Source organism: Salmo salar, chromosome ssa17 (genome assembly GCF_905237065.1).
Source record: "Salmo salar chromosome ssa17, Ssal_v3.1, whole genome shotgun sequence".
Classification (NCBI taxonomy): domain Eukaryota; kingdom Metazoa; phylum Chordata; class Actinopteri; order Salmoniformes; family Salmonidae; genus Salmo; species Salmo salar.
In genome coordinates, this window is record NC_059458.1 from 15,306,822 (window position 1) to 15,595,179 (window position 288,358).

General features: G+C 42.7%; 5 protein-coding genes across 13 annotated transcripts; 2 read left to right on the forward strand and 3 right to left on the reverse strand.

Annotated features, from left to right (window-relative positions):
• Positions 1–29,760: 29,760 nt before the first annotated feature.
• Positions 29,761–77,621, reverse strand: LOC106575271 (gamma-aminobutyric acid receptor subunit gamma-3). Of its 2 annotated transcripts, none has more exons than XM_014151690.2 (9): positions 76,844–77,621; positions 76,098–76,249; positions 62,045–62,112; positions 56,395–56,615; positions 52,786–52,868; positions 40,066–40,203; positions 37,729–37,881; positions 34,009–34,217; positions 29,761–31,540 (listed from the first exon to the last, which is right to left on the reverse strand). In XM_014151690.2, the coding sequence occupies exons 1-9, from the start codon at positions 76,894–76,896 to the stop codon at positions 31,229–31,231; spliced, it is 1,389 nt and encodes a 462-aa protein (XP_014007165.1). In that variant the 5' UTR covers positions 76,897–77,621; the 3' UTR covers positions 29,761–31,228. The 2 variants fall into 2 exon arrangements, with proteins under 2 accessions (XP_014007165.1, XP_014007166.1); XM_014151691.2 differs by having other exon boundaries at positions 29,761–31,510; positions 76,844–77,612.
• A 3,324-nt stretch (positions 77,622–80,945) lies between these two features.
• LOC106575273 (gamma-aminobutyric acid receptor subunit alpha-5) lies at positions 80,946–116,456 on the reverse strand. Of its 2 annotated transcripts, XM_014151698.2 has the most exons (10): positions 115,633–116,456; positions 114,906–114,990; positions 114,597–114,721; positions 113,002–113,069; positions 106,819–107,039; positions 103,715–103,797; positions 88,971–89,114; positions 84,373–84,525; positions 82,116–82,327; positions 80,946–81,854 (listed from the first exon to the last, which is right to left on the reverse strand). In XM_014151698.2, the coding sequence occupies exons 1-10, from the start codon at positions 115,649–115,651 to the stop codon at positions 81,549–81,551; spliced, it is 1,416 nt and encodes a 471-aa protein (XP_014007173.2). In that variant the 5' UTR covers positions 115,652–116,456; the 3' UTR covers positions 80,946–81,548. The 2 variants fall into 2 exon arrangements, with proteins under 2 accessions (XP_014007173.2, XP_045554847.1); XM_045698891.1 differs by lacking the exon at positions 113,002–113,069.
• LOC106575272 (gamma-aminobutyric acid receptor subunit beta-3) lies at positions 85,023–149,791 on the forward strand. 4 transcript variants are annotated; one of them, XM_014151693.2, is made up of 11 exons: positions 85,025–85,583; positions 117,340–117,387; positions 118,053–118,144; positions 118,283–118,350; positions 135,185–135,405; positions 137,518–137,600; positions 139,245–139,382; positions 141,962–142,114; positions 145,603–145,850; positions 146,021–146,104; positions 146,496–149,791. In XM_014151693.2, the coding sequence occupies exons 1-11, from the start codon at positions 85,456–85,458 to the stop codon at positions 146,850–146,852; spliced, it is 1,620 nt and encodes a 539-aa protein (XP_014007168.1). In that variant the 5' UTR covers positions 85,025–85,455; the 3' UTR covers positions 146,853–149,791. The 4 variants fall into 4 exon arrangements, with proteins under 4 accessions (XP_014007169.1, XP_014007168.1, XP_014007171.1 ...); XM_014151694.2 differs by lacking the exon at positions 146,021–146,104 and having other exon boundaries at positions 85,023–85,583; XM_014151695.2 differs by lacking the exons at positions 85,025–85,583; positions 117,340–117,387 and adding an exon at positions 117,440–117,967.
• A 19,216-nt stretch (positions 149,792–169,007) lies between these two features.
• Positions 169,008–177,639, forward strand: nfip2 (NEDD4 family-interacting protein 2). Of its 3 annotated transcripts, none has more exons than XM_014151630.2 (8): positions 169,008–169,303; positions 172,871–173,051; positions 173,408–173,544; positions 173,923–174,010; positions 174,459–174,583; positions 175,612–175,678; positions 175,894–175,998; positions 176,462–177,639. In XM_014151630.2, exons 1-7 carry the CDS (start codon positions 169,274–169,276, stop codon positions 175,995–175,997), a joined length of 732 nt encoding a protein of 243 aa, XP_014007105.1. In that variant the 5' UTR covers positions 169,008–169,273; the 3' UTR covers position 175,998; positions 176,462–177,639.
• A 31,253-nt stretch (positions 177,640–208,892) lies between these two features.
• LOC106575275 (protein sprouty homolog 2) lies at positions 208,893–213,882 on the reverse strand. 2 transcript variants are annotated; one of them, XM_014151701.2, is made up of 2 exons: positions 213,630–213,882; positions 208,893–212,033 (listed from the first exon to the last, which is right to left on the reverse strand). In XM_014151701.2, exon 2 carries the CDS (start codon positions 211,980–211,982, stop codon positions 210,921–210,923), a length of 1,062 nt encoding a protein of 353 aa, XP_014007176.1. In that variant the 5' UTR covers positions 211,983–212,033; positions 213,630–213,882; the 3' UTR covers positions 208,893–210,920. The 2 variants fall into 2 exon arrangements, with proteins under 2 accessions (XP_014007176.1, XP_014007175.1); XM_014151700.2 differs by having other exon boundaries at positions 213,359–213,877.
• Positions 213,883–288,358: the final 74,476 nt, after the last annotated feature.

Genomic DNA, 288,358 nt, shown 5'->3' on the forward strand with positions numbered 1-288,358 from the left:
GCAAAAGCCATGCTCTACTAACTGAGCCAAACAGGAGCACCGTGATGAAGATCAGGATGATAATGATGATGATTATGAGGATAATGATGATGCTCCACTCACTTACATCACAATCTCTTTGTCCATTACAGCATTTACATGTCAACATGTCAATTGTGTACCTTACTGCATTGGAGAGGATTAATTTACCATTACCTTAATCTCAATCTAATCCATTTTCTGTGTGAAAAGTGATTTAATTCCAGGAATGGACACAATTAAGACATTTTATTTCCCGTGAATCTCATAATTCTTTCTCACGCTTTTTATCTCAGTTGGAGAGGCGAATAACTCTAATTTCTCTGTTACTTGTGCCAGAAAATAATTACAGACAGTCTCTACAGTCAGTTTCTACAGTGCCTTCGGAAAGTATTAAGACCTTTTTGACTTTTTACACATTTTGTTATGTTACAGCCTTATTCTAAAATGGATTAAAAAAAAAAATCCTCAGAAATCAACACACAATACCCCATAATGACAAAGCAAAAACGTAGATATTTTTTCAAATGTATTAAAAATAAAAACCGGATTTTATTTACATAAGTATTCAGACCCTTTGCTATGAGACTTGAAGTTGAGCTCAGGTGCATCCTGTTTCCATTGATCATTCTTGAGATGTTTCTACAACTTGAATGGAGTCCACCTGTGGTAAATTCAATTGATTGGACATTATTCGGAAAGGCACACACCTGTCTATATAAGGTCCCACAGGATTGTGTCGAGGCACAGATCTGGGGAAAGGTAACTTATTGCTGCAGCATTGAAGGTCCCCAAGAAGACAGTGGCCTCCATCATTCTTAAATGGAAGAAGTTGGAACCACCAAGACTCTTCCTAGAGCTGGCCACCCGGCGAAACTGAGCAATCGAGGGAGAAGGGCCTTGGTCAGGGAGGTGACCAAGAAACCAATGGTCACTCTGACAGAGCTCTAGAGTTGCTCTGTGGAGATGGGAGAACCTTCCAGAAGGACAACCATCTCTGCAGCATTCCACCAATCAGGCATTTATGGTAGAGTGGCCAGACGGAAGCCACTCATCAGTAAAAGGCACATGACAACCCACTTGGAGTTTGCCAAAAGGCACCTACTGTAAAGACTCAGACCATGAGAAACAAGATTCTCTGGTCTGATGAAACTAATGTTGAACTCTTTGGCCTGAATGCCAAGAGTCACGTCTGTGGTAAACCTGGCACCATCCCTACAGTGAAGCATGGTGGTGGCAGCATCATGCTTTGGAGATGTTTTTCAGCTTCAGGGACTGGGAGACTAGTCAGGATCGAGGCAAAGATTAATGGAGCAAAGTACAGAGAGATCCTTGATGAAAACCTGCTCTAGAGCGCTCAGGACCTCAGACTGGGGTGAAGGTTCACCTTTCCAACAGGACAATGACCCTAAGCATACAGACAAAACAACGCAGGAGTGGCTTCGGAACAAGTCTCTGAATGTCCTTGAGTGTCCCAGCCAGAGCCCAGACTTGAACCCGATCAAACATCTCTGGAGAGACCTGAAAATAGTTGTGCAGCAATGCTCCCCATCCAACCTGACAGAGCTTGAGAGGATCTGCAGAGAAGAATGGGAGAAACTCCCCAAATACAGGTGTGCCAAGCTTGTAGCGTCATACCCAAGAAGATTCAATGCTGTAATCGCTGCCAAAGGTGCTTCAACAAAGCACTGAGTAAAGGGTCTGAATACTTATGTAAATGTTATATATTTTTTATAAATGAGAAAATATAAAATAAAATGTTTTTGCTTTGTCATTATGGGGTATTGTGTGTAGATTGATAAGGGTGAAAAAACAATTGAATCAATTTTAGAATAAGGCTGTAATGTAACAAAATGTGGAAAAGGGGAAGGGGTCTGAATACTTTCCGAAGGCACTGTAAATGTCTCAATGTTATGGTTGTTCTAAATTATTCCCCTTTGTCTTTTATACAATAGACCAGATGTGCAACATGATTAACTCTCTTAAATAAAAAAAATAAATACAAGTATAATATAAAATGTACTAAATTTAATTGACGTCAGTTGGCTATTTGAACTATTCAGGATATTCACTCCCCCCCCAAAATGTCAGGAGATTAGTTTGATTTAATCCCTCAACTTCATATTTTAAACCCTTTATCATTTGATATCTCATTTTGTAGTGACAGCGTATTTGGACCTGTGCCTAAAAGCATTAACAATACAATACAACAATCCTTCACTCTCCTGTAGGCTGCTGTTGTCTATGATCTCTAAACCAACATATTCTACACAGCTCATACTCTTATGCATCACAGATCATGATATCAATGAGTTGTACTTTTCCTTTTGAGTACCTCCGTTTTAAAGAGGAGTAGTGGGTACATCAACACAATTGTGTTTTCTGTTAAATCCTTCAATCGTTTGACTGTACTACGTAAGTATGATGTGACTCTATTTAAAATGCACTGGCTATAAGAGTGGAAGAGTGGTGATGAAATATAATTCATTAATCTGGCAGTCACACAGGTTTTGTGTAGATTTTGTACTGATGGTTTTTGTGTTGACAGCCTCTAACTAGTGCCACTACTATCCTTAGAAGAAGTACACAAAAATAGCCCTTTATTTTAGGACTTTGTTTACACAGATTTGAAAGGCTTGGGAGGCATGGGGGCCTGGCTGGGGTTGAGGTCATTTCCGATCTTTCTTTTTAATCACGTCAAATGAGAACAGAGAACAGATGATTCCACTGGCGGTGTGGCACAGAGTGACCCAAGCCAGACGGTGAACTTGGGTTGGCAGATGGGGGCACTGCATGCTTCTGTCTCGCTCAAATCACTCCATCCATCTGCACAGGCAGAATATATCTGATTTTAAAAGGGGAACCCACGTTCACAGCTGTGGCGTGTTCAGTGGGGAGCTACTAGCTGAACACCATTTTTTTGGTTCAGTTGCAAAATGTTTAATTATTGTGTGCCCAATTGAACACAACCCTGACATGCAACTTCAGAGATGTACAAGGACTACAGTATCTGTCCACCTTGTGGCGCCAAAGCCCTCAATTGAGAATCACCTCCTAAACTGATGGTGCCTTGTATGAGACAGCCAGGCCTCGTACCTCACACAGGGCACAGTGGTCAGGTGCTTTGTCTGCTAGCTGGCAGAACACTTCGTTACTTTGGAGAAAGATCAGAATAGGACAGCTGTTGGTGTATTAGTTGGATGACACTTTCATTCATTAGGGTTAAATTGAAACAATAAGAATCACAGATGTGCCCAATCATTGCTTTTCACAAGGGAACTGAAGACAGAACATTCTGTAATAAAAACAACCCAAAGGTATGCCTATCCTGATGATAGTTGGGATTAAATATAATTTTCCCTTTCTTAGATTACGCCGTTCTTAAAGCTGTAGCATTTATATTATTGCTGTTTCCAGTTGTTGCATTGCAGCACCAAACTAATGATTTTAAAGCGTTTGTTCATAGAGTCCTACAGTGGAGGTGTCATAATACCCATAAACCTTGCGGTCAAACAGGGAAATGTTTCCAATCGTTTTTCCACCATTCATTTTTCACATAGGGGGTTTAAGAAACACTTAAAATAAGGGCTGTGTTTTGTGTAGGCTTACTCTCGCGTGACATTTTGAAAACCATGTAAATCTCTCTCGGACAAGGTGACGTTTATCAATATATCTGGCTCTATTTACTCTCAGATTCAAAAAATGCTAATTAGCATCAAAGTAGACATCATGCAAGACTATGAATCCCTGCAACTCCTTCATGCCATCTCTATCTGATACCTTTGCTAACAGGTATTGTGTCAATTTAAAACTTGCACAAGACAGTTCATAGAATTCTCTATTTAAAAAAAATGTAGCCTATTTATTCATTACTACATTTAGCTAACATTAGATAGTTAATCTAGAGATTCTTACTTTAGTATTGATTGGGCAGTCTCATCCAGATCATCATGGGATTTGTAGTTCTTTATGATAGCCACGCAGCTAATTAGCATTTTTTTGAGGGGGGGGTAAATACTGTCGACTATATTGATAAAAGTCACCTTGTCCTAGAGAGATTTACACGGTTATAAAAACGTCAAGCCTGGGTAAGCCTACACGAAACACAGCCCTTATTTTAAGTGTTTCTAAAATCCCCAATGGGAAAAATGAATGGTGTAAAAATGATTGGAACCATTTCCCTGTTTGACCTCTAGGTTATATGGGTATTATGACTCATACTGTGGTACTCTATAGCCTTTTCTAATGTTATGATCATATTCTCCCTATATCTATCAGCCTCAAGCCGCTGATACTGTAGTTTAGTAGTAGCAGGAGCTAAAGAATCCTTTCAATTAAAACATGCATTCATTGGGATGTGGGATTATTTGGCCCTGATTTAGCCTGCTTGGGTTTCATCAGAGTGTGCTCTGCTCAGGGATTAAGCACATAGGACCTGCTTAATCTTGGCCACAGATTACAGTGTTCTCCTATGGCCTGCCCTGTTTGCCGAGGCTACCCACAAACCCACCCACATGGAAGACAGACAGATGATAATGCTCCAGTGGGACATTTGTGCATAGTGTTACATATCATTTACCTCACTTCAGACATGTCCATTCGCCTCATACCTTGACTGGAATGTACTTACATATATGCATATGGCGAAGTATGGATGGATGGATGGATGTTCATAAGATTTAAATCAGGAAATTATTCTGTGTTAGTAATACTGTGTACTGTACGTAGCCTGCTTTCCATTAACTCACTACTTAGAGATTTGATGGGTTGAGGGGATTGGTTTAAACGGTGACCTACTAGTTCCATTGCATGAAGCTACTGCTTATCTAGCAATGTTTGGCTACCACGCGGTTCACGTGTGGCGTGTACTGATTTCTGATTTCCTACCTCAACAAGTCCTTACCCTGTGCACCTCGTGCCAGCCCTGTGTTGCACCGCTCGAGTGCCGTGGACAACATGAATCGAGTCACGTTTTTCCCAAACAATCTTATCAAGCCCATCCTGGTCGGTTATTAATCAGGAGTGCTGTGCAGACGTGCACTCCCACAGTGCACACTAGTGTGTATACACGCCCCCTGGACATAATCTGCCCAAATATCAGTGACAACAGCACAGCTGGAGAATTCTCTCAGGATCATCGTCGGACTGGAGCGATAGAGCAGAACCGCCCGGGATTAGGAAGAGAGTATCACCCGTAGCATTTTGCGCACAGTAAATAAGTGTGTGCGTGCGTGCGTACGTGCGTGTGTGCAGAGCCATATATAGACTAAATATATGGCCCTGGGTGTGTAGCTATGCATGTGTTTGTGCTTATGTGGGTGTGTCCAGAAGGGATTCCCTCAACCCATCCCCACTTGGTTGACCATACATACATTGTGGACACAGCCACTGCTGCCACATGCAATAAACAGACAATTACCTGCTACAGCAGATATTACATTTGATATATTCCTCATAGTATTGATACATGTCTTGCTAATAAGGTAAAGACAGTACAGTATGATGCCGTATGTAAGTGCTTAGAGTAACATTGTTCCATAATGCACACACCGATCTTCATATCATTTGATAGATGGTATGACTGACGGGACTTCAATAGCGATGTGTTCTATAAATCCTTGCCACTGTAAGATTGGCCAACAAACCTTGACCTGTAGACCTGCAGGTAGCCCTTACTGATTTAAACCAGGCCTCTGCCTCGATACGTTTTTTTTTAAACTGCTCACATCATAGAGATGGATAGATGGTGCTTCTACATCTGCATTGCTTTCCGTTTGGGGTTTTAGGCTAGGTTTTTGTTTAGCACTTTGTGACATCTGCTGATGTAAAAAGGGCTTTATAAATACATTTGATTGATTGATGGTACCCCTCCTATCTTTGCCATTGATCGCTCTGGGACAGCATGGGCAACACCATGGATGGCTATCTCCATATTAAAGTAGTCAATTGTCTTATTTTGTGTTTCAAACAAGCTTAAAGCCATCGTTGGCAATATACTGACATCATGTCATGCTGGAATGTTTTAACAGGAGAATACTTCATTGGCTGATCCCTCCTACTGACCTGGATTAAATTCTTACAAAGTACAGACAAACTCGTTTGAGGAAGACTAATATGCGTTGATCATTGGCCGATCACTCAGAAACCCTAGCAAATCCCACCAAGTTAACTCTTTGAAAATGCTGAAAGCCCTCCATGGTGTTGCCTGTGCTATCACACCATCACAGTATTTTGTGGCAAGTGGGCTCTCTATCCATCTCTATGGCTCACTTCTACTACAGTTGAGTGGACTAAATTAAGATAAACTACCGATCAGATGAATTATAGATTTTTCCGACGCATCTCTGTGACCTGACCTGAAAAAAACTAAACACTAATGGTTCCTGTCATTTCCTTTATGCACTATGTGGTAAACTGTGAATTATCCTCATGTTGACAGGAGGACATAGCCAGGTTATATTGATATTTGCTCAGGGTTAGCTGTCGGGTAGGTGGGGAGGGAGTGTTGTTTGTTGGGGTGGTGGAGGGGAAGCCATTGTGGTGGTCTGACAACCTGGATCCCCCCTCAGACGTTAGCCAGGCAAACCTTTCCAAATAAAAGCCCTATATTTAGGGAATTGAGGTAGAGGTAACATATTCTCTTAAGTTTATTGCTCATTTCTATTCCTCCTTTTTGATAGAGACAGACATTCGTTATTTGTTCAGTTGTTTGTGCTAAGCTAGGTTGTCAGAGGAGCAATGTGTTGCCTCAGTTTTAGGACGGGTGTGGTGAAGGTACAGTGGATGGGGGTGGTGGTTAGCCGTCACAGAGGCATGGAGATTCTGGCGGATGGATCAAACGCAAGCCTGTGTGGTTGTGATGCAATCACAGCCAAAACTGAGCAACCGTGACAACATTCGACATTGTGACTTGTATTTAGCCTACTCCAACAACATACAGTACATGCACACTCATTGGGTATTTATGTTACTGAACAACTAGCTATATGCAGCACGGGATGAACCTTCCGCACAATTACAACAAACACTCAGTCATTGAGAATACATTATCTTTTACAATAACGACCTGACCAAGATGGAGGAATAAACTGTGCAGCAAGCAGACAAGTGACCACGTTACAGACAAAGCAGACAATAAAAAAATATATATAAATCAACTCATAAACGGAAAAAGAAAAATGCATATTTACAACACATCGGTGGGGTGCAACAAATATCATTAAAAACATAAAGGACACAGCTACAGTTAAGGCAGTGTTTCCCAAACTCGATCCTGGGGACACCAAAGGGTACACACTTAGGTTTTTCCCTAGCACTACACAGCTGATTCAAATAATCAAAACTTGATGATGAGTTCATTATTTAAATCAGCTGTGAAGCGCTAGGGCTAAAATCAAAACGTGCACCCAGGGGGGCCCCCCAGGGTTGAGGGCTAAAAGCAGTCACGGGATGGATAACCAGGTTGTTTGGACTGTTGACGAAACTGGAGAGATGAAGGGATCATTAAGTGATCATTGATTATGTATATATCTGGGTGGTTGAAACTCTGAATGCTGATTGGCTGACAGCCGTAGTATATCAGACCGCATACCACGGGTATGACAAAACATTTATTTTTACTGCTCTAATTACGTTAGTAACCAGTTTATAATAGCAATACGGCACCACGGGGGGGGTTGTGGTATATGGCCAATATACCACGGCTAAGGGCTGTATCCAGGCACTTCGCATTGCGTCACGCTTAAGAACAGCCCTTAGTATGTTGACCATTTACCACACCCCCTCGGGCCTTATTGGTTAAATATAAACCATGCGTGAGAAGAAACACCCTATAATGAGCCTTGTGTTAAGCTCCTCTCTCTCACTTAACCCTTAGCATCAAATGGATCATTAGTGAGTGAAAAGCCCATATACATCCTAGTTGCAGGGATAATAGCAGTAATGTATTCACTCAATAACTTCAACCCCTCTCCAACCCCTGGTTGTGCAGGTTTTTGCCCCATCTTTCCTATAATACACCTGATTCAGCTAATCAATGTGCTGAGGATCAGCCGATCAGTAGAATCAGGTGTGTTATAGTCGGGGTTGAACTAGCTCCAACAGGAGTGTACTGCTCCCTAGAAGAAAGATCAGCCACCCATGCCCTTTAATACGTTTCCACACCCGCATACTGGCCTCTTTTCACTCTTCACCTACGTCTGTGTATTACTTATGCACATTTTAACAGCACTGTGGTGACAAAGCCTGCAATTCTCACCGGGCGGGTTCCTTCACAACAGAAGAATTGAAATGCCTCCATTATACCGAACCGTGTGTATATCCCGGTGTCCTTGTGACAGTGAAAGAGGATTTGCTCATTTATCTGCCATACAGGAACGAGCGATAAGGTTTCCTGGAGACGGACAAACCAGGGTCGTATTCATAAGGCACCAAACGAGAAGAAGGAAAATAAAAGAAACAGGGAAGGACTATCTGAACTCGTCCAATAAGAAACACTTATTTTTGTTGTCCATTGCAAAACGTTTTGCTACGGTGTGCACTAATGAACACGACACAGATCTGGTTGGCTGCCAAACACACCAAGCTTTTCGGCAACACAGCAGTGTCACCCACAAAGCAGGCAATTAACACGAGCTTCTCACCCCTTAATTATTTCTAAGCTTTCTTCCATTTCCCAAAGATAGAAATGTAGAGTTGTGCACCACACACCCACTTGTTATCACAATGGCAAATTTCCAGCCTCTACTTTGAGATATTTAGCTGTAAAGAGTCATCATTAGGATAATAGCGGGTATAGTAAATATGATCCGTTTGCATCGGTGTCTCTACTTTTTTGTATGTATTTTGTGTAACTCATGAAACCATTTTCCACTTACCCCAACTACCAGGATACGTATGTGGCCCAAGGTGATTTTGTTATGGGATTTCAAACCTTTGTGACTGATTGGTGACTGCATATCAACCATCCAATCAAAGGAGAAGGGAAAGTGGTGATTTCTGATTAGAGTTCACACTTAACTGTATTTGTTCTACTGCTCCTGATAGCGGAAGTAGTGAACATTTCCTACTAGAAATGTATGCATAAAATGTGTTGAAAATCAATTTATTGTGGCACAGCGGTCTAAGGCACTGCATGTCAGTGCAAGAGGCGTCATTACAGTCCCTGGTTCATTTTCAGGCTGTATCACATCCGGCCGTGTTTGGGAGTCCCATAGGGCGGTGCACAATTGGCCCAGCGTCGGCCGGGGTAGGCCGTCATTGTAAATAAGAATTTGGTCTTAACTGACTTGACAAGTTAAATTTAAAAAATGTAATATAGATTTTTTTACCCCACTAGAGTCTCTTGGCGCACCCTTGCGTCAATCGAAGTAACATAATCAAAAAAATCCCTTTTCAAAATCTGTCAATTTAAACTAGAGATATCTGTGTAGATATAGGACATACACTTCAAAACCTTATTTCTTATTATTTATTTTTCACCATTTATTAATTCAGTATTTTCTCTTTGTTTTATATATATCTAATGGAACATATGAACCCTAATGGAACATATTAACCTTGTGTGAAATGTTAGTAGGAAAACATAGGAAGCCCTCTCAGCTATTCCTGCCTCCCATTAAAGCTCAGCACAATGCATTTCCACGCACGCACGCACGCACGCACGCACGCACGCACACACACACACACACACACACACAAAGACACAAAGACACACAAAGACACACACAGACGGACCTTAGGAACTGGTTTAGTGTGTGTTAACTACAACAGTAGTAATCTGATACAATTCTGCAGTCTGCACACACACAGACAGACAGTCTCATGCACTGTATACAGAGATAGCTCCGTGGATTAGAGTGGGGGAAAAGGAGGTTACAGTAACAGGCTTGTATGCGTGTGTCTTTACGGGAGATTTCCCTGCATGTGCCTCCAGTGGAAAAGAACTATGGGATCTTGGAGTGAGAGTCCTGCACATGAAGTTTCCTTGTTGGGACAGAACTGCAGGAATGTTACTACTAAGGCAGAAGGAACAGCCCGCCCTTGGAGCACCAAACCTTTCAAAAGGCTCATCACTTATTTAGACCGCTGAGCATGTAGTTCACGAGGGACTACTGTCAAGTTTGGCATGGTGAATCATTTGTTCTTGCCGTGTCGTGTATGCAATACAGTAATACCTCACCCGAAATGTCTCTTTCTCTACACTGCCGTTTTAACCTTCAATTTTGCTTCAAATCTTAATAGTGAACTCCCTGATGACGGTCATTTGGCGTTGAGGTCAGGGATGGGGGTCAATTCTTTATAAACAAGGAAGTGATTTTCAATTAGGAACGTTAACATTTTTGGGATTGTAATTTCAGTTTACTTCCTGAATTTACCAAACTGAAATGGAATTGGCCCCAACCCTGAATAGGGTGGTCTGTGTGTTCTACACTGAGTATACAAAACATTAAGAACACCTGCTCTTTCCATGGCATAGACTGACCAGGTGAATCCAACTAAAAGCTATGATCCCTTATTGATGTCGCTTGTGAAATCCACTTCAATCAGTGTAAATCAAACGAAAATGTATTGGTCACATACACATATTTAGCAGACGTTATTATGGGTGTAGCAAAATGCGTGTGTAGATGAAGGGGTTGGAGACAGGTTAAATGATTTTCAAGTCTTGAGGCAATTGGATGACATGTCTCAAAAGACAAAAGATTGAATTGCCTTTGAATGGGGTTTGTAGGAGGTGCCAAGCTCACCGGTTTGAGTGTGTCAAGAACTGCAACGCTGCTGAGTTTTTCACTCTCAACAGTTTCCCGAGTGTTTCAAGAATGGTCCATCACGCAAAGGACATCCAGACAACTTGGCACAACTGTGGGAAGCATTGGAGTCAACAGGGGCCAGCATCCCTGTGGAACGCTTTCAACACCTTGTATGATGAATTGAGGCTGTTCTAAAGGCAAAGGTGGGTGCAACTCAATATTAGGAAGGTGTTGCTAATGTTTTGTACACAGTGTATATCTGACAATAGAAACTCTTCAGGTAGCCTACAGTACCTGTGGCAAACCACTCTGAATGCTAATCCAGAAACATACAGTACCCAACTGAGAGTTGAATTTGATTCAATCAGTTTGGATTCAATTTTCCCACATCAAGTGTGATGCACATATTCAAACCAATTATAAACTAAGGAGGGAGTATTTTCGTCCTTGATTTGGTATTCGTGAAAAATAACACACCCAGTTCTCAATCAAACACTTCACTGTAGTGGCTCAGTCTATCATACGAGTTAATTCAAAGTAAATTGAGTTTAGTGGGCTTTATTTTCCCTGTTTGTTTCTAAGCGGAGTTCTACCAGTCCCACTGTAGCTCAGTTGGTAGAGCATGGCGCTTGCAACGCTAGGGTTGTGGGTTCGATTCCCACGGGGGACCAGTACTTAAAATGTAATAAAATGTATGCGCTCTGGATAAGAGCGTCTGCTAAATGACTAAAATGTAAAAATGTACCAATCTCTATAGCCTTCTGTTCTCCGTGCTGACCCCCCATCTCTCCAAATCCACTGGTGGTGTCTGTAATTGTCAGTGCCGCTTGGCGATTGGCTAGTCTTCGCTCCACTCGCCAAGGGTGTTGGATGATTCAATCTTCACCTTCCGAAGCATAGCTGGTGGCATTTTAGACCAAACACTTGGTTTGAAGAAAGTACATTGCATTGATTTGGTTGTGGCTTTGTTTTTATGATAAATAAGTCAGTTTCAAAATCTGATTCCGCTAATTAGCATTTTTAAGTCCCTAAGTTTTTCAGTTTTCAAAGACCACTAATGATCTATGCTCTCTGCTAAATAATCACTTCACACAAGCATGCATGAATTACTACTATAGGTAAACAATACCTCTATGTAAGCTATGTAGAAGTTTTTACTGGAGTTTCAAATCTGCAGCACCACACTACTGATTGTTTCAAAGCAGTTTAGTCTCAAACATGCACTTTTTGTCCTTAAAATAAATACCCCTTTTTTTATCTCAGTGGGACAAACTGGTAAAATTATAAAGGGGAAAAAAAAGAATAATCCTGAAATATTCTGATAGTGTTGTGTTAGATAATAATGTAGAAACAGTCACAATGACCTAAATCCTTGTCCTGCTAGCAGACTAGCCACACAGCGGTGGAGACAAGACACCCCTTGGTTTATGTTCTATTCTCTGCCCCACCACCACAGGGCATCTTTGGCTCCTCTCAGCTCCCATGGAAAAACATAACATAGCAGACCCAACATCTCCCAGACTAATGCATTTTTCATTTGCCATTAATATTCATTATTGTCAGCCGTACAGGAACAGGAAGCTCATCATATATCCTTCCCCTTTAATGCCCGGAGCCTGCTACCAACTGGTGTCATAGGTTATAACTGGATGTCTCAGTGTTCCAAATGAAATCTATCAAGGTTTTGGGGATATGTCAGGGATTGTTTTCCTTATGCATTATTCATGTCATAAAAACAGTTTTAAGGAGTTGGAGATTAACAGAAATAAAGGAAAATTCATATTATAGACTTTGCAAATTACAAAAATCTGGTATCTCTCCACTAAGCAAGCTTTACCATCTATTGTTCCTATCTTCCCATCTTCCTATGTGCCCACTTCGATTCTTTACCTTATGGACTCATACTGTAAATAGGCCGTTGGTGAGAAAAACTCGTCTTTTTGAGTGTCTTTTGGTCAATGTTGATTGAATGCTGTATACATTTACAGGGAGAGTGTAAACATTTGGAGCAATTTCCTCCCGTGTCATCCTTTCATTTCAATGTCATTTCCCATCGGCTGATTTATGCTGTTTGTCTGTAACTGAAACCGTCCCAGAGTCTCTGCTTTACGACTTTCTCACCGCTGCCTCCACCACCCTGCCTTGAATTATTATGGAATTTATGAACAGGAGGTTATATTTTCATTCCAGATATCACTCGGCAATATAATTTGAGAGTTTTATCTGTAGGAGTGAAGTAGAGTGTATTGTACTGTATATATCAATGATGTCACTCTTGCTGCTGGTGATTCTCTGATCCACCTCTACGCAGACGACACCATTCTGTATACTTCTGGCCCTTCTTTGGACACTGTGTTAACTAACCTCCAGACAAGCTTCAATGCCATACAACACTCCTTCTGTAGCCTCCAACTGCTCTTAAATACAAGTAAAACTAAATGCATGCTCTTCAACCGATCGCTGCCCGCACCTGCCCGCCCGTCCAGCATCACTACTCTGGACGGTTCTGACTTAGAATATGTGGACAACTACAAATACCTGGGTGACTGGTTAGACTGTAAACTCTTCTTCCAGACTCATATTAAGCATCTCCAATCCAAAATTAAATCTAGAATCGGCTTCCTATTTCCCAACAAAGCATCCTTCACTCATGCTGCCAAACATACCCTCGTAAAACTGACTATTCTACTGATCCTTGACTTCGGCGATGTCATTTACAAAATAGCCCCCAACACTTTACTCAGCAAATTGGATGCAGTCTATCACAGTACCATCGGTTTTGTCACCAAAGCCCCATATACTACCCACCACTGCGACCTGTATGCTCTCGTTGGCTGGCCCTCGATTCATATTTGTCGCCAAACCCACTGGCTCCAGGTCATCTATAAGTCTTTGCTAGGTAAAGCCCCACCTTATCTCAGCTCACTGGTCACCATAGCAGCACCCTCCCATAGCACGCACTCCAGCAGGTATATTTCACTGGTCACCCCCAAAGCCAATTCCTCCTTTGGCTGCCTTTTTCTTCCAGTTCTCTGCTGCCAATGACTAGAATAAATTGCAAAAATCACTGAGGCTGGAGACTCATATCTCCCTCACTAACTTTAAGCATCAGCTGTCAGACCAGCTCACAGATCATTGCACCTGTACATAGCCCATCTGTAAATAGCCCATCCAACTACCTCATCCCCATATTGTTATTTATTGTTTTGCTCCTTTGCACCCCAGTATCTCTCCTTGCACATTCATCTTCTGCACATCTATCACTCCAGTGTTTAATTGCTAAATTGTAATTACTTCGCCACTACGGCCTATTTATTGCCTTATCTCCCTAATCTTACCCCATTTGCACACACTGTACTGTATATAGATTTTTTTCTATTGTGTTATTGACTGTACGTTTGTTTATTCCATGTGTAACTCTGTGTTGATGTTTGTGTCGCACTGCTTTGCTTTATCTTGCCAGGTCACAGTTGTAAATGAGAACTTGTTCTCAACTGGCCTACCTGGTTAAATAAAGGTGAAATAAAATATTGGGATGTCTGAGAATTGAGGGTATCGAAAGTATAGGGACCATAAGAGCATTCTGTGACTTTTCTTTATAATCAATCCATCACTCATAGTTCTGATCTCCCAAGACAACCCTCCAAAGCTGGACGTTCCGATGGTACTTCAAGCTACAATACAAAACACTTTCTAGGAACTACTCTCATATCCAATCTACCAAGTTAATTCCATACATATTTTCGTAACTGCCAATTCAGTTACTGTTTTTCTCGTAATCTCTTGATTAACTCGTCCCAATCCCAGATGAAGATGCAGCCGTCAGTCAGTGCATAAATTATAATCACCATCAGTAATATAGAGCATCGCTCAGTAAAATGCAATGAATTGCAATTTTGCTGTCGCTTTTCCACGTGTAATTCTTTTCCTGAGATATTTAGTACAGTGTCCATTTTAGGACACCCTCAGCCTCAAGCCGAGTGAGGCAGAGGGTGTCCTAAAGTGGACACCATAAAGGAGCTCTACTGAGAAGAGAAGCAGGGCTATATGCATTTATCTTCTCTCAAACCAATCAATATGCCACTGTAACCCAAGGCCATGCTATCGGAAAATTGCCACTGCAGATCACAATACCAGGCAGCAGGAAACTCAACAGAAACTCACTTTATCATATAGGCGGCAAAACAACAAATGACTTCTGTCTGTGCATGGTTTGGTCAACATGCCATCAATACCCTCGGGCTACAGACTGAGGTTTGAGGTATCTGAAATCCATCCCACTTTAGGCCTGGAATCCATAGCAATCGACCCTTTGTGTGACCGCACCATCTTGCCTTGCTCTCGGCGACTGGTACAGGTTCCCATCGTATTTTAGTCTTATTATAGTGTCACTCTGGAATCTCACCAACTGAACGTTTGCCCAGGTATATCTAAAGGGCATGTCACATTTCTACACTGGAGGGGTATTGCGGAACGTGCAAAGTCAGTATTTGTACCATAAATTGGGGAACAAATAGCCTGGTCCCAGATTAGTTTGTATTCTACTCTTATAACAATTGCTTAACAAATGTTTGGCATGACAATGACCAGGAGTTGGCAATACAGCACACACAGATCTGGAACCAGGCTAGGTAACAGATATGTAGTTATAAGGGCTCAGGGTCACACCCAGATGCAGACACGGGAAGCAGATAGTTTGAGTGTTTGATATTTATTAGTTCCAAAAGGGGTAGGCAAGAGAATAGTTGTGGACAGGCAAAAGATCAAACCCAGATCAGACTCCAGAAGGTACAGAGTGGCAGGCAGGCTCGAGGTCAGGGCAGGCAGACTGGTCAGGCAGGTGGGTTCAGAGTCCAGCAAAAGCACGGGAAAAACACGCTGGTTGACTTGAAACAGACAAGATGAACTGGCACAGAGAGACAGGAAACACAGGGATAAATACAATGGGGAAAATAAGCGACACCTGGAGGGGGTGGAGACAATCACAAGGACAGGTGAAACAGATCAGGGCATGACAGTAGTAAAATAACTGCACTATTAATTATGCAGTGAAAACCTCCTGTGTATCTCTTTTTACATAGTCTTGGCACTGTAAACTACAGTATAAATCAGCGTTGTAGTGACTCAGACTCAAGTTAGGATTTTCATGACTCGACTCGGACTCAACCAGGGGTGACTCGGACTTGACCAGTTATCACTTTGTAGTCAGAAAATCTCTCTTTTTTTGCATAACTCAACATACTAGTTACGTTACAGCAGCAAATGTTGGATAGCTGTATTATCTGTTTAGCCTTACAAATGTGCCACACTGTAATGAAATATAGCAACAACAAAAAATGGTTGGACAACAACTTTCAGCGCTACCAAGGGAGTTGTGACTCGAGTATAAAGGACAGGGGCTTGGACTCTAACACTGGGGACTTGTGACTCGGTACTCGACTCGGACTCGAGGGTTAGTGACTTTACTACATCACTGATATAAATTGCAGCTGAAAATCAATCCAGTCCATTCATCATACTGTAGAACCAGCCAAGCTTGTCTTTTGATATGTGTCGAATGAGATTTTATACAGGTGACACTCAAGGCAGCTTGATTTGAAAAACGTTGATGATTGTCACGAGACAACGAATTTTACAGGGCAGTGACAAGCAGAAAAGTCGGTCCTTTATGTGTATAGCTAAATATCTATTTTCGCTGCTGATTCTCCTTTGAGCCCCGCCACCTGCAGCTGTTGTTTTCACGCAGGCGTCAGAGGCAGATCTCTTGTGGTTTCACAGCTTTGGTAGCATCAGCAGTGCCACTAGAAGAAGGGGAAAAGGAACGAATACATGGCTGATTGGGTTATAAATAGTCTTGACGGGGGTCTCTGCCTCGTAATGGGCCTTTGAAGCACAGAGAAAAGCAGAGTAAAAGCAGCATGCATTCAAAGTCACACAGAAATGTTTTATTCTACCTACCAAATATGCTGTAACATTCTTTTGAGTAAGAATACAGTAGACTATTTTGCGATCTTGTCTCATCTCTACGACTCCCCAACGGGCTCGGGAGGCGAAGGTCGAGTCATGCATCCTCTAAAACATGACCCGCCTAACCGCGCTTCTTAACACCTGCCCGCTTAACCCGGAAGCCAGCCACACAGACCCGGGATCAAACCCGTGTCTGTAGTGACGCCTCTAGCAATGCAATGCAGTGCCATAGACCTCTGTGCCACTCGGGAGGCCCGAAGTGATCTCACTTCTAAGTGAGATCAAGCATGTGAAGCAACATTCCATGAATGCATTCATTTTATTTTGAGTATGACTGTGTTCTGGGGAAAGGCTAGCACAGTGTATCTATTGACTTACCCATTTTAGATATCTAATTTGCAAACTGAGAGACGTGACCATATTACAAACCTGTGGTTCAAAGACACGTGATATGTGTGTGTTTAGCTATTATACATAAGCCGTGTGTGTGTTTAGCTATGATACATAAGCTGTGTGTGTTTAGCTATGATACATAAGCTGTGTGTGTGTTTAGCTATGATACATAAGCTGTGTGTGTGTTTAGCTATGATACATAAGCTGTGTGTGTGTTTAGCTATGATACATAAGCTGTGTGTGTGTTTAGCTATGATACATAAGCTGTGTGTGTTTAGCTATGATATATAAGCTGTGTGTGTGTTTAGCTATGATACATAAGCTGTGTGTGTGTTTAGCTATGATACATAAGCTGTGTGTGTGTTTAGCTATGATACATAAGCTGTGTGTTTGTTTAGCTATGATACATAAGCTGTGTGTGTGTTTAGCTATGATACCTAAGCTGTGTGTGTGTTTAGCTATGATACATAAGCTGTGTGTGTGTTTAGCTATGTTACATAAGCTGTGTGTGTGTTTAGCTATGATATATATAAGCTGTGTGTGTGTTTAGCTATGATACATAAGCTGTCTGTGTGTTTAGCTATGTTACATAAGTTGTATGTGTGTTTAGCTATGATATATAAGCTGTGTGTGTTTACAGGGATGCAAACTAGTCATCTTTTGGCGAAATTTGCAGTTTTGAATCCAAAATAGGCGACCTACGTGATTTGTGTAGATCTGATGAGAAATGTTTGGGAGGGAGGGCTTTGGATCACTACTGGCTGTAAGCGAACAAGTGATGCGCGTTTGGAACAATACTGGCTGTATCCAAAGCTCAGCCAGTTGTTCACATAACAACATAATGCAGCACACGACTGAAGAGAGAAGAGACAACCAATTTGCTAGTTACAGCATCAGCGCGCGCTCTGGAAAGACAGCAGAGAGTGGAAAGACAGTTTGCCATTTACAGCAGCGCGTCCCCTGAATGATAACAAAGAGGTAGGTGAAAAGCTTGACCACGAAGACGGGGGGTGAGAAGGTGATGAAGCGTACTTCATGAGCTGTAACCGAAAAACAACTGGCATTTGGAAAGGTTAAGGTGAGGTAGAAAGTGTGGTGGCATTGTTAAGTACAGTATCTTGCTAGCTGGATCGACTTCTCTGTTAGCTAGCTAATGTTGAGCAACATTAGCCAACTTAACTGATCAACTAATGGAGTTTATGGTGTAAAAATTAGCTGGCTAACACAGTCAGACAGCTAGCGTTATCTAGCTAACGTTACATCAGATGAGCTGGGCCCGGCTTAAGCTGGATGCCATTATAAAGGTGAAAGGAACACCACACACTTTCCCTCTTTCTCACCTTTTCAATACAGTGGATAAAAGGGGTATGCCAGGTGTACTCTGCCTGAAAGAGATCAATTATGTCAACAAAGGGTATCATGCTCTGCTGGCACATTGTAGAACATACTTCCACAGGCAGAAGGTGTACAATGTAATAATGTGCAGTGTAGCCCAAAGATATTGCTTTTGTTGTGTTGAACTTGACAGTAACACTTGTGTGAGTGAGGTGGGGATTATTACATTTTATACTCAGTGAACGTTATTTTGCACACGTAGCCTTGTGCACTTGATCGATGTCTACTATGTGGCCACTAAGTGCAATATTTAGATGTGTGTGGTCACTAGTGTTCTATTATAAAGGCTAACTGCAAAATTAGTGTATTGTTTTTTCTCAAGACTTGAGTGTCATTTTCAGTTAAGTCTAGGCAACAAATTACATTGGATTGCTTTCTTTACATTTTTTAGCTGTGAGTTAGGTTCACATGAACCACTTTTTATTTTACACACAGACTGATCATGTAGATCATATGTTTTGTTGTTTATTTAGTTAAAACCTACATTTCCCCCTAGCAGGGATTTATTGCATGTTTCAGTGCCAAAAAAAAGTGTTACCCTTTTGGGCCCTCACCAGTTTGCATCCCTGATTGAGCTATTTTGTCTGGTTTTATAGGTATCGCCTGTTCTTCTAACCCCTGTCCTCTCTAGGAACCAGTATGCACACAACACACACATTTGTTTGACTATCAAACAATTGATTCCCATTCCAATTATTTTTTTCCCCTAGTCCTAACCCTAACCTTAACCCCTAACCCTAAATCCTACACCTAACCCCTAAGCATAATATCGCCTTTTTCCTTGTCGGAACTGGCAAAATGTTCCTACTTGTTTTACTCCTTCCTTGTTTTACTATTCTTGTGAAGACTTCGTGCCCCCACAAGGATAGTAAAACCAAACACACACACTTGGAATGCCCAATTCCAGGAAAGGCCTTTGAGGAAACAGCTGGTCCATGCGATGATATAGCCTCGGGTCTCATAACAGATTCCTGAAAATGAACAGTGTGATAACAGATGCAGGGCTAATGGTTCATTCTTCATCAACACTTTCCCCATTATTGGCATATACAATTTAGAGATGATAATCATTATGGGCAGCTAATGTCTTTGGAGATATCAACATACTCCATTTGGCGAGGTTCTCACTAGTTAGGTGTTGGGAGAGGGACATCTGAATGTTTGCACTGATGCATAGTTTATGTATATGGACAGACTGTGGGGTGATGTGGGCATTGATACCACACAATTTTGTATTAGTACTGTAAATTGAAGTGCTACCCACTTTATTGCCTTTATTGTCAGATCCTCACATTGGAGCAAGTTTAATTTTTTTGTCACGTCCTTTGCACATTTTTCAGATTTATTTTCATCTAACCTTAGTGTCGACAGTTCAGTATCTTCGGTCGGTGAATGTCAATGAATGTAGGTAAGCCCAAGGTCAAGATTTGATATGCATTCGGTAACTAGTTGACCCACATTGGATATTGGGGAAATAAACAATGGAGTCTTCCCATTGGAGCATCAACAATGAATACTTTTTCCATGCGTGCAGCTCAGTATTATGCCTGGGTCAGCTTTGGTCATACATTTTAGACCTGTTGGTGAATTTCAGTGAATGGAGGCCCCACTGTAGATCAAGAACTTGACCTTAAGTCGCATGTGTCAAGAAACAATTGGTCACAATGTTCATCAAGAAGACACATTTTAGAGACGCCAGAAGGGCCAATGAGAGCCTGTGGAAAGGTTGACCCACACACCAAAGTCAATGACACTTTGACAAATGATGAGCCTCAGCCTGCACGTTTTTGTGACATATAGACATTAAAGGTGGCCAAACAGGAGAGCAATTTGCGAAAGGCAGCAACTCCGACAAGTGAGGAGGAAATATTGATAGGAGGTGAGAACCGTATGGTGCCACATTTGCACGTGTGTCTCTTGAGAGGATAAAGGAGAGAGGCTTCCAAGTGTGGGTTTGTTTCAGCTTGTTGTTCTCACTGTGCTTCTACTCAACCTCTGCTTGTGTACACAATTTACAAAACGGCCTGACTGGTATGGCATTATTATAGATATGCCTTTGCTAACGAAGAGCGTGGACTGACAGGTGTGTAGCGTCTACCTTCTGCAGCTTAAGGTTTTTGTAGACAGCCTTGTTGCTTGAATTTACGTTTTTTTAGAGCTGCAAGACCTCACATTTGTATTTTTATTTATTTATTTATTTCCCTTTTCTCCCCAATTTCGTGGTATCCAATTGGTAGTCACTGTCTTGTCTCATCGCTGCAACTCCCGTACGGACTCGGGAGAGGCGAAGGTCGAGAGCCATGCGTCCTCCGAAACATGACTCTAACCAAGCCGCACTGCTTGACACAATGCCCGCGTAACCTGGAAGCCAGCCACACCAATGTGTCGGAGGAAACACCGTACACCGGCAACCGTGTCAGCGTGCATGCGCCTGGCCCGCCACAGGAGTCGCTAGAGTGCGATGGGACAAGGACATCCCTGCCGGCCAAACCCTCCCCTAACCCAGACGACGGTGATCCAATTGTACGCCGCCCCATGGGTCTCCCGGTCGCAGCCGGCTGCGACAGAGCTTGGACTCGAACCAGGATCTCTAGTGGCACAGCTAGCACTGCGATGTAGTGCCTTAGATCACTGCACCACTCAGGAGGCCCAAGACATCTAATTTAAGTGTGGAATTGGTACAGTGTGTGACATCGGGAAGTACAGCCATTCTCTCAGTTTATTTCTGTTTTGGGGCAGTTATGCGTTAAACCTTTATGCTTTCCTTATGCCATGTCAAAGTTGGAGTATACCCAGCCTCTTTTTTTCCGACAGGCAAAGTGCCACTCAAACCTACAGCTACAGTGACCGTTTGGGTATCCAGGTGCCCACAGGAAACAGAAGGTTATAAAGAGGAACGTATCTATACAACCTTGCTACTCGACTGCTTCTGAATGGGGGCGGCGTGTGGGGTCGGCGGGGGGGGTGAAATTCCGAAATCGGGAAGTGCATCAACAGTTTCTCTTGTCATGTTAGTCATTGCATACCTTAGAGAGCTATTTCTAACTTGTCAGAAATGTCCAGATCAACTAGCCCATGTCAGCTAATGTTTTTTTTAGTCTTTTTTATTATCCCATATATATTGTTGTAATTTTTTGTCACTCAAATATCACATGAATACACATTAGACATGGCAAAATGTATAGAATTGCAAGAAAATGTGCATTAAAAGTGTAAAATGTTCTTTGCACACCATGACAAAATGTGTAGTATTGCAGGAAATAAGCATTAAACCTGCAAAATTCTCTCCACTAACAAGAGGTGTGTGAACAGTATGTATCATGAACAGTGCATGTGGCCATAGAAATAGAGGTGGCGCGTGCACATGTGCGCAGGGGGTGGGCTCGGGATGTTCTCCAATGCTGGAAGGGGGCCCCCAAGTGAAAAAGTTTGGGATCCCTGCTGTAGTCGACACAGTACAGGTGGGATTGGCTCTATACTACAGCATTTTGGATTTGAGCTCAAATGTTTCATATGAGGCAACAGTACAGAATGTCACCTTTTATTTTCATATATATCTGTTGAATGAAAAGCACTTAATGCAGGGGTAGGCATTCCTGGATACTGGAGTGTCGCAGGCACTTCATGTTTTTGACTTAACTGACCTGGAAGACCAGGTGTGTTGAATTTAGGCAGTCATTGAACTGATCAATTAGCTCAGTTGATCAGGTGTGGTGCCTATTTGGAACGATACTCCAGGAAAACCTGGTTGGCTACCACTCACTTAATATATCTAGTCGCCCCCATGTGAAGAAGTCATAGGTATTTGGACAAATATACTGATGGTATAATTAAGTATGACTCAGGGCCACTTTTTCCCATCTAACATGGTCATGGATTCTCGTAATCCTTTTGGGAGACCAGTCAGGCATATGCAGTCTTTTGTGTGCCCTTAATTTACTGCTAATTGTAATTACAAATCAGTTATATGAGCAAAACACGATAGACCAGAGTATTCTTTTTTTTATTGAGTGTGCCTTCAGCCCTGTTTCTGGTTTTCTAGGATGTAAATTATTTTTAGTAATTAGTTTTTCTTGCTTTCCATGGGTTATGATTCATTACTTGGGAACTATACATGTTTGTGATTCATATAGGTTGTTTCTACTGAATATATTAAAGTCACAATGGACTGGACCAAAATTTGTATGCAATGACGTATAAACAATGATTCATATGTACAGTGCATTCGGAAGGTATTCAGACCCCTTGACTTTTCCCACATTTTGTTACGTTACAGTCTTTCTATACTCTATACTCTCAAGCTCTGTCAGGTTGGATGGGGAACGTCGCTGCACAGCTATTATCATGTCTCTCCAGAGAAGTTTGATCGGGTTCAAGTCTGGGCTCTGGCTGGGCCACTCAAGGACGTTCAGAGACTTGTCCCGAAGCCACTCCTGCATTGTCTTGACTGTGTGCTTAGGGTCGTTGTCCTGTTGGAAGGTGGACATTTGCCCCAGTCTGAGGTCCTGAGCACTCTGGAGCAGGTTTTCATCATAGATCTCTCTGTACTTTGCTCCGTTCATCTTTCCCTCGATCCTGACTAGTGTCCCAGTCCCTGCCGCTGAAAAAACATCCCCACAGCATGATCCTGGCACCACCATGCTTCACCGTAGGGATGGTGCCAGGTTTCCTCCAGACGTGACTCTTGGCATTCAGGACAAAGAGTTCAATCTTCTTCAAATTTCATCAGACCAGAGAATCATGTTTCTCATGGTCTGAGTCTTTAGGTGCCAAACTCTAAAAGGGCTGTCATGTGCCTTTTACTGAGCAGTGGCTTCCGTCTGGACACTCTACCATAAAGGCCTGATTGGTGGAGTGCTGCAGAGATGGTTGTCCTTCTGGAAGGTTCTCCCATCTCCACAGAGGAACACTAGAGCTCTGTCAGAGTGACCATCGGGTTCTTGTTCACCTCCCTGACCAAGGCACTTCTCCCCCGATTGCTCAGTTTGGGCAGGCGGCCAGCTCTAGGAAGAGTCTTGGTGGTTCCAAACTTCTTCCATTTAAGAATGATGGAGGCCACTGTGTTCTTGGGGACCTTCAATGCTGCAGACATTTTTTGGTACCCTTCCCCAGATCTGTGCTTCAACACAATCCTGTCTTGGATCTCTACGGACAATTCCTTCAACCTCATGGCTTGGTTTTTGCTCTGACATGCACTGTCAATTTTGGGACCTTATACAGGTGTGTGCCTTTCCAAATCATGTCCAATCGAAATTACCACAGGTGGACTCCAGGATGCATCTGAGCTCAATTTCGAGTCTCATAGCAAAGGGTCTGAATACTTATGTAAATAAGGTATTTCTGTTTTTCATTTTTAACGCATTTGTAAAAATGTCTAAAAACCTGTTTTCGCTTTGTCATGGGATATTGTGTGTAGATTGCTGAGTATTTTTTTAAATCAATTTTAGAATAAGGCTGTAACGTAATAAAATGTGGCACTGTATGTGTACAGTTGAAGTCGGAAGTTTACATACACTTAGGTTGGAATCATTAAAACTTGTTTTTAAACCACACCACAAATTTCTTGATAACAAACTATAGTTTTGGCAAGTTGGTTAGGACATGTACTTTGTGCGTGACACCAGTAATGTTTCCAAAAAATGTTTACAGACAGTTTATTTCATTTATAACTCACTTTATCACAATTCCTGTGGGTCAGAAGTTTACATACACTAAGTTGACTGTCCCTTTAAACAGCTTGGAAAATTCCAGTAAATGATCATGCCTTTAGAGGCTTCTGATAGGATTATTGACATCATTTGAGTCAATTGGAGGTGTACCTGTGGATGTATTTCAAGGCCTACCTTCAAACTCAGTGCCTCTTTGCTTGACATCATAGGAAAATCAAAAGAAATCAGCCAAGACCTCAGAAAAACAATTGTAGACCTCCACAAGTATGGTTCATCCTTGGGAACAATTTCCAAACGCATGAAGGTACCACGTTCATCTGTACAAATGATAGTACGCAAGTATAAACACAATGGGACCACACAGCCGTCATACCGCTCAGGAAGGAGACGCGTTCTGTCTCCTAGAGATGAATGTACTTTGGTGCGAAAAGTGCAAATCAATCCCAGAACAACAGCAAAGGACCTTGTGAAGATGCTGGAGGAAACAGGTACAAAAGTATCTATATCCACAGTAAAACAAGTCCTATATCGACATAACCTTAAAGATCACTCAGCAAGGAAGAAGCCACTGCTCCAAAACTGCCATAAAAAAGCCAGACTACAGTTTGCAACTGCACCTGGGGACAAAGATCGTACTTTTTGGAGAAATGTCCTCTGGTCTGATGAAACAAAAATAGAACTGTTTGGCCATAATGACCATCATTATGTTTGGAGGAAAAAGGGGGAGGCTTGCAAGCTGAAGAACACCATCCCAACCGGGAAGCACGGAGGTGACAGCATCATGTTGTGGGGGTGCTTTGCTGCAGGAGGGACTGGTGCACTTCACAAAATAGATGGCATCATGAGGCAGAAAATGATTTGGATATATTGAAGCAACATAGGAAGTTAAAGCTTGGTTGCAAATGGGTCTTCCAAATGGACAATGACCCCAAGCATACTTCCAAAGTTGTGACAAAATAGCTGAAGGACAACAAAGTCAAGGTATTGGAGTGGCCATCACAAAGCCCTGACCTCAATCCTATAGAAACTTTGTGGGCAGAACTGAAAAAGCGTGTGCGAGCAAGGAGGCCTACAAACCTGACTCAGTTATACCAGCTCTGTCAGGAGTAATGGGCCAAAATTCACCCAACTTATTGTGGGAAGCTTGTGGAAGGCTACCCGAAACATTTGACCCAAGTTAAACAATTTAAAGGCAGTGCTACCAAACACTAATTGAGTGTATGCAAACTTCTGACCCACTGGGAATATAATGAAAGAAATAAAAGCTGAAATAAATAATTCTCTCAACTATTATTCTGACATTTCACATTCTTAAAATATAGTGGTGATCCTAACTGACCTAAAACAGGGAATTTTTACTAGGATTAAATGTCAGGAATTGTGAAAAACGGAGTTTAAATGTATTTGGCTAAGGTGTATGTAAACTTCCGAATTCAACTGTATGTCATAAAGTAGGTCAGCAGTAGCATCTGTGAGAGCCTGCTGTTCCAGGAGAATCTCCCTATGTGGATGAGGAAGTCCCCAGTTAGTCTCCAGATCCAGCTTTAAACGTCTAACGCAGGCATTTTTATCTTAATATCAAATCATTTCTGTGTGACAATTAAGTACCTTACCGTGATTCTTTTAAATTAAAATGCTCAAAAAGAAAGAAAAATATCTTATCAAAGGGACTGTCTGAGTGGGGAGGGGAAAACTGATATTAGCTGTTGGCAAAGAGGTTTCAAACTCTTTTTCTTATTGGTCTAATTTACCGCATAGTGATGTCACTATTGAAGGCCAAAACTCCATCCCACTAAAACAGGCAGAAATTTCAGGCAGTCTTTTCATACAGCATTAACACTAAAAGGGAATTATCATAATTTTCACAATTTCCCAGTATTATTCCAATCTCATAGTGTGGAAATATATACTGCTCAAAAAATAAAGGGAACACTTAAACAACACATCCTAGATCTAAATGAAAGAAATAATCTTATTAAATACTTTTTTCTTTACATAGTTGAATGTGCTGACAACAAAATCACACAAAAATAATCAATGGAAATCCAATTTATCAACCCATGGAGGTCTGGATTTGGAGTCACACTCAAAATTAAAGTGGAAAACCACACTACAGGCTGATCCAACTTTGATGAAATGTCCTTAAAACAAGTCAAAATGAGGCTCAGTAGTGTGTGTGGCCTCCACGTGCCTGTATGACCTCCCTACAACGCCTGGGCATGCTCCTGATGAGGTGGCGGATGGTCTCCTGAGGGATCTCCTCCCAGACCTGGACTAAAGCATCCGCCAACTCCTGGACAGTCTGTGGTGCAACGTGGCGTTGGTGGATGGAGCGAGACATGATGTCCCAGATGTGCTCAGTTGGATTCAGGTCTGGGGAACGGGCGGGCCAGTCCATAGCATCAATGCCTTCCTCTTGCAGGAACTGCTGACAACTCCAGCCACATGAGGTCTAGCATTGTCTTGCATTAGGAGGAACCCAGGGCTAACCGCACCAGCATATGGTCTCACAAGGGGTCTGAGGATCTCATCTCGGTACCTAATGGCAGTCAGGCAACCTCTGGCGAGCACATGGAGGGCTGTGCGGCCCCCCCAAAGAAATGCCACCCCACACCATGACTGACCCACCACCAAACCGGTCATGTTGGAGGATGTTGCAGGCAGCAGAACGTACTCCACGGCGTCTCCAGACTCTGTCACGTCTGTCACGTGCTCATTGTGAACCTGCTTTCATCTGTGAAGAGCACAGGGCGCCAGTGGCGAATTTGCCAATCTTGGTGTTCTCTGGCAAATGCCAAACGTCCTGCACGGTGTTGGGCTGTAAGCACAACCCCCACCTGTGGACGTCGGCCCTCATGCCACCCTCATGGAGTCTGTTTCTGACCGTTTGAGCAGACACATGCACATTTGTGGCCTGCTGGAGGTCATTTTGCAGGGCTCTGGCAGTGCTTCTCCTACTCCTCCTTGCACAAAGGCGGAGGTAGCGGTCCTGCTGCTGGGTTGTTGCCCTCCCATGGCCTCCTCCACGTCTCCTGATGTACTGGCCTGTCTCCTGGTAGCGCCTCCATGCTCTGGACACTACGCTGACAGACACAGCAAACCTTCTTGCCACAGCTCGCATTGATGTGCCATCCTGGATGAGCTGCACTACCTGAGCCACTTGTGTGGGTTGTAGACTCCGTCTCATGCTACCACTAGAGTGAAAGCACCGCCAGCATTCAAAAGTGACCAAAACATCAGCCAGGAAGCATAGGAACTGAGAAGTGGTCTGTGGTCCCCACCTGCAGAACCACTCCTTTATTGGGGGTGTCTTGCTAATTGCCTATAATTTCCACCTGTTGTCTATTCCATTTGCACAACAGCATGTGACATTTATTGTCAATCAGTGTTGCTTCCTAAGTGGACAGTTTGATTTCACAGAAGTGTGATTGACTTGGAGTTACATTGTGTTGTTTAAGTGTTCCCTTTATTTTTTTGAGCAGTGTATATAGACACAGGAAAATAACATTTTTGACTGCACTGGACCTTAAACACCCCCACAACCCTCATCATCTCATACCTTTACTTACACACACACCCCTGGGATTTCCTGTCCAGGTGTCCTATCTCTCAGAAAATTGTATGCATGACTAAGTTAATTTGTTAAGTACTGTACAGTGGAATACGAAAGTGTTCACCCCCTTGGCATTTTTCCAATTTTGTTGCCTTACAATCTGGAATTAAAATAGATTTTGGGGGGGTTTATATCATTTGATACACAACATGCCTAGCACTTTGAAGATGCAACATATTTTTTATTATGAAACAAACAAGAAATAAGACAAATAAACAGAAAACTTGAGAGTGCATAACTATTCACCCCCCCCAAGTCAATAAGTTGTAGAGCAACTTTTGCAGCAATTATAGTGCCTTACAAAAGTATTCATCCCCCTTGGCATTTTTCCTATTTTGTTGCATTAAAACCTGTAATTTAAATAGATTTTTATTTGGATTTCATGTAATGGACATGCACAAAATAGTCCAAATTGGTGAAGTGAAATGAAAAAAAGTAACTTGTTTCAAAAAAATTCAAAACAATTCTAAATGGAAAAGTGGTGCATGCATATGTATTCACCCCCTTCGCTATAAAGCCCCTAAATAAGATCTGGTGCAACCAATTACCTTCAGAAGTCACATAATTAGTTAAATAAAGTCCACCTGTGTGCAATCTAAGTGTCACATGATCTGTCACATGATCTCAGTATATCTACACCTGTTCTGAAAGGCCCCAGAGTCTGCAACATCACTAAGCAAGCGGCACCACCAAGCAAGAAGACCAAGGAGCTCTCCAAACAGGTCAGGGACAAAGTTGTGGAGAATTACAGATCAGGGTTGGGTTATAAAAAAATATCTGAAATTTTGAACATCCCACGGAGCACCATTACATTCATTATTAAATTCATGGCACGCTGATGATGCTGGTGGCCATCACTTGAACGACTGTATCTTTGTCAAATAAGCACCAATCGTGTTCAAACAAAGCTAGCTAGATAGGCTTTATGGGAGTATCCGGAAACCATGTAAAATGTAGCTACTAACCTTGTACGACAGCATGCCTTTTCATTTTGGTCAAAAATTATAAGGATATTCAGAGTTATTAAGTTATGAAAACTGGTTGTTTTGTAAATGTTGAACTTATAATATGGCTACTAATACTTGGAAATCTAAATCAAAGTCCAAGTAAACAGATTTGACGATATTCTTGCAGATAGATGTAATATGAACGTGAATTTCTCCTTCACGATTTGCCCAAATGTACCTGGGGACTTCACACTAAAAGTCTTGTAGTTCACTCATACTTCAAGTTATCCATCTGAAACTTGCACATACAATTCCATCTTGTGGACACTATCGGAATTACAACCAGAGTGATGGCTAGAACTATGACCTTTCACTTGCATTTCAAAGATGGTGATAGAAAAAAAAACATTAGTTTTTTATTTGTATTTTCTTCTACCAGATCTATTGTGTTATATTGTCTTACATTCAATTCACATTTCCACAAACTTCAAAGTGTTTCCTTTCAAATGGTACCAAGAATATGCATATTCTTGCTTCAGTGAGCTCCGGGATCGTATTCAAAAAGTATCTCAAAGTAGATGCTGATCTAGGATCAGGTGTCCCCTGTGTATATGATCTCATATGATCTACACTGCTGCTCTGAAATTTTGTGAATACAGGCCCTGAACAATAACATCTGGTTATTTCTATATGGGGACACTAATTGTATAACGTTCTACTCTGCAATAGACATGAATCGTGTGTAGAGTTAATTTCCTTCTGTGGGAATTAAAGGGTCTGTTTTAGATTTCCTTGGCCTATTTCCTAATAGGTGTGATTATTATGCATAATGACTTTTCATTGACTTGCCTCCATAATTTGAAACAACAGGATGCACAGTGTGAGGTTTAAAGTGGGCTATCGCAACCACGTCAGAGACAAAACCATTCCTACAAAACCAGACCTACATGTGAATGCAAGCACCTACACACACGCACCTACCCACACACGTGCACACACACACTCCAGACCGTGAGCAAAGATAATTTTATTAATTTAAGCAATACCACAGACTGGATTCTCTAAAAAGCATAGCTGTACCTAGACAGTGGTTCTCTCAGATCTGCTGTAACAAAAGGGTGTGTTCCATCAGACTTAGAAAATAGTGTTTGATTTATTGTAAATGCATTATATCAAACTAAGACACTTATGAAGTGCAATATTTGTGTTCTTATACAGAGTTGAAAACAACTATTTGTTGTTGGTCTAAAGTATGATCTACATTCAACTATGAAAATAGCATGAAAACATCTCTCACATACAAGTTCTCTTAAAACATAGAATACAGGATACTACCATACTTCTAAGTCAAACCACTGCAGAAACAACAGTGAATAAACAGTGAATACAGTAAATAAAACGATTTTTAACTCCAAAAACACCTTTCACAATTCTTTGTGATGTTATTGTCTGTTTTTGTACAACAGCTACTGTATGATATAACATGAACTATACATGTTCTTACTCAAGAAAATAGCAATAGTGTTGCTGGAGAGAAACCATAAAAAAATGTATTACTACTGTACTGAATACTAGCACAATATATACAGTACTGTATTGACCCAAATGCTACCCTGGCCCTCAGCCTATGATGTATTGTAGGCCTGCTATATGGAGATAAATGTATGTCCTCATTCTGTAAATTAATTAAACAACATCTCCATATTACTTTAGTTTGAAACCTTACCATTCCTTGTCCTCAGACAATTTATTTATTTATCAAATAGTCTGTTAATACTTTCTGGAAAACTCTATATGTTACAAAAGAAAACTTTATTAGATACATTATTTTACAAAAGTAGTCTTTTCATCTTTAAATTATGTTATGGTGTGTTGTAAGGTATACTATGCATGTTCTTGTTGTATATCACCCTTGGCAGGAAACATAATTCAAATGTTTATGATATAAATGTATATTAATCTAAACCAAATCAATGTTATCAATGACCTAATATTTAAGATCCTGTTGATGCCTAAAATTAATAATATTGAGGTTCTATATATTTCAAATGGCTTGCAATGACTATGCAACTAAGAAATACAAAGCAACAATAGGATAATTTCATAGTGCAGTCCACACTAACTATTCATTGCTTTTAATGAACAGTATAGCATGCGTTGAAACGGCGTATGTGGGATAACCTATGTAGGAAAAACTCCAAAGCTTCTAGTCCTCTTATTGCACCTCTGTATAGGTGATGGCCCCTTCCTGAAGAAGGCACTGTGGATGCTTCATTACCTCTTATCTGGCTAGCATCCTGGTGTTAGGGTCTCACAGCTGTCTATTGGTTGGCTACACTAACCCACCAACCAATCAAGTGTCAACGTGCACAAAGCTACCACTGAGTGACATCTTATGTCTTGTGACATCTCCTCTTCCCATTTGAGTCTTTCCACACTTGTCCAAACGAATTCTATCAAATCCAACTGAAACTGCTAAAGGTAGAGATAAGAGACCCAGTAGACAATGTTGAACAGGAGGAACGACGTAGGGAAGAAGACTCTCGAGTAAGCGTCCAGCTCCCTAATGTCGACATGGATGCGTCCTTTCCTCCACCCTCCCCCCTTACACTCCTCGTAACAGCAGAAGAAGCTCTGGCAGTCCTTCCCGTCCAGACACTCGTACACGTCCTCATAGTCCTGCCAGTATGAGTAGTTGTTGTTCAACGGAACCACGGTCGTGGGGGACCTGAGCCCCATGTCTAGCATCGAGTAGGTCTGTGGGAGGGGACAGAGGAAGGCCATCTCCTTAGATGTGTAAGCGATAAAGGGAGAGAAAGAGAGGGAGTGTGAGAGAGGGTGAGAGAGCAGGTAGGGCAAGAAATGTGGGGAGGGGGCAGAGGAAGGAAGGCCTCATACAGGGATGCAGCTTAAGCCCCACCCTCTTCAACATATATATCAACGAATTGGCGAGGACACTAGAACAGTCTGCAGCACCCGGCCTCACCCTACTAGAATCTGAAGTCAAATGTCTACTGTTTGCTGATGATCTGGTGCTTCTGTCACCAACCAAGTAGGGCTTACAGCAGCACCTAGATCCTCTGCAGATTCTGCCAGACCTGGGCCCTGACAGTAAATCTCAGTAAGACCAAAATAATCGTGTTCCAAAAAAGGTCCAGTCGCCAGGACCACATTTACAAATTCCATCTAGACATCGCTGCCCCAGAGCACACAAAAAACTATACATACCTCGACCTAAACATCAGGTAACTTCCACAAAGCTGTGAACGATCTGAGAGACAAGGCAAGAAGGGCATTCTATGCCATCAAAGGGAACATAAAATTCGACATACCAATTAGGATCTGGCAAAAAATACTTGAATCAGTTATAGAACCCATTGCCCTTCATGGTTGTGAACCAAGAATTCACAAAATGGGACAAACACCAAGTTGAGACTCTGCATGCAGAATTCTGCAAAAAATATCCTAGTAAAACACCAAATAATGCATGCAGAGCAGAATTAGGCTGATACCCGCTAATTATCAAAATCCAGAAAAGAGCCGTTAAATTCTACAACCACCTAAAAGGAAGCGATTCCCAAACCTTCCATAACAAAGCCATCACCTACAGAGAGATGAACCTGGAGAAGAGTCCCCTAAGCAAGCTGGTACTGGGGCTCTGTTCACAAACACAAACAGACCCCACAGAGCCCCAGGACAGCAACACAAACAGACCCCACAGAGCCCCAGGAGAGCAACACAATTAGACCCAACCAAATCATGAGAAAACAAAAAGATAATTACACATTGGAAAGAATTAACAAAAATACAGAGCAAACTAGAACGCTATTTAGCCCTAAACAGAGAGTACACAGTGGCAGAATACCTGTCCACTGTGACTGACCCAAATTTAAGGAAAGTTTTGACTATGTACAGACTCAGTGAGCATAGCCTTACTATTGAGAAAGGCCGCCATAGGCAGACCTGGCTCTCAAGAGAAGACAGGCTATGTGCACACTGCCCACAAAATGAGGTGGAAACTGAGCAGCACTTCCTAACCTCCTGCCAAATGTATGACCGACCATATTAGAGACACATATTTCCCTCAGATTACACAGATCCACAACGAATTCGAAAAACAAACCCAATTTTGATAAACTCCCATATCTACTGGGTGAAATACCACAGTGTGCCATCACAGCAGCAAGATTTGTGAACTGTTGCCACAAGAAAAGGGCAACCAGTGAATAACAAACACCATTGTAAATACAACCCATATTTATGTTTATTTATTTTCCCTTTTGTACCTCGTTACAACACTGTATATATACATATATGACAATAAAAATTTCTTTATTCTTTTGGAACTTCTGTGAGTGTAACGTTTACTGTTAATTTCTTATTGTTTATTTCACTTTTGTATATTATCTACTTCACTTGCTTTGGCAATGTTAACATATGTTTCCCATGCCAATAAAGCCCCTTGAATTGAATTGAATATTGAGAGAGGCAACAGGGAGGGGGCGGGGGGACAACAAAAGCCAGACAGGAGACAATAAATACACGTGGGCAAACAAGGGAGAAAGACAGATGGAAAGATGAAAAGAGACAGAGAGAGAGATGAAGAGAGAAAGAGAGCTGATGCGTTGTGAGTGGAGCTGTGCTGTCATGCATTTAAGCTCCGCAGCGGGCCGTGTCCTCCCACACCCAGCAGGACGCTGTCATAGCCCAGGCAGGCAATGAGATAGAACCCCTCGGCTTAGTGCTCTCCCTGAGCTGGGACTCACTCACTGGCTCGACAGCACTACACGACATGACATGATGACATGACACGGCATTTACCAAGTACACTGTGTGACCGGTCGGCAGTGCAAGAGGATGGATATATGAAGGATGGGGGGATAGACCAGACCTCAACCCTCACCGGGGGGCAACCTCCCAATTTGCTACCATGCAGGCCAGAGACACTGACTGTAATACTATCCCAGCCCATGCACAGTGTGACTGATGCAAGAGGATGGAGATATGAAGGATGGACTAGACCTCCACCCACTGAGACCATAATCGCTACCATGGCTAGTGCTATTGACTGTGACAACACAAACAACTTCGGTCCATGTCTATAACAGCATTACACTGCGTCGAGAAAAGTTACACCATTTCGTCATATGGAGGAAAGGTACACCATTACATGGTACGGAGGAAAAGTACACCAGTACATCGTATGGAGGAAGGGTACACCATTACATTATTACATGGTACGGAGGAAAGCTCACCAGTCTCTGTGTCTTGTTTGTCTTGTTGTAGCGGGGCTTCTGTGCCCTGTAGGCGTAGTAGTTTTGGATGGCGTACTCCATCATGGCCGCAAAAACGAACAAGAAGCACACAGTGACGAAGAGATCCATGGCCGTCACATAGGAGACTCTGGGTAGGGAGGTCCTGGCCACTGTACTAAGGGTGGTCATTGTCAACACAGTGGTGATACCTGAAAGGACAAAGTCAGCGTCATAACACAGATTTTTCACCTACTCAGCTTGGGGATTCGAACCAGCGACCTTTCGGTTACTGGCCCAACACTCTTAACTGCTAGGCTACCTGCCACCCTGTACTAACTGTTTGATATCTCTCTTGGCAAAACGGCGCCAATATTTTTCTCTGGCAATAGTCTGAATATATTTTGCAAATATGTTTTTAAGATATTTTATCAATTACCGAGGGTAGTTTGTGTCTCTATGTAATTTTAACTTTAGAAATAAATGGACGCTTACATCAATACATTGTCAGTGCTTAAATATGCTGAACAAAAATATGAAGGCAACATGCAACAAGTTCAAAGATTTTACTGAGTTACAGTTCATATGAGGAAGTCAGTCAATTGAAATAAATTCATTTGGCCCTAATCTATGGATTTCACATGACTCGGCAGGGGTGCAGCCATAGGTGGGCCTGGGAAAGCATAGGCCCACCCACTGGGGAGCCAAACCCACCCACTGAGGAGCCAGGCCCAGCCAATCAGAATGAGCTTTTCCCCACAAAAGGGCTTTATTACAGACAGAAATATTCCTCAGCACCACCGCTCAGAGGATCCCGTATGTGAAGAAGTCGGACGTGGAGGTCCAAGACTGGCGTGGGTACACATGGTCTGCGGTTGTGAGGCCTGTTGGACGTACTGCCAAATTCTCTAAAACAACGTTGGAGGCAGATTATGGTAGAGAAATTAACATAAAATGATCTGGCAACAGCTCTGCATCAGTGCTAGCTGTGCCACCAGAGATTCTGGGTTCAAGCCCAGACTCTGTCGCAGCCGGCCGCGACCGGTAGGCCCATGGGGCGGCGCACAATTGGCCCAGCGTCGTCCGGGTTAGGGAGGGTTTGGCCAGCAGGGATATCCTTGTCTCATCGCGCACTAGCGACTCCTGTGGCGGGCCGGGCACAGTGCACGCTGACCAGGTCGCCAGGTGTACGGTGTTTCCTCCGACACATTGGTGCGGCTGGCTTCCGGGTTGGATGTGCATTGTGTCAAGAAGCAGTGCTGCTTGGTTGGGTTGTGTTTCGGAGGATGCATGGCTCTCAACCTTCACCTCTCCCGAGTCCGTATGGGAGTTGCAGCGATGAGACAAGACTGTAACTACTACCAATTGGATGCCATGGAATTGGGGAGAAAAAGGGGGTAATTTTTTTTAATAATTGGCCTTTTGTTCTCTCCAGCACAATGTGCACCTGTGTAATGATCATGCTGTTTAATCAACTTCTTGATATGCCACACTTGTCAAGTGGATGGAATATCTTGGTAAAGGAGAAATGCGCACTAACCCATTTGTGCACAACATTTGAGAGAAATAAGATTTTTGTGCTTGTACAACATTTCTGGGATCTTTTATTTCAGCTCATGAAACATGGGACCAACCTTTTACATGTTGCATTTATATTTTTGTTGAGTATATATAGTGAAAAGTGAGCTAAATGTACCGGCTGAGATTTTGCATGTTTAGAGCCTTTGATATAAAGTGATGGGTGTGACACGCACACACACTCATATGCACACACACCCTATATACAGTACACACACGCACACTCACACACACTCACACACACACACACACACACACACACTCTCTCTCTCTCTCTCGCTCTTTTATGCACAACACCAGGAACCTCTCATTTGATGACTGAATGTGGTGCTGTTTCCTAGCAGTTACCATGGAGACAAGAAGGCCCATCTATTTTGAGCTGATATTTCATACTCAATCCCCCCTTCCTTCCTTCAGACTCTGCTGGCCACGATGATTACCTTCACCTATTTCCCTTACCTTCTATACATACTTTGGCACTTAGTCAGCAGAGTTCCTTCATAACTTTCAAACAGGCAAGGTGTAAGAGCAACTTTAACTGGTTCCTCCAAATAAAATGGCAAAAATGTAATAAATGACAAAAGGGTATCGTAAAAAATACAAAATAGAACAGAAAATAATATAGATACAAAGAATGCATGTGGAAAGATGTCAGTACACCTTCACTAAATTAGGGACACAAAGACCCATAGATGTCATATGAACAGATACAGCACATGGAAAATAATACAGATAGAAAGAACATCGTACAAAGATATCAGTCTACAGTGCTGTCGTGACACAGAGAGAGAAAGAAAGAAAGAAAGAAAGAAAGAAAGAGAGAGAGAGAGAGAGAGAGAGAGAGAGAGAGAGAGAGAGAGAGAGAGAGAGAGAAAAAAGAAAGACAAAGAAAGTGACAAAAAACAGGGAGGGGTCACACTGTATGTGTCACTGAACTGAGCATCCCCATCCCTTCCTGTCCCTTACTCCCTGTCAGGTATAGCCTGATAGTCATTACCATCTGTGGTGGCCCTTGAGAACCTGACTCTTTGGGAATGTCACCCAGTACACCCTGTCACTGCCCCCCAACCACACTACACCCTCAGGGGGCACCCGCATGTCAGCACCTGCCTCCTCCTTAGCCCCCTTACCACCCCCACCAGCCACTCTGACATATCTCCTGCTCTTTGCAGTCAAAGCCCATTTTCCTTATCACTCCTCTTTCTTTTCAACCGCTATCAATCAGCGGGGAGGCCCGGAAAATCAACGCTGCGCTTTTGTGCCCCAGAATAGACACTAAATGACTTCTTTTGTCAAGGAGAATGGGATATTTATCTTTGCTCCTACAGTCAGCATCCTTACCTGTTAGCTAGGGGAAAGACAAACATGTTTCCGGGCTTATCTTTGTACTGTGTCGTAACAGGTGTCAAGACTGTCGAGGGAGACTATTCGATGTGATTGTGGTGGTTCAAGGATGGTTCGGTGATGAAACGGACTCGTTAATACACTTTAAGCTTTGACTTGTTTAACCACCATTGCAAATGTGGTTGTGTTGTCACTTAATTAAAGGCCATGTATAATGCTAATACTGTAATTTGGACTAAATGTGATATATTTGATCTTGAAGACAAAAAATGACCTGGTCAAGGTCACCTACAAGAGCTGCCTGGAGGAATTGAATCGTACTTACCGCAAAGTTCAACTCAAACTCCAAATCACCTTCAACAACATAATCCAGACGAATGTACATGCACTAATGGAAAGCATCGGGGGGAAAAAAATCATGAATGAATTACAAGTGTAAACAAAAAGGTGATTGTTAAGCCTTGATGAATTACAAGCACATCGCATAAACAAAATAAAACGGTACAAGAATCTGAAAAGCAGAACATAACATTGCATAATTGGACTCTAGTCTAAACAATAAAATATCAATTTTTCATGCAATCTTCCATTGTGGTACGCATCTTTTCAACCAACCAGCTAGACTCAGATGTATTTGTTTTCCTTTCAGAATAACACATGCAGAGGTAGTCATTTCTGAACACATACAGTGCACTACATAAACACTGGTGGAACACGTTTGATTGAAACCTTGGGGTTCTTCATCTACTTATTATCACATCAGTGTGTATCCTGTCAAATGGTATTCTTCAGATCAGGTACCTAGCGCTGTTCTGGCGGGGGCGGCATCGCTATTGATCCAGAAGGAGACCCAGGAGAGCACCACGGTGAGGATACAGGGAATGTAGGTCTGGATGGTGAAATAACCCATTCTCCTGCTCAGGTCAAAGTACACTGTCATGACCACATAATCACCTGGGAGGGGGGGGGGGGATTTATATGGAGTGAGGGGCGAGGAGGAGGGAGCAAGTTAAGGAGGAAGAGAGTGAGGGAGGGGGAGAGTGAGGGGGAGTGAGGGAGAAAGAGAGCGATTGAGGGAGAATCAGAGCGTCAGGTGGAACAAGAACGAGCCAACATGGGGAGGGAGAGAGGGATGGAGGGAGGGAAAGAGAGAGATTGAGGGAGAATCAGAGCGTCAGGTGGAACAAGAACGAGCCAGCATGGGGAGGGAGAGAGGGATGGAGGGAGGGAAAGAGAGAGAGAGAGAGAATCATGAGAGATAGCATCAGGGGGAACCACAGAAGAAGGCACCATACACAATGCTTCAGGGAGTCTACTTTGGTGGGTTTTGAAGACGGATGCTGTAACAATAGAAAAAAAGGAGGCAGATATTACAGCGGTAGAACCAGAAGTCCCTGATGGCAAGGTGGCATGGGAACTGTCCACTCGCCACTGTCCTCATTACCACAATACCTATTCATTTCATGCGGGATGAAAAACAACAAGAAGAAATTTAACGCTTTGTTTTCCGAGTTTGTTGAGATGTAAATTAATGATATGCTATTTTTAGCTGCAGGAGCAAGCTAGCTAATCATCATGCAGCATGATGCAAGCTGGGAGTCAAGAGAAAGTGAAAACAAGATGAGAAACGTCTAATTTCCTTCAACAGAACTGAAGGAAGATCTGTGGAAGAACTCTGGCTTTCATGAGTTCTCCACTCAGAACTTGGACTTGTATCACAGTGCACCATACGTAGAATACATCATTTATTGGATCACCTGAGTTTTCAAGACAAGACTTCAAGACTTTCTTTTCAAAATGGAGATGAAATCATCGTTCTCCAAAAGGAATAAAGTACAGCAAGAACAATGTCACCTATGAAATTTGAGAATGGGTCAATATGGGTTAATTACAGCTTGAGGATTCATACATAAAATCAATTTATCAGCCCCTTAAAACGCTGCTACATTAATCTTCAATGCTGTCACGAATGCATTAAAAATGTATTGCAAAGTCATTCCAGCAAGCACCACTCATGAGTATAATTAGATACCTGTTTGTAAAACACGACCTTAGTCGCAAGGAATGATTGTTGGAAATAAATAGATGTAGAATTCAGTATTAAAACCAAACCACATCCTAGGCCTCTGAAAATCATTTAAGTGAATAATTAAATATTTTGAATCTTTAATCCAGATGGTTTGTATAAAGATATGTTTGCCTTTATACTGGAGGGGACTACTGATGAGCTTCAAGCAGCCTACAGAGAAACAATATGTTAAATGTCACATTGACTTATGAAAACAGGTAAATGCACTTTCATTGGGCACTATTTTATTGCACAGTGAATGATAAAGACAACGTCTACTCCCTGAGCACTACTCTTAAGTTCACTACCAAAGTACTACTCCTAAGTCTACCACCACAGTACTACTCCTAAGTCTACTACCTCACGTACTACTCCTATGTCTACTATCAAAGTACTACTCCTAAATCTACTACCAAATTACTACTCCTAAGTCTACTAAGTCTATTACCACAGTACTACTCCTAAGTCTACTATCAGAGTACAACTCCTAAATCTACTACCAAATTACTACTCCTAAGTCTACTACCACAGAACTACTTCTAAGTCTACTACCAGAGTACTACTTCTAAGTGCAATTTCAACCTGTTTTCTGCCCTGCCAAATGCTGTCTTTGTCATTTCCATGGCACAATAATACTACATATCTTGACTATCTTCCAAGAAAAGGTATTGTCTTTGCTCTCTGGCAATATCTTGCAAAGCTGGCAAAGCAATTGTCTTTGCAATGCGATAGCTAACAAAGACTGGAAATGCAATTGACTTAAGCCAGAGTGGTGGCACCAGACCTCAAGACACCAGCTGGTAATGCCTGCTGTCCCCCGCTGCTAACAGACAGGAAAATATGACAGATCATTTACAGTAAATGTAGACCATTTGATTAAAAAACAGCTAAAAATAGCACTTTGTCCTTTTTCCTTTGAATTTTTATCAGTCAGTATCTAATAATTCAGAGAGAAATTGGATGGAGAACACAGGAGCCAGCGAAGGGCTGTGATGAGGATTTATTTTATTGCTTGTGAAAAACAGGTCAGCTGTTTGGGTATTAAATGTACGATAACTAATTTACTGTACCTGCTGTTGTTTTTAGGACGTCTGTGGTATTCCGCAGGCCCATGAAGTCAAACTGGTAGAGGCGCCAGTACTTCTGGTCTGAGGTTTCGATGGAGTTCCTTTTCCATCTGTAAATCATTTCATCCTTGGGGTAACCATCTGTAAGTCAAGTAAATACACAGTGACCCTGTGACCCTATGGTAGCATTTCATTCTAATAAAATACGATTTATGCTTCAATCTGACCCATACATGTTTCATTGTTTGATGGGTCTTACTGGACATATTCCTATGTATGTATTATATAACCTACTAATTGCATACTGCTAAATACACTTAAATCCGGGAACAGCACACGCACACGCCGGCACACAAACACACGCACAGTATAGCACCACTAGACTTTTAAAAAGTAAAAAACAGGGCCATAGTAAAGTTCTGTAAGAGCAGATGAAAAGGGACAGAACAGAGTGTAATAGGATACTTTGAGTTACTGTGAGAGAGCATTGTGTTGATGCTAGAGTTGACCTTCGCTTTTCGCAGAAGTGTGTGTGTGCCTCTGAAATCTAATTTGAAAGCCATGCAATGGAAATGAATCACTTCATTGTGCTCTGATGATTTCAAGCAGGTGAACTGTATCCCATTGACATGTTATTATGAGGTGTGTATCTCACACACACGCACACAAAGCGACAATGTTATTCACATTAGCGAAAGCTACAACAAAGGGAAGCTGGTGAGAGGATGTGGAATGTGCTGAGTATGTCCATATCTTAGAAACTATTATGCCGTGAAAGTACAATACAATAACGAGGAGGCAGAAAGCTAAGTTTAGGCTAGTGCTCAGCTGAAAGTTGGGTATCAGGGTTTGGCTCTGCAGTTGGCACTGCCTTCTAAAGGCGTGGTGTCCAGGGCATCCAGATCAATGAGAGAGGGGGCTGCAGCTTCGTGGCCCTGCAGCTGATCCACATGGAGGCGGTGCACTTTACCGACAGGCGTCCGAGTCCTGTAAGAGGCTGGTCCAGTTGCTTCTTCCACAACTGCAAGGACCTACATAGGGCCTCGAGAGTAGTTCCTCATGTGCACAGACTCGTCAGGTAGAAAACACCTTAAATGATCATGGCCCCTGTCTGCATCACCCTCCTGCCATGTCCGGGTGCAGCCAATCTAAAGCAGTTGTCAATTGCCTGTTCATTAACAGCTCGGCTGGACTCTTCCCAGTAGACGCCGTCGTAATATGTTAGTACAGCAGGAACCTAGACAGTCAGGCCTGCCAGTCACCCACCGAGATCATAGATAGATCCTCTTTGGTTGTCTGAACCATGTGTTCAGCTTGGCCATTGGAGGACGGATGATATGGGGCTGTGGTGACATGCCTGATTCAGTTCCACACAGCGAACTCCTTAAACTCAGCAGAAGTGAAGGCAGCTCCATTATCTGACACCAGGACGTCACACAACCCATGAATGGCAAACAGCAAATGGAGTGTGCTTATTACAGCACCACAGGGCATCAAGATAACCATGGCTACTTCCATGCACTTTGAATGGGAATCTACTATAATGAGAAAAGTATTTCCTTTGAATAGCCCAGAAAAGTCCATATGAAGACAAGCATTTCTTTGTGGTCCACTCCCATGGGTGCAAGGCAGCCTTGGGTGAGCAGGGTGTGACTCCTGACAGGGAACACAGCGGCGCACCACAGCCTAAATTTCCATGTGCATCCTGGGCCACCACACATAGCTCCGTGCCAGTGCCTTCATCCTCACTATTCCAGGATGCATATCATGCATCATGGAAAAGACCCCCTCGCTCGCCAGGCCAGGTACCCACAACCCGACTGGCCCACAACACACAGTTCTTGTGAACCGACAGCTCGTTCCGACGATACCATTGAAGCCCAAACTGTCTGCCAGGAACCTCAGAGGCCCATCCATGCAGCACCCAGCGAAGCACTCGGGATAGGACAGGATCCTTGAAGGTCAGTGCGGCTATCCTAGAAGCATGGAGAAGGGCATCAGGCACCATCTTCTACAGCATCCCTTCCCAGGGAGATGGTGGCTCAGACAAAGGGATAGTGAGTGACAGGCAACTCAGGGCATCTGCATTAGCCAACGGCTTCCTTGGATGATAGCAGAGCTCATAACTATGTCCCAGTATCAGACTCCATCTGACCATGCAAGTGAAAATATTTTTGGGCATAGGCTTCATATGATGAAGCACACCTAGCAAGGGCTTGTGGTTGGTGTAGACCACAAAATGGCAACCTGACAAATACTGATGTAACTTCTTGACAGCAAAAAATGTTCGCCAGGGCCTATTTATCCGGCTGTGCATAGTACTGTTCAGCGATAGTTAGGGTCCTAGATGCGTAGCACACAGGTGCTTCCCGACCATCAGATTCCACATGACTAAACAAAGCCCATATGGAGATGCATCACAGATCAGTAACAGGGGTCTTCTACCATCATAGTGGGCTAGCAGACCATCTGCTTGCAGCAGCTGCTTAGCCTCTTCATAGACTTCTTCATGAGCGGCAGGGTCCAGTAGGCAATGCCAGGGCTGTAGCTTTATCAAGCAGGAAGCAGTTGTAAAAATGGAGATGCCTCAGAAATGACTGAAGCTCAGACTTGTTCTGGGAAGAAGGTGCCTCCTTAATGTCCTTTACCTTATCCTGGGTTGGTCGCATGCCATCCTTGTCAACGTGGAACCTCAGGAACTCAACACTGGGTGCAGCAAAAATAGACTTCTCCCTCTCAGGCTGTGGCCCCCCATGGGTACTAAAGACAACATACTTCTCAGGGTCTGGGTGACAGTTTACCAAGTGTGTCTGTTGTGTGGTCCTAGTGGGCATGAATGAACTGCCTGAGGCCTGGGACTGGGACTGGGACCTTTGTCAAACAAAGTCGAGCTATATGTCCCCTCCGTTTACAGTAGTGACAGGTTGCAACCCTAAACTTACAGCTGTTGGAATTATGGGCACCTCCACATCTGAAACAAGCTTTGAAGTCCTCTCTGGACTCTGACTCCGCCCCCTCCGTGAGCACCGGCCTACTACGTTCAGTGAGATGAATGTCAGGCACAGTCGGAGGACCTGGTCTTTCAGGGTGAAGCAGGCAGGCATTATTTGCAGCAGTCTCAGCTGCCAAGGCTTTTACCTCAGCCACTCTAAATATCTGATTGGGCTCAGCCAATAGACTCATCTAACAATTCTGTCAAGCAGCATTGGCTCCAGCTGATCTCCAAAATGATGGTGCACCGAAAGACTGCGCAGACCAGCAATGAAACTGGAGATATTCTGATTTGCCTTTTGTTTACAATTATGAAAATAAAATCTCTGCACAATTTCTGACGGATCTGGGCTGAAAGGCCGCTTCAAACATGCCACTATGTGATCATAACTCTTTGCAGTGGGCAGGGCCGGAGCGAATAGAGAACCTAATGTACACTGAACAAAAATATAAACGCAACATGCAACAATTTCAAAGATTTTACTGAGTTACAGTTCATATAAGGAAATTAGTCAACTGAAATAAATTAATTAGGCCCTAATCAATGGATTTTACATGACTGGGAATATTGATACAGATACTTTTTTAAAAAGGTAGGGGCGTGGGTCAGAAAACCAGTCAGTATCTGGTGTGACCACCACTTGCCTCATACAGCGCAACACATCTCCTTTGCATAGAGCTGATCAGGCTGTTGATTGTGGCTTGTGGAATGGTGTCCCACACCTCTTGAATGGCGTTCCACACCTCTTCAGTGGCTTTGTGAAGTTGCTGGATATTGGCAGGAAATGGAACACGCTGTCGTACAGGTCAATCCAGAGCATCCCAAACATGCTCAATGAGTGAAATGTCTGGAGAGTATGCTGTCCATGGAAGAACTGGGACATTTTCAGCTTCCAGGAATTGTGTACATATCATTGCAACATGGGACCATGCATTATCATGCTGAAACATGAGGTGATGGCACGGATGAATGGCATGACAATGGGCCTCAGGATCTCATCACAGTACCTCTGTGCGTTCAAATTGCCACCAATAAAATACAATTGTGTTTGTTGTCCGTAACTTATGCCTGCCCATATTATAACCCCACTGCCACCATGGGGCGCTCTGTTCACAATGTTGACGTCAACAAACAGCTCGCCCACACGACGGCATTGTTACACGTGGTCTGCATTTGCGAGGCCGGTAGGACGTACTGCCAAAACGACGTTGGAGGCTGCTTATGGTAGAAAAATTAACATTAAATTATCTGGCAACAGCCCTAGAGGACATTCCTGCAGTCATAGCATGCCAATTGCACACTCCCTCAAAACTTGAGACATCTGTGGCATTGTGTTGTGTGACAAAACTGCACATTTTAGAGTGGCCTTTTATTGTCCCCAGTACAAGGTGCACCTTTGTAATGATCATTCTGTTTAATCAGCTTCTTGATATGCCACACCTGTCAGGTGAATGGATTAGCTTGGCAAAGGGGAAATTCTCACTAACAGTAATATAAAGAAATGTGTGCACATTACTTTTGAGATATAAGGTTTTTGTGCATATGGAATATTTCTGCGATCTTTTATTTCAGCTCATGAAACATAAAACCAACACTTTACACGCTGTGTTTATACATTACATGACCAAAAGTATGTGGATACCTGCTCGTCAAACCTCTCATTCCAAAAATCATGAGCATTAATATAGAGTTGGTCCCCCCTTTGCTGCTATAACAGCCTCCACTCCTCAGGGAAGGCTTTCCACTAGATGTTGGAACATTGCTGTGGGGACTTGCTTCAATTCAGCCACAAGAGCATTAGTGAGGTGAAACACTGATGTTGGGTGATTCGTCCCAAAGGTATTCGATGGGGTTGTGGTCAGGGCTCTGTGGAGGCCAGTCAAGTTCTTCCACAATTATTTCAACAAACCCTGCCTGAATGGACCTCACTTTGTGCATGGGGGCATTGTCATGCTGAAACAGGAAAGGGCCTTCCCCAAACTTGTCACGACTTCCGCCGAAGTTGGTCCCTCTCCTTGTTCGGGCGGCGTTTGGCGCTCGACGTCACCGGTTTTCTAGTCACCACCGATCCATGTTTCATTTTCGATTTGTTTTGTCTTCATTATACACACCTGGTTTCCATTCCATAATCATTGTTCCCTATTTAACCCTCTGGTTTCCCCCTTGATCTTGTGCGTGATTGTTATTGTCAAGTTGTCTCGTTTTGTGACCTGATTATTTGTCTCCTTTATGGAATATTGTTTTTGAGTAAAGTTACGGTTATTACTCATCTCTGTGTCCTGAGCCTAACTCCGCCTTACCCGCATCACCTAGACCTTTGACAGAAACACGCACCCGAACCAATGGAGTCAGCACACAGCCCGTCCCCTACCTGTGGAGCAGCGCGTCCAGCAGCACGCGACTATGTTGCAAAGTCTCGGCACAGCCATGGATCGCGTGCTGCAAACCATGGAGCGATGGGAGAGAGGGGGTTTTCCAGCAACCCCATCATCATCACCCCAGCTCCCACAATAACCCACACCGCTGTCCACCCACTCCTTCACCTGGACCCAGTGGGATTCGGCTCGCACTCCCGAGGGAATATGATGGGACGGGTGCCAGGGGTTCCTACTCCAGCTGGAGCTCTACCTGGCGACCGTCCACCCGGCTCCTTCGGGACGCGAGAGTGTGAACGCCCTCATCTCGTGTCTATCTGGGAAAGCACTTGAATGGGCCAACGCCGTCTGGGGAAGGGAAGGAGCGACGTTGGATAACTATGAGGATTTCACCCGCTGCTTCCAGGTGGTTTTCAATCATCCACCTGAAGGGAGAGCGGCGGGGGAACGCTTGTTTCATCTCAGACAGGGGATGAGGAGCGCACAATACTTTGGAATGGATTGAGCGGGCCCTGATCGACCACTACAGGTGTAGTCTACGCGAGGACGTTCGTCGGGAGCTAGCCTGCAGGGACACCACCCTTACATTTGACCAGCTGGTGGACCTATCCATCCGGCTGGATAACCTGTTGGCCTCCCGCGGGCATCCGGATCGGGGTCTGTCAGTTCCATCCCCCAGCACCTCCGATCTGACACCTATGGAGCTAGGAGGTGCTGCTCTGAGGGGGACCGGAGGGGGGGGCATTCCCTGTACCACCTGTGGCCGCAGAGGGCACACTGCTGGTCGGTGCTGGGGAGGTTCCCCAGGGAGTCGATGTAGCAGGCAGGGCACTGTTGGATCATCCCAGGTGAGTAGGCACCTGACTCACCCAGAGCTCCCTGTTGCTCACATGTTTGTGTTCATAGAATTTCCTGAGTTTTCCCCACATTCCCAGCATAAAGCGCTAGTAGATTCAGGCGCAGCTGGGAACTTTATTGATAGTTCATTTGCACATAGCTTAGGGATCCCGATTGTTCCTGTTGATGTGCCCTTCCCTGTGCACGCCTTAGATAGTCGACCATTAGGGTCAGGGCTGATTAGGGAGGTCACCGCTCCCCTATGCATGATAACGCAGGAGGGTCATGAGGAGAGAATTCAACTCTTTGTTATTGATTCTCCTGTGTTTCCCGTGGTGCTGGGCCTACCCTGGCTGGTCTATCATGACCCCACTATTTTGTGGCAACAGAGGGCTCTCAAGGGATGGTCACGTAAGTGCTCGGGGAGGTGTGTAGGTGTTTCCATAGGTGCAACTACGGTGGAAGGTCCAAACCAGGTCTCCACCGTGCACATCCCCTCTGAATATGCCGACATGGCCCACCGCAATCTGTAGTACATCCGGGCGGCGAGGAGAATGAACCCACGCCAGGCCAGGTGGGCCATGTTTTTCACCCGTTTTGTTTTCACCCTATCTTACAGACCAGTTTCCCAGAACGCTAAGGCAGACGCACTTTCGCGGATGTATGACACAGAGGAGCGGTCCACAGATCCCACTCCCATACTTCCAGCTTCTTGCCTGGTGGCACCGGTGGAGTGGGAGGTGGACGCGGACATCGAGCGGGTGTTACGCACAGAGCCCACTCCCCCCCAGTGTCCAGTTGGGCGCCTGTACGTTCCGTCTGCTGTCCGTGACCGTTTGATCTGTTGGGCCCACACGTCACACTCCTCTGGTCATCCTGGCATCGGTCGGACAGTGCACTGTCTTATTGGGAAGTACTGGTGGTCTACCCTGGCAAAGGACGTGAGGGTTTATGTTTCCTCCTGCTCGGTGTGCACCCAGTGCAAGGCACCTAGACACCTGCCCCGAGGGAAATTACAACCCCTACCCGTTCCACAACGGCCGTGGTCACACCTATCGGTGGATTTCTTGACGGATCTTCCTCCGTCACAAGGAAACACCACGATCCTGGTCGTCCTGCCGTCTCCTTCCTTTGCCCGGTCTCCCTATGGCCCTATCTCCCTATGACTACTTTAAAATGGTGGAAGCCCTCAATGTCCAGGTTATATGTAAGAGGAGTCCACTGATTCGCTTTATCTTGGCCAGGTCGCAGTTGTAAATGAGAACTTGTTCTCAACTGGCCTACCTGGTTAAATAAAGGTGAAAAAAAATACATTTAAAAAACAGCACTTACAGTTGACCGGGGCAGTTCTAGCAGGGGAGAAATTTGACGAACTGACTTGTTGAAAAGGTGGCATCCTATGATGTTGCCATGTTGAAAGTCACTGAGCTCTTCAGTACGGGCCATTCTACTGCCAATGTTTGTCTATGGAGAATGCATGGCTGTGAGCTCGATTTTATACACCTGTCAGCAACGGGTGTGCCTGAAAAATATACTTTTGTACATAAAGTTGAAGTCAGAAGTTTGCATACACCTTAGCCAAATACATTTAACTCAGTTTTTCACAATTCCTGACATTTAATCCCAGTAAAAATTCCCTGTTTTAGGTCAGTTAAGATCACCACTTTATTTTAAGAGTGTGAAATGTCTAGTGGAGAGTAACAATAGTGGAGAGAATGATTTATTTCAGCTGTTATTTGTTTCATCACATTCCCAGTGGGTCAGAAATGTATATACACTCAATTAGTATTTGGTAGCATTGCCTTTAAATTGTTAACTTGAGTCAAACGTTTCAGGTAGCCTTCCACAAACTTCCCACAATAAATTGGGTTAATTTTGGCCCATTCCTCCTGACAGAGCTGGCGGTTTTGGAGCAGTGGCTTCTTCCTTGCTGAGAGGCCTTTCAGGTTAAGTCGATATAGGTCTTGTTTTACTGTGGATATAGATACTTTTGTACCCGTTTCCTCCAGCATCTTCACAAGGTCCTTTGCTGTTGTTCTGGGATTGATTTGCACTTTTCGCACCAAAGTGCATTCATCTCTAGGAGACAGAACGCGTCGCCTTCCTGAGCGGTATGACGGCTGCGTGGTCCTATGGTGTTTATACTTGCGTACTATTGTTTGTACAGATGAACGTGGTACCTTCAGGCGTTTGGAAATTGCTCCCAAGGATAAACCAGACTTGTGGAGGTCTACAATTGTTTTTCTGAGGTCTTAGCTGATTTCTTTTGATTTTCCCATGATGTCAAGCAAAAAGGTGCAGAAGGTAGGCCTTCAAATACATTGTAACGGCTGTCTGGAAGAGGGAACCAAGGTGCAGCAGAGGATGTGTTCATCATTAGAATTTTAATTCAAAAAACAAGAGAACACTACAAAATGAACAAAAACGACAGCAAACAGTCCTGTTAGGAAAATACTCAAAAACAGAAACAATTACCCACAAAACCCAAAGGAAAAACATGCTCCTTATGTGTGACTCCCAATCAGCAGCAACGAGCTTCAGCTGTGCCTGATTGGGAGCCACACACACGGCCCAAAACAAAGAAATACCAAAACATAGAAAAAGGAACATAGAACGCCCACCCAATGTAACACCCTGGCCTAACCAAAATAAAGAACAAAAAACCCCTCTCTATGGCCAGGGCGTTACATACATCCACAGGTACACCTCCAATTGACTCAAATGATGTCAATTAGCCTATCAGAAGTTTCTAAAGCCATGGCATAATTTTATGGAATTTTCCAAGCTGTTTAAAGGCACAGTCAACTTAGTGTATGTAAACTTCTGACTCACTGGAATTGTGATACAGTGAATTATAAGTAAAATAATCTGTCTGTAAACAATTGTTGGAAAAATTCCTTGTGTCGTGCACAAAGTAGATGTCCTAACCGACTTGCCAAAACTATAGTTTGTTAACTATAGTTTGTTAGAAATTTGTGGAGTGGTTGAAAAAGGAGTTTTAATGACTCCAACCTAAGTGTCTGTAAACTTCCGACTTCAACTGTATGAGGTATTTTTGTTCAGTGTAGAATAAGTCACCGCCCCGCACACACAAAGCAGCACAGTGCAATTATTTTAGTTATTTTCAATGTCATTAGCCACAAAAAAAACATTCCAGCTTTTCAACATACTTCTCCCAAGACCTATGCTTTTCATCAACAAACTCCTTAATCTTCCAATAAAAAGCCATGATCACATCAGAAAAGGAAAATCCACTTTTATTTATTGAACCTTTATTTAACTAGGCAAGTCAGTTAAGAACAAATTATTTTTTACAATGACGGCCTACCTCGGCCAAACTCTAACCCAGATGATGCTGGGCCAATTGTGCACCAACCTATGGGACTCCCAATCACGGCCGGTTGCGATACAGCCTCGAATCAAACCAGGGTCTGTAGTGACACCTCTAGCACTGACATGAAGTGTCTTAGACCGCTGCGCCACTCAGGAGCCCATTTTATGTTTACTCACAAATCCTCTTCAAACATTCCAGTCCAGATCCGCCTCGTGTTCAGTACTATGTCCGTGACATAGTGAAAGTACAATCCAATAACGAGGAGGCAGAAAGGCAAGTTTAGGCTATTTACTCCATGGTGCAGGCAATAAACATGAATGCCATGTCGGCAGGTGACTGAACTTTTACACCCACTGTATGGGGCGGGCACACTATATATGGGAGTGTCTGTGCGCGCTCCTTAACGTGCCCACAACAACATTACCCAATACACAACAGAAACCACATACTCTCCCGTCTCCATTAAGATGGTAGGAGTACACTGTAGGATTGACTCTTCACTGGTAAATGTCAGTTATTGACATATCCCACTCTGTACTGTAGGTTACACAGAAAGGAGCCATGGTAGACAGCCCAGCCAACCTCCTCTCTCCTCTGCACAGATAATAGCTTGGGTCAAAGCAAAGAGAATGTATAAGGGACAGATGTCTATTAATCCTTGTATAGCAGCCTATATGCACTGTGCTCTAGGTTTGGTCGTATATAAACTCTTCAATGGACAGAAATGACTAATCTCTTACCTGGGATTCTTTTTTTCTCATTAGATTGACTCACGATGCGCTTCCTGCTTAAAGGGATAGTTCACCCAAATTACAAAATGACATTGGTTTCCTTACCCTGTAAGCAGTATGTGGACAAGGTATGACATCAATCCATGCTTTGGTCTAGTTTCCCTGGCACTGTTTCCAAATGCTAACGTTTTAGCATTTGTGGCACAAAGCCCATTCAAGTCGTGGGCCCGATTTTAGAATTTTTCGCTAATAAGTGACTTTGTTGAGCTTCACAACACATTTGAGATACTTTGGGGATGATTTGGACGATGTGCGAACATTTGTAATATCGGTCCCATGACACAAATGCTATGAGAATTTGAATCAGTGCCAGGAAAGGTAAACCAAAGCACGGATTTGCTGTCATATCTAGGCTGCTTACAGGGTAAGGAAACCAATTATGTCATTTTGTAGTTTGGGTGAACTATCCCTTTAAAGATCTGAAAGATGAGAAAGTCCACATTGATTTAATAACCAAATAAAATGTTTTAGAGAAATCAGTGGAGGCTGCTGAGGGGAGGACTGCTCATAATAATGGCTGGAATGGAGCGAATGCAATGGCATCAAACACGTAGAGACCATGGGTTTGATGCCCTTCCATTTTTTACACTCCAGCCATTACCACGAGCCTGTACTCCCCAATTAAGATGCCACCAAACTCCTGTGAGTGAAATGTGTTATTTTACAGGGTCAGCCATAGCAGTACGGTGCCCTTGGAGCAAATGATGTGCCTCAAGGACACATTGGCAGATCGTTCACTTTGTCGGATCGGGTATTCAAACCAGCCACTTTCGATTGCTGGCCCAACGCTCTAACCGCCAGGCTACCTGCCGCCATTGTCGCCATGGGAGCACAACACGCCACATGTCCAATGTTCTTTTCCCTGGGGTAAGTGAAAATATCAAACAGCAAGGATGTGTCTGCCGGCTCTGCCACGCCAGTGGGTGGGTGGTGTGGAGGAATGGATAGAGTTTTCCCCTGTTTCCAAGTCAGAGATTAAGCCTATTCTCTATTGAGCATGCTTTTTAAACCAGGACTATGCTCAATCTGCGTCTGGGCAATCAGACCAAGATGTTGACTTACAACAACAACAAAAACATTCAAATCCATAATAATATGATAGGACTATTTTCTGAAGGTGACATTTTGAGGATGACTTACTGTATGGATGTACATAGAGTATATAGGCTGTGGATGGTGAAGCAATGGTGAAGCAATTGGAAGGGTGGGGAAATGGAGGAGGCATACGTACACTGGTGGGGGGTGATTTATTGTAGACTGAATAGAAGTAAGATCAAGGTCTTTATCTGGGAAACAGCTGGAAATCCATTAGCTTCAGTGTGCATGGCCTTCACATCCTGTTCCCACCAATCCTTTAATAAGGGTAGAAATTCAATGTTCTACTTCACTTAATAATAACGCTCTATGTTCACTTCCCATTCTGCCTGAGCTGAATTTTGTCCCATTTTATTGCAGGTGACGTGCTGTTGATGTGTTGTTAATGGACTGCCCAGAAAGCCTGGTCCTTTTCCATGTGGCTTTAAAGAATGGAAAAGAGGTACAGAGTAGCTTTGCGTCAAGCTTTCACATTGGTGACTCATACATTCTCATGAAAAGCTGCAGTCAATCTTTCAGGCTACAAACCTATATACCTTTAAGAGAATCTGCCCAACAAGCCTCCTACTCAAAACAGTTGTATGTGCATCGACCTCATACTGTGACAGAATGCAAACGGTATCATTTGGATCTAGTACATTGGACCTGTAGTGACCAATGGCGTTCATTGCAGGTACATCCGTCGTTTATATAAAAGCGAGTTGTAAGACTACAGTACGTGGGTGAGAAGAAAATGCCCGGGATAGTATGGTCTGGCTTTTGGTGTCTATTGTGTATCATACTGTGACTGTCTTGTGCGTATATAAGACGTTGATTGTTGTACAGTATATATTAGAGGTATGTGTGACAAGGGAGATGCACCTGTCCAGAGTTGATTATTAGGAAATGGAACTGTACTAATTTGCTCAATTTATGAAACAAACAACAATTTTGTCTGTCATTGTTTGTTGCCAATACCATTGCTGCCTAACCTTGCTGCACCCCCCCCCCCCCTTCCCTCTTCAAAAGGATCAGAATGGAACTAAGCTTTCAAGCTTTGTGTTACCCTAGATGATTTTCTTAAATTGTCTGTGGAGGCGTCAATTAATCAATCTATATGAAATACATTTCTTCTTCTCATGTATTTTTCATATATCTATATGAAATATGATGTTTTCCGATGTATTGTTCATATATTAAATATGTTACTTTCCCCCATACATTGTTCATAAATGCATATGATTTCTCCATATATTTCTTATGTTTATACAAAATATGACATGAATGGGTGACATTATTGCCTGGCCGTACAATACTCACAGCTAGAGAAGACCAGGGGACAGGAGTGCTCATCCATAGGGAAGTTGTGAAGCTGCAGCTGGCACTCTGCATTGATGGTCAACCTACAGCACGAGTCAGAGAAAGGCCGTGAGTGAGCATTGCCGTCGTTTCTCACATGCAGTTCACCTCTGCTCTGAGAGGGCAGTGCTACAACAACCACCACTGCGCTAAACACATACACCACTGGTGATGTGAACGTGTAATTTATTGATGAAGACAGCATAGGGTGTGAAATAAGGGAAGGCTGACTCTTGATGTTGTTCTTACATGCTGCACATGCTGAGAAAGAGACAGATAGCCATAATGCTGATTTTCGGCGGCTATGCTGTTTCCATTTTTTTTGTTAGTGTGAAAAGAATGAGCGATTGCGGGGATAACAAACTGGCACCTTGTTGCATGCCTGTGAGAGACCTAATGGGCCACCTATTATCCTGACATGACTGCCAGTGCCAAGGGGCTGTAGATTGCTGGTTGGCTGGCCGGCCGGTCGCCTCCGAGTGTGGTGAGCCTTTCAAATTGGTATTTTCCTTGAGTAACAAACTCCGACAGACTAGTTAAGAAAAATGAATGGATGAAGAAATGCTCTCGTCCCGGAGTTATGTAGGTCATCAGACCGAATTTCACCCTATTCGTCTTCTCTTTTTTTTCTCTCCTTCTCCTCTTCCTCTGTCTCCCTGATAAAATGCCACTCTTGTTTACGTTGGCTTGACTGAAGTTCACAGTGAAGAGGAATTAATGGGAGCTTAGATGGGAGCTTGATTCACTCCATTGTTTTAATCAGACCAGGATGCCACTCAAGAAGATTTATAGATCTGCTCAATGATAATGCTGATGAATAACGCTAACTGAATGCTTACTGAAAATGCTCATTAATAATGCAAACTAATATTGCTCACTGACAACGCTCAATTATAATGCTCAACAATAATCATCACCAGTAAATCAAATCACATTTTATTGGTCACGTACACATATTTGGCAGATGTTGTTGGGGGTGTAGGAACATAAGCATTTCGCTAACTCCAAAAGTGCAGTAATACCTAATAATTCACACAAATCAAAAAAATCGAAAGAAAGGAATTAAGAAATATAGAAATATTACAACGAGCAATGTCAGTGTCCGGAATATAAATATCTATGTATATGATGGTGTGTATAGACATTATGGGGATTATATGATGCTAACTAACAAATCTCAGTGATAATGTGCAATAATAATGCTCAGTGATAATGCGCAATAATAATGCTCAGTGATAATGCTCATACACTGTATAATGCTAAAAGACAATGCTCAAAGATAATACTAACCGATACAGCTTACTGAGAATGGCTGATAATGGCAGATCTTGTATGATTCCGCCATGTGGAGCCAGCCAGGTCAGTGCTGACAATAATTAACCTGCCCACACATTCTTTTCCTTTGTCCTGTGCTTTGCCTGTTGCCAAGGGAATGCCTTAGTCAGTGACGCAAACAGCAGGGTGATGTCTCTTTTCTCAGTGGAGGTGAGTCCACGGTTGAAAACGTTGCAAAAAAGGACTGAAAGGATGACATTTACGCCCTAAAACGCATGACCTCCCTGAGACAGTGTACTTCAGTGTGTAAAGTGAGTGTACCAAGTACAGTGAGGGAAAAAAGTATTTGATCCCCTGTTGATTTTGTACGTTTGCCCACTGACAAAGAAATGATCCTCCTATAATTTTAATGGTAGGTTTATTTGAACAGTGAGAGACAGAATAACAACAGAAAAATCCAGAAAAACGCATGTCAAAAATGTTATATTGATTTGCATTTTAATGAGGGAAATAAGTATTTGACCCCTCTGCAAAACATGACTTAGTAATTGGTGGCAAAACCCTTGTTGGCAATCACAGAGGTCAGACGTTTCTTGTAGTTGGCCACCAGGTTTGCACACATCTCAGGAGGGATTTTTTCCCACTCCTCTTTGCAGATCTTCTCCAAGTCATTAAGGTTTTGAGGCTGACGTTTGGCAACTCGAACCTTCAGCTCCCTCCACAGATTTTCTATGGGATTAAGGTCTGGAGACTGGCTAGGCCACTCCAGGACCTTAATGTGCTTCTTCTTGAGCCACTCCTTTGTTGCCTTGGCCGTGTGTTTTGGGTCATTGTCATCCACGACCCATTTTCAATGCCCTGGCTGAGGGAAGGAGGTTCTCACCCAAGATTTGACGGTACACGGCCCCATCCATCGTCCCTTTGATGCGGTGAAGTTGTCCTGTCCACTTAGCACAAAAACACCCCCAAAGCATAATGTTTCCACCTCCATGTTTGACAGTGGAGATGGTGTTCTTGGGGTCATAGGCAGCATTCCTCCTCCTCCAAACACAGCGCGTTGAATTAATGCCAAAGAGCTCCATTTTGGTCTCATCTGACCACAACACTTTCACCCAGTTGTCCTCTGAATCATTCAGATGTTCATTGGCAAACTTCAGACAGGCATGTATATGTGCTTTCTTGAGCAGTGGGACCTTGTGGGCGCTGCAGGATTTCAGTCCTTCACGGCGTCGTGTGTTACCAACTGTTTTCTTCGTGACTATGGTCCCAGCTGCCTTGAGATCATTGACAAGATCCTCCCGTGTAGTTCTGGGCTGATTCCTCACCGTTCTCATGATCATTGCAACTCCATGAGGTGAGATCTTGCATGGAGCCCCAGGCCGAGGGAGATTGACAGTTCTTTTGTGTTTCTTTCACTTGCAAATAATTGCACCAACTGTTGTCACCTTCTCACCAAGCTGCTTGGCGATGGTCTTGTAGCCCATTCCAGCCTTGTGTAGGTCTACAATCTTGTCCCTGACATACTTGGAGAGCTCTTTGGTCTTGGCCATGGTGGAGAGTTTGGAATCTGATTGATTGATTGCTTCTGTGGAGAGGTGTCTTTTATACAGGTAACAAACTGAGATTAGGAGCACTCCCTTTAAGAGTGTGCTCCTAATCTCAGCTCGTTACCTGTATATAAGACACCTGGGAGCCGAAATTTTTCTGATTGAGAGGGGGTCAAATACTTATTTCCCTCATTAAAATGCAAATCAATTTATAACATTTTTGACATGCGTTTTTTTCTGGATTTTTTTGTTGTTATTTTGTCTCTCACTGTTCAAATAAACCTACCATTAAAATTATAGACTGATCATTTCTTTGTCAGTGGGCAAACGTACAAAATCAGCAGGGTATCAAATACTTTTTTCCCTCACTGTATGCTAACCCACATAGTGGAGTAATGATGAAAGAGAAAAAACAATGTTTGTCTTATCGTGGAGTAGACAGATGTTTATTTTTGTGTATTGTTGTAGCAACAGTATGTGGCACAGACGTCAGTGTGTTTGTGGCACCTTCTTATACTGTGTTGAACTCTACCTGAGTTCTGAAGAAGTTAGAACATTCTAGATGTAATCTTCAGTACAAAGACAGGTAGTAATGACACTATTTTAATTTATATTGTCTTTTTCTTTCCTTTCAAGGGAAAACCCAATGTTTCCTACACTGTAAATTCTGAACTCAGATGGAACGATAGTTGGCTGTTCAAAACAACAATGTCTGTGATATCTGATAAAGAAAATCCACTTATTTTACCTCAGCGTGTATAATATCTTCCCATCGTTCCAGATACGCAGAAGCTGATTGGGCATCGTAATCCAATGAGAGTCTGCGTTCTTGGAGTTTCTGAAGATGGTGTCAGGGACCCAGATCATTCCCACCATGTTGCTGTTTAGAGTCAGGATCTTCATAGAGCTGTTGTATTGCAGACGGCTGTCGATCCACGTCTGTGCAAAAATGATGTCAATTTCGTATTCCTGTAACAAAACAGAAAAAAATGACCTTTAACCTACATATATTATTACATATTTTATAATACATTTTGGTCCCAACTCTGGAGAATAATTTTTTGTTTTGCAATCCACAGTCATGCAACATATTTTTTTTCATTGAGAGAAGCTGCACGTCGCTGTGTTGATGGTCTACCCGAACATAGAGACAGGACGAGACAAGACCTTTATTCTCTTAGACAAAACATACCATAAATGATTCTATGATAAGACAAGTATAAATTGCCTTAACATTTAAAAGTGCTAAAAAATAGAAGTATTTCTCTTTTCCTAATCCCTTATGTTGACGTCCCCCAGAAACCACATCTTGATTCTGACGGGTGACCTTTTGGAAACTTTTACAGGCACATGGGAGCTGACTTTAATACAGCACTAATTAGAGTGTGATGGGTGCAGCATGACTGTAGCTGTTACCATGACCTTAAGGAGTAAAAGGACAGTTGATCACACAATACGTCAGTCTAAAGAGTATATTACTCAAGCCTCCCAGACAATAGCCACTGTAATTTATAAGATCTGGTTTGGCTCAGTTGGTAGAGCGTAGCGCATAGCACAGGTTTAATGGGTTTGATTCCCGCTGGGGCAACCCTAAGAAAAATGTATGCATGCATGACTGCAAGTTGCTTTGGATAACAGCATCTGCTAAATGGCATACATTAATGTATGAGAAATAAAGTGAAATGGGTTTGATCAGATAAACTAGTATCACAGATAAGATACATCATTTACCTACTGATGGCTACATTTTGAATTAATAATGCTGATCTAACATTTTACAATGTTATTTCACCCATGAGTTTCTCACTAGCTAAGTTACGAAGATAAATGCGATATGAAATCAGTGATTAATCGCTAAGGAAATCTAAAAACCCAAAATACCAAGTATGCATTTATTCCGCTCTCTCCCCCTCTAACAGCTTTTGTGTAGTCCTGTAATACCCTTTAAATGTAAGATGAAGGTCAATAAACTTTGTATAAATATGAATAGATATTTTCCTCAGAGGCATCACAATTAGTTTCACTTCAGTAAATTAATTACAACCTTAAGACTGCAATGACATTTCATAGTCTTGAAAGAATTGTTAAAACAAGAAGATTACTTGATTCCTAAACCATTGTTAGACCTGGCTTCCTTACATCATAAGGGTGTGTACAGTACACTACTATGTCATCCGACAGTAATTCAGGGTATCTTTTATATGTTTTATTTATTTAACCTTTATGTTCACAGCGAAGTCGCACTGAGATGCAGGTCTCTTTTACAAGGGTTAGTGCTATCCGGAATCCTTGGGACGTCCCTGCCCTAAACCCTAACCTTAACCCCTAGCATTACCCTAACCCTTACCTTAACCATTTTACATTTCAACTTGAAAGTGGTGATGTCAGAGTTGGACGTCCCAAGGATCCCAGTACAAAACGCACACATTAGGGAAGAGCTAATCAATCCAGGCATGTGCACTCATCACTCAACGTGAGTAGCCTAGGTCTCTAATTAAGGTCTTAACATGCCTGTAGGGGACTACATTTTCCAAATTCAGTCTACCCTGGAGTCTATTCCATCTCTACACTAAATGTAAGGAATTTAGAAAAAGCCTTGTTATCTACCTCAGATGAGGGCCATAAGCAGCTGGATATGAATGGGAGATGATTGCTACTGTTAAAATCATCACGCTGGCGATAATATTTGGTTCTAAAATACACGCTGTGCTCAAACAGCTTATCAATGTAGGGATGGAAAAAACCACATCCTCTTTACTCGTTCTGTGTCATTAACTATTATGGAAATCATTACGAAAGCTCACACCCACGCTTTTAATGACTGACGCTACAGGACGAGAAAAAGGCAAAGCAACAGTCTTACCGCCGTGAACGTGAGTTCAAATTAAACACGTAAAAAAATAGGTAACTTATGTATGTACCTTGGCCTCTGTCGGTCATTACAAGGCTAAGAATTACTCCCGGAGCGCAACGTCCAGGCAAACACTAAGCACCCCTCATGAATTTAAAGTCCAACGGCAGGCACTAAAATGAGCACGTCAAATGCGACATTATGAAAGGTCAAGTGAGGAAAAAAAAGATGCTCGGAGGAATTACAGCATTACAGTACAATGCTACGACCTGGAAACCACAATATCAACCCGTTAGAAGTACTCACAGTCTTGTGTATGATTCATTACACTGGCTTCCACACACATTTCTTTTCCACATTGTTTATTTAGCCTGGTCCCAGATCTGTTTGTGATCTTGCCATCTCCATTGCTGTCATTGTCAAGCCAAACTTTTTTTTGTTGCAAATGTATTCTTTTATTTTTTTAGAAAGGCTCACAGTGAGGGACCAAAAGGTCAGTCTTGTGTAAAAGGTTGGCCAACAATGGGCAGCTTGCTTGTAGAGAGCTTTGAAATGTTTGCATGTTGTGTATGGCTGGCTGTGGCTTCTGTTACGGGTAGCCCCGTTGCCTTGGACACAGAGTGAGCCTCCCAGATATAGCCTAAAAATAGCAATTCCTTTCACAGAAAATTGTGAAGATGTCCCTTCAAACAAAATGTGTCAATAATTCAGTGAGTACATCAAGTAACCAGTGTCATTAAACGAGGGTAATTGTGGTTGAAATCTACAATCCAGAAACTCAATGTGTGGATACTTGGAGATTCTGTGAAAACAATTGTTGAAAACAAGACAATGAAAACATTTTGAAATGTCTCACATTTTTCTTTTCTGATATATACTGTACTATAGTAATGGTATTGGGTTAGTCCAAGGGAGTCACTGCATTCCTGTGTTGGCTAACAACAACAAAATTATTGTATATTTTTTTACTCTAATTGTAACTGTAAATCCTAGCTGACTGCTGTCAAACTGTATGAGTATGGATATTGGATAGCAAAGCTAATGGAATCCAACACACAAAATATTTCCTATGCTTATTGCTCTATGACGACAGAAGTATGATGACACCAATTATTAGAAAGGAGAGATACGATCTGGGCCTGTAGCCTTCATATAGTCCCATATAATCCTATAGCGATCTATTGGAATCTGGAGGAGGGTAGACAAAGTCTAAAGTTCATACTAGCACACCGCATAGAATGCACACCAAATTATGAATATTAGCTGTTAAAAGCATTGGACCAGAAACTGAAAGGTTGCTGGTTCGAATCCTGAAGCCGACTAGGTGAAAAATCTGTCGATGTGCCCGTGAGCAAGGCACCTAACCCTTATGCTACTGCAAATCCCTCTGGATTAGAGCGTCTGCTAAATGACTAAAATGTACATGTAAGTGGTATAGTATGGATATTGAGACAGATGTCATGATGCAATCCCTTAGAGATCTATCAGAAACTGAAGGTTAGACAGACTGCTCAATAGGATGAGTTCTCTGTTGGTCGAGTAAACACTACCCACTGATCTACTGTTGTTCCCCTGAGACCTGGTGTCACATCTTAGATGCACTCCATTTTAAACATGGTGTCGTCAAACATCTCTCTTCCTCTCTGTGGGGTGGCTCCTCACCAGTTAACATTATGTAACCCGTTGTTATCTAGGTTAGACGTTTTGGCAGACTCTTATCAGTCTATTTTCATTCTGAGGAGAGCAAACAATCAGACAGGTTCTGAAGAACTTATTTTTGTCTTTATTGGCGCTAATCCTGTGGAACATAAAAATAACCATGCCCTGTAGAAGAATATTGATTCCTCATATTAACACAATCTGTTTTCACTCAGCAAAAATGCACCAAAATAACATCATAGATCCATCATTTTTCAATGGCACCACATGAAGCACTGTAGCGTTGTGAGATCTCATGGAGAGAGAGTCATTATCTTTAACTGATGGACTGTAGGCCGAGATTACTGTGGCATAGTGTCCTCTTTTGGTCGGTTAATTCGACGTGCTATCTTTCCCGAATAGCACCAGCAACTATGACCACTGCGCTCTGAGTTAATGGTACTTAATCAGACATGCTCCCATCACACTCTGTCCTAGATTAATATCTGCTTCAGTGACGTTGACTCATCCGAGCACTCAGTCCCGTCGGTGTAAATAAACCCTAACCACTCCCCGATGGCAAAGAATACTCTCCTTCTCTTTGGATTGCTAACAATGCCGATGGAACATCAGGTCTGCGTGACTACATACTAGGCTTATACTGTAGATATGGCTTAAACAGAAACAATTATAGTAGAGTACATACCATGAACATAGAAAATCATGTCTGAGTGAGTAGCCTTCATTGACAATTTAAACCCAATATATATTATTGTACATTATCAATATGGACAGTTCCAAATTATATCAAATACTATGTCCATAGAACATCATGCCTGGGTAAGTCCATTGACTGCTAACCCTACTGTATATGAAGATGTAACAATTAGGGTAGATGATCAATATGGACGCCCTGTTCCATACAACCCATCGACTTGACCTGCTGATTCGTCTTCCAGAAACAGAGTTCTGATGATCTAAATACGTTAAATGGACATTCAAGGCATCGGAGATCAGTTCACAGGGTGATGCTCTGGGTGCACTGAAGTGTGACGGGGATTCGCAGCTAAACCGAGCTGAAGAAATCGGTTGTTTTTCTTTTCTTCCTGCCTTTGTAATGTTGCCAGGACAAACAGTTACAGGGGCGAGGCTAAGGGAGGGTGTCGGATGCTCCTATAGGCTATCGTAGTCTAGCCAAAGTCACATCGTGGTGGAGATCTGTGTGACTCACTAATCACTGTGTATCTGAAATAATTAGGTAAAAATCCAAGGTGGGGTGAACATCAGTAGCTGTTGATTCTAAACAAAAATGGCCGTATGCCCTGAATGAACTTCACAACAATAGAAAATAACAGCACACTACACTACCCAAGACCAGCTTAAAGTTGATTACAAAACATAGGGACATTACATATAGGATCGATTTAAGTAAATAAGCAACGAGGCTTAAGCACCCTGATGTATATCATGAATAACACACTAAGGGTTGTTCTTACTACAATGGGAGCTAGAGTTGTATTACATCATCATACAGTATGCATTCAATATTCGTTACGCTATCACTACTAAGCATTTGAGCCATGTACATTTGAGTCATTTTACATGTGAGTCATTTACATACAGAGCATACCGATACAGTTACTACGGTATAACAGTTGTCTGAGCACTGTGACCACAGGCTCTATTTCTCATTCCTTCACCCACACATCCCACTTCACCACCAGATACAACTGCTTTCCTCTGCAGCCCAGCTCACAGGGGATATGAAGGATGATGGAAAGTGCATCTTGCCTTTACTCTCTTGGCCCACTGTTGGCCTTTTTTTCAAGCGGCACAGAAAAACTAAGTAATCAAATTATGTTCATGATAAGCAGGAGAGACAGAGAGAGAGAGAGAAATATTCACTTACCATGTCTATTGATGATACAGGTCCGATGCTATTGACGTATATGTCGACGTCGATAAGCGTTGGTTTAACTGTAAAAGACAGAAGGAGAAATCACTGTAAAAGCACATTTTAACACTAAGCAAGTGCAGTAGCACTGCCAAGCCTAGGGTGCCATGTCGAGAGTGTTTGAAAGGACATGCCTACATATCTGTCGTTTGACTCTGGTCGTCTTTCAACCACGTCTGAGGGAGGAAAACACCTGAGTCATATTGATTTTGGGGGTGAACTATCACTTATCGTAAGTGATGCTTATACGAGAAGTGGTTCACCAGTTTCATTCCAGGCAGTCACCTTTCACTTGAGACGTAGGGAACTGTTTTCCACACGGCTCAAATCTGTTGAATAACATGCCATACACGAATCCAACCCTACATTTCACAATTCAATTTAAAGCCTGTTCTCTATACCTAATCTTACAAGGCGTCGCTGTAATGAGCAGTTCACGCTTATGTGGCTAAGTGCACCTCTGTCATTGCACATTAGCCTCTTTCATAGGCTTTGGCAACTGCGGCAATTAACTGTTGAGGTGGTGCAGTACACTCACATCAGACTATGACAGAAAGATACGCACAAATACCTATTTTAATTGCGACAGGGTGTAATGGAGGAATAGATATATGAGAGTTTTGCAGAATTCAGACGCAAGAAAATAGCAGAGTACATCTTGTCTTTTTTTTAAATGTGTCTTTTTATGTATTTATTGTTTACTTCAGTTTATTTAGCAAATACTTTTAAAAACATTTCACTCTAAGGTTGTATTCACCTGTTGTATTCGGCGCATGTGACGAATACAATTTGATTTGACAAGACATTATTAAGTTCCACTTTAGCCACTATCATCAAATAACAATGTACATGTATGGCAGCAACTTTTTTTGAAGTCACTGGTAAAGTACTTTCCTGGGGTTCCTGGGCACCCCTGGGTGCACGTTTAGTTTTTTTGCCCTAGCACTATACAGCTGATTCAAATAACCAACTCATCATCATGCTTTGAATCAATTGTGCAGTGCTAGAGCAAAAACCAAAACATGCACCCAGGAGGGACCCCAGGACCGAGTTAGGGAACCCCTGCTTTAAATGAAGTATAATGGCGCTATTGGAGTATTATTCAAAGTAGTAGTACAGTAGTTTTACTGTCAAATTCAATATAATCATGACATTTGGGAAGGTGAATGCACTGCCCATACAAATCCTCTGTTGAGTTTCCCCATATGTTTAATCTGCGCTGCTTTGACTTGAGTTTGTTCACTTACTGTTATCTGTGATTGATTTATTCGCGCCAAGGCCGGCCCTCCCTCCCTCCCCTTCCTGATCAAGCAAGCATGATTACAACTCCCCATCTGCAGAGTAAAATGCCCCCATGAGGGTTTTAATGGAGGAGCAGCTTTTACACCCAGTTAGCCTGTCAATGTGATGAGAAATCCATTTGCCCTAGTCAGCCCCGCCGGTCTCATTCACCATGACCGCTCAATTCTCCTAGTTTAATTCCCCATACATTGTATTAAAATGTTTTCTGTTGCCTTTGCATTGCTGTTGTCTGGTCTGATCTTTTCTGAGCTGGTGTCATATGTATCAAGTGTCTCGGGTAGGAGTTCTGATTTAGGATCAGTTTTGACTGTTAGATTACATTGAATATGATTCCATGGACAGTGGGATCCTGATCCTAGATCAGCACCCTTATTTTGAGATGGTAATAAGCTATATGACAGGCTCTCCAGTGTCTTTGTAGCACATGGGGATGTGTGAAACATACTACTCAGTCTGAAGCGTCACCACTTGCGCTGCTGAATCATTAACTGTTCGGTGCCGCCATTTGGTAAGACAATTCGGGAGGGTGGTCACGTGTGCTAACAAAGCAGATGTCCTGGGTTCGAGCCTTGGTGAGCCGCGTGACAGACGTTATACCTTGTCCAAGGTCTGCGTCTCTAGCCCAGTAAATGAGCACAATACCCCCAGTAAAGCCACTCTCGTCAGCCTCCAGTTGCTTTCTTCCCCTCTATCTCCTGTCAGCCAGAATTGTGACAAGCTAATTTCATCTTTCACAACAACAATCCAAACACAAACATCTTCAGATGAGATCAATGGGCGCCGGGTGATATCTGTCATCTGTCTTAGGAGTCGTGTTAAGTGTCTGTATCCCAAATGGCACCCTATTTCCCATATTGGGCTCTGGTTAACAGTAGTGCACTATAAAGGGAACAGGGTGCCATATGGGATGCAGTGAGGGTTAGATCGAGCCTTGCTGCACTCTGTCTTCTACTTCACTCTGCCAGACAGACAGAGGTCATTAAAAGCGAGGTGGTAGACAGAAATGACCTAGTGTGTTCTGGGAGTTTGGGGACAGAGTATATTAAAACAGGAAGTGAGACATCTCAGGTGGCTGTGTCCCTGGTCTCAGCTGCATCCTGAAACTAATATCCTCTACTTGTCCTTATCAAAAGAGAGACTAGGGGGGAAAGCCAGAGAGAGCTGTAGTTAATAACTACAAAGCATTTATTGGTGACAGTATTGCTGTACAATTAAAGTACATTTGAAAATGTTAATGAGACCCAATTCAATCAATCACACATAGTGGAAAATAAATTCTATGGGTATAAACATAACTACAGAAGGACAGGTGTAGTTTTTGTGTTAATTTGTGTTAATTTGCTGAGAAATACATATAGAATCCATACAGGATCTCTGAGACCTGATTTGTGGTGTGTTGGTTTTGTCACAATTAACACTGGCTGCATTTACACAGGCAGACCAATTCTTGTTGTTTTTCCACTAATTGGTCTTTTGGCCAATCATATCAGATCTTTTTCAGAGCTGATTTGATTGGTCTGTTTGGGCTGCCTGTCAAAACGCAGCCTCTGACTAACATTTTGAGTGAACCTGCAATGTGTTTTCTCCTGTATCTGCAATTGATTGAATTAGGGACCCAAGTCCACATCATCTCAACATAATTTCATGTTGCCTCTAACCATTGAATTGATTTTCATCTGCTCCCCATGTCTTGTTAGGGTCCCTAACAAGACTTATTAGGCAATTTTCTTGAAAAGTAGACATAGACTGGGGACACCATGTTTTGGGACATGCATTTCGATCTAATCTCACCAATTACGCACCAAATAGCATGAGTATATGGGGCTGCTTTGGGAGGAGAAAACAACAGCAAATTAATCTGTTGCTGGGTTCCAATGTTTGTGAATGCCCCGGCAAAATTGCTGAGCGTCCCTTTAACGATAGCACAGGGAATGGGTTAATAGCTTATTAATCCACCAGGCCCTGCTTTACTGGCGCTGAGACCTGAGACCCACACTAACAGTATTAAGTTCAGCAGAATGGGAGGGGGCATATGGCTATAGTTCATTATATGAGAGAGACTTTGAACATGTATTGTGCACCTCTGGCGATCCTATCTTCATTAGGATGTGTGGTTCTGTTTCAGGTCCTGCCATTGTGGCTCCTGCTAACCTGATCACTGTAGAGCCGGAGGAGATGGCTGAACTTTATCTGATGGGAAACAGGTGACATTAGGTTGAGTGATCGCTGTTATTTTCTGATGGAGGGGAATCCAAGATGGAGGCTCAGTTGCTTGATATGACCAGTGAGGTTGTTTCCTCGATGTGTCTGTGGGTAATTTATAGCATCAATCTTGTACGGCCCAGAAGTGGGACAAGTTGGTTGATATACAGTACCAGTCAAAAGTTTGGACACAGCTACTCTTTCAAGGGTTTTTCTACATTGTAGAATAATAGTGAAAACATCAGAACTATGAAATAACACATGGAATAATCATGTAACCAAAAATCGAAATATATTTTATATTCTTCAAAGTAGCCACCCTTTGCCTTGATGACAGTTTTGCACACTCTTGGAACTTTCTTAACCAGCTTCATGAGGTAGTTACCTGGAATGCATTTCAATTAACAGGTGAGTCTTGTAAAAATGTATTTGTGGAATTTCTTTCCTTCTTAATGCGTTTGAGCCAATCAGTTGTGTTGTGACATGGTAGGGTTGGTATACAGAAGATAGCCCTATTTGGTTTACTGACTAAGTCCATATTATGGCAAGAATAGCTCAAATAAGCTAAGAGAAATGACAGCCCATCATTACTTTAAGACATGATGGTCAGTCAATCCGGAAAATGCCAAGAACTTTGAAAGCACTGTATTAAAGATGTTTCGTCTTACACATTCTAAAAGGGCAGATGGGGAATATAAAGAGTAAGCAAACAGACAGACAGACAGACAGACAGACAGACAGACAGACAGACAGACAGACAGACAGACAGACAGACAGACAGACAGACAGACAGACAGACAGACAGACAGACAGACAGACAGACAGACAGAGAGAGAGGCCCCCTACGCACCCCACCACCCACCCTGAAGCATATTCAGTTCCATATTACATCCCCTCTTTCACAAAAAAAAACAGAATAAAGATTAGTTGTGCATTAAAATCGTCAGAAACTGTTGCTTCCATTAGTATTATACTGTATATTTCACAGTAGATTCTGACAAAGTCTGGGGATTACACTGAGCTGGTTCCAAAGCCCTTTGCATTTCAACTGTGGAAATAATCATTTGTATTCCCCCCTTAAACACCCTAGTAATCCCTAACAATGGGAGGGTGGAAGACACTTAAGAAGTTGAACATCCATAAGGATAACCTCCATTTACACCCTTGCACCTCAGCAGTGCCCGTATCAAACCAATCAAAGTATTGCATGATTCTCTGGGCACCTGCTAGATTCAGGAAGTGGGGATGGCCATGGTGGAACTAAATGAGGAGTCAGAGATGAGTGCTCCCCTGATCAGATGTGGGTTCCATTTAATTGAGTGTCTGTCTGTCTGGGAATCTCGGCTCTCCTCTCCGGTGGGTGATCTAATCTAATTAAATTTCAGGGGGCTTAAAATAGAGAAAGGGGTATCAGGCATTCCCTGTCTGCTGGAAGGTTGCGTCAATGTGTCACTGTGGAGAAGCTTGAGAGGACTGAGTTTTCCCAGATTAGCCAAGCTAAGCCTATAGTATTCTAAAAGTCTACTAATCTACGGCCATTATCCATCTACTACACCTAAAGCAGATACAATGACAAGACCAATTTTGTGGGCCCCTGTTCTGAAATCAATTTAAATAGCGAACTGGATTTTGCGAGAGGACTGAGACTATCCAGTGCAGTCAAGCTAAGCCTTTAAGATTCTACAAGTTTACTACTCTCTGACCGTTGTCCATCTACTAAACCTGAGTAGATGAAATGTCCAGACCAATTTTGTGGCCCTCTGTTCAAAAAACTTTTTTGATCGAAAACTGGGTTCTGTGTCTCTGATGACATCAATCAAAACCAGGGATAACGGCTCTGGAAGAATGCATAGCTATCATCAAGGATATGAATGCCTGATAGCCCTGCAAACAGCACAAGAAAATCAATGGCAATACCGTCCAATAGCATACAGTCAATAACAGTCTACACAATCCAGGTAAAGTTGCACCACTTCTGCAGCCAACCTTGCCGAAATATCTAAAACAGATTCCATCTGATTGTGATCCAGCCAATGCAGCTTTAGCGCTGGAATCTCCATTCTGAAGAGATTGTCTAAAGACATTTGCTGAAGGCAAATGTGGAGGCTGTGCAGTCACATCTGACCCAGTGGAAATGGGTCAGTGGAAATGGGTAGTGGGTGTGCTGTTCTGTGCTGTACAGCCAGTCGAGCATTGCGTCTGGGTGAGCAAGGTTCATCTCCCTGAATAAGTGCCATCCAAAGTCAGAAAGAAAAATTAGTGTTGGCCTTGGATTGCCTTCATTGTGAATCTGGATGGTGTGATTTTGAAAATGGTTCAAACTCAACGTGGGGCCAAACTTTGCATTGTGCTAAACTACAGTAGCGCTACCCCCTCCAGAGTTATTGTCAAAGGTGAAAATGTATAACTAATGTTTTAAAATGCATCTTTGGGAGGGGATAAGCATTTCCGTTGAACAAATCGGCCACCATGAACAGGGATGTTCAGAGAAGAGCTGCCGCATTCATTCTAAATCCATTCGTGTCTGAGGGCAATTTACATTTAACAGTGATGCACCTGCGTTTTGTCAGAAATCAAAGTCCCTCTTCAATCATTTCCAACAGCAGCTTGACTAATGCCGGGGTTGTTAATTCACACTTCAAAAAGATAGACTGGAGTGAGGATCTCCTCTTACCCACCCACACACTCTATGCAAACACACTCACACACCTTCACATGCCATGCTCAAACACACACAGGCAAGCAAGCTCTCTCTATCTCTCTCTCTCACACACACTAAAACACACACACTATATATATATATATATAAGCCATGTTTTCGTTACTTGTCAGAACTTTTTGGGAAGTAAATATGTATTCCCATTAGAAATCCTAACCCTAACTCTAAACCTAACCCTAACCTTAACCCCAAACCCTAAACCTACCCCTTAAACCTAGAATAGCATTAGAACTTTTCAGGACACGCAAAATGTCCTGACTTTTCAGAATTGTTCTTGTCTTCCTGTCTTGTCAGGACATTCTGGTCCAGACAAATAGGAAAACAAGTCCACACACACACAAACACACACACACACACACACACACACACACACACACACACACACACACACACACACACACACACACACACACACACACACACACACACACACACACACACACACACACACACACACACACACAAACAGACTGATGTAGGTACGCGTGTGACGAACGTGACACTTTCCCATGTGCTACAACAGCTGGCAGTGGGTGGCCATGCCACTCAGACAATTAGCAACATCAAGTGTTACTCACACTCTCACACCCTTCAACATGGAAATAAACCCGTGACTTACATCTTTCAAGCGGACATGCCCTGTCAGTCATCAAACATAGCCCAACACATCCAGCCTAGCCCCATGGAGATCTAGAGGAGCAGCCAAGCTAGAGAAGCAGCCAAGGTTCAACTCTGTTCTCTGTGAATGAATCCCTCTGAACCCTCCACTGTGCCCGTGCCTGCACTGGAGGAGTGCCATGTGAGGAATGCTACTTCCTGAGTTTGATGCTGATGTACCGTGGTGTGATTCCCAAACTGGGTGGTGCATCATCTTGGCATGCTGAGGAATAATATTCTGACCCACTTTGTCTAGGATCCCCTGACAACCCAAAAGGAAGCTGACATAATAAGGACACAAAAGCAGCCACTTCCCTCATGTGAGCTGAACCGGGAGATGCATCAATATCCATAATCTGTGAGGTGATGTTGGAGCTCTGAACTCAGGGATTACAATGTTCCAAGGTGCAACGCATTGTAGTATACGGCTTGTATAACAGGCATGTAATATATTCATACATGTTTATGAATATACAATGCATATTATGGCATTGTACAGCATTCAAAAAGAGCAAATGTCTAGAGTAAATATGTGGTTTACATGGCCACATGAATAAGAGACAATAATACATAATACAACTAGAATAAAGAGTATATTTGGCCCTATTTGTAATACATTATATCTGACCTTCAGACATTACTGTAAAACCCCTACATGCAAAAGGAGCGGACTGGGACAAAAATTTGGTCCTGGTATTTTATCCATACCAGCCACATCACTGCACAGTGCACTACCAACTCAAAGCAAACTGTCACTTGCCACATCATCATGATGATGGTGGCAAATTACGATTTGCTTTTTGAAAGTTCTATATCTTGAAAACATGATTGCTGACATGCAAAACATTATGGGACTGTATCAACAGTGAACTAATAAAAATTAAATATAAATATACAGTGGGGGAAAAAAGTATTTGATCCCCTGCTGATTTTGTACATTTGCCCACTTACAAAGAAATTATCAGTCTATAATTTTAATAGTAGGTTTATTTGAACAGCGAGAGACAGAATAACAACAGAAAAATCCAGAAAAACGCATGTCAAAAATGTTATAAAATGATTTGCATTTTAATGAGGGAAATAAGTATTTGACCCCTCTGCAAAACATGACTTAGTACTTGGTGGCAAAACCCTTGTTGGCAATCACAGAGGTCAAACGTTTCTTGTAGTTGGCCAACAGGTTTGTACACATCTCAGGAGGGATTTTGTCCCACTCCTCTTTGCAGATCTTCTCCAAGTCATTAAGGTTTTGAGGCTGATGTTTGGCAACTCGAACCTTCAGCTCCCTCGACAGATTTTCTATGGGATTAAGGTCTGGAGATTGGCTAGGCCACTCCAGGACCTTAATGTGCTTCTTCTTGAGCCACTCCTTTGTTGCCTTGGCCATGTGTTTTGGGTCTTTGTCATGCTGGAATACCTATCCACGACCCATTTTCAATGCCCTGGCTGAGGGAAGGAGGTTCTCACCCAAGATTTGACGGTACATGGCCCCGTCCATCGTCCCTTTGATGCGATGAAGTTGTCCTGTCCCCTTAGCAGAAAAACACTCCCAAAGCATAATGTTTCCACCTCCATGTTTGACGGTGGAGATGGTGTTCTTGGGGTCATAGGCAGCATTACTCCTCCTCCAAACACGGCGAGTTGAGTTGATGTCGAAGAGCTCCATTTTGGTCTCATCTGACCACTACACTTTCACCAGTTGTCCTCTGTGTCATTCAGATGTTCATTGGCAAACTTCAGACGGGCATGTATATGTATTCTTGAGCAGGGGGACCTTGCGGGCGCTGCAGGATTTCAGTCCTTCACGGCATAGTGTGTTACCAATTGTTTTCTTCGTGACTATGGTCCCAGCTGCCTTGAGATCATTGACAAGATCCTCCAGTGTAGTTCTGGGCTGATTCCTCACCGTTCTCATGATCATTGCAACTCCACGAGGTGAGATCTTGCATGGAGCCCCAGGCCGAGGGATATTGACAGTTCTTTTGTCTTTCTTCCATTTGCGAATAATCGCACCAAATGTTGTCACCTTCTCACCAAGCTGCTTGGCGATGGTCTTGTAGACCATTCCAGCCTTGTGTAGGTCTACAATCTTGTCCCTGACATCCTTGGAGAGCTCTTTGGTCTTGGCCATGGTGGAGAGTTTGGAATCTGATTGATTGATTGCTTCTGTGAACAGGTGTCTTTTTTACAGGTAACAAGCTGCGGTTAGGAGCACTCCCTTTAAGAGTGTGCTCTTAATCTCAGCTCGTTACCTGTATAAAAGACACCTGGGAGACAGAAATCTTTCTGATTGAGAGGGGGTCAAATACTTATTTCCCTCATTAAAATGCAAATCAATTTATAACATTTCTGACATGCGTTTTTCTGGATATTTTTGTTGTTATTCTGTCTCTCACTGTTCAAATAAACCTACCATTAAAATTATAGACTGATGCTTTCTTTGTCAGTGGGCAAACGTACAAAATCAGCAGGGGATCAAATACTTTTTTCCCCCACTGTATATATATATAATTTTAAGGTGATTATTCCTTTAAGCTTTATACGTTATAAAAGCCAAGCTAATGACTTAGGATATATTGCAAATTAGAGCCTGTCATGTGTGTTCCCCTGAATCAACACATACCCTAAGTATCAGTTACTAATTACTAACATTATCCCATGGTGTAACTGGTGCCACTACCTTTTACAGTTGGTGGCACCAGCCCCTGATTTGGTCGGACCCAAATCATGGGCCTACAACTGCAACGTTTTTTGTTGTTGTGCCATTCAATGTACTGTTGGATGAATACATGGCTAGTAGCAGTCGGCATTACATTTAGAGTTAGCTATCTAGTTAATAAGCTTTGAGTTTCTACTTCCTCAGGTGAAGTCATTCATAGTGATTTATTAAGAAGTGTTATAAATAGACTACTGAGGTAATCAAGTAATATGTGGTTTCATCCAACACATCATCTAATACATCCAATCAGGTATGATTCAATATATTTTGATGTGCAACCTGATACAGTGATTGTCATGCATTTTGGTATGACAATTAGACTATAGTTTCTATATTCTACTGTCAAAATAGGACTCCAGAATTTCTCCATTTTTATGTGCACCAATACCATAGGCTAATTACTTTGGGGTTCAACACCTGAGGAAGTAGAAACTCAAAGCTTATTAACTAGATAGCTAACTCTAAATGTAATGCCCACTGCTACTTGCCATGTATTCATCCAACAGTACATTGAATGTCACAAAAAAAAACATTGCAGTTGTAGGCCCTCACAATGGCCGTTGTGCATTTCGCACACGCCGCTCCATATGTCAAAGCCATATCAAATACCTTGGTTGTAGAATAGTTGCTATTGAGGTGAATATTGAGAGTTGAGAAATAACAATTACACCTACAGAAAGCTGCGGCTCTCCTCGACAGGGACAATGGGCGTGAAGCTTCCAAAGCAGTGTTTTTCCCGCAATTGCATTTTGAAATGTTATACAATCAGAACATATTCTTCTCTCGAGCGCATGGTGGGAGAGGAGAGTGGCTTGGTCATCACAGCAGCAGGCCCCAGTGAAACATGGGCAGGGCAGACACTTTCATTACAGGAATCATGAGGATGATGCGCTTTACTGTTTGACCATATCATGGTTTTAGTTGCCCCCCCAAAAATTATGTTTTGAATGAGGTGACAATGTAGAATGTGCTCTTTCTGTTTTTTTACGATCCATAATATTGGCTGTCTAACTGATGACAGAGTAGGAGCAGGTATCTTCGGTTATGCTGCATTTGACTTTGAATGTGTTTGCATGGCCTCAGCTCAGCCTATCAGAAAACCAGGCCGGACAATCTTGGTAGGGGGGTCGGCTGTTGCCCACTGATCAGCCAAAGGCTCATTACAAATTAGTGTAACAGAGAAATTAAAAAGTGTTAACAGGCCCATGGGCCGCCGGCCATGTCACTTTTTTTTCAATATATATATATATATATATATATATATATATATCCATCACACCCATCTACAAAATGGTCCAGCCCATCTGGCATCTGCTAGAATTGCCAGATGACCAATCTGCCCCTGACATCATCATGCATTGTATATTAGTCTCTCATGGACAGCGCAAGATTTGGTTCTTAGTTGCCACGATTATATGTACACCTACTACATGTGAAACTTTTAGAATAGTGAATACAAATGAAACAGCGGTGTCTGTGGTATCATATTCATCAAATTATTGTATTGAATTATGCTCCTGCTGTATGTACGCTGAACAAAATTATTAGCACAGCATGTAAAGTGTTGGTCCTATGTTTTATGAGCTGGAATAAAAGACCCAATACATTTACCATACGCCCAAAAAGCTTATTTCTCAAAAATGTTGTACACAAAATTGGTTACATTCCTGTTAGTGAGCATTTCTCCTTTGCCAAGATAATCCATCCACCTGACAGGTGTGGCATATCAAGAAGCTGATTAAACAGCATGATCATTACACAGGTGCACCTTGTGCTGGTGACATTAAAAGGCCACTCTAAAATGTGCATTTGAGGTAGCATGCAATTGGCATGCTGACTGCAGGAATGTCCACCCGAGCTGTTGCTAGAGAATTGAATGTTCATTTCTCTACCATAAGCGGTCTCCTACGTCATTTAAGAGAATTTGATAGTACATCCAACCAGGCTCACAACCGCAGACCATGTGCAGGGGCGGAAATCCCAGGGGGGACGGGGGGGACACGACCCCTCCATCCTGGGAAAAATATGATTTGTCCCCCCCAATATATCACTGAAACATAACTATGTAATTAAAATAATATTAATAATACGCAATGAAAGCAATTGTGCTGATTATAGACACTTAATAGCGCGTTTTTAAGTTTCAAAAGATTGCAACCCCCCCACCCTTTGCCTCACAATGGTTTGATCCACTGCCAGTTCCTTAGCTTGCTCGGTAACAGAGAGGTCGTATCTTCTGTCTGAAAGGCACTCAATGCACGTAACTGACGTGAGGTTAATCCAGTCAATCGCGCACACACACTAGCTGAATATGCAGAGCTAGCGCGCAAATATTAACTATTAAGCTAGCTAGTACCTATTCCATTTATGTGGCGTCGTCAAAGATGGAATCAGCATGCAGATGATGTAAGTTAGTGCTTCAAAGTCCCTGTGATAAGGTTAGCGATAAACTGAAATCCAAACTGAACAGAACTACACTCTCTTCTACCATTGTCTTAAATATATTTAATGGTATCGTTGCAAAAGCTAAATTGTCGCAGTGAACTTTTATTTATTTATTTTATTTCACCTTTATTTAACCTGGGTAGCAAAGATTATAGCAAACACCACTGAAACTGAATTGGTGCTCGCTAGCTTTGCAAATTCAGCTATTGTTGGAAGCCAGCCAATATGAAACAAACTACTAAAATTACAGAAGGTTGCAGCATATGTTGTGTAAATGGTGAACTCATACAGCTGTCAACTCTTGTAATTTTAATCCGTTTCACATTTGCTAGCTACCTTTTAGATCGAAGCCCAAATAGAATGATTGAAGATGATAGAAGCCCATCTCCTACTGTAAATAACCTACACACTGTGTGCGTGTGTAGCCAGCCAGCCAGGTAGAAAAATGGCAGAAAAATAAAAGACGGACATCAGAGTATTTTTCAATACACCAAAACGCATAATAAGAACCCTAGTAGCCTAATATCTCAAAGACTAGTTGATAAAATGTTCATAAGAAAGAAATGAAATTCTAATGGAAATGTTTCACAATGATGTCATTAGGCAGAGCAGGCAACAGATGGCACACAGACAGCAGAGTTGGGGACAGATATGCAGGGACAGACTGGCAGAGACAGGGAGTCTCAGGTAAGTTTGTTGAGTCTTTGTTTGGCAACATTATGAAAGGTTCTAAATTTTTTTGACTTGTAAAGTAGGAACATAATTGGAAAATGCCATGGATACCCCCACTCTCAACTTAAACTGGTGACTGAACTAAGATTTGTTAAAGGCAATGGTATTGCTGTTGTGATTAGTTGTGTAGTTTTGGGTACCGGTAGTTAGGATTACGGCAAACACCTTATTTCTTTGGTTCCTCAATATACATTTACCATATTACAATGTAGGCTATGTGTTACAGCACTACTTTTGGTGTCCCCCCCAGGAATTGCTCTTGAGAAAATTTCATGTAATTGTCCCCTCCAAAGTTGATATCAGATTTTCGCCCCTGACCATGTGTATGGCATGTGGGTGAGCAGTTTTCTGATGTCAACGTTGTGAACAGAGGGCCCCATGGTGGCGGTGGGGTTGTGGTATGGGCAGGCATAAGGGAACACAATTGCATTTACGAGATCCTGAGGCCCATTTTGTGACCAACAGATGCATATCTGTCTGCCCAGTCATGTGATATCCATAGATTAGGGCCTAATTAATTTAATGAATTCACTGATTTCCTCATATGAACTGTAACTCAGTAAAATCAATAAATTGTTGTGTTTATATTTTTGTTCAGTATAGTTCTATCATTTAGTTGTCAAGACTCAGGAAGCTAAGAGAAACAGTATGTGTCTACTGTATGAAGACAGCCTTGTGGGAATAACTCAGTTTTCTACCGAGATAATTAACATAAATATAATGAATCTGTCTTTGGCTGCATGTTATCCTCAAGTGCAAATGTTAATATTTTATGACCAGCATTCAGTTTCTGACAACTGCCTTTCATCTAAATTCCATTTGTAATCAACAAGGGACAGATGCGGAGGGTTGTGTCACGGAAACTAACCTAGGCCTACTGTACAGTACAGTGCCCCACTCATCGTTAATGGGCTACTATTATTCCTGTAATCTGGGTTGGCCATGTACCGGTAAACAAATAGGCTGCCAAAATGTGTATCTGTTTATCTGGAATGATTTCCTCCTCCTGCTTGATTGATTAGGTTGTCAGGTGAAGCTCTGAGCGTGTTGGTGGAAAAAACACGCACAAAACCACCAGTGAGAGAGCACCGCGCCGGAGGAGGCCCTTTCAACACCATGGACAGCTCGCTTCGCCATAGCCATTGAAGGTGCGCGTATCACCAAAGCAATTTAGACACTCCATTGAAAGTTTTTATAATATCCGCAGTAAAAAATACAGAAATGTAACTCACCTCCAATATCAGGGCGTAGTGTCTTGTCGTAGTCCTTAAGTAAGTGATTTAATATGCGCGTGGCCTCGGCCTGGTGGTTTTTAGGAGCCAGCATCTGATTGACAGTAGTGTCCTCATAGTCCCCATCGTAGTCCCTTGGGTCTGGGTCGGAACTAAACATCATAGAGAAAACAAGTTCGTTTTATTAATAAAAACAAAATCCTCAATATCATAGACCTTAGATTAGAATTCAGGCATTAAACATCGATCAGTCTTAATAGTCTTACAGGCCTAGGTTTTTGAATTCAGTGCATAACAAGTGCAGATGAAACCAAACTTTAAACTGAAATCGTACAATAAGTAATTTATTGAACAGAAAAAAATATAATCCAAAATCAAACACATCTCAACACGAAACCATTTACTACGGACGTTCCCGGTCTTACATACAGTAAATAAACGAGGCTACCTACAGAATCCAACTACTTAGGCTACCTATTTATTATGTGATAGAATATACTATTAATATGAAAACACGTTCGACAATGAATAATGCAAATGGTAAGTATAAATAGCTATTTGGCCAAACAATGACTCTGAACTTCAATTAATTCTCTACAAGCACGTCCGTGTTGTTGCGTATCAAAGACGCGCGCGACATACACAGCACATAATAGGCTCTAATTGATTTAATTCATTTTTACCACAATTCACATTTCGACTATGTAAAAACAACACCTATTATCATAACAGTCCAAGAGACTTACCGCACCCGTTGGACTGACAGAAGTAAGAAAGACACCAGCAACTTGGTTGTCATTGTTCATGAAAATGACTTATGATGAAGACGGTGGAGACTTCTGCGTTGTTAGAGCGGTGAGTAGAGGGAGCCAGGGAGGAGAAGGAGAGGTATATATAAACTGGAACTATGCACCCTGAGTATAGTTTCTTATAGGAAATCCATCAAATCTCCTGATAGTCGACCATGGATTAGGTTGAATTCATCCGCGTTCGGGAAATCGCAGAGATTGTTTGAACCACTCCGGTCCTTCTTTGCAACGTCAATGATCAATGTCTTAAACAGCAGCACCCCACCTCCTTCCGTTCCATTCAATTACAGTAACCAGTTTATGCACCGACATGATGACGTTATCGTTCACAAGGTACAGTAGGGCGTCTACCTACAGAACGAGACTCGTAAAGAGCCTTAAACATTAAAGTATGCAAGCAACATCTTAACTTTGACTAGCCTATTCACTTTCACACGTTTTTCATTGCAAATTGTAGCTCCTTGGATCACATATCCAACCATTATCAATATTGCTATAAAACGCTTTTACTTTAAGATAAATTATCACTTGATACATTTCAAGCAGAAAGCCATGGAAAATGGCACCATATCCTCTGAAAGTTACTCCCTTTCTGAGAAAAGGCTGGTTGCCTACAATGCTTTCCCAACCAAAGTCGTGCTCTCCCTGTTTTTAGGATTCATGAAAATGTACAGTAAACTATCGCAGGCTAAACCCTGACACATAATGCTATTGGCCACCTTCGTGTTGGTAGCATTCGTTTTAGTATCATTTACTTTCGATTAAACCTATAAAAGAATCAACAAAACGTGAGGAAGTTTGCACTGACAAGCCAGACCACTTCCATTCGGCTGGCGGCAGTACTGCAATTTAGGGCTACTATATCTGTATGTCCAACCTAGTCTCAGAGCATTTCACATTATTCTGTACGGAAATCTGAAATACTGTTTTTAGTATGATATGTTCGTTTCATATGGTATGTATTAATTAGTGAATGTCCACCATCCATTTCGTATGATATCCTACAAATTACAATTCTTATTATATGTTACGAATTTACAAAACATACAAAATGTTACAATTTTTCAAATGTACAACATGTTACGGTTTTGTAAAATGTTCGATATGTTACGAATTCTTGCTAAGTAGCTAGGCGGCTAACGTTAGCTAGCTGGCTAATGTTAGCTAGGCTAGCGGTTAGGGCTAGGATTAGCTAAAAGGGTTAGGGTTAGCTAAAATGCTAAGTAGCTGCTAAGTAGATGAAAAGTAGTAAGTAGTTGAAAAATAGTCCGTGATGAGATTCAAACTCACAACCTTTAGGTTGCTAGACATTCTCGTTATACACCTACTCATCCCCCCCGACCAACCACCTTACTTTTGGTTTTGCTTTAAGTAACCATCTGTCTTATACTAAACGCAACATATCATGCTAATTTGAGTGTCCCCGGTTTTCATTTACTATGTTACGTCTAGTCTATGAGACCAGGCTGGTCTGTATGCCAGTGGAATAATACTGTACAGCGGATTTACCTTTTGATGTCTCAGACCCAAGATATAATCTGCCCTAGTAGGAAATAGCAGCTTGCCATGTGTGGAGCAGGAAAGCAGCCACAGGAGAGGGAGAGAGAGGCTTATTTTTCCCTGGATGCATATTATAATCCCACACCAATTAGAAAGCAAGCACCCATCTCTCCCATTTTGTCAAGCTAATGCATTTTGAAAGATGTTCATGACATATAAATACATCTGAATAAGGAAGTATTCATCCAAATTCTCCAACCAGTAGACCAGTACCCCTGCTTCCTCACAGGTTTGATTCAAATAGATGGATTATGTGGCTTTACTGTGCAATACAAGTTGCCTGATATAGGCTACTGTATAGCCTATCGACCTGCAACATGCATACACAGAGGATATAGTCTACTGTGACTGAAAACCATCCATTTTATTTGATCATTTCTCCCCCCTGAAAACAGAATAGAATAATATGGTAAAAAGCTATTTCAGTGTACTAATTTAATCAAATAATGTACATACATTTATTGACAATTTTTAGTCACATAATCCATTGATGCATCAGACACACACACAGGTGGTAGTGTATGCACTACGCTAAGCTACATCCTCATATCGATGAGCTATCATGTGTCTTTTTCTCAGCGTAGCATTGCAATTCTACATTTCTCCCTGCCTGCTAACACGAACCGCAGCTGTCCACTGCATAGGAGCACCACCATTTGTCATCAGTTAGGGCTTAAATTGGAGGGAAGAACACAGGGCTCCTGAATGGAAAAGCAACTTAAGCGGAACTAAATCCTTGACAAACAGATGTATGGCAGATGTGGCTGCCACAGTGACTGATGGGATGGAATCAGTCCTCTCTCTCCCTACACAACAGGACCTCATGGGCCAGTATTTCTGTAATCCATCGAGTCATCAGTGCAGTCCCCTCCTCTCCCATCATTTGCTAGTTGCTATTAGTGACAAGGGATAGCTCATACATGACACCTCCATGGGGTCATGTTCCATTTGTCCCCTTTAAGATGTACTTTAAGTCTGATTGGTGGATTTCTTTTCAGAGGGATGCTTCATTGTCAAGTGCTTAAAAAAATATAAACATTTGACTGCAACCTCAAATTATGTACACATTTACACCAGTACAAGGAGAATGGTACACATAACTAATTAATATACTGTATCTGAAATTACTTTAAATAGGTTTGATTTGTATTGTAATGACAGCATTTAGTGGTGTGGCAAGTGATTGCTGACATGCAAAACAATTTTGGGACTGTATCAATCGTGGACTAATGAAAAAAATACATACAAGTTTTTTTTGTGGATTATTCCTTTAACACAAGATGACACATAGAGACATACAAATAAATAAGTATTTTAGTCACTGTCTCTATTTACATGAAGAATGTCTTTGTTGCCTAGGAGATTTGAATATAAAATAATAATAATAATACATGTAGTTATTGCATTATCTACAACATGATACTTTAATGAGAACTGTAAAGTCAGTGACATTTAAAGTATCCATCTGTCACCAACATCATATCCATAATTATCCATATATTCTCTCTCTGTACATGCTGTGTCAACGGGTTTATATGATTCTCAGGAACAGCCTGTTACATATAGGCTGTATCTCCATCTTTTACTGAAGTTGGGATTATTATTTCTTCCCAGTACGGTGACCTTGAAGCACAAACTTATTCTTTCTTGTTTCATCCATTATTCTTCTTTCTCTCTTTTAAAAAAAGATACCGTCTCTCGGTCTCTTGAGTCTGTAACAAGAAAGTAGGTGTTACCACAGAGGCACCATGCCCCAGAGCCATACCCACATGCTCTCCTTCCCGTACCCCGAACAAAGCGCTCTGGGCCTGGGGTGAGGGTGGGTGGTCGGTCCCATGTGGTTGGTTCTCTCTCCAGGGGCCATATCAGATAGTGTTTAACAGGTACAAGCTCATTATCCCAGGCTAATTAGATCCTAGCGGACTTCAGGGACTGGGGCCAATCTGGTCATGACACAATGAGGATAGGACAGCATTGTAGGAGGGCTGTGTTCAGTAGGGCAAACTGTAGCAAAACGTTTTGAAACGGTAAATGAAAATAAGTGTTTCTTACTGGACAAATCCAGGAAGTCCCTCCCTGTTTCTGTCCGTTTCCCCCCCATTTGATGCCTAAGCAACACGACCCTGAAAACGTATCCTGTTACAGTACATGAGTTCAACCTTTCACACCAAAGGGCAGCTCAATACTTCAAAGTAGGCATCCACTCCCTCTAGCTTAGGGAAAACACTTTCATTGCAATTGAAAAAGTCAGACCTAATCAACCAACCATTTTATAACTTGGTAATGATTAGAATGTTCCGACTGTGCACTTTCACCTAGGTTGATTAGACTGTATCATCAATTACATCACAGCATTGTATCTTGCTAGCTTATTTGGCCTCTGTCTCCACAGTTAGACCCACGTTTGTCAAAAATTATTAATCTGTACATATATATATATATATATATATATATATATATATATATATATATGTAAGAAATAGTAACATTTTAAATTGTACAAACAGTACATGTGAGATGGGCAAAAATGACAAAAGTATAACAACGTATGTATCCAATAGAGATAAGAGAGATTTGTCCGCAGTATTATACAAACTTTACAAATTGACTCGAAATGACACTGAAAATCATTATTTTCGCCACTTTCCGTAACATCCTAGCTTACGCTATCTTACTTCATACTACTAACACAGCATGTGTTTCTCAGTCTCCAATTCTTCAAGATGACAGGGTTATAAACAACAACATAAATGCCATGACCGTTTTCAATTCATGTGAGGCCAGGACAAATGTCCACACCGCAGCAATTCAAAAGGTCCTTGTCGAGTTTCACTTTCAAAAATGCCATTGATTTTCACTTTCAAAATGTCATTGTTCAATTAAAGCAATGTACAGTAGGTATAAAGAGGGCATATCAAGGCAAACATGGTTAGAGTATCTCTCTAAAAAGCTTCATGCAAATGACAGTATGAGAAAGACAGAACCCATGACATCTCCCATCCTTTGTGATACAGTAGCATTTTTTTTTAGCAGTTTGTAGGCCAACATGGTTGAAGGTAGGGTCGTGTGTTTGACAAAGACACTATGTTGGAGCCAATATGTTGACTCCTTTGATGACCGGTTCTCTGTTGAGGTAAGTAGCCCAGTACACTAGGTTAAAGGTTCCAAATAGGACAGGGAAAACAATCCGGGACATTTTGTCGATTTTGCTCACGCTGTTGTAGGTTTTCTTGGGGTCCAGGACTTCTGTTTCAGACGATCTTAGTTGTATGGAGGTGCTGTTGGAGATGGTGGAGATAGAGATATCCTTAGTGATGTTGGGGGTGAAGTTCACTCCTGCTGTACAGACGTTGTTGGGCTTCTTAGAAAGCACCATAGGGTCCCTTTTCTGTTGAGATAAAACATTTAAAATGTATCGTTTAATATTTAATACGGTACTTTTTGTGTTGGATGGATACAAATAGTCTGTGTTACATGTAGACCCACACAAACCGGGTCTAAACGGTTTTTATTTTAACTTAACGATTTCTGTCAGTAATTATTATGCATGAACAGCATCAACGTTTCCATCACGTCATCCCAAAAACACGACCATAGCTCTATCACTTTTCAATAGTGGGATACATGCTGGGACCCTCCATGGACTCACCTTTGGGTGCTGAGCCTCCATGGCCTTCTTGCCATCCCACGCCCAGCTCCTCTTGGTGAAATAGTTGACGGTGGCAAACTCGATAAGCGCGGAGAAGACGAACGCATAGCACACAGCGATGAACCAATCCATGGCTGTGGCGTAGGCCACCTTAGGCAGCGAGTTGCGAGCGCTGATACTGAGAGTAGTCATAGTCAGCACTGTAGTGACACCTGGTAGAAAAACAGAGACGTCATGTTCATTAGGGCACACAGTGGAAAAGGTTTTCAAACATTTTGCAACGGAAAAAATTGAATAAGAGTTACTAATTGTACAAGGCCATGTAGTCCCTCCCTGTTTCAGTCCATTTTCTTCCATTCTCTGCCTAATGCACCCTACCCATGTATGATGAGTGAGCAACAGGTTGTAATATATTATTTAGTGTTTGGGAATCGATTGGTTGACATAATCTGTAGTGACGTGTGGAAGCTGTAGACATTTTGGATCATCAACTAGATTCAGCCGCGGGGACATTTGTTCTTGAGCGGATGGTCAGGGGGCTGGAACATAATTACAAATCATTTGTAGACTGCAGATTGACCGCAAGAAGACCAAACAAGTATAATATTTCACAAAAACATAATCATTTCAAACATTTCTACATTTGTATTCAATAACATACAGTATACAGTATATACAACAGTACGTGGACACCCCTTCAAATTAGTGGATTCTGCTATTTCAGCCAAACCCATTGCTGACAGGAGTATAAAATTGAGCACACAGCCATGCAATCTCCATAGACAAACATCGGCAATAGAATGGCCTTACTGAAAAGCTCAGTGACTTTCAATGTGGAACCGTCGTACAACAGCTCAGCTGCGAAGTGGTAGGCCGCACAAGCTCACAGAACAGGACCGCTGAGTGCCGAAGCGCGTAGCGTGTAAAAATCCTAGGTTGCAACACTCACTACCGAGTTCCAAATTGCCTCTGGAAACAACGTCAGCAGAACAACTGTTCATTGGGAGCTTCATGAAATGGGTTTCCATGGCCGAGCACACAAGCCCCAGATCACCATGCGCAATGCCAAGCGTCAGCTGGAGTGGTGTAAAGCTTGCCGCCATTGGACTGGAAACGCGTTCTCTGGAGTGATGAATCGCCCTTCACCATCTGGCAGTCCGATGGACTAATCTGGGTTTGATGGATGCCAGGAGAACGCTACCTGCCTGAATGCATAGTGCCAACTGTAAAGTTTGGTGGAGGAGGAATAATAGTCTGGGGTTGTTTTTCATAGTTCGGGCTAGGCCCCTTAGTTCCAGTGAAGGGAAATCTTAAAGCAACGGCATACAATTACATTCTAGACGATTCTGTGCTTCCAACTTTGTGGCAACAGTCCTGTTTCAGTCCCGTTCCAGCATGACAATGCCCCCGTGCACAAAGAGAGGTCCATACAGAAATGGTTTGTCGAACTTGGTGTGGAAGAACTTGAGTGGCCTACACAATGCCCTGACCTCATCCCCACTGAACACCTTTGGGATGAATTGGAACGCCGACTGTGAGCCAGGCCTAATCACCCAACATCAGTGCCCGACCTCTCTAATGCTCTTGTGGCTGAATGGAAGCAATGTTCCCAGAAGAGTGGAGGCTGTTATAGCAGCATAGGAGGGACCAACTCCATATTAACACCCATGATTTTGGAATGAGATAATCGATGAGCGGGTGTCCACATACTTTTTTTTTTTTTAGCTCATGTAGTGTATCTCTCTATTATGCGTGGGAATACTTTGCAGTAGATTTTCAAAATTAAAATCACTTAGAGCTGATTTGCTGGTGTTTTTACAGTCTTATTTCCAACAATAAATAAATAAAAGTAGAAAAAAAACAATGCATTTATTTTTGCTCAGAAAACTTGGGGGGCCAAATAAAATCACCTGCCAGTGGGGAACCCTGCTGTAGACATTCAGGGGTTTTCTAGGGACAAGAGAAAGGTGGTCATCACCTGTGATGTCTATAATTGCCTGAAAATCTATTTCAAATTGGCGTCATCATGGATGATACAGATAATTGTAGTTTAACCAGGTCATTATTGTGAAAGATAATGTGTTCTCAATGACTTACCGGGCTAACTAAAGGTTTAAATAAAAAATCGAACAGGATTCGTGAAAATTGTGATGAGTGTATGTGTTGGGTGACGGGGAAACACATAGTGTCCATTTTGAGTTGAAAGTACACTTTTAGCTAGAGTTGATCCAAGTGGTTGTGGTGAGGTCATACTAACCAAAGACGGTCCTGGCTGGTACAGATTCACGGTTGAGCCAGAAGGACACCTGGGACAGGATCACGGTCATGAAGCAGGGCATGTAGGTCTGAATGACAAAGTAACCAATCTTCCTCTTCAGGTAGAAGTGACACATCATGACTGTGTACTGTCCTGTTGGTTTAGAGGACGGTGGGACAAAGAAATGAATTATTGCGGTGGTAACAATGATGGATATACAGTAGAAGGAGATAGTGAATCGCTAAGTCATCCTGCATTTTTATATAAATGTATTATATATTTGATAATTTTATCGAACTTTATAATATGCATTTTTGTAAAAAAAATAAAAATAAAAACACATGACAAGGATGCAACAATCGGCAACAAATATAATTATCTAAGAAAATAACTATGCAGATGAATAAAATATGATAGAAAAATATGTATGTTTCACACTCAATAATGTGACAGTTGCTGTGTGAGGTAAATGTTTAGTGGTAAAAAAGCGGAGAGGAAAAAAAACATATCCTGTTAACCAACTGAAGATTGCATTTGAAGCTTTTAAAAAATCCTTTCCAGCTTCCCACAGCCGGCGTCTGATAAACTATAGAAAATCCACTGATGACTGCTGCTTTCTCCAGGCAAAATCCGATTTTTGTATCTCACTAATCCCCTGTCACAATCTGCATCCTACCATCAGGGAAAACGCTAGCTCAGTCCTGCCCACTCACTCGGCTCGGCTCTGCTCTGCTGTGCTGTGCTCTGGCCTCGCGCAGTCGACAAGGACGCGACGCTACCAAATCTCCAGCGACTGACGGACAGATATCTGCACACCTTAGCTCCTAGTTAATCACAATTCTCCCAGGGGTGTGATGGAGGGGGGCTGACCTGGTGCTCCATGGGAAGTTTGTGTTTCTGTGAGCCAAAAGGACGCAGGGCCAACGCAGGCACCATCATGTCTCCAGCCCCAGAAGCCCCAGCTAGCCGCCGTCTTCTCGGCCCACCGGGGAGACACCCATGACTCCCAGCCTCTCTCCGCCCCGAGCGAGCGAGCGACCGACCGGGGACCGATCCTCTATCCGGACTGTTTGCTATTGATGCATGGAGCCCGATGAGACTCATAGAGGAATGAACATGTACCTTTGGTGGATTTTACTGCAAGGATTTTGGAGCGTTTATGGGGAACTTCCATTCATTGCAGACAATAACGCAGCCATGTTGGTCAACTGGTGAGTACTAAGGCAACGGTGGTCCCAGAATGTTCTTGAAATACTTAAGAAAATGTTACTTACATGTAAATATGCAAATATAAAAAAGAAAACAACTGGAATAGGCTGGGTTTTGGGATTATGTCCAAAGGAGACATTGCATAAAGGCACACTGTTCTAAACCCGACTAAGGGACTCCATTTTGCAGGATAAACTATATTTCCCTCTTTTACCAAACAGTGTACTATATAATTTTAGGGGAGTACGGTATTTATTTTGTAAATGTACTGTGAGGGGGTATAGGATGTCATTTCCCGTAAACCGAGCCATTTGATAATCTCGTCTTGATTTAGCCATAGAGGGATTGTACCTAAGATTAGGCACATGCTAATTCAAGAACCACCACAGAACTGACCCACTGGATTCCCATCGGGGACAGTGAACTCTACAGACTTGGCCCTGGGCCAGACAGACAGCCTACAGCCACCGCCTGACCTCTGCAGCTCCCATTTGTCACTGCTGGCAAGCAGAGAGGAGCAGGTGGAGGTACGGAGATCCACAGAAACACACTTTTAGCTCGCGGGCCTACTGAAGTTTGGGGTCAGTCCACAAATGGACTATAGTTTACACTTTACAGTGGCCCCGCAGGGAAGCTTATAGGATCCCGCTGCCTACTTAACAGGCAGGGAGGGTTTTAGTTCTTATCCATGATCAAGGGAGATTGCCATGGAGGGACTGTCCTGCCTCTCCTCGTCTTTCATGGCCAAAGAGTTAAAAGGCTATGATCATAACTCTGACTTGGCTGGATGGTTTCTGCCATTCTAGACACAATACTAGGGAAATCCACACTTTTAATAGCCATTCTGCAGACAGCAGCTGATGTGTATTACAGTTCCACTTTACATAAGGGAATTAAGCCTTTCAGTCCCACGTGTTCCTGCCCGGGAGCCTGGGATGTCCAATCCCTTGGGGGTCTGTGATGTCGTCCTGTTATGCAAAAGCCTGATGGGACAGTCAACGTGGGATTAACCCTTGACTCAGGACAGGAATAAGTGAGTCCATGTGTAGCCTAAGTGACATCTGGCTACTTCCCTTCCTGCTCTTGCTCCTTCTCCAAACTATTTCCTTTCCCCCCTCTAGCCTACAGTGAAGTACAGTGGAGTTTGGAGAAGTCAAACAAAAAATGACATTGAAAGGAATAGGATACTTTCCTCAAAATATGAATTCCCTAACTTAATCGTCAAGAGTCTACTGACGCGCCCGTGCGTCAATCTAAGTAACATAATAACAAAATCCCCATGAAAATCGGTCAGTTTAAGATGGAGATATTTGCATGGGCTATGCCTTAATCCACCTCATCCGCCTATGTCAGCCTTCCGCACCTGCAGTGGCCGAGCTGCATCGGTGTTTGTCAGACCATGAGACATCCAGGGCTTCGGTCTTCTCACGAGAACGTCTGTAGCGTCCGAACGGTTTGGCCTACCAACTAAGATGACCACTCTATGGAAAGACGACACTTTCTGTTTTGCTCTACAACCCCCACAAGTGTCACAGGACTCGTCTGAAGGTAACCCATACAAATGAACGGAAGAATGGAGGTAGTTTTGTGGCAACAAAAATAATGGGTTAAATGTGTCCAAAAAAACACATATTTCCTGAGCTTTCTTATGTCTCCTAGATATAGGACAGACATTTCAAAACCTTATTTTTAATCAATTTTGAATGTGTTACTCAATGCGTTTCTATGGGCTATAGTAGTAAAGGCCAAAATACAATATCTGATCCAACTTTTTTTGATATATTCTTTATTCTTATACCTATATTCTTATACCTAAAAAGGTCCTACAAATCTAAATCAAAATATCTGTCTACATTTCATTCCAACATCCATATGTGCATAGCAATTAGAATGCATGCCGTAATACATTTTTTAATTCTAGGGTATGCTAGTGTGGAAATTGGAAGAGACCTGGGACAGGTTGAGTATATACAGTTGAAGTCGGAAGTTTACATCCACTTAGCCAAACACATTTAAACTCAGTTTTTCACAATTCCTGACATTTAATCCTAGTAACAATTCCCTGTCTTAAGTTAGTTAGGGTAACCACTTTATTTTAAGAATGTGAAATGTCAGAATAATAGTAGAAAGTGATTTATTTCAGCTTTTATTTCTTTCATCACATTCCCAGTGGGTCAGAAGTTTACATACACTCAATTAGTATTTGGTAGCATTGCCTTTAAATTGCTTAAAAGCTTCCCACAGTAAATTGGGTAAATTAAGGCCCATTCCTCCTGACAGAACTGGTGTAACTGAGTCAGGTTTGTAGGCCTCCTTGCTTGCACACGCTTTTGCCGTTCTGCCCACAAATGTCCTATAGGATTGAGGTCAGGGCTTTGTGATGGCCACTCCAATACCTTGACTTTGTTGTCCTTAAGCCATTTTGCCACAATGTTGCAGTATGCTAGGGGTCATTGTCAATTTGGAATACCCATTTGTGACCAAGCTTTAACTTCCTGACTGATGTCTTGAGATGTTGCTTCAATATATCCACATCATTTTCCTTCCTCATGATAGAATCTATTTTGTGAAGTGCACCAGTCCCTCCTGCAGCAAAGCAGCCCCACAACATGATGCTGCCACCCCCGTGCTTCACGGTCGGGATGGTGTTCTTCGGCTTGCAAGCCTCCCCCTTTTTCCTCCAAACATAACGATGGTCATTATGACCAAACAGTTCTATTTTTGGTTCATCAGACCAGAGGACATTTCTCCAAAAAGTATTATCTTTGTCCCCATGTGCAGTTGCAAACCGTATTCTGGCTTTTTTTATGGCGGTTTTGGAGCAGTGGCTTCTTCCTTGCTGAGCGGCCTTTCAGGTTATGTCGATATAGGACTCGTTTTACTGTGGATATAGATACCTTTGTACTTGTTTCCTCCAGCATCTTCACAAGGTTGATTTGCACTTTTCGCTTGTGGAGGTCTACAATTTTTTGGCTGATTTCTTTTGATTTTCCCATGATGTCAAGCAAAGAGGCACTGAGTTTGAAGGTAGGCCTTGAAATACATCCACCTGTACACCGCCAATTGACTCAAATTATGTCAATAGCCTATCAGAAGCTTCTAAAGCCATGATCATTTTCTGGAATTTTCCAAGCTGTTTAAAGGCACAGTCAACTTAGTGTATGTAAACTTCTGACCCACTGGAATTGTGATACAGTGAATTATAACGGAAATAATCTGTCTGTAAACAATTGTTGGAAAAATGACTTGTGTCGTGCACAAAGTAGATGTCCTAACTGACTTGCCAAAACTATAGTTTGTCAACAAGAAATTTGTGGAGTGGTTGAAAAACGAGTTTTAATGACTCCAACCTAAGTGTATGTAAACTTCCGACTTTAACTGTACCTCACCTCGACTGGTGTAGATGTCCTCAGAGCCTGCGGTCTGGCCAATCAGGTGGTACTGGTTGAGACGGGATCCGTCTTCTGCCACCACTACAGAGTGGGCAGCACCAGTTTGCCAGAGGTACACCACCTCAGAGACTGGATAGGCATCTGAAAGAGAGAAACAGGACACTGTGAGGATGCTAATGAGATATTATACAGGCCAGGGCACATATCTGGAACTTGCATGTCTCAGATTGAAATCATTGTTGAAACTCAGATGTTGAGTCAAGCGACACTAGGATGAAGCTATTTCTAGGACTAAACGCTCTTTGGGCAACACAATTGGAGGCCTATATGGTGTAAGCATGAAATGCATGCTGGGAAAGGAACCTAACAGTGTGTTACTTATGTCCGGTACACAAGGTTCCTCATACTACGTAATGGTTTGGTGTTCAAGTTGATTTATTTAGCAAATGCAAAGTCCCAGTGCCAAAAGTTGCTTCTGATCCTACTGTGTTGAGTACAGCTAGGCACCCATTGTGTTTGTGGATTTCTCAGTTATGTGGTGAATGGTTCTCTCTCTAAGAACATATCTTAAGAGACAACACAGCTATACCCAATCTCTTTTCCTTTACCATATTAGGGAAATCCACCGGGAAGCTGTACAGTATAGACTAGAATAAGGGGCTCTGCCAACTTTGCGCCTCTGGGGGCTTCAGGCTTGGATTGAACTGTGGTTGAGCACATGTTTGCAACGCAACACAGCTTGTTAATCACATTGCCACAGTGGCTGATTGGAGCTGACAGTGTCGGCTAACGCTGACCCCCAAGGTCTGGTCCAAATTACACCTCTGCCACAGCAGAGAGGGTCATCAGGCATCGTGACATACAGAAAGACACAGATGCATATGTAGACAGACAGACAAATGGGCAGACGGACAAGTAGACAGACAGGCAGGCAGGCAGACACACACAAACCCACCAACTTCAGATTGTAGCCTACTAGTTTTTCGCTCAAGTCAGTGATCTGTAATCAAATTATTTCCCAATTAATCTAAAAGGGAAATGATTTCTCTTGTCAGCTCTCTGTGTCGATTTTCCACCCTTAGGACCTCATCCCTCTTACCTAGAGGATTATAGGAGGGTCCAGTGTGGAGCTCACTCTAAAGCTGGGGCAAAGCCCTAAAGACTCATGACATCCACAAGGAGTTGCATTGGCTCCTCTCCTGAAACACTGATCCAAGATAGAACACAAAGGCCTGCCAACCATTAGGATCACTTAATAGGCTGTATCAATAGAACAGTCTGGATCGATCAGTAATACAAAGTTCAGGACAGGTCAGCTATAGTTTACAGTAGCCAGGTAGGGCATGTCAAATATGAAGATTTTGGAGATCTGTTACAACAAGAAACACACTTTTTACACTACTCATGACAGACAGTTATCATTTGAAGTACAAATGTATCTATTTTTCCTTTTTTAAATTAATTAACGAAAGTATTGTTACTCTCAAATTTCCAATCAGATATATACTATGTACATTCTACACTGAACAAAAATATAAATGCAACATGTAAAGTGTAGGTCCCATGTTTCATGTGCTGAAATGAAAGATCCCAGAATTTTTCTAAACACATAAAAAGCACAATTTTTTTTCTCACAAATTTGTTTACATCCCTGTTAGTGAGCATTTCTTCTTTGCCAAGATAATCCATCCACCTGATAGGTGTGGCATTTCAAGAAGCTGATTAAACAGCATGGTCATTACACAGGTGCACCTTGCGCTGGGGAAAATAAAAGGGCACTCTAAAATTTGCCGTTTTGTCGCACAACACAATGCCACTTTAACGACACAGGATGAGACCCAAATGCAGACACAGGAGGCAGATGGTTCGAGTCGCTGATATTTATTAATAGACAAGGGGCAGGCAAGAGGCAGGTCGAGGACAGGGTCAGAGTCAGATGGGTACAGGACGGCAGGCAGGCTCGAGGTCAGGGCAGGCAGAATGGTATGGCAGACAGGGTCAGGGCAAGCAGAAAAGGTTGGAACCGGGAGGACTAGATAAACAACAGGAGTACGGAAAAATACGCTGGTATGCTTGACGAGACAAGACGAACTGGCAACAGACAAACAGAAACCACTGGTATAAATACACAGGGGATAATGGGAACAAATTGGAGACACCTGGTGGGGGGTGGAGACAAACACCAGACAAGTGAAACAGATCAGGGTGTGACAGTACCCCCCCTCTAGGGGCGCCACCTGGCGTCCTACCCGGGCGCATACCTGGTTGACCGGGATGCCGGCGGTGAAAGTCAGCGATGAGGGCCGGGTCCAGGATGTCCTTAGCGGGGACCCGGCACCTCTCCTCCAGGCCATAACCCTCCCAGTCAACCAGGTACTGGAAACCCCTGCCCTGAGGTTGAACACTCACGAGGCGTCTCACCGTGTATGCCGGATGGCCATCGATGAGACGGGGAGGGGGGTGGGCCTGAAAACAGGAGACAAAGGGCTGTGAGACAAAGGTTTAATCTTAGACACATGAACCATGAGATGTATACGGAGGGAAGCAACAGAAGATGAACAGCAGTGGGACTAAGGATTTTAGAGATGGGAAACGGGCCGATAAAGTGGGGGGAAAGTTAACGGGATTCCACCCGGTCGGGCAGATCCCGAGTGGAGAGCCATACCCTCTGCCCGAGACGATAACGGGAGGAGTTCTTAAGAAGAGCGGAACGGGATCTCTTCCAGGTACACCGACAGCGACGGACTAACATCTGGGCTGAGGGTATGCTGACCTCTTCCTCTTGGAAGAGTGGAGGCTGGTAACCCAGGGAACACTCGCAAGGTGAGAGCCCAGTGGCCGAGTAGGGAAGGGTGTTCCGGGCGTACTCCACCCACACGAGTTGCTGGCTCCAGGCGGTGGGATTGTCCGAGACGAGGCACAGAGAGTCGTCTCTGGGTCCTGATTGGCACGCTCCAAATGGCCGTTGGACTGAGAATGAAACCCGGAGGACAGGCTAGCCGACGACCCAATGAGGGTGCAGGTAACTTGAAGGTAACTTTGGGAGGGGAAAGAAATGGGCGGCTTTAGAAAACCTATCCACCACTGTAAGGATGGTGGTGTTGCTATCAGACAGAGGACCAGTGACCGGGATATATGGGACCTGGGGCGATGAGGCACAGGGAGTGGTTGAAAGAGGCCAGCCGGAGCATGCCGCTGAGTCTTGTTCTGAGCGCACACAGTGTGGAGACGTCAGAAACCATAGTGGGCCACCAAAAACTTGGTCGGATGAAGGCCAGGGTCCGGCGGGAGCCGGGATGATAGGTAAGCGTTGAGGAATGTTCCCATTCCAGGACTTGGGGAGCGGGTCCGAATCTGGGCCGCCTGGGGTACGGCTGGGAATGCTGCACCTTGTGGACCAGGCTCTTGATTCCCCAGACAAGTGTAGTAGCGAGACAGGAGGTAGGGGAGGATGGTCTCTGGGTCTGATGGTGTAGCCGCAGAACTATACAGGCGAGAGAGCGCATCAGGCTTAACATTATTGGACCAGGGCGGTAGGTGATGGTAAAGTTAAACCGAGTGAATAACAGAGCCCAACGAGCTTGTTTAGAGTTGAGGAGTTCGGCGGTGCGAAGATATTCAAGTTTCTTAAGGTCGGTCCAAACTAAGAATGGGTGTTCTGCCCCTTCAAGCCAGTGCCTCCACTCCTCCAGCGCCAACTTGACCGCAAGAAGCTCTCGATTACCAACGTCATAGTTCCTCTCAGCAGAATTCAGGCGATGAGAAAGGAAAGTGCAGGGGTACAACTTTTGGTCCTGGGCCGAACATTTGGACAAAACGGCCCCCACTCCAATGTCCGAGGAGTAAACCTCCACCACGAACTGACAGGATGCCCTGTCGGCAGCTTGGGACCATGGTAACCTTAGGAGAAGTGAGTGCAGAGAGGGAAGAAGCCAGGGTGCTGTGGCTCCGAATGAAGCAGCAGTAAAAAACATTGCAGCTGCACTCTAGAGGTGGGTTGGGGCCAATCCACCACCACTCTCACCTTGTCAGGATCCATTTGAACGTTCTCTTCAGTGATGACGTATCCCAGAAAAGAGATAGTGGAGCGATGGAATTCACACTTCTCAGCTTTCACAAACAACTGGTTCTCCAGGAGGCGCTGGAGGACTTGTCGGACATGCTCTTGAGCAGAACAGGAGCAAACAAGGATGTTGAAAGCGTTCTTCCACTCGTCTCCCAGCAGCCAGAGAGGGAATATAGCCGCCCATGAGGCAGTGTGGTGGAGGAAGTCATTGGCGCAATCATGGGGCGATGTGGAGGAAGTGAGGTGGCGCAAGCCTTGCTGAAAACCTCCAGGAGGTCCTGGTCCTCCGCGGGAACGCCGGAGAAATCCAAGGCTTTTCCAGAGCCTGCAGGAGGACATCCCGGGGCAGACTGCGCCGCTTTAAGGCAATGTGAGTGGCAGAACGGACTCCAACCCAGGATAGAACCAGTGGTCCAGTCAATCAGGGGGTTGTGCCTCTGGAGCCATGAAAATCCCAAAACAACAGGGACATGGGGAGATTCAATATGTAGAAGCTGTATGGACTCAATGTGATTGCCCGACACTCACAGGTTAATGGAAACCGTACTGTGAGTGACCCTGCCAATGGAGCGTCCGTCCAGTGCTCTGGCGTCCATGGGAATGGAGAGGAGTTGTGTGGAGATACACAGCTCAGATACTAGAGTAGCGTTCACGAAACTCTCGTCAGCCCCAGAGTCAATGATCACCCGGAGAGATTTACACCGATCACCCCACAGCAGGATAACATGGAAAGGGGTATGAGTAATAGGAGTTAGAAGACTCCCAGTATGGCCCACCAGTGTACTTGTATCTACTGATGAGCCTGGTCTTTTACTGGACAGGTGAATATGTAATGCCCTGTAGCACCACAATACAGGCAACTGTTGGAGCTCAGCCTGCGTAATTGTTCCTTAGGCGACAATTTAGCCCTGCCCGGTTGCATAGGCTCTGGAGTAAACGAGTCGCCCGTCCCTGATGATTCCCAAGGGGGCTCGGGAGACTCGGATCCTCAAGAATGCAGGCGTCGGGGAATTCCTGGGTTCTTCATAGGCGAGAAAGCAGTCATGGACGAGTGTGGCCGAGAACAGATCTCTCCCTCCTGCGTTCCCGTAGGCGCCCATCGATCCTTATGGTTAAGGCTATGATGGAGTTATGTCTAAGGGTAACTCCCAAGCTGCGAGTTCGTCTTTAATCTCCGCCAATAATCCATGAAGGAAGATGTCGAACAGGGATTCCAGGTTCCCGGCACTCTAGTCTGCCACACTACGGGAGTCTTGACGTAGTAGAAGTAGCTTTCGGGCCGCCTCTCTCCCAGACACCGGAGAATCGAACACCTTCCTCACCTCCGCCACGAAATCCTCCAGATGAAGGCAAATGGCAGATTGTTGCTCCCAAACCCCCATAGCCCAGGTGAAAGCCCTTACAGACATCAGCGTTATGAGATACGCTATCTTCGAACGATCCGAAGGAAACGAAGAGGGTTGCAGGTGAAAAGATGAGGGAGCACTGGGAAAGAAACGCCCGGCAGGTTCCAGGATCCCCAGCATAGCGCTCCAGAGGAGGTACAGTGCCTTGCGAAAGTATTCGGCCCCCTTGAACTTTTCGACCTTTTGCCACATTTCAGGCTTCAAACATAAAGATATAAAACTGTAATTTTTTTTGAAGAATCAACAACAAGTGGGACACAATCATGAAGTGGAACGAAATGTATTGGATATTTCAAACTTTTTTAACAAATAAAAAACGGAAAAATTGGGCGTGCAAAATTATTCAGCCCCTTTACTTTCAGTGCAGCAAACTATCTCCAGTAGTTCAGTGAGGATCTCTGAATGATCCAATGTTGACCTAAATGACTAATGATGATAAATAGAATCCACCTGTGTGTAATCAAGTCTCCGTATAAATGCACCTGCTCTGTGATAGTCTCAGAGGTCCGTTTAAAGCGCAGAGAGCATCATGAAAAACAAGGAACACACCAGGCAGGTCCGAGATACTGTTGTGGAGAAGTTTAAAGCCGGATTTGGATACAAAAAGATTTCCCAAGCTTTAAACATCCCAAGGAGCACTGTGCAAGCGATAATATTGAAATGGAAGGAGTATCAGACCACTGCAAATCTACGAAGACCCGGCCGTCCCTCTAAACTTTCAGCTCATACAAGGAGAAGACTGATCAGAGATGCAGCCAAGAGGCCCATGATCACTCTGGATGAACTGCAGAGATCTACAGCTGAGGTGGGAGACTCTGTCCATAGGACAACAATCAGTCGTATGCTGCACAAATCTGGCCTTTATGGAAGAGTGGCAAGAAGAAAGCCATTTCTTAAAGATATTCATAAAAAGTGTCATTTAAAGTTTGCCACTAGCCACCTGGGAGACACACCAAACATGTGGAAGAAGGTGCTCTGGTCAGATGAAACCAAAATCGAACTTTTTGGCAACATTGCAAACCATTATGTTTGGCGTAAAAGCAACACAGCTCATCACCCCGAACACACCATCCCCACTGTCAAACATGGTGGTGGCAGCATCATGGTTTGGGCCTGCTTTTCTTCAGCAGGGGCAGGGAATATGGTTAAAATTGACGGGAAGATGGATGGAGCCAAATACAGGACCATTCTGGAAGAAAACCTGATGGAGTCTGCAAAAGACCTGAGACTGGGACAGAGATTTGTCTTCCAACAAGACAATGATCCAAAAAATAAAGCAAAATCTACAATGGAATGGTTCACAAATAAACATATCCAGGTGTTAGAATGGCCAAGTCAAAGTCCAGACCTGAATCCAATCGAGAATCTGTGGAAAGAACTGAAAACTGCTGTTCACAAACGCTCTCCATCCAACCTCACTGAGCTCGAGCTGTTTTGCAAGGAGGAATGGGCAAAAATTTCAGTCTCTCGATGTGCAAAACTGATAGAGACATACCCCAAGCGACTTACAGCTGTAATCGCAGCAAAAGGTGGCGCTACAAAGTATTAACTTAAGGGGGCTGAATAATTTTGCACGGCCAATTTTTCCGTTTTTTATTTGTTAAAAAAGTTTGAAATATCCAATAAATTTCGTTCCACTTCATAATTGTGTCCCACTTGTTGTTGATTCTTCACAAAAAAATACAGTTTTTTATCTTTATGTTTGAAGCCTGAAATGTGGCAAAAGGTCGAAAAGTTCAAGGGGGCCGAATACTTTCGCAAGGCACTGTAAGTGGGGTTTTCGGGAAGCCGGGGTAGGCTGGACAAAATCACCACTGGTAGCGCGATTACTGAGCATCTGGGAGGTCTCCGTTGTGGCATGCTGCCTGATCGATAGTCCACGGAATTTCTCCAGTAATGATTTGAAACACTGGCCATGGCGTTCCGCCAAAGTATGTCCTTCCATAAGGTTCTGGAGTAGCTCCTTATTCTTCCAATGGTGGCTCCATGCAGGGAGAGTCTGCTGGGTCAGTCATGCTCCATGCAGGGAGAGTCTGCTGGGTCAGTCATAACGACACAGGACAAGACCCAAATGCAGATACAGGAGGCAGATGGTTTGAGTCTCTGATATTTATTAATAGACAAGAGGCAGGTCGAGGACAGGCAGAAGTTCGTAAACCAGGTCAGAGTCAGATGGGTACAGGACGGCAGGCAGGCTCGAGGTCAGGGCAGGCAGAATGGTATGGCAGGCGGGCTCAGGGTCAGGGCAGGCAGAAAAGGTCAGTACCAGGAGGACTAGAAAAACAGGAGTACGGAAAAACGCAGACGACGAACTGGCAACAGAAAGACAAACTGGCAAAAGAAAAATGGAACCACCGGTATAAATACACAGGGGATAATGGGAACAAATGGGAGACACCTGGTGGGGGGGTGGAGACAAGCACAAGACAGGTGAAACAGATCAGGGTGTGACAGCCACAGATGTCTCGAGTTTTGAGGGAGCGTGCAATTGGCATGCTGACTGCAGGAATGTCCACCTGAGCTGTTGCCAGATAATTTAATGTTAATTTCTCTACCATATGCCGCCTCCAACATCGTTTTAGAGAATTTGGCAGTATGTCCACTCGGTCTCACAACTGCAGACCCTGGGTATGGCGTCATGTGAGTGAGCGATTTGCTGATGTCAATGTTGTGGTATGTGTGGTTGTGGTTATGGTATGGGCAGGCATAAGCTAAGGACAATGAACACAATTGCATTATATCCATGGCAATCTGAATGCAGAGATACCGTGAAGAGATCCTGAGGATATTTGTCATGCCATTTATCCGCTGCCATCAGCTCATGTTTCAGCATGGTAATGCACAGATTAGGGCCTAATGAATTTATTGCAATTGACTGATTTCATGATATGAACTGTAACTAAGTAAAATCTTTGAAATTGTTGCATGTTGCGTTTTATATTGTATGTAAAGTATAAGGGTGCAACCTTTAGGGTAGTCAGTAACTTAGCCTTGGGATTCGGGAAAGCACTGACTAGGACATTACCTGCAGTCCAACAAAGAGAATTCAATCAAGTGCAGATGAAGGATTTACACTTTATCAGAGGTGTTAACCTCATTTAAACTGAAACAACTAGCAAGCTGTTCCTCTCTTGAACACTGTCACTGTTGAAACAGTGTTGGATATTGACGTGAAACCACACCTGTCCTAAAAATACAGCGCCAACATTCTGAGAGAAACGAAACGGCACCTTTCCTATCTGCTATCAATTTGAGGCCTAGGTCTCTTTAAGCATGCAGGGAGATGCAGAGGAAAGTGGATAGTGAGGAATAATGGGCCAGTAAGAACCATGGGAAATGAGTGGAGGTACAAATATAGGATCTTAATTTGAGACAGTTTGCTATAGCAGAAAAAAATCCTACAGCAACAGGAAATTTGAATTGTTATTTCGATTGTAATTGACGGACATTTTTCGTAAGTTAAAATCCAGTCTGAAATGAATTTCAAGGTGGAAATTACAAACTTCAGAAGCCTTTTAAATCCTCAAATACACTACATGTACATGTTCTGCATTGCAGAAAAGTTCTCCTGCAACAGGTTGATCAAATTAATATCCTGCATCTGTATAGATTCCTCAGCTTTTGTAGATGGTTTGTATATAAATTTGAAAAACACAAAGGCCTAGAGAACTAGGTTAAGAAAGGGATGAACCACAGGAACCTGGAAGAAAGTAAATGAGACAGAGAGAGAGGAAACACTGAGAGAGAGAAAGAAAATGTGAGGGTGAGTCATGTTCTTCAAGGCTATACACTGTACCAGTCTACTTCCTTTCAACTTCATTTCCATGTTCCATGTAATTTTTTTAAATATCTTTTATTTTTTTTCTAATTAAGGATGAAAAGAATGACTGTAGTTTAATCCCCTGATGACAAAGTGTCTTTCTGGATTAAAGAAAATAATCAAAATGAGGTACATTGTGAATGTTCCTAGGGACTAAACAAGCATTTCTCCCTAGTTGTAGGAGGAAAATGCATGTGTGTGCGTGTGTGTGTGTGTGTGCGCGTGTGCATGTGTGTTGGGTGGGAAGAACAAAGAAAAAGAAAGTGATGGATCAATGTAAAGTGCAGTAACTAAGCAACCAAGCTCAATAGCATGTCATAGCACTTTGCTGTAGAACTGGTACTACTGGCCATGCCTAGTGGATTGCTATTTACAGTCAGACTTCTTGGATGGCTTAAGCTGAAAGCCAGGGCCAAAATGTAAAGTTGGGTGGGTTTAGAAGCATTAAGGATAATGACGCGGGAGACACCACGATTTAGTAGTAGAGCTAAAGGATTTGGCAGGCGGTGCCTGTCACCTATGCCAACTTAACGGCAACCTCTTCCTGACTGAGATTGCACGGTACAAACCCATCTATTATATAACATGAACATTAGGAGTTGTGATAGGTGAATGAATGGATGAATGAATAAACGAATGAACAAATCAATGAACAAATGAACAAATGAAATGATGGATAGATTTGATATGTTTGTTTATATACTGTCCACGCACCCATATATCCTAATCCTCTACTGTACCTGTGAGGAGACTGTGCTAGTACCTAATAGTAATAGGATGGTTTTACAGCGCCTAAAACCCTCCTGTGATTTTAATTGACCATGGGAATAGAAAAGAGCTACACCGTGTATACAGCAATGCACTGAATGAGCCTTGCCTGTAATATGCAACCCATTTAAATCAGCCTCGTATATCAAAAGAGGCTGTGCCTAGGTCCCAAATGGCACCCTATTCCCTATATAGTGCACTACTTTTGACCTGGGTCAAAAGTATTGCACAAAATAGGGAATAGGGTGCCATTTGGGGCGCATGCGGTCCTCTGTACTCTCCATACAGATAACCTTGTGTTAGTAATGCATGGATGACAATAGAGAACCCAGCTCCTAAAAGCACTTCAGTTCACCACAGCTCTGATTGGTTGAAGACTGAGAGAGACTTGAGTGTCATCATTCCACAGACTTCAATGACTGTTTATTACAGCACTATTGTAGATTATTTCTGTATCATGATATAGTTTTTTACATCAATTTAACCATTTTATGAATTTAGATGTGGAATAGTGTCAAAAGGGCCCATTTTTGACCTGTGATGTATTTTTGCTGGTAATTTCAATATTTTACTGTTCCTTGTAGAGCAGTGCACTAATTATGAGTTAATCTTAAAAAGAGTGTCTGCTAAAAATACAATATACAATAGTGTGTCAAAAAAGCATAAGGAGATCCCACGTCTCAAATATGACGTTGCATTGACCCCCGAATGACTTCTTAGCAACAGTAGCATGGTCAGGTCTGTCACGTCCTGACCATAGAAAGCTCTTATTTTCTATGATAGAGTAGGTCAGGGCGTGACTGGGGGTGTTAGTCTAGTTTATTATTTCTATGTGGGGTTCTAGGTTTGTTTTTCTATGTTGGTGATTGGGTATGATTCCCAATTAGAGGAAGCTGGTATTCGTTGTCTCTAATTGGGGATCATACTTAAGTAGCTTGTTTTTCACTTGGGGGTTATGGGATATTGTTTATGTGTAGTTTCATTGTAGTCACGGTTCGTTTATTCTTTATTTGTTTTGTATTTTTCTAAAGTTTCACTTTCTAATACATTATGTGGAACGCTACTCACGCTGCGCCTTGTTCCGATCATTATTATGACGAACGTGACAGAATATCCCATCATACCAAGATCAAGCAACGTGACCAGGTGAAGGAGTTAGGAGGAAAGCCAGGAGTGGAGGACATCCTGGACGTGGGACGAAATCATGGCAGGAGATAGAAGCTTGCCATGGAAGCAGGTGGAGGCAGCGAGGGAACATCAACGACGACTCCGGGGTTCGCAACCACGACGGAAGCCCGAGAGTCAGCCCCAAAAGGTTTTTTTGGGGGGGCACACGGGGTGGTTGGCGGAGCCAGGTTTCAGACCAGAGCCAACTCCCCGCACTCGCTTTAAGGAGCGTGTGACCGTTCAGGCATCATGTTATGCGGTGATATGCACTGTGTCTCCAGTGCGCATTCACAGCCCGGTCCGCTCGGTGCCAGCTCCTCGCACTTGCCGTGCGAAAGTGAGCATCCAGCCAGGACGGGTTGTGCCGGCTCAGCGTTCCTGGTCTCCAGTACGTCTCCTCGGTCCAGGATACCCTGCCCAAGCTCTACCCACTGTGTCGCCAGTGCGGCTTCACAGCCAAGTGCGTCCTGTGCCAGCGCCCCGCACTTGCCAGGCTAAAGTGAGCATCCAGCCAGGAAGGGTTGTGCCAGCTCTATGCTCCAGACCTCCAGTGCGCCTCCACGGTCCAGTATATCCTGCACCGGTTTTACGCACCAGGTCTCCAGTGCAGCTCCACAGCCCAGTGCGCCCTGTGCCTGCTCCCCGCACTCGCACTGAGGTGCGTGTCACCAGTCTGGGGCCACCTGTCCCGGCTCCACGCACCAGGCCTCCAGTGCACCTTCACAGTCCAGAGCTTCCGGCGACGGTTCCCGGTCCGGAGCTTCCGGCGACGGTTCCCGGTCCGGCGCTTCTGGCGACGTTCCCCGGTCTGGAGCCTCCTGAGACTAAATTTGACTTAAGTAGCTTGTTTTTCACTTAGGGGTTATGGGATATTGTTTATGTGTAGCTTCATTGTAGTCACGGTTTGTTTATTCTTTATTTGTTTTGTATTTTTCTGAAGTTTCACTTTCTAATAAATTATGTGGAACACTACTCACGCTGCGCCTTGTTCCGATCATTATTATGACGAACGTGACAAGGTCAGACATTTTCCATGCTACACCACAGACCTATACAAATGTAGGCTCTTAATTTGTTCCAGTTTGTTATAGCAGGAAAATAATCAGGAAGCAGGAAATAATTAATGGACATTTTTGTAAAGGTTGATCCATTTTTCGTTAGGGCAAATCAAGTCTAAAATTTCAAAGTGGAAATGACAAACTTCAGAAGCATTTTTAGCTCTCAAATAGACTACAAATTTTAAATGTCCTGCAACAGTTCTCCTGCAACAGGGTGATCAAATTACAATCCCACATCTGTACAAACATACACACACTCCCTCCTCCCCACACACTAGCACATCCATTGTACTTATCATGAACATTATTTGATAAGACTTAATTTTTCTGTGCCGCTTGACAAAAGGTCAACTGTGGGCCAAGAGAGTAAAGGCAAGATGCACTTTCCATCATCCTTCATATCCCCTGTGAGCTGGGCTGCAGAGGAAAGCAGTTGTATCTGGTGGTGAAGTGGGATGTGTGGGTGAAGGAATGAGAAATAGAGCCTGTGGTCACAGTGCTCAGACAACTGTTATACCGTAGTAACTGTATCGGTATGCTCTGTATGTAAATGACTCAAATGCAAATGTTTTCTGAGTGTCTGGCCTTTTTTGTTATTGCAAATCTAGTCTGACATTTCAAAGTGGAAATTCTAAACTTTAGAAGCCTTTTTAAAACTCAAATACACTACAAATTTGCATTTCCTGCTTAGCAGAAAAATTCTCAGAAAAAAAAACTGTGATCAAATTAAGATCCTACATCTGTAGGGGCAGTCCAATCAGCTAGGTAATCTGGCTATATACGTCCTATGGTGTGACAAAGCCCAGGCTTTACTATAGTGTGACATGCTCAGGGTATTCCTATTAGCTTCCCTGGGACTATCCATCTGTGGTGTCCCCGTCTAAAAGGTCAAGGTACGGCTGAGCTATTTCAGGCCAGCACTTAAACCAGGCAGGCAACACCCATACCAACCCCCCCTTGCCCCAACACTTCAGGAGAATGTTAACATAACAGGATGAGATGCTTAGCCGCAGATGCTGGTGTGACTGCTGGATACCACAGTACAAGCGGTTTCCAGTTCTGGAAGTCCTCTGGGTTTAGGAACTCATGGTTTTCAACTTGAGATGGGGTTGAAGGGTTTCACCTAACTGTTGAGCATTCAAATAGTAGAATACACCGGGTGCAATTTCGAAACTCGGTTGTGCATAAGCAGTTTTTTTCTTGTTATGTCAGTCACTGCCAGTCACTCAATTAGCCCATGTCAGCACAAAAAAAAGGTAAATAGGTCTAGCCAGCTATTTAAACTTGTAGTAGTGGTGGCAGGTAGCCTGGAGGTTAAGAGTGTTGAGCCAGTAACCGGACGGTTGCTGTTTGAATCCCTGAGCCGACTCGGAGAAAAATCTCTCTGTGCCCTTGAGCGAGGCACTTAACCATAATTGCTGCTAAAAGTCACTCTGGATAAGAGCGTCTGCTAAATGACTAAAATGTAAATGTAGTAATCATGGGTGAATTACCGACCAGGCACGAAGGGCCATTGATTTTGTTAGTCACTCTCACTCAAATATTATATTAACATGGCATGGCATAAGTCATTGCAAAATGTGTCAAATTTCTGGAAACTAGCTTTAAAACTGCAAATAATTTGCTCCACCCCAATAGCAAAATGTGTACAATTACAGGAAATTAGCTGTAAAAATGCAACTTTTTTTCTCTGCTCCATGGCAAAATGAGTAGAATTGCATAGAACGAGTTCTAAAATTGCTAAATGTTCTCTTCACCCCATGGCAAAACTTGTAGAATTGCAGAAAACATGCTTTAAAATTGCTGCATTTTTTTCCTATGCCCATGGCAAAATGTGTGGAATTGCAGGAAATGTACTTTAACTTTTTCTCTCCGCCCTCAAGAGGGGGGGCTACTAAAATGTTTTGCCAGCGAGGTGTGGGGTCCCCCAACCAAATCTCGCTGAGGGTGCACAAAAAGGCTAGGGCCAGCCCTGCCTGACCATAATCTGCTTTTAGGTCTAATTGGTAAATGGTAATACAACCCTGGGATCCCTGGTGAGGTGGTACAGTAGGATAGCCCAGGTGCTGAGGCCACAGGCCATGTGCCAGGTTACCAAAGGTAATTAAGGGCCTGGTTACCTGAGGTAATTAAGGACAAGCAATTTGATTAAAGGATAGATAGACCTTTTGGCCCTCCACCTAGTTTAACTGAACCAGGTTTAGCTCCTCCGGTTTCAGGATTCAGGTCATTCCTTATTGCAGCGCCGTCGTTGTGGCTAGATTCTGTGCTCTTTCCTCATTCCATATGTACCATCCTATACTGTGCAAGCTCAATTGTCTCTTTAGAGGAATTGATTTGGTAGTTTACTGCGTTGGAGGTTTACCGAGGTATAAATAGTGCTGTCATTGACTCGTTGTATAATTAGTGTGGCAAAGTGTAATACACTAAATATCAACAGATGGAATTTTACTCACAGCTTCCAAACTTCAAAGGGCATGCATGAGCATCCATTGGGAAGTCCTCCAACTGCATGGGACACTCTGCCGATATGGTTAACCTAGAGAAAGACCCAAAAGATCAAGACAAAAATCCCAAATCTCCTACAGATATACTATAATAATCCTGTTTATTTCAAATCCAGTGCCGCTGTCATCCTCGTCATCTTCATCTCCAGTGCTAATGTTAGTTGCATAGATAGCACAATGCCTGTACGATTACATCACAGGCCGAAATGTGTTATTTTATTTGTTATTTTTATCCCTTGTAGGCCTCATCATTTCTAGACAGAAACACCAAGAATTCACCCTGATCCAAGCACATGGCATTGCGTAGATTATACTGCCATCTTGTGGTGGTTGTATTATTTGTGAATTCCCAGCTGCGGTTCACGTCAAATCCCCCCATGTGCTGTATGTCAAGAGCGTATTCACCACAAAGTAACCACATATACTGACACATGTAAACACATTGATATAACAATGAAATTAAGCCACCTCTAGTCCTTGAGGACCATACAGACTCAGGTTGTGTTCACTTCACTGCATCCTTATTCAACGTTATTACTTTGCTTATATTGTGTCAAAAACAGCTGACATGTTTCAAGATCTTATTGGATCATACGAAGCCCAACTCTAATTCTCATTGGTCTGTATTATGAACACGGAAGGCTGCCATCATGTGGTTACAAGAGAAACTGCAGGACTGGAAATTGAACAACCTGATTTTTCTGTCTCACAAGGAAAGTATATTGGCATACAGGTAGGATTAGCTATATCCTAATGTAGGTCCATGCATAGAGAGCTGCCTTTTTCCCTTACAAAATTAGGGCTACAAATTCCCCCTCAAATGACATGTAACAGGTGTCATCTATTCTAAAACATCCCATTTAATCCATTTTTTTTGCATTCACAATAATGAACCTGTATTTGTTGTGTGATTAACATTATAACATTTACGTGTCATGTGTTGATGTCACCAGTGCACCTCAAAGTAATGAACATGGCAAAAAGACTGCACTAGGTTCTCAATATGCATATTTCCTGCATCAGAGGTACAGTTTGCTCTGGAAATAAGAATTCTACATGATGTTCACTTGCTTCGACCTTTTCTGCATCATAATATAATGGGGTGCAGCCTGTTCTTGTTAAGCACATACATTATGATGGAAATGGATTAGAACAATGTAGGACTTATTTGTGGCGACAAATGTATGACTTGCTCTGAAAACTCTGTTGCTCTCGGGCTAATGTTTCGGGAATCGGCGGTTGAGAATGCAATCACATTTAGTCATTATCTCCACTGGAGAGAAGGAGCTTTCCCCTGATGTCGGTGGATTCTAAAAGGCTGGGCCATGCAATAAATCTAGGTAGCGCGCTAATCTCTTTCCTGGTAATGGAAATACATTAGGAGACAGGAGTAAAACCGGACCGATTAAAAGCAGAAACGTCCTGATGTTTCATTTCCTGAGTCGTTGGGAAATCTTTTATCTTTTTAAATTATGGGCCTGATATCCGCTTCTTCTTCTTCTTTCACTCATCAGACGTTGATTCCAGTGACGGCGATGCCTGATCGTGCTTAATAGTGCCAGGTCACATGGCTATAAGGGGTTAAAATGGTTCATCTATTTCTCTTGCATCTATTTATCTGGCATTAAGATGATCTTAGTGGGTGGTATTGATCTGGAATAAATTATACCTCCTAAAATGATACCAGGAAGTCCTGATCTATTCGTATGATTGCTATTGGTTGTCATCACTTCCTGTTCCTGTCTATCATGAATTCAAGGGTGACTATTTAATCTAATCTGCCACATATTGTTCCATAACATACATAATACAGCATCACAAAGAACAAAATAACCGAAAATTGTATGAGCCTATGTTACCAAGAGCTGGACTGAGTAGTATAGCTGTGCAGAGGCTTTTGTTACCTCCTACACACACAACAACAATAACCAAACCAGTTCAGGGCCATATGTGAATCGTGGCCGGCTGTATTTCAGTGAGCATAACGTTTGTTTTTCAGACACAAAGCTCAGATATTATTCTCTATAAGTCTAAGCCTTTGGGTGGGGTAGGGGAGGTTCAGCTAACTTATGGAATTGTTTTAAGATGGTCATACCATGGATCATTTAGCTATTTGATTTGGAATTTTAGGGCCCCTGTAGGTATTCCACCAAAATATTTCATTTGGGCTTTACTACTATAGCCCATAGAAACGCATTGAATAACAGATTCATAAATGGCCAAACAGACACTCCAAATATAAAAGGGGAATACGATTTATAAGTGTCTTTCCTATATTTAAGCGATATAAGAAAGCTAAGGAAATATTTTAATTTTTTGGATACATATTTAACCCCCTGTTTTTTCTTGGCACAAAACTACCTCCATACTTCCATTGATTTATTTTTTACCAGTTACCTTCAGACGAGTGACACTTGTGGAGATCGTAAATCAAAAACAGAGAACACCATCGTATTTGTGAGAATCTCTCCTTTCCATAGTAGGGTCCTATTAGTTTGTAGCCCATAACGGTTCAGATGCTACAGAGGATTTCGTGAGAAGACCGGTTTTCGGGATGTCTCATGGTCTGACAAACACTGCTGTAGCTCAGCCACCTTCCACCGTAGATGCGGAATTCTGACATAGGCAGATGCGCTAGATTGAGACGCAGCCCAATCCAAAAAACGGATATCTCTAGCTTAAACTGACAGATTTTGATGGAGATATTTTTACTATGTTACTTAGTTTGACGCACGGGTGCGTCAATAGATTCTTAAGGATTATGGTTCAGGGTCAGAGTTTCTCCTGGTTAGTCCACATGGTCAGAGCCCAAATTCAAGGATGTATTCAGTGAGGTGAAACATTTAGAACGTTGCAAATAGAAATGTGATGAATGATTACTGATTTAGAATGACAGACAATCCTATCTCTGTTCTACACCATAATTTTCTATCAGATAGAAATGTGATGAATAGACCTGACACGATTCCCCATACTACATTACCGGTACTCCTATCTGTCCTATGTGATACATTTCTATCTGAAATAGTACCGAACGGGCTCGTGGTTGGTACCTCATAGTGTAGAGCAGCGTCCCGTCATCCTTCAGTCTCAGTAGCTTGTTGGGTGTGGTCATGTTGTGGGCGATAGACTTTTTCCCGTTGAGGAAGAATGTGTCTGGGGTCCAGATGTTACTGGCCAGGAGGTTGTTCAGAGGCAGCATCTCCATGGGTCCTTTGAAACACAGGCGCTCATCTTTCCAGCTTTGTCGGAAAAAAACATCAATGGTGTATTCCTAAGGTGGAGAGAAACATGGTGTTGATACGTGGTGATAACACTCAGAGTCAAAGCCCATGGGGCCAATTACATGGACACATACAGATCTGCAATTTTAATTTGATCACTCTGACTCAGATGATGTTCCTGTGCAGGAGGAAATGCAACGTGTGGTGTACCTGAGGTTTAAAAAGGTTTGAAAGTATTTTCTTTTGGATTATTTTCTTTTATTAGATGTATTATTTTCGACTAACCTTACAACCCCTCTCTCCTAATTGGAGTAAACTAACGAAAAACAACACTTAAGCTTCTACTTCCAGCTTATACATGTTATCTTCGGGAAAGTACTGACTTTTTCAACATTTTGTTACGTTACAGCAGTTTTCTAAAATAGATTGAAAAAAGAATAATCCTTCGCAATCTACACACAACACCCCATAATGACAAAGCAAAAACAGGTTGACATTTTTGCTAAAAAAAATATAATTAAAAAAATGTATTTACATAAGTATTCAGACCATTTGCTATGAAACTCAAAATTGAGCTCAGGTGCATCCTGTTTCCATTGATCATCCTTGATGTTTCTACAACTTGATTGGAGTCCACCTGTGGTAAATTCAATTGATTGGACATGATTTGGAAAGGCACACAACTGTCTATATAAAGTCCCACAGTTGACAGTGCATGTCAGAACAAAAACCAAGCCCTGAGGTTGAAGGAATTGTCCGTAGAGCTCCGAGACAGGATTGTGTCGAGGAAGGGTTCCAAAACATTTCTGCAGCATTGAAGGTCCCCAAGAACACAGTGGTCACCATCATTCTTAAATGGAAGAAGGTTGGAACCACCAAGACTCTTCCTAGAGCTGGCCGCCCCCGGTCAAACTAAGCAATCGGTCAAGAAGAGTCTTGGTCAGAGAGGTGACCAAGAACACAATGGTCACTCTGACAGAGCTCTAGAGTTCCTCTGTGGAGATGGGAGAACCTTCCAGAAGGACAACCATCTCTGCAGCACTCCACCAATCAGGCCTTTATGGTAGAGTGGCTAGACGGAAGCTACTCCTCAGTAAAAGGCACATGACAGCCCACTTGGGAGTTTGCCAAAAGGCACCTAAAGACTCTCAGACCATGAGAAACAAGATTATCTGGTCTGATGAAACCAAGATTGAACCCTTTGACCTGAATGCCAAGCATCATGTCTGGAGGAAACCTGGCACCATCCCTACAGTGAAGCATGGTGGTGGCAGCATCGTGCTGTGGGGATGTTTTTCAGCGGCAGGGACTGGGAGACTAGTCAGGATCGAGGCAAAGATGAACGGAGCAAAGTACGGAGAGATCCTTGATGAAAATCTGCTCCAGAGCGCTCAGGACCTCAAACTGGGGCGAAGGTTCACCTTCCAACAGGTGAACGACCCTAAGCACACAGTCAAGACAACGCAGGAGTGGCTTCGGGACAAGTCTCTGAATGTCCTTGAGTGGCCCAAGCCAGAGCCCGGACTTGAACCCGATCGAACATCTCTGGAGAGACCTGAAAATAGCTGTGCAGCAACGCTCCCCATCCAACCTGACAGAGCTTGAAAGGATCTGCAGAGAAGAATGGGAGAAACTCCCCGAATACAGGGGTGCCAAGCTTGTAGCTTTATACATTTACATTACATTTACATTTACGTCATTTAGCAGACGCTCTTATCCAGAGCGACTTACAAATGGGTGCATTCACCTTATGATATCCAGTGGAACAACCACTTTACAAGACTCAAAGCTTTAATCGCTGCCAAAGGTGCTTCAACAAAGTACTGGGTAAAGGGTCTGAATACTTATGTAAAAGTGACATTTCAGTGTCTTTTTTTAATATATAAATTAGTAAAAAATTCAGAACCTGTTTTTGCTATGTCATTGTATTATAGATTTATGAGGGGGGTAAAATAATTGAATACATTTTAGAATAAGGCTGTAACCTAACAAAATGTGGAAAAAGTCAATGGGTCTGAATACCTTCTGAAGGCACTGTACTTTTTAGACACAACATATTTTACAATAGTTATCTTTTTTTGTTTTTACTCCTATCCTTCCACTACCCTCAACCCATTCCGGCTATTTCTGAAGACCATCCAGTTTGATTCCTATTTGCCATATATTTTTAACTGTGCTTTTTCACAAAAATGTTGATCCAATATACATTTTACGGACACAGTATATATTTACATTAGTTATTTTGTTGTTATTAGTCCCACCATTCAGCTCTAGTCAACCCCTCCCATACAGTTGAAGTCGGAAGTTTACATACACTTAGGTTGGAGTCATTAAAACTCATTTTTCAACCACTTCACAAATTTCTTGTTAACAAACTATAGTTTTGGCAAGTCGGTTAGGACATCTACTTTCTGCATGACACAAGTAATTTTTCCAACAATTGTTTAGAGACAGATTATTTCACTTATAATTCACTGTATCACAATTCCAGTGGGTCAGAAGTTTACATACACTAAGTTGACTGTGCCTTTAAACAGCTTGGAAAATTTCAGAAAATGATCATGGCTTTAGAAGCTTCTGATATGCTAATTTACATAATTTGAGTCAATTGGAGGTCTACCTGTGGATGTATTTCAAGGCCTACCTTCAAACTCAGTGCCTCTTTGCTTGACATCATGGGAAAATCAAAAGAAATCAGCCAAGACCTCAGAAAAACAATTGTAGACCTCCACAAGTCTGGTTCACACCTTGGGAGCAATTTCCAAACGCCTGAAGGTACCATGTTCATCTGTACAAACAATAGTACACAAGGATAAACACCATGGGACCACGCAGCCGTCATACCGGTACAGGTACAAAATAATCTAAATCCACAGTAAAACGAGTCCTATATCAACATAACCTGAAAGGCCGTTCAGCAAGGAAGAAGCCACTGATCCAAAACCGCCATAAAAAAGCCAGACTACGGTTTGCAACTGCACATGAGGACAAAGATCGTACTTTTTGGAGAAATGTCCTCTGGTCTGATGAAACAAAAATAGAACTGTTTGGCCATAATTACCATCATTATGTTTGGAGGAAAAAGGGGGAAGCTTTCAAGCCGAAGAACACCATCCCAACCGTGAAGCACGGGGGTGGCAGCCTCATGTTGTGGGGGTGCTTTGCTGCAGGAGGGACTGATGCATTTCACAAAATAGATGGCATCACGTGGAAGGAAAATGATGTGGCTATATTGAGCAATATCTCAAGATATCAGTCAGGAAGTTAAAGCTACGTCGCAAAAGGGTCTTCCAAATGGACAATGACCCCAAGCATAATTTCAAAGTTGTGGCAAAATGGCCATCACAAAGCCCTGACCCCAATCCTATAGAACATTTGTGGGCAGAACTGAAAAGGTGTGTGCGAGCAAGGAGGCCTACAAACCTGACTCAGTTACACCAGCTCTGTCAGAAGGAATGGGCCAAAATTCACCAAACTTTTTGTGGGAAGCTTGTGGAAGGCTACCCAAAACGTTTGACCCAAGTTAAACAATTTAAAGGCAATGCTACCAAATACTAATTGAGTGTATGTAAATGTCTGACCCACTGGGAATGTGATGAAAGAAATAAAAGCTGAAATAAATAATTCTCTCTACTATTATTCTGACATTTCACATTCTTCAAATAAAGTTGTGATCCTAACTGACCTAAGACAGGACATTTTTACTAGGATTAAATGTCAGGAATTGTAAAAAAAAACCTGAGCTTAAATGTATTTGGCTATGTTGTATGTAAACGTCCGACTTCAACTGTATCTCTTAACACCATCCATGTTGGATTTCCATTTGCCATATATATACTGCTCCAAAAAATAAAGGGAACACTTAAACAACACAATGTAACTCCAAGTCAATCACACTTCTGTGAAATCAAACTGTCCACTTAGGAAGCAACACTGATTGACAATAAACTTCACATGCTGTTGTGCAAATGGAATAGACAACAGGTGGAAATTATAGGCAATTAGCAAGACACCCCCAATAAAGGAGTGGTTCTGCAGGTGGTGACCACAGACCACTTCTCAGTTCCTATGCTTCCTGGCTGATGTTTTGGTCACTTTTGAATGCTGGCGGTGCTTTCACTCTAGTGGTAGCATGAGACGGAGTCTACAACCCACACAAGTGGCTCAGGTAGTGCAGCTCATCCAGGATGGCACATCAATGCGAGCTGTGGCAAGAAGGTTTGCTGTGTCTGTCAGCGTAGTGTCCAGAGCATGGAGGCGCTAGCAGGAGACAGGCCAGTACATCAGGAGACGTGAAGGAGGCCATAGGAGGGCAACAACCCAGCAGCAGGACTGCTACCTCCGCCTTTGTGCAAGGAGGAGCAGGAGGAACACTGCCAGAGCCCTGCAAAATGACCTCCAGCAGGCCACAAATGTGCATATGTCTGCTCAAACGGTCAGAAACAGACTCCATGAGGGTGGTATGAGGGCCCGACGTCCACAGGTGGGGGTTGTGCTTACAGCCCAACACCGTGCAGGACGTTTGGCATTTGCCAGAGAACACCAAGATTGGCAAATTCGCCACTGGCGCCCTGTGCTCTTCACTGATGAAAGCAGGTTCACACTGAGCACGTGACAGACGTGACAGAGTCTGGAGACGCCGTGGAGAACGTTCTGCTGCCTGCAACATCCTCCAGTATGACCGGTTTGGCGGTGGGTCAGTCATGGTGTGGGGTGGCATTTCTTTGGGGGGCCGCACAGCCCTCCATGTGCTCGCCAGAGGTAGCCTGACTGCCATTAGGTACCGAGATGAGATCCTCAGACCCCTTGTGAGACCATATGCTGGTGCGGTTGGCCCTGGGTTCCTCCTAATGCAAGACAATGCTAGACCTCATGTGGCTGGAGTGTGTCAGCAGTTCCTGCAAGAGGAAGGCATTGATGCTATGGACTGGCCGCCCGTTCCCCAGACCTGAATCCAATTGAGCACATCTGGGATATCATGTCTCGCTCCATCCACCAATGCCACGTTGCACCACAGACTGTCCAGGAGTTGGCGGATGCTTTAATCCAGGTCTGGGAGGAGATCCCTCAGGAGACCAACCGCCACCTCATCAGGAGCATGCCCAGGCATTGTAGGGAGGTCATACAGGCACGTGGAGGCCACACACACTACTGAGCCTCATTTTGACTTGTTTTAAGGACATTACATCAAAGTTGGATCAGCCTGTAGTGTGGTTTTCCACTTTAATTTTGAGTGTGACTCCAAATCCAGACCTCCATGGGTTGATAAATTGGATTTCCATTGATTATTTTTGTGTGATTTTGTTGTCAGCACATTCAACTATGTAAAGAAAAAAGTATTTAATAAGATGATTTATTTCATTCAGATCTAGGATGTGTTGTTTAAGTGTTCCCTTTATTTCTTTGAGCAGTGGATTTCAACTGAGCTGTGATGTTTCACACAAGTTCTGAACCTTTCTATTGTCATAATTTCTACAGAATGGGTGATTTGCAAAGCGATAATCAGTCGATCAGTAATATAATAATATTTTTAGCCAAAACAATCTTTCATTTACAATCTGTATAAACTATGAGAATAAAAGGGTTTTAAAGTTTGCAATTTCCACCTTCAAATGTCAGATTTGATTTGCCCTAACGAAAAGTGTATCAACGCCCACAAAAATGTCCATTAATTATAATCCACATAATAATTCACATTTCCTGTTGCTGCAGGATTCTTTTCCTGCTGTGAGAAACTGGTCAAATTAAGATAAATTCTCCATTGAAATGACCTTTCAGTCCAGGACTGTGTTTAATCTGCATCCTGGAAACCGGCCGATGTATTTCTTTACAAGATATTGATTTATTACTTAACAAAAAACTATGAATACATGTCATTTATATGCGTCTAGGATAATTGCTGTGTGTTCGTAACATTTACAGGAGGGTTTGGGGTTGCTCCTATCGCAAATAATTACATTAATGGACGTCATTGAAACAGTGCATTATGAAATGGGCTGTAAATTGACTCACCATTTCAGTATCTGAAACTGGGCCAAAGCTTGTGACAAATATATTGGTTTTGATCTCCGTGACCTTTTCTGTGGATAGAATGGGATTTGGAATATGACCGTGAACATGAAGAGACAAGGGACAGGGGACAAATTCAATTTATGAGTAATCATCATTGAGATTTCCATTTCAAATCTTTACGGCCTTCAATGACAGAAATAATTCTAAGGAAGTGAGTGCAGCTTTGTTCTCCAACCCCATTTGGCATATCCATGTTGGATGTATCCATGTGTTACATTCGCAACATTATAAAAGAAGATTTAGAATGGAAAAAAGGGATACAAAAATCACTAAGACCAAATCGGTGGAAGAACATTTTCTTTTCTCTAAGAGATGCAGGATATTTCTATCTTCCAGTGAATACTCTTCGACTCCCTCTCTCTCTCGTCTGAGTAGAGGTCTGGATCTCAAGGTTACTTTTTGCAGATGGAGGTGGTGGTCATGAGGGGGGCTGTGTGATATATATGGCGTGTTGGCAGTGCAGGTCCTTCTCACTTAGGATTGATCTATTACTGTGATTGCTTTGCTCTTGGAATATATTCCAGTCAATGCAATTCTGTATATTAGAACAGTCTCTTGTATTTTTCTCACTGAATCCAAGAAGTCTATCGAGTGTGATTTTACAGAGGGGGAAAACGCTATGCTGGATCACAAATTATGTATGAGGCTAAGCATTGGCATACTGCAGTTTCGCGAGCCCCCCCCCGCAAGGTCCGAGCAAGTTTAATAGCTTATCTCATGCTATTCTAAACATTTTGCCATGAAACTGAGAGAAAATGTTGCGGTTTTAAAGTTCATTTGCTAATCATTTTGCCATGGCTTATGACGTGTTCATATGCTATCTGGGGGGGGGGGACCTCCAGGGGCCCCCCAACCGAAAAGAAAACGCCCCAGAGCTTTCCCCCCCCCCTCCCTGCAAGTGAGGGGGTGTTTCCAAAGCATATAGTTGGTCCCACGTGGGGCCACACAGCACATCTCGGTATAGAGCGCAGTTCACTATGCATTTATCATCTCATCAGCTGGTAACTTTTTTTCATGTGACAGGTCAATTTGCTGCAGCATAACCTGCATAGTCTTTAGGCTACAGTAATATAATTGCTTTAAATCAGTGCACACGCAAGCACACTCTCTTAGTATTTCTCTTTCCCCATCAAATCCCTTCAAGTTGCAAACGAACCAAAATACATTCAGTATATATTCCAACAAAGACAAGCTGTACGTTGAAACAGAAACATTTCACACTGTATTTTGATTATATAAATCTTCTGCATCAGCATGCTACAATGGTTCTGCTGCACCTGGCTTGAGTGTACTCTGAGGAAATCTAATGCCAAATAAGGGATTTTCCAGAACACAAGAGTATTAGTGAATGACATTTGCCCCAAGAAAATGAATACTGATATAATACTGCATTGTACTGTACTGTGTGGCATTGCATTGTACTGTATTGCATTGTACTGTATTGTATTGCATTGCACTGTATTGTACTGCATTGTACTGAAACCTCTGGTGATATGAGTTCGGATCAGAGTGGTCTGTAAGTCGCTACACATTACCTCCAAGTCCTGGTCTGAGTCTGTTGTCGTAGCCGTCCAGCAGTCCGTCCAGTATCCGTGTGAAGATGGTGATGTTGTCATTAGCCTCTGCCTCTTTCAATGCCTCTGCTGTGGTCTGGCCAAGACTGGGAAAGACAGAACACCAATCAGGCTGGTTAGTTCCACATACTGTAACATGGAGACTGCTCGACAAGGGTAGTGTTGATGTAAATAAAGCACATCAGAGTTGGATATGTACAGTATATCTACTGTTCACGTGAAGACGTAATGCAGTGTGTAGTCAGATTGGATGGTAAACGTTTCACTTACCCCACGTGACATGTAATACACACCAGCAAGACAGAGATCCACACGTGTTTCATCGTAGAAAATCTGGGAGTTCTGTCCTCTATGTCTGGAATAACAACATATAATCCACGATCAGTACTTTCAGTAGTATGTATCGTCATCATACTTCCACTCCTACTTCTCCTTCTACACTATACTCCTACCAGACAAGTATTACTACAGTACTACTAACACTATAGCACACTAATGATACTGTAGGTACTTTGGTGTTATACTGTACCCCACCCTCCCCCAACACACACACCTGACCACACACACACACTTCCAACTAGCAGCCCTATAATGGACCTACAAGAGTAATCAGTAGGCTAACCTTGATACAATAACTGTTTGAAACTGGGAATGTACCAATCATGTCTTTCTACATTCCTGGCCGACGTCCTTGTGTGCATTCATTTTACCCAACGCTAAACACCTTGTTGCAGCAGTATTATAACATCTCCCCATTTTGCTGCAACTGTTCGTGTTCGCAGTGGCAGTGTATTGGTGATCCTCACTGCGTATGAATTCGCAGGCAGTGAAATAGGTTTTCAATGTAGGCTAATGATGTACCCTCGCTGTTCCCTTTCCCCAGTCCCCCCCCCCCCCCAACACCCCCCCACTCATACCCCCCTAACAAAGAGGGAAGGAGGGTGAGGGTGCTTCTGATGCCATCCTCATGCATAAAAGAGGGTTGAAAATCAATTACCTGTAGAAAGAGCCATCATCTTGATTTAAATCCAGGTTAGAAAACGACACAAAACCCGCAGCAATGAAAGTGAAGGATATGCTGCTGCTCCTTCAGAGGGATATAGATATTCTCCGTTTATTTTTGCCACCGCAGGCAGTCTCGACCGTGTATTGTTCTCTCCTGATCTGCTTGACTGACTTCCTACTCATATCAAGCAGATGTTTGCGTCTTGTGCAGCCACCTCCTTCCCGCCTTTTGGAGATGAGAGGTTTTAATGCCGAGCCCTCATCTTTTGGTTGTGACAACAACGTTTTTTCGTGTTACATACCCTTGGTCTCAAGTCATTTGTCCTCTCAGAGCGGACTAGCGGCCCGGCAACCCATCTAAATCAGAAAACACACTCATCTCCAGTTGCCGCTCACATGCACACCCTGCAACGATTTGCTAACCGGTGCGTTATCATAGGTGCGACAGTGAAAACGATCCTCCAGGAACTCCAAGCGTCACTTAACTTTCCCCTGTTATCTTACTTGCCACTTTAGGCTACTCTAGCCTATGCACATTGCTGTGGTTAGTTAAAACGTCATCCTCTCCCGCAAGCTAATAAGCTGTCTAGTCGAAATCAATTTAATGAATGAGGGGCAGTGGGGTTGATCCATCCAGAAGAGAAAAAAAATAAGGCTTTATCCCAAGGACCCAATAAAAACGGTATACCTATTCACCTACATGTTCAATTTTGGTCCTCTCTGTTTACTTAGCCTTTTCTCTCATTCAGTGGGAAATGCGTCAGCTTTGTTGAGAAGAAAATTACCGCTTATTATAGCTTTAATGCACATGGTACTGCTGCCTCCAGAGTACTGCCTATGATTTCGATCCGGCCTATTATGCCACGATGACTCACCAGCCTAAGGTCCATCTTTGAGAATTATAACGGTAATGACCAGAGGAAATCGAGAATGAACGCACTCAAACATTAAAAGAAGGATCGCAATAAATCGATGTCTATCAAAAGGTGTGATTACACAATCTTACTGAAAAAAAAAAACTTTTAATTTTAATTTTTTACAGTTAGCCTACATCAAACAAAGTCGTTATACCAATTGCCATAAGAGGGTACTCTAACTCCATATTTTTTTGACAGAACATTATGCTGACTAATCATATTTCACTCTACTGTAGCACGGTATTCATTACAATCAATAGTTGACAGTTCAGTTTGACATATCTATAATGCGTGAATTATTTGCACCAAGTAGACATGTTGCACTGTCTTGTAAATTGTTAGGTATTTTTGAGTTATTTAAGTGGTGCTAAGGCGTTTCAGCCCCATGTTTGAACTGTACAGCTCCGTCCCTATAGCGCTGTTTTGACCCTACCGTAATTCCATCGGGTGGTGCTGAAATTAACTTGTGCATGGAAAATACTCATTCCTAAAGTACAACGCTTATCATATAAAGCACTCCCAGTGTTTGGGAAAGAGAGTATGCCAAGTGTGTCCTATTATAAGAACATCACATGGTCCAAAATCAATTAATCCACTGCATACCTACTATAGCTACGCCTAAAACAAAATTGACTCAATTACATACTTTACACTGTGTTGTATGTTACCAGGTGTGAGTTATCACCGTATATATAAATCACAATCACCATGTGTGACTGTGCAGGTGTAAACCAAAGTGTTGTACTGAGTCATATTTCCTCTTGTTTTATTCCCCCCCCCAGGAATGCAGTCGATGGAAACAAGAAGTTGTTTGCAATCTATGATACCAGGTAAGTACGTCAGATAGACTGATAGTCCCCACGGGCTCGAGTGGTCGATTTTGATTATTGAATGGGACTTGGGGGAAGGGAGATAGACCCCTTATGACACTTTGCATCAGGTATAGCAATTCAGTCTAGGCCTACATCTATTTGGCCCATTATGTGAAATATTATAGGGATTAGAACATATTCAGGTTTATAGTCAATTAGATGACTATCTGGAGTGGAGTGGCTCCAATCCAAGCCATTACCTTTACTGCCTCCACCGGTGGCGTCTTTGCCAGTAGCCTATATACATTTCAGTGAGGAGTACAGTTCTTTCATGTCTCCCAGTTGCATAGAGAGAGAGGAGAGAAATCCGAAGTACGAGGGATGTCAAACCGAACAGATCTGAAGGGTCTGAAAAGCCAACGACTTCCTCCACGAGAATTTGCCAATGGAATAATCTGATTTGTAAACATATTGTACCGTTTTTTGCGTTGCACTTTTTTTCACCTAAACAGTAAGGAATGTGGGCTTTTCTGAGTGGACAATTATTTAGTGTTCTTTCAGCACCAGTGATTGTAGCTGTCGTTTGTTGCGCACAAAGGTGAGTGATTCCTCTAGTAAAAGTGTGACGGGAAAAACGAACGTGCAATTTTGTAGTAAACACAATCCTTTTGTTGTTATTTCAGCGTGAATGAACCAGGGAACATGTCGTTTGTGAAAGAGACGGTGGACAAACTACTAAAGGGATATGATATTCGTCTTCGACCAGACTTTGGAGGTACGTTTTCAAAAGTGGGGCAAACATGTTGCAGCGTGTCCATGTTTACTATGCAGATTCGCTCATCTTGGGCTCCTATTGCAGCCATTTTTGGAATTCACTGTCATTGTAAATGATACCATTGCATTTGCATTACAGGGGCCCCTGTTGCAGTTGGCATGAGTATAGATGTGGCGAGCATAGACATGGTATCCGAAGTCAACATGGTGAGTGAACACCCCCACCCCCCCAATACTGTAAACATTGGGACTCACACAATTGTGCTTTTTGCTTTGCTCACTTTCATATAGTACTTGAATATGTTTCTCCTGGGATTCACGAACTGCGTAAACTTTTATTCAAAATCATACAATAATGTCCTACAATTCGAGTTATTGTGTGCCTAACTATGTTTCACAATGTTTGTATTCGGACAATATCACGTCAGATACCGGCCGCTGTCCATCAGACTAGTGCTGAAAACATATGGTCTACATTAAGGATGCAGAGCGGTACTCTGCTCTGCACTCTTTTGTCAGTTGTCTTGTGTTTGTATGTGTGTTTTTACTCTAACTCAATTAACATTTGTGAGTCATGCTCCCCTTGATCTTGTTCGTCAGTTGTGATAACTGTATTGGTATGTGGCATTGGAAAGTGAAAAGTACAGTATGTTCAGCATCTCTCTCGCTCTCTCTCTCTCAATTCAATTCAATTCAATTCAACTTGCTTTATTGACCTGAAGTAACAATGTACATATTGCCAAAGCTTACTTTGGAGATTTACAATATTAGCATCATTAAAATAATAATAATCTATTGTCAACAGGACAACAGCAACAATGATAATCAAGGGTCAAAATAACCATACATTGAACAATGGCATAGAGGACATGTGCAGGTTGGTTGGTCTGACAGACACTGTAACTCATCTTATGGCAGGCAGCAATGAAGTGCGCTGCCAACGCAGTGCTCTCTGCGTCCTCCCCCAACAGGACGGGTAGTTTGTTCTCATCAGAGAGGTCTTTGAAACCTTGAATAAGGTTTTTTTCTCTCTCTCTCTCCCAGCTCTCTCTCTTTCTCGCTCTCTCGCTCTCTCTCTCTCTCTCTCTCTTACTCTTTCTCTCTCAAGCTCTCTCTCACGAACGCACGCGCACGCACGCACACACACACATACCTCTACACCCCCCACCCCGCACACACCTTTAACACCCCCTGCATCTGTGGCTTGTCTTTGAATACACCTGCCTGGGCTCAACTTCTTACAACTTTGCATGTGTTGTGTGTATCCTGGAAAGTGGCGCAGCATGTGCACAGCAGCTGTTCGCTTCTCTATCAGAAATAATGATCTCTGGGCTGCTCCCCTATCTGGGACTGGCATTTCAGGTGAGAAGCCACTTAATTTGCCATGTGCGCAGGATACAACAGGTGTGAAACAGTACAGTGAAATTCTTACCTTGAGAATGCACTGTTAATAATAATAATAATAATATAGATAACAAAAATAATTTAAATAATAACTACGATGTGAGATAAATAAACAAGAGAATGCAAGGATATACAGGTCAGTTCCAGTACTTTATTCAATGTGCAGAGGTACTGGAGTGGTTGAGGTGGGTTAATACATAACAAGTGAATGGTATTAGGATATACATGTGAACAGGACTGAAAAGTGACTGGTAGTAGGATATAAAGTTTTGCAAACACACAATACCCCAGAATGACAAAGCAAAAACAGGTTTTTAGATTTTTTTTTGCTAATTTATAAAAAATAAAAAAACATATCACATTTACATAAATATTCCGACCCTTTAATCAGTACTTTGTTGAAGAACCTTTTGCAGCGATTATAGCATCAAGTCTTTTTGGGTATGATGCTACAAGCTTTGCACACCTGTATTTGGGAAAGATGGGGAGTTTCTTCCGTTCTTCTCTGCAGATCCTCTCAAGCTCTGTCAGGTTCGATCGGGAGCGTTTCTGCACAGCTGTTTTCAGGTCTCTCCAGAGATGTTTGATTGGGATCAAGTCCGGGCTCTGGCTGGGCCACTCAAGGACATTCAGAGACTTATCCCGATGCCACTCCTGCATTGTCTTGGCAGTGTACTTAGGCTTGTCCTGTTGGAAGGTGAACCTTCACCCCCAGTCTGAGGTCCGGAGCACTCTGGAGCAGGTTTTCATCAAGGATCTCTCTGTACTTTGCTCCGTTCATCTTTGCATCAAGGATCTCTCTGTACTTTGCTCCGTTCATCTTTGCCTCGATCCTGACTAGTCTCCCAGTCCCTGCCACTGAAAAACATCCCCACAGCATGATGCTGCCACCACCATGCTTCACCGTAGGGATGGTGCCAGGTTTCCTCCAGACATGATGCTTGGCATTCAGGCCAAAGGGTTCAATCTTGGTTTCATCAGACCAGAGAATCTTGTTTCTCATGGTCTGAGAGTCTTTAGGTGCCTTTTGGCAAACTCCAAGTGAGCTGTCATGTCCCTTTTACTGAGGAGTGGCTTCAGTCTGGCCACTCTAGCATAAAGGCCTGATTGGTGGAGTGCTGCAGAGATGGTTGTCCTTCTGGAAGGTTCTCCCATCTCCACAGGGGAACTCTAGAGCTCTGTCAGAGTGACCATTGTGTTCTTGGTCACCTCCCTGACAAAGGCCCTTGTCCCCCGATTGCTCAGTTTGGCCAAGTGGCCAGGTCTAGGAAGGGTCTTGGTGGTTCCTGTCACATCCTGACCAGTCTAAGGGGTTATTTGTTATTGTAGTTTGGTCAGGGCGTGGCAGGGGTGTGTTTGTTTTGTGTTATCGAGGTTTTTGGGTATGGTTCTATGTTTTTGTATTTCTATGTTTTTTCTATGTTGTGTATTTCTTTGTGTTGGCCTGGTATGGCTCTCAATCAGGAACAGCTGTACATCGTTGTTGCTGATTGGGAGCCATACTTAGGTAGCCCCTTTTTCCACCAGTTTTTTGTGGGAAGTTGTTTTTGCACTGCTGTATTTTAGCCTGCAATACTGTTTAGCTGTCGTTAGTTTTTTTCATTTTCTTGTTTTGTGTAGTGTTCCTAATAAAGTAAATATGAGCATTAACGTACCCGCTGCATTTTGGTCTACTCACTACGACGGCCGTGACAGTTCCAAACTTCTTCCATTGAAGAATGATTTTTAAAAAAGTGGGTTTGGTGACAAATATGTAGTGAGGACCAGCCAACGAGAGCATACAGGTCGCAATGGTGGGTAGTATATGGGGCTTGGGTGACAAAACGGATGGCACTGTAATAGACTGCATCCAGTTGGCTGAGTAGAGTATTGGAAGCTATTTTGTAAATGACATCGCCAAAGTCATGGAGAGGCAGGATATTCAGTTTTACGAGGGTATGTTTGGCAGCATGAGTGAAGGAGGCTTTGTTGTGAAATAGGAAGCCGATTCTAGATTTAATTTGGGATTGGAGATGCTTAATATGAGTCTGGAACGAGAGTTTACAGTCTAGCCAGACACCTAGGTATTTATAGTTGTCCACATATTCTAAGTCAGAACAGTCCAGAGTAGTGATGCTAGGCGGGCGTGTGCGGGCAGCGATTGGTTGAAGAGCATACATTTAGTTTTACTAGCATTTAAGAGCAGTTGGAGGCCACGGAAGGAGTGCTGCATGGCATTGAAGCTCGTTTGGAGGTTTGTTAACACAGTGTCCAAAAAAGGGCCAGATGTATACAGAATGGTGTTGTATGTGTAGAGGTGGATCAAAGATTCACCCGCAGCAAGAGCGACATCATTGATATATACAGAGAAAAGAGTCGGCCCGAGAATTGAACCCTGTGTCACCCCCATAGAGTGCCAGAGGTCTGGACAACAGGCCCTCCGATTTAACACACTGAACTCTATCTGAGAAGTAGTTAGTGAACCAGGTGAGGCAGTCATTAGAGAAATCAAATTAATCAAATCAAATTTTATTTGTCACATACACATGATTAGCAGATGTTGATGCGAGTGTAGCAAAATGCTTGTGCTTCTAGTTCCGACCATGCAGTAATATCTAACAAAAAAATCTAACAATTTCACAACAACTACCTTATACACACAAGTGTAAAGGAATGAATAAGAATATGTACATAAAAATATATGGATGAGCGATAGCTGAACGGCATAGGCAAGATGCAGTAGATGGTATAGAGTACAGTATATACATATGGGATGAGTAATGTAGGGTATGTAAACATTATATAAAGTGGCATTGTTTAAAGTGGCTAGTGATACATTTATTACATCCAATTTGTAATTATTAAAGTTAGTGTTAGTGATGGCTGTTGAACAGTCTGATGGTCTTGAGATAGAAGCTGTTTTTCAGTCTCTCGGACCCAGCTTTGATGCACCTGTACTGACCTCGCCTACTGGATGATAGCGGGGTGAACAGGCATTGGCTCGGGTGGTTGTTGTCCTGGAGGGCAGGTAGTTTGCCACCGGTGATGCGTTGTGCAGACCTCACTACCCTCTGGAGAGCCTTACGGTTGTGGGTGGAGCAGTTGCTGTACCAGGCGGTGATACAGTCCGACAGGATGCTCTCGATTGTGCATCTGTAAAAGTTTGTGAGTGTTTTTGGTGACAAGCCAAATTTCTTCAGCCTCCTGAGGTTGAAGAGGCGCTTCTGCGCCTTCTTCACCACGCTGTCTGTGTGGGTGGACCATATCAGTTTGTCCGTGATGTGTATGCCAAGGAACTTAAAACTTTCCATCTTCTCCACTACTGTCCCGTCGATGTGTATAAGGGGCTGCTCCCTCTGTTGTTTCCTGAAGTCCACGATCATCTCCTTTGTTTTGTTGACATTGAGTGTGAGATTATTTTCCTGACACCACACTCTGAGGGCCCTCACCTCCTCCATGTAGACCGTCTCGTCGTTGTTGGTAATCAATCACTACCACTGTAGTGTCGTCTGCAAACTTGATGATTGAGTTGGAGGCGCCGTCATGGGTGAACTGGGAGTACAGGAGAGGTCTGAGAACGCACTCTTGTGGGGCCCCAGTGTTGAGGATCAGCAGGGTGGAGATGTTGTTTCCTACCCTCACCACCTGGGGGCGGCCCGTCAGGAATTCAAGGACCCAGTTGCACAGGGCGGGGTTGAGACCCAGGGTCTCGAGCTTAATGACGAGTTTGGAGGGTACTATGGTGTTAAATGCTGAGCTGTAGTCGATGAACAGCATTCTTACATAGGTATTCCTCTTGTCCAGATGGGTTAGGGCAGTGTGCAGTGTGATTGCGTCGTCTGTGGACCAATTGGGGCGGTAAGGAAATTGGAGTGGGTCTAGGGTGTCAGGTAGGGTGGAGGTGATATGGTCCTTGACTAGTCTCTCAAAGCACTTCATGATGACGGAAGTGAGTGCTACGGGGCGATAGTCATTTAGCTCAGTTACCTTAGCTTTCTTGGGAACAGGAACAATGGTGGCCCTCTTGAAGCATGTGGGAACAGCAGACTGGGATAAGGATTGATTGAATATGTCCGTTAACACACCAGCCAGCTGGTCTGCGCATGCTCTGAGGTTGTGGCTAGGGATGCCGTCTGGGCCGGTAGCCTTCGAGGGTTAACACGTTTAAATGTTTTACTCAGGTTGGCTGCAGTGAAGGAGAGCCCGCAGGTTTTGGTAGCGGGCCGTGTTGGTGACACTGTATTGTCCTCAAAGCGAGTAAAGAAGTTGTTTAGTTTGTCTGGGAGCAAGACATTGTGATCTGCGACGGGGCTGGTTTTCTTTTTGTAGTCCGTGATTGACTGTAGATCCTGCCACATACCTCTCGTGTCTGAGCCTTTGAATTGCGACTCTACTTTGTCTCTATACTGACACTTAGCTTGTTTGATTGCCTTGCGGAGGGAATAGCTACACTGTTTGTATTCGGTCATGTTTCCAGTTGCCTTGCCCTGATTAAAAGCAGTGGTTCGCGCTTTCAGTTTTGCGCGAATGTTGCCATCAATCCAGTTGCTGCGGGGGGTGTAGAGCTGTTGGCCGGGGTTGGGGTAGCCAGGTGGAAAGCGTGGCCAGCCGTAGAGAAATGCTTATTGAAATTCTCAATTATCGTGGATTTATCGGTGGTGACAGTGTTTCCTAGCCTCAGAGCAGTGGGCAGCTGAGAGGAGGTGCTCTTATTCTCCAAGGACTTTACAGTGTTCCAAAACTTTTTGGAATTAGTGCTGCAGGATGCAAATTTCTGTTTGAAAAATCTAGCCTTTGCTTTCCTAACTGACTAACTGTATATTGGTTCTTGGCTTCCCTGAAAAGTTACATATCGCGGGGACTATTCGAAGCTAGTGCAGTGCACCACAGGATGTTTTTGTGCTGGTCAAGGGCAGTCAAGTTTGGAGTGAACCAAAGGCTATATCTGTTCTTAGTTAAAAAAATGTTGAAAGGGCATGCTTATTTAAGATGGTGAGGAAGGCACTTTTGAAGAACAACCAGGCATCCTCTACTGACGGGATGAGGTCAGTATCCTTCCAAGATACCTGGGCCAGGTCGATTAGAATGTCCTGCTCGCAGAAGTGTTTTAGGGAGCGTTTGACAGTGATGAGAGGTGGTTGTTTGACCGCGGACCCATAATGGACGCAGGCAATGAGGCAGTGATTGCTGAGATCCTGGTTGAAAACAGCAGAGGTGTATTTAGAGGGCCAATTGGTTAGGATGATATCTATGGGTGCCCATGTTTACAGATTTGGGGATGTACCTGGAAGGTTCCTTGATCATTTGTCTGAGATTGAGGGCATCTAGCTTAGATTGTAGAACGGCCGGGGTGTTAAACATATCCCAGTTTAGGTCACCTAACAGTACAAACTCTGACGATAGTTGGGCGCAATCAATTCACATATGGTGTCCAGGGCACAGCTGGGAGCTGAGGGGGGTCTATAACAAGCGGCAACAGTGAGAGACTTATTTCTGGAGAGATGGATTTTTAAAAGTAGTAGCTCGAGCTGTTTGGGCATAGACCTGGATAGTAGGACAGAACTCTGCAGGCTATCTCTACAGTAGAGTGCAACTCTGGCCCCCTTTAGCAGTTCTATCTTGATGGAAAATGTTGTAAATGGGGATGGAAATCTCAGAATGTTTGGTGGCCTTCCTAAGCCAGGATTCAGACACGGCTAGGACATCAGGGTTGGCGGAGTGTGCTAAAGCAGTGAATAAATCAAACTTAGGGAGGAGGCTTCTGATGTTAACATGCATGAACCCAAGGCTTTTCCGGTTACAGAAGTCAACAAATGAGAGCGCCTGGGGACACACAGGGCCTGGATTAACCTCTGCATCACCAGTGGAACAGAGGAGGAGTAGGGTAAGGGTACGGCTAAAGGCTATAAGAACTGGTCGTCTAGTGCGTTTGGAACAGAGAGTAAAAGGAGAAGACTTCTGGGCATGGTAGGATAGATTCAGAGCATAATGCACAGACGAGGGCATGGTAGGGTGCGAGTACAGTGGAGGTAAACCTAGGCATTGAGTGATGATGAGAGAGGATGCATCTCTGGAAGCGCCAATTAAGCTAGGTGCAGTCGCCGCATGTGTGGGGGAGGGGGGGGGGAAGGGAGCTAACTGAGGCATGTAGAGTGGGATTAGGGGCTCCGCAGTAAAACAAAGCAATGAGAGCTACCCTTAACAACAGTATACAAGGCATATTGACATTAGAGGGAGGCATAAGGCAATCACAGGTGTTGATTGGGAGGGCTAAGACAACAACGGATAAACAGCTAAGACAACAACAACAACGGGTAAATGGCGATGAATGGGGGGTCAGTTAGCCACACACAGGGCCTGAGTTTGAGGCTGGGGCCGACAGATAAACAAAATGAAGTACCGTGTTAATGAACAGTCCAGTAGGCATCAGCTGTGTAGCCGAGTGATCATAGGGTCCAATAAGCAGCAATGGATGAAACAGGGAGCTGCTCGGCAGTCGTCACTACGCTAGGCGAGCGGGAGACACGGCGCTCAAAGAGGTAGCGGGCCAGGGCTAGTAGCTGGGCTCTCACCGACTTCAACGACGCAGAGGCCGGTTGAGAGCACATCAGACGATTTACGTCAGCAGACCAGTCGTGATGGATCGGCGGGGCTCCGTGTCGACAAAGGGTCCAGGCCAATTGGCAAGAGAGATATTGTAGTTGGTGTACTTCGTTTGCTAGCCGGCGGAATGGGCCTAGCTCGAGGCTAACTGGTGCTTGCATCTGGACAAGGGCGTTAGCCACGATAGCCACTCGGTAGCAGCTAGCTAGCTGCGATGATCCGGTGTAATGGTCCAGAGCATGCGGCAGGAATCCAGTGATGCAGTGGGGGAAAAAAGCTGCTCAGGGCTGATATCGCGCTATGCAGACTGGCAGATATTATCCGGGCTATCCGGGCTAAAGCGGCTGGTGTCTGTGCTAAAAGTAAAGACTGCTAGCAGTGGCTAACAATGACTAAATAGCTAGTAGCTAATTAGCTGGCTAGCTTCTGAAGGATAGCTTCTGATGCAGGTTCCAGTTATAAGGTCTAAAAAAAATTGCAGATCCGTACCACGTTGGGTGAAGTGGGTTGCAGGAAGGTATATTTAATTTGAAAATGGAAAAAGAGATTGAAATGTATACAGAAAAATGACAAAATATGAATATTTACACGGGACAAAAACAAACACGTCTTGCTGCTACGCCATCTTGGTTGACGCCACTGTGTTCTTGGGAACCTTCCATGCTGCAGAAATTTTGGGGAACCCTTACCCAGATCTGTACCTTGAGACAATCCTGTCTCTGAGCTCTACGGACAATTCCTTCGACCTCATGGCTTGGTTGTTGCTCTGACAATGTAATAGTGTTATAGTGGCCAGTAGCAGGATAAATAGATAGGAACTAATGGTAATATATACATGTAAACAGGAGTACTAGTGACCAGTAGCAGGATAAATAGATATATACTAATGGTAATATATACATGTAAACAGGAGTACTAGTGGCCAGTAGCAGGATAAATAGATAGATACTAATGGTAATATATACATGTAAACAGGAGTACTAGTGACCAGTAGCAGGATAAATAGATAGATACTAATGGTAATATATACATGTAAACAGGAGTACTAGTGACCAGTAGCAGGATAAATAGATAGGAACTAATGGTAATATATACATGTAAACAGGAGTACTAGTGGCCAATAGCAAAATAAATAGATAGATAGATACTAATGGTAATATACAGTCATATGAAAAAGTTTGGGCACCCCTGACAATTTCCATGATTTCCATTTATAAATAATTGGGTGTTTGGATAAGCAATTTCATTTTGATCTATCAAATAACTGATGGACACGGTAATAGTTCTGTAGTGAAATGAGGTTTATTGGATTAACAGAAAATGTGCAATATGCATCAAAACAAAATTAGACAGGTGCATAAATTTGGACACCCCAATAGAAAAATCACATCAATATTTAGTAGAGCCTTCTTTTGCTAAAATAACAGCCTCTAGACACTTCCTATAGCCTCTAATGAGTGTGTGGATTCTGGATGAAGGTATTTTGGACCATTCCTCCTTCCAAAACATATCCAGTTCAGTTAGGTTTGATGGTTGCCGAGCATGGACAGCCCGCTTCAAATCATCCCACAGATTCTCAATGATATTCAGGTCTGGGGACTGGGATGGCCATTCCAGAACATTGTACTTATTCCTCTGCGTAAATGCCCGGGTAGATTTTGAGCAGTGTTTTGGGTCGTTGTCTTGTTGAAATATCCAGCCCGGGTGTAACTTCAACTTTGTGACTGATTCTTCAACATTATTCCCACGAATCTGCTGATATTGAGTGGAATCCATGCGACCCTCAACTTTAACAAGATTCCCAGTACCGGCACTGGCCACACAGCCCCACAGCATGATGGAACCCCCTCCAAATTTTACTGTGGGTAGCAAGTGTTTTTCTTGGAACGCTGTGTTCTTTTGCCGCCATGCATAACGTCCCTTGTTATGACCAAATAACTCAATCTTTGTTTCATCAGTCCACAGCACCTTATTCCAAAATGAAGCTGGCTTGTCCAAATGTGCGTTTGCATTCCTCAAGCGACTCTGTTTGTGGCGTGTGTGCAGAAAAGGCTTCTTCCGCATCACTCTCCCATCCTTGTGCAAAGTGCGCTGAATTGTTGAACGATGCACAGTGACACCATCTGCAGCAAGATGATGTTGTAGGTCTTTGAAGGTAGTCTGTGGGCTGTTTTTGACCGTTCTCACCATCCTTCGCCTTTGCCTCTCTGATATTTTACTTGGCCTACCACTTCTGGCCTTAACAAGAACTGTGCCTTTGGTCTTCCATTTCCTCACTATGTTCCTCACAGTGGACACTGACAGCTTACATCTCTGCGATAGCTTTTTGTAGCCTTCCTCTAAACCATAATGTTGAACAATCTTTGTTTTCAGGTAATTTGAGAGTTGTTTTGAGGCCCCCATGTTGCCACTCTTCAGAGGAGAGTCAAAGAGAACAACAACTTGCAATTGGCCACCTTAAATACCTTTTCTCATGATTGGATGCACTTGTCTATGAAGTTCAAGGCTTAATGAGCTCACCAAACCAATTGTGTGTTCCAATTAATCAGTGCTAAGTAGTTACAGGTATTCAAATCAACAGAATGACAAGGGTGCCCAAATTTTTGCATAGCCTATTTTTCACATCTGATTTAATTTCATACAACTTAATATTGCTAGACTAAAAATCTTTGTCTGGACAATACCCCAGTACTCATCTTTTATTAGAAAATGAATGGCATGCCATTGTGATCATTTTCTGTGTCGACAGAGTAAATTATTATGCAGCCTCAGAGGGGTGCCCAAACTTTTTCATACGACTGTATACATGTAAACAGGAGTACTAGTGACCAGTAGCAGGATAAATAGATAGATACTAATGGTAATATATACATGTAAACAGGAGTACTAGTGGCCAGTAGCAGGATAAATAGATAGATACTAATGGTAATATATACATGTAAACAGGAGTACTAGTGACCAGTAGCAGGATAAATAGATAGATACTAATGGTAATATATACATGTAAACAGGAGTACTAGTGACCAGTAGCAGGATAAATAGATAGATACTAATGGTAATATATACATGTAAACAGGAGTAATGGTGACCAGTAGCAGGATAAATAGATAGGAACTAATGGTAACATATACATGTAAACAGGAGTACTAGTGACCAGTAGCAGGATAAATAGATAGATACTAATGGTAATATATACATGTAAACAGGAGTAATGGTGACCAGTAGCAGGATAAATAGATAGATACTAATGGTAATATATACATGTAAACAGGAGTACTAGTGACCAGTAGCAGGATAAATAGATAGATACTAATGGTAATATATACATGTAAACAGGAGTACTGGTGACCAGTAGCAGGATAAATAGATAGATACTAATGGTAATATATACATGTAAACAGGAGTACTAGTGACCAGTAGCAGGATAAATAGATAGGAACTAATGGTAATATATACATGTAAACAGGAGTACTAGTGACCAGTAGCAGGATAAATAGATAGATACTAATGGTAATATATACATGTAAACAGGAGTACTAGTGGCCAGTAGCAGGATAAATAGATAGATACTAATGGTAATATATACATGTAAACAGGAGTAATGGTGACCAGTAGCAGGATAAATAGATAGATACTAATGGTAATATATACATGTAAACAGGAGTACTAGTGACCAGTAGCAGGATAAATAGATAGATACTAATGGTAATATATACATGTAAACAGGAGTACTAGTGACCAGAAGCAGGATAAAATAGATAGGAACTAATGGTAATATATACATGTAAACAGGAGTACTAGTGGCCAGTAGCAGGATAAATAGATAGATACTAATGGTAATATATACATGTAAACAGGAGTACTAGTGACCAGAAGCAGGATAAAATAGATAGGAACTAATGATAATATATACATGTAAACAGGAGTAATGGTGACCAGTAGCAGGATAAATAGATATATACTAATGGTAACATATACATGTAAACAGGAGTACTAGTGACCAGTAACAGGATAAATAGATAGGAACTAATGGTAATATATACATGTAAACAGGAGTAATGGTGACCAGTAGCAGGATAAATAGATAGGAACTAATGGTAATATATACATGTAAACAGGAGTAATGGTGACCAGTAGCAGGATAAAATAGATAGGTACTAATGGTAACATATACATGTAAACAGGAGTAATGGTGGCCAGTAGCAGGATAAATAGATAGATACTAATGGTAATGGCAATCAATAATCAATGAACAGCAGCGTGTAAAATGTGGTAATTTTTCATACACATGACATTCTCAAGAACAAGGCGCAAAATTGAAAATACAGAGAGCCAAAATGGAAGAAAGAGATGAACTAATTTATTCACTGATTACATAATGAATGTTCTGGGTGATGTTCAATTAAGACAACAAGTTTTGGATGATGTAATATTCCTCCTGGAGGATGTACAAGCGTCTCAGGATGCTGATCGAGGATCTGTTTTGCCCTTTAGATCATAATAAATTGAGGTTACGTCGACACGGAGAACCTAAACCTGGATCAGCACTCCTCCTTTTGAGACACCTGACACATACGGACCCTGGTCTTGTAGTGATTCCGATCATTCTAGTAAGCACTGTAACCCGACCAAGTAAACCATTCATGGGCTTTGATCTTCCTGAAACCAGGGACAGTTGTTTACGTTGGAACAGGAGGCACTTTTGCGCCGTGACAATGGAAGTAGCCTGTAGGAAATGTGTAAATGAGATGCTCCTCTTTCCCTTTGATAGAAGAATCTCTTTGAAGATAATATGGAGTCCCGTGGGGACTCCATATCTTTGAAATGGCAGAATTGGCTCTAAAACACTGGCTGGTCCTACATGTGTAGGTAAATACTGCTTTGTGTATAGTCAGTGATCTTGGGTTAATAAGCTGTTCTCTCTCTCTGTGAGAACCTCAGTGATGGCTACATTTGCAGTTTGTCTTCCAAAGGGATGTTGTCTCTCTACTCTTAACACTGCATGGAGGAGGCAGGGGAGAGACTGTCATAGCCGTAGCCATCAGTTACCATGGGAACTAGGGTAATTACTAGCGCATACTGTATGACTGTGTATTGACTGCACCCAGGTGATGGTAGAACTTGAAAAACAGTATTGACCAAAGCAAATTGATGAACCATCTGAATGGCCACTGTGCACTTCCTTTGTTAGATTTTCGCAGTTTATTGAACTTTAGATTTTTACTTAAATGACTGTCCATTTCAGGTTAGTTGAATCTCAAGCAACTGGAGTAAAAAGAGAAGAAATGTTGTAGGGTAGCGTCAGTCAAATTGTTGTTGTATGGAGGAGAGATGAACCCATAAGGGATTGCAGAAATGGATAACGATTTGAATTCGCTACGAGATAGCCCGAGTAACCAGCCATTAGTCCCTCTGCAGCGTGGGTGTGTGGGTGCAGAAAATCTGTCATATGAAGTGGATATTTTTTCTCTCTCCAACTGTTCCTGTCATTACTGTTTGCTTTTCTCTGTGTCTATCTGAAGAAATCCTGCCCCATCTACAGCCAATAGACCATACTGACCCTGGAATTTACATATAGGTTAATTTTAATGTTCCATCAGGAACTATGTGTAACCAGATGTCGAAGGGCATAACCCCTATGAATATTGGCAGGTCTACTAGGTGTTGTGAGGCAATTGGTCTCCTGAAGTTACGGTCGTATTTCCCAGAGTGCTGTAGGAGAGTTATAAGAGGTGTAATGGGGTTATGCTTAAACGCTGACCCCCACTTTATCATTTTTGATTGCTATCGGACATGATTCTATCGATCCATGAAGCCAGCTCTCTGCAGTAGCATGATCCCTCTACAAAGTCTATATAGCGAGCGTGTGTGTGTGTGTGTGTGTGTGTGTGTGTGTGTGTGTGTGTGTGTGTGTGTGTGTGTGTGTGTGTGTGTGTGTGTGTGTGTGCGTGCGCGAGTGCTTCCTTTTGTGCATGGCAAAAGCTGAAGATGAGTGCCCACATTTCCGGTGCAATGCTTTGGCCCAGCATCATATCATGTTGCTTGTGTCGGTGTACACAGGCAGCTATTTATCCCTTCAGACTTCTGTGTAATTCTTGGTCTCTTCCTGCCCCTTGGGAATCACTTGTAAAATCCTGTATGAAGCCTTATATCACAGTTTTAATCCTGATTTATCTATCAAACCCCACTAATGCACATACAGAGAGATCCATTGTTATCGCAGCCAAAGCTCTGTGTTTAGAAGCCATTATTATCCATTACATCTCTATGTACGGCTCTGGGTCTCCCCTCTCATAGTGTATTTAAGATCATTTCTGGGGTAATCAGCTCCTCCCACTAAAGGCCCTTAGAGTAGATCAGAGACCATGCATGCTAATTTGAATATGCTGTTGAGGTTCACCACAGAAGTAGGGAGAGAGGGTGATTTCCCGCAGTGAAAAATGGGCTTCCAAGAAGAAATCTCTTGGGGAAGCCTGTGGAATTGCTTTGAAAATGACCGACTGCATCAAATTATTCTCTACTGAGTTTGGATTGACAATAATGTATAACCGAATTAGCTACATTGATTTGTTTTTATAACTGTGTTTGCAATTTGAGGGTCACTGTTAGTGTAGGTTATCGCTTCAGTTCAGTTATGAGCGACATACTGTAGTTTAATATAGAGAATGTTTACGATCAGTCCGTCAGAAACCGTTAGCTGACTATTGTCACTGCACTATGAATATCTCATTTTATTTAACTAGGCAAGTCAGTTAAGAACAAAACCTTATTTACAATGACGGCCTAGGAACAGCAGGTTAACTGCCTTGTTCAGGGGCAGAATAACAGAGTTTTACCTCGTCAGCTCAGGGATTCGATCTAGCAACCTTTCGGTTACTGGTCCAACACTCTAACCACTAGGCTACCTGATTTACATCAATCTGTTTGATAATATATAGCTAAGCACCTTATAGAGGTTGTGTTTGTGCATACAGTACATGATGGCATGTGGGGACCGCATGCAAATAAGCCGTACATAGCTACTCACAATGTCAGTTGGAATTGTATTGGCTAATGACCTTGTGGTCTACGCATAAATTCATCTTTCTACGAATGCATGATGTCACAAGGAGACCGTTTGTAAATGCGCTAAACGTACACGGATTTACGGCAAGGGGTGAGATCATAGAATTACGGACGTTGTTGGTGGGATAGGGCCGGTTCATAAAGAGTGGTTTTGTGTGAAAGCATGATCGTGATAAGCTAGCTGTTTGATAATGAGGAGCATCTGTTGGAGACAGGGAGCAGATGCAATGACAAATGAGAATAGTAGGCTGCTGCATCGGTCAGTATACAGGGGATCATCACACACTGTCGGTTGATTTAAATGACGCCACCAAACCAGAGCAGGTTCAACTCCCCCAAAGGTCTGCGTCCCAAATGGCACCCTATTCCCCATGCAGTGCACTACTTTTGCCCAGGGCCCACTGTGTAAGGAATAGGGTGCCATTTGGGACGCGCCCAGTGTCATCAGTAACATTAGGTCACTAAATGAATTACAGAAGGACAAAAAAAAACGCTGTCTTGGAGAATGTAGTAGCAGTAAAATCGCAGTAATATGGGCGACCATGACTGATAAGTCCTTACAGGGTGCGTTATTGAATGAATATAAATCAAAGGCTATACACAAGCATACACACACACACACACACACACACACACACACACACACACACACACACACACACACACACACACACACACACACACACACACAGCTAAACAGTGCGCAGTAAACGTGCAAAGAGCCTTCCCCTCAGTCCTTCCAGGTTGATACTTTGAATGGAATTCAAACTACAGATTCCTCCTTTAAGAAGATTACCACAATTGCCACTGTTGCATGACAGCATCAGTGTGATAAACTGATTCAGGGTCAGACTTCACAAGGTGAGCTCCTTATCAGGACTACTCCTTTATTTGAAATGCTCTGTGATTGTCCCCGTGCAAGATTTATAAGAATTCCAAGGCAGCTGCGGCTTTGAATGCAGGACCGGCTACAGTGGTTATTTAAATCATTCATGCTCTTTCATGTAAAGACTTATCTAAAACTACATCCCTGACTGGTTCACACTTCTCACCCCTGGAACACTCCCATCTTGAAATACCTGAAATAATCTCCAGGGACATCATTGAACAGTTGGTTGGAGGTGTACGGAGTCATACATTTAGTGTACATTTTGTATCTCTTTATCCTAAAAACTGACCAAATAGAGGGAGTACGTGCCCCCTCACTTTCAATTGGCATGATGTCTTGCCTCTGGCTCTCCTCCATAGCAAGCTGCAAGGACTGAGTAGGCTGCACTGAAATATTGGACCCAATACTACACAATGTAATTGGCTTTAGTCAGAGACCATGTGGTTGGCTCCACTCATAACAGTGCTGCTGGCGTAGAGAGAGAAACACATTGCTGTTGGGTATTTTGGAGTGTGTGGCGGAGCCACTTGGACAGACTCCTGGTACAGCGTGGCCCTGCCTACAGGCCGTTAGGACTGTGGCTGAATCACACAGCCATGCCACACTGTTCCTCCTTCTACCTGCTGGGAAGCCTTCTACTGCGGCGGCCATTTTGACACAGAGGGTCGGTATTGAGGAGAAGTGGAGTGGGTTGAGTGGGTCTGAGGGGAAATTTGGAAAACCAGTTTGGTGGGCAGGAGGATGTGTCAGAGTAGCACAGTGTGTGCCACCACGTTGCAACCTTTCCCCTCACCATTCAGGCAGCTTGTGACTGTAAACTCCTCATCTCTCCTCCCAAAATAGGCTTATCCACAGTCATTCTCAGAACTATGGGGTGCAGACTCAAGAAACACACACACACACACACGCACGCACGCACACACACACACACACACACACACACACACACACACACACACACACACACACACACACACACACACACACACACACACACACACACACACACACACACACACACACACACTGTATGGCAATAAAAAATAAGGAAGTGGATATACTACAGTATACTAACGTCACCATATGTTAATCTCCTTCCAGGACTACACTTTAACCATGTACTTCCAGCAGTACTGGAGGGACAAGAGGCTGGCGTACTTAGGGATCCCACTGAACCTCACCCTGGATAACCGGGTAGCAGATTCACTCTGGGTCCCTGACACCTACTTCCTGAATGACAAGAAGTCCTTCGTCCACGGTGTGACGGTCAAGAACCGCATGATCCGCCTCCACCCGGATGGAACAGTGCTCTACGGCCTGAGGTGGGTTCCAAAGCAGTGGAACCAGTGGGTTCTAGATGAATGCATCCAAGACTGATTCATTTGAAGGGATATCACAATATTTTAATATTTTATAGTAATACATGCTGTATGAGCTGCTAGGTTTTTTTTATGTGTTTTTAAAGAAGTGGGGCATTCCCACTCCTCTCTTTTTTTCTGTTTATTGCATAGCATAGACGGAGAGGAATAATAGAGGAGAGAGCCCAAAAATAGCAGTGAACCAGATTTTTAGCCATGCTGCAGTGATCTTTGTGCTGCGGAGGCAGTGGCTTAGACCACTGGACCACCACTAGGCCACCAGCTGTTTTGTTTTTGGCTAGTAAATATAATCCCTTCCTATAGGCTCAATTTAGCTTTTCCCGCGACATATTGGTGCAGTAGCGTGTACATTGTGAAGCTTTGTTGAAATGTGTATTTTTAAAACATATGGTAAGATGAGAAGAAAACAACATAAAAAAAGAAAATGTATAGATGATGATGCAAGCTCAGCTGTTGCTTTGTTATGATTCCCTGTTTCAATATCCATAGCCATTGGTCTTTGTTGTTTGACAAGTCCTGAATTGTTCATCAGGATAATGAATATGGATAATGCATGTTTTTCTTCCAAATTGAGCCATCCAGCATGGAAATTCAATGATTTTTGCATATTAATCACTCGCACTGGACTAGTTTTGAATTATACGTAGTTGGATTCAATACAATGCATTGATTCTGTTCTTTTAACATCCTGTAAATCTGTTTCATGTACCCCCTCTAAAGAACATGCGCGCGTGTGTGTGTGTGTGTGTGTGTGTGTGTGTGTGTGTGTGTGTGTGTGTGTGTGTGTGTGTGTGTGTGTGTGGGTGCATGAGCTTGACCCTGTTTACAGCTCATATGGAGTTGTGTTATTAGCTGTGTATGTGTGTGTATGTGTGTGTACGTGCGCACGTTCGTGTGTGTACTTCCGTGTGTGTGTGTGTGTGTGTGTGTGTGTGTGCGTGCGTGCGTGCGTGTGTGTGCGTGCGTAGGTGGAATCATCCATCTTGTCTAATAGCTTCTGACAAACACACTCGTCTGGATGTAATGTATTTCAGAGATGACAGTATAGCTATGTGATCTGGCGTTCTTATCCATAAAGACATATATGACGTATTGTTTTACATTGTGGAGCTTATACTGTCTAGTGGTTACAGCTTTACTAATGGAGTCCAGGAATTCAGCAACTTGTACGAACATGGTTTGATTCTGACTTCTTCCTCATGTGCCGTTGGCTTGAAGATCAATCGTTGTTGTACCGAAAATATTCAACCTCATGATCTGACCAAAAGGACAAATCCCCTAGTGTTCATATCTATACCATTTAGCAGACGCTTTTATACAAAGCGACTTTCAGTCACTGCGTGCATATATTTTGCGTATGGGTGGCCCTGGGAACAAACCCATTATCCTGGTGCTGCAACACCCTGCTCTACCAACTGAGCCATACAGGACCACAGTCCACTTGTTATTATCCCAACTCAATCAATCACTCACCCTGAAACCTACAGTCCAACTGTAAGTGATAATGTATGGAATGGAATCCCAGAGTAGGATCTCCAGACATTACTATGTGGAATGTTCAGATGTTACATCACCTGTCCAGTAAAGTAACTGAGATGTGAGTGTAATGTAATGATGAGTTCTGGTTCTGAAGGCTTATTTCGTCATATCTTAAGGTAATCTGGTCTACCTGGCTGAACCTGATACCAACTGAAACACTATGAGTAAAGATCAATGCACATATATAGTTTCTCTTCAACAATTATAGTCTATACTGGAATGTATTCAGTTTCAGCTCTTCTTGCTTACAAGTGGGGACAGAGAGATATCCTTTCTCTCTGTGGAGTTGACTGTGGTTATTCAGGATATCATAACGTGATGGTGAATAACATTATACTGTAATTATATGGATTCATGCACAGATGAGAAGTTAAGGTGGATCCACAGCAGACACTATGGCTGGAGAATGTGTGTGTGGGCTCCAGTAAAGCTTAAGTTAACGTGATCCTCTTTCCCCCTTTGTGTGTGTGTGTGTGTGTGTGTGTGTGTGTGTGTGTGTGTGTGTGTTGACCTCAGGATCACAACGACGGCAGCCTGTATGATGGACCTGAGGAGGTACCCTCTGGATGAGCAGAACTGCACTCTGGAGATCGAGAGCTGTGAGTATATATATATATATATATATATATATACACTGCTCAAAGAAATAAAGTGAACACTTAAACAACACATCCTAGATCTGAATGAAAGAAATAATCTTATTAAATACTTTTTTCTTTACATAGTTGAATGTGCTGACAACAAAATCACACAAAAATAATCAATGGAAATCCAATTTATCAACCCATGGAGGTCTGGATTTGGAGTCACACTCAAAATTAAAGTGGAAAACCACACTACAGGCTGATCCAACTTTGATGTAATGTCCTTAAAACAAGTCAAAATGAGGCTCAGTAGTGTGTGTGGCCTCCACGTGCCTGTATGACCTCCCTGCAACGCTTGGGCATGCTCCTGATGAGGTGGCGGATGGTCTCCTGAGGGATCTCCTCCCAGACCTGGACTAAAGCATCCGCCAACTCCTGGACAGTCTGTGGTGCAACGTGGCGTTGGTGGATGGAGCGAGACATGATGTCCCAGATGTGCTCAATTGGATTCAGGTCTGGGGAACGGGCGGGCCAGTCCATAGCATCAATGCCTTCCTCTTGCAGGAACTGCTGACACACTCCAGCCACATGAGGTCTAGCATTGTCTTGCATTAGGAGGAACCCAGGGCCACCAGCATATGGTCTCACAAGGGGTCTGAGGATCTCATCTCGGTACCTAATGGCAGTCAGGCTACCTCTGGCAAGCACATGGAGGGCTGTGCGGCCCCCCAAAGAAATGCCACCCCACACCATGACTGACCCACTGCCAAACCGGTCATGCTGGAGGATGTTGCAGGCAGCAGAACGTTCTCCACGGTGTCTCCAGACTCTGTCACGTCTGTCACATGTGCTCAGTGTGAACCTGCTTTCATCTGTGAAGAGCACAGGGTGCCAGGGGCGAATTTGCCAATCTTGGTGTTCTCTGGCAAATGCCAAATTTCTTGCACGGTGTTGGGCTGTAAGCACAACCCCCACCTGTGGTCGTCGGGCCCTCATACCACCCTCATGGAGTCTGTTTCTGACCGTTTGAGCAGACCCATGCACATTTGTGGCCTGCTGGAGGTCATTTTGCAGGGCTCTGGCAGTGCTCCTCCTGCTCCTCATTGCACAAAGGCGGAGGTAGCGGTCCTGCTGCTGGGTTGTTGCCCTCCTACGGCCTCCTCCACGTCTCCTGATGTACTGGCCTGTCTCCTGGTAGCGCCTCCATGCTCTGGACACTACGCTGACAGACACAGCAAACCTTCTTGCCACAGCTCGCATTGATGTGCCATCCTGGATGAGCTGCACTACCTGAGCCACTTGTGTGGGTTGTAGACTCCGTCTCATGCTACCACTAGAGTGAAAGCACCGCCAGCATTCAAAAGTGACCAAAACATCAGCCAGGAAGCATAGGAAGTGACATCAACAATGGATCATAGCTTTCACCTGGATTCACCTGGTCAGTCCATGTCATGGAAAGAGCAGGTGTTCTTAATGTTTTGTATACTTGTATACAGAACACAGGTATATCATGTTTTTGATTGATTGATTGATTGCCCTGGGCCTTTTTAGTGGTTAAATTGAGAGAGTGGAGATTTAATGATCTGTGACTTAGTTTCTTCACATGGTATCCCAGTCCAGTAGGTTCATTCTAACCCTGTCTTTCTTTCTGTGGTTCAGATGGATACACGACAGATGACATTGAGTTCTACTGGAAGGGAGGAGACAATGCGGTGACGGGGGTAACACGCATTGAGCTGCCACAGTTCTCCATTGTGGACTACAAGCTGGTGTCCAGAAATGTTGTCTTTTCCACAGGTGAAGCCTATTTAAAAAAAAAAAAAACACATTCTCAGGAAATACACAGCCTTACCATGTTATTTTACATCTAGCTTTTACCAAACTAGTGCTTCACTATGAAACTCTTCACTGCTACTTCAGTTTTGTAGTGGCTGTATCTTCCAGTTTGGAAGAAATGTTATCGGTATCCTTGACATAATTTGGTGCTTGGGTGCGTGCATGTTCATGTATGCGTGCACATGCATGTCAGGGTGTGAGAGTTTGTATGTATATGCACTTGCTTGTATGTGAGAGTTCCTCACCATCCCTACCTTTATTTGAGTCCCCGATGGCAGCCATTAAAGTTGAGTGTCCAGTGTGGCCCCTCTATACTCTTTCCTCTCTCCCTGGCTCCTCTGTGGCCCCCTGTCTCCCTTCTCCCTGGCTCCTCAGTGTGGCCCCCTGTCTCCCTTCTCCCTGGATCCTCTGAGGGCCCCCTGTCTCCCCTCTCCCTTGCTCCTCTGAGGACACCTGTATCATACTTCAAAGGCCTGTCTCACTCCCCGAGCCTGGCTAAAGACCAACTTTCCTCCATGTGCTGCTGTTTCTGGCTTCACTCACAGAGACTCACACAGGAGCAGTGAATGATGGTAGGATGGCAATTACCCCGCTGTTTTCTTCAGCTCTTTAAAAGAGAGAAGCCATGGAGAAGCAGCCTGGGAAACAGGGCATCAGAAATGCATGTGGAAAGTAAGGCCCAGAGCATCAATTATTCCCCTCCAAGCTCACAGGGAAACATTGCCATAAGGATTTCAAGTTTCAAGTTTTAATGTCATGTGCACAGAGTACAGTGAAATGCCTTTCTTGAACCCATCAATGCAGTAATCAATAACAATGTAGTGCTAAAAATAACATAAGGTAGAAGAAAAACACACAGGAAACAGAAATAAGAAGAACACAAGAAAGTAAGTAAGCATACTATATACAGGGTTAGTCAGTTCCAGTACCATATTTACAATGTGCAGTGATACTGTAGTGGTAGAGGTAGATATGTATAAGGGTAAGGTGACAAGGCATATATGATAAACAGAGTAGTAGCAGTGTATATGATGATTGTATGTGAGTGGGTGTGCGGGTGTGTAGTCAGTATAAATGTATGTGCATATTATGTGTGTGAGCAAATTATGAATTGAGTGTTTGTGTGTTGGAGTGTCTGTGTGCGTGAGTGTGCAGGGCCCTGTGAGTGTGCATAGAGAAAGTACAATGCAAATAAATGAAATACAAAAGGTCAACTCCGATTGGTTGTTTCAGATTGGTTGTTTCCACATGCTTTTTTCCCCCTCTCACTTTAGTAGTGGATAAAGGGGATCTGTGTTGAACTGGTGAACGTTGTCGGACATCGCACCCTTACATTACGAGAGTTTTCACGGTCGTGGTCATCATGGGTGTTGTCATGGTTACCATATCACCATCATCACCATCCTCCTATTCCTTCCTCTCCTCCTTCTCATCCCCCTCTTCCTCCTCTTCCTCCTCCTTATAATATATGGTGTACTCTCCCCACTCACTGACGTACGTCCAGAGACACAGCTAGTGAGAACGCTTAGTTGCACACCTACATCCTCTGTACCACCAATCTTCTTTCAACACCTACTTTCGCCTCCCACTATTTCTTGCATAATGTTACCTTTCTTAAAGGGACAGTTCCCTCCCCTGACGAATGTACCTCATCTCACGTATACAGCACACGAACAGCAGTCCGTCGATCCAGATAGTTTGTGATTCGAGAGTTTGATTGGTTTGTTTAGAATGTTTGTGTGCGAATCAGTGGGAGTGGTATGATCCGTGTTAGCGTGACTCAAACCCCATGCTTTAATAAATAGCCACGGTAATGTGTAGTATTGGAGGATATTTCTTAGGTAAACTTTTCTTAGTAGCAGTGAAAGGACTTCCTCCTATCGCTTAGAGGTGTACAACTGACACCCTTGAGTTCTGCATTCCTTCTGGTACTCGTTTGTCCTTGGCTCTTAATGAATCAATAAGTGCCATTGATTGGCTGAGGAGTCCACACACTTGGATACCCAGATGTTAATTCATCTCTGATTAACAAGGCATGGACGAAAACCAGAAGACACTATGACCCTTGAGGACCAGAGTCATGCATCACTGGTGTAATGCTATACAGAGAGGAATGTGCAACTCAAATGGACATTTACGATGACAGATATGTGATAAATCATTAAGTGTGTTTTTCATAAGCCAGGTCAGAGAAGAAATACGTACATTACCAAATGCCTAACATATCAAGCTCCAAGACTTTTATACATGCATAAATTATGAAATAGTTTAAAATAAATAATATATGTCGATTGAAAGTGCAACATTTTCTATCATCACAGTTAGTATTGAAATATTTTATTATTGGCCTCGCATTCACAACCAACGTGTGTCAAATTGTTGTGAAGTATGGTTCAAGGATGCTTGTTTCCATAGTGATAAATCCAACCCATGCTGCCATTGCCATAGAAACAAAAACAAAAACACGAGGTGTTCCAGTATGCTCCTCGAACCAAGAAGTCGTTCATTCTATTCAACCGCTCAACATCTTGTTTTCATAGGTGCCTACCCACGACTGTCTTTGAGCTTCAAGCTAAAGAGGAACATCGGCTACTTTATCCTGCAGACCTACATGCCCTCTATCCTGATCACCATCTTGTCCTGGGTCTCCTTCTGGATCAATTACGATGCCTCGGCTGCAAGAGTGGCATTAGGTTGGTGTACAAGCCCCATATGTTACACATTGTACAATATTAACAAGCCTCTGAATCCCGTTTCCCTATCATTGTGACTGATCGCAACACGCCACTAGTTATACACTCTTAGAAAAAAAGGTGCTATCTAGAACTAAAAAGGGTTCTTTGGCTGTCCCCGTAGGAGAACCCTTTGAATAACCCTTTTTGGTTCCAGGTAGAACCATTTCGCATTCCATGTAGAACCCTTTCCACAGATGGTTGTACATGGGACCCAAAAGGGTTCTACCTGGAACCAAAAAGGGTTCTCCTAAGGGGACAGGCGAAGAACCCTTTTGGAACCCTTTTGTAGGGTCATACATATGGTCTAGTCTGTGAGATAATTATATTCTAATTATATTTTGATGGTCTGCTCTGTATTACTGAGTGGACAGATTCCCCTGCACTCTCTCATGAACATAAAGCAGAGAAATGGGAGGTCTTTGCAAAGGCCTGCAATATCCGGTGGCTTGCTAATAAGGAGTCCACCAGAAAAAAACATTAACTCCCTCAGTGATGGATCGTTATGGGATTTCCGTTGCCACCCAGAAGGGTGCTTTGTGGAGGCTGCATGCCGGTAAGAGCAGCAATCAAGATATCAATGCAGTGGGAAAACAATTGAATTGTTTGAAGGTAAAATTGATTAGGGAGCAGTGTTACAGTGAATTCCAAATCCAGACGACCCACTTGGCCCTAATCTTGTTCCAGCACATTTTCTTCACTCTCTCGTGGTGTACCTTTACTCAATAACTCTGAGCAAAAAGAAATAAAACTCCCCATTGAGTTACAGTACATACATTTTAGCAGTCTCTCTTATCCAGAGCGATTTACTGTAGTGAGTGCATATATTTTCATACTGGGTCCCACGTGGGAATTGAACCCACAACTCTGAGCGTAGCAAGCACCATGCTCTACCAACTGAGCCACACAGGACCTACATTGTGTTCAGTGTAGCTCACCTTCTCCATGCATTCAGTGATATACAGGATGCACGGTGCGAGTAAAGCAGGGTACAATAACCCGGACCTGTACATGCAGTGTTCAGCGATGTAACACTCCGAATGTTTGTTCAAAGTACCAGTGCTGTTCCATGTACCGGTGCTGTCTTAAAGTACTGCATTCCTTTGGTTAATGTCCTCTAGAGTTGCTAAGGCTCTGTGATCATACTTCCTCACTTTTAGACTAGAGTATCTTCTGACACTTAAGTGTGGGCCAAATCTCATTTCTTTATAACCTCGTACCCAATTTCAGAGAACAGATGATAGGAATAATGTATCGATAATGCCATTAGCAAGCAGAGTGCTACAGGATCTGAAGTCATTTGCACGATGCTTTAGTGGCTCCTTCATAATGATTATGCAGCAGAAATAGAGTATGGGGGCTGTCTGAAACATACAATTAGAGAGGCATTAAAGGGGCAGTCTGGGATTGGTGGATCCATTTTTGAACTTTTAAATGAACGATATGTACCCGTTGATTCTTAGGAGCTTAGTTCAACTGTCGTACCCCATCAGAAACCGACGTATTAGCTTGTTTTACGCCATAGTTTGTAAACAATGAAATGGTAAACATACACTGTATAGCCTGAAAACATGGTTGCAACTATGATTTTGGTATCATGTATGGTCAGTCCTTAGCACCAAAGTGACTTACAGTCATGCGTGCATACATTTTACGTATGGGTACCCCTGGAATTTAGCCAACAACCCTGGCGGTGTAAGCTCCATGCTCTACCAACTGAGCCATACAGGATCACATAGGCTCTATACCACAGTAATTACCGGTAGAATAACCCATATAGTTCATTGTTCAGTAGCAGACCAGTATGTTAGCAGATGTGGACTGCTTACCACTTTCTCACTTTTGGGAGGTACTATTTAAATGCATAATACCTACACACCTGACATTTTTCCTTTGAAAGTGGCTAGAGAGAGAGAGAGAGAGAGCGCAAGAGAGAGAAAGAAAGAAAGAAAGAAAGAAAGAAAGAAAGAAAGAAAGAAAGAAAGAAAGAAAGAAAGAAAGAAAGAAAGAAAGAAAGAAAGAAAGAAAGAAAGAAAGAAAGAAAGAAAGAAAGAAAGAAAGAAAGAGAGAAATAGAGAGACGGAGAGAGACAGAGGCTGATAGAGGCAGTGCGAGTGAGAGAAGCTACATAAAAAATATATTTATCCCCAGAGAGTCCGGTCTCCTGATGAAAAAGGAGGGAGGCCCACGGGCACATGGCCCTGTGATTAAATTGTCAGGTCGGTGGGTGCAGTGAAGGACAGAGAGTAATAGAACCACAGAGGGAACACCGATAAAGAAGATGGCTGCCGTTCAGCAAAACCCCAGAGATCGCTGCAATGAATAAAAGCAAAAGGGGGAGAACGCTGCTGTTCCTCAGAGCGAGAAAAACGCACATGCACCCACGCACACACACACACACACACACACACACACACACACACACACACACACACACACTGACAACACACACACACACACACACACACACACACACACACACACACACACACACACACACACACACACACACTGACACAGCAAACCGGTAACACTTAAAACTGTCCCCTTTAATGTATCAATAAATCAAGGAAAGGGCCAGATTGATCCTATACTCTAACTACCTTCAATGTTGCTTTATGACAGTACTAGCTACTGATGCACATGGTTTATATTTCTTGTAAAGGAAAATACATGTTACTATTTTGCTGGATGTCAGTTTTCCTACATATGTGTTTCTGCATGGACAACAGATTAAGCATGTGCAAAGAAAGCATTGTCTCCATAAAGGGACCTTTCTTTAGGACATAATGTAGAGTATATTGAACATGAGACATTCAATTCAACTCCTTCCATGGTTAAAATGTCACTCACAGCTGGAGGCTGAATGTACACAATTATTCAATGAGTTATTTGGGGTTGGTGGTGTCCGAGGGGCAAGTAGAGGACACATTTCTACTAGGGGAAGTTATTTTGGCTCAGGGCACAACAAGACTAGCCAAGTCCCATTCGTTATATACTGTAGCCAACTCTTCTACCATTGTCACACCATGCGTGTTTTGGAGGAGGAGTTAATTGGCCAAAGCACAAACAGACTGGAGCACCAGGCTACAACGAGGCAATCCAAAATTCTATCAAATAATATTCTGCTCTGTTCTGGGAGGTGGTTTGGCCAGACCATAATTACAAATAATTAGTAGACTGCAAATTGACCACAAGAATCCCAAACAGACATAATGTTTGACTAAAACATAATTATTTAAAACCTTGCTTACATTTGAATATAATAACATGTCTCTCCATTAAACGTGGGAATACTTGGGAACATATTTATTTAATTAAAATCACTTGGAGCTGATTTCCTGGCTTTTTTACAGTCTTTTTGTCCAACAATGAAAATTTAAAATATTCTCAGAAAACTTGTGGGGCTAGTTGGGGAACCCTGCCTTAATCTGTCTGTTGTAATCCAGGGATCACCACTGTGCTCACCATGACCACCATCAACACCCATCTGAGAGAGACACTCCCCAAGATCCCCTACGTCAAGGCCATCGACATGTACCTGATGGGCTGCTTCGTCATGGTCTTCCTGGCCCTGCTGGAGTATGCCTTCGTCAACTACATCTTCTTCGGCCGAGGACCACAAATGCAGAAGAAGCTGGCAGAGAAAGCCGAGAGGGCCAACAACGAGAGGGCGGCCAAATACGACACCAATCGGGTAAGTCTTCATGAAGATCTCTGTCGAGATGCTCTAACATCTTAAACGTTCTTCCAAGTTTCTTGGGTTTCAGGTTAAGAAGTTATCGGGCGTTATCTTTGCGGTCCGCACACTCATGCGACGGCAGATCAGAAACTCTGTAAATATGGTGTTGTGTTTCTTGTGGTTAGTCTCCTCAGGAAGGAGGTAAAACGTCATCTCTTAAGCTGACTAAGCAGCCTAATAGAGCAAAAACGCTCCGTGTCTCACAGTCGGTGAGTCTTGACCAGCGGACACGTCTTTTTTCACTATCTGTCTGACTTGTCTGTCACCATTGACTGACATTACATGTTTCATGTCCGCATGAGAATTTAATGAGTCCGTACGTGTCGCTTGTTACCCAAGTTGTCATTGTTCTTTGTTCAACTTCTGGTTTGACCTTTGCACGTCCAATGCAAGTCTGCAAGCCCACTAATGTCCATGTTCCATAGTGTCGCTACAAAAAAATATATTGTGCTGTGTTGTCCGTTCAAACGTTCATTCAAATTGTCTTGTTCTAATTCCTGCATAGTCTCATATCTTGATTCTCCAATGTATGGTCCAGAGCAGGACCATCATGTTGTCGTAGATCCAGATCATACATCAATCCTCTACTTCTATCTCCAGGCGGAGTCCCACGGTAATATCCTGCTGACCACCCTGGAGATCCACAACGAGGTGGCAGGAAATGAGGTCACCACCAGCCTGGCGGACAGCAGGAACTCCTCCGTCATGGGATTTGACAACACCAGCACAGGTACCGGCGTCCAGTGCAGGAAGGCGAGCCGGGCCTCGGTTCCTCGCCACAGCTTTGACAGGCACGCCCAGCTCAAGAGGCACAAACTGCGGCGGCGCTCGTCGCAGCTCAAAATCAAAATCCCTGACCTGACGGACGTAAACGCCATCGACAGGTGGTCGCGGATTATCTTCCCCTCCGTTTTCTCCCTCTTTAATTTAATCTACTGGATGTATTATGTCAACTGATTGACTGATTTTAGGGTTAGGTGGTAGAATATTTTTTTTTCTTCGTCATTGTTTTGTCTTTTTTACGTGACAGGAAATGTTTTGCTATCGAAAAACAAGGGACTGCCTCTATATGGCACGGACAAAATGCTTTGACTTCTTTGTTAAAGTTTTTATATTGCAGTCATACTCAAATTGTGGATTGTGGTAGATTGCTAATTCTTACAATTTTGTACAGAACTATGTGGATAAATACTCATACTGTAGGACTGGGAATGTATACTTCCCAGTATTTTTGCCCTCTCTGTAGTTTGATAATGGAGATCTTTATACCCAATTCAATATGTGCAATTTGCAAGAAAGAAAAGGTAACCCTGACATTATTTTTTTTTTTTAAACAAACCCAAATAAAACCCAAATGTTATGTAATGTATTATGCATATACACAATGAATTGTAATGAATTGTAATGTATACTTTCTAATTATTTACATATTATTTGTCTGCGGAATGAATGCGGATCAATGCAAAAAATATATACTCATGTTTTGTGATGCTTTGTCACGTATATATTTTTTGTCTTGGTCAGATAATATCACTTTCAAGTGCACATACAGTATTTGCAAATTTTACAGTGAAGTGGTCCTGTTAATGTATGTCTATGTACAGTGTATTATTATTAGTGGTAGTAGTATTGCTATTATTATTATTATTATTATTATCATTATTATTACATACTGAACTATACAATTTTAACATAGGTGCAAATTAATGTCTACTGTTGAGGGTTATATCTCAGGTTCTGTATTTTGCTAATTGGCAACCATTACGTTTTCAAAATCCTGTCAAACGGTCTTGAAATTGGAATATTGATTGGTAATCTAAACATCCCCACCACTGCACTCAATGAATCTGTTACGGTTCACATCTTTTCTACCTGATATTGTGAATGCTTGACAGGATTTCACTCAGTAAATTGACGACATTCCTTTAAATCAGCTCCATCTTTGATAGCTGTCGAACTCTCCTGCCAACGGCCTAGTGCTATATACTGTATAACATGTCTTTGTGAAATGTTCTGATATTTTTGTAAGGTGTAACGTTGACTATAACTACAGTGTATTAACTCCCTCTCTTGCGCGCTAGCATTGTAGAAAATAGATTCCCTCTGTTCACATCATTCCATGGAAGTGGCAGAGTTGAGGGTTTGTTTGGGTTTTAGCATTTGACTGATCTTTACTGCTGAAATGACCTCCAACTGTAAATATAATGTATATAACAGATTTGATGTAAGTGTGCACATTTTTATTTGGGGTAGTCTAATTAGTTGTCTGTTTTATAAGACAATGTGAAATACCGATGACATTTCTGTCCTCTTTAAATGCTTGAAAATCTATTGAATGAACATGTGGGGTTGATTATATATTTTTTGATTCCTTTCTTCAGGTTTATAAGCGATGAATGCCATGACACTATCTATCAAATGCACAGACAATATAAATAATACAACGAAACACATTGTAAATCAAGGGCATTGCGAACCACTGATATACACAGTATATCATCCATTTCTATATATCTATAACCTATTCTGCACAGCTATCATAGAAGCACATAGGATGTGTTAGTCTCTCAGTTTACAACTGATGCATGAATTCTGTTTCAACAGGGCAAGGACAACGAGCCATAATCATTAGATTGTAACAAAACATCTAACGCATCCCATTAGGAAATGTAATCAACGGCATGGAAGTAGCTAACATTTGGTGAAACATTGCCATTGTTCATATCATGCTGCTCTGGGCGAGAGACAATGCCAAGATGGCACTGTCTCTTGTTTCTCTATGCATGTTATATCGCATGAGTAATGTTGATTTAAAAAAACAACCTTAACCCTATCATCTTAAACCTGTATCGCAGGTTACAAGTACAGTTCAAGAGATTGTGATAAACTGCCATTCTCTGGTTGGTTACAGAGCAACCAATCATATCCTGGGGTCAATGGCTGGGATTCACAACGACAGTCTTCAAATATATAACACATTTATATACGCATAAAGAATAAATAGTTTGCCCATGTATTTTACCATTACCAACTTGCAGCCAATTGCTTATAGTAGTGACATGTATCTCTGGTACGTAAATATGCTTTGCTACTTGATCATTAAGCTTGTTGTGTGTTTTGGTTTTGAGTGATATAATGGTAGTGTGTGTGGTTACACACGCTGGCCTATAACAGTTACAGACCCTGGGGTTTCCCTTCTCTACTGTGTAGATGAGGCAGTGTTGGCTGGGTCTTGGTGTAAGATGAGTCATTTCTCTTGTTCTTGGTGTAAGATCGGTAATATCTCTTGCTCTTGGTGTAAGATGAGTCATTTCTCTTGTTCTTGGTGTAAGATGAGTAATCTTTCCCGAGACGTAAAGACTTGAGTTAGCCCTTCAGACCTAATGCCTAGTCTTTAGCTCAGAGGGCTGACAGTCTTGTGGCATGCAGGAGACCTGGGTTTGAATCCCGGTCAGTCACATTGGCACATTCAATCTGACACTGTTCCATGCATTAAGTGCACTCATCATTGCTGGCTTCTAATGTTGTCTGGCCCATTATGGAATGTCAACATGTTCTGTTCTGCCATAAATGTATATTTAGGTGTCGATATCTGTGTTCATGTTTTTCTCCCTTATTTCTTTAGGTTATAGTGTTGCTCTATTAATGAAATAATATCAATTGTATGATTGCATCCGTTCAAATCCATGCTTTTGGTAACACGTCTGTTGTAAGCTATAGCAATAGGATGAACAATGGACAGACTTCAGAGACAACATTTCTTGTTCCTAATGCATTTCTGTTGAATGATTGAATCTAGACAAAGCCCAGTAGTTTATGATTTCTATGTCAGGTGAAGATAAACAAATGATTACCAGTATTCCTGGATTGTGATTAAAACTGTATTTATCAATGAATATGTGTGTGTGTGTGTGTTGCATGTTCTGATATGCCTTCCGTGACTTTAAATACACAAAATAGGTGTTCATAGCCATGTACACTGAATATAAATGCATTTTAACTCTCACAGTGTACATATTAACTTCATGTGTACACTGAAAGTGTTACATTTAACACTGTCCCAGTTTAATTTGCTATGTACAATTATGATCTTCGACGGCAATCATGGACTGTAGGTCTGTGCCTCCTACAAATTGGGTATTCATACTCCAGTACATGTCCAAAGAATGCTTCACACTCCGCCTCTCCACCATCCAGCCATCTAGCTTGATTAAAGCAAGGGCCCTGGGCTGTGACCTACAGTATAAGTCGTCCATTACTCTGAAGTTGGACCCGCCAGACATACTATAATTTTATCAGAGTATGGAACCATCCACACTTTAGGTCAACCTGCCTGGGGCACAGAACCATCAACACACTTAACCCGCATGGCCCGAAGGATTATACTAGTCATAAAGTGCCCCAAAACACAACCCTTTTACAGCATCAATGAATCATGTGACTCCACCTCCTGAATTTATCATACTGTTTATTTTTATTTAACTAGGCAAGTCAGTTAAGAACAAATTCTTATTTACAATGACGGCCTAGGAACAGTGGGTTAACTGCCTTGTTCAGGGGCAGAACGACAGATTTTTTTACCTTGTCAGCTCAGGGATTTGATCTAGTAGCATTTCGGTTACTGGCCCAGCGCTCTGACAACTAGGCTTGCTGCCACCCCTGTTACTAGTAAGGCCAATAGGGTTTTGTATGCCAAAGTGCAGCCTACTCATCGTGGTTGCCGCCAACAAAACAACACATCTAAGGAGACATTGAGATGTAGCCAATAAAAATCACTCATACAATATAGGCAATATAACACGATGGAATCATAACTGTTATGACTCTGATTATTACCAGTAACCTTATGGGGCAAGTGGTGTGATTGTGTGGGTTGCCATAGTGTAGGCCTGTGTTGTGTAGGAGGTGTGGTTGATAAATTGGTTGTAATAACGGGCTGAGGGGAAATGATTCTGTATTTCCTGGAGGGGATCAGGAAGCATTAGAGTGTACAGCTGTCAGAATGGTGACAGAGGCAGCTGTGGAATAATTGCCACACCCTGATCTGTTTCACATGTCTTTGTGATTGTCTCCACACCCCCTCCAGGTGTCACCCATATTCCCCATTATCCCCTTTGTATTTATACCTGTGTTCTCTGTTTTTCTGTTGCCAGTTCGTCTTGTTTGTCAAGCCAACCAGCGGTTTTGTCTCAGCTCAAAATACAGCCAATCACAAGCACTCTACATTGTGATTAAACTTTACGTAGAATCGGTATAAAATACCTAATATGCAGTGATTTCGAGACTTAATCATGTATGCAATATTTATCCACCCTAAGGTACCGTGGGGATCTGGCGACTACATATAGACTGTGGAAATGAATTTCTTTGCAGCCTACCAGTTCTCTCAGGTAAAAAACAATAGTGTATATGAATAATTACAGGGGAAACTGCTGCGGTAGGCAGTTCAAACCCCAGGCACCCCCAGCTTCAATAGGGTTGCTCATGATAGATTTGTATACTTTCTTACTTAAATCTTGGTCTCCATGGATCTCGATCTCAAAGTTGCATTACGTAACATACCATTATTAGTATCATCTAAAAATAACAGGACTCAGCACTTTGAGCAGGAATGGTAATGTTTCATGAAATAATTATCAACACATCCAACCCTGGATGATATTCCTGTATTGTTGAAATAAGGCATACGTTCTTTGAGTCACCCACATTTAGCCTAGGATACGGCTACCACATAATCCCCATACAGTACACTCTATCCTCCCTTCTCCCCATACAGTACACTCTATCCTCCCTTCTCCCCATACAGTACACTCTATCCTCCCTTCTCCCCATACAGTACACTCTATCCTCCCTTCTCCCCATACAGTACACTCTATCCTCCCTTCTCCCCATTCAGTACACTCTATCCTCCCTTCTCCCCATACAGTACACTCTATCCTCCCTTCTCCCCATACAGTACACTCTCTCCTCCCTTCTCCCCATTCAGTACACTCTATCCTCCCTTCTCCCCATACAGTACACTCTATGCTCCCTTCTCCCCATACAGTACACTCTATCCTCCCTTCTCCACATACAGTACACTCTCTACTCCCTTCTCCCCATTCAGTACACTCTATCCTCCCTTCTCCACATACAGTACACTCTATCCTCCCTTCTCCCCATTCAGTACACTCTATCCTCCCTTCTCCCCATACAGTACACTCTCTACTCCCTTCTCCCCATTCAGTACACTCTATCCTCCCTTCTCCACATACAGTACACTCTATCCTCCCTTCTCCCCATTCAGTACACTCTATCCTCCCTTCTCCCCATACAGTACACTCTATCCTCCCTTCTCCCCATACAGTACACTCTATCCTCCCTTCTCCCCATTCAGTACACTCTATCCTCCCTTCTCCCCATACAGTACACTCTATCCTCCCTTCTCCCCATTCAGTACACTCTATCCTCCCTTCTCCCCATACAGTACACTCTCTCCTCCCTTCTCCCCATACAGTACACTCTATCCTCCCTTCTCCTCATACAGTACACTCTATCCTCCCTTCTCCCCATACAGTACACTCTATCCTCCCTTCTCCCCATACAGTACACTCTCTTCTCCTCCCTTCTCCCCATACAGTACACTCTCTTCTCCTCCCTTCTCCCCATACAGTACACTCTCTTCTCCTCCCCCCAAACAATGTGTGCGCTCTTCTCCTCCCCCATACAGTGCGCACGCTCTTCTCCTCCCCCCATACAGTGTGCGCTCTTCTCCTCCCCCATACAGTGTGCGCGCTCTCCTCCCCCCACACAGTGCGCACGCTCTTCTCCTCCCCATACAGTGCGCGCTCTTCTCCTCCCCCATACAGAGCGTGCTCTTCTCCTCCCCCACATACAGTGCGCACGCTCTTCTCCTCCCCCATACAGTGCGCGCGCTCTTCTCCTCCCCCCATACAGTGCGTGCGCTCTTTTCCTCCCCCCCATACAGAGCATGCGCTCTTTTCCTCCCCACATACAGAGCGCATGCTCTTCTCCTCCCCCTATACAGAGCGCGTGCTCTTCTCCTCCCCCCATACAGTGCGCGCGCTCTTCTCCTCCCCCATACAGTGCGTGCGCTCTTTTCCTCCCCCCATACAGAGCATGCGCTCTTTTCCTCCCCCACATACAGAGCGCATGCTCTTCTCCTCCCCCTATACAGAGCGCGTGCTCTTCTCCTCCCCCATACAGTCGCGCGCTCTTCTCCTCCCCCCATACAGTGCGTGCGCTCTTCTCCTCCCCACATACAGAGCGTGTGCTCTTCTCCTCCCCCACATACAGAGCGCGTGCTCTTCTCCTCCCCACATACAGAGCGTGCTCTTCTCCTCCCCCATACAGAGCGTGCTCTTCTCCTCCCCACATACAGAGCGTGCTCTTCTCCTCCCCCACATACAGAGCGCGTGCTCTTCTCCTCCCCCATACAGAGCGCGTGCTCTTCTCCTCCCCCACATACAGAGCGCGTGCTCTTCTCCTCCCCCCCATACAGAGCGCGTGCTCTTCTCCTCCCCACATACAGAGTGCGTGCTCTTCTCCCCCATACAGAGCGCGCGCTCTTCTCCTCCCCCCATACAGAGCGCGTGCTCTTCTCCTCCCCCCATACAGAGCGCGTGCCCTTCTCCTCCCCCACATACAGTGCGCGCGCTCTTCTCCTCCCCCACATACAGAGCGCGTGCTCTACTCCTCCCCCACATACAGAGCGCGTGCTCTTCTCCTCCCCCCATACAGAGCGCGTGCCCTTCTCCTCCCCACATACAGTGCGCGCGCTCTTCTCCTCCCCCACATACAGAGCGCATGCCCTTCTCCTCCCCCACATACAGTGTGCATGCTCTTCTCTTCCCTTCACTTCTCTTCTCCTCGCTTCTCTCCAACTTCCATGCTAATATAATATGGTGTTTCCACTTATGAGAACACTATTCATTTCTGTCTCAACATTTTAATACCAGATATTTTTCTTGGACTTCACCTCTCTTTGACCTCTCTTTGACCTCGTGATACCACCTCAATACTTTGCAAATAACCCCGCCAACACAAGAAGAGCCAACACAAATTCCGTTACCAGCTGGGTTGCTGTTTCCAAAGCCTGCCAAGTGAACTGAACTCAATTACAAACATGTCTTTGGGGCTTGAGGAAATGGTGCAATTCTCTAACAGTATCCCTTGCAAGACGTTGAAACGCCTCCTCCATAGGACCATAGACTGGTCCTATGTTTGTGTACAGTCACTTTACTTTTCCTGACCATTCACAGCCTTTCCTCTTGACCAGAACACCCTGGTCTAATCCATTGATCTGCTAGATTGACAAAACCTGCTTTATGCTGCATTCTGTTATCTAATTCACAATCTCTCACCAAAGTTTACCTGGCCCTACATCAATCAATGTGACAGTATCCAAGTGCATCAAACACAGATCTTTGTGAAAGCAAGATGAGTCAAAGCCAGTAGCTTGCAGGGCACCAGATAACAGCAAAGCTGTTTTGAACCACAGGGATCACTATCCAATAAAGCTTGAAAAGCTAAAAACATGTTGTTGGCCTTGTAGAGAGAAGTCCTCATCTGGCAAGACAGTACATGGTTTGTCACCAAAGGAGTATGAACATATTTACATTGAGAGTATGAGATGAAGCTGTGTTCGCAGTCCTTGCATTATCACATAAACCCATTATTTGGTGGCAGAAAACATTTTGAACTTGAAGTTACATAAATTTTCCATGAATTAGAATACAAATTAGAATGTCCACGCTTCATTTGTGCAGTTGTTTAATGCAGGGTTGCCTTTGAACATTGCAAGAGATTGTTCTATCGTGAGGTGTTACAGTTTAGGGTTTCCTATATTCAATGTCGGAAGGGATGGCTCGGGTATGTCACTGGTTTTGACCTCCATATGGTCAATATTTGTTGTTGTGTCTGAAATAGCAGTCATAGTTCTTGCCAGGGCATGTCATAACTAATAACAACATTAGTTTCCTTTAATCTAGGGACCTTCCAGTTTGTTCATTTTTATAGGCACAAGTGGGGTCTTTGGAGGGATGACAGACATATTGTGATAGACGGCTGAAATGTTTGGCCCCGGAAAGTTACAGAAACCACTCTAGAGGTCAGTAGATGCCATGTTGTGGAAGAAAGATATCTAATCTATTTCTACAGAATCTACCCCAAAGTTTACCTTGAAAAAGAGAGCAAATTCCAAATCCTACCTTTACTCTTAAGTTTATAGTAGAAGAGACCCCATGGATCAGAAAAAAATTGTGTAAGGCATTCAACATACAGTTGAAGTCGGAAGTTTACATACACCTGAGCCAAATACATTTAAACTCAGTTTTTCACAATTCCTGACATTTAATTCTAGTAAAAATGTCCTGTCTTAGCTCAGTTAGGATCACCACTTTATTTTAAGAATGTGAAATGTCAGAATAACAGTAGAGAGAATGATTTATTTCAACTTTTATTTCTTTCATCACATACTCAGTGGGTCAGAAGTTTACATAAACTCAATTAGTATTTGGTAGCATTGCCTTTAAATTGTTTAACTTGGGTCAAACATTTCGGATAGCCTTCCACAAGCTTCCCACCATAAGTTGGGTGAATTTTGGCCCATTCCTCTTGACAGAGCTGGTGTAACTGAGTCAGGTTTGTAGGCCTCCTTGCTTGCACACACTTTTTCAGTTCTGCCCACAAATTTTCTATAGGATTGAGGTCAGGACTTTGTGATGGCCACTCCAATACCTTGACTTTGTTGTCCATAAGCCATTTTGCCACAACTTTGGAAGTATGCTTGGGGTCATTGTCCATTTGGAAGACCCATTTGCGACCAAGCTTTAACTTCCTGATTGATGTCTTGACATGTTGCTCAATATATCCACATAATTTTCTTCCTCATGATACCATCTATTTTGTGAAGTGCACCAGTCCCCCCTGCAGCAAAGCAGCCCCACAACATGATGCATCCCACCCCCGTGCTTCACGGTTGGAATGGTGTTTATCGGCTTGGAAGTCTCCCCCTTTTTCCTCCAAACATAACGATGGTCATTATGGCCAAACAGTTCTATTTTTGTTTCATCAGACCCGAGGACATTTCTCCAAAAAGTACGATCTTTGTCCACATGTGCAGTTGCAAACCGTACTCTGGCTTTTTTATGGCAGTTTTGGAGCAGTGGCTTTTTCTTTGCTGAGCAGCCTTTCAGTTTATGTTGATATAGGACTTGTTTTACTGTGCATATGGATACTTTTGTACCTGTTTACTCCAGCATCCTCACAAGGTCCTTTGCTGTTGCCCTGGGATTGATTTGCACTTTACACACCAAAGTACATGTGTCTCCTTCCTGAGCGGTATGACGGCTGCGTGGTCCCATGGTGTTTATACTTGCATACTATTGTTTGTACAGATGAACGTGGTCCCTTCAGGCGTTTGGAAATTGCTCCCAAGGTGTGAACCAGACTTGTGGAGGTCTACAATTTATTTTCTGAGGTCTTGGCGAATTTATTTTGATATTCCCATGATGTCAAGCAAAGAGGCACTGCGTTTGAAGGTAGGACTTGAAATACATCCACAGGTACACCTCCAATTGACTCAAATGATGTCAATTATCCCATCAGAAGCTTCTAAAGCCATGACATTATTTTCTGAAATTTTCCAAGCTGTTTAAAGGCACAGTCAACTTAGTGTATGTAAACTTCTGACCCACTGGAATTGTGATACAGTGAATTTTAAGTGAAATAATCTGTCTCTAAACAATTGTTGGAAAAATTACTTGTGTCATGCACAAAGTAGATGTCCTAACCACAAGAAATTTGTGGAGTGGTTGAAAATCGAGTATTAATGACTCCAACCTAAGTGTATGTAAACTTCCGACTTCAACTGTATAAACCATTCTCACATCAGCGCGATGGCCATCTGCATGGCTCGTGCACTAACACATGACTGTCTCATTTGTTTTTCTACTTCATAGCTTGAAAGAGATGGCATTGAACATGCTGCACCAATTAAACCAAATTGGTAACAGTGCATTCATAATGCTGTTGTACTGTATGTTTTGGTATGTGTTTGAGTACCCCAAAGACCCTAATGGTAATACATCTCATCAGCTTTATTGTGATGGGCTTTTCTTCAAATAATCCTTCTTGTGTCTTCTTTGGTTCTCCCATTTCATTTGATTTGGGGGTGTTTCTGTTTGTGCGATGCCAATGCAGATATTATACCATGCAGTTCTGAATTTGTCAGTCCCTGCACTAAATCGATTCTGGGCCAAGCCACTCTTTCAGTGTTACGGTAATGACCGAATCACCATTGTTAGGTAATGACGGAATCATTTTCCCAATTAGGAGAAGGATGCAATCTAAAATGGTCAGGGTATCTTTGGTCCACAGTTCCAGTTTACTGACCCCACAAGTCCTGCTCATAGTCCCAAAATCCACAGGAAAACATAAATGCTAATGTGTAACTCCAGCCACTGAAATTGAGATTTAGTTCTACAGAGAACCCCTCTGAATAAATTATATCTGATGTTTTCCTCTTTCTCTTTTTTTCCAGGCCTCCTGACACACTTTCTGCTCATTCATCAACAGCATAGTGAGTGAGAGGGAGGAGGGATGGTTCTGCATCAAAAGACTGTCTCGGTGACTGGGGGAATACATCCCTCTCTTCAGTGTGTGTTTGATGATGCCTTTCTGTTTTAAGAACTCAATGACACATTTCAGCTGGGTATTAGCCTACTTACTCATCTCTCTTGTATTGTCTTCTATTCAGACCTGGGTTCAAATAATATTTGAGTTTTCAAATACTTGCAGTGCTTGTTTAAGTCTGCATGGAGTGCCAGATGGGCGGCGTTAGCACTTTTGCAACTATTCTATTGGTTCCATTGCACCAGGTAAACTCAATCAAGACCATGTTAAAAATCATTTCCAAAAGTATTTGAACCCAGGTCTGGTTCTCTTTGACATACAGACAAGCTGCTGGATTTTTCCTCTTACTGTATATACTGTACATTACCTAGTACGTCAGAAGTTATGTCCTAGTTCATGTATTGTATCAGTTGTACACTTGAATATAACTGGAACAATTTTTAAGGTTGACTTTCTACTTCAAAAGATGCTACCTTAACGGCGCGCCTTCTTTTGCTAAATAACATCCTCTTATATAAGATCCTCTTGACGAGGGACTGTGACGAAGCCTGAAGCTACACAATGGAGTATAGCTTACTGATCTAACTTAAAAGGGTAGTCCCATGAGATACCACAGCGACGGAAACCAGTGAACATTGTTAGTAGAAGTCTGTGGATTTGGAGAGGAAGAGAGTCTTGTCCAATGTTTTCAAATGATACCCACTCAATAAATATTTTTTTTGTGGCAGTGAGAAGAGAAGACAAGATTGTGGAGGTTGTGTGTTTGGATACTGGGTGACGTGGGAGGCTTGGCCACAACTGCCCCTGACTGATTAAAGGTAGAGGAACTTGTCTCTGGGCCTGAATGTATTGTATAATGAAAATAATGACTTACTCTTTAGCAATACAATGCTGGCTTATTCAAGAATCCATTCCACACTAAAAAAACAAAACAAAGAGTGGACCTTTACCGAATTCAAAGTATGGTCTTAATTTCAATGAGAAGAGGATGCATTAGTGTTTTATTAGTTAAGGTTACACAATGCAGAAATTGCTCCAGAATTTCCCGGTTGAAAAAATTCTAATAGTTTCTCTAATTTCTTTTTGACAAAACAAGTAAGTATATGTTTTTTATTTTCCATAACCAAAAATATTGTATTTTCAGCTGTTTGAAGCTGGTATACAAAACTGAAAGTAAAAGACATAAAAACTCAATGCAAGAACAGGAAGCATAGAAATGGCGCACATATAGCGTTTCTTAGACTTGCTTTCAGTGAGTGACAGATCTATAACTCACATTTCTATGTGAATTTGGTCGGGTCGCCCTAAAAGTTACATATTGCAACTTTAAATGACTGTGGTTTCTGCTTTACAGTACCTCCTGTTTCTGCATTTGTCTCAACCAAGGATGCCATGTAACCGTCACTACCTTTGGTATACTGCCTTCTCTCAACTCATGTAGATGATGAATCCATTCTGCTGCCCAGTAAGGATATAGGATTAAAGACATGCTCCTGAACTTTGACGACTACTAAGTCTTTTTTAAATCTCCTGCTTTGGGCTGGATGTGTGAATGTGTAGTTCATACATGCATAATCTATGACCAGAATTATTGTCTTACCACCAAATCCATAGTTTGAAAGCCACTGTATTTCTGAAAGCTGTGCTGCCCTACATTTCCCCCCACGTGGGTCAGCCCCCTAGTAATTTGAGCTCAACAAATGAGCTTACAGTTTTTCTCAATTGCTAAAACACTAAAACCCACTGGCTGAACAAAGTTCTCAGTTGCCTGGACTCATTTAGCTAATTATGCAGTCTGTTGTCAATACCTTAAACCATTTCACATGGTAAAACACAATTTGCAGATCTCACTTAGACTTTTCAGCAAAACTCTAAACACATTCTCATTCTCAAAACACATTCTGCACTCTAATGCACATGTCATCCATACTGGTAAACACAAGTGGCAACAATCAAATACAAATAGAGAACTCATGTCATTGATTGAACACAACCACTCAACCCAATTTGAGCCGATTTTCTGTGTCTACCATAGTAAGGACATTCAGAGAAGAGAACAGGTACAGTATACTACTGTATTTTTGTAATTGCAAATTTACTGTACTACACTATATGCAGCTGTTTCAATAGATATTTGTAAAGGTAATCACTGTATGTATTGTACTTCATGAATATGTTTTGTAACTGCACAACTACTTTTTGTAGAATTGCAAGGCTGCCACATGCAGGTGGAAGGACAGCTATATTCACTCGGGAGCAAGAGGCCGTTATAGTTGGCATGGTCCTTCAAGATAATGCAATACGACTCAGAGAAATCCAGGAACGAGTGAAACAAGACAACACACACTTCCAGGGAATCGACAGTGTGAGCATTTCCACAATTGACCGTGTCCTCCATCGTAACAGGATGCGAATGAAACAAGTATACAGAGTACCTTTTGAGCGCAACTCACCAAGGGTGAAAGAACTGCGAGCTCAGTATGTGCAAGTACGTGTACATTCAGAAACATTTACTGTAATCCAGATTGTCTACAGTACTAACACATACTATGTGAATGACATTACTCTTCAGTACAAGCAATGTATGTGAATCAGAAGTGCATACAGTAGGCCTAATTGTACTCTACAGTATAGCACTGTCCCTGTACGACTTACAAAATCCTACATGCAGTATATTGTATTTCTACACAGACAATATTTGACTTTGAATCCTTGGACAGACCCCATGAGTTCATCTTTGTCGATGAAGCAGGCTTCAATCTAACAAAGAGGAGAAGGAGAGGCCGAAACATGATTGGACAGCGGGCCATTGTTGAAGTCCCTGGTCAACGAGGTGGCAATGTCACAATCTGTGCTGCTATCAGCAACCATGGTGTGCTACATCACCATGTTACACTCGGGCCATATAACACCCAGCACCTTCTAAGATTTATTGCCAATCTAAGAGATATTTTATTTGAGCAGCAGGTTCAAGAGCAGCAGGATCAAGAGCTAAATGAGAATGCCATTCCCACCTATGTGATAGTGTGGGACAATGTCAGTTTCCACCGAGCTGCTCAGGTAAGGGAATGGTTTAACATCAATGGGCAGTTTATGAACTTGTACCTCCCTCCATACTCGCCTTTCCTGAATCCGATTGAGGAGTTTTTCTCCTCTTGGAGATGGAAAGTGTATGATAGACAACCCTACACCAGAGTAAATCTGCTGCAAGCCATGGATTTAGCCTGTGGTGATATAGGTGAGGAATCATGTCAGGTCTGGATACGGCACACAAGAGACTTCTTCCCCCATTGCCTCAGGAGGGACAATATTGCTTGTGATGTCGACGAAGTGCTCTGGCCTGACCCAGCCCAAAGACAAGAAGAAGCACATTGATCACATGTTTACTCCTTTGATTTTTGTCCCTTTTAGTATTGTATACTGTAGTACAGTGCATTGTAGGCTGTATACTGTACAATGGACAAATTGTATGGCCCTGAACATTGTGCTTTCCATTTATTAACAGTACTGACTGCTCAATAGATTTTGACTGGTTGCAGGTTCATATCAACAAAGAACAAGAATTACAGTATCACAGAGACAAAGGACAAGCTTGTGAGATGCAGGGTACAGTACTGTAAAAATAGGGGTACAAGGAGGAGGAAGAACAAAAAACAAAATTGCAAAGAGCAAAGCAGAGTAGTAATTTCTGATACATTTTGAGCTACTATGATAGAAAATGTTTTCGTTCATCAAAAGACAATGACGGAAAAATATGCATTTTTTTAGATTAAAAATGTACTTCTCCCTGAGAATTGTATGTTTTGAACAATGTGTTTTCTATTTTTCGGTGTATTGTTCACTGACTGCTTGAGAGTGTATGTCATTTTGATCACTTTGTTTTTGATTTGAGAGCAGTATTTGATTTTGAACACAAGTAAAGCTGTTTTGAGGTGAATATTTCATTTTGCGAGAGGAGTCAGAGGTTATGTAAATAGTGCTTGAAGATGAGGTTTTGTGTTTAATGTTTTCAGGAAATGGAGCAAGATTTCAGAAATAGTGTTTTAGCAATTGAGAAAAACTGTAAGCCCCTCGCCATGTGAGTGACAGCTAGCAAGAGGCACATAATGCACACACAGGAGAGAGCGAGAGAGAGAGAGAGAGAGAGAGAGAGAGAGAGAGAGAGAGAGAGAGAGAGAGAGAGAGAGAGAGAGAGAGAGAGAGAGAGAGCAATGACGTTGCTGAATCTGTGAATCTGCACGTGAGTGCTACTTTCAGAACTACTGGCTAAAAAGTAAACTAAAGTTCATTTTTCACTCAGTGTAAGGCGTTACTTATAAGAGGTCATTTTAGGATAGGGCCTACTGTATGAATCTTGTAAAAGTCACATGATAATTTAAGCTTTAGACATTTCTGTTGAAGTCTTTGGTGGCTTTTTTAATGGATACATGCTAAAAGAGACAGCTGGCATGTATAAGGACAGAATTCAAAGGAGAGGTTTGTAATTTAGTTGCTGCCAATCAAGAGTGAATGGAGGAGCTTGACACATAACGGAAAACTGTTAATTCTTCAAAGTTGTAGACAAGAAAACAATGATCCATGCCAGCTTACCCTGTCATTTCTTAGGCAAGTGATACATGCCTTTTCAGTATCCACTACAGTTTGTAGTACAGATTTCTCTGAGATTCCGCTCAACATTAACCTTGAATCACCAGGCCTTTCCTCAATGAAAGCATACATATTTCTCCACCAGCTCCATGCAAAATCATTCATTCTGTACATTCATCCCATTTCTCCAATCTTCTGTGAGTCTTTAAACAGCAGATTGATTGGTGACTTTGCCTGGATCAGCATGTTTGAACCGAGCAGCACTCAGAGTGAGCACTGTAGCAGGCTTCCATTTGTTTTCCCCGTGACAGAAGCAATATCTATCCTGTAGACTCATTAGAAGACAGGGAACCAAGTGAGTAGCAGCTGGGCTCAGGGGAGAAGACATTTCTTGCAGCACATTTATTTTATTACCTTTATTTAACTAGGCAAGTCAGTTAAGAACAAATTCTTATTTCCAATGAGGGTTAACTGCCTTGTTCAGGGGCAGAACAACAGATTTGCACCTTGTCAGCTCGAGGATTTGAACTTGCAACCTTTCTGTTAGTAGCCCAACGCTCTAACCAGTAGGCTACCCTGCCACCCCATGCCATGCCATACCATACCATGCCTTGAGATGGTTTAATGGTTAATGGAGAAGGTTTAACATTAGCCCTTTGCTGATAGCACCTTGGCCCCATCTATCAGCCATTGAGGTTTTATTTATGGGTGTCTCTGAGGCTGCAGTCGCTGTGACAGACAGTGTGGGGGAGTGAGAATAGCTGTCTTGGTATCACCGGGTCTTTGAGTTGATCTCTGTACCCACCGGGAGAGCGCTATGTCTCAGCTCAAGTGAATAGGCCCAATGAGACTCTGACACTGTCCGAATACGGACGCCACGTGTATTGCCTACCAAATGTATGTAATGGTAACCAAGACACACAGCCAAAAGCTGGAACACAATGTACTGGCAGTCAACTAAACCAATTCATGCTGAAAGGTATTCCAGCTTTCCAAGGCTGGACAAATAAAGAGGAGTTATTTTGATGCTCTTACAAAACATACTGTACATCCAACCTGGTCTCAGAGCATTTCGTATTATTCTGTACGTAAATCCGTGACCTCCATTTAGGATGATATGTTACGTTTCATATGGTATGTATTCATTTGTGGATGTCCATGACCCATTTAGTATGATATGTTACGTATTACAATTTGTATTATATGTTTTGAAGTTTCAAAATGTACAATATGTTACGTATTTGCAAAACGTATGATATGTTACGAATTCTAGCTAGGTGGCTAATGTTGGCTAGCTGGCTAACATTAGCTAGGCTAGGGGTTAGGAGTTAGGGTTAAGGTTAGGGTTATGTTTAGAAGTTAGGTTAAAGGGTTAGGGTTAGGGGAAGGGTTAGCTAACATGCTAAGTAGTTGCAAAGGAGCTAAGAAGTACTAAGTAGATGAAAAGTTGCTAATTAGCTAAAGTTGTCCGTGATGAGATTCAAACTCGCAACCTTTGGTTTGCTGTAAATCCAAGTTATACACCCAGCCATCCACCCCAACCAACCACCCTACTTTCAATTCTGCCAAAAGTAACCTTCTGTCTTATGTAACCATACGGAATGTAACATTTCATACTATTTTGATAGTCCCAGATTAACTTTTACTATGTTACGTCTGTATATGCAATTCTCTGAAACAGTAAACAAACTGGAGTCTCACTCCCTCTGCTGTACACTCAAGGTACATGTGTAGTGTGTTCCTGCCTGCCTACCTCCTTTCTAACTGTCCACCATATTCATACCATCAGGACATTAATTAAAAGAGAACCATACCCAGTAATTATGAAATGTTCTCTAACTATATCTAGCTAATTAAAGTATTACAAATAATCTACTAATGAATACCAAGTCATTGAATCCATTAGGTGACATTATGTGTATGTTTGGACACTTCAGTAGATTCAGCTATGTGATAATTACATATTTAATTAATAGCAATAACAGACGGATGAAACCTACAGTTGAAATACATGACATGATGACCTAGGAAGCTTTTAAAAGTGTTTCATTGGTTCGTACACTGTCTCTAGACAACTGCTGGCATATTTGTGTGTACAGTAACGCAGCCGGAGTTCCCAGCATTCACTTTCTGAGCAATCTCCTCTCTTCTCCTCTCACTGTAATTATATTTATTTGGAGGCTGCTATTATTCAGAGTAAAACGCTTTCAACCTTCCAAGAGTCAAGCGAGGGTGTCTTTGTCATGGCGTACATCTCAAATGGCACCTTATTCCCTGTCTAGTGCACTACTTATGTAGGATCGGGTGCTAATTGGGATGCATAAAAAGTCCTCGCCGCTGGACAGGAAAAATAAATACACTCATCTTTTGTTGGGTTTTCTAAAGTCCGGTTACCTTGTCATGTTGCCAGGTAACTGCAGCCATGTGTGAGGGGTTTGTGTCACACACATGGTTAATGGCATTACTGGGCACTGAAACAGGGCAGACACCCTGTGAAATGACTTGAAGCCATCACACATACGTGTACACACACACCATAAACACACACGCACACGACTGCACGCATGCACTTGGCGTACAAACACACACAGGAAAAATACTAGAGCCTACAAAACCCAGAAACATATCACTACACCTTAATCCCTAATAACCCCAATGTCTTCTCCTCTTCAAAGGGCAAAGCTCATCCCCCTCTGTTTTAACCTGCTGATGTTGGATAATAGGAACTGGAGGAAGGCTCTTAGCAAAGATGTCTGAACTACTTAGCTAATACAAGTTCCAGGATGTAATCCTTTATTATAAAGCAATGGGATTAATGTAAGGCTTATTTCAATATCCCCTATGTAGTCATGATTCACTGTATTTGATGTGTTCGCCAAAAAAGAAATCAATTGTGAGTAAAAGGACGACTAGACATAAGTCAATAACAAAGCTAATCCCCTTTATCCTCGCTGCAACAGCACAACAGATAGTTATAACATGCTTAGGCCAATAACATGCCATCTCCAAATCAACCTTTGTCAGAATTCTCACTTCTGTACTGCACTATCAATACGTTTTGTGTCTTTAGGGGAATCCAGGAATGTGCTTTAATGCGATCTGACAGTCATTGGATTATACACACTTTACAGAAAAGGATAGATTTTCATGGATGGACATTCAGGCTTTAATTTGGTTCACCGAGAGGTAGGTTCAGTTTTGAACTGCTGTGAGTAGAGATATCCGTCCCAGCTCTGTGAACCTTCGACAGGGCATGAGTCTGCCCGACAGCTACCTGGGAGAATCCAGAACCTAAAATCTCCATATTTAAGTTATCTTGATTCTGTCCACTCCTTTCCCTGTTGAGGTTGGTGATATTCCAATCACAGACACCCACTTGCCAAAAGCCAGTGTTTCTTGACCCTTCATAGTATTCCATTGGGGTCTCTTTACTCAAATGTCTAACAATGTTAAAGCTGGAATCCTTAATTGAAACAATTGTAAAGTGCACCCCTGACTGTGTTTTTGGTTAAAAAAAACCTGAGGGATGGGGCCCGAGAAATCAAACCAGTCTCAAATTCAAAGCAATGGTTGCAAGTACTGACCATCCATGATATCAAAATGATAGTTTCAACCATGTTTTGAAGCTATATGGTGTTTGGTTACATTTACATTGGAGTAAAACAAGCTTATATTTTGTGTTCTGATGGGGTATGACAGTTGAACTTAGCTCATGAGTTTTCTAGCTTTAAGCCACCTAATTGAAAAAGGTACACCTAGTTGTTAGTATTCAGTGCAACATGCAAAGTGCCATACAGACACATTTCATTTCACTGCTTTCTGTTTATATGCAGTCTCCCTCGTCATGCCCTTACAGGAGGGCTGCTTAGCGAGGGCTTGCCATCTCTTTTGCCTGAAGCATTACCGACCAAACTCGGATGGAAAACCATTTTGGGGTAGGCTTTGTAAGTACTTTGAGAGCGTTGGGTGCCTCTGGAGTACTCTGACGGTTTGGATCCGACTCTGCGTTTAGCTCTGTGGGTGTGATGCGGCTCTCGTTTGAAGTACAAATGTAGAACGCGGGCTCTCAATGTGAAGGGTATCTGAAGAAGTTATTGCCATGGGCTGTGTAATGTTCATCTTATCATCTTATGAAAAGAACTGCAGGTAAAGCATGAGTCAATACAGCCCAGTCTAGTGCATCTATCTGCATGGGTTATCATGATTCATTGGAGGGTAGCATCACTCACTGTCCCACCTACGCAGCTAAAAAATAACCCTGATTGAAGAACCCAGTTTGTAATGGATACACATGGAAACAATAATAGCCTGGAGAAAACAAACAGTAATCAGGTCACTGGCCCACCTGAACACATTAAAACAAATGAGAAATGTGAACGTCATGGAATACCCAGTAAAATGTTCACATCATAGGTACAATAGCATTTTATATATTTGTGAAATAATTTTGTTCAAGCAGGACTCCCACTGAGATGAAGAAGAATACCTGGTATTCCAGTATGTCTTGCCTATGCCGACAAGGATAAATGAAACAAATCTTCTTGAAAGTTGCATGCATCATTTCACACAGCATCATGACACTCTACACTTTGGTTCCAGTACACCAAATGCATAAAGCATATCAAGATTTTGCTCAGCAGTATGATGTCCTTGCAGTGTTCCAAGCAGACCTGGGTTCAAATACTATTTTGAATCTTTCAAATCCTTGTTAAGCCTGTCTGGATTGCCAGATGGGCGGGGTTTGCTATGTTGCTTCTGTTCTATTGGTTCCATTACACAGAGGAAACTCAATCAAGCCCAGATAAAAAATTTGAAATGACTTCAAATAGTGTTTGAACCCTGGTCTGGTTTCAATAAGCTCGCCTGATTTGTTTCAAATGAGGAGAGCTTTTTAACTACACCATTTGTACTGATCAGCATGATGTAAGCAGCTGAGTCAGCTTGTTAGCCAAGGCTAAATGGCTGCCATGAGCACTAAACTTGGTCAGACATCACTGGTCTCAGTTGTAAGGCAGTCAGCATTCAGTAGCCTCAGGGGTGAGAGAAAAACTGTAAAAGCAACGTATGTGGGTGGATCATGGAGCAGCAGACCCAGCTCTGCTGACAACCTGCCTGTGACCCACAGGTCATAGGGCCTCTGGACAGAGCACCCTGTTGTAATGATGGGCTATGAAATGTCTCACTATGTTCATGTATCTGGATAACTGTGCACTCATCTAATCCATATTGTATTTCTTACATAAAAGGGCAGCTATGGAGGCATCCTGGAGATGTTGATCAGCAAAGGTATTCAGCTGTTGCATGTATGCATCTGTGCCCCACCACGTTTGCGTGAGTGCCCTCCTCAGATGGTCCCAAACTCCCAGCGGAGTGAGTTAATCTCAGCTGCCTGTAAGATCCCATGGGTTCTGACCCCCAATCCCCTCTCTCTCTAGATGATTTATATGCACACAGTTCTCTTATAATCAGGTGAGACAAAACTGGCCTGGAATAAAAACCTGCTCACACTGTAGTTGTATGGGACAGGGTTGGTCACCCCTGTTGCATGTAGTCAATGTTTTACATACATTTTCAGCCAAGGACACATGTACTAATTGGTGTGATTATGGGGACTCCCTGTGGTCATGTATGAATACTGCAAGTTAAAGTAAGAATCAATTCCTCTCAAACACACTTGTTGCAGTCATGAAGCTATTGATTTACTTTTGATATGTGGGAACTATCCAACAGTTCCAAATGTAACAGAAACTGTAAATGTTGCTCATATATTTGTTGTGTTTTTGGTCTGATTGAATAGCTATAATCTACTGCTCAGTTACTCCCAATTTGTAGTACACATGAGCCTAGATAGACCATATCTTGCACAGCCTGCATTGCATATAATTTACAACTGTCTCAGTCGAATTAAAGACAGAAATAGCCATGCAATTGAATGCTCTCCCTCCTTCTTTCTCTCCCTTTCTCCTTTAATGGCCAAACACATATTTCACTAACAAGCACTTGCAGGGAAAGAAAATAGAAGGAAAATAGAAGTTGATTGGGTCCTCTGGGTTTGTTTTGGAACTCTCACTCCATGGTGGTAGGAGCCAAAGGGGCCTAATGTATTCTCTATGAAATCAGGGCCTCATAAATTCCTAATATCCCCAATGTTCTCCCCAATGTTTTCTAACAAGGTCTCGCCTTACCAACGCTTACAGCATGGATCATCAACTAGATTAAGCCGCGGGCCGATTTATTCTTGACTGGATGGTCTGGGGGCCACGTGGGGAATACTTTGGAACAATCAATTGAAGATGATTTCCTGGTGTTTTAGTCTTATGTCTAACAATGAAAATTGTACATAAAAAATATAATTAAAAAAAAGTGTTTTGGCTCTGAAAACTTGGGGTGCCAAATAAAACCAGCCTCAGTCCAAATTTGGTCCGTGGGCCGCCATTTGGGGAGCCCTGGTTTACAGTTACAGCAGCCAATCCAATGAGTCCTGATAGACTATAAACCAAGAGTACTACCAAGTAGGCCTACCTGTCCAAGTGCAAAGTCCCACAGCCCAAAATGGGGAAATAGCTATTTTGCCGACATCTACGGTGGGCTTATAGCGAACAGTGTGTGTGCGTGTAGACTTCTGACCGTCCGTCTCTGCCTCTCTGAATAACTTTTGACTTTTTGCACCACCTAGTGGTCAAATGTTTTTAGTCCCCGGTAGAGTAGAATGCCCAATTCCAATTCGACCACTAGCACCTATTTCCTAACCTATACACTGTCTTGTCTACAGTCAAATCTGATGAGATTGGATAGGTATTACGAATAAGATGATGTCTTATATTTTCACCTTATTGTTTAGATTCATCCAATATCTTTAAGATATACAGGGATGAGGTAAGTGTAGTGGATATGAGTAGATTTGGAATTCGGAGGCATTGCGTCACAAGTCAAAGAGCCCTATGTGTTTCCACTCACTCGACGTTTCCTATCAAAAGGAGTTTTGCTTCAGTTGAAGCGTAAATGGACGGTTTATTGTACGTCCCAGCGTCTATATTTAATCTACTTCACCTGAATGCTGTCCATTAAAAAGTAAAATTAAGTTACGAAATAGCTAAATACACGATTGTTGACTTTTCGCTTGCTGGCTAGCTCCGCCAGCTGAGTCTAACGTCAAGATGGACCAGGCAGCGAGCCGATACCAAGTGGTGAGCCAAAACAATCGACATTGCCATCTGTTTGCGAACTACAACTAATATAAACAACCTATTTACAACATGACCTGGTGTCAACCTAGACTATACATGTTTAAATTGACGGCTTGTAATCAAACTGATGTTCCTCGTGCCTATCACTTCCGCATTATTCAGCAGCAGATCAACAATGCAATAGCTAACCTAGCTAAACGTTAGCTAGCATGTTGCAATTGAATTTGAGTCGTTAATCATCCAAATGACAGCATTTTGGCGCTTAGTTAACTCAGTTTGTATTGGTTTTCTGAACGGATAACTAACTTGGCTAGCTAGCAAACGTTAGTTCGCTGTATGTCATCCAGTGCCAGGTAAGCTAACCCAGGCTAGACTTCAATTATATGCAGCCATTTGTGGCAACGCCACCAAATAAGCTACTTTGCTCAAGTATAGTTAGAGCCCCCAAAACACGTACATAATACAAACAATGTTCCATGACGTCTCTGTCGTGCTCAATAATTGGCTTTCCATGAGAACAATGTACACCCCCTCAAAGAAGATGCCATTCCTAGTTACATAATATTGTTCAGTCCAGTTTGCTAGGTAGTTATTAGCTATTTCAGCAGCAGTGGTGTGGGAGGCCGGATGGAATGTTTTACAGTTTTAAAGCTAATTTCCTGCATTTCTATACATTTTACCATGGGGCTGAGAGAAAATGTGCAGTTTAAAAGTACATTTTCTGCAATTCACACATTTTGTCATGGTTTATACTGTGTTCTTGTGCTGTCTGAGTGACTCAAACATAACATAACATGCCATGACATTTGTTTTATTTGTATTCCCCCAATCTAGTTTTTATTTTGGTGGTTGTTAGTTCTCAAAGATGGTCTTATTTATATATATATATATATATATATAGCTACATTATGTTCTCTACATACATTATTTCTGGTCTTAGTCATTTAAGTTTACACTGAAAATGTTTTAACATCCCCCAAATTATTTTCACACAAAAAATACTAAATATAAAAGATAGAAATGACAAAAAATAAATGTATGTATTATATAAACGCAACATGTCAAGTGTTTCATGAGCTGAAATGAAAGATCCAGAAATGTTCCATATGCACAAATTTGTTTACATCCCGGTTAGTGAGCATTTCTCCTTTGCCAAGATAATCCATCCACTTGACAGGTTTTGCAAATCAAGAAGCGGATTAAACAGCATGAACATTTCACAGGTGCACCTTGTGCGGGGGACAATAAAAGGGCACTCTAAAATGTGCAGTTTTGTCACACAACACAATGCCACAGATGTCTCAAGTTTTGAAAGAGTGCTATTGGCATGCTGACTGCAGGAATGTCTACCAGAGAATTTAACGTTAATTTCTCTACCAAAAGCGACCACCAACGTCGTTTTAGAGAATTTGGCAGTGCGTCCAACCGGCATCACAACCGCAGACCACGTGTATGGTGTCGTGTGGGTGAGCGGTTTGCTGATGTCAACGTTGTGAACAGAGTGCCCCATGGTAGTGGTGGGGTTATGGTATGGGCAGACATAAGCTACAGACAATGAACACAATTGCCTTTTATCGGCAGCAATTTGAATGCACAAAAATACAGTGACAAGATCCTGAGGCCCATTGTGAGGTACATTTTTGTTAAAGGTATCTGTGATCTACAGATGCATATCTGTATTCCCAGTCATGTGAAATCCATAGATTAGGGCCTAATTAATTTATTTAAAATGACTGATTTCCTCCATATGAACTGTAACTCAGTAAAATCAGTGAAGTTGTTGCATGTTGTGTTTGATCTTTTTTCAGTATATATTATAAAAAATACAAATTGGAGTGGAAGTTGTCATTTAGAAGTGGCGGCCCACCGCTTCTAAATTTAATGTAGAGAAACACTGGTGTTCTAGAGTAGGATGGGTAATGGATAGGGGAACAGTGTTCAACCTACCTTTCTACTTGGCGACGCTTCCATAATTATCGATTTGGTAGGCACCGGTGTCTTATAAACACCAGTTTCAGGTGGAACTCCGATAACGAGGAATTATTCAGAAAGATATCGAATTCACTTTTTGTGCCAATTGAAAAATGACTTACATGTGTGTAAATATTTGTTTGGGTCGCGCTGTGTGACGCGCTGTCATCTAATTCACTTGGCCTCTAGCGCCAGCTTTAGCTATGCTGCTGGAGGTTTGCTATTGCTCGGATGTCTGGTTGTCAGTGTGAACGCTGTGTATCCAAGGCTAGGTTCACTTCTGGTTTAGTCATCTATCGGCCCCTCACTCTCTAAAGCAGAAAACTTTTACTTTCATAGTCGTTATCATGCCAATGTGTATTTAGGTTATCAATAATTACTTCCATAGACTGACTGATTTGATATGGGATGAGTTAATTAGGCAGTTGTAAGCCTTTTGAAAAATGTAGCCTACTGGCCTTGCGTCAAAAATGCCCACTGCTGCACTATGCTGGAATGCTTGCTAACGTCAGACATACCATGGTATGCCTTAACTTTTTTGCTTCTCAAAGTGCAAAACTTTTTCAGCCACAGCCATGCTATTTTGATCCTGCCTCTGCACTTTTCTCAGTCGCTAGGCAACAGTGGATTTGCCTCTGTGTCATCTCTTTCAGGTTTTGAGGGTAACCTGTATTTAGATACGTCATACAGGCTGTTTTATAATGTAAACCTGTTTAATGTAAACATGTTTAAAGACCTGTTCAGAATGAGTGTACACAAATAACAAGGATGGTTGGGAAACCATCCTTGTTATTTGTGTACACTCATTCTGAACAGGTCTTTAAACATGTAGGCCTAACCTAACTATTTGGACTTATATACTAGACGTATCAGATGAAAATAGGACGTACTGAGAGAACCTCAGGAGTTCTTGTTTAGGCCTTGGTGTGCCGATGGTTGAATAACTCATTCACCCCTGGCCAATTATGCAGTCGTTTAGCTCTTGCATAACTGGTGTCCTTGACACCGGATAGCATCGCACTCAATCATTCTCCTGGCTTTGCACATTGACCCGAGTGCTGCTGGACATGATGACAAACTTCATCTACAGCTAAGCCACAAGTTAAACGCTGGTCTCTTGACCTACGCAAAACGCCACAGCCTCAAGTGAGCTGCAAGACTAAAGCAACATTTGGCACTGCTGCCACACTGATCAAGGCCGAGGCTATGCATCCGCTTAAGCTACATCATTTGTCATTGGCCAGATATAAGGCTGTGCTGTCTTCTCTATAACATTACCGTCACCCTTCTGTTTCCCATGACCATGTTGTCTTCTTCCAACTGGATGCTATGCTGGCAGTTAGCCTAGATCACATGTTTTGGATGTCTTCAGCGCCCTTAGCACTGGAATCAAATGTTGCCTACTTAGTTTATTACAAAACAGCAGATGATCTTTCAGTGTTGGGCCATGACCATATCTATCCAAGCGTCTCAGTTTACAGGGCTTCCCTCTCCTTCCTCACCTTTTGACATTCTGTGTCATGAACTTGTGACGTGGGTTTTATTGAAGTGACACTTAACTCCTTCTCTCTGCCCCCCGCCCCCCTTCTCTCTCAGTTTGAGAATGATGAAGACGACTCCTGTGAGCCCTCCACCAGCGCCCAGCAGCCGTGTACCTCGGCCCAGGCCAACGCGTCCTCCCAGGCCTGCCCAGTCCCAGTAGCCCTGGAGGGGGACGCAGAGGCCCCACCTCCCCCGTATGCCAGCATCGCCCTGGGAGCCACCGCTGCCATGCCTGGTACAGAACCAAAGACTCCATATACTGTCTGTTTGGCTCTTTATCCCCGTTCTACTCTTCAGTTTAGCTTATGTCTTTGCTTCTGCCTTTTTCTGTGTCTCACTTTGTCTTTCTGCCCCTTTCTCCATCTCATTCTCTCGCAGCGTCTGTAGCTCTCATGTAGTTCTTTCAAACACGTTGGAACCAGCCAGTTGCCCTAAGTATAGGCCGATAGTTCACACTCCTCCTGGAATTAAGCCGATGTGATTTCCTTATTTGATTGAATTGATTTCCGAATTCCATCTTCACCTTGTGAACAGTGTTAATTTGCCCTGTCGTAGTCTAATGGGCCATGTCTTTTCCCTGTGGTCCCCCAGTAGAGAGCAGTTGTTACCCAAGTGATTTCCCCGTGCCGCCCCCCTACAGCGTGGCCACCTCTCTTCCCACCTACGATGAGGCAGAGAAAGCCAAAGCTGCAGCCATGGTACTCTCTGCTGTGGAGGTGATACCAGGGGTAGGACAGCACGCACGCACGCACGCACGCACACACACACGTGTGTTTGAGTATGGGATGTTTACCCATAAAAACAGGATTATTCTGCTGGAATGCTGTAAGAAAAACTTCAATGCTGCTATTAACTACACAGTGTAACAACATATTTCAGGACCAAAACAACTTTGATAGCTATATTGTCCAAGTCATAGCTACAACAGTATTTACAGTATATTAGCTCTATTTTATGTAGGTTTAGTCCAAATGCCCATTGAGCTTTATTTCTGCTTTCTCAACATCTCTAAAAGAGAAGGAAATGTCGACACACAACAGTGCTATTGCTACGTTTCTTCAGAAGATGTGGATGAGTTGTTTTCCTGTCCTCTTTCTTTTAAACAGGAGGATGACTTCCCTCCAAGGGATGATTTCAGCGATGTCGACCAGCTGAGAGTGGGGAACGATGGCATTTTCATGCTGGCCTTTTTCAGTGAGTGGATCTGTTGTTTGTGCACGAAACCCCCCTATTCTTCAGTGAGTTGACAAGCCCAAATAGCCTCTTTCACTGAGCGGACTGGCCCATTTCAGTCTGAGCAGGGGAACTTAACAAAAGTTTGCTTGGATGAAAATGTGAGTAAGCAGTTGAAGGTGTTTTCTATGGATTCACCACAAGGTGGCAACAGTCACTCATTGAAGACAACATGATCTCTTCCTCCAATAGGAATGGAGGTGGGAAAGGTCAAAGTAAGTCAGCTTAGTGATTCTCTGGCTGCATTCATTTGGCCTCAGAATGTGTCTTTAAGTATGTATAGAAGGACATCCAATTTGTGATATACTGAACAGTGACTCACTCAACAGAAATGTTAGTCAACCTTGAGAGTGGTGTCTGTCTGTCGGTCTGTGCTTGTAACTGCATGCTTTCTTCCGTCTCCAAACAGTGGCCTTCCTGTTCAATTGGATTGGGTTCTGCCTGTCATTCTGCCTGACCAACACCATCGCCGGCCGATACGGGGCCATCTGCGGCTTTGGCCTCTCTCTCATCAAGTGGATTCTCATCGTCAGAGTAAGTGCAGTATTGGGTCAAAGGGGCCTAATCAATGTATCTAAAACAACGTACAGAGTTGATTTCAATATGGGACAGGACATACAGTCCACAACTTTAAAAGCAGTCCATACAAAGAGTGTCTACTTCAAACATCAATGTTGCAAATGGTTTATGTTAAATTAACAAACTGGCTAGCATTATCCTGCTTAATCCAGACAATGCTGTGCTCGTAATTGCGGCAGGTAGCCTAGTGGTAAAGACCGTTGGGCCAGTAACCAAAAAGGTCGCTGGTTCAAATCCCCACGCCGACTAGGATAAACATCTGCCAATGTGCCTTTGAGCAAGGCACTTAACCCTAATTGCTCTTGTAAATCGCTCTGGATAAGAGTGTCTGCTAAATTACTAAAATGTAATTGTTTTTTTTTAAATAATGTAAAATGTTTCACTTGGCTAGCATGTTAATGAGTTGAATGTTACAAAATACATTTCAAGTATGTCCAGTATATCACTGCTTGTGCAGCAGGAAGCAGATGCTTGCTAAGGCTTGTTAGCCCTAGATGTGAGGAGGACACCCTTAAGAGCAGGAACCCAGTGTAATCTCTGTGCTCCGGGCATCAATCAAAGCCCTGTACAATTTCCACATGAAGAAGCAACACACTGGTGGGCATAGAGTTATTAACCCCGGGCTTTCATCATTGATCTGGTGCACACAGCTACTTCCACTAGATGTTGTGCAATACTAGGCTATACAGGAGTTTAGGCCTTTATCTGAGCAGTGCCAAATTAAAGGCCTGGTTTCCTGGTGTCTGGGAATAGGCTTATTTATTTTTTTTGGTCCTGGAAACCGGCCCATAGTCTCAATTAGGATACCCAACATTTGAGGAACTGAGGCTTGAGGAGTCCTAATCCTAGCGCAAGTACATTTCTGCCATGTTGATTCTGAAAATCTGTATGTGTTTATAGTAACTGATTGTCATTCAAGTATTCTCATGATGGTCGGACATGTTGTTGAATGTCCATTTCCTGTAAATTCTACTTTCCCACAGTTCTCTGACTACTTTACTGGATACTTCAATGGGCAGTACTGGCTCTGGTGGATTTTCCTGGTCCTCGGTAAGTTTACTGATCTGTATAGCAAATGCTGCGTTCTTCAACTAGCCAATTGCTGAGGAATTAAGCTGTGCTAATATATCCACCTAGAATGTTGTACACCAATGCCATCTGGTGGCTGAAATGATGTACTACTAATCTTCCCACAGTAAAGTGAATTCCTTGACCTTGGATGAATAGTGGTGTTTTTTACTAATGATTTCGAATCCCTTCCTCAGGTCTCCTGCTTTTCTTCAGAGGGTTCGTGAGCTACCTGAAAGTGCGCAACATGTCTGAAAGCATGGCTGCCTCGCACAGAACACGCTTCTTCTTCCTGTACTGAGGTAAAACATATATTTTTTAATTGAACCTTTATTTAACTAGGCAAGTCGGTTAAGAACAAATTCTTATTTACAATGACGGCCAAACCTGGACGACACTGGGCCAATTGTGCGCTGCCCTATGGGACTCCCAATCACGGCCGGATGTGAACCAGGTACTGCAGTGACGCCTCTTGCGCTGCGATGCAGTGTCTTAGACCACTGCGCCACTCGGGAGCCCAACTACTATTGAAGACCTTAGTACACAGTCACCGCATACCAGCATGTATAGTAGATATTATCCTTGAGACTTGACATTCATATAAAGACATGCATATAAATGAAGTTGTTTATGAAATAATACTATATATTGTTGTTACCAATTTGTCTTTCTGTAAATGGCATGTTGTTACACCTGCTACCCGTAGTCTGCGAATTCTACAACAGTTGCGCTTTCAGAATTATTTTCCCACTTCCTTTGCTCCAGGTTGTCGCACCAAACATTCCTCCTTAATGTGAAATTCCCTGAGGATTTGCGACCCTCTTCTCGAATGACCAGGACAACAAAAAAAACACAGTGAAAAGAAGTGAGGAAGAAAAGAACCAGTGCATCATTACAGCTGCGAAAGTCTGGCATCTTTCATTAAAAGCAAAAACGGCTGACTCGTCTCTTTTTCAGAAAGTCCGTACAGTACAGATTAACCCAGCTAATTATACCCTGTGTGTTTTCTGATATTTCCACCGGCATTGTTTGGCTCTCTAGATTTCAATTGCCTTCCTGATCTAACCCCTGTTATGGTCCCATCCTGCTTAATATCCCAAGTCTTGTACAGTGGATACACCTTAACAGGGGGTAGTATAGTGCAGTGTAATAGCTGGGTCTACCTGTTGTGGACGTTGGTTGAAAAGCACACACGAGAAGATGTAAGAAAACGGGTATGCAGCCAAGAGGTCTTATGCAATTGTGTCCTTACCTGAACTGGGTATATGCTCCGATGATGAAACGGTTAGTCATCTTTTTTTCTTTTTTTTTTTACTTTTAGAGCTCTATCGGAGTATCAATATTACAATTTGAATTTTATCCCTTGATTTTAATCCCGTATTTAATTGTCTTTGGTATAAAAATGTTATTTGATGAAACTCATGACTTATTGTGAAATGATTGAACTGTGTCACAGCTTATGCCAATTTACATGTGCAACCTCTTTCTCCATCAGTTGTGAATTGCTTACTTGTCATAGTGCGTATACTGATCTCTTTGTCAGTCCAATTTTGAACTGGAATTTGTGTTTATCCCAAAAAAGGATATCTGCCTTTTGCACTTTTTTATTTTCAAAAAAATTACTTTTTCATTAAGTTGATTATTGCAATTAGCCTGAACTGTGACATTTTAAAGTATTGTCACGTTTCTTTAATGCTTGAATGATGCCTTTGTCATTTTGTTTCTGTTACACAGAAGCCTCATCAGCAATATCAAAAAACGTAACTTAGTTGGTTCTAGTAGTATTCAGCTAAAGCAACGTTATTAATGTTCTATTTGTATGTTTGTAAAACAGCCAAACTAGTTTTGTCGGAAATGATGGTACTCAGAGATGATGATGCGTGCTTGTTAACTCTTTAACCTGAAGTCTTGCAAAATGCCAATAAAGTTCCAAATGCACCCTGTGACTGCCTCATGTTAGAATTAATTTGATGTTGAATAGGCCTATCGTGTGCTATAGTGAGCCCTGGAGGATGTTGACTAGCCTCTCTTATTTAGGGCTGTGTCTGAAAACGCTACTAGCCGTTAAGTCCTTGCTTCCGTCCTTGTTTCCTCAATTGCTCTCAAAGCGCATTGGAGGACAGGATACAAGGTCCCTCCCTCCAACCTCTTCCTCCATTGGTCTTTGAGAGGAATTGAGACACAGCCCATGACTGATTCTCTCTAAAACCTCAGAGGTTATAGTATGGTTGTTGGTTTCGTTAGATGGCGTACCTTTACCTCACTCTGGCATTTGTCCAACCAAATATGTTTTATCGAAATGACAAAGTATAAACCTCTTCCTGAAAAGCTCATTGTTTGCCATACAGAGGCCTGCTTCTACTGAATGCATGTGGGTTTTATTTGTTCTTTCTTTGGCTGTCCCCAATCCAGCCTCTTTATAAACTGTTAATGAGTGACCCATTTACAGGACTCCCTTCCGGTTGGCAAATGTTCTCTTTTATGAGGCACTTTTTTTCCCTTTTTTTCCTTTTTATCAGGCCAGGATAGCTTAGGCCCTACTTCTCACAACCTCAATACTCTCCCACCTCCTCCCTCCCTCCATCCACCCTTTAACTAGAGCGATTTGGAAGAGAGGCCAGGGCACAAAGTAAACTCTGTCACACGCACAGGCCCAGAGGGAACAGTGCTGACAATCGCTGTCGGCACCATATCTGAGGTCTCGTTAGCCTATAGCTACTTACGGCCAAACTAAGCATGCGCCTGCCCTGCTGCTACAGGTTCCCCGCTTCCCGGCCCGTTGTGGACGCTACCGGGGCTTTAAGTCAACACTCTCCTCACACTCTGAAGGGTGATCAAGCTGAGCTCTTAGAATCAGTTGACTTAAAGATGACAACTCCCTCCAGGGGACAGGAGAGCGCGAGAGGGGAACTGAGTTGAAACTAAATAGTAGACAGTAATAGGGTTGCTGTGTGGGCTTCCTGATGACTTTGGAAGTCGGTGTGTATAGGTGTAAATAATCGTGTGTGGGTGTGTGTGTGTGTGTGTGGATGCATAATGTGTACTAGTGAGTTTCATACATTCTATGTTGTTAATTTCTATATTTGTGCCTGCATACATGAGGATTTGTAAGTGTGTGTGTGTGTGTGTGCCTCTGTGAACGTATTAGCACACGCGCAACGAGCATGTTGACAAGAAACTGCGAGATATGTAATCTCAGCAGCACAAGGCTGCTACAGCTTTCAAGTGGGCACGGAACATGCCAGTGTGGAGGGAAGAGTGGCTTGGCTCACCTGTTGGTTTGGCAGATACACTCTTGTCTCTTTACATCAGAGTAAAGTAACCACAAATAGAGCCTTGGGCTCTCTGCTGTGTGTGGAGGGTTTTGGGAGGGTTTCGTAAATGCATGCCTGCCTGTCTTCAGTCAAAGCGGGCTGTGGTTCTTATTGTCATACAGGTATACTGACTACAAATTGGGTTGTTGCATTTCATTGTGTACACATTTAGCTAATTAGCACAAGATGAGGAAATATTCCTTCTCACTGAATGAACTGACGTCAAGTGATGCTCATAAAGAATTGCAGTTTTTGTCGCCGTTATCAAGCACATTTCCAATTGCAATCAAATCCACAGGACTTACGTATTGTATGTCTGTGTGTGTTCGTATGTGTGTGGTTGTGTGCGTATGTATAGCAATCCAGCCAGGTCTAAACCTACATAGGAACTCTTGGTCATTTCACACATCTGTGGGCTTTGGAAAACCCACCACAGCCTGACCCTATGGTCATCTCTATACCTAAAGAGGAATTCTACACCTGGCTGCAGAAACCAGTTCAAAGCCAGCCTTTCCCACACTGCATGCCAAACTATCAATACCCCTGAGGTGTCATGGTGCAGGGTTAGTCAGAATGGGCCTAAATGTTCAACAACTTCTATTTGGATGAGAAGAATTTCAGGGGAGTGGAAGATGTAGGCTGCTGAGTTAAGGATAAGCACATTATGGCTGAGTTTCGTAGAAGAGTTAGAGGGCTGATTCAAAACACTATTCCCATAACAGCTGATCCAGGGTTGTTTAAGTTGCTAACCTCATGTTTACGGGTTTCACTGAGGCATTGGAGGGCTGATGCTAGACCAGTTGTTAATGGCAGATTCTAACCATAGCCAATATAAAGACTCATCGAGGGGAAGCCAGGCCTCAGATCTGTTGTGGGGACTGGTGGTGTGGCATTGGAGCTGGCAGGGAATTTTTTTTGCGCTCACTTCCCAAGCGCTCCCCACTTTGACAAGGTTAATCTGCTCTGACGATGAGCAGTTGTGCTCGGCTCCTCTTAGATTCCTCCCTGATTCCTTCCCATAACCGTAACATGAACTCCTCCAGCGCGATAGGGAATCTGGAGAAGAAAGTAGAGGAGTGTGAGTGTTTCACGTTACTTCCTTGTGATGTGATCAAGGGATGCATCCTGTCAATGAGTTTTGGTGGTGTGTGTGTGTGTGTGTGTGTGTGTGTGTGGGTTTGCATCAAGGGAAAGGAATATGGAACAAATAAATACCTTCCATGTGAGGACCGACATGGACTTAGCCCCAACAGATTTGTCTTGAAACGGGAAACATTTTAATCTGCATAAAATATTTTTTTCTAAATAAATGTCAATGGAGTCAAATCAATCAATTTAAAAGGATCATAGCCTACAGTATAATCTGCAAATAAGCACCTATTCCTGTATTCTGAACTAAAACATCTAATCATGAAAAATACAATAGATTTCTTGCGTAATAAAACATACAATACATGTTAAACAGATTTTTTTTATTTTTTAAACACAGATATTATGTGTCACTTCTAGCCCCACATAAAAGAGTTGTTCTGGCAGAGCTCCATCAGGAACAGGTTCTTCATGAAGTGAATCAAACCAGCTGTTGCTGAGCCATCGCCATGGCAACTGCCACACAATATTTGTATTAGGATGTGCGAGAGACATACGATACAGACAGTTCTGCTCGCCGCCGGCCCTAGAGTGCACAGCTGTTACGCACAAGGAAAACAGTGCCAGTTTTCTGTGCTTTCGATGACGAGCTTGTTTCAGTCAGTTGCATTGGGTCATCTTGAGGATGGGTTCACGAAACAACCAAAGAGATGTTTCCAATTCCTGAACCCCAATATAACTGTTTCTTTTCTCTTGTTTGTGTTCCACATAATTTACCTCCTGTCTGTTGAGCCATCCATCCAGCCAGTAGCAGAGCGAGATATCAGCTCAACGTCTGCAAATATTGACATTCTTTGGAGGGTGCCACCTGGCCAACCTGTTGAGTAGTATTGCCCCACTTACAGACCAGACCCTTTTAGCCACACCCCAAATGGCAAGGCTTACTTACTACTGTAGAGTTTGAGGAGTTGTAGGCACATAGAGAGAATATCATTCCTTTCAAACACATTTATACAAACAGATGTTGATCTAACGTGCATTCGATACCTCATTAAAGAGTGCCTTGATTGGATAAGTAAACACCTATAACATGTTCTATTTTAGATTTAATGAACGGTGGCCACCATCATCCCCTTTGTTTTCTCCAAGTCCTATAGACTACCCTTTCAAAGAGCACATTGCATAGTTATAGAGCTATACAAGTTTGACCCATTTGAGAGCTCTGGCACATTGTCTGCATTTGATGATATTTCCTATTTGGCAATATAGTGATGATTCATCTTCGCCTGCCTGTCTTGGCATATTTCTCTTGAAGCACACCGTCCAAGACATTTTGTCCTCTGCATAATACATTTTATTTTGCACTTAGCTAATACAGTGGAGGACTTCTGCTATTTTATGGGCTCCCATATTTCACAGATACACAGGAAAGCCATTTATGGTACTGCTTGTGTTGACTCAACACAACTTACAACTGAGTGCTAAACCTGCCTTTTAAAAGGAATCTTGTTAAAAAAAAGTCTCTAAATTGATGGTAGGTGGGTTACAGGCGGAGGGATATAATGTTCCTTTCACTGAGGTTGAAATGGAACACAGTTTTTGCAGTTACCGTAGTCGTTTTTGCTTTAGTAACTGATTGAGGATCAGTTCTTCTTAACTCCTACTGCAACCTAATCTTAACCAACAACTCTTAATGAAAGCAAAGTTGGCCTTGCACCAGTCCATCGCTATTGTAATCCTCCATTGGGATGAAACAGTACCATGCTCAAATTCAGCAAAATATAATGTACTGAAACTAAAGTTTTCAATATAGATGAAAAAGAAGTCCAGCTGGTGTCAGGTGATGCTTGGAGTTTGCTGCCGTGTTTTTAAATGGCACTGGCCAATCATCTACCATGGTGTGGCCACTTTGGCCTCAATGTTCCGTCTGGGCCACACAGTGGACTGCAGTGTTAGCCTGGCATGAAAGGCCTCAATCACCGCCTTTCACCCACAGCCTGGGGCCAGAGAGAGGGAGTGGGGAAGAGTGAGATGGAGGGAGGGAGGAGAGAAGCAGAGAGAGAAAGTGGGAGAGGGGATAGCGAGTGAAACCTGCTTTAACTCTTTCGTGTTTAGCGAGCAACCCCTCCATGTTTTCTCAGCAAACACATTCTCCCTCATGTTCTCTCCATGTCCGAACAACGGCAGCCTTTGATTTGCATCACTTAAGGGCCCTATTAATAATTTGACAAGTTTTCTCAGAGATTAATTGAGGTAATGCCTGGGGCCAGCGATTATGTGTGGCCAAAAGCTCCATAAACCAACTTAAGCTTCATTTCCACCCCTCATTTTCCACTTATCAAACTGTTGAAGGGAAGCATGGCATGTCACCGTGATGCATAGGTGGCGTCTGTTTTTAGGCTAAATCCCAATACCTCCCCTTAGTCCTCCCCCTTGTTTTCGAGCGTCCCTGGGTGGGGGAGTGTCCCTCAAATGGAGCAACTAGTGGTAGGGAGAGATGCATAATCCTAGCGAATGGGACATCACTACGTCACTCGCGCACAGCAGAAGCCACCAAAGGATAGCCTACCACGCAATTCTTCCACCAGCACAATACCTGTACTGACGCCAGAAAAAGCTTTCCTTATATTTCTCAACAAATGAACGGACAGAAAAAAACAATGTTTCCGTAATGCACCCATCATCTGGCTGTAGTTCAATGTGGGATAGTATTGAAGCAGGACTTTCATTCCACAATAGCAGTTTGACATGTAACAATGTTTTTCTGCGATTTCCTAGGCATTAATGATTAACCAGTGGAAGCCATAAAAGCCACTGTGCTTTTATTTGGTATAAACTAATATTTATACCAAATATTTTAGGGTCCATACACAGATCTGCTACATAGCTATAGGCATACAGCTCTTTTTATCCTCCACTACACAATAAGCATGAAAAGCGTTAGCTACGTTGCTTCTGCTGCATTGCATGACAAATATCTTCAATCTCTAACGTTAACGTTATTACAACAATGAACAGCAAGGCAAGCTTAATAAATTGTTTATTCAATTTGCGGTAAATGCTTCAGCTAGATTCTTTACATCCACTGGGTTTCACAAGATGACAGCCTGGTTTGCTCAGGAGTCCCTCAAATATTAAACAACACAAATTACAATTCATACAAATCTCAAATGCCCATATAGCAGGCTAAATATATAGGGCGGCGCACAATTGGCCCAGCGTCGTCCGGGTTTGGCCGGGGTAGGCCGTCATTGTAAATAAGAATTTGTTCTTAACTGACTTGCCTAGTTAAATAAAGGTTCAATTTAAACACTTTAAAAATATATATAGTTAGCTGGCTAATGTTAGCTAGTCAGATAGCTTGTTAAATAGCGATTTTATGTGCATAATCGTTTGTCTCTACATAAACTAAAATATTCATCTTAACTTAATTTTTTTGTATGACAATTTTTTTTGTATGATTAATTATGAAGGTATAATTACTTAGATTTGCTTCCATCCTAGTATTTTTGTCAGCCATATTTTCTGAAGCAAAGCTCTAGCCTTGGGTCGCAGAGCTTCATGGGTGTTTTGGGAACCGCTCGATAGGAAGTCTGCATTTCGATGAACTTTTGTTTGAAGGGTCAACAAGAGGTCTGTAAAGGCACTATGCCTCACTCAAAGTTGAATTGGTATACCACTTCATCTCGATGGTGCTCCCGCGATCGTGCAAAATGGACGGGTCGGCCTAAGTGGTAGCGCTAAGGGAGGGTATTGGGACTGAGCCTTAGATAAACCGAACGGCAGTCGTCTGAAATCGTAATGTAACCATTCAGGAATGTCAGGATGTTTGCAGTAACCCTATATATTGATGACCTGAACTCCTGGCTATGAGGCCCCAGCCTCATAGCAGACAGACATCATGCATTACTGCGTCATATACACCCCCGTGGAAGAGTATGGCTCCTGTCCTCCCAGCAGATGTTGGTTAATTGGCAAGCCAGCAGGCGCACAATGCAGTGAGTGTCCCAACTGCACAGGGTCTTGTAGATAAGAACCACCTGCTTGTCTCACTCCAGTCTCTCCACTAAGGTTCAGCCGCACTAGGATGGTGTCCAGCCCACAGGCAGCTTTAGGAAAGACACATTTTTTGGTTTGTTTCAAAGTATTTCAATCGCATCAAATGTTAAGTAACAGCCATAGCTTTTTTTAACCACAGACACATTTTACAATAAAAACTGTACATAAAACTGCCCTTTCACCCATCCCCCCTAGGATGAAAATTAGATGCCGAAAGACTAATTCAACTCAATCTTTCATTGAATCAGATGGCTCATATAACACAAAACCTTTCGATGTTGCCAATTACTTTAATTACTATTTCATTGGCAAAGTAGGCAAACTTAGGCATGAAATGCCAACAACAAACTGTAAGCCATCATATTCATGCATAAAATACCTAATAACGAAGAGGAAGCATTGTAATTTAGAATTTTTGTGGTTGAGGTGGAAAAAATAGTGTTGTCCATCAATAATGAGAAAGCACCTGGTATTAACAGATGGAAAGCTACTGAGGATGGTAGCGGACTGTATTGCCACTCCTATTTGTCATATATTGATAAAAAAATTCCTCAGACATGGAGAGAAGCCAAAGTCCTTCCGCTACCCAAACACCCTTTACTGGTTCTAACAGCAGACCAATCCGCTTGCTGCAGACTATAAGCAAACTTTGGTAAATATGTGTTTGACCAGATACAATGCTATTTCTCTGTAAACAAATTAACAACAGACTTTAAGGATGCTTGTAGAGAGGGGCACTCAACATGTTATATTACAACACAGAGGGTTTTCTTTAAATTAAGCTTCTCTAATGTTAAGTGTGGTGTACTGCAGGGCAGCTTTCTTAGCCCTCTCTTTTCTATTTTTTCCAATGACCTGCCATTGGCGTTAAACAAAGCCTATGTGTTTATGTATGCTGATGCTTCAACCTTATATGCGTCAGCAACCACAGCTAGTGAAATCACTACAACACTAAACAGAGAGTTGCAGTCAGTTTTAGAATGGGTGGTCAGTAATAAACCAGTCCTGAACATCTCTAAAACTAAGAGCATTGTATTTGGTACAAATCATTCCCTAAGTTTAGACCTCAGCTGAATCTGATAATGAATAGTGTGGCTGTTGAGAAAGTTTAAGGAGACTCAATTACTTGGTGTTACCTTGAATTGTAAACTATCATGGTCAAAATATATTTATTCAGTGGTTGTGAAGATGGGGAGAGGTCTGTTGTCTGTGATAAAAAGATGCTCAGATTTTTTGACATCACACGCCCTGTGGGGCTCTAGTTTTATCTTATCTTGATTATTGTCCAGTCATATGGTCAGGTGCTGCAAAGAAGGACCTAGAAAAACTGCAGCTGGCCCAGAACAAAGTGCCACGTCTCGCTCTTCACTGTAATCAGAGGGCTAATATCAAAACTATGCAGGGTAATCTCTCTTGGCTAAAAGTAGAGGAGAGACTGACTGCATCACTTATTGTTTTTATAAGAAACAATGTGTTGAAAATTGCAAATTATTTACATAGTCAACTTACATACAACACTGACACACACACTTATGCCACCAGGGGTCTTTTCACAGTGACCAAATCCAGAACAAATTCAAGAAAACATAGTGTTATATAGAGAGCCATGATTGCATTGAACTCCCTTTCATCAAAGATTGCTCAAGTGAACAGCAAAAGCAAACTTGGTTTAAATAAACAGATAAAGCAACACCTCACCGCACATCGCCTCTCCCGTATTTTACCTAGATATTGTGTATGCACTGTGTATCTACTGATATACAGTACCAGTCAAAAGTTTGGACACACTTACTCATTCTAGGGTTTTTCTTTATTTTTTTTACTAATTTCTACATTGTAGAATAACAGTGAAGACATCAAAACTATGAAATAACACATGGAATCATGTAGTAACCAAAAAAAGGATTCTTCAAAGTATTCACCCTTTTCCTTGACAGCTTTCCACACTCTTGGCATTCTCTCAACCAGCTTCACCTGGAATGCTTTTCCAACAGTCTTGAATGAGTTCCCACATATGCTGAGCACCTCTTGGCTGATTTTCCTTCACTCTGCAGTCCAACTCATTCCAGACCATCTCCATTGGGTTGAGGTCAGGTAATTGTGGAGGCCAGGTCATCTGATCCAGCACTCCATCACTCTTCTTCTTGGTCAAATAGCCCTTACACAGCCTGGAGGTGTGTTGGGTCATTGTCCTGTTGAAAAACAGATGATAGTCCCACTAAATGCAAACCAGATGGGATGCTGTGGTAGCCATGCTAGTTAAGTGTGCCTTGAATTTTAAATAAATCACAGTGTCACCAGCAAAGCAACCCCACACCATCACACCTTCTCCTCCATGCTTCATAGTGGGAATCACACATGCAGAGATCATCAGTTCACCTACTCTGCTTCTCGCAAAGACACAGCGGTTGTAACCAAAAATGTTACATTTGGACTCATCAGACCAAAAGACAGATTTTCACAATCTAATGTCCATTGCTTGTGTTTCTTTGCCCAAGCAAGTCTCTTTTTCTTATTGGTGCCCTTTTAGTAAGGGTTTCTTTGCAGAAATTCGACCATGAAGGCCTGATTCATGCAGTCTCCTCTGAACAGTTGATGTTGAGATGTGTCTGTTACTTGAACTCCGTGAAGCATTTATTTGGGCTGCAATTTCTGAGGCTGGTAACTCAAACTTATCCTCTGCAGCAGGTGTAACTCTGTGGCTTCCTTTCCTGTGGCGGTCCTCATGATAGCCAGTTTCATCATAGCGCTTGATGGTTTTTGCGACTGCACTTTCCGGATTGACTGACCTTCATGTCTTAAATTAGTGATGGACTGTCATTTCTCTTTGCTTATTTGAGCTGTTCTTGCCATAATATGGACTTTTACCAAATAGGGCTATATTCTGTATCGCCTCTACCTGGTCACTACACATCTGATTGGCTCAAACGCATTAAGAAGGAATTCCACAAATTAACTTTTCGGAAAGGTACACCTGTTCATTGAAATGCATTCCAGGTGACTACCTCATGAAGCTGGTTGAGAGAATGCCAAAAGTGTGCAAAGCTTTCAAGGCAAAGGGTGGCTACTTTGAAGAATCTGAAATATAAAATATATTTTGATATGTTTAACACTTTTTTGGTTACTACATGATTCCATATGGGCTCCCGAGTGGCACATCGGTCTAAGGCACTGCATCGGTGCAAGAGGCGCCACTACAGTCCCTGGTTTGAATCCAGGCTGTGTCACATCCGGCCTTGATTGGGAGTTCCATAGGGTGGAGCACGATTGTCTCAGCATCATCTGGGTTTGGCCGGGGTAGGCCATCATTGTAAATAAGAATTTGTTTTTAACTGACTTGCCTAGTTAAATAAAGGTTACATAATAAAAAAATAAAGATGTTATTTCATAGTTTAGATGTCTTCACTATTATTCTACAATGTAGTAAATAGCAAAAATAAAGAAAAACCCTTGAATAGTGTGTCCAAACCTTTGCCAGGTACTGTATATAAATGTATTTCGTTTTGTTCTTTAGCTGTTCTTGTCTGTTAATGTTCTGTATTAGTTCATGTTTTTTGTGGACCCCTGCTATGGCAACAGCTACTGGGGATCCTAATTATATACCAAATACCACCAAAGTTATACATTTAACAGAAATCAGCTGAATCAGTATCAGTTCAATCCATCATGAATTCTGAAAAGTATTTTCACCAGGCTCCAAAAGGCCTTCTCGTGTCCTTCACCACTGGCACTCCATTATCTAATACTGACCCCTCTTTACCCCATCCTCCCTTATCCTCCACTGGTCCATCCCCGCCCCATCCCTCCATTTCTCCTCATCTACTGTGTCTCATCATGAAGGCCTGTGAACAGCAGGGAAGATGTCAGAGCTCTGCTGACACGTAAACAGCCCAGTCGGAGATCTGGCATTATGGCTGCATCTGGCAGCAGGGTTGCATCAGGAAATCACACTCGCACACACGTATGCATACACACATGCATGTACATGCACATATGTACACACGGACGCAAGCGCATGCAAGCGCTCATCAAGTCACAAACATACATGCATGCGTGTACACACACACACGCACATGCACACACACAAACACACCCACCCACCAAGAGATACAGTTCCTTCAGAAAATATTCACACCCCTTGACTTATTGGACATTTTGTTGTGTTACAGCCTGAGTTTGAAATTGATTAAATTCAGATGTGTCACTAGCCTACAATTTGTTTTTCAAATTGTTTACAAATGATTAAAAACGAAAAGCTGAAATGTCTTGAGTCAATAAATATTCAACCCCTTTGCTATGGCAAGCCTAAATAAGTTCAGGAAAAATGTGCTTACGTCACATAAGTTGCATGGACTCACTTTGTGTGCAATAATAGTAATTCAAAAATCATGCTAAACACTCTCATCTCTGTAACCCACACATACAATTATCTGTAAGGTCCCTCAGTCGAGCAGTGAATTTCAAACACAGATTCAACCACAAAGACCAGGGAGGTTTTCCAATGCCTCGCAAAGAAGTGCACCTATTGGTAGATGGGTAAAAAAATAAATCTGACATTGAATATCCCTTTGACCATGGTGAAGTTATTAATTACACTTTGGATGGTGTATCGATACACTCTGTCACTACAAAGATACTGGTGTCCTTCCGAACTCAGTTGCCGCCGGAGAGGAAGTAAACCGCTCAGGATTTCACCATGAGGCCAATGGTGACTTTAAAACAGTTACAGAGTTGATAGGAGAAAACTGAGGATGGATCAACAACATTGTAGTTACTCCACAATTCTAAACTAAATGACAGAGTGAAAAGAAGGAAGCCTGTACAGAATGAAAATACTCCAAAACATGCATCCTTTTTGCAACAAGGCACTAAAGTAATACTGAAACAAATGTTGCAAAGCAATTAATTTTTTGACCTGAATACAAAGTGTTATGTTTGGGGCAAATCCAATACAACATATTACTGAGTACCACTCTCCATATTTTCAAGGATAATGGTGGCTGCATCATGTTATGGGTATGCTTGTAATTGTTAAGGACTGGGGAGCTTTTCAGGATAAAAAAGAAATGGAATGGAGCTAAGCACAGGCAAAATCCTACAGGAAAACGTGGTTCAGTCTACTTTCCTCCAGACGCTGGGAGATGAATTCACCTTTCAGCAGGACATTAACCTAACATTAACCGAGTGGCCGACTGACAGTTTGGACTTAAATCTACTTGAAAATCTATGGCAACACCTGAAAATGGTTGTCTAGCAATGATCAGCAACCAATTTGCAGAGCTTGCATAATTTTGAAAAGAAATGTGCAAATATTGTACAATCCAGCTGTGGAAAGCTCCTAGAGATTTATCCAGATAGAATCACAGCTGTAATCGCAGACAAAGGTGATTCTAACATGTATTGACTCAGGGGTGTGAATATGTATGCGAGTTCCATTTTTATGTATTTCATTTTCAATACATTTGCAAAAATGTTTTCACTTTGTCATTATGGGGTATTGTGTGTGTATAAGGGTGAGAATTTATTTTTTTTAATCAATTTTGAATTCTGTCTGTAACACAACAAAATGTGGAATAAGTCAAGGGAATGAATACTTTCTGAATGCAATATTTATCCAACCCAGTGTGAAAGAGACCCATTTCATCTTTTACGTGTTAATGCAAATGAAAACAGAACAACAATGGTGTGGGGCCATGTTGTCAGGCTCACAATAGACCAAGGGGGCAGGGACAATAAACATGAACTAGAGACAGACAGGAACTCCTTTTTGTCCTCTTGTGACCTCTTGTGTACCTGGGTACATGATAAGAGCAGGTAAAAGAATAGCACAATCTATTTTACCATAACTATAGAAACATTTATTTTACTATACATTCTGAATACTATTAAGAAAGGTGTTCAACATCAGGTTCCAATCTGTCATTTCAACACCAAAACACACAAAAATCGGGAAGTCTGACAACTATTTCTGATAATAAATCCATTTCATACATCCCAAAGGATACGCAAACAAGGAGAAATACTCCTGAGTGGAATTGAGGATAAATCATAGGCCTGTAATCTGGGTTTTCAACAAGTCAAATCTACACTGAGAATCCCAGCCAAATGGCAAAATGGCCAATCGTGCCAGGAAACAAAAGGGCAAATATTGAAAGGGGTTGACCCTTCAAAACATCTTCACGCAACACAGGCATGAAAAGTGGTGGAAAATACAACTTGGCACCCCCGACAATAGTTTTGGCAGTGTTGCCAACAAAACCAAGTGCCATGTTTGATAAGAAACAGAGGACATAATGCACACGTTTGTGTACTCTCTGAGAAACAATAAGTACAATATTTGCTTCATTCTCAACATTCCTTTCATCAAACGATCTGCTTTTGACCCTTATACATACTGTATATAGTATACAATCACAATGTCACATACAAGAAATGCAAGAAGAGAACCCTATGTTTCTCTCAAGTGTGCTTCAAAAAGGAAACTCAGCCTACATTTTCCTCCAAATAATAAAATGTACACTTGTTTCAGTCCAGTTTTTGCTGCTATTTTGATAGCACTCTCTCAAAACCAAACAGCATCCCCCATGTGTATTGGCAGATCAACCAGAGAGTATCTGGTTTGATTTACACTATCAGAAATACAGTTTCACAATGCTGACATGTAGATTGAGTCTAACTGGTTCAGGGGCGTATTGCTCTCCGAGCCATGGCAGGGAATAGGCTCCATCCAGACTTGTGTTCAAATACTATTTGAAATCATTTCATATACTTTATCTGTGCTTGATTGAGCTTGCCTGGCTTAATGGACCAATAGAGTAGTCCCATAGCTGTAAACCTAAGTGCATCTTTCCCTCCAGGCAGGCACGATCAAACTCTCAAAAGATTTCAAATAGTATTTGAACCCAGGTCAGCTCCATTGTAATTAGTAACACGCTACAGGAACTGAACGAGTCAGCCCAGAGCAGAGCAGGAGATAAGCTTGTTGCGTGCTAGTCTCCTCAGAATCACAGGGGTGATGTCACTGTGCCTGGAGAAGGGTCAGAGGTTACTTTCATAACTTTATAACATGTTTGTGGTTGGACTTGGGCAGGCATGCTATATGCTCCCCATTCTTTTTCAGAATGTCATACCATTGGTCAGAAGTGGGTTACATTGGCTACCTGGACTCATTAACATATGGCTAGTTCAGGGTTATAATAACTGACTATACATTTGCCTTAGACATTGACAGCCATTGATACAGATGAAATCTTCTATAACAAGGGAATCATTGGGGACAGAGTGATAAAATCGCTGGAAAATTGAATTTGCATTATGCAAAACCAGGCATACAAAGATGTTATTGGGTTAGTGGTAATGATGACATTCATGCAAAACGTTAGAACAAGGTGAGTATTGAGACATTAGCTGTTATTATTTATTATGCTACTTTCCTTTTAGACCTCAAAACCCAAATCTAATATACCAACACGCATGCCTGCTCGCACATACGCACTCAAACACACACACACACAGATAGAGAGAGAGATGCCAGCATGGGACACAAAGCCTGGATTGTTCTGACTGTCCGTGTTAACAATGTGCCATTCTGTACCTCAGCAGAACTTAATGTATTCCAACTCCATGCCCTGACCTGCAATCCCCCTTCCCCTCCTTCTCCCCATCCTCTTCTCTGCCACATCCAGCTCTTCTATATCTTTATCTCTCATCCTCCTCTAATATCCTTCCTTCATCCCTTTTTCCCCATCCAACTCAACTCTTTCCACTTTTCCCCTTCTTTTTTTCTGCCTTCCATCCTCTCCTCTCTCCATCCCCCATCCTCCCTCCCTGTGCCTCTTCCGACTCATCCATGCTTAATTTCCCCCCGTCCTCCGTATCCCAAACAGTGCCCCTGGCCCCGGGCCCTAGTTAGGATCCCCTCTGCTCGGACAGAGTTTGGCTGGGTTTCTCTTCCTGCTCCTTGCATCCGAAAGAGAGAGGGCGGGGGGGGGAAGAGAGAGAGAGAGGTGGGGGGACCATGAAATGGGGAAGGGGTCATGGTTGGGGGTTTGGGGGGAGAGAAGGGATGGGGGTTGCAAAAGAAGAACAGAGGCTGCTTTGTCAATAGCAACGGCAAACTTTCTGGAAGCACTTTCAATCATTTGCTCTCTCCTCCATACCCCAAACTCTAGTGCATTAATGCGATCAGCATCAAGCCTATTCGACGGCAGTTTTTATTTTGCCCATACCCACCCCTTAAGTGAATAGAGAGCTAACTAATATTCCAGGCATGTATCAGTATCGCCCCCCCTACTTTGCACCCTTTCCAAGAAACACGTCTAGGACTTTTTGAATCGGAGAAGTGGGACCAGAAAGCTTAGCTTGGCACCAGTGGAGATGATTCTTAATAAGTAACTTCCTATTCTGGGAGCAGAGGCTTCGAGTTACCAAAGTAAAGGTACATCTGATAGTGCTTCACAGTGTAACATTATCTGATGAACAATAGAATTAGCTCTGATAACATCATCCATAAATGGTTACAGAGGTTATTGCAGGTAGCTTCAGGTACTGTAGTTTGTTGAGAGCGTAGACCAGTGGTCGCCAACAGGCGGGCCGCAGGACAAAATCGTCCCGGCAAGTGTTTTTTTGTTTTGTTTTGTTTTGTAAAGAATACAATCAAACAATAATTGTGTAAAATCACAAGGAATTCAGCAAAAAACATTTAGGAAATCTGTTCCCAAGTATTCCCACGAATATAAAATAGAGACATGATCGTGTCTCACCATAATGAAGGTATGAAATGAATGTTCTTTTTTAAATACAATCTCTTTTTGGGATTAGTTGTGGCAATTTTCATTGTTACCATCCGCTCTGACAAAAATTGTCCCTTGGCTGAATCTAGTTGTCTAACCCTGGTGTAGCCTTTACCATAATAGCTAAGCTAGGTGCATACATTATGCTCCTAGCCCTATATGAAAAGGTCCATTGTATTTTTCTCTTGCTCATAATTGGCTTAGAAGTAATTATCAGTTGGCAGTTGTCATGGGCCAAAAGATGCCATGGAACATCTTCAATGCCCACTTGAGCCAATTTAAGTGAAGATCTAACTGGGATTGTATTGAGCACATGGCGGGCCAATGCACTGGCCTCTAATGTCAGTGTCTGTATTGTAACTGTCACCCCAACCCCCACCGTGACTAGCGCCGCCCAACACCAGCCCATCGGACCAACACTTGGCAGGCATACAGCTTGGCAGCACCCAGGCTTCTCGCTCTCTCTTGCTCTCCCTTTCTCCCTTTCTCTCTCTCTCTCGCTCTCTCTCGCTCTCTCTCTCTCTCTCTCTCTCTCTCTCTCTCTCTCTCTCTCTCTCTCTCTCGCCATAGCACATTGACAATCCATGTCATTGTTAGTATAGTCTCACTGTCTGGGTTGTTCTAGAATCTGGTGTGTCCCCATTTTGAGTCTGCCATTTTGGAACATGAGAGAATGCATGGTGGGACAGTAAGAAAAACACAAGGTCTTCGTTTTGGACCTACACTATGTTTTTGTTTCTCTGGCTTGGGACTATATGGCCAATGGTTACTCAACAATCTGTTGGTTCTTGTCTAGGCTACACAGTGGGGTTCAGGACTTTAAGTACCACATTCACTACAATTCTATGGGGACTACAGCTCCACCAGCCAATGTATTTGGATAAATATATTTGTGCAACCAATCTAGTAGTCTATATCAACTTGAACTTGGACGTGTGACATGGGAAATAAAACATGGCTTCCTGGGGCCCCTTTCTGTATTACAATGAGACGTTCACCTGAAGTTTTGTACAGAGCAGACACCAATAATGACTTTCCGTGAAAACATCACTGGCCTCAACAGGAAAGGGAAGTGTTAAAACCGCAGGGAGTGGGCCCTAGCTTTCCATACGAGTTTGAATCGCGTCAGTAGATAATTGGTTACAGTTTTAATATGACTGCAAGGGTTCACTGATTTTAAATGCCTGTACACTATACAGCAGCCTAAAACTGGAACAGACTAGAATCGATGAGACCTGGTAGTAAGATGGTGCCATTTGTGATTGAATTTAAGTTGATTTCGGTAATGTGTATTTTTAAATGAATGTTTTGTTACAAATGCCATCAAGGTAATCTGTTATAAACTACAATTTTCAATGGTAGACAGAAGTGTTTACTGGAAACTATTTCCCCAAAACATGAGACTACCCAATATGGCCTAAAACACACCTGAAATGGCATAATCACCTTCCCCGAGAACAGGTTCTCATTCTTTGTCTCTCCACCCAAGTAGCTGAAGAAATATTTACCCTATAAGAAGTAATTAAGCACAAGAGTACCTGTGAGATTTTTTCCCCTCCCTCTCTTTCCTCCCTCCTTCTCTCTCTGTAATTTTCTCTTAAGCCCCTATTCATCGTGGCTCTGCCTGGATGTCACAGCCAAGGCCCGGGCTACTGATTCACTCAGGCCGACGAGGGCCGCCCTCCAAAACCAGCAGGGCTACGGCTCGGAGGGCGCGAGACATTATTTATGAGGCCCTTTTTCCCTTTTCCTCCCCGTCTACCGAATCACATGTCGGCGGGCTCGCTTGCGGGCGGACAGAGAGGATCAGGGCTTCTGGTGGGGGTGGTGGGGAGGTTTCTAAGGAACCCTTTCTTCTGGGTCACAGAGCCCAGGTGACCACAGGAAGTTGTTGAGAGGTTTTCCAGCCTAGGCGCACAGGGCCGTCTCACCACAGGAACTTCCTCCTTGGGCTTACGGGTCCATTTCAACAGCAGCAGTAGCTCTAGGCCTCCTGTATGTTATGTATAACTTCTAGTGAGAGAAGAATACGTGTCAGCATGGATTAGGTGGAGAGAAAATCGAGGTGAAAAATACATTCTGTAAGTGTAAGTCGGTGAAGTTATGAGCAGCTATTGAATTTCATGGATGATGTACAGTATGATTGCAATGCATGTTCTGAAGGATTAGATACGTCTATGATTAAGTATTCTATTATCCTGAGATTTTGTAATTCCCTTTTACATGCAAACCATTATTGTAACATTAGTCCAGCTTTATAAATGTTTTAAGTATACAAAATCTATACAAGATGTCTCCCAGTATGTGAGTCCAATCTATAGCTCCACCACTTTATCGGAATCTATAGGCAATCTATGTGCAATCAAGGAGACAGGCCTGCCTGCATATTTTGAATGGTATCTCAATTTGGTTGTAAATGGGAATACTTACACATAATCAACCCTAGGGTTGGACTGTGTGTTCTGTATTAATCAAGCAGAAATTCCAAGCTGAAGGAATTGAGTTTGGCTTGGCTCCACTCCAGCAGCGCCATTCCTTGGCCCTCTCATTGGAATTGCATTTTAAGTGTGCGGCTTATTCGACAAAAATCGGTACAGTGCACACCCCATTAATATAATGAATATGTTACATTTCAAGATTGGTGTTTCTCCGCACGGCTATATTTTTTTTTGGGGGGGGGGGGGAAATGAACAGCAAAAATCCACCTCTCTGATACCCTTTCCTCACATTAAGCCCTTTGTTCAAGTGAAATATTGCACCTGTGTTTGTTCCACATTCGCTACCTTTGGCAGAAAGGGGGCTTCCTTTCTCCCTGCTCTCTTGTCACTGCTTATTTTGAGTTGGGAGGAATCCCAGGCACGCTGACAATCTCTCCTTGCCATTGACAAATGTCTTTCTTCGGGGCCGTGCGCGAGCAAAACCTCACCTTGGCTGCTGTCAGCGGCTTGTCGGAGCGTTGCACCTGCGCCACGGAAACCTGACACCATGCCTTGCAGCACCTCATAGTTGGGTGACAGGCTCAAGAGATCCATTTCCGCCCATCAGGAGAGACTCATGGTCCGGGAGGCTGTTCTAACATGGCTGAAACTCAGGGGGCTTTCAGGCTATCAGGAAGGCATTAGGGAAAACAATGAAGAGGACATTTATGGTTATTTACCACCATGATCATTTATGGATTCATGACTTAATGCTTCAGATACTGACATTGATTCACCATATGCAAGGAAATAACAGGCATTCTGTCTAAGTTAAGTGGAGTTTTCTACCAACTCTTCAATAAAGTCTCAATATTAAGTGTAACAATAGCCAATTCTTCTAAACATCAATATTTGTTTGATCAAGTTGTATTTCATTTTTTTCCTTTGCTGCAGCAAATTCGCTGACAAACATCATGAATAAGCCAGAGCCTGCTATCTAAGAGCAAGCTGTTTCTAATGAGATAGAATTGCACATGGTTTCATCACATCTGTTCACACATCAGGTTTCTCCCTTGGTTAGCTCCGGGCGTCCATCTGAGGAGAATGTGCTGCACTGCTGTTTCAGTTTTATGTCTCACCAAGCACGTCACACCAACAAAAAACACCATATTACTGAGAGGGGATGAGAATACCATTTATTCAAGGAAATGAACCCCTGCAACAACAACAGACTACGTGAACTTCCCCAAGCCACATTTTATGCTAACACTGAATATAGGTACTATTAAAACTCATCTGCCCATCGATTATAGTCGGCCACACTGATGTCCTAAAATGGACGCCGTACACATGGCCAGTTTGTCAAGCTAAAACATATCACAAACTGCCACAGAGAAGAACACACATAGCAACGTAAGTGGACTTCTTTTATGTCCTGGCTAACCAGCAGCACTAAAATGAATCAAAAGATGAAAGTTTTCATGTGCTCCAGAGATATTGGGACCAGCCTGAATTCAACCCCATACGGGCCAGCTTGAGGGCAGACCTCCGCGGTGATTGGGGGAATCGCAAGAGTCAGCCACAAATCCTTTCGGAAATTGCTGGTTTGATAAAATAACATGACAGGAAACCACTCAAGATGTCACCGTCTTTTGGTGTGCTTGTGTGGGTTCTTGTCCATTTGCATCATGGGTCTAGCTGGTAAACGGACACAGCATGGGACTGTATCTTGGACACCGTGTGGATTTGGTTGTACATTTTATAGCATAATGTACTGGAGGTAGTTCAGTGAAGAGTTGCATTAGCTACCTGAGCCAATCCCAAGGTTTCAGCCTAGAGGGCTAAAAGGTCAGACACATAGGATGTGCTCTTCTGGCATGTAGAAGACCCGAGTGTGAATCCCGTCAGTTGCAAGTACATTATGGATTTTCAGAAGACTTTGCAGAATGGGGTAGTCAGTGTTTCTAACAGCAGTGTGAGAATCAATGAGACATCTGTATGAATGATCAGCAGCTGCAACTTTCTGTTTCCTCCTGTGTAACTTTCCCTCTTTCTTAGGCTTATTGATCTTATTAGTTAGACTCAAATGCTATTTCATTCAGACCTATAGAAATAAGCACTACTAGCAATCCATGTCTCTCCACTATCGCCACAAAATATCTGTTGCCACCTTTCTGGGTGGTTGCTGCTTAGGCTACGTCATGGAAATGGCTTGTGCCAGTTACATCATTGGGTGTTTGGCTTGCAAATTCCCTCATGTATCTCACTGCTGGATTTTGAATATGTAAGCCGGGTCTGAAAGGATCCATTGAAGCGTGAGGTTTATGACACCATTGAGGTGAATGATCCCCCTTTTCTTTTGACGAGGAAACACAAGCCCACATCATTAGAATGATCACGAACACCCAAAATGACTTTTCATAACTGTAACACTTTTTGCATATATTTTAATTAGCTGTCGTACCTCTGGCTGTTTGTTCCCCTTGGGAACAAGAACAAAAACACATTGATTAGAAAAAGTTCCGCAACACATTTTGCAGCCAGGTCCCACAAGTTTAGTTCCTGGGACAAGATATGCTGATAGAGAGCTAATGCAATGATAGTACTGCACCTTTCTGAATTCCAATTGCTTTCATGTTTTAACCCCATGCAAATGTTACTGTGCACAAAAGTCTGCATCAAGACCATTAGCAAATGTCACATTTATACAGTGCATTCGGAAAGTATTCAGACCCCTTGACTTTTTCCGCATTTTGTTACGTTACAGCCTTACTCTAAAATGTATTAAATAAATGTTTTTCCTCTTCAGTCTACACACAATACCCCATAATGACAAAGCAAAAACAGGTTTGTAGAAATTTTGGCACATTATTACAAATAAAAAACAGAAATAACTTATTTACATAAGTATTCAAACCCTTTGTTATGATTCTCAAAATTGAGCTCAGGTGCGTCCTGTTTCCATTGATCATCCTTGAGGTGTTTCTACAACTTGATTGGAGTACACCTGTGGTACATGCAATTGATTGGAGATTATTTGGAAAGGCACACACCTGTCTATATAAGGTCCCACAGTTGACAGTGCATGTCAGAGCAAAAACCAAGCCATTAGGTCGAAGGAACTGTCCGTACAGCGCCGAGAAAGTATTGTGTCGAGGCACAAATCTGGGGAAGGGTATCAAACAATGTCTGCAGTTTTGAAGGTCCTCAAAAACACAGTGGCCTCCATCATTCTTGAATGGAAGAAGTTTGGAACCACCACGATGGGAGATGGGAGAAGGACAACCATCGCTGCAATCAGGCCTTTATGGTAGAGTGGCCAGACGGAAGCCACTCCTCAGTAAAAGGCTCATGACAGCCCTCTTGGAGTTGGCTAAAAGGCACTTAAAGGCACTCTCACAACATTAAAAACAAGATTCTCTGGTCTGATGAAGCCAAGATTGAACTCTTTGGCGTGAATGCCAAGCGTCATGTCTGGAGGAAACCTGGGACCTCAGACTTAGGCGAAGGTTCACCTTCCAACAGGACAATGACCCTAAGCACACAGCCAAGAAAACGCAGGAGAGGCTTCGGGATAAGTCTCTGAATGTCCTTGAGTGGCCCAGCCAGAGCCCGGACTTGAACCCAATCGAACATCGCTAGAGAGACCTGAAAATAGCTGTGCAGCGACACTCCCATTTCAACCTGACAGAGCTTGAGAGGATCTGCAGAGAAGATTGGGAGAAACTCTGCCAAGCTTGTAGCGTCATACCCAAGAAGACTCAAGGCTGTAATCGCTGCCAAAGGAGCTTCAACAAAGTAAAGGGTCTGAATACTTATGTAAATGTCATATTTACGTTTAAAAAATATATATAAATCAGCAAAAATGTCTGAAAACCTGTTTTGCTTTGTCATTATGGGGTATTGTGTGTAGATTGATGAGCGGAAAAAAACGATTTAATCCATTTTAGAATAAGGCTGTAATGTAACAAAATGTGGAAAGAGTCAAGGGGTCTGAATACTTTCCGAATGCACTGTACTTCTTGGATGGAACTTCCAAGTCCAACCAATGTTTGTGAGCACAAGTATTGTAGTAGGGAAGATCTATGCTTTGTAATTAGAGTGGGCTTTTATGTGTGTTTTAAAGGGAAGTAGCAGCAGGGTTCAATGCAATATCCCTCCCTTGAGATGAAGTGGTTTGGTTAACTTTTGAGGACGAAGTAGGCACCTAGCCTCATAGGCGGAAGGCAGTAAAATTCACCAAGTGTTTGATTTTTTTTTTTTTTACAGCCTCAAATCAAAATAGTTTGGTTGGCCACGACATTTCACACTTACTAAAATGCCTTGTCATTGACATCATTTTAATTCATGTTCGTAGAATGTTCCAGCTAGACACGGACGGTGTGTCTTGTCTGGGTACAGAGATCTAATTTAATGAGTACTTGTAGCAGTAGAGACTTCATTACTTCAAAACAAAGTTCAGCTTATCCTCATTTCACCACATGTACACAACACACACCAACCCAACCCACACCAATCCCAGTCTGGCATTTCAGCCCCTACCGCAGTAGGTCCTATATGTATTTATATAGAATTCATATTCTCCCCTAACAAGGACGGGAGGATCATTGTTGCTTTCATGATAACAATTGCCCCTAAAGCTGTAAAGCACGTCCAGCGCCTCGGTGTCGCCATCAAACGTGCACTGGTTAATGATTTGCCAGCACAGCGCCTCGCTTCCTGCCGTGGATTTATGTTAAATGACTGTTATTAGTCTTGCCTCTCCAGCCGCCCATTGTCTGTGAACTGGGACAGAGAGGGGTTGAAAGGCTACAGTCAGCCTTTTATTACACAACGTGTCAATCAGGACGGCGGGCCTGCAAGCCCCACACTGCTTTATATAATCTCTCCCCCTGAGCCCGTGCTTTTGAACACACACACACACACACACACACACGCACACAAACTCGTGCACGCACACACGCACACACAACTGTAAATGATTGACTCACCCCTCCCCTTTTTCACCTAGTGCTCTCACAGATTTTGCTGATCATAGACTCAGCCACACGGAACACGAACGAAATACATCACACGTTAGCTGTGTTCTTTTTGATTGCGACGCTGAAGTGATTGTGTTGTGGCGGTTGACTGATCCATCTGTTTCATCAGAGTGCGTGCTTCATGCGTTGTGTGTATTTGGAGAGTGGGAAGGATGACTTGTGACTTGTGACATGCTGTTTGTCTTAGAGTGTCAGTGTCCTTGAAGGTATATTTAGAGTTTTTTTTTTATAATTAGTGCACATTTGACAACATTATGACAATCCATTAAAGTGGATATACTGTATACTGAACAAAAATACAAATGCAACATGAGCTGAAATAAAAGATCCCAGAAATTTTCCATATGCACAAAAAGCATATTCTCTCTTTTTTTTGTTGCACAAATTTGCTTACATCCCTGTTAGTGAGCATTTCTCCTTTGCCAAGATAATCCATCCACCTGACAGGTGTGGCATTTCAAGAAGTTAATTAAACAGTCAGAGGAAGGCCCAAAAAATTGTCAAAGACTCCAGTCACCCAAGTCATAGACTGTTCTCTCTGCTACTGCACGGCAAGCTGATACCGGAGCGCCAAGTCTAGATTTATTGTGTTACTTTCTATATTATTTTTTACTTTAGTTTACTTAGTAAATATTTTCTTATTTCTATTTCTTGAACTGCGTTGTTGGTTAAGGGAATTGGTGGGCTTCCGAGTGGTGCATCACTCTAAGGCAGTGCATCTCAGTGCTAGAGGCGTCACTACAGACCCTGGTTTGATCCCGGGCTGTATCACAACCAGCCGTGATTGGGAGTCCCATAGGGCGGCGTACAATTGGCCCAGCGTCGTTTGAGTTTGGCTGGGGTAGGCCGTCATTGTAAAATAAGAATTTGTTCTTAACTGACTTGCCTAGTTAAATAAAGGTTAAATAAAATAATAAAACAGTTAAATAAGGGCCTGTAAGTAAGCATTTCACAGTAAGGTCGACACCTGTTGTATTCGGCGCATGTGACATATAACATTTGATTTGATCATTACACAGGTGCACTTTTGTCACACAACACAATGCCACAGATGTCTCAAGTTTTGAGGGAGCATGTAATTGGCATGCTGACTGCAGGAATGTTCACTGGAGGTGTTGCCAGATAATTTAATGTTTGTCTCTCTACCACAAGCCACTTCCAACGTTGTTGTAGAGAATTTGGCAGTATGTCCAACCGGCCTCACAACCGCAGACCAACGTGTAACCACGCCAGACCAGGACCTCCACATCTGGCTTCTTCACCTGCGAGATCGACTGAGACCAGCCACACAGACAGCTGATGAAACTGTGGGTTTGCACAACCAAAGAACTTCAGGGAAGCTCATCTGCATGCTCGTCGTCCTCCCCAGGGTCTTGACCTGACTGCAGTTAGGCATCGTAACCAACTTCAGTGGACAAATGCTCACCTTTAAATGCTCACCGGGCAGATGGCAGACAGCGTGTATGGCGTCGTGTGGGCGAGTTGTTTGCTGATATCAACAGAGTGCCCCATGGTGGCGGTGGGGTTATGGTATAGGCATGCATAAACTACGTACAACAAACACAATTGCAATTTATCGATGGCAATTTGAATGCACAGACCTTCCGTGACGAGATCCTGAGGCCCATTGTTGTGCCATTCATCCGCCGTCATCACCTCATGTTTTAGCATGATAATGCACGGCCTCATGTTGCAAGCTGAAAATCTCCAAGTTCTGCTATGGCCTGCATACTCACCAGACATGTCACCTATAGAGCAGGTTTGGGATGCTCTGGATTGACGTTTAAGAAAGCGTGTTCGGGTTCCCACCAATATCCAGCAACTTCGCACAGCCATTGAAGAGGAGTGAGACAACATTTCACAGGCCACAATCAACAGCCTGATCAACTCGATGCAAAGGAGACATGTCACTCTGCATGAGGCAAAATGTGGTCATACTAAATACTGACTGGTTCTCTGATCCACGGCCAATTTATTTTTTGGGAAGGTATGTGCAACCAACAGATGCATATCTGTATTCCCAACCATGTGAAATCCATCGATTAGGGACTAATGAATGAATTTCAATTGACTGATTTCCTTATATGAACTGTAACTCAGTAAAAAAATAAATTGTTGCCTGTTGCGTTTATATTTTTGTTCAGTATAGATATGTTGTGTGTCTAGTTCTTTAAATCACATTAAAATAAACATACAGACACATTAGCCCTCTCAAATCCTGCTCCAAACCATTGACTTGATAGGTTTTTTAAACATCCACCTAACCACTTTCTTAGTTAGTTTCTTGGTTAGCTAGTTACTTAGTGTTAGGATGCCTTGTACAGTTGAAGTCGGAAGTTTACATACACTTAGGTTGGTGTCATTAAAACTATTTTTTCAACCACTCCACACATTTCTTGTTAACAAACTATAGTTTTGGCAAGTCGGTTAGGACATTTTCTTTGTGCATGACACAAGTAATTTTTCCAACAATTGTTTACAGACAGATTATTTCACTTGTAATTCACTGCATCACAATTCCAGTGGGTCAGAAGTTTACATACACTAAATTGACTGTGCCTTTAAACAGCTTGGAAAATTCCAGAAAATGGTGTCATTGCTTTAGAAGCTTCTGATAAGCTAATTGACATAATTTGAGTCAATTGGAAGTGTACCTGTGGATGTTTTTCAAGGCCTACCTTCAAACTTAGTGCCTCTTTGCTTGACATCATGGGAAAATCTAAAGAAATCAGCCAAGATCTCAGAAAATGTCCATAATGCCTGAAGGTACCAAGTTCATCTGTTCAAACAATAGTACGCAAGTATAAACACCATGCGACCACTCAGCCGTCATACCGCTCAGGAAGGAGACCTGTTCTGTTTCCTAGAGATGTACATCGGTGCAAAAAGTGCAAATCAATCCCAGAGCAACAGCAAAGGACCTTGTGAAGATGCTGGAGTAAACAGGTACAAAGGTATCTATATCCACAGTAAAACGAGTCCTATATCGACATAACCTGAAAGGCCGCTCAGCAAGGAAGAAGCCACTGCTCCAAAACCGCCATAAAAAAGCCAGACTACGGTTTGCAACTGCACATGGGGACAAAGATCGTACTTTTTGGAGAAATGTCCTCTGGTCTGATGAAACAAAAATAGAACTGTTTGGCCATAATGACCATTGTTATGTTTGGAGGAGAAAGGGGGAGGCTTGCAAGCTGAAGAACACCATCCCAACCGTGAAGTATGGGGGTGGCAGCATCATGTTGTGGGGCTGCTTTGCTGCAGGAGGGACTGGTGCACTTCACAAAATAGATAGCATCATGGGGAAAGGAAAATTATGTGGATATATTGAAGCAACATCTCAAGACATCAGTTAGGAAGTTAAAGCTTGGTCGCAAATGGGTCTTCCAAATTTACAATGACCCCAAGCGTACTTCCAAAGTTGTGGCAAAATGGCTTAAGGACAACAAAGTCAAGGTATTGGAGTGGCCATCACAAAGCCCCGACCTCAATCCTATAGAAAATTTGTGAGTAGAACTGAAAAAGCGTGTGCGAGCAAGGAGGCCTACAAACCTGACTCAGTTACACCAGCTCTGTCAGGAGGAATGGGCCAAAATTCACCCAAATTATTGTGAGAAGCTTGTAGAAGGCTCCCCGAAATGTTTGACCCAAGTTAAACAATTTAAAAGCAATGCTACCAAATGCTACTTGAGTGAATGTAAACTTCTGACCCAATGAGAATGTGATGAAAGAAATAAAAGCTGAAATTAATCATTCTCTCTACTATTATTCTGACATTTCACATTCTTAAAATAAAAAGTGGTGATCCTAACTGACCTAAGATAGGGAATTTTTACTAGAATTGTGAAAAACTGAGTTTACATGTATTTGGCTAAGGTGTATGTAAACTTCCAACTTCAACTGTATGTGCATATATATACACACACACACACACACACACACACACACACACACACACACACACACACACACACACACACACACACACACACACACACACACACACACACACACACACACACACACACACACACACACACACACACACACACACTACATGACCAAAAGTATAAGAACACCTGCTCGTCGAACATCTCATTGCAAAATCATGGGCATTAATGTGGAGTTGGTCCCCCGTTTGCTGATATAACAGCCTCCACTCTTCCTGATTAAATGTCAGGTATTGTGAAAAACTGAGTTTAAATGTATTTGGGTAAGGTTTATGTAAACTTCTGACTTCAACTGTATATATTGGTCAAAGGTGTAGTTTTGGAGGGCTTCTCATTCCTATACCATTAGAATCTCAGTCAGTCCATATTGATCAAAGGTGTAGTTTTGGAGGGATTCTCATTCCTATGCCATTAGAATCCCAGTCAGTCCCCAGACGTACATCCCCCTCTCGCCCCACATACACGCACACACATACACACACCATAGATTCACACAGTCTCCGTCTGTCTGTCTGCTCCTGTTCCATACTCATTAGTACTCGCTTCGGCTAACGAGCACTTCCCTTCAGCTCTCTGCTAATCTATTAACCCAGGCAGGCAGGTCTCTGCCCCCCCTCCTCCCTCTATCTCTCCCTTTTTCTCCCTCTGCCCACCTCTCTCCCAGAATCATTCACCTCAAGGCAGATTGTTCATTTGGAGGTGTAACCAAGACATAATGTGTGGTGACGCCGGTTACGTAAGTTTAAAGAGCCCCATTCTTTGATTTCACAGCGCGGCTGCCCCTAAATTCCCCTTGAGCTGGTCGCAGTTAATTCTAATGTGGCTAACTGATATCCTATAGCTATATAACTGTGCTATAATTGTATGGGTTACACGCCATGATAACAATTAACAACAGTAGTGTGTAAAATTATGTTTTTGAAGGGAAATCCTTTACATTTCAGACTGATAATGAATTATATAAATGTGAAAACTTATACAGTGTATAGTTTTGTTATACGACCTGCAGCCTGCAGTGATTAGACATTTAAATACAAACATTGAAAGTTCATTTTAGATGTCCCACAAGCAGACACACATAATATAAATGGAAACAGAAGTCAGGTAGGGACTAGAACCCGACACACTGAGCCTCTGTCACCCACAAACACCTGCCTGCACTTCTGGAAACAAGAACTCTGCTTCTGTGAAATCCACAAGTCGTGCTGTTGGCGTTCTGATGCTCAGGTTTATACACCAGTTTGAGGTCTGAGGGCTGTATCCTGTCTAGGTCTCTGAGAGATTGTGAGCGCTCATTGTCACATATTGACATGCTTTCATCTATTCCAGGAAGGGCATGTGAACAACCGCAAGTCAGAGACACAAAGTAAAAGCACTTTTTTGATTTTGATGTTTGGATGATTTGAATAGTAGTTGGCCTGTACTGCTGAACATACTGTACATACATTTCCTGCATTGCATCTTCTAAAGTAAATCATTTCAAAATGAGATTATTATCTTGTTCTGTAGTTCTTGGAGAAAGATCTATTCATTATAGTATTACATATTTGCGTAATACTATAATCTGTGCCAATTAGCCAACATTATAGAGAGCTTTTGACATGTTCTACTTGCTTGTGTGAAAGGAAGAGAGAGTCTCTGCAATTATGGGATTTTATCCCATTCTCACTCTGAAACCCTGTCTGCAGGGCCTTTGGGTAGAGCTGTAAGATCGTTCAGACAGGAACGGTGCATGGTAATAGCTTGAGATACGATTGAAAAGAGCTTGCTGATGCCACGGTAAAGACTTACAGATGGGGCTAGTGAAGTGTTTCGCTAAATTTGCAGCATTCAACCACAGCTCCTTCGTGACCACTCTGAAAATGTCTCATTCCCTCTCTCCCCCTTAACATGGTTCATATTTAAGTTCTGGAATATAAACCTTTTTTCCCAACTTCAAAATACAGGATGTTTATGTGAAGTGGACATTTGAAGTGAGGAGTGGTAGAAAGTATATATGAATACAGACAGGGCTTAGATACCTACCCCTTCCCTAACTCCCACAGTAGCCTGCCTATTTGGTGAGCTCTCTCTCTCTCCTTTGTGTGTGTGCGTGCGTGAGTGTGTGTCTCCCTACTCTCTCTGTCTCTATCCTTACCCTCTCTCTCTCTGTGCTCTTTCCCCACATAGCTGTTTGATTGCTTAAGCCCAGTGGTCAGACAATGGGGGTATAAAGAATGTCTGCTTCCTTCCTTCCTTCCTGTTGAGTGTTCTGCCTTGGTGAGCAGATTCAATAGCACTCCGCTTCACAGCAACGCTGGAGCGCGGGGGCCTGGCTACAACCAACAAAGAGCCATTCTGGGGCCCGCTCCAATCGCTGCCTCTGCCAAGTCACTGGCTGCAATGAGGGACACACACACGAACCCTCTCTCTCTATATATCTCTCTCTCTCTTTCTTTTTTTGGATGAGTGAGCAACCGATCTGTGTTTTTCGGTGCATGTTTAGGAGGAAGTGGTGGGAGTGGAGGGGTAATGTGGTAAATGTAGGTTTCCTCGGAAAAAATGTAGTTTGTCAGGTTTTTATCATCAGAACGTGACATCATGGCTATTCGGTTCAGAGCAGTGGTGATGACACACCACAAACAGTATATGAAATATTCCTGAGAGTCTAGGACCCTGAAAAATTGGGGGATATCAGTTTCCATCTTCTAATCATTGTCCATCGCTGAAAAGTAGTCTGCTATATTTAATAGAGTCATGTAACAGTGAAAGGGAAACATCCAGGATGTATGATCCTGTATTCAGGTTAACACAACTCTTATTCATCTGACCCACTCATCATCTCCAATATGCAAGTTCCATATTCCACGCCATCATGAACTCCTCATTCACCCATAATGGCGCCTTTTCAAAAGGGTGTCAGTTTTCAGCTTCCCTCCCGGTCCTGCTTTTGTTGCTGGTGAACCCATAACATGTTGACGACTGGTGTCCCTTGCCAACAACCAGAAACGCTTGTGCGCGTTCAGACACACACACACACACACACACACACACACACACACACACACACACACACACACACACACACACACACACACACACACACACACACACACACACACACACACACACACACACACACACACACACACACACACACACACACACACACACACACATACTGAATGAAACCCCCCAAAATGTTGCTCTGAGAATACCAGGTAGGGGCAGATAGTTGAGAGGGGCTTAGAGAGCCAAAATAGTAGAGGCCATAGAAAATAGGATGAATACATGAGGCTGAATGCGGGGTAAACTGTTAGCCCTTTGTCATTTAAAGTGATGTCTTTAACCCTTTGCGGGCCTTCCTCCCAACCACCCCCAACTGCCTTTTCCCTCTATTCACCATTAAGACAATAGCGGCAAGGGGAAGCCTTGCCAAACTGTGACATTAAAAACCCCATGCACTCCAATGGGCGTCCCCCCCCGCCGCTGATTAAATGGGGGAAAGGGGATAATTATATGAAAGGGGGAGGTGAGACGAACTGTCATTCAAGCTCCGAGACGAATAACAAACAAGTGCGTGCAGGTCAGACTGGGCTTGTCAATCAGCGTTCGTCATGCATACCGTGTTCCAAACATGTCCGCGTGCTCTTCAACCGGTGACAGGGCTTATGTTTTAAACAGCTAGCCGAGAGGAACACTCCGTACCCGAGGAATTCCTGGCAAAACCATTGATAATACAACAGAGCAAATGTTATCTTGGTTCCTTTTCTTCTCTATGGGTAAGGCCATCTGCTGCTTGTTCACAAGGAACACGTCAATCCCATATTAGTGGTACATTTAAGATATTCACATCGTAAGACTAATCGTAAGCATGAATGAACCCCTTGTTTTCTTATGACGTCATAATTATCCTGACTAAATAACAGCCACTGATAGACAACATAGTATAAGCCTTATAATAAGATAAAGGCTTGTACCTGGTTATAACAAGTAATGAAGCGTTATACCTGTCAGCTTTAGACTGAGGGAGCACTTCTGATACGATGTTACCATTGAGTGTGTGAATGAGAGGACAACCAAATAATGTGTTCCCACAGCTACAAACGATGGTCCTCCCAATGCAGAGCAACAGTTCACAGCCCCAGTTAAATGATTCAACGAAAGCCAGATGTTTCCCTTAGAGGTGAACTCGTTCAGTATGGCTCTTTCCTTATTTCATAGCTCTAATCAGTTTGGGGAAATGATCCAGTCCAGTCTGGCTATCCAAAATAGGAAATTGGAATCAAGAATAGTGTAGGGGTTTGGAGTTTGACTAAGAAGTGAAAATGTCTGCGTTTTGTTAGTTATGGAAACTAGATTATTTCCAACAATCTCTCTTGGTTAAAGCTAATGCAGTTACTAAAGTTACAGTTAATTCGGAAAGTATTCAGACATCTACACTTTTTCCACATTTTGTTTTTGTCCCACATTAATCTACACACAATACCCTATAATGACAAAGCAAAAACTGTTTTTTAGAAATGTCTGCAAATTAAAAAAATAACTGAAATATCACATTTACATAAGTATTCTTTATTGCGACAAATGATGGAAACTGTTTTTAGAATACATTATGATCATTTTTAAAGTACGCAATGTCATCACATAAAGCTCCACTCCACATTTAATTCTAAATGCTTACTGCTTGCTAAATACATTTTTCAACAATAAAAAAAATCATGTTTCTTTGCAGGACAAGGATTGTTCTGACTTTCAAGAATGCATTAATTGCTTTGCCTTGCTTTTCTGGTTGGCTGGATGCAAATGTCACCATCCAATTATATGGCAAATATTAGTCAATTATTGCATTCTATCAAGGCTTTCGCAGGCTACCTGAGATATGAAACCGATAGGTGGGAGGGCATAGGCTAGACTGTCGCCAAATGATTTGGCCTAATGCGCAATTTACCTAAATGGAAACAGTTCAACCACTTTATTAATTCGACACTGTAGGTTTTTGGCGAAAAAGTGTTTTTTAGGTGATATGTCATTAAGCCCAGCAAGTTCAATGGAAACGCGGCGTAGCATGCAATTGTCACATTTATTTTCTTTGCAAACTGTAAATGTCAACAAAAATAAATAAATCACTGGACAAGTTAATGGAAACATAGCTAGTGATGCAACTTGGTAAAGAGTAAGACTAAGTGAGAAATCATCATTCTTGGTCTCTGAAGTTTTGAGTTTGAAGCTGTGGAACGTGAGGCTAGGGGGATAAGAGCATGTGGTTGTATGTTCCTCCCTACCATCTGGCACACAGGAAACACAGATGGGTTAGTGAGTTACTGCTCTGCTATAACCCCCCAGCTACATACCTCAGAAGAGGAGGCTATCAGACTTCTCTCAAACATTCTACTGAACTAAAGTGAGTAGAGGGGTGGGAGATCTTGAGTTTAGTCAACATTCTCCTCTCCTACATGAAGATACATAAATGAGTTCGGATTCAAATCCATATAGCCTTGTTGTTCTGCTTTTTAATCCATCTAGAATGGAAAAGTCTAAATGTAAAGTGTCAGTTTCTCTGACTCTGACAGTGTAGCATTTTGGGTTATTACGTAGATTCCAAAGGATTGGTTCTGGGCAGTGAAGCCGTAATGTCAAGCTGGCAAAGTGTGCATTGGAAGATCAGTCCCTGCCGAGACAATTCCAAGACAATAAAAGATAGTGTCCCAATCTGATGTCATAAAACCTTACCCTGAGAAGAGCTTGAAGATACTGGGCACGCACACACAAAAACTGACAGAAACAGCAGGGTTTCATTTCAAACGTTAATATATTTTTCTATTTCATAGTGAACATATGCATCCAATTTGACACCCTAGTCACCCTAACTTGCAACAACATCAGAGTACTTGAACAGGCTGATGTTTTCTAAGATGCTTCTCAAAATAAATATTTTCTTTATAAAATAATAAAACTTCAAATAAATATTCTTTCCACTAAACAATGTTGAAAATAGAAAATAAAGATTTTCTTATAGGGTCACTGTACAATTTACAAGTAGAGTTGAAGGGATAAGATGTGTAAATGTCCTTCTCTTGCAAGGCAAACATAAAAAAATGATTGATATACATTCCCATGAATGTACAACATTAAACATTGTATTACATAATATATATGGATCTATGATCAAGGTGCCTCTGGTTTGGCAGAATGCTTTTCACAGTTGAAATATTATATATACAAAAATAAAACATCTCTGAGGAGGTCATTTGCTAATTTACATACTTTTGCGATTACTATTCACAAACAAGTTAGTCAGGAGAGTCTGTCCATAGCATATCAGTTGTATTAGATGTCAAAAGGGCTAACATTCTGGACTTCGATTAAAACAGTACAAAATCAGGACACTTGGTGATCAAGCAGCCTGTATTAACAACCATAGCTGAAAACAAATGGCACAAACCACGACAAACAGCTCAGCTTAGACAATCCCCCAATCAACTTCTGACTACTGGGCCAAAACGTGATGAGGTGATCGTTTCAGTCGCCCAAAGTTGTCAACCCCCATCGATTCTCCACAACACCCAAGGTACTTTCCCTTTACGTTGGCTTACAGTCGACGCTCTTACAGTGGACTACGTTAGTGTTCTTACACCGGCACCCCGGTCGCTTGACGCGGTCATAGCAGCTCTGGCACGCGGCGAGACACCCTTTAGCTGGGAGGTAGCACAGGAGACAGGGTAGGAACAGGGAAAGGAGGCCCATGGCCGACCAGCGCACGCAGCAGTGTGACTGGCTGCAGGAGAAGGGCTTGTCGGCGCATGTATCCTCGTCGTCACTGGAGCAGTGATAGAACAGGCCCTTGACGCAGCACACGCAAGTCCCATAGTCCACCGCGTTCTGCGCCGAGCACACGCACCGCCGGCCGCACATCCAGCAGGAGGGCAGGGCACGCGGGCACATGCACTCCTGGCACTTGCACCGGCCACAGTCCTCACAGCGGTAGGCGTGTTTACCCAGCAGCCCCTCCCTAGCGGCGGGGGCACCGCCACCGGGCACCGTGACCACCACCGCCCCTCCGGCCGTGCTCGCCAGGGGCTTCAATTCCTCCTGTTTAAGCTCCACACTTTTGGGCTGGGTCATTATTATCTGTTCGCTAACCTCCGGGCTATTCAGGAGCCTCTGCACGGAAGACGTGCTGCCTGTACTGGTCCTCGGACTGTTTCTGGAGCCCTCTGTGCTAGAAGAAAGAGATAGGGCATCCATAGGGGGGACTGTGGAGTGTGTGGGCTGGGGATGTTGTTCAAGTTGGGGGAGTAAGTTCCTCTGGTTGGGCCTGGGGTCCTGGGGCTCCAGTTGCTCGTTGGTCCCCAGGCCCAGTGGCACCACCAGGTCGTTCTTCTGCTGGGTGGGCAACGAGCCAGGGGGCCTAGGGACCACAATGGGTCCCACCGTTGGTCCCTCTGTGTACTCATTACTGCTCCCGGTGATCCTGATCTGGTCCAGCGAGAGCACAGGGGCCTGCTGGCCGGGGTTTACCCCAGGATCGGGCTGCCCTTCCTGGGCATGGTGAGGCCGGTGTAGCCTCCCGCTGTCACGCAGAACACGCAGCAAGCCGGCCGACCCTCCGCCACCACTGCCATTTTGAGTACTGGTCTCCATCTTGGCTCTGAAGAAGGACCCCTCCGGCTGGCATTGAACACATCTGAAGTCCTGGAGAGAAAGACAGGCAAATATATATGAGACGACAAGGTGACATTTGAGTAGAAACGACCCTATGTAAATCATAACTGATGTTACAACTGTGTGGGCAAATACATACAATATGCAAATCTCAACTCTACACATACACCCCTGAAATTTGCATTGAAGAGATAAGGGTTTAGCAACCAACTGGAGTTGTTTTGCGTGACAAATATATCAACACCTCACATTCGGAATTACTGTTCCAATGTAAAAGTGTAGGCCTATGCCAATTCCAATCACATCCCCTAACCCTAGGCACTTTCTGTTGGTGTTAAAGGGATGTGATAGGTAACAACAACATAATATATACCTAACGGTACCTCTAAGGCAACATTTCACCATTTGTTCCCATTTCATATGATAGGACAACAAAAAGAAAGATTTGACATAATGAAACAGTCAGTGGATTGATCATGTTTCTGTATGTTGGGAAATTGACAGTAGGCATGTTAGGCCCTTCTGATTGGAGGATTTAGGTACATACCAACTATTTCCATTACATGAGATATAGACAGGGAATATAAAGAGCATGCAAGGAAGAGAACATGAGGCACTGCTGAGACAGGCCTAGTCTACAACTTCAACAAAAGTTGAGGCAATTATTAGCCTAATAAATCATGGTGTGCATGGCGCGCGTGTGTGTGTAGGGCAGCGGATGAGCACAACGATCATGACATTTGAGATGGGCATTTGATAGGTAAATGGACAGGCGAGTCAGAAAAGTAAAAACCCTAATTTCCTATTATGAAATAGCCTAACAAACACCAATAGCCCCACCCAAACGTCAATACAAAATATTGACTTTTATCATTCCACCTTTCTTCTATAATGTAAGATAGCCCTCTATTTTTGTTGTTCGGAATATAAAACAACAACAAAACTATTTTAAACGGCGCTAAATCTGTGTTTATGTGTAGGCTACCGTTCACAGGTCAGTATTTACTTCATTTATCTAGTCAAAATGCATTATCTACTGACAGGCTATCCATTCTTGAATAAGAGGGTGATGTCTAGACCATTATTCAGAAGGGGGAAAACTACAACCCTACTTTTTAGAGCAAGAAGCTGTAGGCCTATGATGAGAAAATGTTGGGGTTGCACGGGGAAGGTTGGAGAGAGGATGGGGAAAGTCAATGCGGGTCGGCAGTTGGAACTCCCGAGCCCGAGAGCATGCACAATGCTGAATTGTTAAAGCTACTCTTTCTTATGTTACAACTTTTAAACATTGTAACGGCCATAGTTTTTGGCTACATTGTTGTTGAAATAGTACAAACTTGTTTTCACGAACTCACCGTGTTCGCACCACTTCAGCCCCGTTTGTTGTATTAAATTCCAAAATCTGAACGTGTATTCCTACTTAAATTAATCGGTAAACCCATCCACACAATCCAGTGCAACGATAAAGTAGCTACACAACAGTATTTCCAGATTCCAATTTTAAGAGATCAAAAACATAGCCACTGCGAGAGTACCCCGAGGCGAAATACTGCCAACAACGAATCAATCACTAAGGGCTTGCTGGCTCTCCACTTTTTTGTGAATTAGAAAAGTGAAAATGCGCACTTTTGAATCCGTTGAGTTTACACAAATAGCCAACGGCCTTCGAGTTTGTTGCACTCCGACGTAGGCTGGACAGTTCTAAAAAATACTCGCTGTAATTGTTGAATGCTTGGCTGCCTTACACGCCGAGGTGCTTTCAAGTTTTTCTCGTCTTGTTTTTTCCTCTTTCCGGAGAAGAGGTCGGGTTTATGCTGTAAATGGCGTCATTTGGAAGTGAGGGAGGACAAAGCAGTTGCTGTTTCAGAGGATATCTCGTATCCGGTCCCAGCTCATTGGCTGTAGCTACAGGGCTCGCATTCACACCCTGTGCTATCAAACTGTTCTCAACTGCAAAGGGACGGGCCACATTCCCAGTGACAAAACTTCAGGCATTGCAAAACGTTCTAACATAGCCTAGGCTACGTTCATTGAAGGAATATCAGGTCTGCAGCTTGATAGGCAGCATTTGTTCAGATCGTGTCTAGTAGCACTGAATCCAGTTCTAAAAGTATACTTTCTTGCAAAACAATAACCTATCTTTTTCTGTTTCCAATGGTTATTGCAATTGAAACTATCGATAATAGAGAAGGTGTAGGGTAGGCTGTTATCAATCTATTTCAATATGCTTATTACTGTGCTATTGTCAGAGGAGAGGACCATATAGGTTGTAAGAAATGCCCTGGTTTTCACTTGGGCCATTTGCAGAAGTTGGACAGCAATTTCAGATGAAGAACAGTAAGGCAAATGAGGGGGTGATTATGCATGTAGGGTGGAATTCGATGGTGTGAGTAGGCCATTTCTGAATGAGGCAACATGGAGGGGCATCATGCATTTCCAAAGGCGTGCTCTTGAACTCTCAAATGCCTTGTAAATGTTTCAGCTGTACCAAAGCATGGGAGATACAGGAAGCAAATCCACGTCAGAGAGGGAAAAGCATGGGAAGTGGCAGTCAGATCATCTCTGGGAATGGGATAATCATTCCTACTCATGATGCAGTACTTGTATTCCCTACATTCTACTTTGTTATGTTAATGATTTACTGGAATTAAGAAAATGGTACTGTACACAACGTTTGTGTTGATTGCACCTCTATGACTGTGTTTAGACCTTGTTTACCTCAATTTTTAGGTGTATTAAATTTACAACGGATATTCACTTTAGGCTGCATTTTATATAATTCACCTCAATTTGTGATTATGTGAAAAGTAGTGCCCTCTTGTGGAATTACAGATGAACAGGACACTACTTGTTTCTGCAGGAACACCCTTCAGATGATCATTTTCTTGTTCAACTACATTGAACCTATACAGAGATTAATTCATTGATATGGATCGTCTGCAAATACTACCCTTCCCTCCTTCAATACAGCCCACACACTATCATTCTGTCCTGACTCGTTTCCTTCCCTCCATACTTCATCCAGTATTCAAAGCCAGTCCTCCCATCCCCCTTTCCCTAGCAGGGCCCATGTAAAGTTGGGATGTTCATACATAGTAGTTCAGGCCTCCGTATAGAAATGTCCTTAAAACCATTTGATTGACATAAAGCGTAGCCTTAGCTACTTACAGAGAATACAAGTTCGGTCCACCACAACTTGGTTTGCCTAACTGTTTGTGGTAGGAGTTGAACTTTAAAGGAATGGAAACCTAAACATGGCAACAGCATACATTTTTTTTATCATCATCAAAGAAAGAGAGGGAGATAGAGAGAAAGGGGGAACATGCATATACCTCTCTAGAATGCAGTGAAAGAGAAAGGAGAGTGGTGAGGGGTCAAGGTAGGGTTTCTATAGTGATGAATGCCTCTTGTTGGCTGGGAGTGTTCCCAAAAAGCCGGAGACACTGCGACCTCCAGCTGAGGGGATGCCATTGTTCGGGGCCTCCCTTTCAGCGGCAGAGGGGAAAAGGTAAGTGACAGCACTATTGTCTGTCTGGAACTCCCGCTGCTCGATAGGTCCTAGATTCCCCTTGTCACATGTTGTCAATGCCAAGCCCCCCGGGCGAGAAGGGAGGAGGGGGAGTGGAGTGACGAGGAGAGAGGGACATTCAGGAAGTTAACTTTTAAAAAGTCTGTCAATAAACGACAATATCCTGTCTCTTACACCGACCCCCTCCCTCTACACCCCCCTTCCAGGGGAATAACAAGGACTGTGCCCCCACCCCTCCCCAGCTCCCTTGGCTTCAGCTGTGTTTCCTGTCTTCACTGCTGTGTCCCATCCATCCCAAAATAACCCTAAAGCCATACTTTAAATCCTGCTTCCTGAACCATACAAGGAACAGCTGTCTCCATCTCTCTCTAATTCTCTCTCTCTCTAATTCTCTCACACTCCCAACCCCCCCTCTCTCTCAAACCCTTTCCCATCTCTACACAAAAGATGAAATGGGGATGCAACGGAAATGGTGCATGCAGAGTTTGGGGATTTCAGGCAAAAGATAAACATGACATGATGGAGTTTGGCTTTACAAAGCCACCCCCCGCCAACATCTGAGACAATCTCCTCTATACTTACACTGTATGGGGTTGAAATGAATGGGAGTTCGCTAATGGAATAAAATAACATGTTTATCAATTAATTCCACAGCTACTTGTCTGTCTTTATTTTCACTGTTACTTTACCTGTTAATTTACCTGGCTTAAGACACAGTTTGTTAAGTTTTTCTCATGATGTAAAAATAAGAGATAGCGAAACAAAGAGACATGACTTTTATTAACGAGAAAAGCCTATCGAGCCCTGAGTAGAAGCAGGAAGTGGTATGTGGTGTGTGGTCTGTAATAAAAGCGCATCACATATTGATAACACAAGTGGGTTAGGCTTCTCACTCTAACCACAACTGTTGACGCCGAAGACTGTTGGTCCAATTAAGACCGGGTTATGAACAGCCATTACACCAGGTTAGACTGAGAGTGCAGGAAGTATAGCCTCATATTAAATCCTGACTGATTTTGAACCACTAGGGCATTCTCTCTCTCCACTGTCATAGTAACAGAGCCAGAAATTGAGTCACTGAAGAATGCCAGGTCTGGATTAATGAGAAAGTCCTGGCACTTGATTGGACTGGCGAGGTCAGTTACATAAGATTAGGACACAGTGTAATAAACCCCATATCTCAGGTCATATTGGTTGTGTGATCACTTCGGACAGCTACGTTTAGCTTTTAAGCTGTTCATTCCTTTTTTATAACTGGTTGTGTTGTAAAATATATGTGCCATGTTGCGTATTGTGCTGTTGAGACTGCTAGGCTAGGTGTACTAGGCTAGGCTACATCAGATTAAACTCAATGTCTGTTTGTTAGGGCTACTTATAAATGGATTGTTCATATGTGCCCGTCAATTAGTTTATTTGACTTCCATCTAGGTTAGCTCAAATTAAGGTTCAACCTTTTCCCATTTGTCCCTCAAAATTCCATAACAAATTCTCAAAATCCCTTTATCTCAGGGTCAGACGAGGTAGAGTATTTACAAGTCATGCACAGGTTAGAGTACTTACAATGAATGGTCTTCACAGATGTCAGACCCCTATTATACACATTCTTGACCCATAAAACGGACCGTTGGTGTACATGAGAGGAGTACGTTTGCTACTGCTTTTGCACACTAGACTGAATCTGGTGCATTGGTTGATGCTTAGGTAGGAGGGGGAGACTGGACAAACCACTAACCACTCATTGGGAATCAATGAGGTGACGTAAGGAGTGGGGCCAACTAGAAGACACTCAGAGTGACACAAATTAGGAGCTTAGTGGCTTTTAACGGAGTGAAACATTTGTTGTTGCTATATGGATTGCATCATTGCTTACAATGGTAGTATAATCTATCTCGCCTCAAGCCTAAATTATAATACGTATTGGACTTTTGGAGCATTTCAGATTCAGATCAGGGCCTTTACACTGTTTTTTATATTCACTTTTCTGGAAGAACGCTGGCATAGGAAAACTGATACTTGGCAACCTTGTCCACACTCCAGAATCTAGGAATCCAGACCAACATAAATAACTATTCTAATTTCCTCAGCCTATTTATCTTAATAGAAGTATTGCACATAAGAACACAAGCGGAGCAACACGACAACGTTTTTGATGACAGTATAATGTACACTAAAGCAGGATAGGTATCACAAATTAACAGCCCAAACTATTACCCCGGAGGAGGTAAAATCCAGAAGGAAATATGTTTACAAGATACAAACTGATTATTCTCCACCCTTGCACACACCTGGGCTATATGAACTTGACTGTATGCTTTTATTCATTAAAATGTACCTCCCAAGTTGACAGAAATCACAATTATTTTTTTTTCACTCAGAGTATACCATGCAAAAGCAATCATATCCATCACGTTAATAGATTTGAATCCTTAATAGCACAATGATTCCTGAGTGCGCCCATATCCATAAAACAAATAGTAAATCAGTGTGTTTATTCATGAAATAAACATGCCTAATCTCCCTTTAAGTACCTAATTTAATGGTGTAATCATTACTTTGGAGAAAAGGTGGCAGGCCAGTCTTCTAGAGACACAGTTTGGACTGTTTGGGTCTCTGGAATGCAAAAAGTCTCTCATGGAAATGGATTAAAGGAAAGAACTTGGTCTGCTGCAGCAACCCTCCACTGTTAAGGGCCTCTGTGCCCATTCACTCTCTGTGCTCACTGTTAGACCGCTGTGTGTGTCTATGTTTTGGCTGATTTATGGATACCTCCCTAAAGACCGGAGACAAAAAATGTCTCCCTGGGCACTCTCTGTTTATCCACTCTTTGTATCTGAAAGGAGAAAAGTGCAGCAGTACACAATTTCTTGGCAGTTGGGCATGGTTACAATGTGACTATGATCATATTGAAATAGTCAGAGAAAAAAAAATGTGCTGGGGTCGAAGTGAAAAGTTGGCTCCACTGTTAGAAATAATACCTCCTTTTCGACTGTGAGGGTGTTTTTTGTCATTGTTGTTTCTTTTATATGAGTTGCTATTAGCTAAACTTGGATAACATGTTTATGGTAACAATAGGACACCAGAATAGCAGTCAAAATCTCAATTTGTACATTAGGTTATATAGTGTCCCCAATGACTAAATCTAACAATACATACCACACAGATCCCCTTTTCTGTTATATAGTGTATCCAATGACTAAATCTAACAATACATACCACACAGATCCCCTTTTCTGTTATATAGTGTATCCAATGACTAAATCTAACAATACATACCACACAGATCCTCTTTTCTGTTATAAAGTGTATCCAATGACTAAATCTAACAATACATACCACACAGATCCCCTTTTCTGTTATATAGTGTATCCAATGACTAAATCTAACAATACATACCACACAGATCCCCTTTTCTGTTATATAGTGTATCCAATGACTAAATCTAACAATACATACCACACATATCCTCTTTTCTGTTATAAAGTGTATCCAATGACTAAATCTAACAATACATACCACACATATCCTCTTTTTAGAGCTAAAGTTGCATGTATTAATGATTTAGTTTAGTATTTACTGGAAATGATCTCTTTAGTCCTCAGAGTCTCTTAGGACACCATACAATAATCAAAAACATAATCACATAATTGGCCAATGTTTGGCTATTTGTAACATATACCGTTTCTGTTTTTACCTCACACAAAGCCAATTAGTTTGCTATATTCATTTAGAACCACTCTTCATCTTTGTTCCAATGGGTGGTATTTGAATGAAATATTTTGTCTCATAATTCAATAAGGTGCACCAATCCTGCAACAGGACTACAGAGATCATACTCTATGCATTTTAATTAACCACATATCTCTTTTTTGTCAAGTTTCTGGCACACAAGGCTGTCCAGGAAAGTCTCAACAGCACGAGACGTTGTTCATAAGCATGCCATCGATGACATGATTGGGGAAAATGGGGGAAACACTACCCACAGTGCTTCTACAGGACCATCACTAATTAGATATGTACACAAGTCTATAAAAAACAACATTGCTAGAAGACTGACAGGTTCTTACTTTGGATGAAATACCCAAGCAGTAGCCTATGGTCACTCAACACCATTTTAGTTGAAGTGTATGAATGTGTAATGTATTCTCTCTGCTTTAGTGGCTAGGCCTAAGTCTTTGCTCTTGCTTTGCTCTCCCACACACCATGTATGTGACCTTTAAAGCACATTTTTTTGTCACGTCCTGACCAGCTAAGGGGTTATTTGTCATTGTAGTTTGGTCAGGGCGTGGCAGGGGGTGATTGTTTTGTGTGTTTCGGTGTTTTTGGTTTAGGTTCTATGTTTTCTATTTCTATGTTTAAATCTAGTTTTCTATTTCTATGTTGGGTTTTTGGTAGGACCTCCAATTAGAGGAAGCTGGTTGTCGTTGCCCCTAATTTGAGGCCATATTTAGTTGTGTTCGTTTCACTTGTGTTTTGTGTGTGGTTGTTTTCCTGTATAGCCTGTGTTGCTTTACAGAACTGTTTCGTCGTTTTGTTTAAGTGTTTTCTTTAAATAAATTAAGAAGATGAGCACTTTACCCGCTGCGCCTTGGTCCAATACTTACGACGCCTATGACATTTTTACTCCTGAACTTATTTAGGCTTGCCATAACAAAGGGGTTAAATACTTACTGACTCAAGACATTACAGCTTTTCCTTTTTAATTAACTTGTAAACATTTCTAAAAACACAATTTCACTTTGACGTTATTGGGTATTGTGTGTGGACCAGTGAATAAACATCTCCATTTTAAATTCAGGCTGTAACTCAACAAAATGTGGAAACCGTTAAGGGGTGTGAATACTTTCTGAAGGCAAATCTGTCTCTAATAGTGCCAGGATTTGGTGCAGGGGAAATTGCCACTCTTCTGCTGGTGACACCCTGTACGTGTCGAAGGTATAATCACATGATGTGTAGATTTACAATTAGTGTGGCTCTTTTGTTGTCCATTGTTTCCTGTTTGCACCAATGATGTGTAATTTGCGAATGAACGGCTCATTTTGAACAGATTTCTTGGTGGACATGGAGATCACAATCGCATCGGTGAAAGAGACGTTCATTTGGCTCCCTGATTTGCACACTGCTACTACTGCTTGTTGAGCTATAAACAACGATTATCTGTCGATCAGTTACACCATCATTCTCTGAAGATGGTGAATCCTCACTGCAGGAACAATAGGTAGGGACGAGAGCGCCTCATTCTGGTCAACGCACATTTTTTACATTGTCAATTTCTTTGAAATAAATCTTCCTTTTTTTGTAAGCGATCTAATTTTGTCAGGTAAAATGTATTTGAACTCAGATTTGAAGATCTGACATAATGGCTTTACATTAGAAATGTGATGTTTGACATGGTTTTTCATCCATTTTAAAGCACTACTGAACGAAGAGCCGTTTGGGAGCCAAATTAACGTCTGATTTGGTTGAGGTGAGCCAAAAGATCCATCTCACTGAACAGACAGAATGCCGATGGGGTTTTTCTAATTTGGGCAAATGGCCGTCCTCCGTCCTCTCCTCCGTCCTTTCTCCTCTGTGACACGGAAATCAAGTGGGTGGTTTCGTGGTCGAGGAGTGTGTCAATTTAGTTAGTAGGCAGTCCTCTCCTCCTCGATAGCCTCCTTTTGGTGAGGAAGCGCAAGTGTATCCTACCTTAGAAGAGTTTTGATATCTGCCACAACCCCTTTCAATCAGCTGTTGTATTGTCAGAGGAGAAAATAATGCACACATTTAAAAACAATATGCTACTTATCCTTTTATCTATAAAATGTCTACAAAATGTAATTTCATTTGTTTTTATTACTTTACACATTTATTTTGCGATCCACCCCTGTAAATGTAATTTGCCTGAGGACACGCGTGAGTGGAGAAGGAGCTTCTCATTTCATACAAGTGCAATTTTGTCCACATTCACTCTCCTCGCCACCTCTCCTCAATTACCATTGACCTTTTTCAAATTGAGGCGAGAGAGAGGACGCGGGAGTTGATCAAATCTAACTCTGAAAAGGCTGATAACTAGTATGCACAGGAAGTGGGATGACACACTGTTTTCTGTCCGCCATATTTTTATTCTTTACATTGTGATTTGTCCAAATTTGTTGCTGGTTGACCTTATGAAATCCGTAGTGATTGAATTAAACTCTTTGGGATCCTTCTGAAAGTAACGGTAAGACGTGTGGGAGTTGAGGCACAGTTCAGTGCTGTTTTCCTTGATTTAAATGTCACCTTATGTGTTTGTGTTGTAAAGACAGGGTTACATACAGGGTATTTTGATGAAGCCTTCTCCTCTTCTCAGAGGCAAAAAAGTTGCCCAAAAGTAAGATGTACAGATGCTGGATCTCTTAACTTTATCTTTTTTTTTGTTGCGGATAATTTTCCTGATGCGTCAGGAAATTCAAATGAGCCTCGTGTGGCTGTAAATGTGCTGTTCTCGTTCAGTCCATGCGGGGGCAGTCGTGTCATTGGGATCAGGGCTTGCTATCAAAATCTTCTCTCACGCTCGCTCAAAAGCTAGGCCTAGGTCCTATTACTTGAAATGTGCAAAAATGTATCTGAAATGCAGCTATACACATCCACAACCATTGTTTTATATTGGGTGGCAGGTAGCCTAGTGGTTAGAGCATTGGACTAGTAACCGAAAGGTTACAAGATTGAATCCCTGAGCTGACAAGGAAAAAATATGTCATTCTGCCCCTGAACAAGGCCTAGGCTGTCAATCAAAATAAGAATTTGTTCTTAACTGACTTGCCTAATTAAATGAAGGTAAAATAAACCAAAAAATATGTTGCTTATAAAAGGATTCCAGCCCATGCCCTTCTGGCACAAAAAACTCTATCCCCTGATTGACTAATGTATTGTAGTTACACATTTCAAATATGGACAGTCCGGGTTATTTTATACCTGATCTTAATAGTAAAGTACCATACCAGACACTTTTGGATAACATAAATAGGAAACTCATAAAATAATAACAGTCAGTAGGCTACACCAACAGTAGTTTCCATCTATACAAAGTGTCAGGTAAATTGCCATAGTAGATTTGCCATGGTAAACAAGGAAATACTTTATTTATACTGTACGAGATGCTTGTCAAATGCATAAACGCCCTTAGTCTGTTTAAAAAGGATGTTGCGATGACAGTACCAACCAGAAGGGGAACATATCTTGAAAGACTTTGGTTGCAAGCAGGACACACCTTTTAGGGAGTGGTAATGAGTTGACCAATAAGGGTTGCTATTGAGATCAGCTGTGCAGGTGAATTTAGCACATATTGATAGTTTAACGAGACATCAGCTGACGATAATAAGGATGCTGCCTTTTGAGGCAGAATTTCTAGGCAGGCCACATTATTTGCGTATTCTGTCAAAATTGGCATGTCCCAATCTCATGTATCCTTCGCCAGGGAGGCTATCCCATATCACCTTGTTGGCAGCCAAAAAAATACAACTGAATTAATGACGGACTTAAGTCCCCGCTTGGGATAACCTATTCCAGAAGAATAAGGAATAACGTTCATGTCAGATGCGATAGCTAACTAGCAGGTGATCTCATCCTGCTTATAGGCTGTTTAGAAATGAACAACTTAACTACCTAATTGTAGATTCAGCAATGTGGCAATTGTGAAGACCCGGACAGTTTTTAAACAATGAATTGGTGAACTTGCCAGCCAACTTTTCTCCATTTGTTTTCAGGGACTAAAGTGGGTACCTGATCGCATTTCACTCCATTGCATTGGCTTGGCAGGAGAAAACAGTCCTGCCTGACACGTTTTGGAGGTAAGACATTTTAACATTATCTGATGAAAAACATTGGAAAGGCAGCCAGCTGTGTTCTGTTAAGTCTAGGCTTGCTAGCCAGCCACATTATTTGCACACCCAATCTACCTACCTCATCCCCGTATTGTTTTTATTTACTTTGCTGCTCTTTTGCACACCAGTATCACTACTTACCATCATCTGCTCATCATCACCTGCTCATCTATCACTCCATTGTTAATCTGCTAAATTGTAATTACTTTGCTACTATGGCATATTTATTGCCTTACCTCTTCATGCCATTTGCACACACTGTGTATAGACTTTCTTTTTTTTCTATTGTGTTATTGACTGTATGCTTGTTTATTCCATGTGTAACTCTGTTTCTGTCGCACTGCTTTGCTTTATCTTGCCCTGGTCGTAGTTGTAAATGAGAACTTGTTCTCAACTAGCTTACCTAGTTAAATAAAAGTGAAATTAAGAAATTCTGTTGAAGAGTCTGTTTTTCTAGCTAACGTTAGCTAAATGTATCTTTCCACATTCCCTTTCCTTAATGTGTTGCTATGTTATTCTACTCTTACTGTAAACAACTTGACCAAGCCTAAGAATATGTAAAACTTTTAACCTGTTGAGGACAGACGTTCCGCTAGCAGAACGCCTTGCCAATATCCAATGGTAGAGCGTGGCGCGAAATACAAACAAAACAATTGCACATTATTAAAGGTAGTTGTGGCTTCAGCACCTTGAACCATCACTGAAATTGAATCAGCGAGGTTAATTTCTCCCCCCTTGTCTCTGCTTGTTCCAGGTAAAGGACATCCCACCCTGACACCCTGCAGATGTAAAAAACTTGTTTTGACCCTCCCAACCACCAGGATAATCACCATACCATCACTGTCTTTTTTTTGTGTGTGTGTGTGTGTGTGTGTGTACAAAAAGTCTGTGGACACCCCTTCAAATGAGTGGATTCGGTTATTTCAGCCACACCCGTTGCTGACAGCTGTATAAAATGGAGCACACAGTCATGCAATCTCAATAGACAAACATTGGCAGTACAATGGCCTTACTGAAGAGCTCAGTGACTTTCAACGTGGCACTGTCATAGGGTGCCACCTTTCCAACAAGTCAGTTAGTCAAATTTCTGCCCTGCTAGAGCTGCCCCTGTCAACTGTAAGTGCTGTTATTGTGAAGTGGAAATGTCTAGGGGCAACAACGGCTCAGCCTCGACATGGTAGGCCACACATGTTCACAGAATGGGACCGCCGAGTAGCGAGTACAAATCGTCTGTCCTTGGTTGCAACATTCACTACCGAGTTCCAAACTGCCTCTGGAAGCAACACTAGCACAAGAACTGTTTGTCGGGTTTTTCATGAAATGGGTTTCCATGGCTGAGCAGCCGCACACAAGCCTAAGATCACCATGAGCAATGCCAAGTGTCGGCTGGAGTGGTGTGAAGCTTGCCGCCATTGGACTCTGGAGCAGTGGAATTGCGTTCTCTGGAGTGATGAATCACGCTTCACCATCTGGCAGTCCGACGGACGAATCTGGGTTTGGCGGGTGCCAGGAGCACACTACCTGCCCCAATGCATAGTGCCAACTGTAATGTTTGGTGGAGGAGGAATAATGGTCTGGGGCTGTTTTTCATGGTTCGGGCTAGGCCCCTTAGTTCCAGTGAAGGGAAATATTAACGCTACAGCATACTGTACAATGACATTCTAGATGATTCTGTGCTTCCGACTTTATGGCAACAGTTTGGGGAAAGTCCTTTCCTGTTTCAGCATGACAATGCCCCCGTGCGCAAAGTGAGGTCCATGGTTTGTCAAGATCGATGTGGAAGAACTTGACTGGCCTGCACAGAGCCCTCACCTCAACCCCATTGAACACCTTTGGGATGAATTGCAATGCCAACTGGGAGCCAGGCCTAATCGCCCAACATGAGTGCCCGACCTCACTAACGCTCTTGTGGCTGAATGGAAGCAAATCCCTGCAGCAATGTTCCAACATCTAGCGGAAAGCCTTCCCAGAAGAGTTATATCAGCAAACGGGGGACCAACTCCATATTAATGCCCATGATTTTGCAATGAGATATATATATATATATATATATATCACACACACACACACACACACACACACACACACACAGTTGAAGTCAGAAGTTTACATACACTTAGGTTGGAGTCATTAAAACTCATTTTCAACCACTCCACAAATTTCGTGTTAATTAACAAACTATAGTTTTGGCAAGTCGGTTAGGACATCTACTTTGTGCATGACAAGTAATTTTTCCAACAATTGTTTACAGACAAATTATTTCACTTACAATTCACTGTATCACAATTCCAGTGGGTCAGAAGTTTACATACACCATGTCTTTAAACAGCTTGGAAAATTCCAGGAAATTATGTCATGGCTTTAGAAGCTTATGATAGGCTAATTGACATCATTTGAGTCAATTGGAGGTTGTTTTTCAAAATCAAATCAAATTTATTTATATAGCCCTTCGTACATCAGCTGATATCTCAAAGTGCTGTACAGAAACCCAGCCTAAAACCCCAAACAGCAAGCAATGCATGTGAAAGAAGCACGGTGGCTAGGAAAAACTCCCTAGAAAGGCCAAAAACCTAGGAAGAAACCTAGAGAGGAACCAGGCTATGCGGGGTGGCCAGTCCTCTTCTGGCTGTGCAGGGTGGATATTATAACAGAACATGGTCAAGATGTTAAAATGTTCATAAATGACCAGCATGGTCACATAGTAATAATCATAGTAGTTGTCGAGGGTGCAACAAGCACGTCCGGTGAACAGGTCAGGGTTCCATAGCCGCAGGCAGAACAGTTGAAACTGGAGCAGCAGCACGGCCAGGTGGACTGGGGACAGCAAGGAGTCATCATGCCAGGTAGTCCTGAGGCATGGTCCTAGGGCTCAGGTCCTCTGAGAGAAAGACAGAAAGAGAGAAAGAGAGAATTAGAGAGACCATATTTAAATTCACACAGGACACAGGATAAGACAAGAGAAATACTCCAGATGTAACAGACTGACCCTAGCCCCCCGACACATAAACTACTGCAGCATAAATACTGGAGGCTGAGACAGGAGGGATCAGAAGACACTGTGGCCCCATCCGATGATACCCCCGGACAGGGCCAAACAGGCAGGATATAACCCCACCCACTTTGCCAAAGCACAGCCCCCACACCACTAGAGGGATGTCTCCAACCACCAACTTACCGTCCTAAGACAAGGCCGAGTATAGCCCACAACGATCTCCGCCATGGCACAACCCAAGGGGGGGCGCCAACCCAGACAGGAAGACCACGTCAGTGACCCACCCCTCCCATGGACGGCATGGAAGAACACCAGTAAGCCAGTGACTCAGCCCCTGTAATAGGGTTAGAGGCAGAGAATCCCAGTGGAAAGAGGGGAACCGGCAAGGCAGAGACAGCAAGGGCGGTTCGTTGCTCCAGCCTTTCCATTCACCTTCACACTCCTGGGCCAGAATATACTTAATCATAGGACCTACTGAAGAGATAAGTCTTCAGTAAAGACTTAAAGGTTGAGACTGAGTCTGCGTCTCTCACATTGGTAGGCAGACCATTCCATAAAAATGGAGCTCTATAGGAGAAAGCCCTACCTCCAGCCGTTTGCTTAGAAATTCTAGGGACAATTAGGAGGCCTGCGTCTTGTGACCATAGCGTACGTGTAGGTATGTACGGCAGGACCAAATCGGTAAGATAGGTAGGAGCAAGCCCATGTAATGCTTTGTAGGTTAGCAGTAAAACCTTGAAATCAGCCCTTGCCTTAACAGGAAGCCAGTGTAGGGAGGCTAGCACTGGAGTAATATGATCAAATTTTTTGGTTCTAGTCAGGATTCTAGCAGCCGTATTTAGCACTAACTGAAGTTTGTTTAGTGCTTTATCCGGGTATCCGGAAAGTAGAGCATTGCAGTAGTCCAGCCTAGAAGTAACAAAAGCATGGATAAATTTTTCTGCGTCATTTTTGGACAGAAAGTTTCTGATTTTTGCAATGTTACGTAGATGGAAAAAAAGCTGTCCTTGAAACAGTCTTGATATGTTCTTCAAAAGAGAGATCAGGGTCCAGAGTAACGCCGAGGTCCTTCACAGTTTTATTTGAGACGACTGTACAACCATCCAGATTAATTGTCAGATTCTACAGAAGATCTCTTTGTTTCTTGGGACCTAGAACAAGCATCTCTGTTTTGTCCGAGTTTAAAAGTAGAAAGTTTGCAGCCATCCACTTCTTTATGTCTGAAACACAGGCTTCTAGCGAGGGCAATTTTGGGGCTTCACCATGTTTCATTGAAATGTACAGCTGTGTGTCGTCCACATAGCAGTGAAATTTAACATTATGTTTTCGAATGACATCCCCAAGAGGTAAAATATATAGTGAAAACAATAGTGGTCCTAAAACGGAACCTTGAGGAACACCGAAATTTACAATTGATTTGTCAGAGGACAAACCATTCACAGAGACAAACTGATATCTTTCCGACAGATAAGATCTAAACCAGGCCAGAACTTGTCCATGTAGACCAATTTGGGTTTCCAATCTCTCCAAAAGAATGTGGTGATCGATGGTATCAAAAGCGGCACTAAGATCTAGGAGCACGAGGACAGATGCAGAGCCTCGGTCTGACGTCATTAAAAGGTCATTTACCACCTTCACAAGTGCAGTCTCAGTGCTATGATGGGGTCTAAAACCAGACTGAAGCGTTTCGTATACATTGTTTGTCTTCAGGAAGGCAGTGAGTTGCTGTGCAACAGCTTTTTCAAACATTTTTGAGAGGAATGGAAGATTCGATATAGGCCGATAGTTTTTTATATTTTCTGGGTCAAGATTTGGCTTTTTCAAGAGAGGCTTTATTACTGCCACTTTTAGTGAGCTTGGTACACATCCGGTGGATAGAGAGCCGTTTATTATGTTCAACATAGGAGGGCCAAGCACAGGAAGCAGCTCTTTCAGTAGTTTAGTTGGAATAGGGTCCAGTATGCAGCTTGAGGGTTTGGAGGCCATGATTATTTTCATCATTGTGTCAAGAGATATAGTACTAAAACACTTTACTATCTCCCTTGATCCTAGGTCCTGGCAGAGTTGTGTAGACTCAGGACAATGGAGCTGTGGAGGAATACCCAGATTTAAAGAGGAGTCCGTAATTTGCTTTCTAATGATCATGATCTTTTCCTCAAAGAAGTTCATAAATTTATTACTGCTGAAGTGAAAGCCATCCTCCATTTGCGAATGCTGCTTTTTAGTTAGCTTTGCGACAGTATCAAAAAGACATTTCGGATTGTTCTTATTTTCCTCAATTAAGTTGGAAAAATAGGATGATCGAGCAGCAGTGAGGGCTCTTCGATACTGCACGGTACTGTCTTTCCAAGCTAGTCGGAAGACTTCCAGTTTGGTGTGGCGCCATTTCCGTTCCAATTTTCTGGAAGCTTGCTTCAGAGCTCGTGTATTTTCTGTATACCAGGGAGCTAGTTTCTTATGACAGATGTTTTTAATTTTTAGGGGTGCAACTGCATCTAGGGTATTGCGCAAGGTTAAATTGAGTTCCTCGGTTAGGTGATTAACTGATTTTTGTCCTTTGACGTCCTTGGGTAGGCAGAGGGAGTCTGGAAGGGCATCAAGGAATCTTTAGGTTGTCTGAGAATTTATAGCACAACTTTGAATGCTCCTTGGTTGGGGTCTGAGCAGATTATTTGTTGCAATTGCAAACGCAATAAAATGGTGGTCCGATAATCCAGGATTATGAGGAAAAACATTAAGATCCACAACATTTATTCCATGGGACAAAACTAGGTCCAGAGTATGACTGTGGCAGTGAGTAGGTCCAGAGACATGTTGGACAAAACCCACTGAGTCGATGATGGCTCCGAAAGCCTTTTGGAGTGGGTCTGTGGACTTTTCCATGTGAATGTTAAAGTCACCAAAAATTAGAATATTATCTGCTATGACTACAAGATCCGATAGGAATTCAGGGAACTCAGTGAGGAACACTGCATATGGCCCAGGAGGCCTGTAAACAGTAGCTATAAAAAGTGAGTGAGTAGGCTGCATAGATTTCATGACTAGACGCTCAAAAGATGAAAACGTCATTGTTTTTTTATTTGGAAATTGAAATTTGCTATCGTAAATGTTAGCAACACCTCCGCCTTTGCCGGATGCACGGGGGGTATGGTCACTAGTGTAACCAGGGGGTGAGGCCTCATTTAACACAGTAAATTCATCAGGCTTAAGCCATGTTTCAGTCAGGCCAATCACAACAAGATTATGATCAGTGATTAGTTCATTGACTATAACTGCCTTGGAAGTGAGGGATCTAACATTAAGTAACCCAATTTTGAGATGTGAGGTATCACAATCTCTTTCAATAATGGCAGGAATGGAGGAGGTCTTTATACTAGTGAGATTGCTAAAGCGAACACCGCCATTTTTAATTTTGCCCAACCTAGATCGAGGCACAGACACGGTCTCAATGGGGAAAGCTGAGCTGACTACGCTGACTGTGCTAGTGGCAGACTCCCCTAAGCTGTCAGGCTGGCTAACAGCCTGCTGCCTGGCCTGCACCCTATTTCATTGTGGAGCTAGAGGAGTTAGAGCCCTGTCTATGTTCGTAGATAAGATGAGAGCACCCCTCCAGCTAGGATGGAGTCCGTCACTCCTCAACAGGCCAGGCTTGGTCCTGTTTGTGGGTGAGTCCCAGAAAGAGGGCCAATTATCTACAAATTCTATCTTTTGGGAGGGGCAGAACACAGTTTTCAACCACTCCACCAATTTCTTATTAACAAACTATAGTTTTGGCAAGTCGGTTAGGACATCTACTTTGTGCATGACACAAGTAATTTTTCCAACAATTGTTTACAGACAGATTATTTCACTGTATCACAATTCCAGTGGGTCAGAAGTTTACATACACTAAGTTGACTGTGCCTTTAAACAGCTTGGAAAATTCCAGAAAATTATGTCATGGCTTTAGAAGCTTCGGATAGGCTAATTGACATCATTTGAGTCAATTGGAGGTGTACCTGTGGATGTATTTCAAGGCCTACCTTCAAACTCAGTGCCTCTTTGCGTGACATCATGGGAAAATCAAAAGAAATCATCCAAGACCTCAGAAAAAATATTGTAGACCTCCACAAGTCTGGTTCATCCTTGGGAGCAATTTCCAAATGCCTGAAGGTACCACGTTCATCTGTACAAATGATACGTATGCAAGTATAAACACAATGGGATCACGCAGCCGTCATACCGCTCATGAAGGAGACGCATTCTGTCTCCTAGAGATGAACGTACTTTGGTGCAAAAAGTGCAAATCAATCCCAGAACAACAGCAAAGGACCTTGTGAAGATGCTGGAGGAAACAGGTACTAAAGTATCTATATCCACAGTAAAACGAGTCCTATATCGACTAGAAAGGCCGCTCAGCAAGGAAGATGCCACTGCTCCAAAACCGCCATATAAAAGCCAGACTATGGTTTGTAACTGCACATTGGGACAAAGATCGTACTTTTTGGAGAAATGTCCTCTAGTCTGATGAAACAAAAATAGAACTGTTTGGCCATAATGACCATCGTTATGTTTGGAGGAAAAAGTGGCAGGCTTGCAAGCCGAAGAACACCATCCCAACCGTGAATTATGGGGGTGGCACCATCATGTTGTGGGGGTGCTTTGCTGCAAGAGGGACTGGTGCACTTCACAAAATAGATGGCATCATGAGGAAAGGAATATTATGTGGATATAATGAAGCAACATCTCAAGACATCAGTCAGGGAGTTAAAGCTTGGTCACAAATGGGTCTTCCAAATGGACAATGACCCCAAGCATACTTCCAAAGTTGTGGCAAAATGGCTTAAGGACAACAAAGTCAAGGTATTGGAGTGGCCATCACAAAGCCCTGACCTCAATCCTATAGAACATTTGTGGGCAGAACTGAAGAAGTGTGTGTGAGCAAGTAGGCCTACAAACCTGACTCAGTTACACCAGCTCTGTCAGGAGGAATGGGCCAAAATCCACCCAACTTATTGTGAGAAGCTTGTGGAAGGCCACCTGAAATGTTTGACCCAAGTTAAACAATTAAAGGCAATTCTACCAAATACTAATTGAGTGTATGTAAACTTCTGACCCACTGGGAATGTGATGAAAGAAATAAAAGCTGAAATAAATCATCATCTCTCCTATTATTCTGACATTTCACATTCTTAAAATAAAGTGGTGATCATAACTGACCTAAAACAGGGAATTTTTACTAGGATTAAATGTCAGGAATTGTGAAACTGAGTTTTATATATATATATATATACTGCTCAAAAAAATAAAGGCAACACTAAAATAACACATCCTAGATCTGAATGAATGAAATAATCTTATTAAATACTTTTTTCTTTACATAGTTGAATGTGCTGACAACAAAATCACACAAAAATAATCAATGCAAATCCAATTTATCAACCCATGGAGGTCTGGATTTGTTGTCACACTCAAAATTAAAGTGGAAAACCACACTACAGACTGATCCAACTTTGATGTAATGTCCTTAAAACAAGTCAAAATGAGGCTCAGTAGTGTGTGTGGCCTCCACGTGCCTGTATGACCTCCCTACAACGCCTGGGCATGCTCCTGATGAGGTGGCGGATGGTCTCCTGAGGGATCTCCTCCCAGACCTGGACTAAAGCATCCGCCAACTCCTGGACAGTCTATGGTGCAACGTGGCGTTGGTAGATGGAGCGAGACATGATGTCCCAGATGTGCTCAATTGGATTCAGGTCTGGGGAACGGGCAGGCCAGTCCATAGCATCAATGCCTTCCTCTTGCAGGAACTGCTGACACACTCCAGCCACATGAGGTCTAGCATTGTCTTGCATTAGGAGGAACCCAGGGCCAACCGCACCAGCATATGGTCTCACAAGGGGTCTGAGGATCTCATCTCAGTACCTAATGGCAGTCAGGCTACCTCAGGCGAGCACATGGAGGGCTGTGCGGCCCCCCAAAGAAATGCCACCCCACACCATGACTGACCCACCGCCAAACCGGTCATGCTGGAGGATGTTGCAGGCAGCAGAACGTTCTCCACGGCGTCTCCAGACTCTGTCACGTCTGTCACATGTGCTCAGTGTTAACCTGCTTCATCTGTGAAGAGCACAGGGCGCCAGTGGCGAATTTGCCAATCTTGGTGTTCTCTGGCAAATGCCAAACATCCTGCACGGTGTTGGGCTGTAAGCACAACCCCCACCTGTGGACGTCTGGCCCTCATACCACCCTCATGGAGTCTGTTTCTGACCGTTTGAGCAGACACATGCACATTTGTGGCCTGCTGGAGGTCATTTTGCAGGGCTCTGGCAGTGCTCCTCCTGCTCCTCCTTGCACAAAGGCGGAGGTAGAGGTCCTGCTGCTGGGTTGTTGCCCTTCTACGGCCTCCTCCACGTCTCCTGATGTACTGGCCTGTCTCCTGGTAGCGCCTCCATGCTCTGGACACTACGCTGACAGACACAGCAAACCTTCTTGCCACAGCTCGCATTGATGTGCCATCCTGGATGAGCTGCACTACCTGAGCCACTTGTGTGGGTTGTAGACTCCGTCTCATGCTACCACTAGAGTGAAAGTACCGCCAGCATTCAAAAGTGACCAAAACATCAGCCAGGAAGCATAGGAACTGAGAAGTGGTCTGTGGTCACCACCTGCCGAACTACTCCTTTATTGGGGGTGTCTTGCTAATTGCCTATAATTTCCACCTGTTGTCTATTCCATTTGCACAACAGCATGTGAAATTTATTGTCAATCAGTGTTGCTTCCTAAGTGGACAGTTTGATTTCACAGAAGTGTGATTGACTTGGAGTTACATTGTGTTGTTTAAGTGTTCCCTTTATTTTTTTGAGCAGTGTATATTATTATTATTATGCAGGGAACATTTAGAAAAGATACCTAGGTCTCAATATGTCTTCCCTGTTGAAATGATGGTTAAATAAAAAAATGTAATCCCAGGATATTATTCAGGAGTGTGCAACATCAATGTTAGAGAGAAATAGATTCAGCCGTTTTATTGTCATGTATATTTGTCAGGGCATTGTAACTTATGAAGCTCATTCTATAATACAGATGTGATTTCTGACCCTGGAGATTGTGCTCTGTGCCCGTCTTCAATTTAGACCACAATTACGTGTTAGTGAAGAGTTAGAACAAAAACCTGTAAACTCTTGTCCTGCTCATAAAAAAAAAAACCTGTGGATATCATGACAAAATGTGCCCTTGTAGTTATCAAGCTTATGAATACTGGGGTTAATCTCCTTGATGTACCTCACTTGGGAATTACTTATTTTGTACAATGGACTGTGTTTTAAGGACTCATGCACAGATACAGGAAAACAAACACGTTTTACATTTTGAAAAATTACAAGTGTTGATGTCTCGTAATGTTTCTGGTTTTAAGGCTTGGCCATCAGGTGACTTCAGTTCATGTGTCCAATCCCCTGCAAGGATAGATAAAGGCAATAATATTACAATACTGTATTCATTTAATTGAATATATATATATATATATATATATTCATGTCATGTTTGGTATGCATTTATATATAATTATATTCATGTTTGGTATGCATTTATATATAATTATATTGGTATATACACAGTACCAGTAAAAAGTTCACCTGTGCTTGTCTCCACCCCCCTCCAGGTGTCACCCATCTTCCCCATTATCCCCTGTGTATTTATACCTGTGTTTTCTGTTTGTCTGTTGCCAGTTTGTCTTGTTTGTTCAAGCCTACCAGCGTTTTGTCTCAGCTCCTAGTTTTCCCTAGTCTCTCTTTTTCTCGTCCTCTTAGTTTTTGTCCTTTGCCTCTCCCCGCCCGCCTGACCACTGCCTGTCTCTGACCCTGAGCCTGCCTGCTGTCCTGCACCTTTGCTCCACCTCTGGATTACCGACCTCTGCCTGACCTGACCCTGAGCCTGCCTGCCGTCCTTCACCTGGGCCTCTGCTCTTGATATTCGACCCTTGCCTGCCTTGACCTGTCGTTTGCTTGCCCCTGTGGTTACAATATACATTGTTACTTCACACAGTCTGCACTTGGGTCTTACCTTGATTCCTGATAATTTGAAATTATTCAAATTAGCCACCCTTTGCCTTGATGACAGCTTTGCACACTCTTGGCATTCTCTCAACCAGATTCATGAGGTAGTCACCTGGAATGCATTTTAATTAACAGGTGTGCCTTGTTAAAAGTTAATTTGTGGAATTTATTTCCTTCTTAATACGTTTGAGCCAATCAGTTATGTTGTGACCAGGTAGGGGTGGTATACAGAAGATAGCCCTATTTTGTAAAAGACAAAGTCCATATTATGGCAAGAACAGCTCACATAAGCAAAGAGAAACAACAGTCCCACATTACTTTAAGACATGAAGGTCAGTCAATCCGGAAAATGTCAAGACCTTTGAAAGTGCAGTCGCAAAAACCATCAAGCGCTATGATGAAACTAGCTCTCATGAGGACCGCCACAGGAAAGGAAGACCCAGAGTTACCTCTGCTGCAGAGGATAAGTTAACTGCACCTCAGATTGCAGCCCAAAGAAATGCTTCACAAAATTCAGGTAACAGACACAGCTCAACATCATCTTTTCAGAGGAGACTGCGTAAATCAGGCCTTCATGGTCGAATTGCTGCAAAGAAACCACTACTAAATGACACCAATAAGAAGAGACTTGCTTGGGCCAAGAAACACAAGCAATGGGCAATAGACCAGTAAAAATCTGTCCTTTGGTCTGATGAGTCCAAATTTGAGATTTTTGGTTCCAACTGCCGTGTTTTTGTGAGACGCAGAGTACTGTAAGTGAACGGATGATTTCCGCATGTGTGATTCCCACTGTGAAGCATGGAGAAGGGGGTGTGATGATGTGGGGGTGCTTTGCAGGTGACATTGTCAGTAATTTATTTTGAATTTAAGGCCCACTTAAACAGCATGACTACCACAGCATTCTACAGCGATACGCCATCCCATCTGGTTTTTGTTAGTGGGACTTTCATTTGTTTTTTAACAGGACAATGACCCAACACACCTCCAGGCTGTATAAGTGCTATTTGACCAAGAAGGAGAGTGATGGTGCTGCATCAGATGACCTGGCCTCCACAACACCCGACCTCAACCCAATTGAGATGGTTTGGGATGAGTTGGACAGCAGAGTGAAGGAAAAGCAGCCAACAAGTGCTCAGCATATGTGGGAACTCTTCTCTTTCAAGACCGTTGGAAAAACATTCCATGTGAAGCTGGTTGAGAGAATGCCAAGCGTGTACAAATCTCTCATCAAGGCAAAGGTTGGCTACTTTGAAGAATCTAAAATCTATTTTGATTTGTTTAACACTTTTTTGGTTACTACATGATTCCATAGGTGTTACTTCAAAGTTTTGATGTCTTCAATATTATTCTATAAAGAAGTTTTAAGGGATCATTCACCTCGAAATTAAAGTTAGCCAGACGATTTCAGACATCAAAAGTGGCCTTATGTCGAGAATCGAGATGAGCCCAAGTCCCACATCATCTGTTGTGACAGTTCAAGCTGTATGCCTCAATCCCAAATGAATGGGAAAGAAAGACACCATCTAATTGCATCACTTTATCTTTCCCACAAATTTTGCAAGGAAGTATTGTTGGGAATTTTATGTTGGTCAGGTGTGGAAATGCTGGATTCAAAGGATAAGGCAAACCACGACTGTACTTTGAAGGTTTATTAACCGTACCCGATAGTATATAACCTCCAGTAAATGGATTTGCTCATCAACTTTATCCATCAACATGCATTGCTATTGATGATTACTAGCAATGCATGTGACTACAGAGGAGACAGGTGGAGGTGATGACATTCTCTCTCTCTCTTGCTTCTCTTTAATCCAGAGGTAAATAGAGCAAATACACCTACATATTTAATTTGAGCCAGTTTGCTACAGCAGGAAAATAATCCTGCAGCAACAGGAAATGTGAATTATTATGTGGATTATAATTAATTGACATTTTTGTAGGGGTTGATACATTTTTCATCAAGGCAAATCAAGTCTGAAATTTCAAAGTGGAAATTGCAAACTTTAGAAGCCTTTTCAAAACTCGAATACACCACGGGTTCCCATTTTCTGCTGTGTAGGAAAATTCTCAGCAACAAAAGAGTGATTAAATGAAGATCCTACATCTGTACACTGATAGCTATTAATGTAACTTCTACTCAGGGTGTCTGTGACAGCTAGAACATGCTTACAGTGAGGGAAAAAAGTATTTGATCCCCTGCTGATTTTGTACGTTTGCCCACTGACAAAGAAATGATCAGTCTATAATTTTAATGGTAGGTTTATTTGAACAGTGAGAGACAGAATAACAACAAAAAAATCCAGAAAAACGCATGTCAAAAATGTTATAAATTGACTTGCATTTTAATGAGGGAAATAAGTATTTGAACCCTCTGCAAAACATGACTTAGTACTTGGTGGCAAAACCCTTGTTGGCAATCACAGAGGTCAGACGTTTCTTGTAGTTGGCCACCAGGTTTGCACACATCTCAGGAGGGATTTTGTCCCACTCCTCTTTGCAGATCTTCTCCAAGTCATTAAGGTTTCGAGGTTGACGTTTGGCAACTCGAACCTTCAGCTCCCTCCACAGATTTTCTATGGGATTAAGGTCTGGAGACTGGCTAGGCCACTCCAGGACCTTAATGTGCTTCTTCTTGAGCCACTCCTTTGTTGCCTTGGCCGTGTGTTTTGGGTCATTGTCATGCTGGAATACCCATCCACGACCCATTTTCAATGCCCTGGCTGAGGGAAGGAGGTTCTCACCCAAGATTTGACGGTACATGGCCCCGTCCATCGTCCCTTTGATGCGGTGAAGTTGTCCTGTCCCCTTAGCAGAAAAACACCCCCAAAACCTAATGTTTCCACCTCCATGTTTGACGGTGGGGATGGTGTTCTTGGGGTCATAGGCAGCATTCCTCCTCCTCCAAACACGGCGAGTTGAGTTGATGCCAAAGAGCTCCATTTTGGTCTCATCTGACCACAACACTTTCACCCAGTTGTCCTCTGAATCATTCAGATGTTCATTGGCAAACTTCAGACGGGCATGTATATGTGCTTTCTTGAGCAGGGGGACCTTGTGGGCGCTGCAGGATTTCAGTCCTTCACGGCGTAGTGTGTTACCAATTGTTTTGTTGGTGACTATGGTCCCAGCTGCCTTGAGATCATTGACAAGATCCTCCCGTGTAGTTCTGGGCTGATTCCTCACCGTTCTCATGATCATTGCAACTCCACGAGGTGAGATCTTGCATGGTGCCCCAGGCCGAGGGAGATTGACAGTTAATTTGTGTTTTTTGTAGCCCATTCCAGCTTTGTATAGGTCTACAATCTTGTCCCTGATATCCTTGGAGAGCTCTTTAGTCTTGGCCATGGTGGAGAGTTTGGAATCTGATTGGTTGATTGCTTCTGTGGACAGGTGTCTCTTATACAGGTAACAAGCTGAAATTAGGAGCACTCCCTTTAAGAGTGTGCTCCTAATCTCAGCTCGTTACCTGTATAAAAGACACCTGGGAGCCAGAAATCTTTCTGATTGAGAGGGGGTCAAATACTTATTTCCCTCATTAAAATGCAAATCAATTGATTACATTTTTGACATGCGTTTTTCTGGATTTTTTTGTTGTTATTTTGTCCCTCACTGTTCAAATAAACCTACCATTAAAATTATAGACTGATCATTTCTTTGTCAGTGGGCAAACGTACAAAATAAGCAGGGGATCAAATACTTTTTTCCCTCACTGTAATGCGTGAGCAGGTAACCTCTGAGTAAAAATAAATACCCAAATCAATCACGTGATCCTTGTAATGATCACTCTCCATTTTGACTGCAATTCATTTCACAATGTTCATGCTTTATCATATGAGAATGTGAGGTTATGAAAGGTTATGGTATCTTTTCATCTCTATGTAAAGTTGATCACACCGTTATTTCAATTGTAGCGTATTCGACTGAATAAGAATGGACATTTGTCACCATAGTTACCAAGCACAGTAAATCCTTATTTGCAGATGTCGCTGCTACATGCAGTGCTGTTTCAGCAGTGTCCATCTTAGATTGTTTTGCTTTATTTGTTATTCTGGGAGATGGCATAACTTTACAGATAATAAAGATAATCATTCAAATATTCCTTTTAAGGGGAAAGCATAGCAGCTGTAATAGGTTAGACCTAATGTAATGTATATAATGTTATGCACATTTATTTGCCACTCAAACATTCTAACATGTCTACAGTATGTGAGCTTAAACCTTCAGCCCCTGCTCATAGCGACAAAAAAAGTGTGTTGCCATGACAACTCCTCCAAGTGTGTTATGCACCATCATATTCTTGCACTCAGAGAGAGAGAGAGATGTGATAAGAAAACTGAATAGGATGTGCTACATTTTATAGAATTGTGATGTGTGAATGTCTGACTATGGAGTAGTTTCAGTTGGGAAAGGAAACCCAATCAACTGGGTCAACAGTTGCATATTTCCAGTCTCTTATGAAATGCAGATGTCTTTATTTTGAATAATATGCCTATAGTGCCAAAATGAAGAAGCTCGAGATAGCCTTTCATTGTATTTCAATTGTATTTCTTGTATACAGTATAATATTCCTGGTGGATAGTTTATCATTCAAATAGGGTGTATGAAGAAATATAGCTCAACGTGAAATCAAAATCAACAAGAAGCTATTAGCGTAGATCATTACACACACACACACACACACACACACACACACACATCACCACTGTGCAGTCACACCTCCAGCTCTCCTCCCCCTCCAGAGTTCCCTTCCAAGAAGCAAAATTAGATTTCCACCTCATAAGTCTGCCATAATGTGATATACCCGGCACTAAATTGCTCTGATAACCTTTATCAGCGCAGAGGTGAAAGACCCAAACCATTGGGCACTTAGTCCTGTGCTGGGGAGAAAAAACAAGGCAGTGGATAATATCTACTTCCCCTCAGGCATGGCCACAGACACCTCCGTGGCTTCCTGAGCCATTTGGACGAGTGCCAAGCAACCAGGGAATGTTGTGGAAGACAGAGTGAGAATCGGAATGATCCTCTATCTGGATGGCTGTCACAGACTTTAATTATTATTATTATTATTTTCTTTTTTTACACTCGGAGCCCCCTTCATTTTCAATAGATCTTTGTAAGTCACCCAAAGAGGACGTATCACATATCCCGGACTCTTGGCAGTAGTTGCGTTGGTCTGGATGCCTGTGCTTTGAACAGTGTTTCAAATCCTAAAGACTTGTTTTCTCCTAGTCTTGTTTTTCATCCTCGGGGTGGACAATAAGAATGATTTTATGTCTGATAGGTGCTTTAAAATGATATTTTTCTGGTCCAAGAGAGGAATCTTACGAAGTCATTATTTTTCATCCATTGGCATACTGTTTAGAGAGAGAGGTTTTTCCACACAACTAAAAACATTTCACCTTGATATTTATCATGCCTCTTTCTTGGCCTTTTCAACACATTCAACGCAATGGTGCATATTACGTACATATTATGGCGCATTTGACCTTGAGTAATGGTCATTTGTATATTTCTCTCTTAAAGGCTGAAGTTCTGATTAAAATCAATAACACAATACAAAAAAAGGTGCTGTTGGTTTACACATTACATTACGGTAAGTTATTCCCCAGCATTATGTGAGCTCTGTTGCAGAACAAAACGGCTACTGTCAAGCATATTGATAGTGCCTTCCATTGGATATTTCAGTGATATTACAAAATGCAAACGTGATATGAAAAAGTGCTATTTTCCCATTAGAGCTGCATATTTGCCACTACAATTTTATGATAATGCCCAAACCCCATTAAAGATATTCTCCGGTACTTTTGTATACTTTTTAGTCGCACCCACGAGCCAAAAGTGGTTCTCGAGTATTGCGTACTACGTCACAAATGTGCAGATATGTGCACCACGTCATTGCTCTCTCTTGCTTTACTGTGTGTGGGTCTTGCAAGCTGTCAACCAAATGGCGAGGGGCTGAAGCTCATTGGCTGAAACTCAAATTGCTACAGGTCTGGTCCACTTGGGTCTAAATGTAGGAAAAATGTCGCCGCATAGCTTCCAGAAAACGATTTCTTTCAAACTAGGGATTTCTTGACTAATTGAGGTGAGACAGCAATTCTGCTCATATATTATGCATGTATGAACTACACATTGACACATCCAGCCCAAAACGGGAGGTTTAAAAAATACTTATTAGTCGCCAAAGTGCCGGAGCACACATTGTTAGTGGGCGCAGATCAAGGTTCAAATGAATCTAACAACAGAGCCCTTCATTAGTGTGTCCCTCACTATACTTACCATTCCTGCCTCATTAACAGTACACACACACACACACACACGTCTTGCCACAAGCTTGCCAAAGAAAATGACCAATACTGTGTCTTTATCAGTCATGTTTCATGTTGGACAATTACCCGACCAGAACTTCATTATTACCTTCCAGTTGCAATTGTGTAAAAAGTAGTTTCACCCTCTAAGACTCCATGGAAATTGCTGTTGTGCCGGAAATATAGATTTATTTTGGAGAGGTAGAAAAAGTTCAGACATGGCCCACGGTGTCTGGGCTATGGTTTAACTGAGATAATTGACCATATTCACTGTTGCTGAGCCTGTAATGACACTATATTGATAGCTGAGCTCATTGGTGAAAGATAAAGGAAAGCAGGCTTCCATTCCATTAGTTTGAATAGTAGTTATATTTGTTCTAAGCAAAACAGATGAGAATCTTAACGTCTTCATTTTTGTGTATGGGTTCGACAAAATCATTTCAAAGTCCTTCATTGATGAGAGTGAAGTATAAATTCAGCAACTCTTGGATTGGAAGTTTATACAAAGGCTTCTTTATAGTTAAAAACAATGTGTCTTGGCCTGTTGCCTTCATCAGGCTTTTCTTATAGTTATACATTTTCATAGCAACTAAAACCCTGTCTTACCCCTCTCCCTGGCAGTCCTATAGACAACGGCCATCTTGAAATCTACTCTGCCCTCCTTTGGGAGATTGCACTGTTCCTGAGCATTAACCATCAACTCCGGACCATCTCTCCCTCCCACAACTCCTACCTACAGTGCCTTTTGAAGGTATTCACACCCCTTTCCTTTTCCACATTGTGTTGCGTTACAGCTTGAGTTTAAAATGTAGATTTTGTGTCACTGGCCTACACACAATACCCCATCATGTCAAAATGGAATTATGTTTTTAGAAATGTTTACAAATGAATTAAAAATGAAAAGCTGAAATGTCTTCAGTCAATACGTTTTAAACCCTTTTGTTATGGCAAGCCTAAATAAGTTCAGGAGTAGAAATGTGTTTAACAAGTCACATAATAAGTTGCATGTACTCACTCTGTGTGCAATAAAAATGTAAACACATGATTTTGAAATGACTACCAGGGCAGTGATTTGGGACATTGCCCTGTGTAGGGTGCTGTCTTTCGGATGGGACGTTAAACAGGTGTCCTGACTCTCCGCGGTCACTAAAGATCCCATGGCACTTATCGTAAGAGTAGGGTTGTTAACCCCAGTGTCCTGACTAAATTCCCAATCTGGCCCTCATACCATAATTTCCACCTAATCATCCCCAGCTTCCAATTGGCTCATTCATCCCCCCGCCTCTCCACTGTAACTATTCCCCAGGATGTCGCTGTAAATAAGAATGTGTTCTCAGTCAACTTAAGGGTTAAATAAAATACATAAAAATACCAATCCTCTGTACCCCACACATACAATTATCTGAAAGGTTGGTAGATTGGTCTAAAAAAGCAGACATTGAATATCTCGTTGAGCATGGTGAAGTTATTAATTACACTTTGGATGGTGTATCAATACACCCAGTCACTACAAAGACACAGGCGCCCTTCCTAACTTAGTTGCCAGAGAGGAAGGAAACCGCTCAGGGATTTCAACATGAGGCCAATGGTGATTTTAAAACAGTTACAGAGTTTAATGGCTGTGATAGCAGATAACATGATGAACTACAACATTGTAGTTACTCCACAATACTAACATAAATGACAGAGTGAAATGAAAGAAGGAATCCTGTACAGAATAAAAAATATTCCAAAACATGCATCCTGATTGCAATATGGCACTAAAGTAATTCTGCATAAAATTTTTGTCCTGAATACAAAGTGTTGTATTTGGGGCAAATCACTGAATACCACTCTTCATATTTTCAAGCATGGTGGTGGCTGCATCATGTTATGGGTATGCTTGTCATTGGCAAGGACTATGGAGTTTTTAAAAATAAAAATAAACGGAATAGAGCTAAGCACAGGCAAAATCCTAGTGGAAAACCTGGTTCAGTTTGCTTTCCAATAGACACTGGGAGACAAATTCACCTCTCAGCAGGACAATTTTCTAAAACAAATGGCCAAATCTACACTGGAGTTGCTTACCAAGATGACATTGAATGTTCCTGTGTGGCCGAGTTACAGTTTTCACCTAAATTGTCTTGAAATTCTATGGCAAGACTTGAAAATGTCTATCTAGAAATGATCAACAACCAAGAATAAGAATAATGGGTAAATATTGTACAATCCAGGTGTGCAAAGCTTATTGAGATTTACCCAGAAAGACTCACAGCTGTAATCGCTGACAAAGGTGATTCTAAAATGTATTGACTCGGGGGTTGAATACTTATCTAATCAATATATATGAGTGTTTTATTAATACATAAAAAAAATGCATTTTGTGTAGATCATTGACAAAAAAATTACCATTAAATCCATTCAAATCCCACTTTGTAACACAACAAAATATGGAAAAAGTCAAGGGGGATGAATACTTTCTGAAGGTACTGTACCTCCCACTTTCTCCTCAGACACGGAGACTGTTCATAAGGCAAAGAGGGGCTGCTGGAGGCTGCTTAGGCTTCATTTAGCATGGTCTGAGGAAAGGATGCTGCTAATGTTGAGACCATACTGATGAAATCCCAGGTGATGAGGTGATAAGCGTCCTATAGATCAAATAAAGGACCATCTCTGGCAGACTTCGCACTGTCAACTACCTGCTATAGTTTTGTATAGCTTGGCTTACTAAAATGGTGTCAGTTCAACTCCGCTCAAAGCTTAAGATATTCCTCAATTCCAATTCCAAAACCGGCAATTCTTTACCCTTGCTACATTTCTACCACCGCGCAAAAGCGCTATTTGTCTGCAGTTCCATTTCCACCTCTTACCACCTATCGGCTTATCGATCCGGATAGCAAAGCTAATTGCTAAACAACACAGCGAGCATTCAGAGACAAGACCTTTTCCCAGGCTCCAGTCCTCTCCCCCCAATATCACTACCTGTCCCTTGGCTGAATGGGTAACGCCCAGAACAACAGCCGCAGGCCACTGCAAACATTTGGCGTCTACGGTCACACAGAAAGGGGCGATTGATGGCGAGAGGGTGGCTGTATAATGCACAGGAACCCTCCCCCTTTCGTTGATGAAAAAGGTCCAATACGGAGTGGTAACACTTTCCTTGGGGTGGAACTTATTGAGAAAAGCCTACAACCCCTTCAAGAACAAATGCAGATATGGAATTTCTAGATTAGAAAAAGGAAGAAATGAGGTTGAGCATGATGGTTTATCATCCTGCAATCACATCACAACTTGGGTATCGTACATGGATAATTATTTATTCTGTATCGTTCTGGCTTTGTGAGTGGGAAAGAATCATCTTCTACTTACTCATCTGGCCGATGGATAAAACAACTGGCCCTTTTGGCAACCTCTTTCAGACCATGAAACATACTTGGCCGCTCTTGTTTGGCCCAGTGTTGTATGTACTCACGATAAGTTCACTGACAGGATGTCCTTGGAAATAAGATTTGTACAATGGCCTCTGAAGAGAAGAGAACTTCCTCCCTGAGGGATGAGCATTAATACAGACAGCTGGAAAGACAGGAAGTGTGGAGGATTGCGGTCGAGACACTGAATGAATAATTCCAAAAGAAGCCAAAGAGACACATGCTATGTCCTATAACTGCCTAAATACTTTTTTAATGGTTAAAATGTCTTTATAAGGGCTACTTATCAATATCGAGTTTGGACAAGGTTTATTACTATCAATTCAGTTTGGCCTGTCAGCATAGCATTTGCTCTAGTTGATTAGTGTAATTTTTATTAGTCAACGACCCAGTTTGTGGCAGTAGTCTGTGAAGCTTTTGGTAGAGAAAGGAAGTCAGGTTGCAGAATACCAAAAAAACAAAACATTAGGCAGCTGACCATGCAAAAGCAAGATAGTGTAATCTTGCAATGTAGGCCGACTCTTTATAAAATGTAAATACTAATTTATGTTTAGTTTCTAACCTCCTTTGTTCAGAGCCCTCTAATGCAGTTAATCTGTTTTATTACTTAATTATTTGTGTCTTATTTCGTAGATTAACACTAATTTGCCAAGTAATCATGTCAGTAATCTCCTAGCTGCAACCGTGCTCCTAGATATCAATTGCAGCCAGTCTCATTAACGGCACAATGGGAAGTCGATTGAGCAGTTGCACAACAAAGCTGATGAGAATCATCTCATACTCTGTATCAAAAGGAATTTCAATCCCAATTTATTAGATCATTAGCTTCTGGAATTATTTTCTGGATTGCTATCAAGTTATAGAAGGAAATGGAGCGTAATGTAATGAGGCGCAAAAAAATATAGCAAAGTATCAAAGAAAAACATGGCTGTGTGTACATGCAGTATACAATATTATCAATTGGCATGATCGGTTCTGCTCAGGCAGTGTAATTGCACTCTACAATACACTTCCACGCATTCAAGCACGTGTTTAGGAAAAATGTCCACCCTAACGTTGTAACACAACGCCAGCCTTCCCTGAGTTTACAGGTGACCCAACACATGAACGGAAGGGAGCACGAAAGGAAAACATACAGATTGATGCATTTGGACTTTAGTGAAGGGTCATGGCACTCCTACAGGACTCCAATTGCTTCCAATTACCCGAGGCCACACTCCTTCTCTCCATACCTTTTCCTACTCCCTAATCACCTCTCCTCTACCTTTTCACGCCTCTGTTTTCCCATATATGCAGCATGCGCTGGTAATGGATCATGCTTGTTGATGCCCCAGGGCGGCTCATTTCCTACCTTCGTGTGTGATATGAGAAAGTAAGTTCCTTTTTACTATGATGTTGGAGATGTAAATAAATGATGTATATTATTCTGCCTGTTACCCTGTTGAGGTCCATGTTCTCAGTATGCTGATGACATTGCTCTTTTATGTTTATCCTGGCGGTCTCCTTAGTTTATAGATGTTATACACTGAGAATACAAAACATTAAGAACACCTGCTATTTCCATGACATAGACTGACCAGGTGAATCCAGGTGAAAGCTAGGATCCCTTATTGATGTCACTTGTTAAATCCACTTCAATCAGTGTAGATGAAGGGGAGGAGACAGGTTAAAGAAGGATTTTTAAGCCTTGAGACAATTTAGACATGTATTGTGTATGTGTACCATTCAGAGGATGAATGGGCAAGACATACTATTTAAGTGCCTTTGAATGGGGTATGGTAGTAGGTGCCAAGCACACCGGTTTGTGTCAAGAACTGCAACTCTGCTGAGTTCTTCCCAGTCAACATTTTCCTGTGTGTATCAAAAAATCTTCCACCGCCCAAAGGACATCCAGCCAACTTGAATTAACTGTGGGAAGCATTGGCGTCAACACGGGCCAGAATCCCTGTGGAACACTTTCGACACCTTGTTGAGTCCGTGCCCTGATGAATTGAGGCTGTTCCGAGGGCAAAAGAGAGGGGGGGGTTGTGTTCCTATTGTAGCTCCGATCCAGAACACCACATCCTGTGTTATTCACATCCTATCTCCAAGTCCTTACAAGCCATCCTTACAAGCACATCGTTCCTACCGGCCTTAAAAGCCCTACCAAAACCTCTGTTCCAAACCCTCCCCCATGTGCCTCTGTTCATGTGTGTAATAAATACCCATGAATCTGGATTCCTGATTCGCATTCTGACCAATGCACCATGGTGGCAGAAGCAGTCCTGAACATACCTTTCAGTTTATCTTGGCCCTAGTCCTTTTTTTCACTGACATTATTCAGCGGATCAATGTATACCTACTTGTGTTAATCAGTTCCGGCCATAGAGAGAATCTCAATGCTAACTGCATCCAGCTTTGACGGACAGTGCCTGGGTCAGCTGAGCCAAAACATGTCACAATACCCACAGTTCAATGGGGAAGCCATCACAGGGTCTCTCTCCATCTGCCTCACAGGTGCAGCAAGATGAGGTCAAAGGTCATGGGAGTGTGGCCTGGCTAAGCCCAGGATGAGGTGTGGGGCCATTGTCCCCCCTTGACCCTGTGGAGTGTTCCCTAATGGTCTCCTGTTGAAAGGGAACCATGCTAAACTCCTCCACTTCCTCCCCTAATCCACCCGCTCCTCCTTTGTGACTGAAGATACTGGAGTGAAGGTGGTTGAATATCTAGTCCACTTTTCACCCTAGCTGTCCCATGGTGTGGTGCCTACCAGGAGGCTGCTGGGAAGAACCCCCCCACCCGTCCTTGGTGAGGAACAACTAGATTCTCACGCCATTCTCACCATTGGTCTTGTGCTTTGTTCTCTTCATGTTAAGTGAGAGGGTTTCAAAGGTGGGACTTATCAATAGAACACTCAGTGGTGGATTACCCATTCAACCCTACATGTTTTTATTTTAATGAGATTTGAAGGATGGATATTTCTTTAATCTCAGATTGTATTCCGACAAGCTAGGATTCTTCATTTTTTTTAACTTGCGTCTTCTCTGAACTTTAATCCCTATCTGAACCAATGAAGAGTATATCTTTGTGAATGTTTGACACTGAGTGAATTAAATGCACAGAAAACTTGGAGAGAAAGATCAGACGCTTCCGGGTGGAGAAAGATTACCCACTATCTGTAAGAATATGAGTAAGAGCTTAGGTCTACATAAATATGCCGGGGAGAGGAAGCGAAGGAGAGAGAAAAAAAAATGAAAGGGAGAGTGAAATGAGAGAGAGATGGGGGAGGAAAGGGAAGGAAAAAGAGAGGATATTTTTTCCCCCTGGCCTGCACATACACCCCTCACACCAGCTACTTGCTGAGAAAGGCATATTGTTGGGCGGGGTGAAGGTAAAGTTCAGACCGTTTGAACCCTGGACGACCCCTTCCTTGTCCAAGCAAATGGTTAAATAGGGCCAATAAGTGGAGGCGGGGGTGACAATAGCCTGCTTCAGCACAAAGAGGGCCTGCTTTTATGGGCCCAGAAGACGACACCAGTAGAGCCTGACAGTTCCCATGGTAATGGAATAAATGCCCCTTAGCTCTCAGTGTGTGAAGGCTGTAAAATAATTACAGGGGAATTGAGGGAAAAACAACAGGAAATTGACCCAGGCCACAATGAGAGGTACCCCTTATCAATGATGCTGTTGACACGGTCTGTCCACTCAATCACTTGATGCAAGATGTTTCGAGTCTCAGTGTATTAAAATTGGGACAGACATTGAAGCGATTATTTTCCCATGGTCATGTTAGTGAATTATGTACGAAGGTTAATATACATATAATATATAATATACTCATCCTTGACCGCTGGCTACGTCCCTTCCGTCTTCAAGAGAGCGAGAGTTGCACCCCTTCTGAAAAAACCTACACTCGATCCCTCCGATGTCAACAACTACAGACCAGTATCCCTTCTTTCTTTTCTCTCCAAAACTCTTGAACGTGCCGTCCTTGGCCAGCTCTCCTGCTATCTCTCTCAGAATTACCTTCTTGATCCTAATCAGTCAGGTTTCAAGACTGGGCATTCAACTGAGACTGCTCTTCTCTGTGTCACGGAGGCTCTCCGCACTGCTAAAGCTAACTCGCTCTCCTCTGCTCTCATCCTTCTAGACCTATCTGCTGCCTTTGATACTGTGAACCATCAGATCCTCCTCTCCACCCTCTCCGAGTTGGGCATCTCCGGCGTGGCCCACGCTTGGATTGCGTCCTACCTGACAGGTCGCTCCTACCAGGTGGCGTGGCGAGAATCTGTCTCCGCACCATGCGCTCTCACCACTGGTGTCCCCCAGGGCTCTGTTCTAGGCCCTCTCCTATTCTCGCTGTACACCAAGTCACTTGGCTCTGTCATATCCTCACATGGTCTCTCCTATCATTGCTATGCAGACGAATCACACAATTAATCTTCTCCTTTCCCCCTTCTGATAACCAGGCGGTGAATCGCATCTCTGCATGTCTGTCAGACATATCAGTGTGGATGACGGATCACCACCTCAAGCTGAACCTCGGCAAGACGGAGCTGCTCTTCCTCCCGGGGAAGGACTGCCCATTCCATGATCTCGCCATCACGGTTGACAACTCCCTTGTGTCCTCCTCCCAGAGTGCTAAAAACCTTGGCGTGATCCTGGACAACACCCTGTCGTTCTCCACTAACATCAAGGCGGTGACCCGATCCTGTAGGTTCATGCTCTACAACATTCGCAGAGTACGACCCTGCCTCACACAGGAAGCGGCGCAGGTCCTAATCCAGGCACTTGTCATCTCCCGTCTGGATTACTGCAACTCGCTGTTGGCTGGGCTCCCTGCCTGTGCCATTAAACCCCTACAACTCATCCAGAACGCCGCAGCCCGTCTGGTGTTCAACCTTCCCAAGTTCTCTCACGTCACCCCGCTCCTCCGCTCTCTCCACTGGCTTCCAGTTGATGCTCGCATCCGCTACAAGACCATGGTGATTGCCTACGGAGCTGTGAAGGGAACGGCACCTCCATACCTTCAGGCTCTGATCAGGCCCTACACCCAAACAAGGGCACTGCGTTCATCCACCTCTGGCCTGCTGGCCCCCCTACCTCTGAGGAAGCACAGTTCCCGCTCAGCCCAGTCAAAACTGTTCGCTGCTCTGGCACCCCAATGGTGGAACAAGCTCCCTCACGACGCCAGGACAGCGGAGTCAATCACCACCTTCCGGAGACACCTGAAACCCCACCTCTTTAAGGAATACCTAGGATAGGATAAAGTAATCCTTCTAACCCCCCCCTTAAAAGATTTAGATGCACTATTGTAAAGTGTTGTTCCACTGGATATCATAAGGTGAATGCACCAATTTGTAAGTCGCTCTGGATAAGAGCGTCTGTTAAATGACTTAAATGTAATGTAAATGTACAGGACGCTGTACAATTAATACAATTGTTATGAAAGTTGGAACCGTGCGGGAAAAGACAATGTGAAATGAAAATACCTGAACTAGCATAATACAGTTCAGGTCGGCAAGATGGTGAGAAAAGGGCATCAACGCTCCACAGATTAGCTGGTCAGGCTTTAGGTAAATTTTCCCATAAAATGTCTCCCTGCAGGGAGAGACATTACTGTTTAGAGAACAACTTCCAAACACGGACGTTACTTCATTAAATGACTGTCCTTTTAAATGTTAAATTGCTACATCCTTTTTTTGGGGACTTAAAAATGATATGTACCCATTGATTGATTGAAGAATATAACTTCTAAATGCCTCATGAGCTTAGTTCAACTGTCGAACTCCATCAGAACCCAAAATATATGAGCTTGTTTAACTCCAATACTGTAAAACAAGTAAATGTTAACAAACACCACATAGCCTTAAAACATGGTTAAAACTATAATTTGATATCATGGATGGTCTGTCCTTGCATCCATAGCTCAGTCTATTAATTTGAGTGGTTAGGTTCCTCCAGCCTCATCCCTGAGCTTTTTACCGAAACAGGGCGCTTTGTTATTGCTTTTGTTATTGTTTCAACTAAGGATTGCCGCTTTAAACCTAGGGAATGGTGTGTTATGATGTCTAGGGAACATTACTTTATATAGTCTCCGTTCTCAAACCTGGAGGACAAACACAAACAAACAAAAAACACAAATGCCCTTTTGTCACTTCCTATGTCATTCTTCTTAAAAATAGCAACATAAGTCAGCCTTGTTTTTTTGTTTTTATCTCTGAGTATTGACCCAGTTTTCTGCCTGCTACTGCAGTGTGAAGTCTTCCACAACTCATGTGTGTGTGTGTGTGTGTGTGCGTGACTGCATGTGTCTTCCTATCTTCTTCTAGTGTGAGGGATGTTAGAGATCATGCGGGAGCCTTGGCGTTCAGCTCTGTGACTGACGATGAGGGGAAGTTAAGAGCAGCAGCGGAGCCACTTGTTCAATGGAGCTTTTGATTCGATCGCCAGCCAGACGACTCCGAGCCAAAGTCTTCCTCTGTCACTGGCACCTTGTGCTTTGATTGCACAGCCATTTGAAAAGGATAGAGTATCATAGCAACTGTGACACGGACATACCTTCACACAGGAAATAAAATGGTTTGATGGAAGACTACATAGTACTGTAATGTAGGCACAAAGTCAAACCAACATACTCCTTTAAAAGGCTCACAATAGCAAAGGATATACTTAAATGCATGCTGGCCTCACCATTATTGAAAGGACTTTTTATTTTTAAACTGCAGAGGTATAAATGTTAGTGTTATAGCTAAATCCCAGACCATGCTATCCACCTAAATCACCCACTCTAACACGAGACGGATAATGCCACGTTATCCTGTGACCTAATATATTTGAAAAATTGTGACATCAAACCTACTATTGTAATGTTTCCGTTTGAAAAACAAACCAGGGAAACTGGATCGGTTTCCAAGTGGTGTCATACATTCTCCTCAAAATGAAGATATTCAGTGCTGTTATGTTACTTCATAGAACACAATTCATCAAACTTTGGCAGTATGGATTTGATTTTATTTGTTGCAAAACACAGCTTTTTGCAACGGTTTGGACTAATGATTACACCCCTGAATGATTTATGGTGTGTTCAAGACAACTGGGAAAATCAGTTCAGACTGGGAAAAATTGTGACGTCAGTGATCTTCAGGTCGGATAAGGTGGAGCTCTAGGATGATGCCCGAGTTTCCGAGTTGGATGACTGTTTAAAAACAAAATCCCAGTCAGAGCTAATTTTTTTCCTAGTGCCTAGTTGTCTTGAATGCACCACAAACAAACCTGGAAATGGAAGACCAAGATGGTTGAAAAAACTGGAGAAGGTAAGCTGGCTATAATAGGGTACACAAACAAACACGTCTCTGCTTATTCTTACCTACAACTCCTACAAATATATATTGGGTTAATAATCCATTAGGTAGGCCTAGGAGCCTAGACATAGAGGGTCTAGGCTTTTCAGTATTCTTGCTAACTGGTTTTGTAACAACACAAAATCCCTCAAAGATGGTTTAGTCTGAAGATGCCTAGAAACTGCTTCTCCAAAATAAATCCCAGATCACGCTTGTAGGCAATGTGATGGCAATGTTAGCTAGCTAAACTCATGTATGGAAATAGGTCATCGGGTCTAACGGTCGTTCGCGTGTTTTGCGAAGCATTCCCGGAAGAATGGTGATGTTGGGCCTCTGGGTTTAGAAACTCTGTGATTGAAACAGTCTTAGCATCTAATGCTTTTACTGCCTGTGTGATGGACATTATTAAAGGCCCAGTGCAGTCAAAACGAGATTTCCTGTGTTTTATACATATTTTCACACTATGAGGTTGGAATAATACTGTGAAATTGAGAAAATTATGATAATGCCCTTTTAGTGTAAGAGCTGTTTGAAAAGACTGCCTGAAGTTTCAGCCTGTTTTGGTTGGATGGAGTTTAGTCTACCTGGTGACATCATCAGTCGGTTATTAGTTAGACCAATAAGAAAGAGTTCCAAATATCTCTGCCAATAACAGTTACTTTTCAGAACTCTCCTCCCCACTCAGACCACTCCCAGACAATCCTAGCAAAATTCTTGCTTGGGAAATTGCTCTATGTAAATAAAATGTTTTGTTTTCTTTTTGACCATTTTAATTGAAATTCATCACAGTAAAGTACTTAATTATTAACCAAAAATGATTTGATATTGAGTTGAAAAATGGCTTCATTGGATCTTTTTAATGTCACCAATCAGCCTTATATTTAACCAGTATCTTACCTTTATTTAACCGGTATAACCTAGTTGCTATTACCTCAACAACTGGACAACCAAACAAAGATGGCTGACCAAGATGGTCTACGCTTCCGGTCAGAGATGGGGAAGGTAAGCTGCCTGCCTTGGGGTACACAAAGAAATATGTTACAAATCCTTTACACATATGCTTATCAGGTTATGGACCCATTATTCAGGCCTAGGACCCTAGAAATAAGCAAGTGAGCATAGGCTTTTCATTTTAGTATGGCAAACTAGTTTCATAACACAATTGTTGTGCTAAATAGTTACCTGTCTAAAAGAACACAGAAGGGTGTTCTTTAATGGAAGCCTCTCCAACATAATCCAGGTAGAATCAGAAATTCCCCAGGGCACCTGTCTAGGCACCTTACTTTTTTCAATCTTTACTAACGAAATGCCACTAACGAATAAAGCCAGTGTGTCTATTTTTGAGGATTACTCCAAGCTATACACATCAGCTACTACAGTACTGAAATGACTGCAACACTTAACAAAACGTTCCAGACAGTTTCAGAATGGGTGGCAAGTTAGTCCTAAATATTTCCAAAACTAAAATCATTGTATTTGGGACAAATCATTCACTGGACCCTAAACCTCAACTAAATCTTGCAATGAATAATGTGGAAATTGAGCAAGTTGAGGTGACTAAACTGCTTGGAGTAACCCTAGATTGTAAACTGTCATGGTCAAAACATATTGATACAACAGTAGCTAAGATGGGGAGAAATCTGGCCATAATAAAGCATTGTTCTGCCTTCTTCAAAACACTATCAACAAGGCAGGTCTTCCAGGCCCTAGTTTTGTCCCAGCTGGACTACTGTTCAGTCCTGTGGTCAGATGTCACAAAGAGGGACTTAGGAAAATTACAATAGGCTCAGAACAGGGCAGCATGGCTGGCCCTTAAAAGTACACAGGGAGCTAACATTAATGATATGCATGTCAATCTCCCATTGCTGAAAGTTGAAGAGAGATTGACTTCATCATTACTTGTTTTTGTAAGAAGTGTTGACAAGCTGAATGTACCGAGCTGCCTGTTTAAACTACTAGAACACAGCTTGAACACCCATGCATACCCCACAAGACATGCCACCATAGGTCTCTTCACAATCCACAAGTCCTGAACACACTATGGGAGGCGCACATTACTACACAGAGCCATGACTACATGGAACTTTATTTCACATCAGGTAACTGATGTAAGCAATAGAATCAGATTTAAAAACAGGTAAAAATACACCTTATGGAACAGCGGGGACAGTGAAGAGACACACACAAAGGTACAGACACACGCATATGCACACAGGCGCTGGCACACGCACTCTACACACACGTACATTGTAATTTTGTAGTAGGAAGGTATTATACATTTTTTTTATTGTAGATATGTAGTGGTGTAATAATGTTATATCATGTACTGTTTTATCTTTTGCTTTATATGTAATGTAAGTGCCTTAATGTGTTTGGACCCCAGGAAGAGTAGCTGCTGCCTTGGCAACAGCTAATGAGGATCTTCTTTAAGAACTACAAATACAAATAACTTAACAGCATGCGTCTATATCAAAAGCAAACAATGTTAATAAAACTATCTTTGCATCTATTGCTTGTACTACCGGTCTGACTGATGGTAGCAGTCAGCCTCCTATCCATTGTAAGTCATGTCAAGTTCAAATGTGGCTCTTTCTGTGTGTCACATTACAGCTCTGTTCTTTTCAACTACTCCCTTCCTCTCCTCATTAGCTCCATACTGAGCCAACTCCAGGCCATTGATCAGCAGGGAATACTCTGCAGAAGACCAGAACTTTCTGTCAACTCCTTCTCTCACATAGTTATCACAGTTCTCAAGGCAATAGTGTTGTAATCATAACTGTCTGGATGTGTAATTTGTTTCAGTATGATATGTTGGATAAAGGAATAAAGACAGACACCAATGTCAAGTTCAATAGCCTTGTTCATGCATTGTGCAAATCCCTACACACGGAGTCTGGGGAACAGTCCGGCTAGTCGATTACCTATCAACTAGACTCCGTAACATCATCCTTTTCAATAGAAAGTGCAAACATAACGGCATAACATTAAGTTCTTAACAGTCAAGTCATAACAATTGAAAAAGCATGACATGTTCTTTTTACTTCAGTTATCATCTTCCTTTTTACTTTTTAAAAATTTTTATAAACAGAGGACAAGATAACACAGTCTCTTGCTTACAGAGTAAGCCTGTCCGGTGGCTTGCACAGCCGACCCACCCGTGAGTAAGTATTGGCTTCGACAGGGGTAGGATTAGGGCCACGAGCTGGAGAGCTTGGTGGGGTAGAAGCCTCACCTTCAGTTGGCTCATGTCTCAATTCTGCGCCCCTTACCCTTAGGCCTGGACTATGATCCAGCTCATCTAGGTGAGTGTATCGCGTGTTCTGGTTTGTCTGCTCTGCTACGTGCAGATCCACCCGATTGCAACGATAGAGGTAGCCACCAACGTCCACCAGGTAAGAACGTGGTGCAACTCTCTGTAGGCACGTGCCCAGCCTCCAAAGTCCTGTGTGGTCTCCCGGCAGCGGTTTCATCCTTATCGTTTCACCCACCTCCAGCTCTGGTAGGTCTCGAGCAGTCCAGTCGTAGAAGCACTTAGCGAGCTGCTTTCTGTGACGCAGTTTGTCCGTGACACCAACCATGACGCAGGGCTCAAGTAGCTTGTTAGCTATGGGGATGGTAGTCTTCAGACGTCTGGACAGAAGGCGTTGTGCTGGGCTGCTGTCCATGTTTTCGGTGGGTGTTTTCCTCCACTGTAAGATTGCTTTCCATGGGTCGTTGCTGTCGCCCACGGCCCTGCTTAACAGGTTTTTTGCTATCTTGACAGTTGACTCTGCCTTGCCATTTGCTTTTGGGTGTCTTGGAGAGAAGGTCACGTGGTCAAACTCCCATTCTGAGGCGAAACGCTTGAACTGTGCTGTGAATTGTGGGCCATTGTCCGTGATTACCTTGTCAGGCTGACCTTGCCTTGCAAACTGCGCCTTGCAGCGCTTTATGACCATCTCTGCAGACAAGTCAGGGAGCAGTTCAATTTCCCAAAAGTCAGAGTAGTGATCAACAATGAGAAGATATTCAGCCACAGACAAAAGGACTAAGTCCATGCTGACGATTTGCCAGGCCCTTGTGGGTAGTTCGTGTGACATCATGGTTTCCTTTTGCTGTTCATGAGCGTACTCGTTGCATGTGGTACAGTTGCTGACAAAGTCTTTAATTTCTGCTTGCACGTTTGGCCAGTATAATGTTTCACGAGCCTGGCGGTAGCATGCATCACCTTCAATGTGACTGGAGTGTATGCGGGTAAGCATCTCTGGACGTAGTGATTTGGGAATAATGACCTTCTGACCTCTGAACAAGAAGCCATTTTGCACCCTGATCTCATCTCGAAAGGTCCAGTATTCTCTCACTGTGAAAGGTGTCTCCTCTTTCAGGTATGGCCAACCTGCGAGAGCCATGGACTTCAGTGACTGTAGGTGTTTGTCCTTGTCAGTGTGTTGCCTGATCTGGGCTAGGCGGTGATCTGTGACGTTTAAGTAGTCTGCCTGATTGATCTGTTGAACATCTTGTTGTTCCTGCTGTAGCGAACAGATGGCCTGCCGCTGATAGGCAGTGCCTCTGTCTGTACATTGTGCTGTTGCCCTGCTCAGTGTGTCGCTGATGTACATCTCTGGTCCTGGCTTGTAAATTACCTTCAGGCTGTAGTTTTGCAGAGTCAGGAGCATGCTTTGAAGCTCTTGGGCGCGTTGAGGAGAGGTTTACTGAATATGGTTAGTGGTTTGTGGTCAGTTTCAGCGCTTACCAGCTCTCGACCATATAAGTAGTGATGGAATTGCTGGCAGGAGAAGACGATGCTGAGGCACTCTCTCAATTTGTGCATAGTTTTGTTCGGTGGGGGTGAGAGCTCTCGAGGCAAATGCAACGGCCTGGCCTTCCTGCATAAGGCAGCATCCAAGTCCCCTTTGGCTGGAGTCGCTCTGGATTGTGACAGGCTTCGTGACATCGTAGTAGCGCAACACTGGCACGGATGAAGCCAGAGATTTCATCTCCTGCACTGCGGCCTTGTGCTTGGGTAGCCAGTGCCATGGTGTGTCTTTGTCCAGCAACCGGCGCAGAGGCTCACAGACTGCTGATAGGTGTGGCATGAACTTTGCAAGATAGTTTGCAAAACCGATGAGACGCTGTACTCCTTTTGCATCAGACGGGTTTGGCATGTCGAGGATCGCTCGGACCTTGTCTGGATCCGGCTTCAGGCCTTTTGCCGAGAGAATGTGGCCATGGCAGTGGACGTCTTTCACCTTGAACTGCAGCTTCTTCAGGCCAAGACGAAGCTTAACTGATCGACAGTGCTCCATCAGTGCCGGGAGCGTCACATCGTGGTCGCGTTCTGCTTCTTCGTCTGTGTCACCACAGCCTATGATCAGGACATCATCGGCGATGGGTTCAATGCCCTTGAGCCAAGCCAGTAACTCGTGCTGCTTGCGTTGGTATACCTCAGGTGCCACTGAGACACCAAACGGGAGCTTGAGCCAGCGTTTCCGACCCCAGGGGGTCCAGAAGGTAGTCATGAAGCTGCTTTCTTCGTCCAGCTTGCATTGAAGGAATGCATCTCGGGCATCCACCAAGGTGAAAATCCTGGCCTTGGGAAGCTTGTAGAGGACATCCTCTAGTGTCAGCATGATGTAGTGGGATCGTTTCAGTGCTTGGTTCAGATGCTTTGGGTCGATGCAGACCCTCAGCTTCTCTGTTTTTTTCACTATGACCATATTGCTGATCCAGTCAGTTGGTTCGGTCACAGATGTCATGTGGCCATTGGCCTCATACTTGTCCAGCTGGGCCTTCACAGCCACTTTCATTGCAATGGGCACATTGCGAGGAGCACACTGGACTGGAGCTTTAGTCTTGTATCGCTGGGCAATAGATGTGTGTCAGGTGCCAGATTGATTTTGTCTTTGTAGCTCATTACGTTGCACCGGAATCCAGTTGACATTGTTGTTGCTTGTTGTGTAATCGTAGTGTCACAAACCATTTCTTCCCTCGAGTGTACAGCCCCAATAGATTCATGCATGTAAATGTCACTTTCACTGTTCAGCTCTGAACATTGAGTGACATCATCAACACAGTGAATCTTGCCCTCACTCACCCTTCTTTTGCTTTTGAGACACACTTTTGCAAAGTGATTATTAGTTCCACAAGCTCTGCATGGTTTTCCATAGGCAGGGCAGTGCTCTTTGCCACGTGTGTGGGTATTCACACAGTATTTACATGCTACGGGGCTCTCTGTGTTCACCGTTCGTGGTGAATTACTCTGCCTCGATTGGTTCTGTCTGAATGTCTGCCTAGCAACAGCGTGAACAGTATCAACGTCGGAGCGTGGGGTTTCGATTTCCATTGCTCTCATTCTCATGTCAGTGACTTCAGCAGTGCGTCACATTTTGATGGCAGTTACTAATGTTAAGCCTCTCTCTCTCAGTAGATGCCGGCGCGTATCCTCATTTGCAATTCCCAGTACTATTTTGTTCACGAATCAATTCATCTTTCAATCCCCCGTATTCACAAGTGGAGGATTTTTCTCTCAAACGGGTTAGAAAGTTGTGTACTGACTCACCCTCTTCCTGTTTGCAGCTTCCGAAAACGAACCGCTCGTAAATGACGTTTCTGGCGGGTTTGAAGTAATTCTCCGATGCATCCAATATAGCCTTTGCATCACACTGTTGTCGTGCTGTGAGGGTGAGATTGTGCCGGTAGGTATGCCTGCATTTGCTGCCCATTAAATTCCTCAGAGTTGCCGCTTGTACCTCATTGGGTTTCTCATGTAGACCGGTCGCCAGCGCATAGTCCTCGAATTCATCCCTGAAGTTGTCCCAATTAGTATTCCAGTCCCCTGTGAGAACCATGGGATTTGGTGGCGGAATGTTTGCTGCCATAGCAACGGAATAGGAGATTTCTTTGCCTTCAGTCAGAGGTAGGTAGTGATGCTAGCTAGCCAGCTAACAACGAGTTTATCAGTGTTGTGACTAGGAGTAGGAAATAGCGTGTGTTCGCATATGGAACGCAACTGCGCCTATACTGTACTTAGCTACAAAAATAACAAACGTGTGGTTTTCAAGCCACTTCTGATACCATGTTTCAGTATGCTATGCTGGATAAAGGAATAAAGACAGACACCAATGTCAAGTTCAATAGCCTTGTTCATGCATTGTACAAATCCCTACACGCGGAGTCCGGGGAACAGTCCGGCTAGTCGATGTGACGCTCGTCGTAAGGAGTAGACCAAGGTGCAGCTTGTTAAGTGCTCATGATAAATATTTATTTCAACTCAGAACACTAAAGCAAAAAACAACGGAAAACGAACGTCACGTTCTGCAGGCTTTACAGAGCTGTGCAAAAACAAGATCCCACAAACCCTAGTGGAAAAAAACCCTACTTAAGTATGATCTCCAATTAGAGACAACAAAGACCAGCTGCCTCTAATTGGAGATCATCTCAAACAAACCCAACATAGAAATCGAAAACTAGAACCTGAACATAGAAATACAAAACATAGAAAAACACCCCCTGTCACGCCCTGACCTACTCTACCATAGAAAGTAACATCTTACTATGGTCAGGACGTGACAGTACCCCCCCAAAGGTGCGGACTCCGACCGCACTAAACAAAACAACAACCCCCCCCCCCAAAAAAAAACGAAATCAAAAGGAAGGGTATGGTGGGTCCTCCAACAGAGGAGGCGGCTCTGGTTCGGGGCGTAACCCCTGCTCTGCCCGCTGATCCCTCTGCTTCTGTGCCACCGGACCGAGGATCATCGCCGGAGGTTCTGGGCTGCAGACCGCCGCTGGAGGTTCCGGGCTGCAGGCCATCTCTGGAGGTTCCGGGCTGGGAACAGTCGCCGGAAGCTCCGGGCTGGGAACAGTCGCCGGAAGCGCTGGACTGGAAACTGTCACCGGAAGCGCTGGACTGGAAACTGTCGCCGGAAGCGCTGGACTGGAAATGCGCACTGGAGGCCTGATGCATGGGGCTGGCACAGGTGATGCCAGACTAGTAACACGCACCTCAGGGCGAGTGCGGGGAGCAGGGACAGGACACCCTGGACTGGGCAGGTGCACTGGAGGCCTTGTGCGTGGAGCTGGGACAGGTGGCACCAAACTGGTGACACGCATTTCAGGGCGAATGCGAGGAGCAGGCACAGGACGTACCGGGCTGTTGAGACGTACTGGAGACCTGGTGTGTATAGTCGGTATCAATTGTTCCGGAACTTCCACACACTTCTCAGGACGAGTAGGGGGAGCTGACTCAGGTGGCATCAAACTGACAATACGTTCCTTTGGGAAAAACTCGTGCATCCTCCACCAACTCAACAACTCTCCCATTTCTCTCTTCTCCCGGATTGGCTCTGGTCCACTCCTCGGCTCCGCCGACTGCTCCATGTGCCCCCCCCCCCAAAAAAATGTATTGGGGTTTCTGTAGCCTTCCTTCCCGACTTCGTAGCTGTCCCTCCTTCGCTGCTTCCGCCTGCTTCCCTGGCAGGCTCTTTTCTCCTGCCACTATTTAATCCCAAACCCCGGATATACTCCTCCTGATCTCCTCATAAGACCAGGATGCCATTACCTCCTGGGTACACTGCTTGGTCCTTTGGTGGTGGGATCTTCTGTGACGATTGTCGTAAGGAGTAGACCAAGGTGCAGCGTGTTGAGTGCTCATGATAAATATTTATTTAAACTCAGAACACTAAAGCAAAAAACTACAGAAAATAAACATCACATTCTGCAGGCTTTACAGAGCTGTGCAAAAACAAGATCCCACAAACCCAGGTGGAAAAAAACCCTACTTAAGTATGATCTCCAAATAGAGACAACGAGGACAAGCTGCCTCTAATTGGAGTTCATCCCAAACAAACCCAACATAGAAATAGAAAACTAGAACCTGAACATAGAAATACAAAACATAGAAAAACACCCCCTGTCACGCCCTGAACTACTCTACCATAGAAAATAACATCTTACTATGGTCAGGACGTGACAGTCCATTACCTATCAACTAGACTCGGTAACATAATTCTCAGCCCAAGAGGGGTTTTGAGATTGGAAATTAGCTTTATATTCCATATTAGTTCTCAGTTTGTTTATTTGTCAGTTCCTTTTTCACTTTCTAATCAGCCACAATTATTTTGCTAGCAGTATGTCTCTCTAACTTGGTGATAATGGCATCCGTGTTTTTTTTAACTGGATGTCTACCCCCCAGTGCTGAAATACAATTGTTATACATAATGTATATGTGCAATTTAGCCTATTCCATATAACATGGATGTTAGTCAGAACAATGCAACATAAGCCATTGTCATAGAAACCAGCTCTTTCTATATACATACTATACAGAACAAAAATAGAAACGCAACTTGCAACAATTTCAAAGATTTTACTGAGTTACAGTTCATATATGTAAATCACTCAATTGAAATAAATAAATTAGGCCCTAATCTATGGATTTCACATTTCTGGGAATACAGATATGAATCTGTTGGTCAAAGATACCTTAAAGAAATTAAGTAGGGGTTGTGGATCAGAAAACCAGTCAGTAGCTGATGTGACCACCATTTGCTTCACACAGCGCAAAACATCTCGTTCACATAGAATTGATTAGGCTGTTGATTGTGGCCTGTGGAATGTTGTCCAACTCCTCTTCAATGGCTGTGCGAAGTTTCTGGATATTGGCTGGAACTGGAACATGTCGTACGTGTCGATCCAGAGCATTCCAAACATGCTCAATGAGTGACATGTATTGTGAGTATGCAGTCCATGGAATAACTGGGACATGTTCAGCTTCCAGGAATTGTGTATAGATCCTTGTGACATGGGGCCGTGCGTTATCATGCTGAAACATGAGGTGATGTCGACGGATGAATGGCACAATAATTGCCATTCAAATTGCCATTGATAAAAAGCAATTGTGTTCATTGTCCGTAGCTTATGCCCGCCCATACTATAACTACCACCATGGGGCTCTCTGTTCACAACATTGACATCAGCAAACCGCTCGCCCACACAAGGCCATACACGTGGTCTGTGGTTGTATGGCCAGTTGGACGTACTGCCAAATTCTCTAAAACAACGTTGGAGAAGGCTCTGGTGGACATTCCTGCAATCATGCTGTTTAATCAGCTTCTTGATATGCTACACCTGTCAGGTGGGTGGATTATCTTGGCAAAGGAGAAATGCTCACTTGTGCACAAAATTTGAGAGAAATACATTTTTTTGTGCGTGTGGAATATTTCTGCGATCTTTTCTTTCAGCTCATGAAACATGGGCCCTACACTTTACATGTTTTGTTTATATTTTTGTTCAGTGTAGTTTGGGGAATTCAGTACTGTGGTTGAGTTTTATAGCTACGGCATTTGACAAGGCATCTTGGTAAACTTTGCTGAAACAAAGTTCAGATTGGTATTGCACCCATTTCAAAACTGAGTAGAGTGAGACAAACTAAACTCAGTAAAATACAGTTGGAATGTTTTCATGGCATGCTGGAAAATGTCTCTAATTGCTGTCCTTTGAGTTGTTGAACGAAACAGTCAGCATTTCCCTTGTCTCAAATTTGAGAGAAATTCATCGCCTTGTGTACTTCATCTTCAAATAATATTTTTGCAGGAATCTCCTTGCGAATGATTTTGCCGAAGATTGTATCTCCGCCGGCCTGGGCAATTTATTGTGCAAAATGAGCAAGATAAAACCATAAAGTGGATTGGCATTATCAGGTGCTAAAACAACAGCTCACCTTTCAGACATCAACTCTCTAGAACACACTGAACACATCTGTTTAATAATCCAGTTTAAGCAATAAACTAATTATTGGGGGGGGAGGGGGGGAGGGAGAGAGAGGGAGAGAGAGAGAGAGAGAGAGAGAGAGAGAGAGAGAGAGAGAGAGAGAGAGAGAGAGAGAGAGAGAGAGAGATTGAGAGATTAAATTCACACAGGACACCGGATAGAAATACTCCACATATAACAGACTGAAAGCAAAGCCCCATACCACTAGAGGGATATCTTCAACCACCAACTTACCATCATGAGACAAGGCCTAGTAGAGCCCATGAATATCTCCACCACGGCTCGAACCCTAGGGGGGGGGAGGGGTGCCAACCTGGACAGAAAGATCACGTCAGTGACTCAACCCACTCAAGTGACGCATGGAAGAGCGCCAGTGACTCAGCCCCCGTAATAGGGTTTGAGACAGAGAATTCAGGTACACCTGCAGTTTGACCTGCCATTCAAAAAATTACCTATGACAATAAAGACACTTAACAAAACCATTAACAGCATGAGGTGATGCTGATAGAAGGCGTTTGGGGATGAATTAATAACACCCAACAAATACATCTTGCTCTCAATTAATAACTTGCATATGAATTTAAGAGTCTGATGTCTAGTGAAGGAGCATCTCCTACACATTTCCATACTATATAATAACCTCTAACTCGTATTATACAGCATACAAATGTATTTATCTCAGATCGCCTTCATGAGCAGTGAAGGTATGTTAGTGATTCATTACTATATAATGACAGTTTACATATGTTGCACAGTGAGGCAAGCAACAGTGATATCTGAGAGCCAACACACACACACACACAATCCTCCCTCTCACTCACACACATAACTCCCCCCCCAACCTTACCCATTATCATATCAGCACAGTTGAATTGAAAAGATGAACATCAGTCATTCAGATGATATCCAGTGGGACAGGACTGGGTGGCAGTTAATGGAGTCTCCCATGGAGGTTGGCTGGCGGTAGGGAAAGACGGGTCCCATGGGCCGGCGATCTGATGGGAGATGTCTGAGTGTCAGACATGGTGAGGGGGATGTAATCCCAGTCGTATGCACGGTTTGTCCCCTCAGGGCTGATTCCCTCTATACAAGGCCACGGTCTACTTAGCTCACGCTCAACATCTCCAGTACATCTCGCCTACACCGGAGAACCTCGCATTGATTTTCTGGGCCTACATTGTATTTGCGCTACTACTCGTTTTGTGTGACGTGTTGTTGATTTGGCAGTCTGATGATTTGAGTTAGTTGGTTTAGCTGGTTGTCGATTGGTTGTGTTGAATATGCCAGGCTGTCTCAATGTCAGAATTCAGACTGCATAAACTATTGTGCAAATCATTTTGTCTCAATGTCATCTCAGATGACCCGATTCATTTTTTTTTGTTTTTGGTCTGTGACACGACATTGCTATTGAGTCTAGAAATATGTAAATGGTATCCCTAAGCAACGTTTATTGGTATGATCCAGTCTTCCATTTGTGCTTCCGTAGTACAACTGAAAATGCCTCTGGGATGATGAGACATACAGGGAAAAGAGATATCTAGTCAGTTTCACAACCGAATGCATTCAACCGAAATGTGTCTTCTGCATTTAACCAACCCCTCTGAATCAGAGAAGGGCGGGGGACTGCATTAATCGGCGTCATCGGCGCCCAGGGAGCAGTTGTTGTTGGGGGTTAACTGCCGCGCTTAAGGGCAGAACAGCAGATTTTTTCCACCTTGCCGGCTCTTTGATTCAAACGAGCAACCTTTCGGTTACTGGCCCAATACTCTTAACCGCTGTGCTAACTCCTGCCCGCAGCATATAGACTTGCGTTTCAGAACTATAATTGTCTATACTTTATAAATAACTATGATTCTCAGCGGGATTAAATATATTGGGAACTGCTATGAGAGAAAGCATTGGAGGTCCCCATAGAGCTTACACAAAGTGTTACACATTCACACTGCGCATTGCCACCTACTGTACTGTACACACTGATCATTGGGGACAATGGGAGAATGGTCAAGGGAACCTTTATGTGATAACTGGAACCTTGCACTGAAATTACCCCATGCCCCTTTAGTTTGCCCCTGAAGAAAAGCAATTATAAAAGTCTGATGCACCTTGGTGACTAATTTCCCACCTAACAGGCAACGAAGGGCCTGGGGGGGATTTCGCAGCTCATGCAATCGCTCCTCTCAACAACGAGGAGGAGAAAGAGGAGTGGAAACAGAGTGGGATTGGAGGGAGGGAGGGCGTCAGACATATTAAGCATTAATATTTTACACACTCGAGCCGCCATTTGTCTCCTTCCTATTTTCCTTGGATTTAATCATCTCCACAGATGCGTCAGAGGGAGTCAGGGGCTCGCTGAAATATGCACGTGGTGGTTATGTGTTATAAAGAGAGCTGGGTTATAAAGAGAGCTGGGTTCTAAAGAGCTGCCGAGCCATTGTGATGGTTCTCTCTTTGTGATGAGGGACCGCAGGAATCACTTTCAACACTCAATGAGATTTGGTCTACCATGGGAAATTGGCAGTTCATAGGCAGGTCGGAAAAGCAGGTCTATGGGAGATAGGCCTACGGCCAGACATTAGTATCAGCAATGTATGTACAGTTCTTACTTCTGGAACCTCTCAATATTTCTTATATACTGAACAAAAATATAAATGCAACATGTAAAGTGTTGGTCCCATGTTTCATGAGCTGAAATAAAAGATCACAGAAATACACACAAGCATTTCTGGGACCTGTTAGTGAGCATTTCTCCTTTGCCATGATAATCCATCAATCTGACAGGTGTGGCATATCAAGAAGCTGATTAAACAGCACAATCATTACACAGGTGCAGCTTGTGCTGTGGACAATAAAAGGCCACTCTAAAATGTCACCAAGTTTTGATGGAGTGTGCAATTGACATGCTGACTGCAGGAATGTCCACCAGAGCTGTTACCACGAACATGATTGCATTTATCGATGGCAATTTGAATGCACGGAGATACCGTGAGGAGATCCTGAGGCCCATTGTCGTGCCATTCATCCACCGCCATCAACTCATGTTTCAGTATGATAATGCACAGCCCCATGTCATAAGGATCTGTACACAATTCCTGGAAGTTGAACATGTCCCAGTTCTTCCATGGCCTGCATACTCACCAGACATGTCACCCATTGAGCTTGTTTAGGATGTATGACAGCTTGTTCCATTTAGGGGCATTGGGAGTGGGACAACGTTCCACAGGCCGCAATCAACAGCCTGATCAACTCTATGCAAAGGAGATGAGTCGTGCTGCATGAGGCAAATGGAGGCCACACTTCTACGGTATCTATGACCAACAGATGCATATCTGTATTCCCAGTCATTTGAAATCCATAGATTGGGACCTAATGAATTTATTTAAATATCCTGATTTCCTAATATGAACATAAAAGTTCCTATGTGTATTGTCAAAATCATTTAGCCATAAAACTTAGTTAAGCAAGAACATAAGGTTTAGCGCCTGCGGGCGTAAGATCCATTTGTCTAGCTTCTAGACATGTTTATTGTTTTTTATATTCCGTATATTTATATATTCTGTATATTTATATTCTGTTTTTATATTCTGTCATCATCTGCCCATTATTTCAAACACACATCCTCCTACGCACAAATCCTACTCTGTGGAATCTGGAAGTGTCTTTGGATATAAAATCCTCTTCCTTTGGCAATATCTTTACTACGACGCGCCGTCATCCCTGGTTCTGGTTCCGTTGCTCTCTCCTTACTTTCACTCGTCTTTTGTCAGACTGTCGTGTCAGTCACTTCTTGCAGCTGCGGGTGCCAGAGAGGCTTCTCGACGTCCCATTGTGACATCAGTGATGAGCGCCACTTCAGGTGTGCGCTGACTCCTGCACAGCTCAGCCCAGAAAGCCATAATCTGAGCTGGGACGGAGCAGGGAGCCGGGAGCTTCGGACCATAGCCGTGTCTGCGTTTCAACGATAAGACCTTCAAATTCAGGAGCCTTCTGCTGTCTTCTTCTTCCCCTCCCTCCATCTTGCCTCCTCCTACTTCCCTTTTATCCCTCCATCCTCACTAAGGGCAGGTGAGAACCTGACGGGATGGCCTGATGGGAAATAAATAAGCCCTGCATTTAAAGGAATGAATTACATTTTTCAAACCTTTTTGAAGCAGCAATTTCTTTTTTTCTCCTTGAGCTGTTCGATTAGGAAGAAAAAAAACTGCTCTATAATGGAATATATAATCCATGAACCAAACCATTGTGAAATTAGAAACTGGGCCTCACAAATATATGGGGGAAATGAACTTGAATCTTTCTGAAAGGTACTGGATGACTAGAGGCTGCTGCTTTTTCAACTGTTGATCGTAGTGCAAAGTAGATTTCAATGGGTTGTATTGTCAGCTGCAAATCCCATATATATTTGAGCTTCTGCAAATCCCTGGCTCTTTGCAACAAGGAGGTGGGAATTCATAGAGGGATTCCACATCTATGATGCCACTTTTCCATTTCCATCAATTCACATATTTCCTCTTAAATCCAGGAAGGATTCATTTCAATTGCAGACTACGTAGGCATTTGGAATGGCTTTGACACTAGCTTCATATTGAATCCCTCTCAAATTCTACAGCACTAGTGCCTGTGGTTATACTGTTATGCTGTCATGTCTTTTCTTATTAAATAGAACAAAATCATACACACACAATCCCAGCTCTTACATACAGGCCACTCTTAAACCCAACAGTGTGTGATGTATAGGGCTCGTCTGGTAACATATACAGTATACTACATACATGCTCGTTTAGACAAAAACATACACGCAGCATTCTCCTCGTTAACCTTTGGAGAGGCAGCTGTGTGATTGTTTATGCTCTGTGCCTGTGTGACAGGCAACGCTCAGGGTGATAGAATACCCCTGTCAAACACGCACCAAACAGCCTCTGTGGTGCCATCTGGTTTCATAGAGGACTTACCCGGTAAGTATCAGTGCAAGGTGAAGAGTGTACATCCCACATTCCCCCCTCCTGCTCTACCTCTGACACGTCTCTGACCTCCCCCCCCCCTCAAAATCTAGATACATGAGGTTTGAGGTTATTTATTTATCTATTCCCCCTTCACTTGACAGACTTGACACACTTCTTCCTACCACCAGATGGCAGTGTTAACTCGCAGCGCCTGTTTTACACCCTCTTTTTTTTCTCTCTTGTATAAAACAAAGTAATTGCCTGCAGCACAGTTCAGAAGCTGCAGCTCCGGCTGACGCAGTTCTGGCTGGGCCCAGTCAATCCTTATTCATCACAGGAACACAGTTGCTGCTCTGAGGATGAGGGTTTAAACACGACCTGTTGACAACACCGTTTGTATGTGTGTGTGTGTGTGTGTGTGTGGCAGGTGAACCGTGCTGCCATCCAACCCCTTCCTCTTGATATTCATCTATCTCTCCACCATTTATAATTCAAAATGAGGAAGCAAGGGATTTTTGGGGCACTCCGAGAGGGAGTATTTTTTTCCCTGCACCACACAGCAGCAGCAGACTCTGATCGCTCCACTCGGTCTGATCAAAGCGGGAGGAAGTGTTATCGCGCCAGTGTTTGACACCTTCCACGCTTACTGCTGACAGAGAGAGGGGAAGGACTAATTAATACAGAATTCACTATCGTTCTGCGGGGAGTCAAGTATCTAGATCGGCTCTGATTGTGGGTGGAGGGGGGGGGTGGAGGGGGGGGGGGGGTTACTGGAGTTACCTGAGGAGATAGAGGATTGGGGTCACTCTAAATGGGGCTCTAGCACCAGCTCCATCAGACCCTGTGTGCGTCTCAAATGGCACCCTATTTGCTATGTATAGCACTACTTTTGACCCAGGCCCATAGGATTCTGGTCAGAAGTAGTGCACTATAGGCAATAGGTTGCCATACGGGACGCATCCCATGTCATCACCCATTCCATTACTGTCAAACTTACAGCTTGTAGGTACTATGAAGAGGGGCCAAAGAGTATTAGTTACTGAGTGTGTTCAGGGTTTTTGGGGGAACATTTAGGGTATTGGGAGGAGGTATGCATGTCTGGGATTTCATAGATCTGTCCTGGCGTTAATCGCTTGGAAAAATGCACTCCGGAGAGAGAAAGGTGGATGTTGTACTCTTCCAAATCTTTTTGCTGTTTTTGATGCAACTAAGGACTAACCAGAAATGACATGTAGTTTGACTGTATGTCAACAAGAGTGCATGAGATCAATGCATTATTTCTGCAGAAAACCTATTTTATTGAAGCCATCATTAGTTCAACAGTACTTGGACACCCATCCTCTGTAGACATTGATGTATCCAAACACACATGTTCTTTGATTCAAATACTCCATAGACCCATTCAGAAAAGGCAATTATTACATTTTCATCATACAGCAACTTACAGTAGTGAGTACATATATTTTAATACCTTTTTCATACTGGTTCTCTGTGGGAGTCAAACCCACAACCCTGGCATTGCCAGCACCATGCTCTACCAACTGAGCTACACAGGGCACAGAAGCATACAAAAATAAGCAACATATTGAAGATAATCAGTAGCTGTCTGACTCTTGCAAAGTGACAAAATATTTGTAGATTTCCAATGATTTGGCTGCAGACAGTGCACTATTTGATTCAATAGAATGCTGTGGTTGTCATTTATGAAGGATGCAGTACTCTGGCTTCTACAGACCAATCAACCTAGCCGAATATAAAGAAAAGAAAAGCTCAGTGGAGGTTATGTACTGTATAATGATATTTTTTCATCAAGGCTTCTGTCACTGTACACACAGTGTGTGTTTGTGGGCATATACAGTGCAATGAATAGTGAAAACATACTGTATGTAAATGCTAGCATCCACCCACGGATGGACGCAGGCATGCACGTGGACACACTCCTCCCTGTCACATGTTGTAGCAAACCATGGTTATCAAGGTGAATCTCAGATCTTAGCTTGGCTGATTGAACCACTGTCAAAGTGACCAGGACCTTGATATGTCCAGAACTCTCCCACTCACAGCCAGAAAACACACAACTATGCTCTATTAAACACACCAAACGACCATGTCTCATAGACCCTATTAGGCCAAAGTGACTCGTGTCTCCGGTTCCCACAACAACCGGTTCAAAGATGATCTGACAAGTGAGGAAGGAAAGATAATAGGACAAATTCCATACGCCAGGCCAATTACTGCTTCACAAATCCATCACACTGGGGACTCCCGTGGGACCTGAACCTCACACTGTGTGTTGAATGAATGACTGGAAATCAATGGTGGCTGTGTGTTCACAGTGGTGGTATGTGGTGGTGTGGAGACATACCAGGGACGGGGTTGGTGTGTTGACTTGATCTGTTTCCACCTTACCTGGTTGCACCAAAATGATCCCACCACTCAGAATGACTCGGCTCTTTCTTTGCTACCAGTGTAGTAGACACAAGCCAGGTCTTGGCCTCTGATGGTAGGCTCAGGTAGCAATCTACCAAGGGTTGATGAGATCCGTTAAATTGTTGAACTCTTCCAGATTACCAGTGTGCTGGATTTCTTCTTCTTATCGGGCAATCTACCGCTGCATCAAATGTAGATTGTGTGGACATGGTGTATACTGGTATAGTCAGTGCTACAATTGCAGGTAGAGGATGAATAAAGTGGAGTTAAAGTGCCCATGGAATTATTTATTACACACAACGTCATTGATGGGCTTCCACAGAAAGAACAGGCTGTTCCTCTCTATAGTGTGCAACGTCAGGGTCAAAACACTCCAGAACAGTCTACTCAGAAACTCTATTTCATGTCTCATTCTAGCTTCTCTGACCCGCATTACCTTAACCTTCGGATGTCTTTTCAAAGGGAAAATACTTTTGTTATTGGAATGAGAGCAGAATTTTCTGGTAAGAGGGCACGTCTGAATACATGTTGATTTTCCATTTTCCAATAATGTTGATTTTTATTTTCCAATAACTCTCAGTGTAGCTTTCTTCATGACAAATTATTAGAAAATGTAGTAATATAATCTTTGATAATCTTTTAGTAATATAATATTTGATAATCTTTTAGTAATCTAATCTTTGATAATATTTTAATCTGATAATACATGATTTGCCCTCTTTATCAGATCAAAAAATGGTTTATCTCAGCAACATCAGCACTGTGCATCACTGAAAACATAGACATGAGAAACCTCCCCATTTAGTGAAAATATTTCAAACCCATTCCTTTGTCTCTGTGTGCCATGTGTGGTACCTCCTGGTTATATCACACACGGCCTTATAAAAATGATGCTGTCATTGGCAAATTTTCACCTAACTCTAAACTTCCCATTTTCCTGCTATCGAATCTGATCTTAGTATTCCTGCCACCCAATGTGTTGTCATTGGAATCCCATAAAGGCTTTAGTTACTTGACTTTTCCCAGTGACCTATTTCAATGAACTGCCTGAAATAACAAGGTTAATCGAGACACTTCCTGTGTTTATTTGAAGCTCAGGTGTTTGGGAGAGGGATTTCATACTTATTTATGCATCAGAATCATCACGAAGGATAGGCTGGAGACAAATGCAGAGCATGTGACCATTTTCAACAAAATGTGTAAAAAAAAAAAAAATAATAGATCAAAATAAACACTAGGTGAGGTCATAGTGACACTACCATTGATTCAAAATGAAAGACATTTTGAAAAGGGGTTTAGAATGACATGTCAATTGATTTTCATAGAAATAATGAGATTATGTTCTGGCACAACTCTAATGAACATGCAATCCAAATAATCAGATCTTTCAAGCCATAATATTGTTAGTGAGGGTATTGGTGTGATAGTGTCACCAAGTTCATGTCACAATGCTATTTGGCTGTGTGACTCAGAACATTGTGAACACTTACATCACTGCTACTGTGTGCCATTCAAATAATTGAACTACACTTACATCACTGCTACTGGGTGCCATTAAAATAATTGAACTACACTTACATCACTGCTACTAGGTGCCGTTAAGATAATTGAACTACACTTACGTTCACTTTTCCCTCTTTATACTATATATACCAGCCACTCGCTGTTACAAGTTCTGCTTCCTGTGGTCTGCTTCCTGTTGGGAGGCTGCTCTCAGAAAACCTACTTACATTTGCCATTCTGAACCTTCTGATTACAGCCATTCATCTCTATGGAGGGTCTCAAACAGAGGCGTCATGCCCATAGGGGGCACAATGGCACGTGCCCCCTCAGATTTGTCCTATTTTAAACATTGTCAGATGTTAAATTAATTAATTAATTACACTTCATTTTTAAGCCCACGTTTTATCATCATTATTTATAAAAAAATATCTGTCAACTGTATTTTGCAGAGGGGGCACACTTCTCCCGCCCCCCCTCTATCCTCACATACTTCTTGCCACCTCTAAAATAATGGTGTCAAATATGCAGGTTGGGTTCCAAGTTTTTCCTTTCAGCTGCCTTGATGCCCGCCAGCACAAAAAGCTAAACAACAACAACACAATCACTGCTTTTTTCAAAGCCGTGTATATAAACAGAAGTGGGTGGTGGCAGTGCACTTTCATTATGCTGTGCCGTGCTTGGCTGAGTGACGTTTCAAAGAGTTTACATTCTGCAGGGCTTGGCCTAGAGGTTGACTTGCCTCAAGCAAGAAGCTCTTTATTTCACTCCACTGATAAGACCACCTAAATAGGCCTGTCTTTGCTGCTATCCGAACTATGATTATTGTCTTGTCGTCTTTCCTTTCATATTTGTGTTAGTCTCTCTTCCCCTAATCTCTTTCTTATGTTGTTTGGTCTTGCTGTGAAGCTTCCCGGGCCCTGTGAGTGCCATGCGAACAGCAAGCTTTTGAGTGACGCGTGGTGCTGCCAACCTCACAACGGGGGGCGATCCCTCTCTTCCTCTTGTCACCTTTCATTCACTGGGGCGTGGATAAAGGCAGAGACTGGGAGAGGCACATCAAGGCTCTCAGAGAGGGGGGCACAGATGTTCCGTTGAAGCGCTGGCAGCCATTATCCCTCCTTTTGTTTCGGGCATCTAAAATGATGCCTGAATGACACCTGACAGATAAAGCTAGTGGAATAGGAGTCTAAAGGAAATGGTGAAAAATTGCTTGTACGTTCTGCTGTGACAGTGAAAAGGTGAATCCTTCATCGAAATGTCATTTTGAGATGGTGTTAATGTGTTTGGAAAAGGGTGCACATTGTGAATAAGGGGAAATTGCTCTTTGGTGAATGATCTTGTTAAAGGAAAAATCCAGTTAAACTACATTTTGTTATTTTTTCATTAGTCCACCGTTTATATTGTTACAAAAATGTTTTGCATGTCAGCAGTCAAGTTTTCAAGATATAGGATTTTCAAAAAGCGAAGTGTTACTTGCCACATTGTCATGATGATGTGTTTTGCATCATATGATTCATTTTGTATCATTATCATGACGGTAGCAAGTGACATTTTGCTTGAAAATCCTATATCTTGAAAACTTGACTGCTGACATGCAAAAAGGTTTGGGACTGTAACAGCGGACTAATGAAACAATACCAAAATATCGTTTTTGAGTGGAGTTTTCCTTTAAATGCCTGGGTGCAATTTGGTGTCATTATGTTTTTCAAACAAGTCTGGTCATCAAGACAGTAATGAACGAATACCCGGATGCATTTAAGTAATATCAGCAGGGAATCACCTATGTCTGTAGAACAATAAGGGCCACAAGACAAGTATGGGGTTTCATGAAGCAACTGGGAAATGTGTACATGAATCACTCACATATGTCAGGTATGGAATCTCTATAAAGTACATGTGCTGTACTGAAGGAAATCTTCATCTATAGCCCAACTCAAATACAATTACTCCTTCCGTTGTCGCTGTCTGTTCATAGTGACTCATCCAGAAAGACAGGAGACAACATTAGACTTTAGTTACCCCCACTCCTTTCAGATCAGAGGCCTTACAGGAAGGCCAGGATATACTGTACCTGTAGGGAGCCACTAGAGAGAGATGGGACGTAGCCTTTCCTCTCTCCCCTATTGCCATGGCTCCCAGCATGCCTTGTGCCTCTGATGACAGATAGGGAGAACGCCCGAGTGTTCTGAGGGAAACATCCGTTACCTTTCACACCAGTCACCCTGTGTCTCCGTGTCATCTGTCACCTCAGCCTCCATTAGCAACCGACCATGCACCAAGAAGTTCTGTTTGGTTTTTCTTCGACTGAAAAAACCCAACCATAAAGCCATGTGTACATACCCCCACCTCCCTGGCAATATAGAAATATAAATACCGGCAAGCAGTAGAACATTCTAGGTGCCGGTACTCAGCTCCAGTGAGCTCCTGGCCAAGTCAAGCACCTCTTTTTTCTCCTTATGCTACACCTTGAGATAACACATTCACTTGAAGCTTCTCAAAGCTTGGGAGTTTGGCAGCACTAGAAATTCAGCTCTGAAATTTCCAAAATATGTATTCAAGCAGGTGATTAACTGAGAACACACAGGACTTGGTGAACAGTAGTTACTAATGGGCTATAAGTATTACTCCCAAAAGGATCTCATCAAAAACATACTATCTTTAAAAGACGTTTGAAAAATGGAACTGAATATGACAGGATATAGTGAAAGATTTCTCTACCCTGGGCTACCAAAACGGAAGCTATACAGGTCCATCATTGATTTTTATCTGCTTAGTGATAAGGGAAGTGATAACTCTATCACTGTTTCCAGATATTTGTTCTCATTTGCCGGGCCTCATCCATGGCACGTCTGTCAGGCTAGCTGTAATAATGGGCTTTGCAGAAGGGAAAGCAGTCTGGCTGGTTTTCTGAAATCTACAGCAATGGTAAATCTGTTGTCTTGACCAAGTTAATTGTTCATTTCTGTATCATACCTCTATATTATGTGCTATTTAGATTGTTAGTATTGCAATGTCCATCTGGTAGTGGACATCAGGACATGTCAGAAGCGAGCTACAATATGTTTAGCTTGAAATTAGTCTACATCTGTTTTCTGTACATTTATTTATAGAAAATAGTCTACATATCCACTTAGTCACGGACAATTCCACAAATGCATGCATATGTTCTCAATTTGTCATAGAAAAACGGGCAAAAAAAACTATTTTCCCTTGTAGGACATCATGAATGTTCTTTTTGATGGGCTGAGAGAAGGGCTTCAGTGGAGCGGTAGTTTGCCAATTGAAGCTCAAAACAGGGTAGAGTGGAACAACTCCATTAGCAAACTCCACCTCAAAGATCAATTTTGCTAAATCAATTAGAAAACTCTGTGTACTTCGGTTTCCAAGTAGTAATCTTAATCCTTCTCCAATAAGATTGCATTTGTGCAAATCAACAATATACACCCAATTCATAATTATTCCATTATCAACGCTTTGGTTGTTAACTGGGGAACAATTGATTTCACAAGCAGCAGAGAAGCAGGGACCAGAGGTTAAAGGCAAAATACCCTCAATGTCACGCCCTGACCTTAGAGAGACGTTTTATTTACTCTGTTTTGGTTAGTTCAGGGTGTGATGTGGGGTGGGCATTCTATGTTGTGTATTTCTTTGTTTTGGCCGAGTATGGTTCCTAATCAGAGGCAGCTGTCTATCGTTGTCTCTGATTGGGAATCATACTTAGGTAGCCTTTTCCCCACCTGTGTTTGTGGGTAATTATTATTTCTGTGTGTGTTTTGTGTGCGCCTCAGTTGCGTCACGGTCTTGTCTGTTTATTGTTTTGTTCGGTTTCACCTCAATAAAGGATGCGGAATTACAGGCACGCTGCGCCTTGGTTGATTTACGACAGGGAGTTTGAGGACAGTGAGCGTGACACTCAATCTATGTTTTGTTATTGTTTTGTATTTTGCATTATCACGATGTGGCCGGTGACACTTTGCTTCTTGAAAGTCCAATATCTAGAAAACTCCACTGCTGACATGCAAAACATTGTGGGACTGTATCAACAGTGGACAAAAAATACTAAAATATAGTTTTTTAGTGGTTTTTCCCTTTAAAGCCGCTCCAACTCAATCTTCTGAGCGCCTTTGGCTTCTATGTATTATACTGTATGGCAGAAATTCAATACCCCCTCAGTTACTGAATGTTTTTAAACAGAGTCAAGTGTCTGCATCCCAAACGCTACCCTATTCCTTGTATATAGAACTACTTTTGACCAGAGCCCTATGGTCCCTAGTCAAAAGTAGTGCACTAAGGTAATAGAGTGCCATTTGGGACTCACTTAAATGTATCCGTGTCTACCGCCACTCTCCCTCTGACTTTGGTCATAAACGATGGAGGTCACAAATGAAAAATATTATTTTCATCATTTGACCAGGCCCTTTTTCCAAATTGCTGTTCTTTGATGCAACAACTTGAAGTGGGGTCCACACATTGCTTTTTGCTTTCTGTTATTTTGTCGGGTGCAGTTTCAGGCCGATGATAACAAGCTGGGAGCTTGGTTCTGCACTGTCCATTTTGGAGTAAGTGGACCTGGTTTTGATGTGAACCGCCAGAACAATAAGTAATTTTGTTGTTCTGGTTCACCGAACACACCATTCTCTATGCTCGCTAGTTGGCCCCAGTGGGGGGGGGGCTTTGTCTGCTGCATGAAAATAGATACATTCAATCATGACTACAAACTCTCCATTGAATCTTTTAGCATCTTGTGTATTATGGAGAAATGGCACCACTCGGCAAAGATGCCAGAGAAGCAACCAATTGTGATATTTGATTGAGTTGTCATCTACCCAACCAAACTTGATGGCCTGCGAGTATAGCTAGAATACATGATGCGTATAAGGCATTAAAGATGACCTGCAGTATATAGCATTATAAAGGAAGTTTTACTACTTATAAGCTACAATTGTCACGTAGTCAGTTTTATAAAACATGTGCAATGGATGTTATAAGGCACATGTATTTACCTCCGAATGCGTCAGCAAAAATCTGTAAAGTATGTGAAATAAAGTTCATCAAATAATCAATCAATCAATGAAGGCTAGCTGAACCTATTCCCTATTTACAGAATGATTGATTGACCATCATTTGCATAATTGCCACAATGAATGACATCACAAGGGCTTGGGTGGGAGTGACTCACCCCAGCCACTACTGTGTTGCCAACCATTGTTATTCAAGCCTCCTAGAAACATCCCATAGACTTTGACTTATTTAAATCAAATTAATCCTCTGTTTTGTATCTGAGGCAGATGAAGTAGCCTTGGTGTTTTACATGAGGGGCCATATGACCACCAACATCATTCAACTCAGCGTCCTCCGTGTGTGAGAGTGCTCTCACTCTGTCACACAATCCTCTGAGTGTGTTGTGTGTGTGTTTGCTGACGAGTGTGTGTGTGTGTTGACGAGTGTGTGTGCATGTGAGTGCTGATGAAATCACTTCCCAAGACATAATGTTGTTTGCCTCCTTTCTCCCCTGCTGCAGACACATCAGCACGGTAATGTATAGGTACGCCCACGCACTCAGTTACACACTTTTTCTCAATCACACACACACACACACACACACACGCACACGCACACACACACACACACACACACACATATATATACACACACATATATACACACACACACACACACACACACACACACACACACACACACACACACACACACACACACACACACACACACACACACACACACACACACACACACACACACACACACACACACACACACACATCAACTCAAGGACAAACACAAGCATGCCAACACATACAGTTGAAGTCGGAACTTTACATACACCTTAGCCAAATACATTTGAACTCAGTTTTTCACAATTCCTGACATTTAATCCTAGTAAAAATCCCCTGTCTTAGGTCAGTTAGGATCACCACATTATTTTAAGAATGTGAAATGTCAGAATAATAGTAGAGATTTTATTTCTTTCATCACATTCCCAGTGTGTCAGAAGTTTACATACACTCAATTCGTATTTGGTAGCATTGCCTTTAAATTGCTTAACTTGGGTCAAATGTTTCGGGTAGCCTTCCACAAGCTTCCCACAATAAGTTGGGTGAACAATAAGTTGGTTGAATTTTGGCCCATTCCTCCTGACAGAGCTGGTGTAACTGAGTCAGGTTTGTAGGCCTCCTTGCTCACACGTTCTTTTTCAGTTCTGTCCACACATTTCCTACTTTGTTGTCCTTAAGCCATTTTGCCACAACTTTGGAAATATGCTTGGAGTCATTGTCCATTTGGAAGACCCATTTGCGACCAAACTTTAACTTCCTGACTGATGTCTTGAGATGTTGCTTCAAAATGTTCACATAATTTTCTTCCTCATGATGCCATCTATTTTGTGAAGTGCACCAGTCCCTCCTGCAGCAAAGCACCCCCACAACATGATGCTGCCACCCCCGTGCTTCACGGTTGGGATAGTGTTCTTCGGCTTGCAAGCCTCCCCTTTTTTCCTCCAAACATAACAATGGTCATTATGGCAAACAGTTCTATTTTTGTTTCATCAGACCAGAAGACTTTTCTCCAAAAAGTACGGTCTTTGTCCCCATGTGCAGTTGCAAACCGTAGTCTGGCTTTTTTTTATGGTGGTTTTGGAGCAGTGGCTTCTTCCTTGCTGAGTGGCCTTTCAGGTTAAGTCAATATAGGACTTGTTTTACTGTGGATATAGATACTTTAGTACCTGTTTCCTACAGCATCTTCACAAGGTCCTTTGCTGTTGTTCTGGGATTGATTTGCACTTTTCAAACCAAAGTACGCTTATCTCTAGGAGACAGAACGTGTCTCCTTCCTGAGCGGTATGACGGCTGCGTGATCCCATTGTGTTTATACTTGTGTACTATCATTTGTACAGATGAACGTGGTACCTTCAGGCGTTTGGAAATTGCTCCCAAGGATGAACCAGTCTACAATATTTTTTCTGAGGTCTTGGCTGATTTCTTTTGATTTTCCCATGATGTCAAGCAAAGAGGCACTGAGTTTGAAGGTAGACCTTGAAATACATCCACAGGTACACCTCCAATTGACTCAAATGATGTCAATTAGCCTATCAGAAGCTTCTAAAGCCAATTTTCCAAGCTGTTTAAAGACACAGTCAACTTAGTGTATGTAAACTTCTGACCCACTGGAATTATAAGTGAATTATAAGTGAAATAATCTGTCTGTAAACAATTGTTGGAAAAATGACTTGTGCCTTGCACAAGGTAGACGTCCTAACCAACTTTCCAAAACTATAGTTTGTTAACAAGAAATTTGTGGAGTGGTGAAAAACGAGTTTTAATGACCCAAACCTAAGTGTATGTAAACTTCCGACTTCAACTGTACATACACATACACACACTCCCCCCCAAATAGCTTTCCACACTGCAGCCTCCAATCTGCAATGTTTAATGCTATGTGACGGCAAACTGACAACAAAGTGCTCTCATTGGAAGAAGGAGGGAGGGAGTTGGTCTGTAAGTCAACCATTCAAACAAGTTGAAGAAGAGCTCCCCTCTGGTTGTTAGCGGTGGGGAGACTACCTCTCATGCACTCTGCTTGTCCTTGAATGAGAGACGGTGCCTCAGATGAGAGCAGATTGAATTGAAGCGCCTTCAGTTTCCACAGGCATTGGCTGTGTACATCAGCACATTCACCGTGTTAGGTTTTGTTTAGGTAGAACTGTCCGTTTCAATCTTTGGGTTTTTCGTCTGCATTGATTTCTATTTAATGGCTGAGGTAAATAGAACCGTTCAACTCATTGTTTGTGATGCCTCTGTGCTTTGTATATGAACTAATATGAAAGGGAATTGATTTTCTGTGGACACCATGTTCAATGTATTCTAAAAGGCCTGTCTGGTCATTGCTCTGATTCAACTATTTGAAGATGGTGTGGAAAGCCTGAGTTTTTGCTGCTCACATCGACTGATCATTTAAAAGTGCCTGCAAGAGCTTGGGTTAAAAGGGGTTGGAGGCAGTCAAATTAAATTGGGCTTTGGATAAGAATTTAAAGGGATATTTCCTGGTCAGGTCACGCTTGCATTGATTCAGTTTATTAGACAATGATGCAATCCTGTACTGCGCAGAATTGCACTGCACTATCGGCTGTCCCAAATGGCTTCCTGTGGTCAAAAGTAGTGCACTATAAAGGGATTAGTGTGCCCTGTTGGACACTACCTATGGGTGCCTCTGTATCAGATGAACACAGTCCTTCCTATGAGCTATATGGTTCTCCCACTTGTCTACAGGCCTATAGCTTTTTGAGTGATTGGACTCCTTAAAGTGGTGGGAGTTGATAGCCTTTAAATGTCAATAAAATGTACCCTTCACTGTGACACATTTTTATGAGATAGCTATTATTTGTCGATCCTCGCAAAACATCACATAATTTCCAGATGCGTGGGTGAATCGAAGCGTGTTAGGAGGAAGAAACCTGTGACACAGGTAGCAAGGTTACAAATCATCCCTGTTGGCTAGAAAGAAAGACTGGGTGATGCAATGGTGATGCAATTATTTTCTATCTTACTTATTGTCGAGAAATCTTGCAAGGCAGGTGTGAGAACTTTCAACTGTATCTTGGCCTGTTCACCACTTCCAACTCTCGATTCTATACCACTTCCAGCTCTCTATTCTATACCACTTCCAACTCTCTATTCTATACCACTTCTAGCTATCTATTCTATACCACTTCCAACTCTCTATTCTATACCACTTCCAGCTCTCTATTCTATACCACTTCCAGCTCTCTATTCTATACCACTTCCAACTCTTTATTCTATACCACTTCCAGCTCTTTATTCTATACCACTTGTAGCTATCTATTCTATACCACTTCCAACTCTATTCTAATCTACTCTATTCTAAAATCAATCAACCAATCAAACAGAGGAAAAAACATCAGAAAAGAGAGCAGAAGGTGCATCTCCTACTCCGCTCCTCTACACTACAGTGACTCTAAATACACTGATCATCAGTCTAACCCCAAATATACATCAGCTTAATGTTGCCTCATTACGATAGCACCTGCTATTTACTGTAGTTGGTGCTAGACATATATGTTGATCCAACACAAAACAATGGTGTGAACAAAAGCTTGCTGTGTTGTGATGTGTTGCGGCTTGGCAGCGTACAGCAGTGTGAACATCCTCGTTAATTCTCTCATCATATTAACCCCTCCATTAATCATTGGGTGTCGTCTGTGAACAAAGCACATCTCGCCGTCATTAATCAAACCACCCCACCAGGGTCAAAACAACAGGGGAACAAACAGTAGAGTTGTGCTGCTCCCGGCGCTCCCCTACTCCCACACAGCACAGCAGTCCTCTCCTTGGTCCCTAGATGGAGGGAGGAGAGGGAGGTATGGATGGAGGGAGAGAGAGAGGAAACTTAAATAGAATTGTATACAGTATGTATTGGTAATAGGGAGGCGGGGTACAGCAGATGGAGAGGAGAAGAGGAACACAGCACGGCTGGCTGGGCTCAGTCGCCTCTGGTCTGACATAAATAAAAGACGGTTATGGTGACATAAAATAAGCTCGCTTCACATGTGGAACTACCAGAAGGGTTGTTTGGTTGGGGGGGGGATGAGTGGGCCGTGGTCGCAGGGCATAAACAAATAAAGAAGGACCTCTTTCCTTTCTGCAAGTAGGGAAATTATTCTGCACACACACACAAACACACATATGCACACGCACAAATGCAGACGCCCCCTCAAAGTCACTGTAGTCTCTCTATTATTTTCCCAAACACACTTCTGCACTCAAACACAAAAAACAGCCGCCCCCAACATCACTGTTACCGCTGCAACACACACACACACATACAAACACACACACACACACACACACACACACGAGCTCCCTGTTATCTTGCTCGTCCTTGTTTCTGTGTGAAACATTTCCCTCTTTTCTGACTCACTGCACCGAGAGTGTACCAGCTGAATGCCCAAGTGTGTGATCATGGCGTAACGTGAAGCAAGGAATGGCGGGAAGCATCAGCAAGTTCTTAATTAGGCTTTGAAAGAAAGACAGAATGCCTGCCAACATATTTAAACAGGGCTGCAGATGGTGCGTTTGAGATTTGTTTGCTGCTACCCTGAGAGCTTGATCTAAACCAAGTTGACCTAGATTTTAAGGGTGTTAAACATTGTCCACCATTCTACTGTTATGTGACAAACAATACAAACAGACCATAATAACCTGTAGTATTGTGTAACTTCCTGTTGGAATTGGAAGAGACAAGTGCCTGTGAATGAGTGAATCACACTAAAAGTATTTTATTTATTTGTCATTTTCCAATAGGAAATCTCTTGAGAGGCACCATCTCGTTTTCAAGTGTCCAAATAAAAAAATTAAAAAATGTACTTAGTAACAAGAATAATATGGCAACTACTGTCTAATAAAATGTACAATAAAATAATACTGATAATAATAATACAAGTACATTAACAGCATACAAAAGTTGTACAACTACTAATAGGCCTACGACTAATAAAACAAATTACCTATAATATATACATACATACAGTACTTATAAATATTTATAAATATCTTCACATGGGGATGTTTCCATTAGTTAAAACACAAACCGTTTGTTCTAAACATATGAAAAAGGGCTTTCTTAAATTCATTGTGATTTTAATGCCCTGATTTCTATGGGCAAATGATTCTATTCAGTTGGGCCTTTGTATCCTAAAGATCTTACTCCAACCTTACGATGTACCCTTGGACTTTGCAATTACTTCTGTTGTTGAAAGGAGCAGTGTGAGTCTTGTAAAGTTAGGTGTTCCTTAAAATATACAGGGAAAGTTAAGTTGATACATTTGAAATAAATTGGTACCAATGCAGTTGTCTTCTTTTTGGGAGCCAATTTAGTGTTTCAGACATTGTGCATTGATGTGTCTTTTATAAAAAAAATTACGCCAGGACAGCGGAGTCAATTACCACCTTCCGGAGACACCTGAAACCCCACCTCTTTAAGGAATACCTAGGATAGGATAAAGTAATCCTTCTACCCCCCCCCTTAAAATATTTAGATGCACTATTGTAAAGTGGTTGTTCCACTGGATATCATAAGGTGAATGCACCGATTTGTAAGTCGCTCTGGATAAGAGCGTCTGCTAAATGACTTAAATGTAAATGTAATAATGGTATCCAATAATGAATCTGCAAAGATTGTTGTAAATTACATCTAATTCGTAAAGTAAGGTCTTGGTTGTGTTTTGATAGATGATGTCACCATAGTCTATTGGGCTACAGTTGGGCTACTGGGGTCTTTATATTGGATACAGTAGAATAATGTTTAGATGTGTATAGTAACCTAAGCTTACAGTTAATTGTTTCTCTAATGTAATCAATATGCTTTCCAAAAGATAATTCAGAATCAAACCCAGATATTTCATACAATCAACACTTTTAATCATTGTTCACTTGCATGAGTTTTTGAATTGCCAACTGTGGAGTTTATTCGTTGCAGTGTACCAAGCATCATGATATAGGATTTAGTTTGATTTAAAACCAAATTATTAGCTAGAATTTTTGTTGTTGTTGTAAAACATTAAAATCACATTGGAGAGTTGCTTGTATCTACAAAATATTTGAACCTGGTGTATAGAGTACTGTATCATCAGTGAATAAGTGACCATGTCTATTCTGCCATTCGAGGCAATTCATTAATGAACATAGAGAAAAGAAGGGGGCCAATACTGAACCATGAGGTACACCTCTACTGAGTCCATGAAGTTGTGATTTGTGTCCTTCCTTGAAAACCCATTGTTTTCTATTGCTAAGATATGCATGGATCCAGTTCAATGATCTGTTAGTAAAACCAATATTTTGAAGTTTTCCCAGTGAGATAGATCAACTAAATAAAATGCTTTTGATAAATCAATCAATATGGTACCAGTTAGTTTGCCTTGGTCAGATGAAGAATTTCTATCAGTAAGTTTCACTAATGCTGTAGTGGTAGAAAAGTTGGGTCTAAATCGAGATTGAAAGGGTGAAACGTATATATTTTTGTCTACGGAGTTCCCACCTTTACGAAGAGGGGTCACTCGGGCACACTCGGGCACATACAGAAGGTATTTCACCAGTCGTTAAAGACATGTTGAATAGATCTGCTAGAGGATACATTATAAAATTAGCAGACCACTTTATACATTGGGGTTCCAGTCCATCTAGGCCAGCTCATTTATTAATATGTATTTCATTGAGGAGAGGCAGTATATCAGTATATTATCTTTCTAAAGTTAAATGTCTGATTTGGGATGTTGGTCTCCTGGTTCCATGTATACCTAGCATTGATTGAATTGTTGGTGAAATTGTTATTAGAGGTAACAGATGCGCTAATATATGAGAAGAGGTGATTAAACACATCAGCTATATCTGCTGTCTCTTGAATAACACAGTCACTTAGGATTATTTGCTGAATATGTTGATTATTTGACCTATTTAAAATGTGTGTATTTCCAGAACTGATGTGGATGTTTTCAATTATTTGTAAGACTATCCATATAGAAGGAGGCTTTTTGCATTTCTTAATTTTCTATAAGACTCGCAATAAGTTGGATCTTGGATTCTTCGGAACTTACAGAGTATCAATGTAACATTTTTACATTGTCTTAAATTAATACATTTGAGTGGTGCTTTAGGTATCTTAATTTTCCAAACATCGTAGATGATGGAATGATCACTGAAACACTCTGGAAGAACACCTGAATTTGTAATCCTGTCAGGATGTGTCACCGAGAGCCAATCCAGCAATGTCCCATTATGTGGAATGACTCTCGTTGGTTCAGTAAAACACATATTTCCAATAGTTTGTCTATCCTCAACAGAGGATGTATCTAACCAAGTAAAACTTAGTAAAGTCCCCTAAAATAAACTATTAATTTGACCAATGCATTGAATTAACAGTAGTGACAATGTTTATGGAGTCCACTGGGGAATTGAGTGGTCTGTAAATGTGACCAATCATCAATGAGTTGTTCTCATGTAGAGTTGTTTTAACAAATAAACCTCAAAAATCTAAAGGGACATCTCAGATGAAATCTTCATAAACAGTAATTTATCGAGGACATAGGTTGCTACTCCCCACCTCAAGTGCACCTATCAATTCTATATAATACGTAGACCTGGATTTTTCACCATGTCTCTGTAATTATTAATATGTGAGGATTATGAGTTTCTACCCATGCTCTGAGCATGTATATTTTGGGTACCAGGCTACGAATGTTTGCAAGTATAATTTCCAAGCCTTTCGTACTCTGTTAGTCTAGCTGAACTAGACGTGAGTAAATAATAACACGTTTAATTCAACAAAATGAATGCATCACTTGACAGCAGATGATGTTCAGGAGGTGTCTTATCTGATTAAGTTCAGATGCTGCAGGGCTTGCAGGCCTTCGTGCTCTCTAAAAATAGATCACTAGCTGAGCTCCTGGGATTTTCTCAGCTCTGTTCTGGAGTTCTGTTGTAGTTCTGTTGGATGGGACCTGTGGGTGCTCTCCTGGATGCTACTGTAGCAATACTCTCCCTTTTTGGTAGATGGCCTGGGTTTGCTCATCCTTTTCTCAGGCTGCTTGTGTTTTCAAGGGGTTTGGGTGTTGTGTTGCCTTGGCTTAGAGTCCCTTCTGAGGTTGTTCGTGATTGGTTGGTCTTCTGATGTCACTATGATTGTGTAACCTTCTTTCCAAAGCTGTGTCCTTCAGAACCTTTGCAAAGGCTCTCCTCCCTTCTCTGTTAATGTGGATGTGGTCTTGAAGATTGTCCTTGTGATGTGCTATGTGCACATTCTGAATCAGAGCACAGTTATGACTCTGATGTATATCTGTTCTGGGAAGAAGAGTGGAGACAATGATTTTAGCTCTGGCCTGTGTGGCTGTTAAAGTCATCCGGGTCAGAGCCTTGGCTACATCCACCCTGCCTGTGCTGAGATTATTTGTAATTCTGTGTGGAGAATTATGTGGGTCGGTGCTCCGTCTGCTCTGCCAGGAATCTAAGGGCAGACTGCGTAGCTGTGCACCAGCTCTTCCTCACTCGTCTCCTTGGGAACAGCCGTCTTCCATCAAGGTATTTTCCATTGTACTCACACAGGATGACAATGTTTGTCCTCTGTCTGTTGCTCTGGCTGTGTGCTGCTGTTGTGGGTGGTGTCTGGATTGATGGTCTCCATGGGGCAGGGGTTGAGAATGTGTCTTAGTGGAGGTGATGTTGGATGTGTGGCTGTCAATGCAGGGTGTTGCATGAGTGTCAGTGGTCGGTGTGATGTATGTGTGATTGTCAGGTGTGGTGTGTGTGGGTTTTGGAGAGGTTGGGGGTCTGTGTGTGTTTGTGTGTGTGTGTGTGGGTGTCTGTCTTCAGGGTGGAGAGCAGGATGGTCCTCATCTCTTCCAGCTGTCTCTCTTCTGCTCCCTCCTGATGAGTTCGTCCATCGTGCGGTTCAGCTCCAGCTGCAGATCCTGGTTTGCCTCTTCAACCTGCCTTACAGCATAGCACATCTGATATATCTGTGCTGTTAGCTGGTTGCAGGTCTGTAGGTCAGGTCTGGTTGCTGGAGTTGCTGGAGATGGACTTTTCATTGAAGATGGTGTAGTCTCTCTGTTGTTCAGCCAGGCTGTCTTTCAGAGAGTTAACTCTGGGGGAGTGGCGGGAAAGGAGGAGGTGGGGAGTAGTACCATGTTGTTGTTTCTGATGTTGACACATCTTCACGGGTAGCCTTCACTGCTCATCCTGTTTAAAGTGCTCTGTGGACGTTTTAAGTGTTGGGAACCTCTTTTCGAACTCCTCCACGCTGCTCTCAGGACCATTTCTGCTCCATTGTTTTAAATGTTAACTTCAGTCCTTTCTCTTCCTGTTCTCCCTCCACAGGGATATGTTTGCCTTTGCAGATGCCACCCTTCCTGGTATAGGGTAGAGCAGCAGTGATGGCAGAGTTCCAGGCTGTAGGGTGTGGGGTGAAGAAGAGCAGGTTGCATATCACTCTCCTCTCTTCAGGTCCACTGAAGTCAATCAAAAGCGTCTCTGAGTTGTCTCTCAGTGTGACGATCGTCGTGAGGAGTAGACCAAGGTGCAGCGTGGTGAGTGCTCATGATACATTTATTTTAACTCAGAACACTAAATCAAAACAATAAACAACAGAAAACGAATGTCACGTTCTGCAGGCTAAACAGAGCTGTACAAAAACAAGATCCCACAACTGAAAGTGGGAAAAAGGGCTGCCTAAGTATGATTCCCAATCAGAGACAACGATAGACAGCTGTCTCTGATTTGGAACCATACTGGCCAAACAACAAAGAAATAGAAAACATAGAATGGAACATGGAACTACAAAATCTAGAATGCCCACACAAATCACACCCTGACCTAACCAAAATAGAGAAATAAAAGGGCTCTCTATTGTCAGGGCGTGACACTCAGGGTCTTCTCTTTCAATTGCTTCTTTGCTGTTGTAATATATTTAGGGTATTTAATTTAGACCCCTTGTTTTTATTTTCAAATGATGCAGCTGGGTCTGCATGGCTGGCTATAGCCTAGGTAAAAAATAACAAGGTTAAGACAAGGTAATAATTCCACGAGGAAGCATTAGAAAAATAAACAAATTCATGGGACTAGCACCATTGATAACTACTAGCGCCGTTGCTAACTAGCAATGCTGGTCCCATGAATTGCGAAAAATTACGGGACATTAGAACCCTGTTGCCTTAACCTTGTAATCTTCTAGATAGGCTATAGTCCCAGTTGGTATTAGATAGAACATTGCGGCCCCACCCGCCTGTTGGGAAAACAACCTGTGGTTACCTAGGTTATCCTATTGTCTCACAGCAAAAACCTAACATTTTTCAAGCCCAGTTTTCTTGTTGTCTGTTTGTTTTAGTTAATTACAAAACTTAATTTTAAGAAAAGTACATGTCTAAAGATTACTTTTCGACATTTCCTGCTCCTGAGCGTTTTCACTACTTAGAAATGTTTTATATTGTAGGGCTTCCCTCATGCTCCTTTTCATGACGGTGCTAGCAGCAACATGAGTGAGTGCTAGCTAGCTACTGACAAGAACATTAAGCTACCCAGACCCAACAACACTAATAAACGTGCTATACAGCTACAAGTAGTGAGTGGAGTAACAAATGAACTATACTAAAGTTAAATGTCTTAACAGTGATGAAATGTTTTCCACACACATACAGTGGCAAGAGAAAGTATGTGAACCCTTTGGAAATACCTGGACTTCTGCATAAATTGGTCATAAAATTTGATCTGACTTCATCTAGGTCACAACAATAGACAAATACAGTCTGCTTAAACTAATAACACACATACAGTTATACGTTTTCATGTCTTTACTGAACACACTGTGTAAACGTTCACAGTGCAGGGTGGAAAAGGTATGTGACCCTTGGATTTAATAACTGGTTGACCCTCCTTTGGCAGCAATAACCTTAACCAAATGTTTTCTGTAGTTGCGGATCAGACCTGCGCAATGGTCAGGACAAATTTTGGAACATTCCTCTTTACGAAACTGTTTCAGTTCAGCAATATTCTTGGGATGTCTGGTGTGAACTGCTCTCTTGAGGTCATGCCACAGCATCTCAATCAGGTTGAGGTCAGGACGTATTTTCTTCTGTTGTTGATTTACTTCTGTGTATTGAGTCGTTGTCCTATTGCATCACCCAAATTCTGTTGAGCTTCAGTTGGCGGACAGATAGCCTATCATTCTCCTGTAAAATGTTTTGATATACTTGGGAATTCATTTTTCTGTCAATGATAGCAAGCTGTCCAGGTCCTGAGGCAGCAAAGCAGCCCCAAACCATGATGCTCCCTCCACCAAACCTTACAATTGGGATGAGGTTTTGATATTGGTGTGCTGTGCCTTTTTTTCTCCACACATAGTGTTGTGTGTTCATTCCAAACAATTCAATTGTAGTTTTCATCTGTCCACAGAATATTTTGCCAGTAGCGCTGTGGAACATCAAGGTGCACTTGTGCAAACTTCAGATGTGCAGCAATGGTTTTTTTTGGACAGCAGTGGCTTCTTCTGTGGTGTCCTCCCATGAACACCATTCTTGTTTAGTATTTTACGTATCGTAGACTCTTCAACGGAGATGCTAGCATGTTCCAGAGATTTCTGTAAGTCTTTAACTGACACTCTAGGATTCTTCGTAACCTCATTGAGCATTCTGTGCTGTGCTCTTGCAGTCATTTTTGCAGGATGGCCACTCCAAGGGAGAGTAGCAACAGTGCTGAACTTTTATCATTTATAGATTAT

Bases quoted from the DNA above. Each gene is read 5' to 3' on its own strand.
- LOC106575273 (XM_014151698.2), bottom strand. The intron at 114,722-114,905 runs GTAAGTGAAACG...TGTCTTTCCCAG, and splicing joins TGTATTACATGTCACGTGGG to TCTTGGCCAGACCACAGCAG. The intron at 107,040-113,001 runs GTGAGTCAATTT...TCTCCACCTTAG, and splicing joins CAGTTTCAGATACTGAAATG to GAATACACCATTGATGTTTT.
- nfip2 (XM_014151630.2), top strand. From the start codon at position 169,274: ATGGACCAGGCAGCGAGCCGATACCAAGTG. The intron at 173,052-173,407 runs GTACAGAACCAA...GTGGTCCCCCAG, and splicing joins AGCCACCGCTGCCATGCCTG to TAGAGAGCAGTTGTTACCCA. The intron at 175,679-175,893 runs GTAAGTTTACTG...TCCCTTCCTCAG, and splicing joins GTGGATTTTCCTGGTCCTCG to GTCTCCTGCTTTTCTTCAGA.
- LOC106575271 (XM_014151690.2), bottom strand. From the start codon at position 76,896: ATGACAACCAAGTTGCTGGTGTCTTTCTTACTTCTGTCAGTCCAACGG. The intron at 62,113-76,097 runs GTGAGTTACATT...TGTCTTTTACAG, and splicing joins ACTACGCCCTGATATTGGAG to TTAAACCAACGCTTATCGAC. The intron at 31,541-34,008 runs GTGAGCTTTCCT...TACACATCTAAG, and splicing joins CAAACAAGACACAGAGACTG to GAGATGGCCTTCCTCTGTCC.
- LOC106575272 (XM_014151693.2), top strand. From the start codon at position 85,456: ATGGAGCCCGATGAGACTCATAGAGGAATGAACATGTACCTTTGGTGG. The intron at 117,388-118,052 runs GTAAGTACGTCA...TTGTTATTTCAG, and splicing joins TTTGCAATCTATGATACCAG to CGTGAATGAACCAGGGAACA. The intron at 142,115-145,602 runs GTTGGTGTACAA...GTTGTAATCCAG, and splicing joins GGCTGCAAGAGTGGCATTAG to GGATCACCACTGTGCTCACC.
- LOC106575275 (XM_014151701.2), bottom strand. From the start codon at position 211,982: ATGGAGACCAGTACTCAAAATGGCAGTGGTGGCGGAGGGTCGGCCGGC.